Source organism: Pristiophorus japonicus, chromosome 12 (genome assembly GCF_044704955.1).
Source record: "Pristiophorus japonicus isolate sPriJap1 chromosome 12, sPriJap1.hap1, whole genome shotgun sequence".
NCBI classification, from domain to species: Eukaryota; Metazoa; Chordata; class Chondrichthyes; family Pristiophoridae; genus Pristiophorus; species Pristiophorus japonicus.
Window position 1 is genome coordinate 175805554 of NC_091988.1, and position 225527 is coordinate 176031080.

General features: G+C 45.0%; 1 protein-coding gene and 2 non-coding genes across 6 annotated transcripts; 1 reads left to right on the plus strand and 2 right to left on the minus strand.

Moving 5' to 3' along the window:
• Positions 1–108863: 108863 nt before the first annotated feature.
• Positions 108864–108970, minus strand: LOC139277848 (U6 spliceosomal RNA). Its single transcript, XR_011596160.1, has one exon. It is a non-coding gene; the product is annotated as a U6 spliceosomal RNA (small nuclear RNA).
• Positions 108971–108984: 14 nt separating this feature from the next.
• On the minus strand, positions 108985–109057 carry trnaf-gaa (transfer RNA phenylalanine (anticodon GAA)). The gene has a single exon. It is a non-coding gene; the product is annotated as a tRNA-Phe (tRNA).
• Positions 109058–118129: 9072 nt separating this feature from the next.
• On the plus strand, positions 118130–222276 carry hck (HCK proto-oncogene, Src family tyrosine kinase). 4 transcript variants are annotated; one of them, XM_070896192.1, is made up of 14 exons: positions 118130–118326; positions 157727–157972; positions 160134–160257; positions 165559–165601; positions 176097–176196; positions 177141–177239; positions 178418–178521; positions 178914–179063; positions 180332–180484; positions 188030–188212; positions 201384–201460; positions 215357–215510; positions 218861–218992; positions 220504–222276. In XM_070896192.1, exons 3-14 carry the CDS (start codon positions 160138–160140, stop codon positions 220704–220706), a joined length of 1518 nt encoding a protein of 505 aa, XP_070752293.1. In that variant the 5' UTR covers positions 118130–118326; positions 157727–157972; positions 160134–160137; the 3' UTR covers positions 220707–222276. The 4 variants fall into 4 exon arrangements, with proteins under 4 accessions (XP_070752293.1, XP_070752290.1, XP_070752294.1 ...); XM_070896189.1 differs by lacking the exon at positions 157727–157972; XM_070896193.1 differs by lacking the exon at positions 157727–157972 and having other exon boundaries at positions 160134–160197.
• Positions 222277–225527: the final 3251 nt, after the last annotated feature.

Consider the following 225527-nt stretch of genomic DNA (forward strand, 5'->3'; position numbering starts at 1 on the left):
ATACAGTCAGCGCCTCACAGCTAACCTGGCGTGCCTTGATGACCCCGAGATGCAGCGCTTGGTCTGCCCTCCAGGCCTCCATAACCAGTGCCTGCAAAGAGACGCTCAGTCACTCAACCAGGAAACACTAGAACTGGTTTGATGAGAATGATCAAGAGATCCAAGAGGCTAATAGATCGCAAGCGCAGGGCATTTTTGAGAAACAACAACCCAACTCAGGAGCAGCAAAGCAGCATTACAAGTGGCTCAAGGCTGAGGTCCAACAAAAAACCCAGGACCTAAAGAACAGGTGGTGGATGGAGAAAGCGCAGGAGATACAGCAGCTGGCCAACAGCCATGATGTGTGAGGATTCTTCATTGCAGTCAAGGCCACCTATGATCCAAACACCCAAGGCCCCACCCCACTGCTGGCCAAGAACAGGGAAACACTCATACACTCATCAAGGACACCGAGGCAGTCAGAGCCCACTGGAAGGAGCAATTCGAAGATCTTCTCAATCGAGACTCTGCATTTGACCCGAGTGTTCTCGACTCCATCCCGCAGCATGCTACCCACCACCTCCTCAGTGAGACCCCAACACTGCACAAGGTAGAAAAAGCCATAAGCCAGCTTAAAAACAACAAGGCTATGGGTACGGATGGAATCCCTGCTGAGGCGTTGAAGAATGGTGGAGGGGTACTGTTGGCACAAATACATGACCTCATCTCTCTCATCTGGAGGGAGGAGAGCATGCCAGGAGATCTGAGAGGTGCAAGGATCATGGCCATCTTTAAAAAAGGGGACAAGTCCGACTACGGCAACGACACAGGAATTTCCCTGCTATCAGCCAGTGGGAAAGTTGTCACTGGAGTCCTCTGTGGGAGCACAGTCCTGCATTTCTAAACTCTTTGCTTCAGCACGTGGTCTGAAGTTTGGATTAAGAAAACAAGAAGATTGAAGTTTGGATTAAAAAACAGGAAGATTGGAAATTTGGATCAAAAGAGACTGTTAGGCAATGTGGTGCCTTTTAGCCATTGAAATGAGTAATTGGTTGTAATGACTGTAAGCTTGTAATGTTTATAGCTCCACACTGTGGATGTGAACGTATTGTGTACTGCAAGTGCAGGGTTAATAATAAACAGAAGCAGGCAGATTTCTGGAGGCTTCCGACAGAGCTGCCTGCCATGTTAGGAGCTGTGTGTGCTTGTGCTCTGTGAATATATCACATTTGGCGATTGAGATGGGATTTTTCGGATGATTTAAAGCTTAAATTTTGTTGGTGAAGGATTCAGCCAGCCGATAGAGAGACTTTGGAAGTTTCTGTCTTTGGAAAAAAGCTACAAAATCCGAGGTAAAATACAGCACACGGCGTGAACAGCTAGAGATTAAAATGGCAGGTGTATTGGGACATTTGGGGGAATATAGACATGACCGGGAACGTTTTAAAGCGTATGTGGATCGGCTAGAAATGTGTTTCACTGCAAATAACATAATCGAAGTTTCAGACACTTCATTCCAGAACCGGGCTGTGTTGGAACGTAAGAGAGCGATCTTCTTATCGGAGTCAAGTCCGGCATTGTATGACACCTTTGTAAATCTGCTTGTGCCTGACGAGCCAAAGGACACAACGCTGAAAGAGATTTTAACGAAGCTGGAGCAGCACTATAACCCCAAACCATTAGAAATTGCTGAAAGCTATCGTTTCGGGATTCGGAATCAAAAGGCTGATAAAGTATCAGTGATTACATCGTAGCATTAAAAAAGCTATCGATGCACTGTAATTTAGGAAACTTTGAAAACCAAGCATTACGGGATCGTTTTGTTTGTGGGGTGAAAAATGATGCGATCAGAAGGAAGTTATTGACGACGGATGACTTGACTTTTGAGATTGCTTGTCAGACAGCGAGGTCGATGGGTATGGTCGAACAATATTCCCGAGAATTAAATAATAATTACGGTCGTCAGTCAACCGAGGTAAATCACCTGCAGGTTCAAAGTAAAAGATGGTGGGGGCCCAAGGTCTCAGAAACTGGAAATTGTAACAAAGCGTCAAAGTCGTGCTATAGGTGCCTGGGACAACACATTGCTCAAAGTTGTTCATACGTGAAGGCAGAGTGTTTCTTCTGCAGGAAGACTGGGCATCTTGCGAAGGCATGCCAACTGAAGGGTAAACCAGCTTTTAAAGCTATCAGTCCAGCATTCAAAGCTATGAGTAGAAATCCCAAGAGACTACATAGCATGGAAGATCAACAACAGGACGAGGAGATGTTACAGTTACATGTCATCAGGAGCACGAGGTTAATGGACAGCGATTCGGAAAGCATCAAAATCCACATAGATGTTGCGGGATTCAAGATACCAATGGAAAATGACATGGGTGTAGTACCGGAGTCGCTGTACCTCGACAAATTGCGTGATTTCCAACTGGAGAAATCCAAGATAGAGCTGCGAGGCTACTCGGGAGAGAAAATTCCTGTGGTAGATCGTATCACCATACCGGTGAAATATAAAGATCAATTCCAGAACTTGCCTCTAATAGTAGTGAAAGGAGACAAGTCTGCCTGACAAGGCAGAAATTGGTTGAGCTCACTGAAGCTGGATTGGAGTAAGATTTTCTGTGTGGAAGCGAGATTGTCATCAATGGATGAGGTTATCAAGAAGTATTCAAAGGTGTTCTGCGAAATGGGCAATCCGATCCAAGGCTTCAAGGCGAGTGTCAAGGTGCAGAAGGACGCTAGATCGGTTTACTACAAGCCACGTTCCGTACCATATGCACTCAAGGAGAAAGTTGAGCAAGAAATCAAAAGACTAGAGACTGAGAACATTATTTGTAAGATAGATCGATGTAATTGGGTTACACCCATTGTTGTTGTGCCTAAGTCTGATAGTAAGGTAAGATTGTGTGGTGATTATAAAGTAACCGTAAACCAGGTTCTAGAGGGTAATGTCCCCAATACATTGCCGAATATATAAGATTTGTTCACAACACTGACAGGTGGTCAGATCTTCTCAAAACTTGATCTTACGAATGCCTACTTGCAGCTTGCACTAGATGAAGAGTCCAAGTCATGTTTGACTATAAATACTCATCTAGGCCTGTATCAATTTAATAGGCTACCGTTTGGAGTGTCTTCTGCCCCTGCCATATTCCAAGGGGTGATGAACCAGATTTTGCAAGGTATTGAAAGGGTAGTATGTTATTTGGATGACATACTAATTTCAGCACCAAATAGACAAATTCATAATAACATATTGAATGAAGTCCTCAAATGGCTAGAGGAGCACAGAGTACGAGTGTCTGCTCGTAAGTGTGAGTTATTTAAAAACTCAGTGGAGTACTTAGGGTATAGAGTCGACAAAGATGGTTTACATCCAACCATGGAAAAATTGGATGCGATCAGAAATGCACCCACTCCCAGGAATGTCACTGAACTTCGTTCATTTTTGAACGATTATGGGAAGTTCCAACCAAATTTGGCTACAGTATTACATCCACTGAATGAACTTTTGAAAAAACAGGTCAATTGGAAGTGGTCAAAAGAATGCAATACAGCATTCAAGGAGTGTAAAAGCAAATTAGTAGAGAGCACTATGTTAGTTCACTATGACATATCTAAGGAGATTAAGCTAGCATGAGATGCCTCTCCATATGGAGTTGGGGCAGTAATCTCTCATGTATCAAGTAGTAGGGATGAGAGACTAATTGCTTTCCCGTACTCTTAGTGCCAGTGAGAGTAATTATGCGCAAATTGAAAGGGAAGCTTTGGCATTAATTTTTGGGGTCAAGAAGTTTCACAAATACTTGTATGGTCGTAAGTTTACCATCGTTACGGACCATAAGCCCCTGACAGCAATCCTCCATCCAAAGTCCCCAGTTCCAACATTAGCTGCAGCCCGAATGCAGAGATGGGCTTTGATTTTGTCAGCATATACATATAATATTGAATACAGATGATCAGCTGATCACAGTATTGCTGATGCAATGTGTCTAGATTGCCTTCCCATCACAAGTTATACCCGATAGGGAAGAAATGTTTTATTTTTCATATATTGATGAATTGCCAGTCACAGCTGAAGAGATTGGTAGAGCAATCAAATGTGACCCAGTGATGTCAAAGGTGTATGAGTATATTGCAAATGGATGGCCAAACCAGGTAACAGACAAAGATACACATCCATTCTTCATTCATAGGAATGAATTATCAGTCGATAAAGATTGCATTATGTGGGGTGCAAGAGTGGTTATACCAAATAAATTCAGGTCAAAATTATTAGGAGACCTCCATGACCAGCACCTGGGAATGTGCTTGACCAAGGATTTTGCATGCAGTTATTTATGGTGGCCAGGTCTTGATAAAGATATAGAGTACATCGTGAGTCAGTATACGACATGTCAATCGGTAAGCAAGCAACCACCACCAGTACCATTACAGCCATGGAAATGGCCTCCCAGGGTGTGGCAAAGGCTACATATTGATTTTGCTGAGTTAGAAGGAAACAATTATTCATTGCGATAGCCATTCGAAGTGGGTTGAGGTGTTTCCAATGTGGAAAATCACAACAAGTAAAACATTGGACATTTTAAGAAAATAATTTTCTTCATTTGGCCTCCTTGAAGAAATTGTTTCGGATAATGGACCACAATTTCGTTCAGAAGAATTTGCACAATTCACGAGCAAAAATGGTGTGAAACATACCAAGGTTCCACCATACCACCCTGCTTCAAATGGTGCAGCAGAGCGCACTGTACAAATTGTAAAACGTGCCCTCATAAAACAAATGTTAGATCCAAATCCAAGGAAACGACAAGGATCACAAATTGGCTAATTTTTTGATTACATATCGAAATACTCCTCATACAACTACTGGTAGAACACCAGCAGAATTGTTTCTCAAACGAACGTCACGAACCAGATTCTCATTGTTAAAACCAAATTTGCCACAGTCCATAGAAGAGACACAATTAAGACAGAAAGAGAATCATGATAAAGGTACAGTAAAAGAGAGAAGTGTGAAATTAAACCAGAAGGTGAGAGTGAAGAACCATCACCATAAGTGGTTAAAGTGGTTACCAGGAAGAGTGGTGAAGATATGTGGTCCTCACACATATTTGATAAAGGTGTTTGATAATGGACAGGTTAGGTTTGTTCATACAGACATGGAAGGAGTTGAAGGTGGGAATGAGTCAATTATTTCTGACTCATCAGATAGTTTTGATACACCAGTAGCAAATCCTAAATCCAATGTACTGGAAACAAATCCAGGAGAGAATCAGAATGAAGGTCTGAGTCCGAGTCAGGAAAATAAAGAGCCTGAAGTTAGAGTGAGTTCAAATGAAAATCAAGGAAATTCCGTGGAGGAAAACATTCGAATGAGTGTGAAATCGACACCATGTTTGGAAGGTTCTGTTCGAGAGTGAAGGTATCCTCTTCGAAACAGAAACAAGTGGTAAAGTTAAATTTGTAATTATGGAAAAAAATAAGTTTATATCCTGCGTTATGTATAAACATGAAAGTTTTGTATGATGTTTGTTATGATGGCTTCTTCATTAAGGAGGGAGAAGTGTCATGTCTGTAAGCTTGTAATGCTTGTAGCGCCACACTGTGGATGTGGACATATTGTGTACTGCAAATGCAGGGTTAATAATAAACAGAACCAGGCAGATTTCCGGAGGCTTCTGAGAGAGAGCTGCTTGCCATGTTGGAAGCTGTGTGTGCTGGTACTCTGTGAATATATCACACTGGTCATTGTCTGGATGTTAAATATTTGAGTACCTTGGAACTAAACGATGTTAAGTATTTGAGTACCTTGTTATGGTGGGAATAATAGTAATTCATGACTAAACGATATTAAGATTTGGTGACATCTGTATGTTAATTATTGGTATGTATCATTGATACTATCTATGCATACCGATTACCTGGTTTGTGTACAGTAATTCACATCGTCTGTATGTTAATTATTTGAATGTACCATTTGTTACTATATGAGGAAACAATCTGGTAATTAAGTTAGCAGTTCAGAATAGTAATTCAAAAAGCAGTTAGTTGTGATTTCAGGACAATTCTACATCGTCTGCATGTTAATTGTCTAAATGTACTATGCAAAGAAATAAGAGTTCAAAATGCTTTTTCAGTATAAAGATGAGAGTTTGACGTTAGACACTATGGCCCCAAGTGTCCACATGATTTGCTCCTGATTTTTAGGAGCAACTGGTGTATAACGGAGTATCTTAGAAATCGGAATTCTCGTCATTTAGTTTGCTCCAGGGGGAGGGATGGGGGAGAAGGTGGAGGGATGGAAGAAGGGGGAGGGGGGAGAAGGGGATAAAGAGGAAAAGGGGGAGAAAGGAGAAGGGGGAGAAAGGAGATGGGGGAAAGGAGATGCGGGGAAAGGAGATGGGGGGAAAGGAGATGGGGGAAAGGAGATGGGGGTGAAAGGAGATGGAAGGGGGGGAAGGAGATTGGGGGGGAAGGAGATTGGGGGGAGAAGGAGATTGGGGGGGGGGAAAGGAGAAGGGGGAGGGAGGCTGAACGGGCCGGGCCCGAGACTTCGGGCAGGGCCCGTCCCCAGCACCAGATTTACAGGTAGGTGGCATTGGGTCGGGTCGGGGGGAGCGCGGGTCGGGGGGATGGTGGGAGGGAGGTCGGTTCGGTTCGGGTCAGGGGGAGGGAGGGAGAAGGAGGTCAGGTCGGGGGGAGGGAGGTCAGGTCGGATCCAGTCCGGGGGCGGGGGGGCGGGGGGCGCGGGAGTCGGGTCGGGGTCGGTGTCGGGTCCGATCCGGAGGCGGGAAGCGGGAGTCGAGTCGGGTCGGGAGGAAGCAGAAGCTGGCCGTGGGAGGAGCCTTATTCACGCAGCCCCAGTGAGGCCATTGGGCCAGGGCTAGGGGCTGCGTGCTTCGGCCCCTCCCACACAGTTTCGGGCGCCTGGAGCTATTGCACTTGCGTGTCCACTGTAGCGCGCATGTGTAGAGGTCCCGGCACTGTTTTCAGCGCAGGGACCTGGCTCCGCCCCCTACAGCTCGTGCTGCGCTGCGCCGAGGGCCAGAGGACCTGCAGGGAGGTGGAGAATCTGAAGGGTTTTTTTAGGCGCACTTTGTGGCGCGAAAAACGGGCGTCCAGGTCAGGACTGCGCCGTTCTAGGCGCGGCTTGAAACTTGGGCCCTACATACTGTAATCTCAGAAGGTGTGTCACAAGCAGCCATGGAAATCGAAGCAAGCTGCCTTTGTGAAGTATCTCAGTAACTTTCATACTGGGTTTGTTTTGTATGAATGTTTAAATAAAAGACCCGATCCTGCCTTTACTACAACTGAATGTTGAAGACAAACATAGGTCCCTTGCAGTCGGATTTGAGTGAATTTATAATGGGGAACAAAGAAATGGCAGACCAATTGAACAAGTACTTTGGTTCTGTCTTCACAAAGGAAGACACAACTAACCTTCCGGATGTACTAGGGGACCAAAGGTCTAGTGAGAAGGAGGAACTGAAGGATATCCTTATTAGGTGGGAAATTGTGTTAGGGAAATTGACGGGATTGAAGGCCGATAAATCCCCAGGGCCTGATAGTCTACATCCCAGAGTACTTAAGGAAGTGGCCCTAGAAATAGTGAATGCTTTGGTAATAATTTTCCAACAGTCTATCGACTCTGGATCAGTTCCTATGGACTGGAGGGTTGCTAAGGCAACACCACTTTTTTAAAAAGGAGGGAGAGAGAAAACTGGTAATTAGCCTGACATCAGTAGTGGGGAAAATGTTGGAATCAATCATTAAGGATGAAATAGCAGCGCATTTGGAAAGCAGTGATAAGATTGGTCCAAGTCAGCATGGATTTATGAAGGGGAAATCATGCTTGACAAATCTGGAATTTTTTGAGGATGTAATTAGTAGAGTGGACAGGGGAGAACCCTGTGGATGTGGTGTAGTTGGACTTTCAAAAGGTTTTTGACAAGGTCCCACACAAGAGGTTGGTGTGCAAAATCAAAGCATTTGGTATTGGGGGTAATGTATTGACGTGGATAGAGAACTTGTTGGCAGTCAGGAAGCAGAGAGTCAGGATAAACGGGTCCTTTTCAGAATAGCAGGCAGTGACTAGTGGAGTGCCGCAGGGCTCAGTGCTGGGACCCCAGCTCTTTACAATATACACTAATGGTTTAAATGATGGAATTGACTGTAATATCTCCAAGTTTGCAGATGACTCTAAACTGGGTGGCGGTGTGAGCTGTGAGGAGGACGCTAAGAGACTGCAGAGTGATTTGGAAAGGTTAGACGAATGGGCAAATACATGGCAGATGCAGTATAATGTGAATAAATGTGAGGTTATCCACTTTGGGAGCAAAAATACGAGGGCAGAATATTATCTGAATGGCAGCAGATTAGGAAAGGGGGAGGTGCAACGAGACCTGGGTGTCATGGTTCATCAGTCATTGAAGGTTGGCATGCAGGTACAGCAGGCGGTGAAGAAGGCAAATGGTATGTTGAGGATTTGAGTAGAGAGCAGAGAAGTCTTACTGCAGTTTTACAGGGCCTTGGTGAGGCCCCACCTGGAATATTGTGTTCAGTTTTGGTCTACTAATCTGAGGAAGGACGTTCTTACTAATGAGGAAGTGAAGCAAAGGTTCACTAGACTGATTCCAGGGATAGCTGGACTGACATATGAGGAGAGACTGGATCAACTGGGCCTTTATACACTGGAGTTTAGAAGGATGAGAGCGGATCTCATAGAAACATATAAGATTCTGACGGGACTGGACAGGTTAGATGCGGGAAGAATGTTCCCGATGTTGGGGAAGTTCAGAACCAGGGGACTCAGCCTTAGGATAAGGTGTAAGCCATTTTGGACTGAGATGAGGAGATACTTCTTCACTCAGAGAGTTGTTAACCTGTGGAATTCCCTGCCGCAGAGAGTTGTTGATGCCAGTTCATTGGATATATTCAAGAGGGAGTTAGATATGGCCCTTGCGGCTCAAGGGATCAAGAGGTATGGAGAGAAAGCAGGAAAGGGGTACTGAGGGAATGATCAGCCATGATCTTATTGAATGGTGATGCAGGCTCGAAGGGCCGGATGGCCTACTCCTGCACCTATTTTCTATGTTTCTATGTGTGTGTATAATGCCGTTTACAACATCTTCCTCAACCGTCTTCTCCCTGTGTCCGAGGAGCTCCTCCTGGAGTCACAGTATGGATTTTGTTCCTTACGGAGCACAACTGACATGATTTCTGCAGCACAGCAGCTGCAGGAAAAGTGTGGGGAACAGCACAAGCTCTTATACATGCCCATCTTCGACCTTACAAAGGCCTTTGACACTGCCAACCACGAGGGTCTATGGAGCGTCCTCCTCTGTGTCAGATGCCCCCAAAAGTTCATCACCATCCTCCGTCTGCTCCACGACGACATGCAGGCCGTGTTCCATCACAGACCCATTCCATATCCGGACCGGGGTCAAGCGGGGCTGCGTAATTGCCCCAACTCTGTTCTCAATCTTCCTCGCTGCCATGCTCCACCTCACAGTCGACAAGCTCCCCGCTGGAGTGGAACTAAACCACAGACCCAGTGGGAACCTGTTCAATCTTCACCGTCTCCAGGCCAAGTCCAAGACCAGCCCAACCTCTGCCGTAGAGCGACAGTACGGGGACGACGCCTGCGTCTGCACACATACTTAGGCTGAACTCCAGGACATAGTCGACGTATTTACTGAGGCGTACGAAAGCATGGGCCTTATGCTAAACATCAGTAAGTCAAAGGTCCTCCTCCAGCCTGTCCTCGCCTCACAGCACTACCCCCCAGACTTCAAGATGCATGCCTTTGGCCGCCTGAGGAAAAGAGTGTTTGAAGACCAGGCCCTCAAAACTTCACCAAGCTCATGGTCTACAGGGCTGTAGTAATACCTGCCCACCTGCATGGCTCAAACATGGACCATGTACAGTAGACACCTCAAGTTGCTGGAGAAATACCATCAACGATGTCTCCGCAAGATCCTGCAAATCCCCTGGGAGGACAGACGCACCAACATTAGCGTCCTTGTCCAGCCAACATCCCCAGCATTGAAGCACTGACCACACTTGATCAGCTCTGCTTGGCAGGCCACATTGTCCGCATGCCAGACACGAGACTCCCAAAGCAAGCGCTCTACTTGGAACGCCTTTACGGCAAACGAGCCAAAGGCCGGCAGCGGAAACGTTACAAGGACACCCTCAAATAAAGTGCAACATCCCCCTGACACCTGGGAGTCCCTGGCCAAAGATCACCCAAAGTGGAGGAAGTGCATCCGGGAGAGCACTGAGCACCTCCAGTCTCGTCGTCGAGAGCATGCAGAAATCAACCGCAAGCAGCGGAAAGAGCATGCGGTAAACCAGTCCCACCCACCCCTTCCCTCAGCGACTATCTGTCCCACCTGTGACAGAGTCTGTGGTTCTCATATTGGACTGTACAGCTACCTAAGAACTCATGCTAAGAGTGGAAGCAAGTCATCCATGATTCCGAGGGACTGCCAATGATGATGATATCAGTCTCTGTGACAGTACCTAGCAATGATATCATGCAATGATCTCATGCCATGTCGTGCTGTTACCTTTTACAGAAGAAGCTATCGACGATGAAGTCCATGCAGAGGTGACTGGGTGAGGGACCACCTGTCACCAGCGACATCATTGACATGGAGGAGCGGGTGCTCACACTAGTGGGGAGGCACCCCCCGGACTGTCACGCAGGAAGCTAAAGACCCTGAAGTGATGCCACATGAGTAATGTATACACCATTGCGTGATGTAAGCTCAATTGATGCCACACCCACTCATATCCGAACAATCATATATGATAAATGATTTCTAAAATTGTCCTATAAATAATGCTGGCCTAATGAAAATCATTGCAATGCACAATGTATTGATGGTCATGAAATGTGATGTTTGTGATGATTTTGATAACGGTGGTTCTTTTGTCGTGCATATGCTGTGTGCAGTGCTGGACTCATCTTGTGACCCTAGCATCCCCTTCTCCTCCTCTAATAACCTCATTTGTATTTTGCAGCTCAGCCAGCAGCGCGTCCCAAGGCAAGACGACAGAGGCCTGAAAGTGGGGCCACAGTGCCGGACTCGGCTGACAATCCTACTTCTGCAGCTGAGAAGGTCCGATTCTCGCCCGTCAATCTGCTGGGTCTGTTCTTTACGGATGAGAGCACCAACTTCAAGGAACCTGCATTGCCAGGCTCCAGAAGGCATTCCACCCCAAGGCCATCTAGTGCTACTCCAGCCATTCCCGCCTCCACTCTGGAGGTACCAGACCCAAGACCTCACCACAGGGCACCCCATTTGTCCCCAGGATGGCGCCAACCCCGCGGAGATTTCGTGGACGCAGCAGGTCTGGTCCATAAGTGCCAGATGAGAGCGGAGAGATAGTTAAGTTGTCCAGGAGAACTGTAGACATTGGTGACCAGATCCTCGATGCAATGAGGGGCATATCCCGACAGCTGGCCACCATCTCCGGCACCATAACTGAGTATGTACCACGGATGGCAGAGGCCCTGGAGGCGATAACCAGGAATACTGCTGGCACAGGCCTCCCAGTGGTCCCGGAGCACGGAACACCACCCCTAAGTTCCGCACCACCACTGCCAACGACAGATGAGAGGCAGGACCAATATCCTGCTTCTGGATCCAAGAATGGTCCCACCTCGGCACCCCCCGCCCCTGTACCCGTGCAACCACTGCCTCTGCCTTCATTCCCCCCCAATGAGGCACCACCTGAGGAGCTCTTCCGTCAGGTGGCATGGAGCGAGGAGGGGAAGGGGTAGAGGTGGGGAGAAGAAGGGGTGGGGGGGAAGGAAAGTGAGGTGCATGTCCACAGGTGATGGCTGTGTTACATCTCCATCTCGGTGTATGCAATTTGTTGCAATGTATGGAGGGAGGGGGCCACCCTCCTGGTTTGCCTTTGTGTTCTGTGTTGCTGGACATGTTGGCCATTTGATTGATGTCAATGGTCAAAAAATGGGGTGGTGGTGGGGTGTTTTGCCCATGATACTTATGATTTCAGACCAATGGTCATATAAAATGTTTTTTATTCAACATAACCTTGTTGCGCATTGCCTCAGATAGCTGGACCGTTACACACTGGTGATTCCTTAACATGAAAGGGTTAAATAAAACTTAACTTGAATCAACTTAAAATTTAACTGGCACCAAGTGGATGCCCACCATTGATGTCTGAGCTGCACACACACATTAGTGTGTCAGCTTTGTCAATTAAAGCAACGTTCTCTCAGACAAATCGCTCATTTATGAGCTCCTGACATAAGAGTCTTGCAGCTATGTAGCCACCACGGGCCCTTTCCTGCAGTCTGGAGGGGGGCGTGGGCATAGTTGCATAGCCAGCCTGATTGTCTGGCTGTAGTATCAGCATCCAGCCCCTCGTCCTCCTCTTCCTCTCTCTCCTGAGGTGGACCATCAGTCCCTTCTGGCAATTCTTGTCTCCTCCTGATATCCAGGTTGTGCAGCATGGAGCACATGACCACGAATTTAGCTACTTGCTCAGGGTTGTATTGTTACTCCCCTCCTGAGTGCTCCAGGCATCTAAAGCGCTGCTTAAGCACAGTAATTGTTTTCTGGATCAAATTGCGTGTGTCTCTGTGGTTCTGGTTGTATCGCTTCTCGGCCTCGGTGTGGGTGTCATGCAAGGGGGTGATCAGCCAGGTGGCTAGGCCATATCGGTTGTCACCAAGCATCCAGCATTGTCCTTGTGGCTGACTGTTAAACATGTCAGAGACAGCGCTCTCACGCAGGATGTGAGCCTCATCGAAGCTACTCGGACATTTGGCATTCACTGCCATTATTATCTGGCTGTGGATGACAACTAGTTAGACCTTCAGGGAATGAAACTCTTTTCTGTTACGAAAAAGCTCTCGGTCCTGAGAAGATGCCCGCATGCCGATGTGAGTACACTGTATTGCTCCCTGCACCCTGGAGAACTTAGCAATGCGGTAGAATGCTCCCCAGCCCTGTCAGTCTGAGACTCCGTGGTCATGGGGAAGCTGATAAAATGCATCCTACGTGCATACAGGGTCTCCGTGACCTGTCTAATGCAGCGATGTGTGGCATGGGGAGAAAGAGAGGAAATCTCGACCGCGGAGGCCCGAAAGGAACCGGATGCATAGAATGACAATGCCCCGGTGACCTTGACCTCGACAGACAGTCTGCATATCAGGCCTGATGAGCTCGCATATTTCAGTGATCACCACTTGTGGAAGTGCAGCCTTCGAAGGCAAGTGTTCTCGGACACGTCGAGGTAAGACCTCTTCTCCCTGTAAGTGCGGAGTGTGTATGGTCTGGACCTCTTCCTCATTCTGGCATGTCTTAGATTGGGTGGACATTACACATTCCGGCGTTACATACATGCCGAAAAGCAAACATTGATGCGGAGATTCAACATTGCCTCCAGTGCTCCAGTGCAGCCTTCGGCCACCTGAGGAGAAGTGTTCAAAGAGCAGGTCCTCAAATCTACCACCAAGCTCATGGTCTACAGGGCTGTAGTAATATCCACCCTCCTGTATGGATCAGAGGCATGGACGATGTACAGAAGACATCTCAAGTCGCTGGAGATATATCACCAATGATGTCTCCGCAAGATCCTGCAAAACCCCTGGGAGGACAGGTGCACCAACATCAGTGTCCTCGTCTATTCTAACATCCCCAGCATTGAAGCACTGACCACACTCGATCAGCTTCGCTGGGCAGGCCACATAGTCCGTCTGCCAGACACGAGGCTCCCTAAGGAAATGCTCTATGTGGAGCTCCTTCACAGCAAAAGATGGGCAGCGGAAATGTTACAAGGACACCCTCAAAGCCTCCCTGATAAAGTGCGACATCATCACTGACGCCTGGGAGTCCCTGGCCGAAGACCGCCCCAGGTAGAGAAAGTGCATCCGGGAGGGCGTTGAGCTCTTCGAATCTCATCGCCGAGAGCGTGAAGAGATCATGCGCAGGCAGCGGAAGGAGTGTGCAGCAAACCAGTCCCTCCCACCCCTTCCCTCGACTAATGTCTGTCCCACCTGTGACAGGGTCTGTGGCTCTCGTATTGGACTGTTCAGCCGCCAAAGAACTCACTTCAGGAGTGGAAGCAAGTCTTCCTCGATTCTGAGAGACTGCCTATGATGATGAGATTGGGCACATAAAGATGTGCATTAGATGTTATGCCATTTGCACTCTGCAGCATCTGCGTATTAATCGATGCAGGCTGAGAAATGGCTGGCCCCATTCCAATGAAAGTATAATAGCGATTGATCAGAAGCAATAATTTCCTCACTAAAAGACACCTACAGTAAAACCCAATCGCCTACAGTCTGAAAAGATGTCTGTTGAGGTGGTCACTTCACCTGAGAAGAACTCCAGAGTCAATCCAAACTCCCCCAAAGTTGAAGCAGCCTTTTGAATGAAGTGACCTGCAATTTGAAAAATGGCGCCCACACCACTGTGATTAATTCAGAACAGTTCCACTTTTTCAGAGAGTTGTTTTGGGCGAGCGATATTGCGGGCGAGATGTGTGCGGGGTGGTGAAAGTGATGCTGAGCGATATACTGACCGTTAGTTTCGGCAAATTTGATCTTTACGACAAAAAAAAGTGGGCGGTCGGTATTATTGAATCTCGTCGTTAATTACATGCCGAAAGTAACGCTGGGTGATATTATCGGTGTTGGGTTCGCCCATTCTGATGATTCTGCGCAAAAAAAGTGGACGGGAGATTTTATTTTTTCCTGGCGATACATACATGCCGAAAATAACGCTCAGCAATAAGTCTCCGAAAAATGGGCATCAATAGTGCACCACTAATGGAAACTAACGCTCAGATACCGCCCAGATTATCGCCGAGCGCTACTTTCGGCATCTCACCCAGATACCGCCCAAATGATCGCTCGCCCAACAAGACGCTCAAGAAAAGCTGCACTCACCTGACCTTAACCCAGCGGTATGGACGCCATTTTCTAATTCGGAGGACTTTTCATAAAAGTCTGCTTCATGTTGATGGGAACATTGAAGTACTTCGTGAGTGATTTTAAGGTCGTTTTAAAATCTTGACAAACATCTAATCACATTGTGGTGAATTTTTAATTTCTATTGCATTTGTAGAAGACAATTTAATAATTTTGAAGACATAATAGGGCATTTATAGTAATGCGGCCTGCAATTTCTCAGCCAGTATTGATGACTACTCACATGCTACAGAATAGAAATGGTTGAAGAGCATTATGTGCCCAATCAAAGAGGTGGGAGACGCTGAGGAGGAGGAGACTTTACACCCAACGCATTTACAGGGATAAACAATCATATCTGGACTTGTCTGATAATACACACCTTAGGAGGCTGTGCTTTCGAAAGGAGGTCATCAGTGAGATATGCCAGCTAATTAAGGGAGACCTGCAGCCTATCAGCACCATCAGGACCACACTGCCCATTGAGGTTAAAGTTACTGCGGCACTTTCCTTCTACGCATCGGGCTCCTTTCAAGCCTCAGCTGGTGACATTTGCGGTATCTCTCAGCATGCCACACATTGCTGCATTCGACAGGCGACTAAAACCCTTTATGCTCGCAGGATAGATTTTATAAACTTCCCCATGACCAGGGAGGCACCGAGCGAGAGGGCTTTGGGTTTCTCGAGAAAAGCAAACTCACCCAAGGTGCAGGGAGCAATAGACTGTATGAATACAGAGGTGTTTTGGAACTGAAAGGGATTCCACTCCCTGAATATGCAACTCGTTGTCGACCACAAGCAAATAATCATGGCAGTCAATACAAATTTTCCAGGAAGCATCCATGATGCGCACATCTTGCATGAGAGCACTGTCTCTGACCTGTTTAAGAGTCAACCACAAGGTCACGGTTGGATGCTGGGGGATAAAGAATATGGCCGTGCCAGCTGGCTCATGACCCCCCTGCGTAAGACAGAAGCCGAGAAGCGCTACAACGAAAACCATATAACCACACGCAATATCGTCAGCGACAATTGGAGTTCTTAAGCAGCGCTTCAGATGCCTGGACCACTCAGCAGGCGACTTACAATACCACCCTGAGCAGGTCGCTGAGTTCATTGTAGTGTGCTGCTTGTTGCATAACTTAGCTATCAGGAGGGGACAAGAATTGCCAGATGGGACTGCCGGTCCACCTCAGGAGAGAGGGGGGGTGGAGGAGAACGAGGACCTCGGGAGGACAATCGGGCTGGCGTTGAAGCCATGCCCCCACCCCACCTCGACCACAGGAAAAGCCCCATGGTAGTTATGCAGCTGCAAGACTGTTGCGTCAGCAGCTGATAAATGAACGCTTTGCGTGAAGTTATGTTGGTGACAGTTATAGTTGCGTTACGTTACATTTCATCCTTGCCTGGCCTTGCCATTGTTTGCAACCCTTGTGCTGATGGTTAACCTTTCTGTTATTGGAAGACACTGCACAACAATGTTAAGTTAAATAAAAATATTTAATAATTACAAACTGTTTTAAATTTCTTTCAAACAAACTTAAGTGAAAAAAACATACATGAATATAAACACCCACCTACCCCCCACCCCATCAGTGATTTTTTTTTTAACAACAATATTTAACGACAACAATTTTTCAGCAACAACTATAATATAACATGACACAAACACCCCCCCCCCCACAACAGTCAACAAATTTATAATAACAACAACAACCTCAACAATGAACAATACAAAAACAAAAGCAAGAATATTGTCGTGTTCCCCCCCGCCCCCCCTCGCCTCCCCTATCACGCTTCCCTTTGCCTCTACCCCTCCCTGGTCTGAAGCCCCCCCCGTTCCCACTTACACCCCCCCCCCCCCTTCTACCCACATTAACACCGAGCCACCTTGTAGCAGGACACCTCGAACGCTGCTGCTGTGTGGGGGTTGACGATGGCAGAGTCACAATAGAAGCTGGAGAAGCTGGAGAAGACGTTTCCAAAGAAATGTCTTCCGAGTCAGAAGCTTCCTCCTGACTCGCATCTGTCGACAAGAGTGGTGTCACCTTGGGGTGCAGTGCCGTATCCTGAGACCACCGCCTGCCACATGACATCAACGGAATCGGCCATTCTCCACATTGCCGCAACCATCCACTGCATCTCCTCCGAGATACGCGCAGTCATTCGCCGATGTGAACGGTCAATCCACCCATTGCCTGGAGGAGCTCTCGACCAATGTCGCGCTCGTCCTTGACAGTTCAACCATGTCCAGGTTGACATTTACCTGCCTATGAGCAATCCTACCTCGCTGAACAAAGCTTCGTGGGCCGGCATAGGCATTGGACCACTCGGGGTGGCCTGCTGCAAGGGGCTTGGCCCCGCTGCTTCCTCAATGGAAGAAGACGTGGCCACAGGAACATTGGAACAGCCTGCTTAAGGCTCATCGTCCATCTTCTCGCTGGTGTCCTCTGTGGTCAACAAGACCTCAACAAGGAGTGGTAAATCTCTTGGGGCCTCTACGCTTCCTGATTGCTCCTGGGGAGCCTGGGGACCTAGAAAACATAAATGAGGTTAGTAGTCACCAACATCACTCACTCCCGACTCCATGTAATCCATCTGAATCTTATAATTTTTATAATCTGCTTTTTCAATCGACTGCTTTTGCTGCTCTCTCTCTCTCTCTCTCTCTCTCTCTCTCTCCCACTCTCTCTCTCTCCCACTCTCCCTCTCTCCCCCTCCCTCTCTCTCTCTTCCTCTCTTCCTCTCCCCCGCTCTCTCTCCCCCCTCCCTCTTTCTCTCTCTCTCTCTCTCTCCCTCCCTCTCTCTCTCTCCCTTCCTCTCTCTACCCACCCCCCCTGTCTCTCTCTCGCTCTCTCTCTCTCTCTCTCTCCCGCTCTGTCTCTTTCTCTCTCTCTCCCCCTCGCTCTCTCTCTCTCTCTCTCCCCTTCTCCCACTCTCGCGCTCTCTCTCTCACCCTCTCTCCCACTCTCGCGCTCTCTCTCTCTCTCTCTCCCACTCCCACTCTCTCTCTCCCACTCTCTCCCACTCTCTCTCTCTCTCTCTCTCTCTCTCCCACTCTCCCTCCCTCCCTCCCCCTCTCTCTCTCTCTCTCTCTCTCTATATCTTTCTCTCTCTCTCCCCCTTCCCCCCACAGAACACCCTCGGTCCCAAGGGTTCCGGATTTTGGGTGCTGCACCTGTAGTACATTTTGTCAAATTCAAAAGGGTTGGCTAAGGAACACTCTCAATAAATAATTTGTAGATTTCTTTAATGTCCCACACACTTCTCCCAATTAAAATGTTTTTGTCTGTACTTTCTATGCAGTCTGAAAAGCAATTTGTAATTTTTTCGCCAACACCCCAACTACAAAACAAGTTCCTTTCCTTATATTAAAACTAGTCAGCAAAGCAATTCAACAATTCACAATTTTAGAAAAGCTCTCACTGTGTCCCTTCGAACCAGCCTGACAATGTCCAGTTTTGGATTAGGTAAAATGTACAAACCTTAATCTCAATCCTCCTTCTACCAGTAATTCTAACCCCACTGCCAGTCTCCATCTCATTGCCAGTCACGATCTTACTCCCAACACCAATATTGATTCTACTGTCAGCTGTGGCTCAGTGGGTAGCACCCTTGCCTTAGTGTCAGAAGATTGTGGGTTCAAGTACCACTCCAGGGACCTGAGCACAAAAATCTAGATTGACATTATAATGCAGTAATGAGTAAGTACTGCACTATTGCCGGTGCTGTCTTTTGGATGAGATATTAGACCGAGGCCCCGTCTGCGCTCTCAGGTGGATGTAAAATATCCTAAGGCACTAGTTTGAAATAGAGCAGAGGAGTTATCCACAGTGTTCTCGTCAATATTTATTCCTCAATCAACATCACTAAAAAAACAGATGATCTGGTCATTATCACATTGCTGTTTGTGGGAGCTTGCTGTGTGCAAATTGGCTGCTGTGTTTCTTACTTTCCAACAGTGACTGCACTTCAAAAAGTACTTCATTGGCTGTAAAGAGCTTTGGGACGCCCAGTGGTCGTGAAAGGCGCTATACAAATGCAAGTCTTTCTTTCTTTCCTACCTGGTCATTTCTCCCATTGCACGTTGTGGGTCCTTGCTCTGTGTAAATTGACTGCCAGGTTTCCTTGCAGTGAAACACTGACTACAATCAAAAAGTACTTCAGTTTAGTGCTTTGTGATGTCCTGAGTTTGTGAAAGGCACTATATAACATTCAAGTTCTCTCTTTTAAAAAAAGAAACTATTGGAGCTGTCTTTTATCCAATCAAAATGTAATGTTTTGCAAATGGCTCCTACCCCCAAGATGGATGGTGAAAATTAGAAAGGAAGAAAAACACAAGATAAAAAAACACCCTGCACCCACCATCCATAAATGGGGGTTTAGTGTCACCGTGTCTACCTCAGGCCCAATAACCAAAATCAAATTGATTATTTTCAACTAGTAAGACATTGCAAAAGAAAAAACAAAATATTTAATTGGGAGCTGACGGCACCTAATAACATTTTGGGGGCAAAGATTCATACCAGAAATATACAATCGATATGCAAGTGGCATCATGCAGTTACCATCATAAAGGAACTCCAAGATCTTTAATATACAATCCACTCTACCAAGCCAAACTCACTGGAATGGATACAGCTTTGCCAGCGAGAGTCCAGGTTAACTGCCATTCATCATTGCCAAGCTATTTCATTATCCGCTCCCTTTAATATGATTACAATGAAATATTTTTTGTATTAAGATATAATTGCAACTCTCTTAATCACAATAATTACAAACTGCCACAGATTAGCAACTCCAGTTAACTTGAAATCTGAGTTATCTCGCACATTATTAGGCCCTTGAAGCAGAATGTCTGAGTAAGACAAGGAGCTATCCAGAGCCTGCGAGAAGAGATTAAGGAGAGAAACAGGCAGAAGCAGAATGAGAAAAAGAAATACTTGCATTTATATAGCGCCTTTCACAACCACCGGATGTCTCAAAGCGCTTTACAGCCAATGAAGTACTTTTGGAATGTAGTCACTGCTGTAATGTGGGAAACACAGTAGCCAATTTGCGCACAGCAAACTCCCACAAACAGCAATGCGATAATGGCCAGATAATATGTTTTTGTTATGTTGATTGAGGGATAAATATTGGCCAAGACACCAGGGATAACTCCCCTGCTCGTCTTCAAAATAGTGCCATGGGTTCTTTTTTTTTATGCCCATCTGAGAGAGCAGACAGGGCCTCGGTTTAACATCTTATCCAAAAGACAGCACCTCCCACAGTATAGCGCTCCCTCAGCACTACACTGGAGTGTCAGCCTAGATTTTGTGCTCTAGCCTTGAGTGGGAGCTGAACCCACAACTTTGTGACTCAGAGGCAAGAGTGCTACCCACTGAGCCACAGCTGACACTATACTGAAACCTGTAAGTTGAACAGAATGGTGAGTAGATGGCAGGCTTAATAGATAAATTAGCATTGAGATTAGAATATAACAAAGTCGGAAGCAGAGAATGGCCACGTAATGATTAGAGTCTGGGATCTAGGCACGATGTGTGCACCTGCATGGCAAAAATTGCACGAGCAAAGATGCAGCAGAATTGAGAAAGACCAGAGCTATCCATTTTGGAATTCAGGATTGTGGATTAATGAATCATGAAACCATGTACACGAGGAACTACCATCAGATCAGATATTCGACTTCCACCTGCCTGTTTGTTCCTCGTGTGAGGCCCCAACCAAATTAGGATTTGGGTATTATTTTAATGCTGCCAGGGCCCGGCTGTAGTAGGCCGATTGTGATAGAAGGCAGGAAATCGGTCTGCTCCTGTACTGTGCCAGCCGGCAGATTGGATCTTGTGGGTGAGGCAATCCTGGGGGGGGGGGGGGCATCGAGCGGACCGGCAGTGGACTGGAGTTTTATTGTGGGCCCAGGAGGAGCACATAAAATAAACTCAATTTCCTGGGCCGTTTTTTGAGTGGCCTCCAGTCGTCACTTTAAGGATGTTGGTTAGGCCACTCAGTGCCTGGTACAACTGGACGCCACACACACGCCACTCATTTGTAACTGAATTCTGCAATCTGAGTCCTACACCGGTTCTTGAGTCTGTTTTGGGTGGGCAGACTGCTCGTCCATTGACAGGCTTGCCTGAATATTGCATTAGGCAGGCCTTGGGGGTCAATGGGGCAGCTGAAGTGCCCCCTCCCTCCCTCCCCCCAAGATAGAACTGCCTGTTTTTCAGGCACAAAACCAGAAACTGTGAGTTGAATTTATCCCCCTGTATCTGCAGGATATCTTTCCACAGTCAGGTAGCCTCATTTCAGAGCAGATACAATATACTCAGTTATACAGAGGTTTGAGGTAGATTCCACATAACATTAATCAGGGCCCGAGTGGTCTCTGTATGTGTTTTGATTGTCGAAAGGGGTCGGAGAAGAATTTTTCAGATTTCTTTTCCCTAATTGGCCTGGTGTTTTTAATTTGTTTTTTCACCTCCCTCAGGAGATTACATGATTTCTGGGTGGGGTGGGGAGTGTATGTATTGTGATGCTCAATACATCACAATTGTTTCTTTTCTCGTCTGTCACTTTTCACATGCTCTTAATTGTGAATTTGTTAACACCAGCAATGAATGCCATCAGAGTATTGCTGTACAGTTCAAATTCTAATGTGTGCAATAATGGTACTCTACATATTGTGGAGTTGTGTTACTTTACCTTTCTGAATGTGATAGTGCACTTGTAAAGGTGTGTCTCCCTGAAAGCACTAGACCAGATGCAAGAGTTAACTGGATTTTGTTGCATGGGTGGGGCTAGAAGTGGTAGGCCAAGTATGAACCGCCCTTGTATTTACCTCGGGTTAGAAATAAACAGCCACTCAAGAGGAATTGAGGGGAATTTTTTTCACCCAGGGGGTCGTGCAACTCTGGAACTCACCGTCTAAAAGGGTAGTAGAGGCAGAAACCCTCACCACATTTAAAAAGTACTTGGATGTGCACATGAAGTGCAGTAACCTACAAGGATACGGACCAAGAGCTGGAAAGTGGGATTAGGCTGGATAGCTCTTTGTCGGTCGGCACGGACACAATGGGCTGAAATGGCCTCCTTCCAAGCTGAAAATTTCTATGATTCTATGATTCAAGGGGGAGAGTAGAAGATACTAAGCTAAGGTTAAACAGCAATACTGTACCTTATCATAAATTGTTTTCTTCTGTTGTTGACTGCTTGTGAAAACCACTGAAAAGATTTTAGTGTACTACATTATTTGTTCGATTAGAATTATTGTCCCATTTTCTTTAAATCTTCTGCCTAGCCTGCCAAATAAAGGCAGAGAGAACATTATGGGCCCTGTGGAAGTACTGGCTATAAGGTCACCGGTCTGGGCAGCCAAAGCGGAGCGAATTTCCCTCAACATAAAGACCGAGTGTGCACTGTCAATTTCAGCAGGAAAGACCCTGATCACCTCAGACTTACTGGCACCAACTCGACTAGTGAGGCATGAAAAGGAGGGTATAAAGATTGACAGGTTCGGACAGTCCATAGCGAGGAGCTAGGAGTAACACTCAGCAGAAATAGGCACCAGGGAAGAGACCCTTGATGGAACAGTGTTAGGACGGACTGATCATCCAGGGACCTATTGGATAGCTGTAAAGTATAAATGGTGAGTCTTGTACTTCTTCTGTATTAAATGAACATTAACGGTACTGCCATTGTCTAGTGTGTCATTTGGTATTTAACTCAAGAACCGTCACAGGCAACTACTAGTCACACGAATAGCAAAATTGCCGTTCGAGCAACAGCCCAAAATGATGGTGGAAGAAGGGTGCCGGAGCAGAGCCTTCGATCACTCTTGCAGTCGGTTTAAACCTTGTTCGAGTTTACAAGGTGGAGATTATTTGCATGGTCAAGGCAGAGCATTGGTGCCTGCAAGGATGTTTCCAGGTAAGGATGGTTCTGTCTTCACAAAGGAAGACACAAATAACCTTCCGGAAATACTAGGGGACAGAGGGTCAAGTGAGAAGGAGGAACTGAAGGATATCCTTATTAGTCAGGAAATTGTGTTAGGGAAATTGATGGGATTGAAGACCAATAAATCCCCAGGGCCTGATAGGCTGCATCCCAGAGTAATTAAGGAAGTGGCCCTAGAAATAGTGGATGCATTGGTGATCATTTTCCAACAGTCTATCGACTCTGGATCAGTTCCTATGGACTAGAGGGTAGCTAATGTAACACCACTTTTTAAGAAAGGAAGGAGAGAGAAAATGGGGAATTATAGACTGGTTAGCCTGACATTAGTGGTGAGGAAAATGTTGGAATCAATTATTAAAGATGAAATAGCAGCGCATTTGGAAAGCAGTGACAGGATCGGTCCAAGTCAGCATGGATTTATGAAAGGGAAATCATGCTTGACAAATCTTCTAGAATTTTTTGAGGATGTAACTAGTAGGGTGGACAGGGGAGAACCAATGGATGTGGTGTATTTGGACTTTCAAAAGGCTTTTGACAAGGTTCCACACAAGAGATTGGTGTGCAAAATGAAAGCACATGGTATTGGGGTAATGTATTGACGTGGATAAAGAACTCGTTGACAGACAGGAAGCAGAGAGTCGGGATAAATGGGTCCTTTTCAGAAGGGCAGGCAGTGACTAGTGGAATGCCCCAGGGCTCAGTGCTGGGACCCCTGCTATTTACAATATACATCGATGATTTAGATGAAGGAATTGAATGTAATATCTCCAAGTTTTCAGATGACACTAAGCTAGGTAGCGGTGTGAGCTGCAAGGAGGATGCTAAGAGGCTGCAGGGAGACTTGGATAGGTTAGGTGAATGGGCAAATGCATGGCAGATGCAGCATAATGTGGATAAATGTGAGGTTATCCACTTTGATGGCAAAAACACGAGGGCAGAATATTATCTGAATGGCGGCAGATTAGGAAAAGGGGAGGTGCAACGAGACCTGGGTGTCATGGTACATCAGTCATTGAAAGTTGCATGCAGGTACAGCAGGCAGTGAAGAAGGCAAATGGCATGTTGGCCTTCATAGCTAGGGGATTTGAGTATAGGAGCAGGGAGGTCTTACTGCAGTTGTACAGGGCCTTGGTGAGGCCTCACCTGGAATATTGTGTTGAGTTTTGGTCTCCTAATCTGAGGAAGGACGTTCTTCCTATTGAGGGAGTGCAGCAAAGGTTCACCAGACTGATTACCGGGATGGCAGGACTGACATATGAGGAGAGACTGGATCGACTGTGCCTGTATTCACTGGAGTTTAGAAGAATTAGAGGGCATCTCATAGAAACATATAAAATACTGACGGGATTGAACAGGTTAGATGCAGGAAGAATGTTCCCGATGTTGAGGAAGTCCAGAACCAGGGGACACAGTCTAAGGTTAAGGGGTAAGCCATTTAGGACCGAGATGAGGAGAAACTTCTTCACACAGAGAATTGTTAACCTGTGGAATTCTCTACCGCAGAGAGTTGTTGATGTCAGTTTGTTGGATATATTCAAGAGGGAGTTAGATATGACCCTTACAGCTAAAGGGATCAAGGGGTATGGAGAGAAAGCAGGAAAGGGGTACTGAGGTGATGATCAGCCATGATCTTATTGAATGGTGGTGCAGGCTCGAAGGGCCGAATAGCCTACACCTGAACCTATTTTCTATGTTTCTATGTTTCTATGTTTCTACCTTTGTAAGGTGGAGCGCCCACCCATTGCTGCTGCACCTGAGATGCCTTTGGCTTTTCCAGGTCAAAGATAAAAGTACATTTTAGAATCTTCAGCTCCAGAAATAGTTTTTGTTTGCTGGCAGGCATTAATTTAATTGATCCCCTCTGGGATTGACTACCTTACTCCTGGAACAAAATGCTGGAAAATGCTCAGCGGGTCAGGCAGCATCGCTGTACAAAGAACAGCGCTAACCTTTCAGGTCGGTGACCTTTTGATCTTTCATCAGTACCGTTCTGCCTGACCTGCTGAGTGTTTGCCAGCATTTCCTGTTTTTATTTCAAACTTCCAACATCCAATGTATTTTGCTGTTACCTTAGTTTTAGGGCCCCTCTGAAGGCCTTTCAGCTGGTGTGAATTCAGCCAAGGCCTTTTAAAGGTGTAAAGGATGGAATTCCCGTGTAGCCCAGGAACCCTCTCAACATGCCCCCTTCCCCCACTCCATTGGAAATCATCATCATCATAGGCAGTCCCTCGGAATCGAGGAAGACTTGCTTCCACTCTTAAAATGAGTCCTTAGGTGAACAGTCCAATACGAGAACCACAGTCCCTGTCACAGGTGGGACAGATAGTCATTGAGGGAAGGAGAGGGTGGGACAGATTTGCCGTACGCTCTTTCCGCTGCCTGCATTTGATTTCTGCATGCTCTCGCCGATGAGGCTCAAGGTGCTCAGCGCCCTCCCAGATGCACTTCCTCCACTTAGGGCTGTCTTTAGCCAGGGACTCCCAGGTGTCAGTGGGAATGTTGCACTTTATCAGGGGGGCTTTGAGGGTGTTCTTGAAACATATCCTCGGCCCACCTTTGGCTCGTTTGCCGTGAAGGAGCTCCGAGTAGAGTACTTACTTTGGGAGTCTCGTGTCTGGCCTGCGGACAATGTGGCCTGCCCAGTGGAGCTGGTCGAGTGTGATCAGTGCTTCAATGCTGCGGATGTTGGCCTGGTCGAACATAGGGAAGAATCCTGGTGGAACAAGTTCCATCCGAAACTTTGGCTGCAGGTGACTGATCATTGACACTCTGTCATTGATCCAGGCCGTAATTTGGGAGCTGATTAATTACAGCTAATCCAGAGGCTGTGGGGTCAATTGTCGTATAGGCTCACTTATCGGGAATAAGCATCAGAGAACGAGGCACAGAGACCATCACACCCCATTTACTGTGCTCCCAATATTCAGGTGAGCACCGACCACTGAACCCAATTTTCTAATATGCGTATCCATCAGGCGAGGCGATGCGCTTGGTGCGAATTCGTGCAACATGTTCCTCTGCTATCAGCAGCACAGCTATGCGTGGCCCTATTAGAGAGATTAGAATACACAGAAATGAGTCGGGAGACAATCGTTCAATTACCAATCCTAATTATATGCTTTATGAAGAGAGAAATCATTCAGGTTGCAAAGGACTGAATGGAATATTAACCCCATGCTGGATCTTAAATATTTAAACCATAAAATGAGGAATTGTTTCAATAGTACAGAATATTATTTTTATTCATTTAAAAGTGTATTAAGTGGATCTCATCACAGTCGAAATCACTTAAATTCAATTAAAGAACATTGGCAGTTTGTACTTTTTCATTAGTCGATATGTCCGTTGATTTGCCAGGGAAACAAGGAATTCAGACTGAATGATCAGACACAATTTGTTATTGTAAAAGCTCTGGGTTTATGAGTACAATTGAATCCGAATAAATGCATAACTATTTCATGCTTGAAGTCCTATTTCTACAAACTGCAAATACAATCGCTGCCCTCAAGCAACCCTCCTGCTGCACGGGGAACAAGATTTGTGGTAGTGTGCTGCACAACCTGGCCATTATGAGGGAACAGCCCTTGCAACCACCTATCAGATGAGAAGCTGAGGAGCATGAGGAAGAGGAGGAGGAGGAAGTGGAAGAGGAACAGGAAGGTAGGCTACAACATTGACAGTCCCTTTCTGTCCAACTCTACGTGATAAGATTATTTATCAGCGACACCAGTAACCTCAACTAAACTTTCCCATCCACCAATAGTCCCACACTCCTTACCTTTCCTCTATCACTGAACATCACATCATCCTCTTTCTGACAACACAAAAATAAAAAACACCAGCAAATCCAAATTCAAATCCAATTTTATAAATTCACTCATTCATGAATACGTACTAAATTAAACTAATCACCCTTGAGCAGTTCCTAGTGCTTGCCTTCCATGTGTCTTTACCTTTCCTAGTGCTCCTAATGTGCTTCCCCAGTGGCTGCAGTTTGGGAGGTGGAAGGCTGCTGACCTTCAATTGAGGAGTCTGCAGATAGCCTTGGAGGGCGACCTCGAGCTCTGGACCTAAAGAGCCCAGCTTCAGACTGCACCACCTTGGCATGGACTGCAACAGTCTGGGCTGGCTAGCTGACAGGTAACAGCAAGGGCACTGGCGGAGTGGCAGGAGTGGGAGCAGGAATGCTGTCATCCTGAGAGGACAGCAGGTTTCTGTTATATATGTTAACTGGGTTTTACCTGCCACCGGAGGGCACGACTGTCGGTGTCCTAATGGTCACTGGCAGACACGTGCAAGCCGTGTATATAATGTTGGCAGCCATGTTGAATCCACACTTTGAGAATAAATAAACTATAGTAAAGTCATGCCTAACCTAGCTCACCGTACTTAGCCTCATGGAGTTATTCTAAACTTAACAGTTGGCGACGAGTTAAAAATACGAACTTTCACGCAACCATGTCGGTTACAATTTTGGAGAAATTCATGGAAGGGGAAGACTGGGAGGATTTCACTGATCGCCTCGACCAGTACTTCGTAGCCAATGGATTGGAAGGAATCAATAACACAATTAAGCGCAGGGCGGTTCTCCTCACCGTTTGTGGGTCAAATATTTATGGCCTTATCAAGAATCTACTCTCACCGAATCGACCAACGGATAAGACTTACGATTAATTGTGTACGCTGGCTCAGAACCACTTTAAACCGAAGGAAAGCATCATCATGACGGGGTATCATTTCTATACGCACAATCGCTCGGAGGGCCAGGACGTGGCGGAATTTGGCGCCGACCTGAGACATCTCGCTGGGCTGTGCAACTTCAGAGCTGTGTTGGAGGAAATGCTGTGGGACTTTTTCGTGCTTGGCATTGGCCATGAGGTCATCCTTCGAAAGCTGCTGGCTGCTGAATCTCTAGACCTGAGCAGGGCCATCACAATCGCCTAGGCATGCATGTCCACTGACGAAAACTCAAAACAGATATCTTCCCAGCATTGAAACTCACTGGCAAGTACTGTGCATAAAATAATATCGTCGGCAGGCAGAGCTGCACATGACAGGGCCTACTCGTCCACGTTCATATGACCTGTAACTGCTCAAAGTCCGCCATCGTGGATGAATCAAATCTTGCCTTGTTGGCATTGCGGGGGCTATCATCGGGCCCATCAATGCCGATTCAAGCAATACATGTGCAAAGGCTGTGCAACAATGGGGGACCTTCAGCGAATGTGTCTGCAACCGAGCAAGCGTGCTGCGACACACCACGTGGCTGAGGATGATCGATCCAGCATGGATCAAGTGGCACAGGCAACTCAACCCGAGGTACAGGACAAAGAAATGTATGGGGTACATTCTTTTACCAAAAGTCCTCCAATAATGCTGGAAGTTAAATTAAATGGGGTGACACGGGTGCGAGTCAGTCAATAATGAGCCAGATGGCTTTCGAAAAGCTGTGGGACACTGAGGCAAAAAGACCCAAATTGAGTCCAATCAATGCAAAGCTGCATACCTACACCAAAGTGCTCATACCAGTCATTGGCAGCGGGGCAGTAAAGATATCGTACGATGGAGCTGAGGATGATTTATCATTGTGGATCATTCTAGGCAATGGTCCAACGCTGTTCGGCAGGATGGCTTGAGAAAATTAAATGGAACTGAAATGATATTAAGGCTTATCATCAGTGAATGACGCTTCGTGTGCTCAAGTGATGAGCAAGTTTCCTTTGTTGTTCGAACCAGGCATCGGCAACTTCACAGGAGCCAAGGTGCAGATCCACCTCGGCCCGGATGCAAGACCTGTCCATCACAAGGCTCGGGTGGTTCCGTACATGCTGAGGGAGAAGATCGAGATTGAACTGGACAGACTTCAATGGGAAGAAATCATATCACCAGTCGAGTTCAGCGAATGGGCCAGTCAAATTGTCCCGGTGTTAAAAAGTGATGGCACGGTCAGGATCTGTGGGGACGGCAAGATAACGATCAATCGAGTCTCGATACAGGATCAGTACCTGTTACCCAAGGCTGGCAACCTGTTTGTAATGCTAGCGGGGGGAAGTCGTTCACCAAATTGGACCTGACCTCCACTTACATGACACAGGAGCTGGTTGAATCTTCGGAAAAACTGATGTGCATCAACAAGCACAAATGGCTGTTTATATACCACAGATGCCTTTTCGGAATTCGCTCGAGAAACATGGAGAGTCTGCTGAAGTCCGTCCTGAGAACCGTCGTGTTCCAAGATGACATCCTGATCACCGGTCGCGATGCCACCGAACACCTGCACAACCTGGAAGAGGTTCTACGTCGTCTGAACAGAGTGGGACTCAGGCTAAAACGCTCCAAGTGCATTTTCATGGCACCAGAAGTCGAATTCCTGGGGAGAAAGATTGCAGCAGATGGCATCAGGCCTACGGACTCGAAGACAGAGGCCATCAAGAATGCACCCAGACCCCAGAGTGTGACAGGGCTGCGTTTATTCCTGGGTCTCCTCAACTATTTTGGTAACTTTCTACCTAGTTTGAGCACATTGCTAGAGTCTTGCACATGTTATCCCGAAAGGTTAATGACTGGGTTTGGGGCAAATCTCAAGACAGAGCCTTTGTGAAGGCTAGGAACCTGCTATGTTCCAATAAATTACTGGTACACTATGACCCATGTAATCGGTTAGTGCTGGCCTGAGACGCCTCATCATATGGGATCGGTTGTGTGTTCCAGCAAGCCAATGTATCAGGCAAACTCCAACCAGTTGCATACGGATCCAGAAGTCTGTCTAAGGCTGAAAGAGCCTATAGTATGGTAGAGAAAGAAGCTTTAGCATGCGTATATGAGGTTAGGAAAATGCACCAATACCTGTTTGGGCTTCGGTTTGAGCTTGAACAGACCACAAGCCGCTCATTTCATTGCTTTCTGAGAACAAAGATATAAACACCAATGCCTCGTCCCACATCCAAAGATGGGTGCTGACATTATCCGCTTATGATTATGTCATCGGCCACAGACCAGGCACTGAAAACTGTGCTGATGCGCTTAGCCGGCTACTATTGCCCACAACCAGGGTGGAAATGCCGCAGCCCGCAGACTTGCTGCTGGTCATGGATGTCTCCGAGAGCGAGGGGTCACCCGTCACAGCTCTCCAAATTAGGACCTGGACCAGCCAGGATCCTGTACTGTCAAGTATAAAAAGGTGTGTCCTAAATGGAAATTGGTCTGCCATTCCCAGGGAAATGCAGGATGAAATTAAGCCTTAGCTGCCGCAAAGGTGAATTGTCTATTCAGTCTGATTGTCTGTTATGGGGTAATCGTGCTGTTATGACAAAAAAAGGCAGGGAAACTTTTGTGCGAGATTTACACAATACCCACTCAGGCATTGTCATGATGGAGGCCATTGCCAGGTCTCACGTTTGGTGGTCCGCCATTGACTCGGACTTGGAGTTATGCGAGCATCAGTGCAACACTTGCATGCAACTGAGTAACGCACCTTTGGAGGCTCCGCTGAGTCTGTGGTCATGGCCATCCAAACCGTGGTCAAAGATCCACATAGGCTTTGCCGGCCATCTTTCTCGGCAAAATATTTTTAGTGGTAGAGGACGCTCAGCAAAATGTTTTTAGTGGTAATGGATTGAATGCACAATCATGTCATCCAACAAGTCTACAGCCACTATATTGAAAGTCTCCGGGTCATGTTCGCCACCCATGGCCTACCCGACGTCCTTGTCAGTGACAACGGACCGTGTTTCACCAGTTCGGAGTTCCACGAGTTTATGACCCGTAATGGCATCAAGCATGTCAAGTCTGCCCCTTTCAAACCCGCGTCTAACGGTCAAGCAGAGCGGGTTGTCCAAACCATTAAGCAGAGCCTAAAACGCGTGACTCACGGCTCCCTACAGACCCGCTTGTCCCGCATTCTGCTCAGTTACCGGACGAGACCCCACTCTCTCACCGGGGTGGGGTCCCTCCTGCCGAGCTGTTAATGAAGAGAGGCCTCAAAACCCTTGTACACCCGGATCTCAATGATCATGTCGAAACCAGAAGGCAACGGCAGCGATGGTACCACGATCGCGCGGCCGTATCATGTGACATTGCTTTTCACGACCCTGTGTTTGTCCTGAATTATGGTCATAGTCCAAAGTGGGTTGCTGGCACGGTTTTGGCCAAGGAGAGGAACAGGGTATTTGTAGTCAAACTGTTAAATGGCCAAACGTGCAAGAGGCACATCAACCAAACCAAACTGCGATTCACAGACAACCCAGAACAAATTGAAGATGACATCATCATCGACCAACCAACACACATCCAACCATCAGGTGACCCTTGTGTCATTCATGAAGATGAACCTACCATCCCCGACAGTCCTCTCAGACCGACTGCCCCACAATGCAGCAATGGTCCTACTAACTTACCCAAGCTTGGGTTCGAACTGAGAAGATCAACCAGGGAGCGGAAGTCCCCGGACCGTCTCAACTTGTAAATACAACCTGTACCAAGGACTTTGGGGGGAATGATGTTATGTATGTTAATTGGGTTTTACCTGCCACCGGAGGGCGTGACTGTCAGCGTCCTAATGGTCACTGGCAGATACGTGCAAGCCGTGTATATAATGTTGGCAGCCATGTTGAATCCTCACTTTGAGACTAAATAAACTGGAGTAAGGTCATGCCTGAACTAGCTCACCGTACTTAGCCTCGTGGAGCTATTCGATACTTAACAGTTTCTGTTCCATGGAGCCACTGCCAATCTCCAAGGCCTCTCAGCAAACATAGTGATCTGTTGGAATACAGATTGCTGGACTGCTGTGACAGCATGCAAGCCTCTTTGCACAGTGCTATCCAAGAGAGCTTGAAAGGCAGCAGTTTGATATTCCAATGCAGCAGTCTGAGCTGTGATGGAAACTGTTTGTGCTGCAATAGAAGCTGTGACATTGGCCATTAGATGCTGTGTCATGGTGGGTTCCACAGGCGTGCTGATGGGAGTGACCACACGTTCCATGTTTGAAAGGATGGGCTCCAAGCTCTGAGCAGATTTGGAGCTGGACTCCTTCATGTTCCATGACATTGTGTGCAGGCCTTTTGGCAGGTTTTCCAGTGCACCCAGCATTTGGTTGTGTACACATAAGAACATAAGAACATAAGAAATAGTAGTAGGAGAAGGCCATACAGCCTCTCGAGCCTGCTCCGCCATTTAATACTGTCATGTATATCACATTACTGTATATAACTGTCTCTTAGCATGCTATACATGACTGTAACTGGATATGACCTGTAACAATAAGCATACCTGACCACCAGGGGTGCACTTACAGGAGATTCCATACCCGTCCCACTGAGGTATATAAAGGGAGGTCTCAGGCACGGGAGAGCTGGAATTAAAGGTGCAGGTCCTGAGTGACCTTGACTTCAGCATGTGTCTCGTGTAAGTCAGTACATTAGAGTCAGGACATGACTTCCCCTTCATAAATCCATGCTGACTCTGCCTGACCAAATTTTGCTTCTCCAAATGTCCTGCTACTACTTCTTTAATAATGGACTCCAACATCTTTCCAACCACAGATGTTAGGCTAACTGGTCTATAGTTTCCTGCTTTTTGTCTGCCTCCTTTTTTAAATAGGAGCATTACATTTGCAGTTTTCCAATCTCCTGGGACCTCTCCAGAATCCAGGGAATTTTTGTAAATTGCATTATCATAGGCAGTCCCTTGGAATCGGGGAAGACTTGCTTCCAGTCCTAAAGTGAGTCCTTTGGTGGCTGAACAGTCCAATGCGAGAGCCACAGACCTTGTCACAGGTGGGACAGACATTCGTCGGGGGAAGGAGGGGGTGGCACCAATTTGCCGCACGCTCCTTCCACTGCCTGCACCTGACCTCTTCATGCTCGCGGCGTTGAGATTTGAAGAGCTCAACGCCCTCCCGGATGCACTTGCTCCATCTAGGCCAGGGACTCCCAGGCGTCAGTGGTGATGTCGCACTTTACCAGGGAGGCTTTGAGGGTGTCCTTGTAACGTTTCCGCTGAGCCCACCTTTGGCTCATTTGTCGTGAAGGAGCTCCGCATAGAGCAATTGCTTAGGGAGTCTCGTGTCTGGAATGCGAACTATGTGGCCTGCCCAGCGAAGCTGATCGAGTGTGGTCAGTACTTCAATGCTGGGGATGTAAGCCTGGGGGAGGTCACTGATGTTGGTGCGCCTGTCCTCCCAGGGGATTTGCAGGATCTTACGGAGACATCATTGGTGATATATCTCCAGCGACTTGAGGTGCCTTCTGTACATCGTCCATGCCTCTGATCCATACTGGAGGGTGGGCATTACTACAGCCCTGTAGACCATGAGCTTGGTGGTCGATGTGAGGGCCTGGTCTTCAAACATTCTTTTCCTCAGGCGGCCGAAGGCTGCACTGGCGCACTAGCGCACTGGAGGCGATGTTGAATCTCTGCATCAATGTCTGCCTTTGTTGATAAAAGGCTCCCGAGGTATGGGAAGTGTCCACATTGTCGAGGGTCGCGCCGTGAATCTTGATGACTGGGGGGGCAGTGCTGTGCGGCGAGGACAGGCTGGTGGAGGAATTTTGGCCTACGGATGTTTAGCGTAAGTCCCATGCTTTCATATGCCTCGGTGAATACATCGACTATATCCTGGAGTTCAGCCTCAGAATGTGCACAGACGCAGGCGTCGTTCGCATACTGCAGCTCAACGACAGAGGTTGGGGTGATCTTGGACCTGGCCTGGAGGCAGCGTAGGTTAAACAGCTTCCCACTGGTTCTGTAATTTAGTTCCACTCCAGCGGGGAGCTTGTTGACTGTGAGGTAGAGCATGGCAGCGAGGAAGATTGAGAAGAGGGTTGGAGCGATGACACAGCCCTGTTTGACCCCGGTGCAGACGTGGGTTGGGTCTGCAATGGATCCGTTGGTAAGGATCACGGCCTGCATGTCATCGTGGAGCAGGCGAAGGATGTTGACAAACTTTTGGGGGCATCGAAAACGGAGGAGGACACTCCATAAGCCCTCACGGTTTACAGTGTAAAGGCCTTTGTAAGATCGAAAAAGCCATGTATAAGTGCTCCCTGCATTTTTCCTGCAGCTGTCACCCTGCAAAGATCATGTCTGTTGTGCCCCGTAGGGGACGAAATCTGCACTGTGATTCCAGGAGGAGCTCCTTGGACACAGGGAGAAGATGGTTGAGGAGACCTCTAGCAACAACCTTCCCAGTGGCTGATAGCAGGGAGATTCCCCTGTAGTTGCCGCAGTCGGACTTATTCCCCTTTTTAAAGATGGTCACGATCACTGCATCTCTGAGATCTCCCGGCATGCTCTCCTCCTTCCAAATGAGAGAGATGAGGTCATGTATCCGCGTCAGCAGTACCTCGCCGTCATACTTTAGCGCCTCAGCAGGAATTCCATCTGCACCCGTAGTCTTGTTATTCTTGAGCTGTTTTATGGCTTTGCCTACCTCGTGTAACGTTGGGGTTTCACTGAGGTGGTGGCGGGTTGCATGCTGCGGGATGGAGTTAAGAACACTCGAGTCAAAGGCAGAGTCTCGATTGAGGAGATCTTCAAAGTGGGCCCTGATAGCCTCGCTGTCCTTGATGAGTGTTTCCTCATTCTTGGCCAGGAGTTACAACCAATGCATCCACTATCCCTGCCGCTACTTCTCTTAAGACCCTGGGATGCAAACCATCAGGTCCAGGGGATTTATCCGCCTTTAGTCCCATTATCTTACTGAGTACCACCTCCTTAGTGATTGTGATTGTGTTAAGTTCCTTCCCCGCTATAGCCCCTTGACTATCCACTGCTGGAATATTATTAGTGTCCTCTACCGTAAAGACTGATACAAAATATTTGTTCATAGTTTCTGCCATCTCTATGTTCCCCATCATTAATTCCCCGGTCTCGTCCTCCAAGGGCCCAACATTTACTCTAGCCACTCTTTTCCTTTTCATATACCTATAGAAACTCTTGCTATCTGTTTTTATATTTCGTGCTAGTTTACTTTCATAGTCTATCTTCCCTTTCTTAATAATTTTTTGGCTTTTAAACGCTTCCCAATCTTCTGTCCTCCCATTAGTTTTGGCCACTTTCTATGCCCTTGTTTTTAATTGGATACCGTCCTTTATTTCTTTAGTTAGTCACGGATGGCTATCTTTTCTCTTACACCCTTTCCTCCTCACTGGAATATATTTTTCTTGAGAGTTGTGAAATATCTCCTTAAATGTACACCACTGCTCATCAACCGTACTACACTTTAATCTATTTTCCCAGTCCACCTTAGCCAACTCAGCCCTCATACCTTCATAGTTTCCTTTATTTAAGCTTAGTACGCCCATCAGCCTTCTTCTGCAACCTGTCCCATCAAGTTCCTCCTCTAATTCTTCTACGGCAGAACTAGTGAGCGACTACAGCCTCCGTGAGCTGACACCAGCGCTATCCTTTCTCCCCGCTCTCGCTCCTGTGCACTTGTTCGCAGTGTCGCACTGCGGCAGACCGCTCCTTTATCCTAGCCTCTAAAATATGCTGTGTGTCAGTCTCTGAGCTGGTGGCCGCGAGTCTAAGATCGAGTGACGGAGTCTCTTCATCTTTATTATCTTCTTCCTCTTCTGACTGGGAAGGTTCCAATTCTTGGGTTTCTGAAATAAAAAAGGGACAAGCATTGGGGTTATGGTGAGCGGAGAGAAAATAAGGAAGTGCGTGCTTACACTATCTGCAGCTTGTGAGTCAGAAGATATCATGGATAAGGAAGAAGTGGGAAGAAAGAAGGAGGATTAGTTATGCAGGACCCTCATCATTGATGCCACCAGTGGCCACAGCCTCAGCATTGTCCCTTCCCTTGATGACCAGCACTGTTTCCTCCATGAGAGTTAAAATTGCCAGATGCACTGTACGTACCACCCTCTCCTGCTTGGGTGACGTGAATGTCATGGTTGAATAGCTGCCGGTGTGTGCAAGCTGTGAGTTATAGCTGTGAGGCTTGCAACAGTGCTAAGTAGATGAAGGTGAGGTAAACCGCATGAATTACAGGTGTTAGTACTGATTGATAGAGGTTGTTGGTAGGTTGGTGATAGGGGTGTAGTGAATTGAGCAATGGATGTAGCCTGCGGTGCAGTTGGTAGAATATGTCATTTAAAGATCGAACTCACTCACCCTGACAACACGTGTCAGATCATTAAATGTCTTCCTGCACTGCACCTATGTTCTTGTAGCTATACACTTGGCATTGACCTCCGCCGCTAATTTTTCCCACTACTTCCTGAGCATATGTCTGGAGGGCCTCCTGCCTTCCTCCCCTGGAAATGCAGGATATCTCTCCTGCTCTCCACGACTTGCTCCAAGTCCTCCAATGGATTATCTGAAAATCTTGGTGCACGTTCTCTCGCATGTTCAGCCATTCTTCAATATATTACAGCACAGATTCAGTTCACAAATGACTCCCACCACTTCTTGCAGCCTCACTGCACCTTCCTTTTAAGAAGTGCAGGCTGCCTTTAAGCAGCACAAGCCACCCATGATATCAGGGGCCTCTGCTGATGCATTCAGCCAATGAACAGCGCAGACAGCACTGGCTGCACACAGCAATCATGTAAAGCAGCAGGCACCACCAATTTAATGTGCTGCCTGCAGAGCAATGACCGGGCACGGGTTAATCATGAACTGCAATCCCCGCACCAAAATTCGGGGATTATCCAAATTAACTGACAGCATGTTTTATATTCAGTATACAAAGCAATATTCCGCCCAGACAAAGGGCTCAATTTTCCCCAGTGATTTGCACTGTTTTTTTAATGTATGCCGCTTTTTTTGGCATAAGTTTCAAAAATATAAGTTTCCCCAATCAATGTGCGCCAGCATAACTCAGTTACAATATTTTTAGATTAGTTTTTTTGTGTCATAGGGGGCGTAACCTGCCACCCGTGCTAATTCTGGCCATTTAAGCAAGTTTGGCCATCTCCGATTTACTCCAATTCTTCTTAAAATGGTGCATGTGGCCTCTGTGGAAAAACTTTGGTGAGTTAAGAAAATCGTGCAGGTAAGTAAATCAGCACAGCAGATGCAGATCCAGGGCCCGGACAGCAGCAGCAGAGAAGTGAGAGAGAATGGAAGAGAGGGGGCGGGAGCCTTTCGGGCATAGTTAGGAGCGGGGACTGGGAGGGAGGAGGCCATTCAGCCTGGGATAGGAGCGGGGGCCAGCATCAGGAGGCCATTCAGCCTGGGATAGAAGCGGGGACTGGGACCGGGATCGGGAGGGGGCGGGGAGAGGGAGATAGACTTTTGCCATTGCACTTTAATCATTTAATGGAGGTAAGTTGTTGCAATGTTTAATGTGCTTGTGCAGGTTGCTGTGAGCTGGTTGTATGTTTCACTTTCCAGCCTCAGCCCGCATTGTGTCCCTAGTTACTGTGGCAACCCGATCTTTTTGGCGCAGATCTTCGGCTCCACCCCCAAAACTAAATGACAGGCTAGGTGACGCCAAAATGAAGAATTCAAACGGGGAAACTTGGATGATTTTTTTTTGGCGTACTTGGGCCCCCAAAAAATGGGCGTAACTCTTCAACTACGCCAAAAAACAGCTTTGGGGAAAATTGAGCCCAAGCTTTACAAGCAAATGGCTGTATTTTCTTCAAGTATATCGCTTGCCTTTGTAAAAGGTCCTCTGCTTTGTAGATATTATGTAATGGAACTCTGTAAATTGGTACCAGCATTCAATTCAGAATCAAGAATTAGTTGCATGAATTTCATCCTCAAACTCTGGTTTCGTTGAGGTTGTGTCTTCAAAGAAACTAAGCAGCTGAAAGTAGACTCTTTCTTCCTTGTTAGATTCCTAAGTGTATTCCCAAAAAAACTTCATGCACTGATGCGATTCATATGAAACTCCCTGCCTGAGGGTAATGGCTCAAGATTGCATTCTGTTACCAAGGAGAATGTAAAAGTCAAACCGCTAACATCCAGCATGCGAGTTATCACGACTCTCTTACTTTCCAAGAGACTGGTTTCATCTGTAGGTTTTCATAAACGATGTGTTACAATCTTAGTTGCCTTGTACTTTAATAATAGAATAAATCACAGTTAAGCCTGATCTTGTCCTTGCCCAATATTCACACAGGCAGACTTTCCAGCAGGTGTCACGGGATAGCACTCGGGAGTAGCCCTGGTTGATTTGCTCCGCTCCATCCTAGGCACTGATGCCAATTGTAGCACTTCAGTTGCTGTTCTTGCTGAAATCAGTCCATCCTGCACAAACTCGGAATCAACCTCGGAACTTCTGCTCTGTGTGGCTTAGTACTGCACTGGGTGGTATCTTTATCCATTATCTGTTGGGAGAACTTCACCCTGTGACTTGAGGAATAAAAGGTGTGAATTTCCCAATCATCCACTCTAACTTCAGTGGAAGAGCTGCGTAAGCTCCGGGAAAAAAGGCGTAAGCATCATAAGACGCCATTTTTCCAGGATTTCTGTGGCACTTCTGCCAAAGTTACAGTAGATGAGCAGGAGAATTCCATGCAAATTCACCCACAAACTCACAAATAGCAATTTAATCTTATGTTGATACTCTTTAGGACACTAATTTATATTGAGCTGGTTCCCTTGGCATTGCATCCATTTAGATGCAGAATGTGTTTGGCAACACACTGACAATTCTCATTAAATCATATTTATCCTTTTATTATTCTGGTTAGGGAGAAAAATGGAATACTGGACTGTATAAATGGGTTACCAGCTCAATGTCCCTGTGGCCAGAATCAATATTGTGGAGCCAGTGCAAGTACCACCAGGGGCAATTAACCAATTGCTAACAGCACATTTCACTAGCGAGTCGCAAATAAACTATTTTCCAACAAGGGTTTTGGTGCCTTCACCACACTGATTGTAAAAACAGAAAAATACAAAGAATACTTTTATAAGGTAAATTGTTTTTTATTTATTTTAATTTAAAAAATGCTGGTCTTCAACTCCTTAAAAAAATAATGTGAGCATGTTTGGTGACCGTTAATGGACTACCCAAGTGTCTAGTGAAAAGCTCCAATGAAGTGAACTGCCATCAAGAGTATTATTGTTCTGAATAGAATAACGTACTTACATAAACAAGGAATCTCCATAGGAAAGATTTAAAGAGAAACAGACATACTGATAACACCGCTTCTTAAAGACCTCTTTGTAATCAGACAGTGTTTTGTATTTTCCGAATTAGGTACAGTACTTATAAAATCTATCTATATATAAGCATCTTGCATCTAGCACATATGTTACACTTCAGGTCACAATTCAGGTGACACCCTTCATATGACATTTAGAGTGTCACACTTCAGAAGACATCCTTCAGTTATTGTACTTACGGTGTCACAGTTCAGATGCCATACTTTGTCTTAACGACCAACACATCACAACTAAACAATCTGTTACAAAACAGTATTCAAGAAGAAAGCCAGTCACATTCTACGGTTTTGCTGACCTTGAGATAATCTGACCTCTCCCCAAGAAGAGCATCAGGTCATCTGCCAGTTCAGAGAAACTTTCCACAGTGTGCAGCCTCTAATTGACCTCAAGATGTGCCTGAGGAATGGTTTAAAGGTTCCAGGCCAGGTTCGCAGCTAAACATGCTCCAGATTGCCCATGAACAACACCACAGACAAGTAGCTAGTAACTGATAAAAACAATAAATCGCACACCAACAAAAACCTTCTTTCGGAATAGTTCCGAAATTGATTTGGGTTCTATTTAAAAGCTAGGATCTGATTATTAGATAATTAATACTGAGTGTTTCCAGAAAGATTTAAAAAGAGGTGAAAACAGTTTGATAAACTGGGCAAAGATAATTATTATTATAAGCCTTTAGGTCATTACTAAATGCTGGTTCTCTGTGGTACTGAGTAGTATTTTAAACTGTATCATACATTCTCTGAATAGATTCAGTGGGACTCTCAGAAGGTTTCATGAGTCCCATAAGTGGAACCAAATTCATTGCATTAGTCAGAAATTGTAGAAACCGTTTTAGCATGTTGGAGATGCACCTTATCAAAAGCAGCTCAATTCCTATTAAACTATAATTGTGACATAATTATAGTTAAAATACCAGCTATCTCTGTGAGACAAAAGTTATTAAATATACTTCCCACTGGTCTTCCTCATATGCAAATGAAGTTAAATCTGCACATAAAATAAGTACTTCACACAGGGTGGCATGCTCCCTCTTTTCCCTTCGCCTCCTGTGAAATGCTGATTAAAGGAACTGGTGCAAGGGCCACCAGCTTCACACTGACACTGAATTCCATCTGCCACTTTTTAGCCCATTCCCGTATCTTATCAATATCCCTTTGCTGCTTCCTCGATTGTTCTAAAGAATTAACACCACCTTCTATTTTAAGATCATCTGCAAATTTCAACACCATTCCCTCTAGGCCTACATCCAAATCATTGATATAAACAAATGAACAGAAGTGGTCCCTTTGGGACACCCACGCTCGATTTCAACCACTCTGAAAAACGTCCCTTAACTCCAATTCTGTTGTCTAACCAATGTTTAATCCAATTTACTATCCTCCCCTTGCAGACATGGGCATGAAATACATTGAGAGCCAATCCGTTAGCTCCGCTTGGCCCCGCTACTTCTGGGATTTCCTGCCGGAAGTGACAGGACATACAATATTTCTGGTGAAAGTTATGTATCTGAAACACAAATAACGTATATAATATATATAACCTTAGAAAGAGCTCAGTTTGAGTGCTGCGTGCAGTATAGGAAGAATACGAAGGCTTTAGAGAGGGTACAATGCATGTTTACTAAGATACTGCGTGGTATGATGAAATAAAAATACCAAAGAGCCTACAGAGTCAGTAGCAGCCCTCCCCTTTGACTGAAGGGGAGGGGCATTGTGGTGTGTCAGTGCTACTTTCCACGTAACACTGACGCCTCGGGAGCGCCCCTCCTATGAGGTGGAGTGCCTGAGACACTGCTCCGTCATGTTTGAGGGGCGCAAAGGACAATTCCACGTGGGGGGGGGGGGGGGCGGGACTTCCCGCTTGGGCGATAAATGACCCGAGCCCAAAAGGACCGGGACGGAGTGCGGGGCAATTTTGGTCTCACTGTTTCCAGTAGTTGAAGGATCAAGAATAAGAGGCTATAGATAAGAGATAAAATGATAGAGACTTAGAACAGAGGGCAGGAGAAACATCTTCATACAGACTGTTATGAGGCTGTGGAATTCACCTCGAGGATTAGTGGTTGAGGCAGAAACTTGGTCAATATTTAAGACTATGGATTGCTATGTAGGATTTCTAAATCTCTCTGGGCTTATATTTGACAATGAGACAATTCGTTCAAAACAATTGGAAGGGTTTATTAAAAACATACACACGTGCACATTAGCAGTAGTGATCAGTTATCTTAAAAAGCCACACACATGCACATTACCAACAGTTGTCAATTATGGTATAACAGAACTACAATGAGGTTATAATAATAAGTGATATACGTTACGTCCCTTTTGCTGGCTGGTTTGGATACACAGCTTGCTAATTTAGCTGATCTTCAGGGATGTCTCGTGCCGTGTGTCCAAGAGAGAGAAGAGAGGGGGGAAAAGTTCCTGGCTTGCGTTTTTTATATTCCTCAAGGCCATTGTCCTCAGAAAGCCTCATGATTGGATCTTGGCTCCAGGGCAGCTTCTTATTGGCTCTCCTCACACACGTGGCTGTCTGCAGGCCAATACACAAAAGCCATGCGGCATCTCTGTGGGCATCCATTTTGTTTCAACACTAACGGGCCTTTCCGTATAATCTACATTTTTAACATTTATACATACACATAATCAATTTTAATCATTAATAAACACTTTTATTCTTACAGCCGGATGAAGCAAAAGGGTTTGAAGGGATATGGGACTAGTGGGTAAATGAGATTAGGACCATTTGCCGAATAGCCTGTTGCCATGTTGTAATTTCTATGTATTAAATTACTCCAGCCAACCTGTGTAACCCAAGCTATCACGCCATAATGTATCATCTGCAAATCTAAGCCATCACGTCTTATCTGACTGCTGCAAAATGTCAGAACTCTGCAAAATGGCAGCGTTGCTAGTGCATGGGTGTATATAAGTGTTGAAAATACTGTTCATAACTATACAAAGCCTCTCCAGCTCCATGGAGCCTCACCCGTTGGGAACTCATATCACGAAATTGTAGGCATGTTCCTCCTGACTCTACAAAAATAATTGTTCACTCCGCTTTTTGGAGCACGGTCCTCTTCAGCGCCCAGAATAAACTGGCAGTGTGTGCACAGCACATTCTCCACCCAACTGTCCCTCAAATTTGCATTGGTGTTGTACGTGCATCATCGAACATTCATTTGCATACAGTAAGGTGGTTCCCATCTGAATCAGGTGGGCCCAGGAAATGAGGCGGCAGAGCGGAAGCGGGGTAGAAAATTCACCACAGCTATTTTAATTCCACTAGCATCCTGGCCAAGTTAAAATCAGGCCTTGTGATTCTATGATGCATATGACATTTCTCTTTCTGCTACTTCAATCCAAGCATTAACCATTAAAATACAGACAAAGGAAAATCATATGAACAAATTAAGCATTCTTCTACTAATATTAGTAACATTCAATTCTAGGCTATTAAATAAACACACTACCCTTTTTTATATTCTCCTTTGTCACATTTCCTGTATGTAGTAGAGAAATGGGTGGACACTGTTGAGTTAGCAATATACGTAATTATATAGTACTTATATCATGTGAATTCTAATTGGCTGAATACTCCACTTTCAGGGTTGATTGAGGATACGTCAGTCTGATAAAGTTACACGACAAATCTCTGGCGAAGCTTAAAGGAAGCTGCAGAATAAATATTCTTCTAAAATATCTCAAGATATGACTGAATAACAAGAATGAATATTTGCATGCAGTGTACGTAAGGATTGCAAAAAAATAGGCCATGCTCTTGGCCATTGAACTTTCCTGCCAATCTTGGTACAGAACAGACACACCCAATTTTGCTTATCATAAAAACAGGTGTAGGCCATTTGACCCATTGAGCCAGATAGGCTATATTGTTAATCATCATCATCATCGGCAGTCCCTCGGAATTGAGGAAGACTTGCTTCCACTCTAAAAATGAGTCCTTAGGTGGCTGAACAGCCCAATACGAGAACCACAATCCCTATCACAGGTGGGATAGATAGTCGTTGAGGGAAAGGGTGGGTCTGGGTTAGGTTTACCACGTGCTCTTTCTGCTGCCTGTGCTTGATTTCTGCACGCTCTCGGCGATAAGACTCGAGGTGTTCAGCGCTCTCCCGGATGCACTTCTTCCACTTAGGGCAGTTTTTGGTCAGGGACTCCCGGATGTCAATGGGGATGTCGCACTTTATCAGGGAGGCTTTGAGGGTGTCCTTGTAACATTTCTTCTGCCCATCTTTGGCTCGTTTGCCGTGAAGGAGTCCCGAGTAGAGCGCTTGCTTTGGAAGTCTCGTGTCTGGTATGCGAACAACGTGGCTCGCCCAGCGGAGCTGATCAAGTGTGGTCAGTGCTTCAATGCTGGGGATGTTGGCCTGATCGAGGACGCTAACATTGGTGCGTCTGTCCTCCCAGGGGATTTGTAGGATCTTGCGGAGACATCAGTGGTGGTATTTCTCCAGCGACTTGAGGTGTCTATTGTACATGGTCCATGTCTCTGAGCCGTACAGGGTATATTGTTAATCATGAAGTTAGTGGCTTAACTTTGCACATTTCTATTTACTCTGCGATAGGTGTTAATCACTGAGTCATAGCCAAATGTAAGAACCACAGCTGCAACTTTTAGATTTCACTTCCTTCATTAGGAAAGTTCCTCTTTTTAAACAGCATTTCCTTTTTAGAGGGTATATTCTTACAGCAAATACAGACCAACAAAACAAGAAGGAAACTCCAGCCTTTAAAACTAATTACATATTGTTTTTGAAATGTTAGTTTAAATAATAGACAGACAGATACTAGGCGATGTTCTAAAGAATGCAAAAAGGGGAAATCGGAGCTTTTCTACCTGCATTTATATTTACAAAAAATACTCAAATATCATGAGTTTGGGCATTCTTTTCAAATATTATGTTCCAAGAGATCTGGTAACTTCCTCCCACTCAATGGCCCAGGTGAGATGGAGAAGAGAAGCGGTGATCAGAGATAAACCACTTCCCCACAAAAAGAGAGGCGAACTTAAGTTAGGACACCTCATGAATTATTTGCAGAGTGACTGCTTACAGAGGAGTACGGTATACATATTTAAAATATGCTTCTGTGAGTGTTAATGAATCAGATCCCTTCAAGTGCTTCTCCATTGTCTTTTATTGGGCAATAGTGTTAATCCATATTGTTGACTGTGTGAGTGAAGTTTTATTTCATGGTAATTTTTCATATTTGCTGCAGAAAAAGGTACCACATTAATATCTCTTGTAAGATATTTTATTATATTTAGACATGGCATCATCATCATCATCATAGGCAGTCCCTCAGAATCGAGGAAGATTTGCTTCCACTCCTGAAGTGAGTTCCTTAATGGCTGAACAGTCCAATACGAGAGCCACAGACTTTGTCACAGGTGGGACAGATAGTCGTTGAGGGAAGGGTTGGGTGGGACTGATTTGCCGCATGCTCTTTCCGCTGCCTGCGCTTGATTTCTGCATGCTCTCGGTGTTAGACTTGAGGTGCTCAGCGCCCTCCCAGATGCACTTCCTCCACTTAGGGCGGTCTTTGCCAGGGACTCCCAGGTGTCAGTGGGGATGTCGCACTTTATCAGGGAGGCTTTGAGGGTGTCCTTGTAATGTTTTCACTGCCCACCTTTGCTCGTTTGCCATGACATGTGAGTAGGTGACAGAACCCTAGGAATTAGGATTGATGATATTAGAGAACAAATGTTTAACGTGTTCATTTGTCCACTATTTTAGCAAAGGCTTTAACCTATTTAAAATAAATAGGAGGTTAATGTTATGTATGCAACACCTTGTAACTAGCATTCTACCGCCACCACAGGGCGCATCTGTTGGAGTCCCAAGGGATCCCAGCATCCCTTGGGAGCATTGTATAAGCAGGCCTCCCATGCTGTGAGAGCACTCTGGAGTAAGACTAACGAGACTAAGGTCACACTTACTCAAGTCTTCAGTACTCAGTCATATAGCTTTATTTGAGACATAACAACTGGTGATGAGTAATAGATAACGAACCATCACGCGACAATGCAGAGAACTGTTGGTATCCTGGAGAAATTCTCAGAAGGTGACGATTGGGAAGCCTTCATGGAGTGACTCGACCAATACTTCATGGCCAACGAGCTGGAAGGGAATGAGAACGCTGCCAAACGAAGGGCGATCCTCTTCACCGTCTGCGGGGCAACAACCTACGGCCTCATGAAGAATCTTCTTGCTCCAGTGAAACCAACAGCCAAATTATATGAAGAACTGAGTAATAGAAACATAGAAAATAGGTGCAGGAGTAGGTCATTCGGCCCTTCGAGCCTGCACCGCCATTCAATGAGTTCATGGCTGAACATGCAACCTCAGTACCCCATTCTTGCTTTCTCGCCATACCCCTTGATCCCTCTAGTAGTAAGGACTACATCTAACTCCTTTTTTAATATATTTAGTGAATTGGCCTCAACAACTTTCTGTGGTAGAGAATTTCACAGGTTCACCACTCTCTGGGTGAAGAAGTTTCTCCTCATCTCAGTCCTAAATGGCTTACCCCTTATCCTTAGACTGTGACCCCTGGTTTTGGACTTCCCCAACATTGGGAACATTCTTCCTGCATCTAACCTGTCTAAACCCGTCAGAATTTTAAACGTTTCTATGAGATCCCCTCTCATTCTTCTGAACTCCAGTGACTACAAGCCCAGTTGATCCAGTGTTTCTTGATATGTCAGTCCCGCCATCCCGGGAATCAGTCTGGTGAACCTTCGCTGCACTCCCTCAATAGCAAGAATGTCCTTCCTCAAGTTAGGAGACCAAAACTGTATACAATGCTCCAGGTGTGGCCTCACCAAGGCCCTGTACAACTGTAGCAACACCTCCCTGCCCCTGTACTCAAATCCCCTCGCTATGAAGGCCAACATGCCATTTGCTTTCTTAACCGCCTGCTGTACCTGCATGCCAACCTTCAATGACTGATGTACCATGACACTCAGGTCTCATTGCACCTCCCCTTTTCCTAATCTGTCACCATTCAGATAATAGTCTATCTCTCTGTTTTTACCACCAAAGTGGATAACCTCACATTTATCCACATTATACTTCATCTGCCATGCATTTGCCCACTCACCTAACCTATCCAAGTCACTCTGCAGCCTCATAGCATCCTCCTCGCAGCTCACGCTGCCACCCAATTTAGTGTCATCCGCAAATTTGGAGATACTACATTTAATCCCCTCGTCCAAATCATTAATGTACAGTGTAAACAGCTGGGGCCCCAGCACAGAACCTTGCGGTACCCCACTAGTCACTGCCTGCCATTCTGAAAAGTACCCATTTACTCCTTCTTTTTGCTTCCTGTCTGACAACCAGTTCTCAATTCATATCAGCACACTACCCCCAATCCCATGTGCTTTAACTTTGCACACTAATCTCTTGTGTGGGACCTTGTCGAAAGCCTTCTGAAAGTCCAAATATACCACATCAACTGGTTCTCCCTTGTCCACTCTACTGGAAACATCTTCAAAAAATTCCAGAAGATTTGTCTAGCATGATTTCCCTTTCACAAATCCATGCTGACTTGGACCTATCATGTCACCTCTTTCCAAATGCGCTGCTATGACATCCTTAATAATTGATTCCATCATTTTACCCACTACTGATGTCAGGCTGACCGATCTATAATTCCCTGTTTTCTCTCTCCCTCCTTTTTTAAAAAGTGGGGTTACATTGGCTACCCTCCACTCCATAAGAACCGATCCAGAGTCTATGGAATGTTGGAAAATGACTGTCAATGCATCCGCTATTTCCAAGGCCACCTCCTTAAGTACTCTGGGATGCAGTCCATCAGGCCCTGGGGATTTATCGGCCTTCAATCCCATCAATTTTCCCAACACAATTTCCCGACTAATAAGGATTTCCCTCAGTTCCTCCTTCTTACTCGACCCTCTGACCCCTTTTATATCCGGAAGGTTGTTTGTGTCCTCCTTCGTGAATACCGAACCAAAGTACTTGTTCAATTGGTCTGCCATTTCTTTGTTCCCCATTATGACTTCCCCTGATTCTGACTGCAGGGGACCTACGTTTGTCTTTACTAACCTTTTTCTCTTTACATATCTATAGAAACTTTTGCAATCCGTCTTAATGTTACCTGCAAGCTTCCTCTCGTACTCCATTTTCCCTGCCCTAATCAAACCCTTTGTCCTCCTCTGCTGAGTTCTAAATTTCTCCCAGTCCCCAGGTTCACTGCTATTTCTGGCCAATTTGTATGCCACTTCCTTGGCTTTTATACTACCTCTGATTTCCCTTGATAGCCACGGTTGAGCCAACTTCCCTTTTTTATTTATACGCCAGACAGGGATGTACAATTGTTGTAGTTCATCCAAGAGGTCTCTAAATGTCTGCCATTGCCCATCCACTGTCAACCCCTTAAGTATCATTCGCCAATCTATCCTAGCCAATTCACGCCTCATACCTTCAAAGTTACCCTTCTTTAAGTTCTGGACCATGGTGTCTGAATTAACTGTTTCATTCTCCATCCTAATGTAGAATTCCACCATATTATGGTCACTCTTCCCCAAGGGGCCTCGCACAATGAGATTGCTAATTAATCCTCTCTCATTACACAACACCCAGTCTAAGATGGCCTCCCCCCTAGTTGGTTCCTCGACATATTGGTCTAGAAAACCATCCCTTATGCACTCCAGGAAATCCTCCTCCACCGTATTGCTTCCAGTTTGGTTAGCCCAATCTATATGCATATTAAAGTCACCCATGATAACTGCTGCACCTTTATTGCATGCACCCCTAATGTCCTGTTTGATGCCCTCCCCAACATCACTACTACTGTTTGGAGGTCTGTACACAACTCCCACGAACGTTTTTTGGCCTTTGGTGTTCTGCAGCTCTATCCATATAGATTCCACATCATCCAAGCTAATGTCCTTCCTAACTACTGCATTAATCTCCTCTTTAACCAGCAATGCTACCCCACCTCCTTTTCCTTTTATTCTATCCTTCCTGAATGTTGAATACCCCTGGATGTTGAGTTCCCAGCCCTGATCATCCTGGAGCCACGTCTCCGTAATCCCAATCACATCATATCCGTTAACATCTATTTGCACAGTTAATTCATCCACCTTATTACGGATACTCCTTGCATTAAGACACAAAGCCTTCAGGCTTGTTTGTTTAACACCCTTTGTCCTTTTAGAATTATGATGTAGTGTGGCCCTTTTTGTTTCTTGCCTTTGTTTACTCGGCCTTCCACTATTGCTTTTTACCTTTCTACCATCTGTTTCGGACTCCATATTACTTCGCCCTATCCCGCTGCATAGGTTCCCATCCCCCTGCCATATTCGTTTAAACACTCCCGAACTGTATTAGCAAATGTTACCCCTAGGACATCAGTTCCAGTCCTGCCCAAGTGCAGACCGTCCCTTTTGTACAGGTCCCACTTCCCCCAGAACTGGTTCCAATGTCCCAGGAATTTGAATCCCTCCCTCTTGCAACACTACTCAAGCCACGTATTTATTCTAACTATCCTGCTCCCTCTACTCTGATTAGCACGTGGCACTGGTAGCAATCCAGAGATTACTACCTTTGAGGTCCTACTTTTTAATTTAACTCCTAGCTCCCAAAATTCAGCTTGTTGGACCTCTTCCCACTTCTTACCTATAACATTGGTACCTACATGTACCACGACAACTCCTGTTCACCTTCCCTCTCCAGAATGCTCTGCAGCCGCTCCGACATCCTTGACCCTTGCACCAGGGAGGCAACATACCATCCTGGAGTCTCGGTTGCGGCTGTAGAAACTCCTATCTATTCCCCTTACAATAGAGTCCCTTATCACTATAGCTCTCCCACTCTTTTTCCCACCCTTCCCTGCAGCAGAGCCGGCCACGGTGCCATGAACTTGGCTGCTGCTGCCCTCCCCTGATGAGTCATCCTCCTCAACAGTACTCAAAGCGGTACGCTGGTCCAGGAGCACGTAAATCCGAAGGAGAGTATTCTGATGGTAAGGTATCGATTTTATACACATCAACGGTCTGAAGGCCAGGAAGTGGCGAGCTATGTCGCCGAACTTAGGGGCCTTACAGGCAATTGCGAATTCAGTGGATTCCTCGAACAAATGCTGAGAGACTTTTTTTGCTTGGCATTGGCCATGAGATTATCCTTCTCAAACTATTGCCTGTTGAAACTCCGAAACTGAGCAAAGCCATAACAATAGCCCAGGCATTTATGTCCACCAGCGATAACACCAAACAAATTTTGCAGCATAAAGATGCATTGGCTGTACACAAAGTAATGTCGTTTTCAGGCAGGAATGCTTATGGCAGAACGTACACGCCTGCAGCTGCACGACCTCAGATGACTCAGAGTCCGCCATCAAGTGTGAATGCGAGGCAATTAATACCTTGTTGGCGCTGCGGAGGTGATCATCGAGCCCATCAATGCCGCTTCAAAAACTATGCGTGCAAAGGCTGTGGAACAATGGGACACCTCCAGCGAATGTGCAGACGAGCTGCAAACCCTGCAAACCACCATGTTGCAGAGGAAGACCGATCCATGATGGATCAAACTGAACTAGAGCCTCGAACCGAGGAGGCAGAAGTGTATGAGGTACACACCTTCACCATGAAATGTCCACCGATCATGTTAAAAGTTGAACTTAACGGAATTCCAGTATCCGTGGAATTAGACACGGGTGCGAGTCAGTCTATCATGAGCAAAAAGGCACAAAGGCCCAAGCTGAGCCCTATTCATACCAAGTTGAGAACTTACATTAAAGAGCTAATCCCTGTAATTGGCAGTGCAGCAGTAAAAGTCTCCTATGATGGAGCGGTGCACAAACTCCCACTATGGATTGTACCAGGAGATGGCCCCACACTGTTCGGCAGAAGCTGGCTGGGGAAAATCCGCTGGAACTGGGACAACATCCAAGCGCTTTTGTCTGTCCATGACACCTCATATGCCCAGGTTTTGAACAAGTTCCCATCGTTGTTTGAGCCAGGCATCGGAAGTTTCTCTGGGGCGAAAGTGCAGATCCACTTGGTTCCTGGTACATGACCCATCCACCACAAGGCATGTGCGGTGCCATACATGATGCGAGAGAAAGTGGAGATCGAGCTGGACAGGCTGCAACGAGAGGGCATCATCGTGCCAGTTGAGTTCAACGAGTGGGCCAGTCCAATTGTTCCGGTTCTCAAGGGCGACGGCACGGTCAGAGTTTGTGGGGAATATAAAGTAACGATTAACCGTTTTTCGCTGCAGGACCAGTAACCGCTACCCAAGGCAGACGACCTATTTGCGACGCTGGCAGGAGGAAAGACGTTCACCAAGTTGGACCTGACCTCGGCCTACATGACGCAGGGGCTGGCAGAATCTTTGAAAGGCCTCACCTGCATCAACACGCACAAAGGTCTGTTCATCTACAATAGATGCCTGTTTGGGATTCGATCGGCCGCGGCTATTTTACAAAAGAACATGGAGAGTCTGCTAAAGTCAGTTCCGCGCACCGTGGTTTTCCAGGATGACAGGTCGGAACACTATCGAACACTTGCAGAACCTGGAAGAGGTTCTAAGTCGGCTAGATCGTGCGGGACTCAGGTTGAAATGCTCCGAAGTGTGTTTTACTGGCGCCAGAGGTCAAGTTCTTAGGGAGAAGAATCGCGGCAGACAGCATCAGACCCAACAACGCCAAGACGGAGGCCATCAAAAATGCGGCGAGACCACAGAACATGGCGGAGCTGCGGCCGTTCCTGGGACTCCTCAATTATTTTGGTAATTTCCTACCCGGGTTAAGCGCCTTGCTAGAACCTCTACATGTGTTACTATGCAAGGGAGATGACTGGGTATGGGGGAAATCACAAGAGACTGCTTTTGAGAAAGCCAGAAATCTGTTATGTTCCAACAAACTGCTTGTTGTGTATGACCCATGTAAACATTTAGTGCTAGCTTGCGATGCGTCTTCGTACGGGGGACGGGTGTGTATTACAACAAGCAAACGAATCAGGAACATTGCAATACCGGTCGCTTATGCATCCAGGAGTTTGTCCAAGGCCGAAAGGGCCTGGAGCATGATTGAAAAAGAAGCTCTGGCATGCGTTTACGGGGTGAAAAAAATGCTCCTGTATCTGTTTGGGCTTAAGTTCGAGTTAGAAACTGACCATAAACCGTTCATATTGCTATTGTCAGAGAGCAAAGGTATTAATACCAATGCCTCTGCTCGCATCCAAAGATGGGCACTCAGGCTGTCTGCATTTAACTATGCAATTCGCCACAGGCCAGGCACAGAACTGCGCTGATGTTCTCAGTCGGCTACCATTGCCCACCATCGGGTTGGATATGGCACAGCCTGCAGACTTGCTCTTGGTGACGGATGCATTTGAAAACGAAAAGTCAACCGTTATGGCCCACCAGATCAAAACCTGGACCAGCCAGGATCCTTTGCTATCCCTTGTAAAAAAACTGTGTCCTCCACGGGAGCTGGTCCAGCGTCCCAGCGGAGATGCATGAAGAGATCAAGCCGTTCCTGCAGTGCAAAGACAAAATGTACATACAGGCAGACTGTCTTTTGTGGGGTAATCGCATGGTTTTGCCTAAGAAAGGCAGGGAAACGTTTATATGCGAACTACACAGGCATAGTAATGATGAAAGCTATAGCCAGATCCCATGTGTGGTGGCCCGGCATCGACTCAGATTTGGGATCTTGCGTGCGCCAATGCAGCACTTGCTCTCAATAGAGCAATGCACCCAGGGAGGCACCGCTAAGTTTGTGGTCATGGCCTTTCAGACCGTGGTCTTGGATCCACGTTGACTTCGTTTCTAGGCAAAATGTTCTTGGTTGTTGTGGATGCTTATTCAAAATGGATTGAGTGTGTAATAATGTCTGTAAGAACGTCCACTGCCACCATCGAAACCCTACAAGCCATGTTTGCCACACGCAGCCTGCCTGATGTCCTTGTCAGCGACAATGGGCCGTGCTTCACCAGTGCTGAATTCAAGGAATTCATGACCTGCAATGGGATCAAGCACATTACATCTGCCCCGTTCAAGCCTGCATCTAACGGCCAGGCAGAACGGGCAGTCCAAACCATCAGCAAAGCTTGAAACTCGTGTCGGAAGGCTGTCGCGAGTCCTGCTCAGCTACCGCACAAGACCCCACTCACTCACCGGGGTTCCCCCTGCCGAACAGCTCGTGAAAAGGGCGCCTAAAACAAGGCTCTCTCTAGTCCACCCTGATCTCCATGATCATATCGAGGGCAGGTGGCATCAACAAAGCATATACCATGATCGCGCAAAATTTGTCATGCGATATTGAAGTCAATGACCCTGTATTTGTACTCAGCTATGGATATGGTCCCAAATGGCTTGCTGGCACTGTCGTAGCCAAAGAAGGGAGTAGGGTGTTTGAGGTCAAACTTGCAAATGGACAACTTGCAGAAAGCATTTGGATCAAACCAAACTGCGATTCACAGACAGCCACGAGCAACCTGAAGGGGACACCACCGTGACCACGAAGCTGAATTCATCATCCCCAGCAGCCCAGCAAGGCCAGCTGTGCAGCAGCCCAGTGAAGGCCCAACCAACTCACCTGTGTTTGTACCGAGACAATCGACTAGGGAGCGGAAAGCCCCAGATCGTCTCACCCTGTAAATAAGTGTAGTATTGACTTTGGGGGGTGGGGGGGGAGTGATGTTATGTATGTAACACCTTGTAACCAGCATTCTACGGCCACCAGAGGCCGCATCTGTTGGAGTCCCAAGGGATCCCAGCCTCCCTCGGGAGCATTGCATATAAGCAGGCCTCCCATGCTGTGAGAGCACTCTGGAGTAAAAATAAAAAGACTAAGGTCATACTTACTCAAGTCTACAGTACTCAGTTATATTGCTTCATTTGAGATATAACAGTTAACATCTGTATTGAATAGCTGTCCGAGGAATGGCATTCTTTTACAAATGTTGGATGTTGCTTTAGATATTCTCTTGTATGCTAGTTGCTTCCAAAGATGGTCTGAGCATCTTGTGTTTAGAGATGTGCCTATGCTGTCTAATATATAACTATACAATAATGTAACCCAGGAGTATACAAATAGTACACATTGGTGATCGGAACTGGATAATTGTGCCTTTTGTGAACGTTCCTACATGTGTCACTGCAATCTTTTCAAAGGTGTACCGAGCAAATACTTGGTGAAAATCGTTAAGCTGCTTTATTTTGCAGGAGGTGAGCATACATTACAACATGTATAATTGGCCAATTGCATCCAGTGGGCATGTATACCCAATATTGGAGCATAGGAGTGGAGTGGTGACACCTCAACACATCTAGTAAGTCCTTCTGATAGTGAGCTGAGAGTCAGGCTAACGATCTGGCCACAGAAAAAGAGACTTCATTAAAAAAATAAGCGAGCACAAAATCTGCTGGATGTAAAGGCAGTGGAAGAACTGGGTTGCCTTGTGTTACTAGGCATGGAACAGAGAGGTAGTAGTTTTGGGAACAATAGTAAAAGTGTGAGCACTGGTTTGTAAATGTTATCTCTGTAAACTTGCTCCAGCAGAATTTTCAAAATAGCTTGTCCCTCAAACTGCGTGGGCGGATACAATTCTGAATATGGCCACCCCTTCAAATACATGTTTATAAATATAGAACCTAATTTATACAAACAGAATGCACAAGTAAGCAACGTTTTGGAATAAAAGATTTTAAGGTACTACCTGAATCAAAAGTTGACATGGTAGCAAGTAGGAAAAGCTGAGATCTGAAAATGGATTCCCAAAGTTGCTGATATTATCATTGCAAGGTATTATGGATGAGGAAGGACATTAGGTCCATTTTAATTCAACCAATCAGAGACATCCTACTGTCCTCCCCCGCCCCACTAATTGAATCCAATGATTTTGCTTCCACCGTTCTATCAGGAAGTTTATTCCATGTGTTAAACACGCTTTGGCCCCAAGTTTCCACATGCGGCGAAAAAGGCGCACCTCAGAGCTGGGCGCCTGATTTACACGCCGAAAACGAAGCCGGAAAAATAACACGGTATTCTCGAGCTCCTTTGAGCGCGATGTCTGCTTGGCGTGGCGCACAGGAGGCGGAGCCTACCACTCGCGCCGATTTTGTAAGTAGGAGGGGGCGGGTACAATTTAAATTAGGCTTTTGGTGCTGGCAACCCTGAGCGTGCGCTTTGGAGCGTTCGCGTATGCACAGTCTGAAGTAAACATTGGCACTCGGCCATTTTTAAAAGTGCTGCAGAAAAAGTGAAGATTTGTTTCTTGGACCCCTGCAAAGGCTTGTATTTTAATTTTCTTGATATTTCTGTGTGTGAGGGAGTGCTTTTAGCAGCACTGCTGAATAAATCACCTGCTGAAATCAGTGAGTTCAGCTTTTCACTGCTAAACTTGCAGAACCGGTGCCTGCAAATTAAGGACTGTGTGTTTGGAGAAATAAAAGTGCCAATTCAACTTTGCAATGGATCAACGTCCACCAAGAACAAAGAATTTCCTGCATGAGGAAGTGGGGATATTAGTCAATGTAATTGAGCAGAGATAGCAGGAGCTAGATACCAGCAACAGAGGTCGCATAAAAGTGCCACCAAAAGAAATGAAGAAACGCTGGAACCAAGTTGCAGAAGATTACTGCGCAGTGGTGCATACCAGGAGATCTGGAAGTCAGTGTAAAAAGAAATGGCACGACCTTGGTCAAGTAGTTAGTGTAAGTAATATTTCCCATTTTTAATTTAATCGTAATTGTAACCTGGCTATCTGTATGTCCCACCTTGCAGACTGACACACTCTGTAAAAAGTTATATTTTACTCTTTGCAGAAGAAATTGGCCCACAACAAAAGGGAGGCAATTCGGACAGGAGGAGGCGTGCCTAATCTGCATCCACTGACACCCTTGGAACAAAGGGTAGCTGCTATGATGAGTCGCACATGGAGTAAAGCAATCGGTACAGCACAAGCTGGGCCCGCACGCGAGGAAGAGGGTAAGTCCTGAAAATGCATCATGGCCCTTTAAATCAACCTGCTGCCTGGCCTGCTATGTGTGAGAGTACTCATGCCACCCACCCGGCCTCCTCCCTTGCTGTTAAGCATTTGACTGTTCTGATGTATTTTGCAGAACATGATGATGATGATGATGATGACGATGCTGCTGCTGCCAACCCTGAGGATCCTGAGGGTACAGAACAAGAACCAGTACAACCAGCTGCGGACGATCCAGACTGGATGATGGCAGCGATGACTGAAATGTCTGCAGGGGAGAGCTTCCAATTTAATGTTTATGAGCCCCCATCAAGGGGCATCAGAGTTTCAACCCCAAGCATAGGTTCCACCTTCCATGGTTTCGCTTCCGATGTTGCGGGTCCCAGTGGTGCTGCTGATATAATGCAGCTTTCTACAGTCAGTGCACTACCGTCCCAGCCTGCGCCTCCCTCTCGCATAGGTTCTGGTTCCACCTACTATGGTTTTGATTCCGACACTTCGGGTCCCAGTCTTGCTGCTGATATCATGGAGCAGTTTACACCCATTCGTCCAACATCCCAGCCCACGGCTTGCACTCGAGTGCTGCCGTCTGCAACACCGAGCGTCCTACCGTTCCAGCCCGAGCCTCTCCCTCCAGTTCAGCCGTCTGGAACACAGAGCGTCCCACAGTCCCAGCCTGCGCCTCCCTGTGTAGTGGTGCCGCTTGCAACACCGAGCATCCCACCATCCGTGCCCGCGCCTCCCAGTGTAGTGGTGCCACGAGGCAGACCCAGGCAGAGGAGAAGGAGATTGGAGACACGCTCTCCTGAGATGCAGCGTGCAACAGATGAGGCTCAGGTTGTGGCATTGGGTATGGAGACCAATGAGCTTACGCGATCACTCATCGGTGGCGTCAATGCAGTAGGTGAAGAGTTGACGGTCCTGACGGGAGAAATAGCAGTAATGACACGGGAACTTAGGGAGGGAATGCCCGAGGGAGTGCAATCGACGGCACAGGCCATCAGGGAGGGCATGCAAGTGTCGGCACAGACCGTCAGGGAGGGCCTGGTTGAGGCAGCTGCTGCAATAAGGGCACACAGCCCAGCCAATCAAATGACACCCCCATGAAGAAGTGAACATTCACTGAGATGTGGATGAGACATGGTTGCAGCCTTTCTTTGCTGCTTTTGTTCTTGTTCTTGATGTAGCTGTAGTAGCGTTTTTCAAATTGAAATTGTTTTGTAAGTTTTGTAACTTTACAACTTATAAGGGATCTTATGGTTTTTAAGTGATCTTATAGTGTAAATGCTCTCACATTTTTTTGTATCTTATTTAATTTTGCACCTAAAAAGTGATCCTGAAGTTTAAGTGTTCTTCAGAGTGTAAGATTTTTCACAATGAAACTGTTTTGTAAGTTTTGTAACTTTACAACATATAAGTGATCTCAGGGTTTTCAAGTGATCTTATTGTGTAAATGCTCTCACATTCTGTAAATTATTTAATTTTGCATCTAAAAAGTGATCGTGAAGTGTAAGTGATCTTAGAGTGTAAAATTTTTCACATAGAAAGTGTTTTGTGACTTTTGTAACTTTACAAGTTTATAAGTGATCTTAAAGTTTTTAAGTGATCTTCAAGAGTCATATTAAAAAGTATAGTTTGATACAACAAATATTTTATTAGAGTGACGTTAACTTTTCAATAAAATATTTTTTCATTAAAACTGTTTCATGTTCCATTAACACAACACAACGTAGGAACAACTGCAAAGAATAAACATGTCCATGCGCAAAAGTGGTTGCAGAGCCCTCAGGCATCAGTAGTTGAAGCATTCACGGATGAGCTGCTGGCGCAAGTCTCGAGCAATCGTTAAAGGGGCACGATGGACGGCCCTCCTCCGACCTCGTGCTCCGGCATCAGGCACTTGCATGCTTTCCTGATTGTCGTTATCATCTACATCCTGGTCTTCCGTAATACTATCATCATGCACTGGACCCTCACGTCAGTCTTCGGGTTCCACTACCAGCTCCTGCTGCCTCATGATGGCTAAGTTATGAAGCATGCAGCACATAACAGTGAAGTGACCGACCATCTGAGGAGAGTATTGCAACTGTCCTCCGGAATGGTCCAGGCATCGGAATCGCTGTTTCAATATGCCAATGGTCCTCTCAATGATGCTGCGCGTCGCAATGTGCGCCATGTTGTATTGACGGTCAGCTTCTGTCCGTGTCACGCGTAGGGGCGTCATGAGCCAGGTGGTCAGGCCGCACCCTTTGTCTCCCAGTAGCCAGCTCTGCCCTTCTGGCTGCTGCTCAAACATGTCAGGTAGAAAGCTGTCGTGTAGGATGAACGCATCGTGGGTGCTGCCAGGGTATCTCGCATCGACTGACATGATGCGCTGCTTGTCGTCACACACAAGCTGCACATTGATAGAGTGGAAACCTTTCCTATTTCGGCACTGCTCAGAATTCTCCACAGGTGCTCACAAGGCTATATGGGTACAATCAATGCAGCCCTGTACCTTTGGGAAGCCGGCAATCCTGAAGAAGCCCACAGCCCTCTCATGGATCGCTTGTGCGGTCATTAGGAAATTGATGAAGTCATTCCTTCACGCATAAAGTGCAGCCGTGACCTGGTAAACGCAGCATGTATTGCACGTTGAGAGATGGTACACACATCTCCAGTTGTAGCCTGAAACGATCCCGAGGCATAGAAAGAAAGTGCAGCTGTTACCTTCACTTCAACAGGCAAGGCAGTTATCCTTCTGCTTCTGGGCTGCAAATCTGCTCTCACCATATCACAGATCTCAGTGACAACTTCTCTGCGAAAACGCAGCCTTTTCACACAATCAGCCTCGCTCATGTCCAGGTACGAGCGCCTGGTTCGATATTGTCGACGTGGGTAAGGTCTCCTGCCCATCAACCTACGGGCTACGACGTTCCTGGTGCAGTGAGCTCTAATCAATTCTCTCCTATACAGTGAATTGATGGCAAACCATTGCATAATATGTGGTGTTGACAATGCAGCACCCATTCTGCAAATTTAAATATAAAACTGTCTATGTGGCTGCCTCTCCCTGTCCAAATGGCCTCAGTCCCCCTCACAGCTCGAAGGCTGCTGCTGTATCTTTGGCTGCCGGCCAGCCAATGACGCCGCCCCTAAAGCGTGGCCGAATGGCCTCAAGAACCTTAATGAGCTGCGTGTGTCCTGTGTTCATTCTTCGGCTCCCGGCCAGCCACTGACGCCGCTGCAATCCCATGGCCGAATGGCCTCAAGTCCGTCCGGGTGCTGCATCTTCGCGGGGAATGAAGGCCTGCCTCAAGCACTGCAGCTCAGATTGAAGGCTGCTTGCTGCCTGCCCCTGCCGTCGAGACACTGACGCCACACCGCTGCCTGAAAGGCCTGCCTGAAGCACTTTCACACAGGTCGGAACATGGTTTATTTAATCTTTTCTTTGCTTGTAAATTTTTATTCAGGTTGGATTTATTTGTATAATATTTGTATAAGTATAACTAAGGATTGATTGTAGAATTTAATGACTTCCCTTCCCCCCCTCCCGCCCCCTCACCCACACTCCCCCCCACCTCGTTCCCGATGCCTAATTTGTAACCTGCGCCTGATTTTTTAAAGTGTAGACAAGGTTTTTTCAAGCGTACAAAAATCTTCACTTGCTCCATTCTAAGTTAGTTTGAAGTATGTTTTCACTGTGGAAACTTTCAAATCAGGCGTCAGTGGCCAGACACGCCCCCTTTTGAAAAAAAAATTCAGTTCAAAGTGAAACTGTTCTACCTGACTAGAACTGCAGAAAACTAAATGTGGAGAATTCCGATTTCTAAGATACTCCGTTCTACACCAGTTGCTCCTAAAAATCAGGAGCAAATCATGTGGAAACTTGGGGCCAAAGTGTGAAGAAATTTCCTGAAATTACCTAAAATTACCTCTTGCTAATTTGAATGTGTCTTTTTCGGCAGTTTAATTTTTGGGTTAACATTTTCTAACCCTCAACAAACTTGCATAACTCTGTAAGATCATCTCACAGATGCCTCATTTCCAGTCTTTCTTCATAAACCAGAGCCTTGACACTAGGGAGCAGCAGCAGTGGTAGCAGCAGCAACACAACATGCAAATTTAAGACAGAGATAGACAGTTTCTTAACTGATAAGGGAGTAAGGGATTGTGGGGAGCGGGCAGGGAAGTGGAGCTGTGTCCATGGTCGGATCAGCCAAGATCGTATTAAATGGCGGAGCAGGCTCGAGGGGCCATGTGGCCTACTGCTTCTATTTCTTATGTTCTTATACAGCACCTTTAACAAAGGAAAATGTCCCAAGGCACTTCACAGAAGCACAATCAGACAAAAATTAACACCAAGCCAGAAAATTAGACAGGGAGACTTGGAATGAAGTGCACCATGGTCACAGAGGATGTCATCTGTCACTTTGATTTCGTTTTAGTCCTGTGGCAAGGGCGGAATCCTGATTGGAGCGATGCACCCATGGAGTTGCAAGAAAGATGGGCATGGATTAGGGTGGTGACAACATGTTCAAGGACTTTGGACAGGAAATGGAGGTTGGAATAATAAGAACATAAGAAAAAGGAGCAGGAGTAAGCCATACGGCCCCTCGAGCCTGCTCCGCCATTTAATACGATCATGGCTGATCCGATTATGGACTCAGGTCCACCTCCCTGCCCGTTCTCCATAACCCCTTATTCCCTTATCGGTTAAGAAACTGTCTATTTATGTCTTAAGTTTATTCAATGTCTCAGCTTCCACAGCTCTCTGAGGCAACGAATTCCACAGATCCACAACCCTCTGAGAGAAGAAATTTCTCCTCATTTTAGTTTTAAATGGGCGGTCCCTTATTCTAAGATTATGCCCTCTAGTTCTAGTTTCCCCTGTCAGTGGAAACATTCTCTCTGCATCCACCTTGTCAAGCCTCCTCATAATCTTATACGTTTTGATAAAATCACCTCTCATTTTTCTGAATTCCAATGAGTACAGGCCCAACCTACTCAACCTTTCCTCATAAGTCAACCCCCTCATCTCTGGAATCAACCTTGTGAACCTTCTCTGAACTGCGTCCAAAGCAAGTATATCCTTTTGTAAATATGGAAAACTGCATGCAGTATTCCAGGTGTGGCCTCACCAATACTCTGTACAACTGCAGCAAGACTTCCCTGTTTTTATACGCCACCCCCTTTGCAATAAAGGCCAAGATTCCATTGGCCTTCCTGATCACTTGCTGTACCGGCATACTATCCTTTTGCGTTTCATGCACAAGTACCCCAAGATTCCGCTGTACTGCAGCACTTTGCAATCTTTCTCCATTTACATAATAACTTGCTCTTTGATTTTTTTCTGCCAAAGTGCATGACCTCATACTTTCCAACATTATACTCCATCTGCCAAATTTTTGCCCACTCACTTAGCCTGTCTATGTCCTTTTGCAGATTTTGTGTGTCCTCCTCACACATTGCTTTTCCTCCCATTTTGTATCGCCAGCAAACTTGGCTACGTTACACTCAGTCCCTTCTTCCAAGTCGTTAATATAGATTGTAAATAGTTGGGGTCCCAGCACTGATCCCTGCGGCACCCCACTGGTTACTGATTGCCAACCCTAGAATGAACCATTTATTCCAACTCTGTTTTCTGTTCATTAGCCAATCCTCTATCCATGCTAATATATTACCCCCAACCCCGTGAACTTTTATCTTGTGCAGTAACCTTTTATGTGGCCCCTTGTCAAATGCCTTCTGGAAGTCCAGGATATGCATGGACCAAGGGGTTAAGGGTGTTTTCTTGTGGGGGATGTGATGATGGCCGTTTTTAAAGGGAGAAGGACAGTATTGAGGAGCAGGAGCCACCTATAAGCTAGCATGGGGGCAGGAAGGGATGTTGGGTAGTCAATAGTTTACTAAGAATGGGGTCGAGAGAGCAGGAGGTGAACCTCATGAACAAGATGAGCTCTGAAAGAACATGAGGGGAGACTGGAGAGGAACTCGAGAAAAACATAGGTTCAGAGGGAAACCTTGCGGGAAGTTTGGCTTAGTGGGCAAGAGGAAAGGAGAATGCAGCAGGGGTAGCTGAACGGATGGTCGCAATCTTAGTGAGGAAAATGTCCATGCGTTCTTTTCACTTGTTGGAGGTGAATGTGGAAGGGGGTTTAAGGAGACGGATGGTAGTGGAGAAAAGAAGCCAAGTTATCATTACATTCCAGGATAATCCTGGAACAGTGAAAGGTTTTTGTAGAGGAGACCAGAGCCTGATAGTGCTGTGAAGTAATCATTCAGAATAATACTGGGACTATCTCCGAAACTGATTTATTCAAAACTTCAAGGTTTTTTAGAAAGAAGCGGATTCGATTTGTTACATTTAGAATAACTCCACAAGACTGTATATCTTAAACTCAAACTGTTGTGACCTCGGTCTCTTTATTGTAACTCCAGAGTGAGGAGACAGCATGGTAGACTGTCTTTTATACCTGCTTGCCCAGGGTGTGCTGGTGACCCTTGGGTCTCCCACAGGTGCGCCCCCTGGTGGCAAGTCTTACACATTGGTAATGTTTACATACATAACATCATTCTCCCCCCCCCGCAAAGTCTTATGTTCAAGTTATTTATAAGTTTAGGCTGGGTATGGAAGCAAGTCATCCTTGTTCAACGGACGCCTATGATGACGATGATGATGATGTTGAAGACAGTCATTGCCTGGTACTTGTGTAGCATGAATGATACTTACAACTTATCAGCCCAAGCTCTGCGTTCCCGGGTTTACTGCCTGAGTTGAAGTCCTGGCATGGGTGAGTCGGTTGGATCCTTGCTGCACTGCGGTGTGGCTGGTCTGATTGGACTGTCGGGCATGGTGGGTTCATTCTCGTGGTTGACCGCGAGGTCGATTGCTGGTTGGGTGTGTGTGGGTGGATCAATGATGGTAATGTCCTCTTCAAACTGTTCTTAGTTGTCAGCGAAAAGCAGTTTGGTCTGATCCAAGTGCTTTCTGCACGTTTGTCCGTTCAAAAGTTTGACAACAAACACTCTGTTCCCCTCCTTGGCTAACACAGTGCCAGCAACCCATTTGGGACCATGATTATATTTAAGAACAAACACAGAGTCATTAACCTCAGTGTCATGTGATACAGCCGCGCGATCGTGGTACGTGTTATGCCGGTGACGCCGGGTTTCTACATAATCATTGAGATCCGAGTGGGCTAAGGAGAGCCTGGTTTTGAGCGTTCTCTTCATTAGGCATTCTGCAGGGGGAACCCCGGTAAGCAAGTGGGGTCGCGTGCAGTAGCTGAGCAGAATCCGAGATAATCAGGTCTGCAGGGAACCGTCTGTCATTCATTTCAAGCTCTGCTTGATGGATTGGACTGCCCGTTCCACTTGACCATTGGATGCGGGCTTAAACGGCGCAGACCTAACATGATTGATGCCATTGCGGGTCATGAACTAATTGAATTCCGAGCTGGTGAAGCATGGTCCATTGTCACTAACAAGGACGTCGGGCAAACCATGGGTGGCGAACATGGCCCGGAAGCTTTCAATGGTGGTAGTGGACATACATGACGACATTATTATACATTCAATCCATTTAGAGTAAGCGTCCACTGCTACTAGGAACATCTTTCCTAGAAAGGGGCCAGCAAAATCTACATGGACCCTTGACCACAGTTTGGAGGGCCATGACCACAGACTCAGTGGGGCCTCCCTTGGTGCATTGCTCAACTGTGAGCAAGTGTTACATTGGTGTACGAAAAAGAAAAACGAAATGGCGGAAAGCGATCGGAGGAGCTGAGGCAACTTTCCAATCACTGGCATTATCAATGGATTGGTATTTGGTGTGGAATGAATTTGCTCAATTGGGGAAAATTGCATTTTTTGCTTCAATCGTCAGGATGGCTGACTTTTCACCGTCCACAGTTAAAAACAAGGTATATATCCTCCCACGTTTGCAGAGTATGCAGACGTGTAGTTTGCTCAGCGCTGAAAACTAAATTTTGAGTCTGCAAGCAATTTGCCAAATTTCCAAGCACTGCACAGCCTAGGGGGTAAGTGATTGGCTGGTGATTGGTGAGTAGTTTTTCTTTTTCTTTTTTATATTAGTCAGTAACTTTTAACATTGTTGTTGCCAATTTAAGTGTATCTAAGGGTTAAGTCATGGCAGGAGAGCTCGGTCGGGTGTTATGCTCCTCCTGTACCTTGTGGGAACTCAGGGACACTTCTGGTGTCCCTGACGACTACGTGTGCGGGAAGTGTATCCGCCTCCAGCTCCTGACGGTCCGCGTTGCGGAATTGGAGCTGAGGGTGGATTCACTCTGGAGCATCCACGATGCTGAGAATGACGTGAGTAGCACGTGTAGCGAGTTGGTCTTACTGCAGGAGAAGGGTCCACAGCCAGATAGGGAATGGAAGACCAGCAGGAAGAGTAGTGCAAGGAAGGTAGTGCAGGGGTCCCCTGTGGTCATCCCCCTGCAAAACAGATACACCGCTTTGAGTACTGTTGGGGGGGATGACTCATCAGGGGAGGGCAGCAGCAGCCAGGTTCATGGCACCGTGGCTGGCTCTGTTGCACAGGAGGGCAGGAAAAAGAGTGGGAGAGCGATAGTGATAGGGGATTCAATGGTGAGGGGAATAGATAGGCGTTTCTGCAGCCGCAATTGAGACTCCAGGATGGTATGTTGCCTTCCTGGTTCAAGGGTCAAGGATGTCTCTGAGCGGGTGCAGGACATTCTAAAAAGGGAGGGAGAACAGCCAGTTGTCGTGGTGCACATTGGTACCAACGACATAGGTAAAAAAAAGGGATGAGGTCCTACGAAACGAATTTAAGGAACTAGGAGCTAAATTAAAAAGTAGGACCTCAAAAGTAGTAATCTTGGGATTGCTACCAGTGCCACGTGCTAGTCAGAGTAGGAAGCGCAGGATAGCGCAGATGAATACGTGGCTTGAGCAGTGGTGCAGCAGGGAGGGATTCAAATTCCTGGGGCATTGGAACCGGTTCTGGGGGAGTTGAGAATAGTACAAACCGGACGGTCTGCATCTGGGCAGGACCGGAACCAATGTCCTAGGGGGAGTGTTTGCTAGTGCTGTTGGGAAGGAGTTAAACTAATATGGCAGGGGAATGGGAACCAATGCAGGGAGACAGAGGGAAACAAAAAGGAGGCAAAAGCAAAAGACAGAAAGGAGATGAGGAAAAGTGGAGGGCAGAGAAACCCAAGGCAAAGAACAAAAAGGGCCACTGTACAGCAAAATTCAAAAAATACAAAGGGTGTTAAAAAAACAAGCCTGAAGGCTTTGTGTCTTAATGCAGGGAGTATCCGCAATAAGGTGGATAAATTAACTGTGCAAATAGATGTTAACAAATATGATGTGATTGGGATTACGGAGACGTGGCTCCAGGATGATCAGGGCTGGGAACTCAACATCCAGGGGTATTCAACATTCAGGAAGGATAGAATAAAAGGAAAAGGAGGTGGGGTAGCATTGCTGGTAAAAGAGGAGATTAATGCAATAGTTAGGAAAGACATTAGCTTGAATGATGTGGAATCTATATGGGTAGAGCTGCAGAACACCAAAGGCCAAAAAACGTTAGTGGGAGTTGTGTACAGACCTCCAAACAGTAGTAGTGATGTTGGGGAGGGCATCAAACAGGAAATTAGGGGTACATGCAATAAAGGTGCAGCAGTTATAATGTGTGACTTTAATATGCACATAGATTGGGCTAGCCAAACTGGAAGCAATACGGTGGAGGAGGATTTCCTGGAGTGCATAAGGGATGGTTTTCTAGACCAATATGTCGAGGAACCAACTAGGGGGGAAGGCCATCTTAGACTGGGTGTTGTGTAATGAGAGAGGATTAATTAGCAATCTCATTGTGCGAGGCCCCTTGGGGAAGAGTGACCATAATATGGTGGAATTCTACATTAGGATGGAGAATAAAACAGTTAATTCAGAGACCATGGTCCAGAACTTAAAGAAGGGTAACTTTGAAGGTATGAGGCGTGAATTGGCTAGGATAGATTGGCGAATGATACTTAAGGGGTTGACTGTGGATGGGCAATGGCAGACATTTAGAGACCGCATGGATGAACTACAACAATTGTACATTCCTGTCTGGCGTAAAAATAAAAAAGGGAAGGTGGCTCAACCGTGGCTATCAAGGGAAATCAGGGATAGTATTAAAGCCAAGGAAGTGGCATACAAATTGGCCAGAAATAGCAGCGAACCCGGGGACTGGGAGAAATTTAGAACTCGGCAGAGGAGGACAAAGGGTTTGATTAGGGCAGGGAAAATGGAGTACGAGAAGAAGCTTGCAGGGAACATTAAGGCGGATTGCAAAAGTTTCTATAGATATGTAAAGAGAAAAAGGTTAGTAAAGACAAACGTAGGTCCTCTGGAGTCAGAATCAGGGGAAGTCATAATGGGGAACAAAGAAATGGCAGACCAATTGAACAAGTACTTTGGTTCGGTATTCACTGAGGAGGACACAAACAACCTTCTGGATATAAAAGGGGTCAGAGGGTCAAGTAAGGAGGAGGAACTGAGGTAAATCCTTATTAGTCGGGAAATTGTGTTGGGGAAATTGATGGGATTGAAGGCCGATTAATCCCCAGGGCCTGATGGACTGCATCCCAGAGTACTTAAGGAGGTGGCCTTGGAAATAGCGGATGCATTGACAGTCATTTTCCAACATTCCATTGACTCTGGATCAGTTCCTATCGAGTGGAGGGTAGCCAATGTAACCCCACTTTTAAAAAAAGGAGGGAGAGAGAAAACAGGGAATTATAGACCGGTCAGTCTGACCTCAGTAATGGGTAAAATGATGGAATCAATTATTAAGGATGTCATAGCAGCGCATTTGAAAAAAGGTGACATGATAGGTCCAAGTCAGCATGGATTTGTGAAAGGGAAATCATGCATGACTAATCTTCTGGAATTTTTTGAAGATGTTTCCAGTAAAGTGGACAAGGGAGAACCAGTTGATGTGGTATATTTGGACTTTCAGAAGGCTTTCGACAAGGTCCCACACAAGAGATTAATGTGCAAAGTTAAAGCACATGGGATTGGGGGTAGTGTGCTGACGTGGATTGAGAACTGGTTGTCAGACAGGAAGCAAAGAGTAGGAGTAAATGGGTACTTTTCAGAATGGCAGGCAGTGACTAGTGGGGTACCGCAAGGTTCTGTGCTGGGGCCCCAGCTGTTTACATTGTACATTAATGATTTAGACGAGGGGATTAAATGTAGTATCTCCAAATTTGCGGATGACACTAAGTTGGGTGGCAGTGTGAGCTGCGAGGAGGATGCTATGAGGCTGCAGAGTGACTTGGATAGGTTAGGTGAGTGGGCAAATGCATGGCAGATGAAGTATAATGTGGATAAATGTGAGGTTATCCACTTTGGTGGTAAAAACAGAGAGACAGACTATTATCTGAATGGTGACAGATTAGGAAAAGGGGGAGGTGCAACGAGACCTTGGTGTCATGGTACATCAGTCATTGAAGGTTGGCATGCAGGTACAGCAGGCGGTTAAGAAAGCAAATGGCATGTTGGCCTTCATAGCGAGGGGATTTGAGTACAGGGGCAGGGAAGTGTTGCTACAGTTGTACAGGGCCTTGGTGAGGCCACACCTGGAGTATTGTGTACAGTTTTGGTCTCCTAACTTGAGGTAGGACATTCTTGCTATTGAGGGAGTGCAGCAAAGATTCACCAGACTGCTTCCCCGGATGGTGGGACTGACCTATCAAGAAAGATTGGATCAACTGGGCTTGTATTCACTGGAGTTCAGAAGAATGAGAGGGGACCTCATAGAAACGTTTAAAATTCTGACGGGTTTAGACAGGTTAGATGCAGGAAGAATGTTCCCAATGTTGGGGAAGTCCAGAATCAGGGGTCACAGTCTAAGGATAAGGGGTAAGCCATTTAGGACCGAGATGAGGAGAAACTTCTTCACGCAGAGAGTGGTGAACCTGTGGAATTCTCTACCACAGAAAGTAGTTGAGGCCAATTCACTAAATATATTCAAAAGGGAGTTAGATGAACTCCTTACTACTAGGGGGATCAAGGGGTATGGCGAGAAAGCAGGAAGGGGGTACTGAAGTTGCATGTTCAGCCATGAACTCATTGAATGGCAGTGCAGGTTAGAAGGACTGAATGGCCTACTCCTGCACCTATTTTCTATGTTTCTATGTTTCTATGTACGCATGACTCCAACTCCAAGTCAATGCCGGGTCACCAAACGTGCAACCTGGCGATAGCCTTCATCATGACTATGCCTGGGTGAAGGTCGCATATAAACATTTCCCTGCCTTTTTTTGGCCAAATTACACGATTCCCCATAGGAGGCAGTCTGAATGTCCTTGCGTCGGTGGAATGGCTTCATTTCGTCTTGCACTTCCCCTGGGACCGCCGACCAGCTCCCATTGAGGACGCAGCCTTTTACTAGTGATAGCACCGGGTCCTGGCTAGTCCAGGTCCTGATCTGGCGAGCCGTGATGGGTGACCCCTCGCTCTCAAGGAGCAAGTCTGCGAGTTGTGCCATTTCCATCCTAGTGGTGGACAATGGTAGCCGACTGAGGGCATCCACACAGTTCTCAGTGCCTGGTCTGTGGCGGATTACATAATCATACGCAGATAACGTTAGTGCCCATCTTTGGATGCGGGACAAAGCATTCGTGTTAATACCTTTGCTTTCTGAGAACAACGAAATGAGTGGCTAGTGGTCGGTTTCGAGCTCGAACCGGAGCCCAAATAGATATTGATGCATTTTTTTAACCCTGTATACGCATGCTAATGTTTCATTCTCAACCATACTGTAGGCTCTTTCTGCCTTGGGTAAACTTCTGGACGCATATGCAACCATTTGCAGTTTGCCTGACTCATTGGCTTGCTGTAACACACAACCAACCCCGTACGAAGATGCATCACAAGCTAGTACTAAATGTTTAGATGGTTCATACAATACAAGTAACTTGTTAGAACATAGCAGGTTTCTGGCCTTGTTAAAGGCTGTCTCTTGAGATTTACCCCAAATCCAGTCATCACCCTTGCATAGCAATAAATGCAAAGTGCTCAACCCTGGTAGAAAGTTACCAATGTAGTTGAGGAATCCCAGGAACGAACGCAGCTCCGTCACATTCTGTGGTCTGGGTGCATTCTTCATGGCCTCCGTCTTGGAGTCCGTGGGTCTGATGTCGTCCGCCGCAATCTTACTCCCCAGAAATTCGACCTCTGGCGCCAGGAAAACACACTTGGAGCATTTCAGCCTGAGTTCCACTCTGTCCAGTCACTTGAGAACCTCTTCCAGGTTGTGCAAGTGTTTAGTGGTATTGCGGTCAAGATGTCATCTTGGAACACCACGGTGCGCAGAACTGATTTCAGCAGACTCTCCATGTTCCGCTGGAAGATGGCCACCGCCGAGCGAATCCCAAAGGGGCATCTGTGGTATATGAACAGTCCTTTGTGCGTGTAGATGCACGTCAATTTTTTCGAAGGTTCAGCTAGCTCCTGTGTCATGTAAGCAGAGGTTAGATCCAGCTTGGTGAATGACTTCCCCCCCTGCTGGTATTGCAAACAGGTCATCTGCTTTGGGTAGTGGTACTGGTCCTGTAACGAGACTCGGTTGATCGTTACCTTGTAGTCCCCGCAGATTCTGACTGACCCATCGCTCTTCAACACCGGCACAATTGGACTGGCCCACTCGTTGAACTCAACTGATGATATGATCCCCTCTCATTGAAGTCTGTCCAGCTCGATCTCGACTTTCTCTCGTATCATGTATGGAACCGCTTGGGCCTTGTAATGAACAGGTTGTGCATCAGGAAATTGATGGATCTGCACTTTGGTGCCTGTGAAGTTGCCGATGCCTGGCTCAAATAACGACAGGAATTTGTTTTGCACTTGGTCGCACGAGGCATCATCCTCCGAAGACAGTGCTTTGCTGTCGTCCCAGTTCCATCGGATCTTTCCTAGCCAGCTTCTGCCGAACAGCGTTGGGCCATCGCCTGGTACATCCATAGTGGTAAATCATGCACAGCTCCATCATACGATACCTTCACTGCCACACTGCCAATGACTGGTATGAGCTCCTTGGTGTAAGTGCGCAGCTTGGTGTGGATCGGGCTTAGTTTTGAGAAACCATGGGGCCTTGTTGCCCCATGGTTTCTCAAAAGCCTTCTGGCTCATAATTGACTGACTCGCCCCCTTGTCCAATTCCATGGAAACTGGAATGCTGTTTAATTTGACTTTTAACATTATCGGAGGGCTTTTGGTGGTGAAGGTATGTACCCTATACACTTCCTCTTCAGCCTCGAATTGAGTTGCCTCTCTTACTCGTTCAGCGTGATCTACGCCGGATCGGTCATCTTCTGCCGACTCTGCCACGTGGTGAGTTGCAGCACGTCTGCACATTCGCTGGAGGTGTCCCATTGTTTCACAGCCCTTGCATACGTAGTGCTTGAATCGACATTGATGGGCTCGATGATTATCTCCACAGCGCCAACACGGGGCTAATGGATTCGCATTCACGCCCTACAGCAGACTCTGAGTCATCCTAGATCTGGTCTCTGTGTGTGTGTAGGCCCTGCCATGTACAGTTCTGCCTGCTGAAGGTGTTATTTTATGCACAGTACTTGCTGGTGAGTTCTGATGCTGCAATGATATCTGTTTAGTGTTATCGTTCGTGGACATAAAAGCCTGGGCTATCATGATGGCCTTGCTCAGATCTAGGGATTCGGCAGACAGCAGTTTCCGAAGAATTACCTCGTGGCCGATTCCAAGCACGAAAAGGTCCCCCAACACTTCCCCCAAAAATCCAGCAAATACGCACAGTCCTGCAAGGCGTCTTAGGTCAGCGACATAGCTCGCCACGTCCTGGCCCTCGGAGCGGTGGGGTGTATAAAAGCGATACCTGGCCATCAAGGTGCTCTCCTTCGGCTTGAGGTGTTCCCGAACCAGCATGCACAACTCTTCGTATGTCTTCTCCGTTGGTTTCGTCGGTGCTAGCAGATTTTTGATGAGGCCATAGATCATGGACCCGCAAGCGGTGAGGAGAATCACCCTGCGCTTGACCACGGTTTCTTCCTTTTCCAGCTCGTTGGCCACGAAGTACTGGTCAAGATGCTCAATGAAGGCTTCCCAATCATCACCTTCAACAAATCTCTCAAGAATACCATTGGCAGCCATAACTGCGTGAAAGTTTGTGATTGTTACTCGTCGCCAATTGTTATGTTTAGAATAACTCCACAAGACTGTATATCTTAAGCTCAAACTGTTGTGACCTTGGTCTCTTTATTGTAACTCCAGAGTGAGGAGGCAGCATGGTAGACTGTCTTTTATACCTGCTTGCCCAGGGTGTGCAGGTGACCCTTGGGTCTCCCACAGGTGCGCCCCCTGGTGGCAAGTCTTACAGATTGGTAATGTTTAAATACATAACACTATTGCTGTGCGCCAGTGAAACATCATCTTCAACAACATTTGCTGCATATGTTAGTCAAGGAAATATATTCCAAGGTAAGCTCTGATATTGAGTAATATTTTTATCCATAAACGACTCGAGGGAAAATAATACTAGAGTTGTGTACTGCTGAGTAAGAGGAATCATTTATTCTGCATATATTTATCAGCGTCACGTCCTCAGAAAATTCTCCAATCACTTCCAAACACCTACACAATATGTCAGCTATTAGCTGACCCACCAAGAATATGATCAAATTTCTGCTGTTAATAACTTGCTGGTCAGGATATGATTGCCATCTTATCTTCTGTTGATGATGATGATGTTAAGTAACAATAAATCTTGGATAATAAAGTCCTTTGTAAGCTTACAATTCTCCATTTGATCAATACAAAAATAAACAGTTCTGCAGAGCAGCCCGATAAAATAAGAATCTTATTCACTTCCATGTCAAATAACAGTAAAAGGGAATATTATTTGAATGGGGAGAAATTACAACATGCTGCGGTGCAGAGGGACCTGGGGGTCCTTGTGCATGAATCCCAAAAAGTTAGTTTGCAGGTGCAGCAGGTAATCAGGAAGGCGAATGGAATGTTGGCCTTCATTGCGAGAGGGATGGAGTACAAAAGCAGGGAGGTCCTTCTGCAACTGTATAGGGTATTGGTGAGGCCGCACCTGGAGTACTGCGTGCAGTTTTGGTCACCTTACTTAAGGAAGGATATACTAGCTTTGGAGGGGGTACAGAGACGATTCACGAGGCTGATTCTGGAGATGAGGGGGTTACCTTATGATGATAGATTGAGTAGACTGGGTCTTTACTCATTGGAGTTCAGAAGGATGAGGGGTGATCTTATAGAAACATTTAAAATAATGAAAGGGATAGACAAGATAGAGGCAGAGGGGTTGTTTCCACTGGTCGGGGAGACTAGAACTAGGGGGCACAGCCTCAAAATACGGGGGAGCCAATTTAAAACCGAGTTGAGAAGGAATTTCTTCTCCCAGAGGGTTGTGAATCTATGGAATTCTCTGCCCAAGGAAGCAGTTGAGGCTAGCTCATTGAATGTATTCAAGTCACAGATAGATAGACTTTTAACCAATAAGGGAATTAAGGGTTATGGGGAGCGGGCAGGTAAGTGGAGCTGAGTCCACGGCCAGATCAGCCATGATCTTGTTAAATGGCGGAGCAGGCTCGAGGGGCTAGATGGCCTACTCCTGTTCCTAATTCTTATGTTCTTATGTTATAATCCTTCTCCCTTGCAATTTCAAGTGATTTTCTTTATGTCCTAATGTTAAAAGCTAAATGCTTATCATTCACAATAGTCTACTGTGCTCTTTCCAGCCCTGAGGAAAGATTGAAGTGGATATTAATGTGAGGGTCGGTTGTTGGATCATTAACTCGTGCCTCTCCTGAAATTCTATTCAACTTCCAATTCTTGTGCTTGTTTTGTTTCTCCAATTCATCATATATTTGTTTTAAATTATTCTGTCCAATGCTTCAGTAATTTTTTCTAGGTTCACCAAATTGCCATCCAGGCTTACTCTCTTCTATTAGTGTGTTTATTCTACCAATTCTATTTCCCTGCTCCAATCTACAGGTATTAGTGTATTTTTCCATCCATTTTATTGTCCAGTGACACAACTCAGTTTCTGAAACAATAAAAGTCATCAGTCAATCATTCAGACCTGCAATTCAGACATTCATATTAAAAAAAACACTCCCAATCATAGAATCATTCAGCACAGAAGACCATTCGGTCCATCGTGCCTATGCCGACTCTTTGAAGAAGCTGACCAATTTTTTCAAATTCATTGATTACTTCATTAATTAGAAGTGATGGATCAAATTATTGTTGTATTTGCAATTTATCTGCAATCTATGACCGTGCATGAATGAAAATCAGTAAGTATCCATTGTAATTATAATTGGGCTATCAGGTGTATAAAATTGATTTTGAAACAGCTCAGTTGCTGTAAAACCAATCCCCATTGTTTCAACATAGAAAACAGGTAAATTATTAAAATAATAAAACATTTTTATATAAATAAAAGGGTAACTTCACAAATCCTCCACTCCCATCGGGGAATTACCCTCCTAAGGGAATGTGAGTCAGAGAGGAACATTGTTGTAACCTTTCACCTGACCTTTGTTCCCTTCCAGCACAACTCCCTGTTGGGATTATGGGATTGTGAATTTATCCTGGAGAAAAACCTACGAATGTCTAAAGATCAGTTATACACAGTAACTTCGTCATTACCTGGAAAGAGAAAAGCCAGGTTCACATTTCAGGGGCAGACCATTTGTCAGAACTGAAAACTCGAAGATAAGCCAGGCCTTTTATAGGAACTGTCACTCATATTCAATGAGGTGATTGATTGTTTAATTACTGTAACAGCAGCAGGTCTTACTATATAACAAGATGAGACATTTTGCAGTTTTAAGACTACAGTTTCGGGGAAAAAAGGATAGACAATTGCTGAAAACCTTACAAGGCAAGCAAAAATATAGCATACACCTGGAACTTAAATTGATGTGTGTTATTGTCTTTCTTCTTTATTAGATTTACATTTAGAGTGTTCCCATTCCAAAAAGAAATGTGAATGTGTAATACGATATGTGCCACAGTGTCTAATACTAAGCCTTATTTTATTATTTCAATTGAAAGAGAGCACATCCAACAAGGTAGCACTTCTTCAGTACTGTAATGAAATATAGGCCTAGATTATGTGGTCTTGTCCTGAAGTGCAGCATGAACCCACAACCCTTTGACTCAGCATCTATAGTGTTACCAAATGTTCCAAAGTAACACTAAACATGTGGTCCCAGAATGCACGAGACACAATTCCAGTAGTTAAGCCAGGGGTGGCTATCGCTGACCCCACCATCATCTCCTTCCTTATAAAATGCACGCTCAAGACCGCTATCCTTGCAAAAAGCACCCCATTTTGAACTTCTCTTTTCTGTCCCATATCCTTGAACATGTTGTTGACTTCCATCTTTCTCACAACTCCATCCTTGAATCTCTCCAATCAGGTTTCTGCCCTTGCCACAACATCAAAATGGCCCGAACCAAAGTCACAAATGGCATTATCTGTGACTGTGGCCATGGTGCATTATTCTTCCTCATTCTCTTCAACCTCTCTGCAGCCTTTGACACAACGTTCTCCTCCAAAATCTTCACTCTGTTGTCTAGCTCAGTGAGACTGCTCTCACTTGATTCCACTTTTGCCTATCAAGAGCATCTGCAGAAATGGCTTCTCTTTCTACCTTTGCACCATTACCTCTGGAGTCTCCAAGGTTCTATACTCGGCTCCCTCCTCCTTTTCCACATACTGCCTCTTGGCGACATCAACAAGATGTATGTGATCAGCTTCCACATGTACGCTGACAACACCCAGCTCCACCTCTCTCAACCCATCTCCTGCCTCTGTGTTGTTAGCAGCTTTTAGGACATCCAATCTTGGATGTGCCACCAATTTCCTCCAGTTACACATCATCTTTAGCCCTCTTCACAAACTTGTCAGTAGTTCCATTCACCATTGTTACAGGCTGAATCAGATTGTTTGCAAGCTTAATATCCTATTAAATCTCAAGCTGAGCTTCTGACTCCATATCCTCTCCATCACAAAGATTGCCTATTTCCACCTCGGTAACATCATCTGTCTCCAATATTACCTCAGCCCATCTGCTACTGAAAGCCTCGTCCTTGCCTTTGTCATCTTCAGACTCGACTATTCCAATGCTCTGTTGGCAGCCCTCTCATCCTACATTCTCTCTAAACTTCAGCCCATATAATATCCCACTCATTTACCATCCTGGCTCCCGATCTCCCAACGTCTCAAATTTAAAATTGTTTTAAATCCCTTCCCTATCAATGTAACCTCCTCCAGCCCTACAACTCTCTGAGATATCTGCATTCCTCCAATTCTGGTCTCTTGCACATCCCTGATTTTAATCGCTGCATCATTGGAGGCCGTGCCTTCAGCTGCCAAGGCTCTAAGATCTGGAATTCCCTCTCTAAACCTCTCCACCTCTCGACCTTACTTTCCTCCTTTAAGACCCTCCATAAAACCTACCTCTTTGACCCAAGCGTTTGGTAATCAGCCCTAATATCTCCTTATGTGGCTCAGTGTTAAATTTTGTTTAATTACGCTTCTGTGAAGTGCCTTGGGACGTTTTGCTATGTTAAAGGCGCTATATAAATGCAAGTTGTTGTTCTTGATATCTCACCTCTCCCAAAATCTGTAACATTCTCCAGCCCTACAACGCCTCCGTGAATTCGCCATTCATCCCCCTCTGGTCTCCTGTGCATGCTGCTGCCCTGACACCCCACCATGCAGCCATGCCTTCAGCCACTGAGGCCCCACATTCTGGAAATCACTTCCGAAACCACTCTCCTCCTTTTAAAACCCTCCTGAAAAGCCACTTATTTGACTAAACTCACCCCTCCTAATACTGCTTTCTTTGGTTTGGCATCTATTTCCTGGTTACACCTCTGTGAAGTACCTATGTTAAAGGTACGGTATAAATGCAAATCCTCTTTGTTCAGTGGGAAGGCACATCATTTGCATAGGATAGATGAGTCATCATCATCAGAGGCAGTCCCTCGGGATCGAGGATGACTTGCTTCCACAGTAAAAATGAGTACTCAGGTGACTGCCCCATGTGCCTAGTACATACAAACAAACTCAAACCTACTCCTACTGTCCTCCTTCCTCCTTCCCATAGGACCTCTCTCTACATGGAATTCACAGTACGCAATGTGGGCCTTACGACCTCACAGCCTCGCTATTAGCACGTGTTGCACCTTCCTTTTTTACATTCCCACCTAGCTTTGTAACTGTGTCTTTAAGTCAAAGCACTTATTGGGACTGAAATTCCTCAATAATGGATTTTTCTGAAGTGACTGCATCACGATGGTATGTTTTGGCTGCTAGCTTGTTTCATGCTGCCGGAAATTCTGGTGTTTGGTCACCAATGGGGGGAGGATTTCTCAGGCCTCTCTACTACAGAGACCCCTGTATTTCTTTCCTTAACTCCATCTGTAAGGAGCCTGATCCATGAATTAAAAAAAAACCTTTCCTTTCTTCAGAGGCAAAAGTCGTTTTCCTGGCTTGGGATCCACTTCTGCCTTTCTGGAAGCCAGAATGCCATATTTCACTCTGATTACTGATATCCAGTTTTACACCAGATCTGTTAGGGGCAAAGCAAGTGGTGGCTCCTGGTGTAGGGAGTCCCTGTCCCCAGTCTATTGCCCACTCCCCCTATGCAAGGGGCAGGTGGAGGCTTACAAGGCCAAACAGGAATTCCCAACTGAGGCTAGGATCCAGCATTTTTGCGTCCTGGCTTTTTTCTGAGTCGTTTCACCAGAGTAATGGCAGGAGTCCGGGACTCCAGCATAATAGTCGAGGAAATTTGACCCCTGCACCTTCTAGTTAATGGGAAAGATTATAAAAAACAAACCAATATTCTAATGTACAGTTGATGAGTTAAACCTAATTAAATTGACCCTTTTTTACTCTTTGAGCATTAAATATGTGTTACAGCTTTTAAAATACACATTTTAAAATATTTGAATTAGGTTTAAATATTTCAGAGCAAAATGTAGACTATAAAATAGTCTTTAATTCTTAATTTGATGTAGAAGTATTGCTTAAATCTTTAAAGAGGTCAATAATATAACTTCCCATTGGAATCATAATACTCTGGGACACAGGCATAATATTCTCGTTGTTTCTCTGGAGAATTTTACAGTTTGCAAAGATAAGAGTTTTTTCAAAAGACAGGAAATGGTTTAACCAACGTTAAGTTATCAGTTCTTTCCTGTTAAGCTATGTTCTCCCTTGTGACTTGTTCTGTAGGTTGTTTTCAATATAATTGCTAAATTTGGCATTCATATTACATCTGTCTTATAATTTATAATGTGAGCTCTTTACCATTCTGTTTGAAGCTCTATATGGAAAGTACATGCAAAACAAAAGTTTGAAGATTAGAAACTCCTTTTTATCATTTCCTCCAATAAATGTATTATTTGTTTAAACATTGTTTGTGTGAGTGAGCAGACAGCATACATCACACACTGAATACAGATAAATCGAGCTTAACTCCAATGACTTCTGAATATTAGTATCATATAAATAGTCAGCAAACTCAAATGCATGTCACTGCCAATATGAAGTATTTCCAGTATATTGGGAAAAGTCAGACAGCTCAACTCTCAAAAGGATTACATTTGATTTGTACCTAACCATCAAAAATACAATAGGCTTTTAACTGTGTTCAGATATACTGTGAGCAATTCTGGGCACCACACCTTAGGAAGGATATATTGGCCTTTGAGGGAATGCAGCATAGGTTTATCAGAATGATACCCGGACTTCAAGGGTTAAGTTAGGAGAAGAGATACACAAATTAGGATTTTATTCCTGGAATTTAGAACGTTATGGGGTGATCTGATCGAAGTTTTCAAGATATTAAGGAGAATAGATAGTGTAGATGGAAAGAGACTATTTCCACTGGTTGGGGATTCTAGAGGCTCGAAATTGGTGCATTTGCGCCTCCTGTGGTGCAAATACCTTTACGACCGGGTCTGGCGCTGACATCGACTCCCGCTATATTGGGCAGGAGGTTAGCGGCGGTGCTACAGCCGTGCGCCCCGATTTTCTGCGCCTGGAGATCATGACGCCATCGCCAGCGCATTGTTCCTTTAGCATCCCGGCCCTGATATTCACTTTCGTCCCCTGCAGCAGCGCCGGGCGAAAACACCGGCAGCTGCAGGAGGCGCGGATCAGGCGATGATTAAAGGCGAGGTGGCTGAGATCAGTAAAAAAAAACTTACCTTTGTTGCTGCCATTTTCTTTGCAGGTTGCTGCCCGCGATCATTCAGCCTGCTTGAGTGCCGGGCTGATCGCATGGGTTCACCGCTCACTTGGTGGCCCAGGTAGGTACGTTTTATATGCAGAGCCTGCAGCGATAACCCTTTAAGAGAGGGAAGGGCCCTTTGTACGCGGAAGCCCTGCATGGCCCAGTGTGCAGTGCTGCTGAGTTTTCCGCCCCACCCACGTCCTTTACCGCTCTAAGAAGGAAGTGGAGTTCGAGGACAAGCGTTGAACTAGGTGAAGATGTGCTGCAGACAATGGCTAGGATAGCTGCCAGCATTGCCACCTTTACTCAGGAGCATACTGCCAGTATGGAGCGCAACATTGACTCTGTTGAGGCGATGAGGCAAGCGATGGCTTCTGGCCATGTCATGCAACCCCCCCGAGCCCACACCATCGAGGCCGACAGATCCAGAGGAGCCGGAGCCTTCAATCACACCCCCTACCTTCTCTCCAAGACGAACACGTCAGCAGTGCTCCGGCTGCCCTCCTGCACAACGTGATGGAGCAGAGGTGGTGAGGGGCAGGGGTGCAGCTCGCCGTGGTGAAGGCAGACTCATGAAGAGGACAATGGGTCTCACATCGAAGTGGGGGTAGAAGAGAGGTGGTGGTAGTGGGTAGAGGGGTGGGTATTGGTGGTGGATATGTTCTTTACTCCTCATTAAGTTGTGGCTGTTGTTTCACATGGGTCATTGTCAGTGTCACTTGACTGGTCTCGGAACAACTGTACATATGTTGGATTCAATTGTTTACATGTTCTGTCACTTTGGCATGCTGCACTATTCAATACAGTCACAGTATTCACCCACTCTTGATCACTCTCTCATTTTTACATTATCTGAGGTGTGTTCTGAGAAAATTACAAATCTCCTTCAAGTGTACTGCTGTATGAAGAATCTCTTGCCCTCCACATATGATGTAACTGTTTAATGGGTCCTGCATCAGGTGATTGCGATACGACAAGTAAGGGTCACCAATGCAGGAAGTCTGCCATTCAATGAGAGACAGTTGCACGACTTGCAGGGCACGCATTAAGGCTTGCACGTCCATCCACTTTTTCTTAGGTCCACCATCGGGGAGTCCCACCCCTGATATCACATGTTACTCAGTGACCTTGCAGTCCATTATATATCTTTTTCCGTCTTCTATACTTGAGGTGATGCTGTTCTCACTATCACATGTTGTGACCTGCCACAACATTACATGTTCTCATTTTCACCTATTTACTCTGACAGAAGCTCATACCATGCTCGCACTCACATTCTGCCAATAACTCTGTTCTGGCTGCAATGGTCTAAAAACTCTTGTAGGGCATCTCCATCGAGCCTTTACCATCTTTTGGAACTCATTGCCGCTTCCTCTACCACACCTTCCCTTCAACGGAGTACTTCTCATTTACTTGTCTGAACTCATTCTGTGCAGGTTAAGGTCGATCAGATAACGAATTCTGAGCCTGTGATAATGGTGCAGCATCTGGACGCTATCCGGGATGTGCAGCGCTGCAGCACCCTGAGCGATTCTCCCTGCCGCCCGATTCACAGCCAGCTCACACCAGCGTTTTGCCAGTGGTCCTTCTGGCGGGCGGGAGCACGATCTTAGAGGATCATGCATGAGGAAAATCCCTGTGTTTGAGCCTCCAGCATGGGCGGGCGGCAGGAAGTTGTGCCGGCGGTACTTCACCGAGGAATTTCCCACCGGATGGAACCTGGGCAGCAGATGGACAGCACCTGAGGAATCTGTGAAAAATAAAATTGGGGGCGGAACCTCGGCGGTTGTTGGCGGAACTCTGTCCAAGTTCGGGCCCAAAGGGTGGTGGAAGTTTGGAACTCTCTTCTGCAAATGGCAATTGATGGTAGATCAATTGTTAATTTTAAATCGGAGATTGATAGCTCCCTGTTAACCAAAGGTATTAAGGGATATGGGCCAAAGGAGTTAGATCGCAGATCAGCCATTATCTCATTGAATGGTGGAGCAGGCTTGAGGGGCTGAATGGCCTACTCCTGCTCCTATGTTCCTATAGTGCAACTCTATTTATATTAAGGAAAATTCAGTTAAGTTTCCCGTTTAACTGAACAAAATAATATTTTTGTTGTAGAGAAATTCCTATCTTGTTATGGAGTAGATTTTCTGAATTGACGTTAAATGGATGGAAAGTGGTGCAGAACACACTGGTCTCTGGACTATAAATTGCTAATTCACGCTCCTGTTGTGTGAAGCTCTGCATCAGAAGCAATTTATAAAAATCTACCTCACAGTGTAAATGTGAACATAGCATTCACAGCCTGGAAAGACTCTAGCCTAGAAATGACAGTTGCTGATGTTAGCAGGTTGGAGCATAATGTTTCTGTGTGACATTTTTTTTTATTTCAACAGAGGCTTTAACCCATTTATTTTAAGTAGGTTATTGCCACTGCTAAAATAGCAGAGAAAGGAATGTCATGCAAATGTGCTAAGCATTCGTCCACTGATATCCTTTTGGTTGGAATTTGGCCAGGTTTAGATATTCTAAGAATTATTTTCTGCTCCTGCATTGTGATATTTAAAGAAGCTGTTCTTTCTTGTTGGCCAATGAGGGGGGAAATAAAGCTTTTGCTACATAAAAGTAAAGAATATGGTGGAACATCTCTCTGTGAAGATACTGAATTGAGGTTCATCTTCAGGAAGTTCAGGAAAGAAGATTACATCGATTTGGATCTTCAGGCATCCTCCACAGGTGAAGTAACGGGTCTTACAATATATGGGTGGGCATATTGTAATGGTCCGCAAATGTTGGATACCTCATTCAATGTATTTTTTGTCATTCACACCATAGCAAATAAGAAAACAAGGGACATCTGTTGTCAAGCATTGCTACAACGCACTTCTGGCACATCTTCCACCCTCCATGAACTTAAGTTCTTCCAAAACTCTGCTGCCCGTATGCTAACTCGCACCTTTCCATTCACCCAACACCGGCGCAGACACGATGGGCCCGCTATAAAATTCTCGGATTCTATGAACACCCCTGTGCTCGCTGACCTACATTGGCTCCAGGTTAAGCAACGCCTCGATTTTAAAATTCTCATCTTTAATTTCAAATCCCTCCGTGGCCTCATTCTCTCCCTATCTCTGTAACTTCCTCTAGCCCTCCGAGTTATCTGCGCTCCTCCAATTCTGGTGCCTTGCCCCCCCCTGATTTTAATTGCTCCACCAGTGACGGCTGTGCTTTGACGACACCTTAAGTTTTGGAATTCCCCCTCTAAACCGTTCTGCCTCGCTACTGCTCTTTCCTCCTTTAGGAAGCTTCATAAAACTTACCTCTTTGATCAAGCTTTTGGTCATTTGCCCTAATGTCCTCTCATGGGGCTCAGTTTCAAATTTTGTTTGATAACGTTCCTGTGAAGCGGCTTGGGACGTTTTACTATGTTAAAGGCGCTAGATAAATACAAGTTGTTGTTGTTATGGTTTCGAGAGGCACCATTTAATTTTTGAGGTCTGCCACAGCCAGTCACAGAACTCTCTCCAGCCAGACACTCTGGCAGAGGACAAGGGACCCACCTGAAAAATCAGCCAGGGTCATGGGCACAAGCAGTGATAGCCAGATCTCCCACCACACTAAGGATGTACCCGAATTCTGTAGTAGCAGGAAATCCAGGTTACACTGCCACCAGAGTAAGAAAATGCTAGCCGTATATACTGATCGACTTTTTTGAAAATTTCAGTTGTCCGGTTTATTTCTGCAGTGTCGATATTGTTGTCTTCTGATGGTGTAAAATAAGGTATTAGCAGATCATGGTCATTGAGTTAAGGCAGCGAGAAGTGTTGAGGTGTTTTCTGTCACTGTATTGTGCTCATGCAGAAAAAATTGCTAATGCATTGGTCAGATGTGACATTTGTGGAGAATGTTAACTATCTGCTCAGCGGAAACAGAGTGGGGGAGAAGTTCAATTGGAGCAGCCTCATTTCCTGCTTCATTCCCCAAAATGTTGGAATTTAGCACCGCTGGTTTTGCCAATGGATAAGGCATGCGCAGAATTCAGGCGGGATCCTCATGAATAAATGCTAATTAGGGTCCTGTGATGACAATGGGACCGCAAAATCCTGAGTTCCACTGCGGAAATATGGTCATTTTCAAGACCCTCATCCGGCTCACCTTGATCTGTGCCTGTATGCCTATATAGTGTGCTTAGTAATGAGCTTGATGGCGGCATACGCTATGTTGTACCTTCACTTGGCTCCTGTTCATGGCTGGTCCAATGGTATAATTTGCCTTTATCTCTTAGGAACTAACCTTGCATTCTGCCTTCCCCTTCAAATAGCCCAGCCGCAAAAGAATGTATTAAAATGAAGACGTCATAACGACTGCCTGGGAAGCGAGCGTTGAACTGCGTGATCCTGTGTTGCTGGCCATTGACCACTTGCCCATCTGCACACTGCGGTTACTGAAGGCCATGATGTTGTGTGTGGGAATCCAGATGGCTACTTGGGCACTACTTTCAGGAATCCTGTAATGTGGTATCATTTCCAGAGGAAAATGATGACGGTTTTTCTGACTCAAGGTCATTAACCTGAAACGTGAACTCTGTTTCTCTCTCCACAGATGCTGCCGGACCTCCTGAGTATTTCCAGCTTTTTCTGTTTTTAATTTCAGATTTACAGCATCCGCAGTATTTTGCTTTTCTGATGACGGTTTTTCCCCTGGTGAACAATACATCAACGGCCTGCTTGGTGCTCTGTGGATTGGCTAATGTTACTAATATCTGCCATAGTTACTTGGAATGAGCCTGAGGAATAAAAATTCTGTGCTGCAGTGACCTTGATTGCCACTAGTAATGGCGTCCCTTTGGTCGAGTTTTGTCTGTAGATCAGCTTCCAAACGCAACGTTGTCATTGCCTCCCTGGTGAAGTGGAGCCTGGCAAGGCAGCTTTCCAAGGATATTTCCGGGTACATGTGGCTGGGTCGGCAAACATGGATAGTTCATCTCTGATATAATTGAACTTGCCTCATCTCCCTCCTTTCATTCTGTTCTTTCTCTTCCAAATAACACAAAAATAAGACCCAAAGCAATTCCTATATTCTGCATTTTAATTAGAGCAATTAAAAATGTTGCTGCTAAAAATCATGCCAAAAGACACATTGTCAAATTACAAATCATCAACTTCGGCTGGAGTTCCAATAAGGTGTCTAGCTGCCAAGGCCATGGAAAAGGGTTCAGGAGACATTTTTTTAAGGCAATACCAGGAATGGTGCTTTAGTTATGAGGAGAAACTGGGCCCTTTAAGCAGGTTTAGATCTGATAAAAGTGCTCAAACTTATGAAGGGTTTTATTTTATAAGTAAGGAAAAACTCTTTCCATTGGTCACTGAGTCAGCAACTAAACAACACAAATTTGGGATCAGCACCAAAAGAACAAAGAAAGACGTTGGGAGAATTTCTTCATGCCGAAGGTCGTTCATACGTAGAACTTCATATCTGAAACGGTGGTGGAAGCAAAATATATCATTGCTTTTAAAAAGGAAGTGGGTAAGTTTTGGAAAAAGATCATTTTAAAAGATACCAGAAGGGTAGGAACTAAGTGGATAACTCTTTCAGAAATCCATTATTATAGATCACTTTCAGAAGCGATCATGGGACAAATTCAGCTGTTTCCCATTAAGCACTGAGTCCTATTTGGCCTGAACCATCGCCCATTTCATTTGGTTGAACTGAATTTATAGCATATTCCCCATGAAAAAATCTTGACATTACACTAATATTATACTTGATTGTCTGCAGGTAATCTGTTTTTGCTTTGGTTGCCTTAAGTAATAGACTGTTATTACGCTTAAATAGTGGCCCATCCGTCTTCCATGTTTGCTTTTTGACTTTTCAACCTTGCTGCTCAATTAACCAGCTTGTTACGTACTAAAATGTTGTCATGACAACAAAAATCTGTTTGCCTTAATATAAAGGCCCTACTATGGTAGGCTATTAAAGTGAAACTTGAGTCTAAATCCTTTTAAAAGCTGAACCTTGGACTGGAAATTGTTACTAAATAATGCTGTAACAGTAAGGCATGCAGGCATTAGTTTTATTATAATAATTACAGATCTCAGGACAACCCATCATTAAGTTGAAAATTATAAAACTAGATTAGAAAGAACTAAACTTTCAAAGTATGTGTTGGCAGAAAGGAAATATTAAAAGGAATCATTGAAATATTTTATTCGCTGTAAGCAGGTACATGAGATGAATAGCCATACAAAGCTGATCTACAAGTCCCATTAAAAAGCAGAAAGTTATTTAAAATTGGTTGGTTAGTTATTCAAATACATGTGGCAACTTGGTTAAAAATTAATTCCTTTCATAGTCTGAATTGATGATATTCATGTAATTAAAGTGATAAGACCCGTTCATCCCTCTCCTCCCCAAACTCCATTGGCTGCCCATGTCCCAGAGAGTCAAATTTAAGATACTCATCCTTATTTTCACATTCCTCCATGGACTTCCCCCTTCCTACCTCCGAGATCTACTCCAGCCTTGTGTCCCTGCCCACATCCTGCAGTCTTCCAACACTAGCCTAAATCTTTTTCTCCACTGCCTCAGGTCTACAATTAATGGCTTTCATCCAGCTTGCCCTGCCCTCCAGAGCTTACACCTTCACTCTCCCTCTTCCCTTCTGCTTGAAGTCTTTCTTCAACCCAGCATTTGTTCTCTCCCAATACCTCTTCCTTTTTGATTTTGTTGCCATCCCTCATGCATGTTCACTTACTACCCAGCACTCTGTAAAATGTTCTAAGACATCTCTCTGTACATGATCAGCACTGTAGAAATGCAAGTTACTTTTGTAACTGTTTGTAGAGGTTATTAAAAATCATAATAATGAACCTTTCATTCTAAGAATATACTATCAGCATGACTTCATATTCTGCCTCAGCCTATGATTTGTTATTATGTAATTACCTATAAAGAACAATGCTGATGTTCTCAACTTGGAGAATAGAAATTACATTTTACCCAAAACAAATCTCGTAGATTATTCCCACAAATACAAGACAAGAATATAATGAAGATCTTAAAACCAACAGTCTTTCCATTGTGCACCTATTAGCATTAAGGTTTTTTAAGCTAAAAACTGTCTATGATTAACAGGTATGAAGTAGCTACAAACTTAAATAGGATGCCTTTAATATCTTTCCATCAGAAACAAAGTCTAATGTGGAGTTAAGTAATGCAGGAAAGTACATGTAAATAATCGATTAGAGCTCTGCAGTGTATTCTTAAAGGGAGAAGATTTCCACTGGCCACAGTTTCTGGGGGTAGACTTCAACTTCAGTGGGGGCACAAAATGTGCCCTAGGTGTTTGGCCGCTTGTTGGACACGTCAGACAATTTGCCTTTCCCCTTTCAATGGAAAGAAAAATCAGGCGGAGTGTGTACGAGAGGAAGCTTGCAGGGAACATAAAAACTGACTGCAAAAGCTTCTATAGATATGTGAAGAGAAAAAGATTAGTGAAGAAGAACGAAGGTCCCTTGCAGTCAGACTCAGGTGAAGTAATAATGGGGAACAAAGAAATGGCAGACCAATTGAACAAATACTTTGGTTCTGTCTTCACGAAGGAAGACACAAATGACCGTCCGGATGTACTAGGGGACCAAGGGTCTAGTGAGAAGGAGGAACTGACGGATATCCTTATTAGGCGGGAAATTGTGTTGGGGAAATTGATGGGATTGAAGGCCGATAAATCCCTGGGGCCTGATTGTCTGCATCCCAGAGTACTTAAGGAGGTGGCCCTAGAAATAGTGGATGCATTGGTGATCATTTTCCAACAGTCTATCGACTCTGGATCAGTTCCTATGGACTGGAGGGTAGCAAATGTAACACCCCTTTTTAAAAAAGGAGGGAGAGAGAAAACCGGTTAGTCTGACATCAGTAGTGGGGAAAATGTTGGAATCAATTATTAAGGATAAAATAACAGCGCATTTGGAGAACAGTGACAGGATCGGTCCAGTCAGCATGGATTTATGAAAGGGAAATCATGCTTGACAAATCTTCTGGAATTTTTTGAGGATGTAACTAGTAGAGTGGACAAGGGAGAACCAGCGGATGTGGTGTATTTGGACTTTCAAAAGGCATTTGACAAGGTCCCACATAAGGGATTGGTGTGCAAAATCAAAGCACATAGTATTGGGGATAAAGTACTGGCGTGGATAGAGAATTGGTTGGCAGACAGGAAGCAGTCGGGATAAATGGGTTTTTCAGAATGGGAGGCAGTGACTAATGGAGTGCCACAGGGCTCAGTGCTGGGACCCCAGCTCTTTATATTATACATTAATGATTTGGATGAAGGAATTGAGTGTAATATCTCCAAGTTTGCAGATGACACTAAACTGGGTGGTGGTGTGAGCTGTGAGGAGGATGCTAAGAGGCTGCAGGGTGATTTGGACTGGTTCGGTGAGTGGGCAAATGCATGGCAGATGCAGTATTGATAGAGAATATTGATAGAGAGTGCAGACAGGCTGCAAAGTTGAGAAAACACAGAACTCATGTCTACGTGTGACTGAGCACATTGCATTAAGTCATCAATCAACTTGACATTTCAGGACCTTTGGCAGCGAGCCAATTAGGGGTTAAGAATATATCAATTGAGCCAATAAGGTCAAAGGAGGCGAGTTCTGTAAATTGATCCAGGATAAGAACAGCCATTTTTGCCATGTGTTCTCAGAAGGACAAAGGACCTGGCATAAGGCCAGAGCTTGTTGCTGCTGCCAGAATAAAATTACATTAAATCTACAACCGGAGTTCGCATTTCATTGAAAATTAAGAGATCTAACAATTTTGGCGTCACAAACAGGATCGCTGAGGGAAGAAACTGAATTTTGGACATCGGACCTGCATACTGAGGTAAGGACTCCTCTTTATAAAAGTCCTCGGTCAATTGTCAAAATTTACCTCCCCTTCTACGCTATTCCGAAAGCCTCTGGTGATCGGCTCGAGATCCCATAGACGTCTAAACTTCGGCGGTGTGTTAGTTAATTCATCGCCGACCCACTGATTTGGCTGGAAAGCCTACGACTCGAGACCCCAGTAAAGAAATTAGTAATATGGCAGCAGAAGATAAGAGCAAAGAATTGCCTACAACTGTTAAAGGTGGGCGCGCAACACCTGAGGTTTCGATAGATGAAATCCTCGAACAGTTGAAAGAATACATAGAGCAACAATTCGACTTATCTAAAACCTGTATTAAGATCGAACGAAAATATGGTACCTGCAAAGGACAATGGTCCTTGGACGAGATCAAAAGGGTCTGGGGAAAAAAGACCGTATGAAAAATAAAGAACAAACCAGATGGTCCCTAGCTGTTATGGGACAGATCCGACAGCAGAATGAAATTATAATGCGGTCCCAATATGATAGGGACCTGACCAGTACGAAGAACCAATTGCAAGCAGTTTGCGAACAGCTGAGACAGAAAATGCTTGAACTTGAAAAGTCAGAAACGGAAGGTAAAGATCTTAAAGGTGAAATTAAAGAATGGAAAAAATCATTAGGTCAAGAGACAGTAATAAGAAAAGGAAAATGTATCGGTCAATTCCCAGTGTACCCATGTTTGGATAAGTTAAAAGCGCAAACCCAAAGACACGACCAAGGAATCGATACGGATTCTGAGTCCTCCGACGATACAGGGTCGGAGGATAAAGAATTAGGGGTGCGCTTTGCCCCGTTTAAAAAAAGACGAGTTGTAGTCAAATCAGAAGAGACTGCGGAACCAAAAAAACAAATAAAAGGGTGTACGAAGAATACTTATTTCATGATCCGGCAAACCCAGAGAAAATTGATAAATGGTCCAAGGAATTGCCGAATCCAAAGAAAGGGGGAGTAAAAACGTGGGACCAATTGGACCGCTTAAGAAATATATATCAACTTCATCCCTGGGACGGAGTGCAAATTTTGACCATAATGGTGCCAAAAACACAAGGAAGAAAATTGCACGACAAGGTAGAAGAAGCTTTGGGGCAGGATGAGCAAGATTTAGATGCAGAATGGGAGGCGATTAAACACTGGCTGCAAGCCTTCAGTCCAGCTAAGACAGACTGGGGAAAAATTGCAGCCTGCCAACAGAAAGGAACAGAGGAGGTCCTGGAGTATGACGAGCGGTTTAGATGCACGTGGCTAGAACATTCGGGTATGAATAATACGGATGAGGAAATGGATGAACAAGAGTTTGGACCCCTGAAAGCAGCTTTCGTGGCAGGTCTAAAGCTAGAACTGTCCAAAATGCTTAAGGTAGTGTTACCGGACTGGGAAGGTAGAGGAACTACCTTTGCAGCATTGGTGGATCGATGTAACCAATTAGACAGGGATATGGGAGCTAAAGTCCGAGCTGTGCAGGCTATGGGATGGAAATCCCAGGATTCCGATAAACAGTCATTCGGAAAATTACCCGGAAAATGTAATTATTGTGGGAAAGAAGGTCACTGGGCCAAGACGTGCAGGGCGAAACAGCAAGGTCGCGGCCGGGGAAGAGGACGCAGCCAGGGATACAATTCAGCCAACAAACCAGGCTTGCCACAAGATAACGACCTCATAAAAGCATTTAAGTGACTGATAATACAACAAGAGAAGGAGTTACTTGGGATAGCAAAAAACGATTAGAGCCCGCCCTGGCCCCCCTCCTCGCACTAATACAACAGAGGGGAGATGGGCTATATATAACTGTGAGGGTGGGCGATAAGGATGTGGACTGTCTTTTAGACACAGGGGCGGAATTAACATGCTTACCCCTACAATATGGAGACTTTTTGCCGTTGGATGGTAGGGCATGTACAGCCTATGGAGTTGGGGGCCATAAAATGGAAATTAAAAGGTCAACACTGGTACTTTTGGGCTGGGTCCACATGAACTAACCACACCGGTCTGGATAGGTCCAGTAGATCAACCCCTTTTGGGAATGGACGTTCTAATCCAAGTAGATTCATCGTTGCATTTCGAGGATGGTCGGGTGACATGGTCAATTAGAACTTTGAAGAAAGAAGAATTGAAGGAACACCCGATATGGGCTAAAGATAAGAACGATTGTGGCCTATTCCAGATGGAGCCTGCATCATTTACCAGGACCAAGCCTCCATGCACTAAACAGTATCCCATCAGTCCAATTGCCATCGCGGGAATCTTACTGGTTATTCAGCAATTGGAGAAACAAGGGGTGCTTATTAAAACGCATAGCTCCTCCAATAGCCCCGTGTGGCCGGTACAGAAATCTAATGAGACTTGGCGTTTGACTGTCGATTATAGGAAAGCTAACCAGTGTATTGATCAAAAAGCCCCTTTGCTCGCAGATCCCTCCACCATTTTTAATGCCCTCAAATCGGAACATAAATATTTCTCGGTTATAGATATGGCCAACGGATTTTGGTCGGTGCCTCTGGCACCGGAGGTTCGACAGTGGTTTGCTTTCACTGTCCAAGGACAACAGTATACTTGGACGCGGTTAACGTAGGGTTTCCACAACAGCCCTACGGTATTCCACATGGCTTTACAAAGCCATTTGCGAGAATTACCTCCCCTGTCATCCACAGTCATCCAATATGCAGACGATATCTTGCTAGCTTCAAACACGGAAGAACAACATGAACAAGATTTACGAGCTTTGCTGGACCACCTTTGGCTGAAAGGACATAAAGCCAGCATCGATAAAGCACAAATATCCCAAGAAGAGGTTGTATACCTGGGACAAAAGATTTCACAAGGAAAGAGAGAACTTACCCAAGATAGAACTGCAGCCATTCAGGCTGCTAAAAAAACCCACCACTATTCAGGAACTAAGATCCTTTTTGGGATTATGTAACTTTAACAGAAATTTGATTGACTCCTTCACACAGCTTGCTCAGCCATTGTATGATATCTTAAAGGGGAAACGTGCCTCTAAAGAAGCCATCACCCTCACTAAGGAACAGCAAGAGGCCTTCCTGAGCTTGAAAAAGGCTTTGTGTTCGGCACCGGCTCTGGGAATCCCCGACAGTGGTAAGCCATTTACCCTGTTTGTCCATGAGAAAGAAGGATACATGACAGCTATACTGACACAAAAACATGGGGATCGGCAAAGACCTATTGGCTACTATTCGGCAAAACTGAATGCGATAGCCCTCAGATGTGGAAGTTGCCTAAGGGCCATGGAAGCTACATGTCGAGCGGTAATGATCACTGCGGGTCTAGTCCTCGACCAAAAGCTGATTGTCAAGAGTCCCCACAACGTACATGCTTTGCTGTCTATGAATAGAATGTCTCAGGTGACGGCAGCTAGATGGACCCGCTGGACAGCAGTTTTGGAAGCTCCAAATCTCCATATCGTCCGGGCCAGCCCGGTTAATCCCGCAACTATGCTCCCGATGTCAGAATCAAGGGAGCAAGAGGGGGGAGAATGTGAAGAGCATACATAAGAACATAAGAATTAGGAACAGGTGTAGGCCATCTAGCCCCTCCGCCATTCAATAAGATCATGGCTGATCTGGCCGTGGACTCAGCTCCACTTACCCGCCCGTTCCCCATAACCCTTAATTCCCTTATTGGTTAAAAATCTATCTATCTGTGATTTGAATACATTCAATGAGCTAGCCTCAACTGCTTCCTTGGGCAGAGAATTCCACAGATTCACAACCCTCTGGGAGAAGAAATTCCTTCTCAACTCGGTTTTAAATTGGCTCCCCCGCATTTTGAGGCTGTGCCCTCTAGTTCTAGTCTCCCCGACCAGTGGAAACAACCTCTCTGCCTCTATCTTGTCGATCCCTTTCATTATTTTAAATGTTTCTATAAGATCACCCCTCATCTTTCTGAACTCCAACGAGTAAAGACCCAGTCTACTCAATCTACCATCATAAGGTAACCCCCTCATCTCCGGAATCAGCCTAGTGAATCGTCTCTGTAACCCCTCCAAAGCTAGTATATCCTTCTTTAAGTAAGGTGACCAAAACTGCACACAGTACTCCAGGTGCGGCCTCACCAATACCCTGTACAGTTGCAGCAGGACCTCCCTGCTTTTGTACTCCATCCCTCTCGCAATGAAGACCAACATTCCATTCGCCTTCCTGATTACCTGCTGCACCTGCAAACTAACTTTTTGGGATTCATGCACAAGGACCCCCAGGTCCCTCTGCACCGCAGCATGTTGTAATTTCTCCACATTCAAATAATATTCCCTTTCACTGTTTTTTTTTCCCAAGGTGGATGACCTCACATTTTCCGACATTGTATTCCATCTGCCAAACCTTAGCCCATTCGCTTAACCTATCTAAATCTCTTTGCAGCCTCTCTGTGTCCTCTACACAACCCGCTTTCCCACTAATCTTTGTGTCATCTGCAAATTTTATTACATTACACTCTGTCCCCTCTTCCAGGTCATCTATGTATATTGTAAACAGTTGTGGTCCCAGCACTGATCCCTGTGGCACACCACTAACCACCGATTTCCAACCCGAAAAGGACCCATTTATCCCGACTCTCTGCTTTCTGTTAGCCAGACAATTCTCTATCCATGCTAATACATTTCCTCTGACTCCGCGTACCTTTATTTTCTGCAGTAACCTTTTGTGTGGCACCTTATCGAATGCCTTTTGGAAATCTAAATAGACCACATCCATCGGTACACCTCTATCCACCATGCTCGTTATATCCTCAAAGAATTCCAGTAAATTAGTTAAACATGATTTCCCTTTCATGAATCCATGTTGCGTCTGCTTGATTGCACTATTCCTATCCAAATGTCCCGGTATTTCGTCCTTAATGATAGCTTTAAGCATTTTCCCCACTACAGATGTTAAACTAACCAGCCGATACTGACTTGCCTTTTGTCTGCCCCCTTTTTTAAACAGAGGCATTACATTAGCTGCTTTCCAATCCGCTGGTACCTCCCCAGAGTCCAGAGAATTTTGGTAGATTATAACGAATGTATCTGCTATAACTTCCGCCATCTTTTTTAATACCCTGGGATGCATTTCATCAGGACCAGGGGACTTGTCTACCTTGAGTCCCATTAGCCTGTCCAGCACTATCCCCCTAGTGATAGTGATTATCTCAAGGTCCTCCCTTCCCACATTCCCGTGACCAGCAATTTTTGGCATGGTTTCTATGTCTTCCACTGTGAAGACCGAAGCAAAATAATTGTTTAAGGTCTCAGCCATTTCCACATTTCCCATTATTAAATCCCCCTTCTCATCTTCTAAGGGACCAACATTTACTTTAGTCACTCTTTTCTGTTTTATATATCGGTAAAAGCTTTTACTATCTGTTTTTATGTTTTGCGCAAGTTTACTTTCGTAATCTATCTTTCCTTTCTTTATTGCTTTCTTAGTCATTCTTTGCTGTTGTTTAAAATTTTCCCAATCTTCTAGTTTCCCACTAACCTTGGCCACCTTATACGCATGGTTTTTAATTTGATACTCTCCTTTATTTCCTTGGTTATCCACGGCTGGTCATCCCTTCTCTTACCGCCCTTCTTTTTCACTGGCATGTATTTCTGTTGAGCACTATGAAAGAGCTCCTTAAAAGTCCTCCACTGTTCCTCAATTGTGCCAACGTTTAGTCCGTGTTCCCTGTCTACTTTAGCCAACTCTGCCCTCATCCCACTGTCGTCCCCTTTGCTTAAGCATAGTACACTCGTTTGAAACACTACTTCCTCACCCTCAATCTGTATTACAAGTTCAACCATACTGTGATCACTCATTCCGAGAGGATCTTTTACTCGGAGATCGTTTATTATTCCTGTCTCATTACACAGGACCAGATCTAAGATAGCTTGCTCCCGTGTCGGTTCTGTAACATACTGTTCTAAGAAACAATCCCATATGCATTCTATGAATTCCTCCTCAAGGCTACACCGTGCGATTTGATTTGACCAATCGATATGTAGGTTAAAATCCCCCATGATTACTGCCGTTCCTTTTTCACATGCCTCCATTATTCCCTTGATTATTGTCCGCCCCACCGTGAAGTTATTATTTGGGGGCCTATAAACTACGCCCACCAGTGACTTTTTCCCCTTACTATCTCTCATCTCCACCCACAATGATTCAACATTTTGTTCATTCGAGCCAATATCGTCTCTCACAACTGCCCTGATATCATCCTTTATTAACGGAGCTACCCCACCTCCTTTCCCTTCTTGTCTATCTTTCCGAATTGTCAGATACCACTGTACGGTTAATTCCCAGTCTTGGCCACCCTGCAACCACGTTTCTGTAATGGCCACCAAATCATACCCATTTGTAATGATTTGTGCCGTCAACTCATTTACTTTATTTCGAATGCTGCATGCATTTTAGGTAGAGTGTTTTAAAACTAGTTTTTAAACCATGATTTTTAGTTTTGACCCCTCCTGCAGCCCCTTTATATTCATACATATTGTCCCTTCCTATCACCTTGTGGTTTACACTTACCCTAGTGCTACTCTGCTCTGTTGCCTCCTGCCTTTTGCATTCTTTCTTGGGGTCCTGTTAATCTGAGCTCTCACCCACTCTAACTAGCTCAGAGCTCTCTCCTGGGTTCCGAATACTCCTCGCATTGAGGCACCGAGCTTTCAGGCTTGCCTTTTTATTACACTTTGACCCTTTAGAATTTTGCTGAACAGTGGCCCTTTTTGTTTTTTGCCTTGGGTTTCTCTGCCCTCCACTTTTACTCATCTCCTTTCTGTCTTTTGCTTCTGTCTCCATTTTGTTTCCCTCTGTCTCCTTGCATTGGTTCTCATCCCCCTGCCATATTAGTTTAACTCCTCCCCAACAGCACTAGCAAACACTCCCCCTAGGACATTGGTTCCAGTCTTGCCTCGGTGCAGACCATCCGGTTTGTACTGGTCCCACCTCCCCCAGAACCAGTTCCAATGCCCCAGGAATTTGAATCCCTCCCTACTGCACCACTGCTCAAGCCATGTATTCATCTGAGCTATCCTGCGATTCCGACTCTGACTAGCACGTGGCACTGGTAGCAATCCCGAGATGACTACTTTTGAGGTCCTACTTTTTAATTTAGCTCCTAGCTCCTTAAATTCGTCTCGTAGGACCTCATCCCTTTTTTTACCTATATCGTTGGTATCAATGTGCACCACGACCACTGGCTGTTCACCCTCCCTTTTCAGAATGTCCTGCACCCACTCCGAGACATCCTTGATCCTTGCACCAGGGAGGCAATATACCATCCTGGAGTCTCGGTTTCAGCCTCAGAAATGCCTATCTATTCCCCTTACATTTGAATCCCCTATCACTATCGCTCTCTCACTCTTTTTCCTGCCCTCCTGTGCAGCAGAGCCAGCTACGGTGCCATGAACTTGGCTGCTGCTCTCCTCCCCTGATGAGTCATCCCCCTCAACAGTACTCAAAGCGGTGTATCTGTTTTGCAGGGGGATGACCGCAGGGGACCCCTGCACTACCTTCCTTGCACTGCTCTTCCTGCTGGTCTTCCATTCCCTATCTGGCTGTGGACCTTTCACCTGCGGTAAGATCAATTCGCTACACGTGCTACTCACGTCATTCTCAGCATCGTGGATGCTCCAAAGTGAATCCACCCGCAGCTCCAATTCCGCAACGCGATCCGTCAGGAGCTGGAGGCGGATACACTTCCCGCACACGTAGTCGTCAGGGATACCGGAAGTGTCCCCGAGTTCCCACATAGTACAGGAGGAGCATATCACGTGACTGAGCTCTCCTGCCATGACTTAACCCTTAGATACACTTAATTTGGTGACAACACTGTTAACAGGTTACTTACTGATTTAAAAAAGAAAAAGAAAAGCTACTCACCAATCACCAGCCAATCACTTACCCCTTTGGCTGTGACGTCACCTTTTGATTTCTTTCTGCTTCTTTTTTGCTTTTTCTCCCGGCTAGAGCTGCACAAGCTGGGCCTTTATAGGCCTCACCAACGCCACGAACTCCCGCCTCTGACTGCCGCCGACTCTCGTTGCCGCTGGGCCTTTTGTAGGCCTCACCAACGCCACGAACTCCCGCCTCTGACTGTGTGGAGATTTTAAAAGAAGCAGAAGAAGCAGCCTTAGCAGCAGAGGAGCCTCTGCACAACCCAGACCTCATCCTGTTTACAGATGGTTCCTCCTTTGTGGACAATGGTACCAGAAAAGCAGGATGGGCAGTTACAACCTTATATGAGGTAGTGGCAAAAGCATGTTTACCCTCAGGAACGTCAGCACAACAGGCCGAGTTACGGGCCCTGTCAGAAGCATGTCGAATAGCAGAAGGACAGACAGCTAATGTCTACACAGATTCGCGTTATGCTTTTGGAGTCGCTCACGACTTTGGTCTGTTATAGCGGAAAAGAGGATTCCTCACTGAGGACACCTATCCAAAATGGAAAAGAAGTCCGAGACTTACTCGAGGCCATACAATTACCTCAGGAAGTGTCCATCCTGAAGTGTAAGACCCATACCAAGGAAAATACCACAGAAGCACAGGGAAATGCCCGAGTCGACCAGGCAGCTAAAGATGCCGCTTGACAGGGCGCTCCCCCAGAAGAACCAACACAGATGTGCAGATTGAAAGCACTCAGGACTCTGACACGAGACCTTCAAACAATGCAAGGCGAGTGCTCCCGAGAGGAAAAATGGACATGGATTGAGGCAGGAATTAAGCTATGCGAAGATGGTGTCTGGAGACAAAGAGTTACCGACAAGCCAGTCGTGCCACAAGCGCTTATGCCTTTTTTAGCCCAACAGATCCACTCGTGGGGACACTTGGCCTCACAACAGATGACGGCACGGTTCCAGAAAAGCTGGTGGGGTTGGGGATTTGAAAAACATGCCCAGCTGGTAGCAGACCGTTGTGTGGTCTGCCAGAAAAATAATTCTGGACCCATCACGGTAATGCCCCAACTGAGGCCCCCTGCCCCTGTCGGACCATTCCAACATCTGCAGGTTGATTATATATCTCTCCCTCCATGCCAAGGATACACTAACATTCTTGTCATGGTCGACAGATTCTCTAGATGGGTAGAAGCTGTCCCAACTAAAAGAACTACAGCCAATCACACTGCAAAGGTCTTGTGTAAGGATTACATTCCCGATGGGGAGTCCCGAGTAGCATTGACTCAGATCATGGAACACACTTCACAGGTGCTGTCTGCCAAGAAGTCTGTAGGTTACTGAACATTACGTGGGATTTACATCGTCCTTATCACCAACAATCATCAGGACAAGTAGAGCGAATGAATCGAACTCTGAAACAACGGCTTGCCAAATATCACCAAGAAGGAACACCATGGCCACAGCCACTACCAATAGTTCTATGTAGCATTAGGGCAACCCCGAACAGAACTACAGGTCCAAGCCCATTTGAAATTATAACAGGAAGACCCATGTCGCTGCCAGGAACTATCGATTTACGGAAAGCTGATGTTCACTTAATGAGTGACACTTTGTTATCATACTGTCAGAACCTAACCAATGCTATTAGTTCTGTTTCCCGACAGGTAACAGCAGCTTGGGGTAATCCACCCGAAGGAGGACACGACATAATCCCGGGAGTCTGGGTCTAAGTGAAAAAGTTGCACAAAGAACCTTTGGGTGCCAAGTGGGAGGAACCGTACCAAGTGTTATCGACCACCTAGGCAGCTGATAAAGTGCAAGGAAAGAAAGCCCGGATCCATGCCTCACACATTAAATGAGCGCCCATAACTGAAGCTGAAATCTGATAAGGACAATTACTTTTTGCCAAAATGTATAAATTTACTGTACTACTGGCTGTAGGCATTCTAGGCATTTGCCTACTTCTTACTAGCCGACCCTCTGCACCAAAGGGAAATAGTAGAGTACCCAGGGAATTATATGTAAATACCTTTTTATACATGTCATACATTTATGCCAAACAAAGTAACATTTCTAGTTGTTGGGTGTGTGCGCATATTCCTATTCACTCAAAGGGAGGGATTCCCTTGAGGCCAGTTCCCTTGAATATCTCGGAAATGGCTGAGTGGATAATTAATCAAAACAAAACAGGCAATGTGTTTCAGGATATGGAAAACTGGGCACATAAATGGAAGTCAGCAGGTTACAATCTGACTACCTTTGAAGGGGGGGGGTATCAACCGCGCTACAATAAGTGTGAGGTTATCCACTTTGGTGGCAGAAACACAAGGGCAGAGTATTATCTGAATGGTGGCAGATTAGGAAAAGGGAAGGTGCAACGAGACCTGGATGTCATGGTTCATCAGTCATTGAAAGTTGGCATGCAGGTGCAGCAGGCGGTGAAGAAGGCAAATGGCATGTTGACCTTCATAGCTAGGGGATTTGAGTATAGGAGCAGGGAGGTCTTACTGCAATTGTACAGGGCCTTAGTGAGGCCTCACCTGGAATATTGTGTTCAGTTTTGGTTTCCTAATCTGAGGAAGGATGTTCTTGATATTGAGGGAGTGCAGCGAAGGTTCACCAGGCTGATTCCAGGGATGGCTGGACTGTCATATGAGGAAAGACTGGATTAACTGGGCCTTTATACACTGGAGTTTAGAAGGATGAGAGGGGATCTCATAGAAACGTATAAGATTCTAACGGGACGGGACAGGTTAGATGCAGAAAGAATGTTCCCGATGTTGGGGAAGTCCAGAACCAGGGGACACAGTCTTAGAATAAGGGTTAGGCCATTTAGGACTGAGATGAGGAGGAACTTCTTCACTCAGAGAGTTGTTAACCTGTGGAATTCCCTGCCGCAGAGAGTCGTTGATGCCAGTTCATTGGATATAGTCAAGAGGGCATTAGATAGGGCCCTTATGGCTGAAGTGATCAAGGGGTATGGAGAGAAAGCGAGAAAGGGATACTGAGGTGAATGATCAGCCATGATCTTATTGAATGGTGGTGCAGGCTCGAAGGGCCGAATGGCCTACTCCTGCACCTATTTTCTATATTTCTATGTAATGGGCGGTCGGTCCTCTACCACCCATTTCCCTGCCCTCTGCCGAAGTTTTGAAATGCTTTTCTGACTTGGCTAGAAATAGTGACTGTGGAAAACATTGTCGCCATGTTAAAAGTGTCAGTAACGTATTGAAGCCAGAGGAAAATTTTCCCCCAGAATTGGTGAAAGAAAATTATAATAATTTGAAATCTGGGCGCAAAAATAATAAAATCCAGCAGAAGTATAAGGCAGAAAAAGATTTATTGCTGATGCTGATTGACAAAATATAACAGAAGAATAGGTCAATATTTCCTCTGACAAACAATCAACAATATAGCAGTCAAGCTGCACTTGACAGGTGGAGTTATAATGAAGTTCATTCAAAATCTGGTAATGGGACTGAGTTGTGAACTAGGTTAGCACACTGATGTAAATTTTGCAAGTCGAGGCTATACTCAAATAAGGATGCGTTCTTGTAAGGGTGGTTTTGCACGTCATGTCTGCAAAGAATGGTTTCCTAATACATTTTATAAGAGTAATACGGTTACAGTTGTGAAACAGGAAACCCATGGGAAGCTAGTGTTGGATTCCAGTAATGCAAGAGTTTGAACTTCCCTTCATCTACATGTTGCCATAACCTAGTGATGTCTGCTGGAAGTAGCATAGTAATGAATTTTGCAGATGGTAACTGAAGTCAGCAAAATATGTTCTATTTTCTAATACTGTTATACTTTGCCTGCGATAGGTTGAGTAGATTGGGCCTATACTCATTGAAGTTCAGTAGAATGAGAGGTGATCGTATTGAAACTTATAAGATAATGAGGGGACTCATCAAGGTGGATGAAGAGAGGATATTTCCACTCATAGGGAATACTAAAACTAGGGGGCATAGTCTCAGAATAAGGGGCCGCCCATTTGTAAATGTAAAATCCTTACTCTACTGCATGAAACCACACGAGAAACATTCTAGGGACAAGGTCACTCTGTGACCTCAACTCTTTATTTACAGCACTCCACAAGTGATGACCCTGCGTGGGACCTCCCTTTATATACCTGGGAGATCAGGTAAGGAGTGTCTCCCCCATGTTCACCCCTTGTGGTCAAGGTGTGCATCTAGATTGTGTGTATACAGTAATACAGTGGTGTTACATTGTGGTTACATACATGACAGTAAATCTGTGGAATTCTCTGCCCCAGAGAGCTGTGGAGACTGGGTTATTGAATATATTTAAGGCGGAGATAGACAGACTTTTGAGCGATAAGGGAATAAAGGGTTATGGGGAGCGGGCAGGGAAGTAGAGCTGAGTCCATGATCAGATCAGCTATGATCTTTTTAAATGGCGGAGCAGGCTCGAGGGGTCAAATGGCCTACTCCTGCTCCTATTTCTTATGTTCTTATGTTCTTATGAGATAGTACTTGCATGGCCCAGTGGTAGCATTCTGAGTCAGAAGGCCATATGGTCAAATCCCACTCTAAACACTTCAGCACATAATCTAGACGGAGACTTCAGTGCCATACCACAGAAATGTGACATTGTCAGAGGTGGTCCAAATGAGACGTTAAACTAAACACCCATCTGCCTGTTCAGGTAGATATAAAAGAACAGTGTAACTATTTGTCCCATTTTTTTTGAAAAACATGCGTCTGTCAAGTCCCGCCCCCTTGTCAAGCTCCGCCAAACCACCCCCCCCCCGCACCTCCGCCCCCTCCATCCGCAAATCACTGCCTCCATGTGGTCCCAAGAAGCAGGACCTGAGACCCCGTCTCCCTTCGCCCTAACTCTCCCCCCCACCAGGACTCTTCCCTCCCCAACTCTCCCCCCCGACTCACCCCGCCCGACTCTTCCCCCCTCAACTCTCCCCCCTCGACTCTCCCCCCTGAATCTCCCCCATCAACTCTTCCCCCCCGACTCTCCCCCCTCGACTCTCCCCACCGACTCTCCCCCCTCGACTCTCCCCCCTCGACTCTCCCACTCCCGACTCTCCCCCCTCTCGACTCTCCCCCCACCGACACTCCCCCCCGACTCTCCCCCACCGACTCTCTCCCCCCCCTTGACTCTTCCCTCCCCGACTCTCCCACTCCCGACTCTCTCCCACCGACTCTCCCCCCACCGACACCACCCCCCCCCCCCCCCGTCGACTCAACCCCCCCAGATTCTCCCACCCCTGACTCTCCCACTCCCGACTCTCCCCCACCGACTCTCCCCCCACCCGGACTCCCCACCCCTCCGACTGTCTCCCCCTCTCTCCCCCTCCCTGACTCCCTTCCCCCTCCCTGATTCTCTCTCATCCACCTCTCGACACCCCCAGCCCCCCTCCGACTCTCTCCCCCTCGACTCTCTTCCCCCCCCAACTCCGACTCTCTTCTCCCCCCCCCCCTCTTCCCCCCCCCCCCAACCCCTTGACTCTCTTCCCCCGCTCCGACCCCTACCCCTCTCAGGAGGCAGAGGGTTGTGGAAGAGAGAGGCTGTGGGAGAGAGAGAGAGGCTGGAGGAGAGAGAGAGAGGCTGGTGGAGAAAGAGAGAGAGAGGCTGGAGGAGAGAGAGAGGCTGGGAGAGAGAGAGAGGCTGGAGGAGAGAGAGAGAGAGAGAGAGGCTGGTGGAGAAAGAGAGAGAGAGGCTGGAGGAGAGAGAGAGGCTGGGAGAGAGAGAGAGGCTGGGAGAGAGAGAGAGGCTGGGGGGGAGAGAGACAGGCTGGGGGAGAGAGAGAGAGTGGCTTGGGGAGAAAGAGAGAGAGGCTTGGGGAGAGAGAGGCTGGGGGAGAGAGAGAGAGGCTGAGGGACAGAGAGAGAGATTGGAGAGAAAGAAAGATTGGACAGAGAGATTGGAGAGAAAGCTTGGAGGGAGGGAGAAAGAGAGAGGCAGGGGGAGCGAGAGAGAAACTGGGGGAGAGAGAGAGCGAGAGGCTAGGGGGGGAGAGTGAGAGAAACTGGGGGAGAGAGACTGGGGGAGAGAGAGAGAGCTTGGCGGGCGAGAGAGAGTTTGGGGGGAGGGAGAGCTTGGGGGAGAGAGAAAGTGAGAGGCTAGGGGAGAGAGAGAGACTGGGAGAGAGAGCGATTGGGAGAGAGAGTGGATGGGGGAGAGACTAGAGAGAGAGAGAGAGAGAGAGAGACTGGGGTGGGGGGGAAGGTGGGGGCAGGGTGTGACCAGGTGTGGGGATCAGAGGGGAGAGAGGGAATTCAGGGAAGATAGATCATGATTTTCCAATCCCCTACAAGGGGTGTGGAGTGGATGATATCCAGAAGTCACGACACTGTCACTATTCACTTCATACCCAATAAACCTGTTAACAATCCATACACAATCCCCCATTTATGGTCGGGGAGGGGGTTGGGGGAGGCGGGGAGGATGCACATCCACTGGGGTAAGGCACTTCGGCTGGGGGAGGGATATACCTGGACTGGGGTAAGGCACTTTGGCTGGGGGACGCTTGCACTTGGACTGGGGTAAGGCACTTTGTCTGGGGGAGGGATATACTTGGACTGGGGTAAGGCACTTTGACTGGCTCTTGCTGCCTTCTGGGGAGCTCTGTCCTCTGTCGCTTCAGGAAGTCAAAATGGATCGAGGTACAATTCGCAAAGTCAGTGAGACCTTGGGATGGGCAGTTCCAGTTACACATTCCTGTGAAACCTCAGGTTATGGCTTTTCTTCCAGGGGACCAATCATAGACAAAGGGTGGAGCATGGTGGCCATTTTTTCAGTTTAAATAAGTGCATCCATAAAAGAAACCATGGCACTATTTGAAGAAGAGAAGTGGATTTGTCCTGGCCAAAATTTATCCTTCAATCAACATCTCCATAAACAAATCAATTGGTCATGTATTTCAGTGCTATGACGATGATGATGATTTGGAGGATCTTGTTGTACACATGGCTGCCACATTTGCCTACAAATCAACAGTGATTACATTTCACAAAGTAATTCATTTTATGTGAAATGTTTTGTGGGAAATTTAAGATGCCTTTTCTATATACAGTTTAAACATATGTGAGTGTACTGTTAAATATTAAAGAAAGTGATCCCAGGTGGGTAGAGGAAATGTTACAAGGACACCCTCAAAGCCTCCCTGATAAAGTGCAACTTCCTGACTGACACCTGGGAGTCCCTGGCCAAAGATCGCCCTAAGTGGAGAAAGAGCATCCGGGAGGGCGCTGAGTACCTTGAGTCTCGTCGCCAAGAGCATGCAGAAATCAAGCGCAGGCAGCAGAAGGAGCACGCGGAAAACCAGTCCCACCCACCCCTTCCCTCAACGACTATCTGTCCCACTTGTGACAGGGACTATAATTCCCATATTGGACTGTACAGTCACCTGAGAACTCACTTTTAGAGTGGAAACAAGTTTTCATCGATTTCGACGGACTGCCTATGATGATGATGAAATATTAAGGAAGAACTGCAGTGTAAGTGTGTTCTTCTGATCTTTGTGTTCTGAAGATAATTGATATAATATTGTTTTTCTTAATTAAAGAGGTGCCGTATCAGTTGAAAGGCATTGCTCGTTGGGAAGTTATCAGCCCCAAGTCCTTGAGGTTATCATATTTCTGTGTTTTTGATTATTACATATTAAAAAAGCATGCACTTTCTGCAATGATAGCATTGTTTTCTTTTGGATAGCTGAAACACTCCATTTGAAGTTGTAAGAATGTTACTATTTGTAAATGTGTCCATGTTTGATTGGGTTCTCTTCTCTTTTCTCATCTCCCACCACCACCCCATCAACGCCCACCCCTTCCCCTTCCTCCCCAAAGGAAGAGTTGGAACACCTCTGTTGCAAATGGAAGTTCCGATTGCAAGTTAGAATCCAGTAAATGTACTTTAGCGAAAGCAATAACTGGATTTTATTTCTAAACAGAACTGGTAAACTTTACAATGACTGGAATTCGGGTGAGAATTAAACACCAAAATGACACTGAGAATTTCCATATAAAAGCAACAATCTATCTGAAATAAAAATTGAGTTAGGGCATAATTACCTTAATTGATGGGAATCTTGCAATATTTTTTGCCTGCTGAAAATAGCTGTCGAGAAATTGTAAGATAGTTACAGGGATTTGCTGAGAGTCTTGCTGAAAATGTGATCATATCAACTAATATTCTCTTAAAAGTTCCGTGTTCTTTTCCTTGTAAATTCTCTCCCAGCCTTGCCTGCTCAGAATCTTGTCCTATTGCCTGCTCAGAATTCTAAAATGTCACTGAATAATATCGTATAATGTCAGTAATGTCAATCATTTGTAGCCCACAACATATGATGCCTGTCCTCAATTATATCCAGCGCACCTCAAGTTTTGGAGGGCCAATTAAGGCAGTGTACAAAGACAACCTGACCTTTTTAGATGTGGTAAACTATCAAGGAATGGAGAGAGGGAAGCGAGACACACAGAAAAATGAATGGACAACTAAAAGAAAGGGTAAGAAAAATCTAAGAGTGACGGAGAAGCGAATAAAGAGCAAAAAACAAAATTTGGGGTGAAATTTCTCTTCATAAAAAAAGGGAGAATTCTGTTTTTCTCCATAATTAGCAAACTTCTAATAAACTTGGATCACCGAAACGACATGTCTGAAAGTTGTGTTAACAGCTGGTTAACTATGGAGAAAAATAGACATTTATCCCTTTTTCATTAAAGAGGAATTTCAGGCTTTCAAAATAATAAAAACATCAGTGTCAAGGGAATGGGAATGAACAAAGAGCTCTTTCAGAGCCCAGATGCAACGGGTCAAATGGCTTCCTTCTGTGCTGTAAAATTCAATGATTCAGTAAGGGGCTATATAAACGCAAGTGTTTTCTTACTACTGCATCAAATATTAAGACTTGCATTTAAAAAGCACCTTTCATGACTACCGGACGTCTCAAAGCGCTTTACAGCCAATGCAGTAATTTTAGAGTGTAGCCACTGTTGTCAACTCGGCAGCCTATTGGCGCACAGCAAGCTCCCACCATCAGCATTGTGATAATGACCAGATAACCTGGTCATTGAGGTTATGTTGATTGAGGGATAAATATTGGCCAGGACACCGGGGATAGCTCCCCTGCTCTTCTTCGAAATAATGCCATAGGATCTTTTACGCCCACCTGAGAGAGCAGACGGGGCTTCAGTTTAACATCTCATCCGAAAGACAGCACCTTCAACAGTGCAGCACTCCCTCAGCATGCACTGGAGTGTTAACTGAGTTTTATGTGCTCAAATCCCTGGAGTGGGACTTGAACCCACATCCTTCTGACATTTAATTGGTGGGGATAATGTATTTTGCATAATACTTTAATTTTCTAATTTACCTCTAGGTAACTTTTTAAATGCATACTACTTTTTAACCATGCAGATTGGTCTGGCATCATACACTACGACCCAGTTATTACCAGGCTAACAATACATCTGTAAAACATTAGTAGTTATAGCGAATCAACCGACATGTGCTAGTTATAGCTCCTTTGGCAGTAAATATTCACAAACCTAATTGAATTCTACAAGGTCTCTGGGATAAATGTATTGATTTTGTGTCTTATTCCTTTATTTCTGAGCCTTCTTCTCGTTATCACCTTTATTTTCTTATCCCTTGTCTTCTGTTGTCTTCAATTCTTTATGCCTTTCCAAACTTCTCTGATGTTTCTCTTCTTGGTTTAGGCTGTCTGGGTGCTAAGCTCTGGAAGTCCCTTAAACCTCCACCTCTCCTCCTTTAAGACTCTCTTTGAAACCTACCTATAGCTATTGAGCCTATACTCTTTGGAGTTTAGAAGAATGAGAGGTGATCTCATTGAAACATCTAAGATTCTGAGAGGAATTGACAGAGTTGATGCTGAGAGGTTGTGACCCCTGGCTGGAGAATCTAGAACTAGGAGGCATAGTCTCAGGATAAGGGGTCAGCCAGTTAAGACTGAGGAGGAATTTCTTCACTCAGAGGATTGTGAATCGTTGGAATTCTTTAATCAAAAAGGCTGTGGATGCTAAATCATTGAGTATATTCAAGGCTGAGATAGATAGATTTTTGGACTCTGGGGGGAATCAAGGGATTGAGTGAGAAAGTGGAGATGAGGTCGAAGATCAGCCATGAGCTTACTGAATGGCAGAGCAGGCTCAAGGGACCGTACTCGTGCTCCAAATTCTTACGTTCTTATATACCTCTTTGACCAAACATTGAAACATTCAGCCACCCCTCCTAATATCTTCTTCTTTGGCTCAGAGTCAATTTTTGTCTGATTACGCATATGTAAAGTGCTTTTGGATGTTTTCCTACATTAAAGGTGTTATATAAATGTAAGCTGTTGTTGGTTTACTTTTTCTCAATGGAATAGTTGTTGCATCCATTCAGTTACTGTGGTTATGTACATTAGTTCTTACTCTGCCATGGACACAGAAGCCAAAATCCGCATTAGTCATCAAAGAAATGTAACCACGCTATCTTTCATCACTGAATCATTGTGCTGCGTAATTCTCAGTATGTTTATGTGGCAAATGAAGCATTTTGTCTATGACGTATCATGGTATTGGATTTTTTTCTTGTTATCATGTATATATGGGATTAAAAACCAGAATTGGCCAAGTTTGTAGATACAATACCTGCAGAATATAGATGTTTTGTCTGATCAGGGATTCAAGGGCAGAGGCAAGCCATTCAATTCAAATCAAGTTCTTTGCACGTGTTATTCATACATGTTTGGCTGCTCTTTGTGAGTTTGAGAGATTGATATTTAATCAATAATTTTTTGGAGGATGTTGAACTATCAATATCTCTGAATACTCTGAATGTGGAGAAATCAAAAAAAATGAAGTACCTTTCAACCCAGACTGCATTTTGTAGTGCCTGTCTCTGTTCCTTAATTGCTTCAAAATGAATCAACAGGAAAATTAAAAGGGAGTGTCACTTTTCAGGATATGTTGACCAATGTTTCCTTGAATTGTTTTTTTGCATGTGTGGCACATTCAAAATACCACGCATGTGCGTTTTTCCTATTTAAAAACCGGTGAGTTTGCTGCGCAGGAGTTGCAGATTGCTGCACAGCCGCGTTTAAAGGCAATGTTGATGTCGGCCATTTTTCCAGACTATTTAGAAAAAGAGTTATCTTCAATGTTGTGTTTTAGAGTATAAGTACAAGTTAAAAAGGTGGGGGTGGGTGGGGGGAGGTTCTGAGACACAATCCCCAAGCTGATGGGGATGGGGTGAGTTAGGGTCGATGTCCATTTTACTACTACCTAATTTTACATCTCACTCCATTGACTTAAGTGGAGCTTAAAATCAGGTGAAGTGTAAAATGGGCATTTGACCCAAACCCATCCATTTCCACCAGGCTAGATTAAAATCAGGGTGAATAGTAATTACAATGCTAATGAGCTATCTTTGAGGTTGTTTCCACATATGCTGTTATTAATAAGCAATTCATTAGCTTGTCTCGATAATCGACAAATACCTTGCGTCCCATTGTACTGGAAAGTTTTGATCCTTTTTGTGGCTGTGAACAGCAAGAGTTATAAGATAGAGATGGGGGCAGGTAAGTTTTAAAAACACAAAGCTGCGAGGCCCAGAAAAATGCTGCAAGGATAAAATGCATAGAAAGATGAGGTGCTGTTCCTCGAGCTTACGTAGCTTCATTGGAACAGTGTAGGAGGCCAAGGACAGAGAGATCATATTGGGAGTGCTCCGGAGAATTAAAACAACAGGTGATCGGAAGCTCGGGCTGAACGGAGGTGTTGCACAAAGCAGTCACCCAATCTGCATTTGGTCTTCCCAATGTAGAGGAGGTTGCATTGTGACCAGTGTACTAAATTGCAAGATGTACAAGTATCTCGCTGTTTCACCTAGAAGGAGTAAATCGGGGCTTCTGATTTAAGACACACAGGCAGAAATTTAAGAAACAAAGAAACAATCTGGATGGTACTTATAGAGAAATGATTACCCAGATACATCTGCAAAGTGAAGGCATAACAGACTACAAAAGTCTTTGTCATTTAATGTTTGGGGACAAGTGTCTGGATATAGTTCTAGCTGATTTAACAATCTGGTTACTTGATAAAGAGTGTAAAACTCTTAGTAAATACACCAACATTTTATGCCCTCACCTAGTGTAGTTAAGCCGTTGCACAGATGGGAGACCTAATGCCTTAGGTCACTCCACGGACCACTGGGGACCTGGGTTGCAAAGTGTTGCATGGCACAATGGCCTCGAATCACTACCTTAGCCTCTTTATCATTATCCAGGCCAACACCTTGTTCTGCAGCCTAAGGTTGCAGCCTTTTTTCACAACCTGAAGGGGTCCAACTTGATTTTTGGCTCTGGGGATGAAACTTGTCCAGGACGGTAATGCCAAGGGCATAACAGTGACTTCAGTGAATGTTGCAAATTCCTATTTCCTGTGTTGTGTAACTGCCCAAGAGCAATGTGATAGAATGATACAGCACAGGAGGCCATTTGTCCCATCGGGCTTTTTCCGCCTCTTTAAAAGAGCTATCCAACTAGTCCCAGTCCCCTGCTCTTTCCTTATAGCCCTGCAAATTCCACATGGTGTTTCATCATCATAGGCAGTCCCTCGAAATCAAGGAAGACTTGCTTCAACTCCTAAAGTGAGTTTTTGGTGGCTGAACAATCCAATACGCGAGCCACAGACCCTGTCACAGGTGGGACAGATATTCGTCAGGGGAAGAGGGGGGTGGCACTGATTTACCACACGCTCCTTCCGTTGCCTGCGCCTGACCTCTTCACGCTCGCAGCATTGAGTTTCGAAGAGCTCAACGCCCTCCCGGATGCACTTTCTCCACCTCGGGCGGTCTTCGGCCAGGGTCTCCCAGGCGTCAGTGGTGATGTCACACTTCACCAGGGAGGCTTTGAGGGTGTCCTTGTAACGTTTCCGCTGCCCACCTTTGGGTCATTTACCATGAAGGAACTCCGCATAGAGCAGTTGCTTAGAGAGTCTCATGTCTGGCGTGCGAACTAAGTGGTCTGCCCAGCGAAGCTGCTCTAGTGTGGTCAGTCCTTCAATGCTGGGGATGTTAGCCTGCACCTGGGCGAGGACACTGATGTTGGTACTTCTATCCTCCCAGGGGATTTGCAGGATCTTGCGGAGACATTGTTGGTGATATATCTCCAGCGACTTGATGTGTCTTCTGTAAGTCGTCCATGCCTCTGATCCATATAGGAGGGCAGGAATTACTGCAGCCCTGTAGACCATGACCTGGGGGTCCTTGTACATGAAACTCTTTTGAGTTTACCTGCGAAAACATAAAACATTAAACGGTGCCACCCGACCTGGGTGACACTCCAGACATTTACAAGGCCCTTTTTTTTTTTTTTTCCCCCCTTTTTTTTTTGTGTTTTTCTTTTTTTGGTTTTTTTTTTTTGGGCACTAAATTCACAATTTTCCCCAGTGCCCCCTATAAAAGGGAAGGGGACACTAAAAGCACCGGCAATTAAAACAAATTAACTTTAAAACGTAAAATCAAATTAAAATTTGGTTGCCGGGCGTGATGATGCACTCCAGTCCCTCCGGTGCCCACCTCTCGCGGAAGGCCGCGAGCGTACCGGTGGACACCGCGTGCTCCATCTCCAAGGACACCCTGGACCGGATGTAAGAGCGGAAGAGAGGCAGGCAGTCAGGTTGAACGACCCCCTCGACCGCCCGCTGCCTGGACCGGCTGATGGCACCCTTGGCCGTGCCCAGGAGCAGTCCTACGAGGAGGCCTTCGGACCTACCCGCTCCCCTCCGCACAGGGTGCCCAAAGATCAGGAGAGTGGGACTGAAGTGCAGCCAGAATTTCAGGAGCAGCCCCTTCAAATAGTGGAACAGGGGCTGCAACCTCGTGCATTCAATAAAAACATGGAACACGGACTCCTCCAGACCGCAGAAATTGCAGGCGGCCTGGGAGTCCGTGAACCGGCTTAAAAATTTGTTGCACGGCACTGCTCCGTGCACCACCCTCCAGGCCAAGTCCCCGATGAATAGTGGGAGGACCCCTGCGTAGAGTGCCCTCCATCGGGGACCCCCGCCTCCTCCGGACGGCAAGATGGTACGCCATGGCGTGTCCGGACGGCCGGCGAGGATGGCAAAGTTGAGGGTGTGCAGGAGCAGCCCGTACAGGAAACCCCTCCGCGCGGAACTGAAAGGCACGGAGGGGATTTCCCGGAGGCGGCTCAAGTTGTGAGGCGCCGGCCCCCGAGGGAGGTTCCGGGGTTTGGCGCCGATGAGGAATTCCGTCCGGACGGGGGTCAGTTCGGACGGGATCTCCCCACGTGCTTGAGCCTCCTTGATGCACCTAACGGAGTCAGGGCCCAGAGCTGTTTTTAGCGACTCGATGGCATCGGCCGTGTGGCGGACGTTGGCAGAATTTAGGCGCCGCGCCAGCGTGTCTGGCGCCATCCAGCCCGCTCCTCCGCCATCGAGCAGGTCCCTGACCCTGGTCACCTCACCAGCCACAGCCCTCTCTTCCGACCGCCACATAAAGCCTCGGCCGTGGAGGTACGGATTCCCGAGCAGCGGTTCCTGCAGGACGGCCGCCACTCCAGCCGGCGGAGAGCTGCGCTTGGTGGAGACTTTGTTCCAGACCCTGATGAGTTCCCTGTAAAAGACAGGCAGCTCCCGGAGGGCGGTCCTGGCACCCCCCAAGTTCACAAACAGGAGCTGCGTGTCATAATTGAGGTCGAGCTGCTGGCGGAAGAAATACCTCGCCAGAGCACACCACCTAGGAGGGGGCTCGACGTAAAGGTATCTCTGCAGGGTCTGAAGACGGAAAGTCGCGAAAAATTATGGAACGCTTCACGAATTTGCGTGTCATCCTTGCGCAGGGGCCATGCTAATCTTCTCTGTATCGTTCCAATTTTAGTATATGTGCTGCCGAAGCGAGCACAAATCACCAGATATTGCCGAAACCCGTGATTGAACCAGGGACCTTTAGATCTTCAGTCTAACGCTCTCCCAACTGAGCTATTTCGTCCCGACTCCTTGTACATGAATCCCAAAAAATTAGTTTGCAGGTGCAGCAGGTAATCAGGAAGGCGAATGGAATGTTGGCCTTCATTGCGAGAGGGATGGAGTACAAAAGCAGAGAGGTCCTTCTGCAACTGTATAGGTATTGGTGAGGCCGCACCTAGAGTACTGCATGCAGTTTTGGTCACCTTACTTAAGGAAGGATATACTAGCTTTGGAGGGGGTACAGAGACGATTCACTAGGCTGATTCCGGAGATGAGGGGGTTACCTTATGATGATAGATTGAGTAGACTGGGTCTTTACTCGGAGTTCAGAAGGATGAAGGGTGATCTTATAGAAACATTTAAAATAATGAAAGGGATAGACAATTAGAGGCAGAGAGGTTGTTTCCACTGGTTGGGGAGACTAGAACTCGGGGGCACAGCCTCAAAATACGGGGGAGCCAATTTAAAACCGAGTTGAGAAGGAATTTCTTCTCCCAGAGGGTTGTGAATCTGTGGAATTCTCTGCCCAAGGAAGCAGTTTGTAGGGGAGGACGAAAATCCCCTCATTTTACCCAGAAGGAAAAGGGCTGTGGGATCAGTCTGTGCTTTGAATTGAAACCGATACAGTTTGACCTTGGCAGAGCAGTGATTGGACGGGGGAGGACACCGGAGGGCCAATGGTGAGACAGAGTCAGCCCGAAGCATGGGGCTTTCAAGCCAATGGGAGAGCACTTGCTCGAAAACTGTGGGACTGACTCACGGTCATTATCGGACTATTGTCTTCCCCATGTTTACACTATGGAAGGAAATTGTGCAGATCTTCAGAAAACTAGGGAACCCAAAACAAACCAAGGACCTACACAATGGCTACAGGAGGCCAACCCAATTAACACCTACTCAAACCTTGAATAGGTTAGAAAAACTGAATTGAAGGAAAATTATGCAGACCTTTAGAAACCAGGGAACCCAAAACAAACCAATGGGCCTACACAATGGCGACAGGAGGCCAATGCAATCAACACCCACTCAAACCTTGAGTAGGTTAACATCAGTGGAAAAAACCCGCAATAATCTAAAACTGCTGCATTTTTCAAAATCACAAAGCCCACCAATGGGAAGAATCGATTTCAGCAGGAGAGGCGGACTGGATAATCTGGCTATAAAAAGGGGTTTCTGACGTAGTGTGGGTGGTTCCCTGCCCTCGTCATCCAACAACCAGCAAGACTCTCGACACTGAAGGAAAACCAGTGTCCGAAGACACCGAAGATAGAAGAAACAAACCACTAGACTGCAGAAGACACAGAAGTGAGTATAACCTCTGGTCCCCGGAACTCCCAACTCAGTTAGGCCAGGAAAGGTAGGAGGTTGGGCATTGTACTGCTAAACTTGTGTAAAGATTTTCGTTGTGTCCATCTAGTGGGATTTAGGGGGATTGTTTTGTTGGTGTATTGCTGTTTGTTGAGATACACCTTGTCAAATAAATTGGAAGCCTAAGTTCCACTTGGAATCACCTTGTCTCAGTTCTATTGTATTACATCTCCTGATCGTGAGTCTTATGTCAGAACATTGTAAGGGAAGCTAGGAGCACCTCGAAAACGCTCAACTGTGTGTCACAGGCTAGGGAAGAAGGGGTTAGGAGTGTTTGACACTCACAGGTGCCTCACAGGCTAGGCATAAGCTGTGGGGACGCACGAGTCTCAAAACCCCCTTCATAAGCTGTGGACACAGTCTCTCCACGGGTGCTCTTGCAGCACTCAGAGGGTACAAGACTCACGGGCTGCGGAGTTTGGGATCCCAAGGCAGGGATTGCCTTGGCTCTTAAACTCCCATGCACCCTGAGCGCCCAGCAGGTGGAACTCTCGGCGGTGATGTATGTGGTCACACACCCCGAGGAATTCCCTACCCCATACACGATTTGCTCGGACAGCATGTTCACTTGCAATTCGTGTACAGAGTATCTGCCGATTTGGTCACGCCGGGGGTACACCTCTGCGGATGGGAAGCTCCTTGTGACCAAACCCTGCTAGAAAAGATTGTGACTGCAGTGGGAGAAACCGGGGATGTATATATCCATAAGGTAAAGGCCCACTCCAAAACTGAGCCACGGGGGGGAAGGTAACCAGCAGGCAGACATGCTGGCAAGGGAAGTGCTCGTACAGGTCGCCCATGGGACCCATACGAGGCAGGCAGGATAGCAGCAGCAAGAAGCAAGCCAGGGACACAAGGGAGCGTAGGGGCAGCTGCGGCCCCGGACCTTAAAGTAGTCCAGATGCAGGATCCGGTCCTGAAGGCTGCCTTGGCTGCTATCAAAAAGGGGGAAAAGGCAGAGGGCCCATACAGTGCTGCAGATATTGCTGTGCGGGAAGGCATGTTGTTTAAAGGGGACAAATGGGTAGTGCCGCCACAACACCTGAGGGAATTCCTTCAGCTGGCCCATGAGGGTCCAGGTGCGGGACACCCTGGGCTGGAATCTACCTGGCAACGGGTAGAAAAGGCAGGGTGGTGGCCAGGCCTCCGGGAAGACGTCCGCAACTTCTGTGCGGGCTGTCTGGTTTGCGCTGCAAACAACCCAGACCCTCAGAAAAGGAAGGTGTCTATGGGACACGTCAGGCGGGTAGAGGGACCATGGCAGTCGATCCAGATCGACTACATCGGACCCCTACCGGCCGCCCAGGGAGGTTATAAATACTGCCTCGTCCTGGTGGATGTGTTTTCCAAGTGGGTGGAAGCCTTCCCTTGCCGAACAGCTACCGCGGTGGGGCCTGCAAAAATCCTGGTGAGGGAGGTGTTCTCTCGGTGGGGTCTACCTCAAATCATGGAGTCCGACTGGGGAAGCCACTTCACCGGCCAGGTGATGCAGGCCACCCTAAAGGTGCTGGGGATAAGAGCTAAATGGCATGTCGCCTACAACCCTCAGTCCTCAGGCCCCGTAGAACGCCTGAACCTGACCCTAAAGGAAAGGCTGCGCAAGGAGACGGGAGACTCACCGAACAAGTGGGTGGAGGTCTTACCGTTGGTCCTCATGGGAATCCAGGCCAGTCAGTCAAAGAGCACAGGGTACTCACCCCATGAGCTGATGACGGGCCGGATCATGAGAACCCCAGTGCATGTGTTGGCGCCGGTTCTCACCGAAGGGCAGCTTCGAGAGGTGAACTGGGACTGCTTCGTCAGGAATCTGTTTGAACAGCTTCAACAGATTCACTGGCAGGCGGCCAACAACATGGGTAAACAGCACCATGCCAATCGGCTGCTGCTGGAACCCTGTAGTCACCATGATTGGGAGGTGGGCGACCAGGTGATGGTCGGGATATTTGAATCACTGTATATGGGACCATATAGCATAGTCGACAAGGCTAGCCCTATGGTCTACGCGGTTCAATTGCCTCGCCGGGTGAAGTGGTATCACATTAATCAGTGTAAATTGTTTGACCCCAAAAGAGGTAAAAAACAGAGGGGACGAGCAAGGGAAGGGAATCAGGCACTGGGGGAAGAACAGGCCCCGTTGGATTTGGAAGCTCCGGAGGAGGCAGCAGGCCCCGAAGCTCTACAGCCGGGGCTGTTTCACTGCTCCTGTAAGGCTACCCCACCACTGGGTAGAGGTTCCCAGCCCATTAACAGAAGTAGGGAGAAAGACTCTACCACTAGCAAGGTCCAAGGGGAAGCTGAACCTCCCATCGTGGATCAGCTGGGGCTAGCCCAAGAGGTGGAGGAGATAGCATTGCAGCCCATAACGTGGGACTCTGCACCGACAGTAAGGAGGAGTAACAGAGTGCCACAGCCTAGGGCGCCGTGGTCCCCTGTTTACTTAGCTCCCCGCCCCAGACCGAGAAGGCGAAAGACAACAGGGAGAGTGCTCTGTTGCGCTAGCAAGGGTCTCCCACCGATTATCCGGGGCTCAGGACAGCCTTGGAGGGCAGCACAAGATTCATTAAGGGGGACTATACAAGCCCCTCAGTGGAGGGCATCCTGGTCCCCAGGGTACGGTCAGCCGAGTGGTCGACGACGCCTGTACAGGGACAGGATGTAGCCTGGCCACCCGGGGACGGGTGGCGGTGTATATATTTTCCCTTCCTGTTTTGTTACTTTGTGTGCAGTGACAGTTGGGTACAGCATTTTATGTTCGGAACATGTTAAGGGGGCCGAGCCTGGAGAGGTCTCTCAAGGCAAGACCATGTGCTTCTTGCCTTTCAGATGTCAACACCTCCCTACTGGACGTTAGTGATGCTGGTATCGCTAAGGATCTGCACCGGGCACCGAAGGGACACCGAGGACTCCCTGGTTTTCGGATGCTCCGGGGGCAGAGCGCTGACAGTGACCACAGGAGAAGGGACTCCGGCGGCGGATGGCCGGGTCACCTACTCCCACGAGGGGAGATGGCCTGGGTGGTTGGGATCGAACTCTACCAAGTACTCCAACCATAAGGACTTTACCTACGGAGAGGCCTCCATCCCCTGCCCGGAGATCACTGTGGCCACTTCCAGAGTGAGAGTGACAGAAGGCAGGAAGATATGCCTAACTTGCCAAGGGGACATACCTCTGGGATGGTGGTGGTGGCTTAGAAAGCTCAAGAGGGACGTGGGAGACCGACACTCGGAATGGGAACGTCTGGATAATGATACCTACCGAACCATCATGGGGTCATCTGGTGGGGTAACGGTGTGCTGGGAGAAATGGTGGGCGTACGACCAAGGAATTTATTTGTGTATGTGGGGATCCACTCGCGTGTGTTCAGAGGGGGTCTCCATTGCTTTCTATAGGTGGTGGCAGGATGTCGGAGATGGGGTGGTATGGGATCGCAGCGGGGAAGCGTGTGTGACCCCCAATCCCCCGGTACCAGTAAACACCACCGAACTTGTAGTTCGGGAAAGAAAACCCCCACCCACGGCCAAGCCCACCGTCCCACACGAGTGCCCGACAACAACCAGGGGGCTGGGGAATGGTTTAGTGTTGGTCCCTACCGAGAAACTACTTTATCAGGAGGTACACTACGCGGTGGCATCAGTGGTGCTAAATCTGACAGAAGTCCGCCTACCTACGTGGTGTCCCCGGGAAACCGAGCTGTTATACCAGGCTCTGCTATGGGAGATGTTCCGGAAGTTCTATGAACTGGACTTCGGGGATGTCAAAGTGACAGACTTGTATAAACAGTGGGATAGGGCCGAACCGGGCAGGCAGAGGCATGGCACTTTAAATGACATTTATACGGGGTTTAACACCGGGACATCCGCCATAAACAGTTTGGATAACATGCAGCTGGCCCTCCAGATAAATGAGTTAAAGAATCAGCTGCGAAAAATCCTGGGGAACGAGAATACCATAGTGGGATCCGCGCTCCACGAAGAGGTGGCAATGAGAGTTCACTTAAAGGAGATTATCTCTCAATTGGAGGCACAGGCCAGGGCTGTAAACGCCGTGATTCGGGAGGATAGAAACGCCTCCGATCAAGCCGCCCAAAATGAGGTCTGCGTGCTCTATGGGGCCTGGTTGCTGGGAGAGGGACGGAGTAACCTCGAGGATCTGAGACACGGACAGGTCCCCTCCTGGATCAGCAACCAGCACTTAGCAGCACTGCACCCTTATGATAATGTTTTGAGTCCTTGCCAACTTCGTGTAGCGTCGGGAGCCTACCCGGTACCGGTGGACTGTGAAAAGTCAAATCATACCATCATGGGTGTGGTGGTCAGGATGCCCGTGATGGGGGCGTCCCCACGACTAGCACCCCTGTACTGAGTGGAGAATGTGGGAGTCATTCGTGGAGGGGTGCATGTTCGATTCCAAGAGGTCCCACCTTATGTCACAATGTGGGAGCACACTGTGACAGGTACAGACCTCTCAGGTTGTCGGAGCAGGGGAGCACAGGTAATCCTGTGCCCCCAGTACTTGAATGCTTTTGCAAGGCCACAATGCGGGTTCAGCACTGCTGGGGCAGAGCCTATCAATTGCACAATGGAGGTAATGGCCCCTAACCACATGCCGCCACAGGTAGCATATGTAGGCGGTGGGACATATTGTGTCACCACAAGTGCCCAATGGTATGAACACGGACCGGGAAGGTGATGTCCAATACCGTGCAGCAGCTTTTGCTTTAAACCCAGGGCAGAGGTTCAAGTGGCACACACCAGAATCACACCCATCCCTGAACCTTCCACGATTCACCTCACGGTACAAAACAACCTCAGCCATCTACAACAATATGCCGCCCAGTTTGGCTATCCCATTGCCCCACTACCTGAGAAACTTACAGCCCTCCTCCAGGCAGTAGATTTGTCTCAAAAACATTTTTACACCATGGAGCAGAAAACTGAAATTCTAGCAGGGGAGATTGCCCAGATTAAACCCCCAGCATGGTGGGATTTGGGAATATGGGCAGACATACCTGCATGGATCCGGGTGGGATCGCATGCCTTAGTAATCGGCCAACTCCTGCTAGTTACAAGCTGTAAGCTCAGGAGAAAAAGAAAAAGAAAGCAGTTCCTCAGGCTACTACACAGACAGGAGAGCCGTTGCTAAACACTCAAGGCGTGTAAACAAAGCTTGACCGCGACACTTTGGTGGTTTTGTTATTCCCAGGGATGACTGCGTTTTCATACATGGCCCCTGGGGAGTTTGCAGGGCAGGTTTCTTTGTTTTACGGTTAAGACTGAAATGAGACTCAATGTACAATTACTGCTGTAACCTTAAGTACATATATGTATATTGCTGTCGTATATTGTAACCTGTTGGATTCTGTGTTTTGTACCGCGTTAAAAGGAATTACGATATATATCGACGGGATCAGTTTAGAGTTAAACTGGGAAAAGTTGGGCAATTTGGGAGACCTAGGGTTTTCTCACCACCCTGAACTTTGACACACTCGAGTGGTGTCTGACTGTGTCAGATGGGGGATTATGTAGGGGAGGACGAAAACCTCCTCATTTTACCCAGAAGGAAAAGGGCTGTGGGATCAGTCTGTGCTGTGAATTGAAACCGATAGTTTGACCTTGGCAGAGCAGTGATTGGACGGGGGAGGACACCGGAGGGCCAATGGTGAGACAGAGTCAGCCCGAAGCATGGGGCTTTCAAGCCAATGGGAGAGCACTTGCTCGAAAACTGTGGGACTGACTCACAGCCATTATCGGACTATTGTCTTCCCCATGTTTACACTATGGAAGGAAATTATGCAGATCTTCAGAAAACTAGGGAACCCAAAACAAACCAAGGACCTACACAATGGCTACAGGAGGCCAACCCAATTAACACCTACTCAAACCCTGAGTAGGTTAACATCAGTGGAAAAAACCCGCAATAATCTAAAACTGCTGCATTTTTCAAAATCACAAAGCCCACCAATGGGAAGAATCGATTTCAGCAGGAGAGGCGGACTGGATAATCTGGCTATAAAAAGGGGTTTCTGACGTAGTGTGGGTGGTTCCCTGCCCTCGTCATCCAACAACCAGCAAGACTCTCAACACTGAAGGAAAACCAGTGTCCGAAGATAGAAGAAACAAACCACTAGACTGCATAAGGCACAGAAGTGAGTATAACCTCTGGTCCCCAGAACTCCCAACTTAGTTAGGCCAGGAAAGGTGGGAGGTTGGGCATTGTACTGCTAAACTTGTGTAAAGATTTTCGTTGTGTCTGTCTAGTGGGATTTAGGGGGATTGTTTTGTTGGTGTATTGCTGTTTGTTGAGATACACCTTGTCAAATAAATTGGAAGCCTAAGTTCCTCTTGGAATCACCTTGTCTCAGTTCTATTGTATTACATCTCCTGATCGTGAGTCTTATGTCAGAACATTGTAAGGGAAGCTAGGAGCGCCTTGAAAACACTCAACTGTGTGTCACAGGCTAGGGAAGAAGGGGTTAGGAGTGTTTGACACTCACAGGTGCCTCACAGGCTAGGCATAAGCTGTGGGGACGCACGAGTCTCAAAACCCCCTTCATAAGCTGTGGACACAGCCTCTCCAGGGGTGCTCTTGCAGCACTTAGGGTACCTCACAGGCCAGGCATAAGCTGTGTGGGCAGAAGCCCAGAGAGAGACACCCAAGGCACAACAACACTCCCAGAGAACCCCTTACAGTTGAGGCTAGCTCATTGAATGTATTCAAGTCACAGATAGATGGATTTTTAACCAATAAGGGAATTAAGGGTTATGGGCAGCGGGCGGGTAAGTGGAGCTGAGTCCATGGCCAGATCAGCCATGATCTTGTTGAATGGAGGAGCAGGCTCAAGGGGCTAGATGGCCTACTCCTGTTCCTAATTCTTATGTTCTTATGTTGGTAGTAGGTTTCAGGGCTTGGTCTTCGAACACTCTTTTCCTCAGGCGGCCGAAGGCTGCACTGGCGCACTGGAGGCGGTGTTGAATCTCCGCATCAATGTCTGCCTTTGTTGACAAAAGGCTCCCGAGGTATGAGAAGTGTCCTTTAGTTACTGACACACCCGCCAGAGGTTCTCATTTTCTCTTCGCAAAACCCCTGTGCAAGCAAAGCAGGCAGTTGGAACTCCTGGGGGCACCTCGCTAAATGCTGCCAAATACAAGTCTAGGCTAAAGTAGGATCCCTGGGGATGGTCTCTTCGCCGGCTTGACCTTGTTCAGAGCCCTGGGCTATGGCCAGATGGCCACTAAACATGACCTTTCGCAATTAGTGGGCACTGCCGGAAATTAATGGCGGTATACTGTCGACCATTCCAAGGTGTAAATACTGGGATTTCTTCCCCCAGTTCAAGAAGGTTGGTTTGAGACGTATTCGTTTCACTCTCCCGAGAGGAGCATTCTTGAAGATGGACCGGTGACCCACCTAAAAATAATGAGAAAATAAACAGTCAGCGAGAAACATCTCTCCAGAGCTCAAAACGATTGCTAAGAATTAAACCAAAGCGCAGCGACAGATAGAGCGACGAAAATAATCTGGGCTTTCGCTGCTTGCCTGGATGGGCCATATTTCCGTTTCTAATCATAGTTGGTTAGTTTTCTGGTAGCCCAGGCTGAAGCTGAGTTGAGTGTGTCCGAAACACCGCCCACTGAATGCTCGCTGCTTCCCCCGAGCACCAATTAACAGCTCGAGGGGAGGTAACTTCCCAGCCGAGCGCCTCACAAGCTCAGCCAGATACCAGGAAATAGGTCACACAATGTAATAAGTGACCAGGCAACTATTCGCAGTCTGCAGCCCTAATACCTGCGGTAACTATGGGACTTTACATTGCTGTCTGACCGGGGGCAAGAAAGCATCGAGTCGACTTCTTCTTTTGGAGATTTGTTTTTTTTTTACACTTAGAGCTTATACGGTGCCGTGATTTCCAGGAGAAAGAAAAAGGTACGTGTCAGGGTTTAATTCCGACTTTCGCAGACGCTGCATGAGACTGCAACTGAATTGGGATCTTTGACTTCCAGTGACACCAAGGCTAAGGATTGTGTGCCTGGCTCCGAGCTGTGCGGGTAAATGCTCACCGCTGGTGGGACGGCGATCTGTGGCTGCTGGGGATCAGTTCGTTTCGCTCTGTGGGCTACTTCCGCACTGAGGGCGAGATTCTCTGTTCGCCGGATCGTTTAAAAACATTTTTTTTAAATTAAATTCAACAAAAATACGCGTGTGTCGATTGTAGGCTTGTTGGAAAAGAAACCGGTGAGATTTGAGGAACTAGAATATCATCTCAAGTGATCTAAAGGGCGTTATCACACCGAACTCGGGCGTTGGTAGAATCACAGCATAGTTACAGCACAGAGGGAGGCCATTCGGCCCAACGAGTCTCTGCAGGCTCTGTGCAAGAGCACTTCAGCTAGTCCCACTCCCTGCCCTTTCCCGTAGCCCTGCATTTTTTTTCCCCTCGGGTAATTATCCAGCTCCCTTTTGAAAGCCATGATCAAATCTGCCTCCACCACCCTTTCAGGCAGTGCATTCCAGATGCTAACCACGCGCTGCATTTAAAAAAAAGTTTTTCCTCATGTCGCCTTTGGTTCTTCTACCAATCACTTTAAAGGAAGTATAATGTAGGGAAATGTGAGAGTATTCCCTTTGGTCGGAAGAATAAAAAAAACAGAATATTTTTTAAATGGTGCGATACTTTTAAATGTTGGTGTTCAGCGAGATTTGGGTATCCCTGTGCAAGAAAGCTAGCATGCAGGTACAGCAAGCAATAAGGAAGGCAAATGGCATGTTGTCCTTTATTGCAACAGGGTTGGAATATGATTAAGGAAGTCTTGCTACAATTGTATAGGGCCTTGGTGAGACCACACCTGGAGTACTGTGCACAGTTTTGGTCTCCTTATCTAAGGATGGATATACTTGCCCTGGAGGCGGTGCAACGAAGCTTCACTAGATTGATTCCTAGGATGAGAGGGTTGTCTTACAATGAGAGATTGTATAGAATGGGCCGAAACTCTTTAGAAGAATGAGAGGTACCCGAATTGAAACATACAAGATTCTGAGGGGGATAGACAGCGTAGATGCTGAGGGGTTGGTTCCCCTGGCTCGAGTGTCTAGAACTAGGGGGCATAATCTCAGGTTAAGGGGTGGGCCATTTCAGATAGAGATGAGGAATTTCTTCACACAGAGGGTTGTGAATCTTTGGCATTCTCTGCTCCAGAGAGCTGTGGATACTGAGTCTATATTCAAGGCTGAGATAGATATTTTGGGGGCCAAAATTGCCCTTTTGTACAAGGCTCGTTCGCACCTCTGGCCAGCGTGAACAGTATGTTAACTGGTTTGCACTCGGGGGCACGCAGCCGAAGCGACCGGCCAGAATTGCCCCCGGGATGCCGCTGGCGAAAGCGGCTCTGTGCCGCGCCCCGTAATTGGCGCCCCGGACGGCAGCGTGCATCATCTCCGTGCCGCTAACCCCTTATCGCGCTGTGCGAACCCCTTTGCGCCCCTTAGGGGGAAATTGCCCCATAGAAGTGCTGTCGCCGCCGGATGATGCCATCGACAGCTTCATGGGGCGCGAGCTGTCGGTGGATGGGGCGCTGTGGCCTCCTTTTAAAGAGGAGGGCCAAGCGCTGTGGCCACCATTTTAATTTAATTGTCGGCGAACCCTGGAGTCGGCCCGACAATTGCGGCCGCTGGTTCGACCGGGCCACCAACAGGCAGCTGCATCACCTCTTGGATGCCACTGGCCCGGCCGAAACCCACCTTGGTGGCCCAGTGGGCACCACGGAGCCGGCTGTAGGCTTCGCAGCGTCTCTCCCCTTTTGAGAGAGGGACGGCCATTGCGATGAGTCAGTATCGCCCCGAGAGCGCCCGCATCATTTTCAAAACTTCAAGTGCCCAATTCTGGGGCTCCTGCGTGCTGTTGCTGCCAAGTGATTGAAAAATCTGACCATTCAAATTATACATCCCAAACCCAGCACGGGGCAATTTTGCCCCCTTGGCGTCTCGGAGAGTCAAAGGATATGGGGATCAGGCGACAAAGTGGAGTTAAGATCGATGATCAGCCATCATCATCATTATCATCATCATGATCATCATCATCATAGGCAGTTCCTCAGAATCGAGGAAGACTTGCTTCCACTCTAAGCATGAGTTCTTAGGTGGGTGAACAGTCCAATACGAGAACCACAGTCCCTGTCACAGGTGGGGCAGATAGTTGTTGAGGGAAGGGGTGGTTGGGGACAGGTTTGCCGCACGCTCTTTTCGCTGCCTGTGCTTGATTTCTGCAAGCTCTCGGCGATGAGACTCGAAGTGCACTTCCTTCACTTAGGGCGGTCTTTAGCCAGGGTCTCCCAGGTGTCAGTGGGGATGTTGTATTTTATCAGGGGGGCTTTGAGGGTGTCCTTGTAACATTTCCTCTGCCCACCTTTGGCTCGTTTGCCGTGAAGGAGTTCCGAGTAGAGTGCTTGCTTTGGGAGTCTTGTGTCTGGCACGCGAACAGTGTGGCCTGCCCAGCGGAGCTGATCAAGTGTGGTCAGTGCTTCAATGCTGGGGATGTTGGCCTGGTCGAGGACGCTAACTTTGGTGTGTCTGTCTTCCCAGGGGATTTGCAGGATCTTGCAGAGACATTGTTGGTGGTATTTCTCCAGCGACTAGAGGTGTCTACTGTATATTGTCCATGTCTCTGAGCCATACAGGAGGTGGGTATTACTACAGCCCAGTAGACCATGGCAGATGATCAGCCATGATCTTATTGAATGGCGGAGCAGGCTTGAAGGGCCGTATGGCCAACTCCTGCTCCTATTTCTTATGTTCTTAAATCGGTGTCCTCTGGTTCTCAATCTTTCTGCCCACGGGAACAGTTTCTATCTACTCTGTCTACATTCCTCATGATTTTGAACACTTCCTAAAGAATCTCCTCTCAATCTTCTCAATCTAAGGAGAACTAACCCAGCTTCCTCAATCTATCCATGTAACTGAAGTCCCTCATCCCTGGAACCATTCTTGTAAACCTTTCTGCACCCTCTCTAAGGCCTTCACGTCCTTCCTAAAGTGTAGTGTCCAGAAATGTTCATTATCACAAGAATATTGTGTGGAGTAGATTCCCAATTTTGACTAACAACGTGAACTTAAATATGCAGCAGTGACTTTCAAGATTTATGGGGTGGATGGGTGGGGGTGGAGGGCTGCAAATATAATGGGACATTTCTGGAGATGTCCTGGACCCTCTAGGATTGAGGACCTGGGTTACGAGACCTGTGACCTATAACATTTGTCTGATGTGGAGCAGCATTACACTGCTTAAAGTTACCAATGATATCTTGTGTGACTGTGATCATAGTTAGTCGTTGCTCCTCGTTATCCTTGTCCTCTCTTGTTGTCAGCTGTAGCTCCGTTGGTATCACCCTCGCCCCTGAATCAGAAGGTTGTGGGCTCAAGTCACACTACAGAGACTTGAGCACCAAAATCTAGGCTGACACTCCAGTGCAGCGCTGAGGGAGTGCTGCACTATTGGAGGTGCCGTCTTTCGGATGAGACGTTAAACCGAGGTCCCGTCTGCTCTCTCAGGTGGATGTAAAAGATCCCATGGCACTATTTCGAAGAAGAGCAGGGGAGTTATCCCCAGTGTCCTGGCCAATATCTATCTCTCAATCAATATCACTCAAACAGTTTATCTGGTCATTATCATAAGTTGGCGGAGTACAGCTAGCCGCATATGCCTACTCAACCGAGACAAGACAAGGCTTCCATACTTGGCCAATCGATTCTCCAATTAAAGCTTAGCTTTAAATTGTCAGATACCAGGAAATAGGGCACACAGTAACTAAGCAGCTCTTTCAACTTTCCAATCTTAATACGTGTGATAACGTTGGAGCAATGTACTATTGTATGACCTGAGGTTGGTTGGGGGAAGCGGTGGGTAGTGGAGAAAGCTCCACACTTTGAACCAATTGTTCAAATAATTTTACTTGGAGCTTGCTGAGGTGAAGGGTGGAAGAAGGTAGGTGTCTGGGTTTAATTCCAACTTTCACAAAGCTGCATGAAATGGTCCAAGAAACTAATGTTTTTTTTAAAGTGAGAATTAAGGAACTAGAGTTGGATCTCCAAGCGATCTAAAAGGCTTTATCTCCTCAAACTGGGGTGTCTATTGTCGAATAGAGCAGTTCCTGGATTCTGACTTACTATCAGAACTTCCATTTACAAAGGGATTTTCCAACTCTTCCTGGGGAGGGAGTAGAAAGAACCCCTGCAAACTTTGGCACATTCCGAGGAACCTGCAGAAATGCTAAAATTCTTAACGTTCAAAAGAGAGTGTCGGCTATCTAAAGGAAAACCGTGCTATCGCAGAAAGTGTGCGTTTTTATTAATTGCCTGGAACTTTCTGGAGCGGAGCATCCCGTGGCGTGCCTAGTTAGACTTATTCCGCTCAATTTTTTTTTTTGCCTTGTAAGTTGCTAGAAGTGCAACAAGGGTGAATTGCGGGACTGAAAGTGTGTCTCCTTAACCAGTGAGATTAAAGGATTGAGAAATAAACAGAGGAAGGACTGAGAAGGAGGGTGAATAGTGAGTGAATTCATTGTCAAATAAGGAACCGAAAGAGAAATTGAGGGCGAAAGAGAAAGTAAGAAAATATTTTTTTAATTTTTAAAATCTCCAACAACAATTCTCAACCTGAAGGACTGACACTCCACACTTTTAATTGTTCACATTCTGGGCCAGAGAGCTTGACTGGAAGGTATTAATAATTATTACATCATTAAGAGGGTGTTAATTACTAGTCTTAACTTTCTGTGGTGAGTTTAATGGCCAATTAATGTGAAAATGTCGCAACATCATGAAACTCACTGGGAGGTAAAGGGTAAATCCTGTTTTCGTGAACTAATAGCGCTGCAGTACAAATCGTCCAGCAACTTGTGGCAGTTGGCAATTCACGGGGCATCATTTCCTCGGCACAAGTTGCTGATCACTTTTCGTGCGTGTATCATTAACAGCCATTATTTTTTCAGCAAATTCTAGCCCTATATGTAATATAGAAGTACTGTAACCTGTTCATAAGCACAAATACAGAAATCTGATAGCTGCAAGGCTTGAGGACTCCAGTTTTGAACACTGTGAACATTAAGGGTGTAATTCTAACCTAACTTGCCTGGTGGAAAACTGACAGGGTGGGATCAGACACCCATTCTACACCCCATCTGATTTTACTTTCCATTAGCTTCAATGATAATTGGGCAGTGTGTAAAATAGGCATCCAATCCAATCCTGTCAGTTTCTCACCGGGCGGCTTAGATTAAAATTCTCCCCCGCCAGTGCCTGATGTACAGCCCTGAGTCTGCACTTGTCAAAGTTACCAGTGACACCCTGTGTAACTGCAGCTGCAGCTCATTCTCCCTCCTTCTCATTTTCGACCTCTCTGCTGCCTTCAATACTTTCAATCATTTGAGTGTCCTTGAGCGCATCTCTTCCATGGTCCACCTTACTGCCACTGCTTTTTCCTGGTTCCAGTCCAACATTTCATATTGTAGACATTACATCACTTCCAAAGATGTCTCCTTGTTTGCCTGCACACTCATCCCTAATGTACCCCAGGAGTCCATCCTTTGCCCTGCTTTTCACCATTTGTGCACAACTGCTTTGCAACGGTATATGGAAACATGGCCAGTTTTCACATTAACATCAATGACGCTCTGCTCTACTTCTCTGTTGTCACCCCTGTCATTGCCAACCTCCACTGGCTTCCCATCTCCCAGAGAATCAACTTTCAAGATTGTTATCACCATCAAATCCATCCATGGCCTCAGCCTTTCCTACCTCCACTTTTTTAACACTGGCCTACTTAACCTCTCTTCCATCAGAAGCTACACTGCCCTTGTCCTCTGGAATTCCCTCCCTTTCTTCAAAGGCCTCCTTATGTCTCTTTTTTTAAATGTACCTTTGCCTGCTTCTGACCCTTTAATTTTTCACCCTCCTGCTTGGTAATACTCTTGCTATCCACTGCCCTGTAAAATACTCAGATGTATTTTTGTACGTAATGAGTGCTATAGAAATGTTAATTACCGATGATCATTTATGCCCTCTAGTTGAGAGCATGTTAATTCTCATTCTGGGAGTGTAGAAGTTGGGGGGATATCTGAATCGTGCAGTGGCAATTTATAGTTTCCCGTCTTTCTTGAGAAAATTATGGAAAATCATGTCGGAATTACAAGCCCACCCCTATTTTTGGCACTCCGAAAGTGTGCCAACTTCCTGCGTAAAACACAGTGCTTAAAGAAGGAGGATGCTATGGGGATCAGTACATTCTGACAGTAGTGTTTTCTGTAAATCTTTTTTTTATGCTAAATTGCAATTTAAAAGGATACCACATTTGTGTAGCCAGGAAGACAACCCTTTTGTGAATAAGGAACTGAAGCAGATGCACTCTGATGACCTCAGTAAAGGAGATGCTTGTGTAGCACGCACAATACCCAACAATGACAGCAGTTGATCAATTCCTATACTAACTATAGGCAGCTTTTTATTGCTATATAATAAAAAACATCAATCCTTGCCAAGTGTTTTTTTTAAAGAGAAATGAGGTCAGTTTGTATGAAAATAACTAGAGTTCGCAACATGATTGGCTAAACAGCATAGCACAGTCCTTGAATCATAGAAATTTACACCACGGAAGGAGGCCATTATTTATCTGGCCTGCTAATTTCAGAGATCTGTGGACATGTACTCTGTAAGGGGTGGTTTGCAGGGAGTCAGCTTTCCCTTCTGACCTTATATGAGCGGTTCCGAATCGCTCCCACACCCTTGGTTCTAGACACTGGAATTATGAAGGGACTGTGACAGACTTGGACAGACAATCGGTTTCAAGGTAGGAAGCCAGTATGGCTTTATTGTGTTTAAAAAGAAGTAAAAGGCACACCTTTTAATAACACACACAGACCAATACACACTGAGGGGTACAACACATTGAATAAAATGTCAAATTACAGCCTGTGGGGAAAAGAATACAGCTTTAACTCTAAATGGGGTAAAGAGGAGAATGCAGATACATTTACATAAGTTATCCCAGCCCCCCCCCCACCCTCCAAATTCCCCTGACTAACTAAGTTATAGCTCTGGGGGTTGAGGGGCTATGTTCACCAATCCCTTTAGACAGTTGCCGGTGAATCACGGTTTCGGGGTTCGCTGCACTTGGCCTTCTAGGCGAGCCGTACCCCGGACGGAGGAGAGGACTTTGGACTGCTTAATCTTCGGTTGGGGTGCATCCGTTGATGCGCTAAGTTGCGTTTTGGATGTATGGGGCAAGTACCCACTTTCTTTGGTTAGGAATAGTTTTAGTTAGTCCCTTTTGGTAATTTCTCCCCCGTTGGGTCGTTCAGAAGTAGATTGTAGAGTGGTTGTCAATTTGGTTGCTGACAACCTTCCATTTTGTGGGCCTCGTGCTCGGTCAGTTCTTGATGAGTTCTGGTAGTTTCCTTTACTATTCCATTTCTTCACTGTAGAGGAAGCAGGCTGCTTGTGTCTGTGTCTGTGTCTGTGTTCCCGTCTGAGTCCTTCTTCGAGTCTGTGCGAGTTCCAGTCTGTGTTCTGCTAGTTTTTCCTTGTAAAACTGGGGGATAGATATATCCCCCAAAAAAAGTTCCGTTATCTCCCATCAAATCTCTTGGGCTCTGTTTAAACTGTTCTGTCCATTGATTTTCAAATGTCTCCTTTGTCAGCAGTAACTCGATTAGGGTGTGAGAATGTGCTATCGCTGGTTTTGCATTGTTTTAGGGTTGTCCAGTTTCCTGACCATGATTTCCATTGTGCTTGTTTGGGTAATTCAATTATCTCTTCGGGGGTGAATTGCTTCAGAGGTTAGCCCCACCTCCTGTATTTGGTAACTCTTTTTCGCAGCCAAAATGTTGTAGAATCTTAAAATTGATATGCTCCTTCCCATAGATGTTTAGGGGATCTCAAGCTTCTGTAAGTTAGGTCCATTTTGAATTCCCTTTCCAATGTGTCCAAACACTGGGGGGGTGGTCTCCATGAATGCATTCCCTTTTATCCCCCGCAGGCTTCGTCTGCCCCTTTAAACTCATTTTAAAAGCCCAGAAAGGGATTCTTCTCTGCAGGGGAAAGGTACCTGGAATCTTTGCGAGATATTGGTAAATTCTACAACTCCAAGGTCCCTTTGTTCCTCTACACTTCTCGGTGTTCTACCATTTAATGTGTATTCACTTGTTAGCCCTCCCCAAATGCATCACCTCCCACTTCTTCGAATTGAATTCTATTTGCAACTCTTCTACCCACCTGACCAGTTCATTGATATCAACCGCACAGCCAATTTTTGTGTCATCTGCAAACATCTTAATCATACCCGGTACCTTCAAGTCTAAATCATTGCTATATACCACAAAAAGCAGGGGACCTAGTACTGAGCCCTGCAGAACCCCACTCTAAACAGTGGAAGGCTATCAACCATTACCCTTTGCTTCCTGCCTCTGAGCCAATTTTTGATCCAACTTGCCACATTATCTTGGATCCCATGGGCTTTTACTTTTGTGACCAGTCTGCCATGTGGGACCTTATCAAAAGCCTTCTAATATCCATATATACTACATCACATGCACTACTCTCATCAACCCTCTTTGTTACCTTCTCTCAAAATTCAATCAAATTAGTCAGACACGATCTCCCCTTAACAAATCCATGCTGACTGTCCTTGTTTAATCTGTGTCTTTCTGAATGAAGATTTATTCTGTCCTTCAGAATTTTTTCCAATAATTTTCCCACCACTGAGGTTAGGCAGACTGGCCTGTAATTACTTGGTCTATCCCTGTCTCCCTTTTTTAAACAATGGTACAAAGTTAGCAGTCCTCTGGCACCACACCTGTAGCCAGAGAAGATTGGAAAATGATGGTCAGAGCCTCTATTTCCTCTTTTGCTTCACTTAACAGCCTGGGATACATTTCATCTGGTCCTGGGGATTTATCCACTTTCAAAGCTGCTAAAGCCCTTAATACTTCCTCTCTCTCTCTCTTTATTTCATCTAATATTTCACACTCCTCCCTGATAGCAATGTCTGCATCGCCTCTCTCTTTTGTAAAAACAAAGTATTCATTAAGAACCATACCCACATCTTCCGCCTCCACAAATTACTTTTGTGGTCTCTAATAGGCCCTACTCTTACTTTAGTTATCCTCTTGCTCAATGTATTTATAAAACATCTTTGGGTTTTCCTTGATTTTATTTGCCCAAAATTTTTCATGCTCTCTCTTTGCTTTCCTAATTTTCTTTTTAATTGCACCCCTGGACTTTCTATACTCCTAGGGCTTCTGCAGTATTGAGCCCTTGGTATCTGTCATAAGCCTCCCTTTTTTTCTTTATCCTACCCTGTAGGTCCCTTGACATCCAGGGGGCTCTCAATTTGTTAGTCCCACCCTTTTTCTTCAAGAGGAAATACTTGCTCTGAACCCTCAAGATTTCTTCCTTGAATGCCTCCCACTGCTCTGACACTGATTTACCTTCAAGTAGCTGCTTCCAGTCCACTTTGGCTAAATCACATCTCGCCCCAATTGAGAACTTTTATTCCTGGTCTATCTTTGTCCTTTTCCATAACTACCTGAAATCTAATTGAATTATGATCACTAGCACCAAAATGCTCTTCTACTGATATCCCTTCCACTTGCCCAGCTTCATTCCCTAAATCTAAGTCGAGAACCATCCCTCCCTTGCTGGGCTTGCTACATTACATATTGACTAAAAAAGTTCTCCTGAATGCATTTTAGGAATTCTGCACCTTCTTATACCTTTGACACTAATTCTATCCCAGAGTATATTAGGGTAGTTGAAATCCCCTACTATTACTGCCCTATAGTATTTGCACTTCTCAGAAATTTGCCATATATTTGCTCTTCTATCTCCCTCTGACTGGGGGTCTAAAGTACACTCCCAGCTGTGTGATCATCCTTTTTTTGTTCTTCAATTCAAGCCAAATGGCCTCATTTGATGATCTTTCTAACACATCATCCCTCTTCACAGCTGTAATTGAACTGTGATGTTGACGAATGTGGCACAGTCCTTAAAATACATTAATTTCACATAAAGTATTTTGTGTGTTAAATTCCATTTGACAATTTCAGCAAAAGTTTCAAACTCAAATAGTTTTATATCTCCTTGGCTCAGTGGTAGCACTCTTTCTTCTGAATCAGAAGGTTGTGGGTTCAAGACCCACCCCAGAGACGCGCACGTGTCAGCACCTGACAATTCAGTGCAACACTGAGGGATTGCCGCACTTTCCAAGTATTGTCTTTCTAATGAGATATTAAAATGAGGGCCTGACTGCTCTCTCTCGGGTAGATGTAAAAAAAATCCCATAGCATTATTCAACGAAGAGAAGGGGAGTTCTCCTGGTGATCTGACCGATATTTATCCCTCAACCTCCCCATCACTGAAACAGATTATCTAGCCATTGCTGTTTATGGGACCTTCCTGTATGCAAATTATCTGCCATGATTCCCTACATTACAACAGTGATGACTCTCAAGTATTTCAGTGTTAATAAAGTGCTTTAGAATGTCCAGTGACCATGAAAGGCACTATATAAATGCAAGTTTGTTCTTGTGTTTAGTGTATAATGAACTATCAGTGTCCCTGCTGATTTTGTTCCATTTCAGTTTGGTACCCTGTTGTATTATGGAGATAGCAGCATTAATATATTACCCATCTGAGAACAGACCTTGACATGTGGAATACTTGATTCTGTGGGAAGTAAAATATTCTAGTTCTAACTGGTGTAGTTTGTAGAATGAGGGGAGGTGTTAGGTGAGGACATACTGCACATAGCACAGTTAAATTAGTCCTGAACTGGCACTGATAAGATCTTGAGAAAGAGGGAATACTGCTGTCATGATGCAGTTTTGGGACTGGAGCCATGCCACTATCAGCAAAAATCTGGTTCGAAGGCATAACATCCCTATTATCCATGCTGTCTCCTGTTTCTTGATGCGACCATCAACAGGACCACCAGGATACTGATTTTTGTGGTATATTTCAATCATGCCGTTTGGCGGCCCGTTATAGAGATGTAATGCTCTTAAAACCTTCTTGAAAGTTCAATCTTTTTTTAATGTGTAGGCTATCCTAGAAATCATTTTTTGCATAATTTGTATAACCCCATCATAAAGACCATCTACTTCCAGCTCCGAAACATCGCATGTCACTGCCCCTGTCTCAGCTCATGTGCTGCTGCAACCCTCATTCCTGCCTTTTGTTCCCTCCAGACTCGGCTTCTCCAATGCTCTCATGGCCAGCCTCCCATCTTTCACTCTCCATAAACTTGAGCTCATTTAAAACTCTGCTGCCTTTATCCTGGCACCACCAATCAGCAAGGGCAAATTCAGGTGTCGGATTGTGAGTTGCTGCTGGATTTACACCTGAACAATAGGCACAAATGCGGCTAGCTATTTGGCCTATATAACTGTTCCTTCCATAGAAATGTATGAGCGCATCCTGCCCCCCCCCCCCCAATCATAAATTAACTGCCTTTTCTGTTTTTGCCTCCACTGATCACTTTTTTTTTAAAGAAGTGTTTGAATTTGTCTTTTATTGTTTTGTTCCTATGTTTCCTTCTCCTGCACTGCTACACAGGATTAACCTTTTCTATTCTGCTTGTGTACCTCTAAGATCTCTGCTCATTTTCTTCCTTTCGAATATGAGGGGTGCAAGTTTTCTTTGCAGCTCCAGTTTTCTGACACCCCCTTTGGCATCTTTCTCCATTTTGGGCATCTGTTATTTGAAAAAAAAAACCCCCGTGCTAATGATTTTCATATACACTAATACATTTCATGAATCACAATAGTGTTATCTTTGGAACAAATTGCCTGCTCATGCAGTGGATGCAGATTCGCTGTAAATGTTCAAAAAGGAGCTGGACAAATTCCTGGAAGAGGCTAATATCATGTTCTAAATATACGCAGTCTAGTCCTTTTCATAATGTTAATACTTCAATCAAGTCTCTGCCTTTCTAGCGTAACCGCAGCAAAATTGCAGTTGGTTCCTATAATTAGTCTTCATTCTCTGTGCTAAACATCAGCCAGGATTCCTGCTTCTAATCCCTATGCAGTAATGTCTGATAGAAAGTAGATCTCTAATTGTACAGGGTTGGGCTTGGTTATAATGTTATCCACAGTCAAATAGGCTACAGACACTAGGGCCAAACTTACGGGGTCCCTGCTCTGCTCCCAGATGGTTATGGAGCAGGACATCCAGCTGCCTGCAGCAGAGAATGCGGATCTCATCTCAAATCTCAAGGATGGCATCGTTTAACTAACTAGGGTGGACAGGATGTGCATGTATAAGTGCAGCAGAGGCACCCTCTCCGTCTGCCTGATGGGAAATCAGAATGGCAGCCTACCATGGGTGGCAGAGGTCCTAATAGGCCAAAGAAACTTTAAAAATTGTTCACACTTTCCCCAAGGGAAAATGGGAGTCTCTGTTCGAAAATAATCAAGGTTCTGGGAATCAACTACCATTGCTGAAAAATCTTTTGGAAACCTTTCTGGGCTCTTACTAAGCCTCCTATGCCTGCTGTTATTTGGTGTGGCTTCTGACGAGCTTGTGGAGAGTGTAATGGGCAGAATTCCCACTGCCTAAGCTGCCGCACGAAGGATTGTGACATGGGCAAGGTACTGAAAATATATCAGCATTGATGGAACTATACCTTAGCATGGTTAGCATGTTGGAAGAAACTCTAACAACTGTCAGCAGAATGTGGTGAATGAATGTCTCCATTGACCTCAAACTGCTCCACGTGATGTTAAGCAACCACTGAGCGCACTGGATACAGCAAAGGCTAATGGGGCCCCAACAACATCCCGGCTGTTGTGTGCCAGAGCTACCTGTGCCTCTAGCCAAGCTGTTCCAGTACAGCTACAACACTGGCATCTATCCGACAATGTGGAAAATTGCCCAGGTATGTCCTGTCGACAAAAAGCAGGACAAATCCAATCCGCCCCATCAGTCTACTCTCAATCATCAGCAAAGTGATGGAAAGTATCGTCAACAGTGCTATCAAGCAGCACTTACTCATCAAAAACCTGCTCACCGATGCCCAGTTTGGGTTCCGCCAGGACCACTCCGTTCCTCACCTCATTACAACCTTGGTCCAAACATGGACAAAAGAGCTGAATTCCAGAGATGAGGAGAAGGTGACTGCCCTTGACATCAAGGAAGCATTTGACCGAGTGTGGCACTAAAGATAATGTGAATCGGGGGGGAAAGCTCTCCACTGACTGGAGTCATACCTAGCACAAAGGAAGATGATTGTGGTCATTGGAGGTCAATCACCACAGCTCCAGGACATCGCTGCAGGAGTTCCTCAAGGCAATGTCCTGGGCCCAACTATCTTCAGCTGCTTCATCAATGATCTTCCCTCCATCATAAGGTCAGAAGTGGGGATGTTTGCTGATGACTGCACAGTGTTCAGTGCCATTTGTAACTCCTCAGATAATGGAGCAGTCCATGCCAGCATGCAGCAAGACCTGGAGGACATTCAGGCTTGGGCAGAAGTGGCAAGTAACATTCGAGCCACACAAGTGCCAGGTAGTGACTATCTCCAATGAGCGAGAGTCTAACCACTACTCTATGACATTCAACAGCATTACCATCACTGAATCCACCATCAATATCCTGAGGGTCACCATTGACCAGAAACTTAACTGGAACAGCCACATAAATAATGTGGCAACAAGAGCAGGTCAGAGGTTCTGCGGATATTCTGCGGCGAGTATCTCACCTCCTGACTCCCCAAAAACTTTCCACCATCTATAAGACGCACGTCAGGATTGTGATGGAATACTCTCCACTTTCCCGGATGAGTGCAGCTCCAACAACACTCTAAGCTCGACACCATCCAGGACAAAGCAACACGCTTGATTAGCACCCCATCCACCACCTTAAACATTCACTTCCTCCATCATCGACGTACAATGGCTGCAATGTGTACCATCTACAAGATGCACTGCAGCAATTCACCAAGAGTTCTTCGCAGCATCTCCCAAACCGTGACCTCTACCATCTAGAAGGACAAGGGCAGCAGGCACATGGGATCACCGCCATCTCTACATTCCCCTCCAAGTCACACACCATCCTGATTTGGAAATATATCACCGTTCCTTCATCGTCGCTGGGTCAAAATCATGGAACTCCCTCCCGAACAGAACTGTGGGAGTACCTTCACCACACGGACTGCAGTGGTTCAAGAAGGTGGCTCACCATCATCATCTCCAGGGCAATTAGGGATGGGCAATAAATGCTGGCCTTGCCAGCGATGCCCACATCCCATGAACACATTTTTTAAAAACACCTGTGTTTTATATTAACCTTATAATGTCCTCCAAATGGGTATGACACACTGCACGCTGTTTCTATAAGACATCATGTACAATATGTTACAATTCTGCAATATAGATTCAGTTGCAAGGGGAGCGTAAAATGCTTTACTGCAGCAAAATTTCAACTAGACGGGGAGCAGGAAGGAAATTGTGCAACAAAGTAAGGACTCGTAGAGTTTGTATCCGTTTTAAGTATAAATGAGGCAATTGAGGAAGAGGGCTTAGTAAATGTATAGAAAAAGGACTAAAATGGGTGTGACCAGTGTAAGGCTCTGAGAGAGTGAGGCAAAGCCACAGGCTTTAAGTTGAATTTGAAGTAATTTGTTTGCATCTGTGACAAATGTTTCAGTTTATCTTTAAAGATATTGAGATGTACTTTATAAAACCGTTAGAATTTCTTGAGTCTCTTTTATTATTCTTCTGATGGGAGAAAATTAACCAATAAATAAAATTAAACACAGCAATGCAGCAAAATGGGGAATTAGTACTGGAAATATAGAATTATCCAATAAATTGAATTAAACAACTTTGTATTCAGAGGAGTAGATTGTACATGACCACAGGAGTAGAGGAAAATGGGCAAGGCCATGATGTGAACCTGTATGAGCGGGCACATTTATCTTTTAAGAGGATGCAGTTTTTATCACTATCTTTGGCTTTACCATTTCTGTCATCTATTTTTCTGATTAGGTACAGGCATCTGACAATAGGGGAAAGATGCGCTGTATTATTGCAGAAAACTTATTTTATCCCCCGGTTATTACAGGTATAAGATTAATATGATGTGTATGTGTGACCAGGGGTAAATTTCCATGTAGATTCTCTTGATTGTCTGCCGCAACTTCAGCGGAAGAGCTATGGAAACCGCGTAAAAAATTACATTTGCACCATTTACCTGCGATTTCCGTGGCGCTTCCACCAAAGTTATAGCGGAGGAGCAGAACACTCTCTCGGAAATTCATCTATGACCATGGGATACTGTGTTAATATTGCACAATATGAAGGAAACATTCTGCACGCTTTGGCTGGCTCACAGTGTGAAGTTTCTGCTCTCTTCCGCCCTCCCCATTAAGTGATTCTTGAGGAGACCAAATTTTTACTCGTAATACACTGTGTTTGTACCTGGCTTCTGCTGCATCTATGGGTTGCACAATGTGTTATGGGACACATTTTTAGGCTGTAGTATAAGCCCTATACTTGCTGCTGGTCATTGCAAGTAGACACAACTGACTGAAGATAGAGGAGTCGTGCCACATAAAAGGTTACTGGGTAATATATTAGCATGGATAGAGGATTGGCTAACTAACAGAAAACAAAGAGTCGGGATAAATGGGTCATTTTCCGGTTGACACCAATGACTAGTGGGGTGGCACAGGGATTAGTGCTGGGTCCTCAACTATTTACAATTTATATTAGTGACTTCGATGAAAGTAGCCAAGTTTGCTGATGATACAAAGATGGGTGGGAAAGCAAATTGTGAGGAGGACACAAAAAATCTGCAAGGTGTATAGACAGGCTAAGTGAGTGGGCAAAAATTTGGCAGATGGAGTGTAAAGTGGGAAAATGTGAGGTTATCCACTTTGGCAGAAAAAATAGAAAAGCAAATTATAATTTAAATGGAGCAAAATTGCAAAGTGCTGCAGTACAGAGGGACCTGGGAGTCCTTCAGCATGAAACACAAAAAGTTAGTATGCAGGTACAGTAAGTAATCAGGAAGGCAAATGGAATGCTGGCCTTTATTGCAAGGAGTATAAAAGCAGAGAAGTCCTGCTACAACTGTGCAGGGTATTGGTGAGGCCACACCTAGAATATTGCGTACAGTTTTAGTCTCCGTATTTAAGGAAGGACATACTTGCATTGGAGGCTGTTCAGAGAAGGTTCACTAGGTTGATTCTGGAGATGAGGTGGTTGACTTATGAGGATAGGTTGTACCTATACACATTGGAGTTCAGAAGAATGAGAGGTGACCTTATTGAAACTTATAAGATAATGAGGGGGCTCGACAAGGTGGATGCAGAGAAGATATTTCCACTCATGGAGGAAACTAAAACTAAGGGACATAGTCTCAGAATAAGTGGCCGCCCATTTAAAACAGATGAGAAATTTCTTCTCTCAGATGGTTGTAAATCTATGGCATTCTCTGCCCCAGAGAGCTGTGAAAGCTGGGTCATTGAATATATTTAAGATGGAGATAGACAGATTTTTGAGCGAAAAGGGAGTAAAGGATTATGGGGAGAGGGCAGGGAAGTGAAGCTGAGCCAATGATCAGATCAGCCATGATATTAAATAGCGGAGCAGGCTCGAGGGGCCAGGTTGCCTACTCCTCCTATTTCTTATGTTCTTGTGTGTGTTGATCATGGGTATTCACATATAACAGTTTTAGTACATCACAGGCTACTTGTAAATTGAAGGCTTTGCAGTCAGTGTGTGCCATTGGACTGACTGTGGGAACCAGAATCTTCATTTTAAGAAACAATAATGTCCAACACTCTGGGGAAGACAGCAATTGTGCAGATTTTTGGCTGCCTATATCTGTTGATTTGCTCTTCAATGGAAATGGATGAGCCTATGGTGATTCTGGTGACTTCTCAATAAAGGTAGATATAACTCTTTGGTCAAGGCCCTAGAATGATTATTACTAAGACTGTTTTATATCCACTGTTCCCTCCCCTTCTTCATGCTGAAATGTACTTGGTGTCAGTCACCCTCCAGTACATCAGCCAAAGAGCCATTCTTCGTGTGTGAACCTAGAAAATGAATGTTGGTAGGCTATTCATTGGACAGATCACAACTTAGCACGATCCTGTCCTTGGCTAATGTCAATGGCCTTGAGCTGCTTTTCTTGGTTGTAGCCTCCCTACGGCCCTTCGACACCAGCTGAAATCACTTAACGCAGCATAAATTGACACAAAAAGAGGAAAGAACTTGCTTTTTTCAATGTTGCCTTTCACAACCTCGGGACTTCCCAAATCACTTTATAGTCAATGGAGTACATTTGAAGTGTGATCACTGTTGTAATGTCAGGATATGTGGCATTCAATTTGCACAGTGTAAGGCCCCACAAACAACAATGAGATAAATATCCAGATAATCTGATTTGGGGTGTTGGTTGAGAGATAAATGTTGGCCCAGAACACCAGGAGAAATCCCCTGCTCTTGAGAGTGCCGTGGGATCCTTTCGATATACTTGAGATGGCAGACGGGACCTAAGTTTTACGTCTCACCTGAAAGACATCACCTCTGACAGAGCCGCACTCCCTCAGTACCGCACTGAAGTGTCAGCCTAGGTTATGTGCTCAATCTTTGGAGTGGACATTGAACCCTCGACTTTCTGACTAAACTGTCGATTGAATCTGGGACCCTCTTGATATATATGTGTCAACAGCATGCCTGGCAATGACTTGAGTTATTGGAAGTGTTACTGTGTATGGTCTTTTAAACTGTTCCAAGTTGTAGTTGCTCTATTTCCTGTCTACAGCGCTATCTGTTGTATGCAGGATCAGTGGTGTTTGCTTGTATGTACTGCCCACACTGGACATGTGTTCCTAAGCAGGTATAGGGCAAGGAAAAAATTTTCTGCTGCATCCTTTTGGCCACTTAGTGGCAAGCAGATTTAACTTTTCAGTAGATTCAACTCCCATTTGTAACTATGAACAGGGTCCAATACTAGAGTTATCCTAGGGGGAGGAGAGAGACGGAAAACACACAGATCAAATTTGCTGTCAAGTTCCCAAACAGTTATAACAGTAACAGCATATAGTTCACAGGTAATGGAGTCTCTTTTATAATAGAAATTTGGCTCCGTCGCGCCTGTTTTTTTTTTTGCTATAGGTGCTGTTTTATGTCGAAAATGGAGTTTGCGCCGCGAGCATGCACACTTCTAGTATGGGCGACACCAGATGCCATTTTGGTTATTGCAGTAGATCAGGTGATCGGACCGTGTGCCGGAGTATTACAGTAGTCAGATTGTGACGTCAATCAGTGTACAACACTGATTTAATGCCAGTGTAGCCATTTTTGTCCTCAGCGGTGGAGCTGACCTCTTAACTTCACACAGCTGAACATGTGTTCAGCAGCAGCAAGGACCCCTCCCTCCCCCCCCCCCCCCCCCCCCCCACCTTTTGTACTATTTAAAGAGATCATCAACCAAACTCAAGTTAGTTGCTGATTCATTTCTATTGGCTCCTTGTAAGTTTGTAGAAGTGTTTGTTGCTTTCCACAGTTTATTAATGTTGGTACGGTGACGCAGTGGGGCTGCAAGTAGCCACGGCCTTGGTCCTGGCTTCAAGAGTTCTGGTCAGACCACTTGCAGTAGTTGCCATTCCCCTTGGCCTGCCGCATGACCGGGAGAGGGAGCAGAGGCAGCAAAGAGGACAAGCCGCTCTGGGAGGGAGGAGGGCACAGCTCAGCACGTCTCCAGCTGGGCTGTCCGTCACCGCCTCATTCGACTACAGTTCCACTGAACACAACCACAAATCCCCATTGTACAACAATCAAGCACTGTTCCATCCCTTTGTTCTGGACCATCACAGCGTCCTCTTGGCCACAATGCTAAAATAAAAGCCACCACAAAAGAAACATTCCAAACCAACTTTATATATCAATCATCCAATATTGCATAACACATTCAACTAATCCCCCTTGTGCATTCCCTTAGTGCTTGTCTTCTGTGTGCCTTTGCCTGTGTTAGTGCTTCTATGAAGTAATACCCCAGTGGCTGCAGCATGGGAAGGCTGCTGAATTTCATTGGGGGAGACTGCAGATGGCCTTGCAGGATGACCTCAAGCAGCTCTGGGCCGAGAAGGCCTGGCTTTAGACTGCATCACCTTGGCATGGGCGGCAGCAGCTGGCCGGGTGATAGGCGAGAGCACTAGCGGAGTGGCAGTGATGGAAGAACGAATGCTGTCATCCTGAAAGAGGCAGCAGAGTCATCCTCCATGGATCCAGCAGGATGACAGCATTCGCTCTTCCGCCATGGATCCATTGCCACTCCCCAGAGGCAGCGCCTTTGCAATCCTCCTCATCATCGGCAATCCCTCGGAATCGAGGAAGGCTTGCTTCCACTCAGTGAGTTCTCATGTGGTTGTACAGTCCAATATGGGAATTACAGTCTCTGCCACAGGTGGGACAGACAGTGGTTGAAGGAAAGGGTGGGTGGGGAGCCTGGTTTGCTGCATGCTCCTTCAGCTGTCTGCGCTTGTTTTCTGTATGCTCTCGGCGACGAGACTCTAGGTGCTCAGCGCCCTGCCATATGCACTTCCTCCACTTAGCACGGTCTTTGGCCAGGGACTCCCAGGTGCCGGTGGGGAAGTTGCACTTTATCAAGGAGGCTTTGAGGGTGTCCTTGAAGTGTTCCTCTGCCCAGACCATCTGGGGCTCGCTTGCCATGTAGGAGTTCCCAGTAGTGCACTTGCTTAGGGAATCTCGTGTCGGGAATGCGGACGATGTGGCCCGCCCAACGGAGCTGGTCGAGTGTGGTCAGTGCTTCGATGCTAGAGCAGTTGGCCTGAGCGAGAACGCTAACGTTGGTGCATCTGTCCTCCCAGAAGATTTGCAGAATCTTGCAGGGGGGCAGTGCTGTGTGACGGGGTCAGGTCGGTGGAGGACCTTTGCCTTACAGATGTTTAGCGTAAGGCCCATGCTTTCGTACGCCTCGGTGAAGGTGTTGACGATGGTTTGGAGTGGAGTTCGGCCTCTGAGTGTGCGCAGACGCAAGCGTGGTCCATTTGCATGACTGCACTCAGACGTTGGGTGGCTTCTGCTTGAGCTGCAATGGAAGCTGAGACATCGGCCATCAGAGGCTCCATGATGGTTGGGTCCATAAGTGCGCTAATGAGTTGCTGGAAATCAGGAGCTCCAAACTCGGCACAAAGCCTTGTGCAAGGTTGGTGCCAGGCTCCTCTGTGCTCCTTGACATTGCACTCAGCCGCCTTCTATAGGCCGCCCCATCAAAATCCTCATCCGAATCCTCTGCAGCAGAGTATGCAACCTCGCTCTCCAGGGAACAGGCCTGCTGTGTTACCTTTTCTCCGTGTCCTGGCTGCAGGCCACTCCTGCCCAGTGTCTCTCCACGTGCAGGTCCCACATCTAATCTAGACACAGTGTCGTTATCTTGGAGGCTGCGAGTGTGAAATCGAGTGACGGTGCTGTGTGTTAACCATCAGTGTCTTGTTACTCATCAATTTCCTGCTCCTCAATCAGTGCCTGACCAGGTGGCAGTTCTTGGCTATCAGAAAGGAGAAAGGCATAAGGGTAAGGTTGTGGTGAAGGGAGGGGGGGAAAGTAAGAGGTGCATGCTTATACCATGTGCAGTTTGTAAATCAGAAGAGATTGTGGGTTGAGGGGGAAATGGGATGTGAGAAGGAGGATTACTTATGTGGATACCATCATCTTGCATTGTTTCAGCCCCGCTGCTGGCTACGGACTCGGCGATGGCCCTCGCAATAATTGCTAGCACCGTCTCCTCCATGGGGTAAGGCTATGTAAGCAGCCTGTTCCCCCGTTGGTTAAGTTCTGTTGTCTCCAGTTGTGAGCCACCTGGTCCTGCAAGAGAAAGGGATGTGTGTCAGTCAATGTGGTGCAATATGCTTGGGTGATGTGCCTGTCATGGTTGAATAGCTGGCAGTTGTGGGTATGAGGCTTTGCAGTAGTGGTAAGTGAGGGCGAGGTGAAGCTATGAATGTGAAGTGCGAGTTGTTTGGTAAAGATTGTTGGCAGATGAGTGATGGGGTTGCGGTGCATTGAGCAGTGTGTGAGGTTAATGGTGCAGATGGTGGGATATGGCATTTGAAGATGAATTTACTGACCTTGACCACTCGTGTGAGGTCATTAAACTTCTTCCACTGTATCCAGGTCCTCGGCTACACTGCTGGCATTGACTGCAACGGCTATCTGCTCCCACTGTCTTTTCCAAATTTGCCTGAAGGGCCTCCTGTGGAAACAGGATCCCTCTCCTCTTGTGCATCTCCTGTACCAAGGCCTCCAGTGCTGCATCCCAAGAACCTTGGAGCACGTGTTCTCCCCTGTTGTGTCATCATTAGTATTTCTTCCTGCTCAGACTCTGTTCCCCAGCCAGTTGAATCACTTGCTGCAGCCAGAATGCACCTCCCCTATAGGAGGTGCATACTGCCTTTAAGAAGTGCAGACCAGCCTTGCACAAACTTGGGCCCCCTGCTAAGCGTGCAGCCTCTCAGCAGTGCGTAGAGCACTGGGCTGCATGCCACAATCGTGACAATCAGCAAGCATCGTGATCCCAGTGCTCATTTTCGGGGTGCAATCGAATTTCTAGCCATAAGTGTTCAAAGTTCAGTGGTGCATATTGACCCTTTTTATTCTAACAATTTATATTTATTTTCTGTGCGTTATACCAATGATATATTGCTTGGGCACTTGTTTGAATTTTATTTGCAATTTTCACATTCATTTGAGATCTTTAAATTGTAAGCTTTCAAATTTTGGAGAAAAAAAATCTTAGTTCCCACTTTGGAGTTAAATTTTGTTTCTATTATTTTTTTTTATATTAATTGATTTGACTTAAAATGGTCTTTATAAAACCAAATTTTTGTGCTAAGTTTCTTTTAACATTATAAAATGGTGCTTTCTGTTGTCAAGTCACAAGCACTCCAGTCAGAGCTGTTGCTCTTTCTGTTACCAGTCTGTAGCTAACGTGTAGAGCTCACACAATTACAATGTCACCACAGCATTTCACAAAATGGCGATCAGAACTGAAGCATTGCCACAACCTGCAGTGTCGCAGGCATATAACAAATTGAATAAAAAAACCTGTGTCTGAAATATATAATTAATGTACAGAATAAAGATGTGACTATTTATGAAGTTGCTTGTTATATAAATTTATCCTGTTTTTTATTGTTCATTCTTGGGGATGTGAGTGTCACTGGAAATGCCAGCATTTATTACTCATAAATTGTAAATTGCCTATAAACCCATAATTGCCCTGTGATGGTGTTAGTTGGCCACCTTCTTGAACTGCTGGAGTCAGAGTGGGATTTTTTGGAGTGATTTGATAAAACTGGCTTGCTAGGCCATTTCGAAGCGCAGTTAAGAGTGAAACACGTTGGTGTAGGACTTGAGTCACACAAAGGCCAGACTGGGCAAGAATTACCAGTTTCTTTCCCAAAAGGGCAATAGTGAACCTACAACAATTTCACAGCTTCATGGTCAATAAAAGATACCAGATTTTTATTTCCAGATTATTCTTTTAAAGCAAATTTACATTCTCAAACTGCTATTGTGGAATTTAAATTCACATTACCTGGATTATTAGTGCAAGCCTGTGGATTACTAGTCCAGTAACATAATACCTACACTATGCTATTAACCAGATGTAGTAGCATTCACTAATATAGTATCAATGTTGGGATAACACACTTGTAAAGATCACAAACTCCTTTTTTTATTGGAAAGTCTTTTATTACTGACTAACTACAGCCATTTATATCTCTACTGGGCTGTAAAAATATTGACTAGCTGCCTCTTAGAATGAAAATGTTTTGCCTGTTAAGATTTTTGCACGTGATTTCTCACATACTGGGGAAAAACCTGATCTCAGCAGATGTCTTGGCATGAGCTCCAACATCAGAAAAAAGCCATCCGATCAAAGGTTCAAAGCATAGATACATTTATATGTGGATAATATTTTGAAGAGCATTCTGACTACAGGAGATAGGGAACAGGCTACAAGATGATATCTGAAAGCTGATCATGGAACCATATATGCTGGCTCGAAAAATCAAAGCTAGAGAGTAGGTTGGGAACATATGGTTCAAAATGGACCAATATTAAAAAGCAAGAGTCTGGTGATCTTATCGGTGTGGTCTGAAATATTGCTCTGAGAACTTGCAGAACCCTAAGGGATCTGAAAATGCAGAAAATAGGCTAAGCAGTTTGAGCAAATTGTCAAGGACTTATCCCAAACATGCAGAGTAGAGAATTTTTTTTAGTTGAACTTATAATTCTGTTCTGTTGTAACATCTTTGGCAACAGGTCAGAACTAACATGTTCAAATTGAAAGGAGTTAGACTTAATTCTCATGAAATGTAGAAATTGTTTCATTAACCAAAGCTACATCTTAAGTAGTGATAATGCATCTGAGGTTCATACCTACCCACCATTGAATACCTACAAAATTCAGGTGTTGGTTTTGCTCACTTTATAAGTGACCCTAAATGTCCATGGGTAAGCAGAGACACAAGCAAAAACTTTAAAGGATCTGCTAGCAAAATTAAAGACCGATATTCACAGAGAACCATCCCATAATGCCATTGGGGAATAGCTACAGTCCAGCATAATTGCTCATGAGAGGTTTGTTGAGAACAAGCTTAATGTTACCAGCATAGTCAACCCTCAGTGATCACATTTAGCCAACTTCAAAGGAAAAGAGTCTAATTTGTGAGAGATGTACCAAATGCGAATGAAGATGACTTAAGTCTGGATGACCAATTTTAAAGATCAAAGAGACAGTACAACAAAAAATGTCAATACTTTAATTGTGTGTTGTCAGAATACTTTGTGGTTCTGTAAGGAGTTGACATTAACTTAATCGTATCCTCAAAGCAATCAGAATCGAGCTCTTCAACCTAGCACTGTGGGGAAACATTGATAACCCAAGCAGATGGAAGCTCCCTAAAGTTGGGTCAGAGCCCACTTTCGAATCCTGAGGAATAACATGACCGAGATACTAGGGCAAGATCCAAGAGGCTATTTACACCTTGAAAGGCTGTACTCATCTGGGAGAGGAAACCTTTATTTGAATATTTCTTTGGTGAGTATAGGATTATCTAGTTACGTTGTAAGGTTTGGAGTCAGTTTTACGTAACATAAAAAAAGGCCAAGAAGGTGAATGTAAATAGGGGAAAGCCTATGAAGGCTAGTTACATGAATAATGCACCATGCTGGGGCATTACTTGAAAACTAAGAGCACGTAGAATAAAGTACAGTTACCCTGTGTCAGTCTATCAAAATAAATTCCAATACATCAACTTTGGTGAGTTCCATATAGTGTAATCTTCAAGGAAACTAATTTAGCTATTTGCATGTATTTGTTTAAATATATTTTTGTTTCTGCTACAAATGTGTTCTGCATTATGTTAAACAGAGGGAAGAGGATTATGTCAAACACACAAGATAAGTGTGAATTATGATCCTGCTAAAGATTTTCCACTACAACAACAACATGAAGGCCAAATCTATACACATAGGCTTTAGATCTGCGAACGCAGAAAGTGAAAAGAGCAGAATTGTGTGGGTCAGGAGGTCATCCTGGAGGGAGTAAAAAGGGTCGTCTTTAAAAAAAAAATGCAGCTGTATCTTTTCAGATACAGCAGAACAGATGGTCAATGGCAAAAAAGAAAGACTTGGATTTGTATAGCACCTTGCACAACTACCAGATGTCCAAAAGCACTTTACAGTCGATGATGTATTTTTTGGAATGTAGTCACTGTTGTAATGTGGGAAACACGGCAGCCAATTTGTTGCGCACCAGCAAGTTCCCACAAACAGCAATGTGCTAATGACCAGATAATATGTTTTTGTTACGTTGATTGAGGGAAAAATATTGGCCAGGACACTGGGGATAACTCCCGTGCTCTTCTTTGAAATAGTGCCATGGGATCTTTTACATCCACTTGAGAGAGCAGACGGCACCTCCGACAGTGCAGTGCTCCTTCAGCGCTGCACTGGAGTGTCAGCTTATATAGTTGTAGCTTCAACTGCATGTTCTGGCTCAAACCGTTAAGGGACCCATATGATTGTAATTAATCCCCTCAACCTCTTGTACTTTTTGAACATTTACATTTGAATTTAAATAAACATGTCAATTGCGGAAAAATGCATTGCTCGCATGACTTTAAGTGGAGGATCAAAATGAAGACATTTTGAAATCTTTGTTGCTGCTATTTAATCATTCAGAAATGTTACCTAAACAAAACTAAAAGTCATGTCTATAATATAACTGGGTGTGTGTGCATTTCCAAGAACATATTAATAGGAAAATGTATTTCCAGCAAATATTTATCAGGAAGATGACTCGTATGAAAATTTCTTTCAACTTATTTTTAGCGCAAAAGGGAGACAGGTATTTTGGAATGTAGAGAAAGACTCCCTATGAACAGAAATGACCTTAACTGAGAAGCTAGAATGTCTACTGCCTGTGACTTATAATTGCTATGTGTGTATATATAATATACTAGGACCTCCTTGCAAGCGGAATGCTGAGCCACGCAGATAGTTAAAAAATGTAAGTGTGTTGCCGCCACCCTTCTGACCATAGCCTACTATAGCATCTGCTTGCTGCTCTGCAACCCAAGTCTTGAGTTTCCTCATCAGCACAATGGGAGGCTCTACACAGGGAAACTTGCACCAAGCCGAGGGCTGGCCTCCGTCACTTCAAGGTTACTCATGAGCATCATCAGAGGAGACCTCGTATTCCCGAGTCTTTAAATCTGTAAAATGTTTCACTGCCTCTACACCACGTTGAACAGTGGGATTGATTATATAGGTGTGCTGAAGTGCGAAGAATTTAGTTTGGGATTCTGTATTTGCTGCACTGTGAAGTTCTTTAGTCTCTTTACCTTTATCAATACACTAAAGAAATCTTAATGCAATTATCCAGGGCCTTTCTGAGACCACACCTGGAGCACTCTGTACAGCTTTGGTCTCCTTACCTAATGAAAGATATACTTGCCTTAGAGGGAGTGCAATGAAATTTCACGGGACTGATTCCTAGGATTGTGGGGGGATTGTTCTATGAGGTGAGATTGAGTAGACTCAACCTATGTTGAAACATATATCAAAATCTTAAGGGTAGATGCTGAGAGGATGTTTTCCCTGGTTGGGGAGTCTAGAAATAGGAATCAGTCTTAGAATAAGGGGCAGCCACTGAGATGAGGAGAAATTTCTTCACTCAAAGGGTGGTGAATCTTTGGAATTCTCTACCCCAGATGGCTGTGGATGCTCAGTCATGGAGTACGTTCAAGACAGAGATCGGATGATTTTTGGATACTAAGGGGCTTGAGGGATATGGGATAGTGCAGGAAGGTGGAGTTGAGGTAGAAGATCAGTCATGATCTTATTGAATGGCAGAGCAGGCTCAAAGGGTTGAATTGCCTACTCCTATTTCTTATGTTCTCATCCATGCTGTTTTTTTCCTGCAAGCACAACCTTACTGGTGCTCTCGGACCTTCTGAGCTCCACCCTACGCAAATTCCAATTCGCCAATGCTCTGATGCTTGCATTCTGTCCAGTTATAAGTCTCTCACTGGAGATCTCTACTGGCTCCCCACAGCCAGCAAATTTACTTCAATATCCTTACCTTTAATTAGAAATCACTTGGTGGTCTCCCTCCAAACTACTTTTGCAACCTCCTTCAGCCCTACATTGCAGCTGTCATGCTTTCAAGCTGCAATGTAGGGCTGAAGGAGATCACAAAATTAGGTCGGAGGGAGACAATCTTCGGACTCTGCATTTCCCCTCTTGCTGTCCTCCATCATATTGGGCAGAGGTTTCTGCCATCATGATATTGCTCTAAGTAATTTTCTTATTAAGCACTTGCCGCTTGCTGCATCATTTCCCACCTTTTTAAAAACTTCTACTAACTTACCTCTTCAGCTTTGCTTTCAATCACCTATTCTAACTCTTCTCCTAATTCCTGTTCTGTGTCCAAATCTTTTCACCTTCCCTAACGCAGCCTGGTGAAATGCCTTGGGACATGTTGCATGTAAGGTGGCTGTGTTAGTTCTCGTATTCTTTCAACAACAACAATAACTTGTATTTATATAGCGCCTTTAACGTAGTAAAACATTTCAAGGCACTGTATAGGAGTATTATAAGAAAAAAAATTTGACACCGAGCCACATAAGGAGAAATTAGGGCAGGTGACCAAAAGTTTGGTCAAAGAAGTAAGTTTAAGAAGCATCGTAAAGGAGGAAAGGGAGGTAGAGAGGCGGAGAGGTGTCGGGAGGGAATTCCGGAGCTTGCGGCCTAGGCAACAGAAGGCACGGCCACCAATGGTTGAGCGATTTACAATCTGGGAGGCTTAAGAGGGCAGAATTGGTGAAATGTAGATATCTCTGGGTGGGGCTGGTTTCTTCTTTGTTTCTGGTCAGTGATAAAGAGGCAACCGCCTAGAAACAGATCAACTGGCTGTCCCTCAACTGAAAGATAGTACATGAGGGATGTAATAGAATGGGTACAAATTGTTTTTCCCCAATTTAAAGTGATCAGTACATTTGTACTAGAACAAGGAGTTGATACAATGGGAATGGAATAGTGTGGTATATTGAACATTATGATTGGATCAGGTTTATTGAAGGACCTTCAACAACATTTCAGTAGAAGACATGTGGAGTGCATTTAAAGATATAAAGCAACTTATGCAGAATCAGTGTATGCCTAGAATTGGCAAGCTCTGACTAAGTGAGCAATATGATTAAATGGATTAACCAATTAACAGTGTGGAGGACAATAGAGGAAAAATAGCCTATCTGAATCGGAAAGGTGAATTGGTTCAATGGAATAAATATATTGCAGAAAAGCATTAACAGAATTATCGAAGCAAAGCCTAGAAAAAATAGCCTCAGAGGCAAACAGTTACAGTAATAATTATTTTGGTCCTAAAATAGTAAGATGGCAGTGAGAAAAGTTGGAACCATAAAAGATGCAAAAAGAGTTTGAGATTGAAGATTGCAAAATAGTAAAAAAATTAGAATATCTCCTCCGACTATTCACAAGGAAAGGCATGAGCAAATGCCTACCTCACACAGGGATAACCTAGGTAAAATTGAAGACTTCAGAACAAATATGATGGAAGTTGCAGAGAGGCTGAAACCGCTCCAAACAAACAGATCCCCAGGTATGGATAGTTTTATTCTAGAGTGCTAAAGAAGACTAGGGAGGAGAAGCATTGACGGTTGTTGTGATTGAGACGCTGGACACCGGGGGGAGGGGGGGGGTACCTGTAAATTGGAAACAACGAATATGCCCATGTTCAAAAAGGGTAATTAAAAGAGACGGATAATTACAGACCCATTACTGTCTTCTGCTCCAGACAGTCCTGACGAGTGGAGAACGGAACTCTGGCTCTGAATTCTGGGTTGACATCCAGCAGAATGCTCTCATCTGGTGGGTGTGGTTGTGGGTGGCCCCCAACCCATCATATGGTCGTGAGAACCCATAAAATCCTCCTACCGTAAAGGACTAACCAGCTTATCAGCTCGTATAAAGATGGTTCTAGCCATGGAAAGAGCATTCGCATCACGGCTAATTTGACTGTTACTCAGCCTGCAAATCATCCCTCGACTTCGCACTATTCTCCAAAGAAAGAAATTATGATCTAGTAAACAGGAGTCAATGTGGATTCAAATCCTACATGACCAAGCCCATTAACTTCTTTGAGGCAGTGACAACCCAAGTAGACTGGAAAACAATATGGCATGTGAAAAAGTTTCATGTGAAAGGGTATCCGTTAAATACAAAGCTGTTGGGATCCAGAGTAAATCTTGGGAGTGGATAAGAAATTGGTTGAAGATACTTGTTCGAAGAGTTATGTCCAGGGGAGGAGTCGTCATTATAGGCAGTCCCTCGGAATCGAGGAAGACTTGCATCCGCTCCTAAAGTGAGTCCTTTGATGGCTGAACAGTCCAATACGAGAGCCACAGACCCTGTCACAGGTGGGACAGACATGCGTCGGGGGAAGGGGGAGGGTGTGGTGGGACAGGTTTGCTGCACGCTCTTTCCGCTACCTGCTCCTGACCTCTTCACGCTCGCGGCGTTGAGATTCGAAGAGCTCAATGCCCTCCCGGATGCACTTTCTCCACCTAGGGCAGTCTTCGGCCAGGGACGTCGCACTTTACCAGGGAGGCTTTGAGGGTGTCCTTGTAACTTTTCTGCTGCCCACCTTTGGCTCGTTTGCCGTGAAGGAGCTCTGCATAGAGCACTTGCTTTGGGAGTCTCGTGTCTGGCATGCGAACTATGTGGACTTCTCAGCAAAGCTGATCGAGTGTGGTCAGTGCTTCAATGCTGGGGATGTTAGCCTGGGTGAGGACGCTGATGTTGGTGCTCCTGTCCTTCCAGGGGATTTGCAGGATCTTGCGGAGACATCGTTGGTGATATATCTCCAGCGACTTGAGGTGTCTTCTGTACATCGTCCATGCCTCTGATCCATACAGGAGGGTGGGTATTACTACAGCCCTGTAGACCATGAGCTTGGTGGTAGATTTGAGGGCCTGGTCTTCAAATACTCTCTTCCTCAGGAGGCCAAAGGCTGCACTGGCGCACTGAAGGCGACGTTGAATCTCCGCATCAATGTCTGCCTTTGTTGATAAAAGGCTCCCGAGGTATGGGAAGTGGTCAAGTTGTCGAGGGCCATGCAGTGAATCTTGATGACTGGGGGGCAGTGCTGTGCGGCGAGGAAAGGTTGGTGGAGGACCTTTGTCTTACGGATGTTAAGCGTAAGGCCCATGCTTTCATATGCCTCGGTGAATACATCAACTATATCCTGGAGTTCAGCCTCAGAATGTGCGCAGACGCAGGCATAGTCCGCGTACTGCAGCTCAACGACAGAGGTTGGGGTGATCTTTGATCTGGCCTGGAGGCGGCATAGATTATACAGCTTCCCACTGCTTCTGTAGTTTAGTTCCACTCCAGTGGGGAGCTTGTTGACAGTGAGGTGGAGCACGGCAGCGAGGAAGATTGAGAAACATAGAAACATAGAAAATAGGTGCAGGAGTAGGCCATTCGGCCTTTCGAGCCTGCACCACCATTCAATATGATCATGGCTGATCATGCAACTTCAGTACCCCATTGCTGCTTTCTCTCCATACCCCTTGATCCCTTTAGCCGTAAGGGCCATATCTAACACCATTTTGAATATAACTAACGAACTGGCCTCAACAACTTTCTGTGGTAGAGAATTCCACAGGTTCACAATTCTCTGAGTGATGTTGTGAAGAAGTCATCCCTTTATGACGTGGAAGCAAGTCATCCTCGATACGATGGACTGCCTATGATGACCTTCCCATCAAATATATCTCCCTGACAATTTAAATATTGTATTTCATGCTGAGCCCTCCCAAGTACAATGTAAACATTGTGTGACTGAATTTCCCTTCAGCCCCAGTCCAACGTAAACGACTGTGAAATGTCCTTCACTCCCTCCTTTCTGTGTAAACACTGTACTGTGATGAACGAGGCCGTGGTTTTGTTTTGGTCCCAGCCCAGTGCCTGGTTGTTGAAGTTGTTCCTGTTCCAGCGTTTCAGTTTGATCCCGTAACCTCGGAGCTGCTGCACCACGGCCAGTCTCAGCACAGTCCTGTCGGCCTTCATGTCGGCGCTGAAGCTGCGATCAATCGTGGTTCCCCTCTGCCCTCTCCTCGACCGCCCCCCCCCCCAACCCCATTCGTCTACCTGGCCCCCCTAACCCCGCTGCCCTCCCTTCTCTCTCTCCCCCACTCTCCGCTCGCTTGGAGGGTTGGAGCGATGACGCAGCCCTCTTTGACCCCGGTCCGGACATGGATTGGGTCTGTAATGGAACCGTTGGTAAGGATCATGGTCTGCGTGTCGTCGTGGAGCAGGCAAAGGATGTTGACAAACTTTTGGGGGCATTCAAAAAGGAGGAGGACACTCCATAAGCCCTCATGGTTGACGGTGTCAAAGGCCTTTGTAAGATCGAAAAAGGCCATGTATAAGGGCTGGCGCTGCTCCCTGCATTTTTCCTGCAGCTGTCGCGCTGCAAAAATCATGTCTGTTGTGCCCCGTAGGGGACGAAATCCGCACTGTGATTCCGGGAGGAGTTCCTCGGCCACACGGAGAAGACGGTTGAGGAGAGCTCTAGCGACAACCTTCCCAGTGGCTGATAGCAGGGAGATTCCCCTGGAGTTGCCACAGTCGGACTTGTCCACTTTTTTTTTTAAAGATGGTCACGATCACTGCATCTGAGATCTCCCGGCATGCTCTCTTCCCTCCAAATGAGAGAGATGAGGTCATGTATCCACGCTAACAGCGCCTCTCCGCCATATTTTAGCGCCTCAGCAGGAATTCCATCTGCACCCGTAGCCTTGTTATTCTTGAGCTGTTTTATGGCTGTGCCTACTTCGTGCAGCGTTGGAGTTTCACTGAGGTGGTGGCAGGTGGCATGTTGCGGGATGGAGTTGAGAACACTCGAGTCAAAGGCAGAGTCTCGAATGAGGAGATCTTCAAGGTGCTCCTTCCAGCGGGCCCTGACAGCCTCGTTGTCCTTGATGAGTGTTTCCCCATTCTTGGCCAGGAGTGGGGTTAGGCCTTGGGAGGTTGGATCATTGGTGGCCTTGACTGCGATGAAGAATCCTTGTGTATCGTGGCTGTCGGCCAGTTGTTGTATCTCCTGCGCTTTCTCCATCCACCATCTGTTCTTTAAGTTCCGGGTTTTTTGTTGGACCTCAGCCTTGAGCCGTCTGTAACATTGCTTTGCAGTACCCAAGTTGGGTTGTTGCTTGAGGCTCAGAAATGCTCTGCGCTTACGATCTATTAGTTCTTGGATCTCCTGATCATTTTCATCAAACCAGTCCTGGTGTTTTCTGGTTGAGTAACCAAGTGTCTCTTCACAGGCACTGGTTATGGAGACCTGGAGAGCAGACCAAGGGCTGTGGGCATTGAGCATCTCGAGGTCGTCGAGGCACACCAGATTAGCTGTGAGGCGCTGGCTGTATAGGGCTCTCTTAGCTGGGTCTTTAAGTGCCCCGGCATTAACTTTTTGCGGCACTGCTTCTGCTGTCCCCTCTGCTTTGGGGCTATGTTTATATTGATGATGGATCGGATTAGGCGATGGTCCGTCCAGCAGTCGTCGGCTCCTGTCATGGCGCAGGTGATGCGCACATCCTTGCGATCCTTGGCTCGGACGATGACATAGTCGAGCAGGTGCCAGTGTTTGGAGCGAGGGTGTTGCCACGATGCCTTGTATTTGTCCCTCTGGTGGAACAGGGTGTTGATGATGAGTTTGTGTTCTAGACATTTTGTCAGGAGTCGGGTACTGCTGGAATTGGCTTTCCCTACCCCCTCTCTGCCAATCACGCCTCCCCAGAGGACTGTGTCTTTGCCGACCCTGGCTGGGGAGTATTGAATAAGGTGCCACAGGACTTGGTGTTGGGAGCACTACTGTTAATAATTTACATCAATGATTTGGATTCAGAAACTGATAGCACATTGTCATATTTGTCGATGCCAAACAAGGTGAGGCGCTGGTATCGGAAGAAATAGCTGATAAATTATGGAATGAGTTGGCCAAAGTATGTATGACCAAAACAATAGCAAATGAAACTTCATGGAGACAACCACATTGCTGTGGGTCTGGAGTCACATGTAGAAAGGAAAAATAAGTGATGCTGAATATGCTGAAATAGCCAAGGATAAAGGTGAACTGAGTAGGCTTATTGGGCCCAAGTTTCCACATTATTTTTAGGAGCAACTGGTGGAGAATGGACTATTTTAGAAATCGCAATTCTCCACACTTTTTTCTGCAGTTCTAGTCAGGTAGAAAAGTTCTAGTTTAGAACAGAATTTTTTCTTCAAAAGGGGGCATGTCCGGCCACTGACACCTGATTTGAAAGTTTCCACAGTGAAAATGTACTCCAAACTAAAGTAGAATGGAGCCAGTGAAGATTTTTGTAGAATTGAAAAAACCTGTTCTACACATTAAAAAATCAGGTGCAGGTTACAAATTAGGCGTCCAGAGCGAGGTGGGGGGGGAAGGGAACTCATTAAATTCGACAATAAATCCTTATTTATACTTCTACAAATATTATACAAATAAATCCAACCTGAATAAACATTTATAAGCCAAGAAAAGATTAAATAAACCATCTTCCTACCTGTGTGAAAGTGCTTCAGCCAGGGAGAATTCTGCAGCCGTTCGTGCTGCTGAGCGAGGGGAGGAGGGGAGGAGGGGAGGAAGCTGTTCGTGTCGCAGAGAGAGAGAGAGAGAGAGCGGGTGTCGGGTCGGATCTGGTCGGAGGGAGGGAGCAGGAGCTGGCCGTGGGAGGAGCCTTATTCACGCAGCCCCAGTGAGGCCATTCAGCCAGGGCTAGGGGTGCGTGCTTCGGGCCCCTCCCACACAGTTCGGCGCCTGGAGCTACTGCACTTGCGTGCCGACTGTAGCGCGCATGTGCAGAGGTCCCGGCACTGTTTTCAGCGCAGGGACCTGGCTCCGCCCCCCCCCACAGCTCGTGCTGGCTGCGCCGAGGGCCAGAGGACCTGTAAGTAGGTGGAGAATACCGAGGATTTTTTTAGGCGCGAAAAACAGGCGCCCAGCTCGGAAGGGCGCCCATTTTTTTTCTTGTGGAAACTTGGGCCCATTGTACCAGACACTCAACATGTCCAACCAATACAGACAGCAATTTGAAGCCAATAAAATGTTGAACTATGCAGCCAAAACACGAGATTTGGGGCTCAATTTTCCCCAAGACCGTTTTCTGGCATATTGTCAGTTATGCCAGGTTTTCTAGGCCAGAAATGAGGCATAAATATTTTTGCAAAGTTTCCCCGATCTATAAATCGAATTTGGAGCCACACAGCGTGTCCCGTCGCCTCAGGGGATGGAACCTGCTGTCTGCGCATGCGCGGGATAAAAAGTTAAGTTTTTGATGTCGTCCCATGCTCAGTACTGCTCGGATTTGGCAATTGGCCATTTTTAAAGAGCCAGTTGTGTAAATATATTTTACATTAAAACTGAATCATGTTCCATTAACAAAACAATTACGGAAGTGATCTCCCCCTCTTTCTCCCACCCCCCCCCCCCTCGCTCGCTCTCTCTCTCTCGCTCTCTCTCTCTCGCTCTCTCTCTCTCGCTCTCTCTCTCTCGCTCTCTCTCTCTCGCTCTCTCTCTCTCGCTCTCTCTCTCTCTCTCTCGCGCTCTCGCGCTCTCTCGCTCTCTCGCTCTCGCTCTCGCTCTCTCTCTCTCTCTCTCTCTTTGCCCCCTCCCCCCACCCCCCTGCTGCTGCTGTCCATTACCTGCGCCGATTTCTTTAACTCTCCGGAAGGTTTTCTGCAGAGGCCACATATGCTGGCCTAAGCAGAACTGGAGTAACTCTCAGCTGGCCAAACTTGCCTAAATGGCCAGAATTGGCGCGGGTGGCAGGTTACGCCCCCTTTGGCTGAAAAAAAAACTTGCCTAAAAAAATCGTAACTAACTGAGTTACGCTGGTGCAAATTGATTGGGGAAACTGTGGATTTTTAACTTGGACCAAAAAAAGCAGCCTATTCCAAAAAAACCGTGCAAATCACTGGGAAATGAGCCCATAAAGTCAGGAAATAGTGATCAAACTGTATAGAATTCTGGTCAGACCACACTTAAATACAGAGTTCAGTTCTGATCACCGAGACATGAAGGAAGTTATTCAAGTGTTGGAGGCAGTGCTATGGAGATCTGAGTAATGAGGAAACACTGGAAAAACTTGAATGAAGCTTAACAAAACTGGCAGTAGTGGATTGGCTGCCTGTTGTACGCCCCACCCAATTTCCCTTTCCACTGACTTCAGAGCACCACAAGAATGGCCGACTCTTTTGCCTCATGCCACAAGATCTTTTGCCACTAACCGCGTGGGCAGATGAGGCCTTGATCTATCCCTGCACCTGCAGCGAGCCTCTGACTGAGAGGAGTGTGCTATTAATGTCATTTCTTTATCATTAACCAAATAGTGCAAACGGGTCAAATGATGTCTATATTCCAGCCTGTTTTCTATGCATGTTCTTGTGTAGCACATTTTGCCTTACTTGTTTGGTTTGGGATCGATGGGCTCAATTTTCCCCAGTGATTTCCGCCGTTCTTTTGGTGTAAATTGAAAAATTAAAGTTTCCCCAAGGAATGTGCGCCAGCGTAACTCACTTAGTTAGTTACAATTTTTTTAGGTTTGTTTTTTTTTTGGCGTCATAGGGGGCGTAACCTGATGTCTGTGCCAGTTTTTGTCAATTATGGAAGTTTGCCTCCTAAAAAAAATTCTCCGAAGTTGGCATATGTGACCACTCCCGAAAAACCTTCTGGTGAGTTAAGAAAAAGCAGCGAGCATTGAAAAATTGTCACAGAAAGACACCATCGTTTTTCAGTGAAGTTTTGGAGTCAAGAAGAAGCATAATAAAGATTTTTTTTTTTTTACCTTATAACACAGTAAATGGAAGTTTGATGGAATTATGTAAGTTTTCATATTTGTTCAACTGACGCCACCACCGAACGTCTGCAAACAGGGCTGGACGGTTGGAGCGTCGGCTGGCAGAATCAGTCCCGCGCCTGGACGCGGGGCTCAGCTGCAAAAGTAGCCTCGGAGAGGGAGGGGTTGGGGGCTGTGGAAGGCAATCGGAAGCCTGCACTACACATCAAATCAAGCCCGGGTGGGTCGGGGGTTGTGGAAGACGATCGGAAGGCATCAGAAGACTGCACTACGCAGTCTGGGGTCTGGGCGTGTTCACTTATTGCAGCAGCTAACTCCAACATTCCCTCCCTTATGTTCACCGACAGTGTCTCAACTACCTGTGACGTGCCCTCCCTCATGTTCACCGACATGGTTTCAGCTGACTGAGATATTTCCTCCCTCATGTTCCTGGACAGCGTTCCCATTTTTCGTGAGTGTTGTTACTTCTCCCGACAGTCCCGATACCTCATCACCCACCCCACTCATGGTGTCCAGGAGTGATCGCGCAAGGTCAATACTCTCCGCACTCATTACCATCATCTGAACCACGTCGGTTAGATCCCGCACCTCGGGAGAGTGCGGTCGAGCTCTCCTTCTCCCTCCTCACCCCGGTGTGGCTCGCAGCATCCCACTGGGACCCACATCTTCAGAGGGTGGGAAACCATGGAATGTCCCACCAACACTAAAACACTACTCCAGGAAGGGGCTGGCATCTCAATGGGCGGCACCTGCACCTCCTCCAGAGTGAGTACAACACTGGGGGCTTCATCCAATCCCTCCCCCTCCCCCTCCCCATCACACCCATGCTCTTGGTCTGGAAGGTGGGATTGGAAGATGTTCTCCTCTTCAAGTTCATCCATGTCTGAATCTTCTGCATCGCCAGGGTTGGCCTCAAATTCTGAAAAATATAACAGAACAGACAAATGGTTAGCAGTAGAGGAGGGGTCAGGATGGGTGGCATGAGTAAGCTCACACAGCGCAGGGAGCAGGCTGATTTAAAGGACCATGATGAATGGTAGCACATTGCATCAACCGAAGCGTAGCTGATGAAGACATCCCCAGGAACCGAAGCATGGCTAGTCCGTGCAGTACTTAACATTTAGGAATGCCAAACTGTGGAATTTTCAGGACTTGCCCTCTCCCTCGAGTGTGGGCCCAGCTTGTGCAGAGGTGGTTGCTTTTCTCCAGGCAGGACCCATCAAAGCAGCGACCCTGTCTTCCAAGGGTGTCAGTGGGTGCAGATTTGCCGGGCCTCCTCCTGTTCGAGTTCGTTCTTGTTTGTTGTGTGCCACTTTCCTCTGCAAAGATGAAACTATAACTTTTTAGAGAGGGTGTCTTTCTGCTGGGTGGGACATATACAGATGGTCACATTTACAATTGCAATTCCATTGAAAAATGAAAATTTTACACTAACTACTTGACCAAGGTCCTGCCACTTCTTTTTACACTGGCCTCCAGACCGCGGGGTGGTCACCATTGCACAGTAATCTTCTGCAAGTTGGTTCCAGCGTTTCTTCATTTCTTTGGGTGGGACTTTTAAATGACCTCTGCAAGTGTCCAGCTTCTGCCATCTGCCCTCAATCACAGTAACTAGTGCCTCCACATCATCCTGTAAGAAATTCTTGGCCTTGTGCCACGTTGCATCTTGTATTGCAGCAGCTCCGATTTTTCCAATGAGAATTAAATGTTCTCACACACAACTGGCTCTTTAAAAATGGCCGATTGCAGACCGGGAGTTGTACTGCGCAAGCGTGTCCACAGGCATCACATCAAAAACGTCCTTTGTTTTGCGCATGCGCAGAAGGGGCGGCATCGTTTTCTCGGCGCAGACAGTTGCCTCCATCCCCCGAGGCGACAGGACAGGCTGCGTGCCGCCAATTTTGAGAAATTGAGCGGGGAAACATGGCACATTTATTTTTGGAGTATTTCTGGCCTAGAAAAAGGGGCGTAACTCTGGCAATATGCCAAAAAATGGCTTTGGGCAAAATTAAGCCCTATTTGTTGTCTACATTATTGGATAACTATAGTAAATCATATGATCTATTTGTGCCAATAATCTTTTTTCTACTGTAAATATGAATTGGGAAAAAAGATTTGAGTGTGATTATTGACCAAAGCATTTAATTTGAAACTTAAGGTTTTATTTAAGGATAATCAGTAACTCATGAGCATCTTAAGGTGATTCTGGTTATAAATCAGCAAATAAAAATAGAATATGTTGGCAATACACAGCAAGTCCATCAGCATCCATAAAGAAAAGAATAGGTTAACATTTAGAGTGTGGACATTTTGTCAGAGTATGGGTCACTTTAATCCTGCAAAACTCTTGAGGCCAGATTTAGAATACTAAATATACCCTATTTCCAAAAGGTTTTTGATGAATTAGACAGGATTCAGGATAAAGGAATGAGCATAATTCTAAGACTATATTATGAAGACAAACCCTTGCCCTGGATTGATTTGTGTTGTCATTGGAACTTTTTGGGTGAAATGTGGTTATTTAATGCTGTGTTTGTCAAACTAGAGGGTATTTGCAAAAACTTTGGCCATAAGTGATTTTTTTCCCCCCCACATTGTGACCAGCAGATGGATCAGGATCCCAGGAAAAGTAATTAGGACTGTGTTGACTAATGAGAACTGGTACCTGTTGAGAACAGAATAGATGGTTCTAAAGATTGGGTTGAATCAAATTGTCAAATACTGAGCACAATAGTTGTTCTGCTGAGGTGTGGAATTATCATCGAATAAATAACTGCCAATTTTTTTCCTAGACTGAAATTCACAAGATTTTCTTTTTGGGGAGAAATCTCTTCTTGGAAGCTTTATCTATGCTTTGATTTTCTCCCTCTGGATTTTAAATAAGTTGAGCAGAATTATTGAATGGGGCAAATTTTATACAACAGGCTGTCTATACTTTTGGAGCTGGATCCCTGTGACACAGCTAGTCAATGAGCCTGCGTATCCCCTCTGGTGTCCCTCAAGGGTCTATCTTCCAAACCCTCTACCCTCCTATCCACGTGCTGGTTCTCAGCAACATCTTCCAGAGGCAGCTTTTAGATATATGCTAATAACACCCAGCACAGCTTCTCCTTTACTTCTCTCTATCCCTTAAACAGTCTTTCTGTGGTGAGAATGCTTATGCAACATCAAGTCCTGGACAACTTTCAACTTCCTCTAGCTCAACATGAAGACCAAAGCCCCATCCCCAGAGTATTGCACCATGTTCACCACTCTGTCGGTGAAATCCTCATGCATGTCTTTATTGCCTCCAGACTCAACATGTCAATTGCTAGGCTTCTCATCTTCCACTTCATAAACTCCAACTTGTCTATATCTCTACCATGAAAATGCTGTCCCGCACTAAATTCCACTTGCCCATTAGCCCTATTCTCCCCCTGAATTGGCACCCTGTCCTCCGATCCATTAATTCATAAACCTCATGTATCAATCCCTCCATGGCTTTGCCCCACTTTATCTCTGCAATTGCTCTCAGCCCCCTCAAGTGCTCCATTTCTGTAACTACAGACTCTTGTGCATTCTACCTCCTGAATTTCTCTTCCTGGCTTGGCATCCATTTTCTTTGAGCCTTTTGAGAAGCACTTTGGGATGCTTCTTTCCATTAAAGGTAGTAAATGCCCTAATTAAATCGAAGACGACGGTGGTAATTATAACTGCTACATGCAGCGCCCCATCTATTTTGCATTTCTTGCTATCCTTGAGCACTTTTGCTCTTGCTCTCACTCTCTCTTTTGCGCTCTGTCTCAGCGCTCCGACTCACTCACTCTCCTGTGCTCTCATTTGTTTCTGCAGGTGTGGGCCTCAGTGCCCATTTTATCTGGGACATGGTAGGAAGTTGTGCCGCAGAGGGTATTTTCTTAGTTGGCATTCTGGGGGAAAGACAAGGGTGTCGACATCTTCCTGTTCCATCATTTGTGAGCCTGGGACAGTCAGTTGTTCAAAGGTTGAATGGTCGTTGTCGCTGTCGTCGTCGTCGTCGTCGTCGTCGTCGTCGTCATAGTCCCTCGGAATCAAGGAAGACTTGCTTCCACTCCCAAGGTGAGTTCTTTGATGGCTGAACAGTCCAATACGAGACCCACAGACCCTGTTACAGATGGGACAGACATTTGCCAAGGGAAGGGGTCGGTGGGGCTGGTTTGACGCACGCTCCTTCCGCTGCCTGCGCTTGGCCTCTTCATGCTCTTTGCGTTGAGACTCGAAGAGCTCAACGCCATACCGGATGTATTTTCTCCATCTCGGGCGATCTTCGGCCAGGGTCTCCCAGGTGTCAGTGGTGATGTCGCACTTTACCAGGAAGGCTTTGAGGGTGTCCTTATAACGTTTCCGCTGTCCTCCTTTTGCTCGTTTTCCAGGAAGGAGCTCCGCATAAAACATTTGCTTAGGGAGTCTCGTATCTGGCCTGCCCAGCGAAGCTGATCGAGTGTGGTCAGTGCTTCAATACTGGGGATGTTAGCCTGGTTGAGGACACTGATGTTGGTGCGCCTGTCCTCCCAGAGGATTTGCAGGATCCTGCGGAGACATCGTTGGTGATATATCTCCAGCGACTTGAGGTGCCTTCTATACATTGTCCATGCCTCAGATCCATACAGAAGGGCGGGTATTACTACAGCCCTGTAGACCATGAGCTTGGTGGTAGATTTGAGGGCCTGGTCTTCAAACACTCTTTTCCTCAGACTGGCGCACTGGAGGCAATGTTGAATCTCCGCATCAATGTCTGCCTTTGTTGATGAGAGTCTCCCGAGATATGGGAAATGGTCCACGGTGTCCAGGGCCGTGCCGTGGATCTTGATGACTGGGGGGCAGTGCTGAGTGGTGGTGACAGGCTGGTGGAGGACCTTTGTCTTACGGATGTTAAGCGTAAGGCCCATGCTTTCATATGCCTCAGTGAATACATTGACTATATCCTGGAGTTCAGCCTCAGAATGTGCACAGACGCAGGCGGCGTCCGCATACTGCAGCTCAACGACCGAGATTAGGGTGATCTTGGACCTGGCCTGGAGGCGGCGTAGGTTAAACAGCTTCCCACTGGTTCTGTAGTTTAGTTCCACTCCAGCGGGGAGCTTGTTGATCAAACATGGATAGCAGTCCTCCTTTCTGCTCCTAGAGCCACTGATAACAGGTGTGTCTTATTAATTATAATGCTCTAACATAATGATTACAAATTAATATTTTATGAAGCAGAAAGCCCTTTTTATATCTCCAAATTTTGTGTTTAAATAGGAACATTTTTCAGTGATTTTTACTCATGCAATTATGAATGTGATTAATGCCAGTTAAGGAATTGATTTTTTTTTTAACAGGCTTGTTTTTTTTCAAGAATAAAATGTTTCCATGCTATTTCCTTCTATAGTCTCCCGTCTATTCCTGAATTCATTGGGTTGCTTGGTGGGTCCTGGATAGTTTACGCCAAGATTTGTAAGTTATGTGTTGACTTCAATCATTTTTATTGCAGCATTGCATGTGATGAAAATGCTGCAAACTCCAGATATTGCTAATTTATGCAAATTCTCTTAGAACAGCAAAAGTTACACAAAGGTGCTGAAACTAGCACTCTCTCAAAGCCTTCTGTGACAATCTTGCAAAATGGGAGAGTTTGAAGTGCTGGAACGCTCGATTCGAACGACATTCAAACTATTTGAAGTCAACCTCCATTCCGTCGTCTCCTCCTCGTTGTCCTACATCTCTCCATCATCTCGTGACCGGATGGGAATCTGCAAGATCTTCGGCACAACAGTTTTTGTTTTCAAAAAATCATAGAAATTTACAGCACAGAAGGAGGCCATTTGACCCATCATGTCCTATCCAGCCTAATCCCACTTTCCAGCTCTTGGTCTGTAGCCCTGTAGGTAATGTTTAAATGTGGTGGTGAGGGTTTCTGCTTCTACCACCCTTTTTCTACCTAATTTCCTATTTCTTTGGTTTTAAATGGATTTATACCTCTGCTAAAATAACAGGGAGGGATTTCAGAATGGTTAGGTCATTCATACGCTGGTATCCCAGGGTGTAAATTCAGGGCCTACTTGTCTACACCAGTGTAAGTATTCCAGCTAATGTTCCTTGTGCATCTGGTAATATAGGTGCACAGTTGAGGTTTTGTGTTTGTTGTATTGTTAGCATATTAAATGTACGTTCGATCACTGATGAACCTAGGCCTCTCTGGAGCATATCATAAATGATTGTTTTCAACAATGTTTTTCAGAAACATGGGCTGTGCAAAATCAAAAGAGTCTTCTGACCAACAAGAAAAAAGCTTAAATGATCCCGTACGTAAATCTCAAACCGCTCTTTATGTGAAAGATCCCACTTCCAAATCGCATGTGACAGTAAGTAAGAATAAAAATAAAGTTTTAAGGTAATTCTTCAACTACTGGAAAAATTAATCTGTACACCATGCTTTCAGAGGATTTTGTTTTAATGGTTAACAAACACCAGTACTATAGGAATAGTCACTATTGATGATGTATATCTGTACTGAGTGAAACCTGTATCAACTGACTCTTCGCAATGTGGATCCAAAACCGATTGATAAAAGAAACACTAATTAAAGAGCATGTGCCACTTAATGCTACATTTTATACGTAACTTCCTCAGTGGGTAAATGCATTGTCAAGACCAACCATATAGACCAGAAGGTTCCAGTTTTGACTCCGTGTGTTTGCTGATCTCGGCCATGGTAGCAATTGATGGAGATGGAATTGGTCTCGGTACCTTTGGGCCAGAGAGGAGAAGATCTCAATTTCCCACTTCCGATTACTAACCAGTGACTCTCGATGGAAAATACATGTGTCGAGATCAAGTAAAATCGGGATGTGATGCCCTTCACAACAACAACTTATATTGCATATTTAATGTAGAAAAACATTCCAAGGCATTTCACAGGGCCATAAGGCTAAAAATGGACACACAACCAAAGGAGGAGGTGTTAAGTGGAGTGACCAATAGCTTGGTCAAAGAGATGGGTTTTAAGGAGAAGAGAGAGGTGGAGAGGGAGTGGAGTGTACTGAAGGAATTCCAGAGCATGGGGCCTGAGCGGTTGAAGGCATGGCTGCCATTGGTGGGGTGAGAGGGGGATGTACAAGCCAAACTCAGATGAACTGAGTTTTTTTGGGGGGGTGGGAAGGGGTGTATAGAGTTGGAGAAGGTTACAGAGATGGTAAGCGATGAGGCTATGAAGTGATTTAAACACACGATTCATTTGAGGTATTGGAGTATTGGGAGTCAATGTAGGTCAGTGAGGATGGGTGATGGACGAGCAGCATTGGTGTGAGATTGGATTCTTGTACTGGCTACAAAATTGACAATTTGTGCATTTCCACTGGCTATAGAACTGAGAAAGATGAATTCTGTTTTTATCTCTTTCCTTTCTTGTTGCTGCATTATGTATTTTCTGATTAACACAGCAACCTCACCACCACCTTTCCCTATCATTTTGAAATACACAATAGATGCAATAAACTGCTAATTCTATCCTGTATGCAGTTATGTTTCCACTATCCCTATTGTATCTCTTTCCTCATTTCGAATTAGTGCCACCAATTTCCCCTTTTTGTTGTTGATGCTCTGCAGATTGCTATACAAGCAATTTAATGGGGGTTAGATTGGGCTGTGTAGCATCTGTTTTTCAGGCATTTTGCAGCCTCCCAAGGTCCCAAAAGGCAGGCATACTTCTGACTGGAATTGTGCCACCCATCATATTGGGTAAGGACAAACGAGATGTGCTTTACCCACATGTGACGCAGTCATTAGCTCTTTTAGATATGCAAATGAAGGGCCGAATATCTGCTTCTGGTCCGTTTAATTTGCCCTGAGACAGTCAGCATGGCTGCCTCAGGGAAAACCAATCCAAAACAGCGCATTTTTTAAAAAGTAAGTACTCAACATAATTTTCGCCGCTCCCAGTCCTGAGATCCCCGATGTCTCACTCCCCAATCTCTGCCTTCCACCCCAGACAGCAATCTTTCAGTTGCCGATTCATTTACCTGAACCCTAATGCTGCCTCCTCCCACAGAGCAGTCTTCATTATGGTGAGGCCTGAGGCCCTGTATCCGGGCCTCCTTGGACACCACCATTTGTGAGTGGGGAATGACGCTGTATTGGGGGAGGGGGCACCAAACGTGGGTGTGCCTGAATGTAACTCCCATCATGTTCTTATTTTTCATCACTCTTGCTTTATTTTTAATTAGTATTTACTTATTACTTCCCATAATCTTTTCTGTTCATGAGTATTCTTTTTATCTTAACTGGTAAAGGGGACCTTAGCACCTGTCCCCTTTTTTTTCATATATTGCATATCTACCCGCACCCTCTGCCCACCTCTCCCTTTACCAGTTTAAAGTTCTTTCTATCATTTTCACTAGGTCTTTGACTGCAGCCTGGTTCAGGTGCCACGCGTTCCAGCGGTAAACTTCCTTTCGGTACCAGTATCCCATGAACTGGAACCGCTCCTTCACACACCACTTGTTCAGCCACATCTTCACTTCTTTGATCTGTTTATCCCTATGCCAATTAGCGCTTAGCTCCGGTTGTAATCTTGGAGATTACCACCCTCCAAGTCCTACTTTTTAATTTAGCTCCTTTTATCTCAGAAATGAATCTATGGTAGTTCTGATTCAATAAAAAGCTGCAAGCTAGGGATGCAAGTTCTTTTGCTTTGTTTATCATATCCATCCACTGGTTTAAAGTTGGCTTTTGGATGTTCCTCATTTATGTTGAGATTTTTTTTATTCACACTGGGGGCTACTGTAAAGTGGATACCAGGACAGTGACCAAGTATGCCAATCTCTTAAGTCAGATGGGAAACAATGGGCTCGATTTTCCCCGGTATTTGTGCCGTTTTTTTTGGAGCAGGCTACTTTTTCCTGGCCTAACTTTAAAAATCTCCAGTTTCCCCAATCGATTTGCACCAGCGTAACTCAGTTAGTTACAAATTTTTTAAGTCTGTTTTCTTTTCAGCCAAAGTGGGTGTAATCAGCCACCTATGCCACTTTTGGCCATTTAGGGAAGTTTGGCCAGCTGAGAGTTACTCCAGTTCTGATTAGGCCAGCGTGAGTTAAGGAAAGCAGTGCAGCAGATGCTCAGATACACTGAAAGAATTGAAAAACACATAGCAGCAACTTAGAGAGAAAGAGAGAGATTGGAGGTAAGTTAGTGCTATGTGTTTTTCAATTCTTTTAATGTGTTGGGAGCTGGCTGCATGCTTCACTTTGCAGCCTCAGCTCGCATTGTGTCCCTGGTCACCATGGCAGCCCAATCTTTTTGGCGCAGATCAAGGCTCCACCCACCTCGGGTTAAGCCACGCCAAAATGAAGAGATCCAACTTACAACACTTTTTTTTTGGGGGGCGTACTTGATTCCCCAAAAATCGGGCGTGACTCCAAGTACGCCAAAAAAATGCTTTGGGGAAAATTGAGCCCTCTGAAACTACAAGAATAGTGAGGGGAGTCTGGTGTGGTTTTGTCTGCCCTGTTTTGGCCTCTACTCACTGCTTCCCTACAATGACACATCTGAGCTCAGTAACTAGCCATCTGAAACTGCAGCTGCATACCCTCTGGCATAGCATGCTGGGAGGACCCCACGGTGTCACACTCCCAAGTTCACTACTTGTGTAATAAGTCCAGTGATTTATCTACCTAAAAAATCAACATCAAGCAAGTGCTGGAGAAATGGAACCATTCCTCTGGGTCCAAATAAATCTTCCAGCCAGCATTTGCTCTCTTAGTCAATACACACGCAATTAAGTATTTTTTTTAAACCCTAATTATTTGGGGAGTAAGTCCTCTTTAGTTATCCGTATTGGAAGAACTGTAAATTTGTGAATTACCTAAAATAATCAGTGATGACTGCAAATTCCATATTTACAGATGATTTGGAACCTCGAGCCTCAGATTTACATGGAGAGCTCAATTTGGCTGAAGCACCTTCCATCTTCTACAGAATGGGATTATTGCTCTTTGTTACAATCTGCCCACTAAGTGGAAATTTACAGATATTTCACAAGAACACCACTACTACTTTAATTTTAGTGCATCAGCTAATTTAGTTTAATCAGTTTTATTTGAGCGTTCTCAACATGCCAGTTTGTTTATCCATTGTGTTGATTGAGACAAACACACCATGGAAGTGAAATGTTGCTATTCTGAGATGTAATACTTGTGGTTCTGCTAAGCAGCAGCTTTGGGACATGCCAATTGAAACAACGGCTTAGACTTACTCATGGAATTGACCTTTTTCTATGGAAATTAATTGAAGATTTTACTAAAAAAACAATTCAAATATTCCTCTGTCCTTGCCTAAAGTTGCTCACCTTTGGAATATAGTTTGGGTGCTGACGGTCTTACCAGTACATCAGCCAACTGGACATTCTTGAAGCGTGAGTCTAGACTGTAAGGGTGAGAAATGAAACCCCGTTTCACCCATTTTTTGGCATAAAATGGAAGCAAAACCAACCATTTTTTTCAGAGCTATGTCCTGTGGCCGACTGAAACACATCCAACTCCAAATTGGCACTGGTGATATTCGGATATGCCTGACCGCTGCCTGAAACCAGCCCCTTCTATTTGCTAACGAGGAACCGAATGCCCTCTGAGCCCCTTTCAGATATTTGTCAGCACGGAGCAGAACATGTTCCCCTCTGTTTTTCGAGATTTTGCTGCAGCCTAGCCAGTGGTCCTTAAAAGGACACTGGAGGTCGATGACAAAAAGCTAAGTTCTTTAACTTCAACTCATCTTAATGTGGAGCCAGGAGGAGCAGGGGTGCTCCATTAATATTTGTGAAGTGAAAAGACCAGTGTTTTTGGGGAGTGCAGATGCCTTTGTCAAAACTGGAAATACATTAAAAAAATGCAGGCAGTTGAAATGATCCCTTTTTCACTGGGTTGAACTATCAGAATACTGGAAATGGACTTGAAAATGTATTTAAAATGGGCTTCCAATGGTAGTGCAAGTACTTGCAATGGGAACTTTGATGCTTGCCATTGGAAGTGAATCATTGCTGCCTGTGGGCCACAACTTCTAGTTGTCTGACCAGTTGGAACTAAGGCATTCTGATGTGAAGAGCAATGTATAATTTCTAAAAGTCTGTGTGACAAGAGGATTTAAGAAAGTTACCTGCTTAAAAACCAAGTTCTGTCAGGAGAAGGGACGTGAAGCAGAAAGTTTATGTAAAAGGCTAAATCTGAATGGTCCAACTGTGGTGAATGATGCTGTAGGTTTTATGCTAGAACAGAGAACTATTTAAAGCATTCCACTTGCCCTTGTCTTATGTTTAATCAACTCACGGTCTCCTATTTCAGTGTATCTACTGGATAATTCCTTACAGTGCCTATCTATTTTGTACAGTCAAAAGCCCATGGTTGAAGAATTTACCTTAAAAGAAGATGGGAGAGAGGCATTCTATTCTTGTAGTCAGATCCATGGGAGAGTTTGTTTCCCCTTTCTTTGTTAATTGTAGGAATGCTGTGGCAAATTTCAGTACTTTCACAGTTTAGTACTTTCAATTGAACTTGGAGGTATAGACACAATCTAAAAAGACTAAATATAATTTATCTAATATGACAGGCTTCATAATTTCATCTGTATTTGGATTTGATGGAATATTTATGTACTATTGACCTTTTTTTCCTTAGGACACAAATAGTTTTCCTTCTGTGCCACCAGTTACTTTCGGAGGTATGTATGAAAACCTGATCCTTGGTGTGAAGCATTTGATTCAGCTCTTGATATTTTTACTTTGTCACTGAAAGTTCTTTCAAGCTTTAATGATGTAATTAGTAATGGAGTAGTGTGCCTAGTGATCGCCACATGTGGTTCCTAAAGTGTGAATGTTTGTTCAATTGCATTCAAAGTATAAAAATACATCAATATGGGGAAGAAATTATTGGTAATACCATGTGAGCACAACACCATAATAGCAAACTGCTACCTGTGCTGTTTTACTGGAGGTGTGTCACTCTGATGCTCAAGCTACATGTGGTTAATGCAGTGTTGCAACTAATCGCAGGGTATTCATAGTGGATTTTTGCCCCTTCTCTCCCCTTCGCTCTTCCTGGAATAATTCGATTCACTACACATAATATCAGCCAATTCGATACACACCACGTGATGTCAATAAGTGGCCGAGCACACTGAATACAGTAAAGGCTATGGGCCCTGACAACAGCCCGGCTGTCATGTTCCAGAACTAGCCGTGCCTCTAGCCAAGCTGTTCCAATACAGCTACAACACTGGCATCTACCCGTCATTGTGTAAAACTACCCAGGTATGTCATGTCCACAAAAAGCAGGACAAATCCAATCTGGGTGATTACAGCCCCATAAGTCTACTCTCAATCATTAGCAAAGTGATGGAAGATGTTGTAGACAGTGCTGACACTTACTCACCAATAACCTGCTCACCGATGCCAGGACCACTCTGCCCTAGACCGCATTACAGCCTTGATCTAAACATGGACAAAAGCGCTGAAGAGGTGAGATAAGAGTGACTGCCCTTGACAGCAAGGCAGCATTTGACCGAGTGTGGCATCAAGGAGCCCGAGTAAAACTGAAGTCAGTGGGAATCGGGGGGGCGGGGGGTGGGGGGGGAATTCTCCACTGGCTGGAGTCCTATCTAGTACAAAGGAAGATGGTTGTGGTGGTTGGAGGTTAATCATCACAGCCCCAGGACATCGCTACAGAGTTCCTCAGGGCAGTGTCCTAGGCCCAACCATCTTCAGCTGCTTCATCAATGACCTCCACTCCATCATAAGGTCAGAAATGGGGATGTTCACTGATCGTTGCACAGTGTTCAGTGCCATTCACAACTCCTCAGATAATGAAGCTGTCCATGCCCGAATGCAGCAATGACTACCTCCAACAAGCGAGAGTCTAACCATAGCCCCATGATATTCAACGGCATTAGCATTGCTGAATCCCCACCAGCAAAATCCTGGGGATCACCATTGACCACAAACTTAACTGGGCCAGCTTCATAAATACTGTGCTGCAAGAGCAAGTCAGAGGCTGGGTATTCAGTGGTGAGTGTCTCACCTCCTGACTCCCGAAAGCCTTTCCATCATCTACAAGGCACAAGTCAGGAGTGTGATGAAATACTCTCCACTGGCCTGGATGAGTGCAGCTCCAACAACACTCCAGAAACTCGACATCATCCAGGACAAAGCAGCCCGCTTGATTGCCATCCTATCTATCACCTTCAGCATTCACTTCCTCTATGACTGGCACAACATGTCTGCATGTATACCATCTACAAGATGCACTGCAGCAACTCGTCAAGGCTTCTTCGGCAGCACCTCCCAAACCCGTGACCTCTACCACCTAGAAGGGCAAGAGCAACAGGCGCATGGGAACACCACCACCTCCAAGTTGCACACAATTCTGACTTGGAAATATAACACTGTTCCTTCATCGTTGCTGGATCAAAATCCTGGAGCTCCCTCCCTCCTTAACAGCACTGTGGGAGTACCTTCACCACAAGGACTGCAGCGGTTCAAGAAGGCGGCTCAACACCACCTTCTCAAGGACATTTAGGGATGGGCACTAAATGCTGGCCTTGCCACCGATGCCCACATTCCAGGAGAGAATTTTAAAAAAAAAATAGTTTCATGAGCACTGGAAATTCTGTATAATCCTCCCTTTCAAATCCATTCTTCATGCATGAGCCTAGATACTGAATATCTACAGACCATTTGACCATGTAAGGCACTAAAGCTTGGCTTGGTCGATCTTTACATGTACACTTCCCAGTAGGGGGGTCACTGGACTGGGAATGGGATCAGGAATGGGAACCCTGATCTGGGGATATTGACGCCAATTGCAGTACCCAAGCTGCTGACCTTACTAAGATAAGATAACAGCACAGACCAGGAATCAAACCTAGGACCACCTTCTCTCTATAACACAGTACGACATAAGGAGCTGGATTTTTGGTTCTGCTCATTTTGTGGCGGTAATGGCGGCGGGACGGTCCTGATAGCCCGGGAACAGTTTGCGAACAGCAAAATTCGGCAGCTGGGCCCTCGGTGTGTTGCGGAGCGCTAAGGGAGGCGCTACACACCTCGTTTAGGGCGCTAGGCCGGCTGAGCAAACAGCCGGCCTTGGAGCGCTCAGAGAGGCCTGGGGGGGGGGGAAAAGAGGAGAGAGAACGGAGGGGGGGGGTCAGAGAGAGGGGGGGGGGGGAAAGAGAGAAGCATGAAAAAACCCAACAAAAACACTTTAATTATCTCAGTGCGTCCGCAGCAGCTGGAATCGCCAGCTTTCACAGGCGGTCCCAGCAGGGGCTCTACAAATCGGGCGGTAGCCAAAAACCGAGCCAATGTCTCAACCACGGGCGTTGCACACCGACTCGCCTCTTCTGGGCAGTAATACTCTGCGCCCTGTCGAATCCAGCACCGAATGTCCCGGCGAGGCACTGGAAGCTGGCCGCATGCCCGGAAGTGCTTACCGCTGCCATTACCGCCCCTCTGGGCGCTCACTGGGATGGCCGATCCAGCCCAAGGTGTTGTATTTACCCACTAAGCCATTGGCATCTTTAATTGCTTTATCGAGGATCTAATAGTAACAATCAACTCAACACCACATCCTGATTAAGTTTTTGCTATCAATTGTGGAATATTAAAGCAGTGAAAGAACAGATGCTCCCTCCGTCTGTCCAGCTGCTCCTCATTATTGCCCAATTAAGCACGTGTATCTAAATACGTAAGAAAATGCCTCTATTTTTAAAGGTAGACACCATGGAAACGTAATTGGAGTATAGCAACATTAAGGCAGAGTATTTAGTGGAAGATCAAAGTAAAGAGTTGTTAAATTTATTGTAAATTTAGAAGCATAAAGCTGATTGGTGATTTGAACTTAGTTTTGGTTATAAAAGTGGTAAATATATTAGAATACAAGATGCACCACAAACATGAGGAAATCCTGCCAGCACAACTACTACAACAACAACTTATATTTATATAGCACCCTTAATGTAGTAAAACATCCCAAGGTGCTTCAGAGGAGTGTTATAAGACAAAAAGTTGACACCGAGCCACAAAGGAAGAAATTACGGCAGATGGCCAAAAGCTTGGTCAAAGAAGTAGGTTTTAAGGAGCGTCTTAAAGGAGGAAAGAGAGGCGGAGAGGTTTGGGGGGGGAGTTCCAGAGCTTGGCGCCCAGGCAGCTGATGGCACGGCCACCGATGGTTGAGTGATCATAATCGGGGATGCTCAAGAGGGCAGAATTTGAGTGCAGATATCTGAGTTGTGAGGCTGAAGGAGATTACAGAAATAGGCAGGGGCAAGGCCCATGGAGGGATTTGTAAACAAGGATAAGAATTTTGACATTGAGGACTTTGCTTAACCAGAAGCCAATGTAGATCAGCGAGCACAGGAGTGATGAGTGAACGGGACTTGGTGCGGGTTAGGACGCGGGCAGCCGAGTTTTGGATAACCTCCAGTTTACATAGGGTAGAATGTGGGTGGCCAGGCAGCAGTGTGTTGGAGTAGTCAAGTCTAGAGGTAACAAAGGCATGCCTGAGGGTTTCAGCTAATCAGAGGTGGAAACGGGCAATGTTGTGAAGGTGTAAATAGGTGGTTTTAGTTATGCCGCGGATATGTGGTTGGAAGCTCATTTCAGGGTCAAATATGACATTAAGGTTGCAAACAGTCTGGTTCAGCCTCAGACAGATGCTAGGGAGGGGGATGGAGTCGGTGATTAGGGAACAGAGTTTGTGACAGGGACCAAAGACAATGGCTTCAGTCTTCCTGATATTTAATTGGAAAAAATTTCTGCTCCTCCAGTACTGGATGTCAGATAAACAGTCTGACAATTTAGAGACTGTGGAGGGGTCGAGAGAAGTGTTGGTGAGGTAACGCTGGGTGTCGTCAGCGTACATGTGGAAACTGACGCGGTGTTTTGGGATGATGTTGCCAAGGGGCAACATATGGATGAGAAACAGGAAGGGGCCAAAGATAGATCCTTGGGGAACACCAGAGGTAATGGAGGGGGAAGGGAAGTCATTGTAGGTGATTTTCTGGCTACGATTAGATAGATAATAACGGAACCAGGCAAATGCAGCCCACCCAGCTGGACGGTGGAAAGGGGTTGAAGGAGGGTGAACGACAGTGGAAAGGGGTTGAAGGAGGGTGAAGTGGTCAACCATGTCAAAGGCTGCAGAGAGGTCGAGAAGGATGAGGAGAGATAGTTTATCTTTGTCACACTCACAAAGGATGTCATTTGTGACTTTGATGAGAACCGTTTCAGTACTGTGGCAGGGGCGGAAACCGGATTGAAGGGATTCAAACATGGAGTTCTGGGAAAGATGGGCGTGGATTTGGGAGACGACAACACGTTCAAGGACTTTGGAGAGGAAAGGGAGGTTGGAGATGGGGCGGTAGCTTGTAAGCACAGTGGGATCAAGGGTTGTTTTTTGAGGGGGTGATGACGGCAGATTTGAAGGAGAGGGAGACAGTACCTGAGGAGAGAGAACCGTGAACAATGTTGGCTAACATGGGAGTCAGAAAAGGCAGTTTGGTGTTCAGCAGTTTAGTGGGAATAGGATCAAGAGAGCAGGAACTGGGTCTCATGGACAAGATGAGTGCGGAGAGGTCAAAAGTGGAGATCAAAGAGAAACTAAAGAAAGATGCGATTTCAAGGCTAGGCGGGGGGAACCTTGGAGGAAGTTTGGCCCGTTGTCTAGGGGAAGAAAGGGACATGGCAGAGGCAGCTGATCGGATGGTCTCAATCTTGGAGACAAAGAAGTCCATGAGCTCCTCACACTTGTTGTTGAGTGCTGAGGAGACAGGGGAGAGGGTTTTAAGAAGACGGTTAGCAATAGAGAATAGTAGCCGGGGGTTATCGTTACATTTCAGAATGATCCTGGAATAGTGAGCAGTTTTGGCAGACAAGAGTAGGACCCGATAATATTTTGTGGTCCAGCCAGATCTTGCGGTGATTGGCTAAGTCAGTTGTCTGCCATATCTGTTCAAGTCTGTGTCCCTTGGATTTGAGGGAGCGAAGATGAGGGCCATATGAAGGGGAATGGCCAGGGTGAGAGACAGTAATGGTTTTAACAGGGACTAGTGCATGAAAGGTGGTGGTAAGGGTGTGATTGAGCAGATCGGTGGCTGCAGAAATGTCACGGTGAAAGGAGGACCAAAGGCTGGACAGTTCAGATTTCATAAGTGCAGTTGGAAGAGAGTTGGAGGGAGTTTTTGCCAGGGGCGGACACAGAAGGAAGTAGAGTTTGGTGAGAAGAGGGATGTGTGTGGAGAGCGATATAAGGAAGTGGTCACAGATAGCCTTATCTGCATGGACACAATGAAAATAGTGAGGCCACAAGAGATGGCATGGTCAAGGGGGTGGCCGTGAATATGGGTTGGGGAGTTCACATGGTGGGAGAGATTAAGGAAAGATAGGAGGGAAGTGAACTCCGAGGGGAGAGCGCATGATGAAAGTTTATCCTTGAATAAAGCTACTGAACAACACCAGTAACATACTGCTCAAAATAAAGACTAGGTTTAAAGTGCTTAATCACAAAAACATTGTATAATACAGTACTCATCATCGTCATCATCATCATCATCATCATCATCATAGGCAGTCCCTCAAAACGAGGATGACTTGCTTCCACGCCAAAAAAGGATGAGTTCACAGGTGTTTCAATGAAGGATCTAATATTCCAGCTCCTAAACTACATCCTGAAGTGTGGAAGATGCCTGTGCATGGATTTTCTTTTTAACATTTGGTAGCCTACACCAAGATAGTACTATCTAGCCACTGATAGCAGAAAGTTATACAGTTATCAGGATAAGGAAATTGGGTATTTCTGATGTAAAGCTGAGAATAACCAACTCAAAACCACAGTTTCCATGATGATGATGTTTGAGAGAGAATAGCTGCTTGCTTGTTCCTTTTTTATATTTAAGTGATGACTTCTGTTTTTCAGACATATAAAGTGCAGTAAATAGCTCCCATGCTGAGTTAGTATTATATGACAGGAACTAGTCTCTGCATTGGTAGAATACTTACTTCTGAGTCAGCAGATTGAGCCATATGCCAAAAATTGAGTACGTAATCTAGGCAGATGAATGTTAAAGATCCCACAGCACTATTTAAAGAAGAGCATGTAGTTTACCTAGTATCCTGGCTAACATTACCCTGCCAATTAATGTACCCAAAAAAGCAGATTACTTGGTCATTCATCTCATTACTGTTTGTAGAATGTTTACTAGTAGGGAATATTCGCTCCAACATACTCTTTGTACTTCAAAATAATTTAGGTGAAGCACTTTGATTCATTTCATTGTGATTATTGCAGGTATTCTTTAAATATGCCAATTGCTGGCTACAGCAGTTAATTAAAGTGAAGGAGCTGTTTGTTAAAGTAAATCTGTACTGATAGAAATTATTGTTACAGTCAACATAAAGTTACATGCAACATAAAAGAACCAACACCTCATCACTGACCCAACAGCAGAGGTCCCTGGCTTTGAACTCCCTCAAAGACAGTGGGCAGCACTCGGCCCAATCCGCACAGGGTATGGACGATGCGGCCACCTGCTCCACAGGTGGGAGATGAGGGACGACCCGAAGTGCAATGTGGCCATGAGTCCCCAGACCATGGAACACATCACGTCAACCTGCTCACTGAGATCTGTTGTGGGAGGCACCTCAATTCTCCACTCAGCATCACAGGAGGCTATCGAATGGATAGCCAAACTAGACATCCCATTATAAGCTTTTCCCATCATACGAAACAACGCTAAGGGGAAATGTATGTGGAACACTGCATTTTGTAAATATACTGGGCCTAAAATTGAGGTCGGAGGCTTCCTTCGTACGAACGCCTCCGACCCGTAAAAGAATCTACAAAAGTACCTGGTGGTCTCGGAGGAAGGTAAGATCCTGGTCAGAGGCCTAGATTTTGCTGCGCATTGCATGGGGAGATGCCTTTCAGGTACACAAGTCCAAGCTGGAGTCACGTGGGCCTGGGCAACTAATCACGATGCAGTATTCTCATTGATAAAAATGGGAACTCTACGAAAAAGATTAATGAAGACAAACGTAGGTCCCTTGCAGTCGGACTCGGGTGAATTTATAATGGGGAAAAAAGAAATGGTAGACCAATTGAACAAATACTTTGGTTCTGTGCCTTCAAGAAGGAAGACACAAGTAACCTTCCGGATGTACTAGGGGGCCGAGGGCCTAGTGAGAAGGAGGAACTGAAGGATATCCTTATTGGGCAGGAAATTGTGTTGGGGAAATTGATGGGATTGAAGGCTGATGAATCCCCAGGGCCTGATAGTCTGCATCCCAGAGTACTTAAGAAAGTGGCCATAGAAATAGTGGATGCATTGGTGATCATTTTCCAACAGTCTATCGATTCTGGATCAGTTCCTATGGACTGGAGGGTAGCTAATGTAACACCACTGTTTAAAACAGGAGGGAGAGAGAAAACGGGTAATTATAGATCGGTTAGCCTGACATCAGTAGTGGGGAAAATGTTAGAATCAATTATTAAAGATGAAATAACAGCGCATTTGGAGAGCAGTGACAGGATCGGTCCAAGTCAGCATGGATTTATGAAAGGGAAATCATGCTTGACAAATCTTCTGGAATTTTTTGAGGATGTAACTGGTAGAGTGGACAAGGGAGAATACACCTGTGGTGTATTTGGACTTTCAAAAGGCTTTTGACAAGGTCCCACACAAGATTGGTGTGCAAAATCAAAGCACATGGTATTGGGGGTAACGTACTGACGTGGATTGAGAACTGGTTGGCAGACAGGAAGCAGAGAGTCGGGATATAAACAGGTTCTTTTCAGAATGGCAGGCAGTGATTAGTGGAGTGCCGCAGGGCTCAGTGCTGGGACCCCAGCTCTTTACAATATATATTAATGATTTAAATGATAGAATTGAATGCATTATATCTCCAAGTTTGCAGATGACACGAAACTGGGTGGCGGTGTAAGCTGTGAGAAGGATGCAAAGAGGCTGCAGGGTGACTTGGACAGGTTAGGTGAGTGGGCAAATACATGGCAGATGCAGTATAATGTGGATAAATGTGAGGTTATCCACTTTGGGGGCAAAAACACGAAGACAGAATATTATCTGAATGGCGGCAGATTAGGAAAAAGGGAGGTGCAACGAGACCTGGGTGTCATGGTTCATCAGTCATTGAAAGTTGACATGCAGGTACAGAAGGCGGTGAAGAAGGCAAATGGTATGTTGGCCTTCATAGCAAGGGGATTTGAGTATAGGAGCAGGGAAGTCTTACTGCAGTTGTACAGGGCCTTGATGAGGCCTCACCTGGAATATTGTGTTCAGTTTTGGCCTCCTAATCTGAGGAAGGACGTTCTTGCTATTGAGGGAGTGCAGCGAAGGTTCACCAGGCTGATTCCAGGGATGGCTGGACTGACATATGAGGAAAGATTGGATCAACTGGGCCTTTATACACTGGAGTTTAAAAGGATGAAAGGGGCTCTCATAGAAACGTATAAGATTCTGACGGGACTGGACAGGTTAGATGCGGGAAGAATGTTCCCGATGTTGGGGAAGTCAAGAACCAGGGGACACAGTCTTCGGATAAGGGGCAGGCCATTTAGGACTGAGACGAGGAGAAATTTCTTCACTCAGTGTTGTTAACCTGTGGAATTCCCTGCCGCAGAGAGTTGTTGATGCCAGTTCATTGGATATATTCAAGAGGGAGTTAGATATGGCTGTTATGGCTAAGGGGATCAAGGGGGATGGAGAGAAAGCAGGAAAGGGGTACTGAGGGAAGGATCAGCCATGATCTTATTGAATGGCGGTGCAGGCTCGAAGGGCCGAATGGCCTACTCCTGCACCTATTTTCTATGTTTCAAGAGAAATCTTTGACGGATCGGAAAAGCTGTTTTTCAGTGCATGTGCATTGCGTCCCGAAAATCGGCTTTTGCGAGGCCTCGCCAGGTTCGTGCCAAAATTTTAGGCTCGTTATTTTCTGAATACATTTTGACACTGAACTGTTGTAGGTGTCACAAGATAATTATCTGAGATACTGTACTTGTTGAAGTTGACCTGAAATTAAGATCATTTTTTCCAAAAGAAAGAGATGCTGCAAATTTTAAGGTACTCTTTCCCACCCCCACCCCACCATCTCTCATTTCCTGTGAGGGTAATGTAAGTTTGTATCAAGCCTCTGATAGATCTGTTCCTGAGTTGTCTGCTAGGTGGTGTTGAAGTGGCTCAGAATGACTTGCCCATCAAACTTTGCTCAATCCCTGTTGGAAAATCACCAAACATCAGAAATTGACTGCGTGGGTCCGAAGCGATTGGAAATTGGTCAACTGAAGATAGACACACATCCAAACATCTTCAGAGAACTAACATGCTGCCCCACTGCCCAAGAGTAGGTCAGAGGCGTTTAGCGAGTGGGTCACCAGAATTTGGGGCGGAACCTGGTTATTTTGGGATTCTACCTCATTCATTTGTGGTTTTAATTGTCTGCTAGTTGGGGTGAGGGGAGGCAAGGAGAAGATTATTCTTCTGTCTGCTTTCCACCTCCCCACCCCCACATTAAAGGCACATATCTGGGTATACTTCTGGGCTAACTTGAGAATTTGGCCATTCCGCCCTTGTATGAGAGATGGTGCAAATACCATTAATGCCTTTTCTTTATTCATTCATGTGATGTGGGCTTCGCTGGCGAGGCCAGCATTTATTGACCATCCCTACTGGTCTTTCAGAAGATGGCGGTGAGCCACCTTCTTGAACCGCTAAGTCCTTATACTTTGGAAAGGACCGCAAACCTTACCCAGACTAAGGGAATCAATTGCGGATTGATTATCCCAGGGGTTGATTAGCTTTGGCTGGAGGTAAAAGTTAGAGCTAAAGACAGTTCTAAGTATTTTTTCCATCGACCCAGAAATGCCTCCGTGCACCCAGCTTTGAGGGCAGACCGAAGCACTCTTGAAAACACCAGGAACTTATCCCAACCATGCAAATAATCCTGTCCCTGCAATTTGAAATGGGGCCTGTGACATTGTGCTTGGGCAGACAGGAATTCTGTTGCATTGCGCTTGCGCCAGTCGAGCAGGTTACTCAAAATTTCAGGCTCAGTTGCTCTTAATACTGCCTAGAAAAGAGGCTAATGTGAAATTCATACTCTTGCACATATTGTAATTATTCCAAACGATTGAACTCTTTCTCTTGATAGGACAAGATGACACAGTGGTGGTTGCACTGTATGACTATGAAGGCATTCATGAAGGTGACTTGAGTTTTAAGAAAGGAGAAAAAGTGAAAGTGATCTCGGAGTAAGTAAGAGTTGACTGCTCCATTGTTGTCTTGACATCAGCATTGAACGGAGTGGAGGGAGGTGGGCGTGAATGATTACAGTAACAGTCTAAAACTTTAGTACTATAACAATCCACAAACTTTCTAGAATAATTAATGTTCTATTTAAAATGTTGAAGCAGAATTTAAAGAACTAGAAATTTCTATCTGAAGCATTACTGATCTTAGAAAGGTTGAATGTTGGATTATACAGCACTAGAGGACTATTTACTTTTGAGTTTGCATCCACAATTCTTGAGCTTGCCTTTATTTACACAACATTGTGCAACATTGGTCTGTTTCATGGTGCGAGTATCGCAGCAACCTTGATGTTTAGCGATATATTAACAAATTGTAGTTGTCTGGAAACCAGTGTGGATAATTCATTGCTGCATCAACATAGTTCAATAAAGATTCCACACACACTAACGGTGATATCATTGACAAGTTCAGATGCAATCAGGTTTACAGGACCTTCTCAAAGTATTAAAAGAAAATTCTCCAAAGATACTGCTTAACAAAAAAAAAAATCCAATTTTTAAAATAAGATCAAACCGCAATATTCCTGAAGTTGTGGGGAGAGGGGTTCTCTTTCAGGTTAAGGTAACTCCAAGACTACGTGCCAGGCGATGGATGGTTAAAACCAAGTCAAACCTCTGCCAATAATCTGATATTTAAGGCAGGTGTACAGCACTGCATGGCTCTTTAATTGGAACTAGAGAAGTAGAGCTATCATTGGATTCTTCCCATCCAGCTCCAAATAACGTACAAAGTACATGGGCAAACAGTGATGACCTTTTTAATCAATATTTTAAAGTAACCAACATTTTTATTAAATCCTTGCTTGACATAGCAGCAGTCTGATTGAGTCTGCAAATGCACAAATAAGCATAGCTAATAGAATTGTTCTTGTGTTTTGTTTCAGACAAGATGAATGGTGGTTGGGAAAATCTTTGACTACTGATCTAGAAGGTTATGTTCCAAGTAACTATTTTGCCAAAGATAATTCATTGGAAATGGAGGAGTAAGTACCTGTGAAATGTTTGCATTTGCAGTCTAAAGCAGATGGAAGCAGATTTTATGGCTGGCTGTTGGCACTAATAATGGCTTTTGCTGCCATTACACAAACAATATTTTGGCCAATACAGTAAGGTTGAAGGATAGAACATTATTGTTTGCATGTGACTTGTACTTCCACACTATATCTGATACAATTAAGTTAGTGTAGAGCTCTATTATTCTGTGTGTGTGGGGGAGGCGGGGGAGGGGGAAATAGTCTATTAATGGTATAAATTAAATGCATTTGCAATAAAAAGCTAATATCAGTAATGAAACTACTGGATTGTCGTAAAAACCCATCTGGTTCACGAGTGTCCTTTTTAGGGAAGGAAATCTGCTGTCCTTGTGGTTTGGCCTATATGTGACTCCAGACCCACAGCAATGTGGTTGACTCTTAACTGTCCTCTGAAATGGCAGCTCACTACCACGTTCTCATGGGCAATAAATGCTGGTCTTGCCAGTGACACCCACATCCCATGAATTAATTAAAAAAAATAATGTATCCACAGTGGCATTATCAACATCATTGGATCGTAGTTTCAATGATGCTGCCTAAAATGTTGCTGATTGTGCTGCATTAGAAGTGATTATCTGTCCCCATCTTTCCATAATGACTTTGTGGACATCCAGTAATGAGGATTTAAATATGGTGCTTTACTGAAGAATCTTCATGTTACTCAGAGGTAATGCAATAGCAGCATTATACCAATTAAGTGCACATCCTCTGAGTCAGAACCCCACTTCACGAATGAGCCCAACATAGGCTGACACTTCAGTGTCTTACTGAGGAAATGCTGTATTATTAGAAGTACCATTCTTCAGGTGAGAATTTGAGCCAAGGCCCCATCTATCTGTTTTGCCTGATGTAAAAATACCATGACACTATATGAAGATGAGCAGAAAGTTCTCTTAATACCCTGGCCAACATTCCTCAACTAACTCCAGCAAAAAAAAAACAACAGATATTGGTTAATCATCTACTTTTCCATTTGTGATACTGTGCTGTGCACACATTAGCTGACATGACCACGCACATAACAAAAAGTAATTAATTGAACGTGAAGTACTTTGGGATGTACTGAAAAGTGCAATATAAATGCAAGGTCTTTCTTTACTAACACAATTCTGTGTATTCCATTTAAGATGGTTCTTCAAAGGTGTCAGTAGAAAAGATGCAGAGAGGCACCTTCTGGCATCAGGAAATAAAACTGGCTCGTTTATGATACGGGACAGTGAAACAACCAAAGGTACAAGCTTTTGAAATTTAATTAAGAGTAATAAGTAAGCGCCTCGAGACATTTTACTACACTAAAGGTGCTATATAAATGCACGTTGTTATATCCTGACTATCCTGATGGGATGAGCTCTTATTCCTAATTTGAATTGCTACACGTGAATTTTGGATATCAATAATGTAAATTGGACAATGATTTGTACATTATATACTGTCCAGTCATTAACAACCCTTAATTTGGTAAGCATATGCTCATAGAACAGAAATATGACGGGCAATCAATTACAGAATTTTTTCCTAAATCTTTAAGGGATGAATTAAACACAGAAACTGAAAAATGTAGTGATTTGAACTGAGACTTTGACAATCTGATGTTGCTGAAATCTTCCTGTTTTGTGATTTTAGGTAGTTATTCTCTCTCTGTTCGAGATTTTGATTCTTCATTGGGTGACACGGTGAAACATTACAAAATCCGTACCCTGGACAACGGTGGCTTTTACATCTCCCCTCGAATAACATTCACCACTTTGAACAACCTGGTCAACCATTATAAAAGTGAGTATTATCATGTAGTGGAGTAGTCTTGATGTATCCTGTGGCCTTGAAACAGTTCCGTGGGATAACAGCGAACCAGCACAATGTCTTAGTCTGAAATTCCTTTATCGACCTCCTTTTTAGTGGAGGTGTTAACTAATTTAAACCATTTATTTTAATGTCTGCCCAAATGGTGGGCATTGGAATTTCAGATTATGGTGCTATGCATTGGTACGCTGTTGTCATAAGTGTAATTTCAAGGCATACGAATTACAAATTAATGAAGCTAAGTTAGGAAGACCAAACCAGATGTGTGCTGTGCTGGGCCGGGCCTACTGTGTTTTCTTTTACAACACTGTGAAGTTTTTTTTACAAAGTATGACTATTCTGCTTCTGCACAATTCATTTTACACTCAAGTTCCAGAATAAGATAAATTCAATGTTTTCACCATCTCTCCTAAAAAATCAGAAAGTAACCTTTATGCCGGACACCGGAATTGCTTTACAGTGGCCTTGGAGCTCGTACTCCACACAGACTAGAAATGGTGTTAAATCTTGGGTTTGCTCCCTTCAAAACTTAATGGAAAATGACTGCTAAAATGCCTGTTTGAGGCACTTGGCCACTTGATGCAGGTGACTACTAGCACCTAAGATTCTGTCCAGAATTATTGTCCAGATGTTGCACAATCTATTGCAAATTTCTCTGTCACATTGGATTCAAATTATCCGCTGCCTTTTTATTGACTTCCCACGCAACAAAATAAACACTGGTTCTGATCTGCAACTTTACCAGTAACTGACCTGAGCATTCATTTCAGGAATGCAGAGCAATTGTACCCTGTGGCCTCTCTCGTAGCAGCAGAATAACGTACTGTGCGTTATATGGTTCTATGTTTATGTTATTAAATGGCATGTCCTGCAACTTACTGTAATGCACACACTAGTTGTCATCGTTCATTGCATGTTACATCAAATCTAAAGCTGGGGTCCTATCCCAGCAGCGTGATAGATCATTATCCTGCTTTGGGTGGGGAAACAAACGGCTGCGAAGAAGCAACATATATTCCAATCGGAGAAGTTGATATGAAAGATCATCAATGAGTCAATGAAAAAACCCAAAAGGAATAAAACACGCAAGCACTATCTAGCGGTAATGTTTCTTTCACTTATCAGAATGAAGGTCAACTGGTCACTGCTGATGACGCCATTCTTGCCTCTCCTCAATGAGGGTTTCATGCCTATAATCTGTTACCTGGTGAGTTTAACATATAAATTTTTTCAATTATCAGAACAAGGGGACGGATTGTGTCAGAAGCTTACAAAGCCTTGTATTAGTGAAAAACCTCAAAAACCATGGGAGAAAGATGCCTGGGAAATTCCAAGAGAATCACTCAAGCTGGATAAAAAACTTGGAGCTGGGCAATTTGGAGAAGTGTGGTTGGGTAAGTTTCATAATTTTATTTTTTAAATGTCTTTCTTTTAAACTAGTGACTAAGTTAATCACGGGTCATAAAATTCAGCAAGCTGAAGGTGGAGACCATCATTGTCCCAGTAGTGAGGTTGGGATCATTGCAACATGTTGGATCACAAAATGGCTACAATTTCACCACACCATGCATTCTCAATCTCTTTAAAAACTTGGATGAATTGTTGAGTCAAGGCCAGGCATTCCCCTGGAATGGAATGGGTTATCCTGGAATTCAACATAAGATCTGAGGATTGGAGTTAGATTTGCCTAATATTATTCAATACTTCAAGGGTAATCTTGCGAGGGTCCACTGCTAGCACAGAGCTTCATTAGTGGCGGCTATAGCTTAGGGAACCAGGGCTATAGTGTGCTGGCCCTATTTTTGACACACACTGGTATCAAACACATGCACAAATATCATGTGCATAACTATTATTAAAATCTACCTGCAATTGGCTGTGGTAGTAGTCTCCTCTGAATGAGAAAGTTCTGGGTTCAAGTCTCTCTGCAGACACAATTTAGGCAAACACCTCAGTAATAGTAAGGAAGTGCTGCTTTTTTGGTGGTGCCATCCTTCAGAGTTTTAAACTGAATTCCCAGATTCAATGACACTATTTAAAGCAGAGTGGAGAGGTCTCCCATGTCCTGACCACCATTCCTACCTCAATTAGCACGACCAAAAGGTTGAACCTATAGGACTTTACTTTGCACAAATTGGCTGCCATATATAACGGAGTGACTACACTGCCAAAGGTAGTCTCTATTAGCTCTTTGGGGCATCTGAGGATATAAAACACTATAAATGCAAAATCATTCTTGAGTCCAGATAAAATAATCACAACTATATAATAAATATTAGTAAGTTAGCCATACTCAGCTCAGAAACATAGAAACATAGAAAATAGGTGCAGGAGTAGGCCATTCGGCCCTTCTAGCCTGCACCGCCATTCAATGAGTTCATGGCTGAACATTCAACTTCAGTACCCCATTCCTGCTTTCTCGCCATACCCCTTGATTCTCCTAGTAGTAAGGACCTCATCTAACTCCTTTTTGAATATATTTAGTGAATTGGCCTCAACAACTTTCTGTGGTAGAGAATTCCACAGGTTCACCACTCTCTGGGTGAAGAAGTTCCTCCGCATCTCGGTCCTAAATGGCTTACCCCTTATCCTTAGACTGTGACCTCTGGTTCTGGACTTCCCCAACATTGGGAACATTCTTCCTGCATCTAACCTGTCTAAACCCGTCAGAATTTTAAATGTTTCTATGAGGTCCCCTCTCATTCTTCTGAACTCCAGTGAATACAAGCCCAGTTGATCCAGTCTTTCTTGATAGGTCAGTCCCGCCATCCCGGGAATCAGTCTGGTGAACCTTCGCTGCACTCCCTCAATAGCAAGAATGTCCTTCCTCAGGTTAGGAGACCAAAACTGTACACAATACTCCAGGTGTGGCCTCACCAATGCCCTGTACAACTGTAGCAACACCTCCCTGCCCCTGTACTCAAATCCCCTAGCTATGAAGGCCAACATGCCATTTGCTTTCTTAACCGCCTGCTGCACCTGCATGCCAACCTTCAATGACTGATGTACCATGACACCCAGGTCTCTGCACCTCCCCTTTTCCTAATCTGTCACCATTCAGATAATAGTCTGTCTCTCTGTTTTTACCACCAAAGTGGATAACCTCACATTTATCCACATTATACTTCATCTGCCATGCATTTGCCCACTCACCTAACCTATCCAAGTCGCTCTGCAGCCTCACAGCATCCTCCTCGCAGCTCACACTGCCACCCAACTTAGTGTCATCCGCAAATTTGGAGATACTACATTTAATCCCCTCATCTAAATCATTAATGTACAGTGTAAACAGCTGGGGCCCCAGCACAGAACCTTGCGGTACCCCACTAGTCACTGCCTGCCATTCTGAAAAGTACCCATTTACTCCTACTCTTTGCTTCCTGTCTGACAACCAGTTCTCAATCCATGTCAGTACACTACCCCCAATCCCATGTGCTCTAACTTTGCACATCAATCTCTTGTGTGGGACCTTGTCGAACGCCTTCTGAAAGTCCAAATATACCACATCAACTGGTTCTCCCTTGTCCACTCTACTGGAAACATCCTCAAAAAATTCCAGAAGATTTGTCAAGCATGATTTCCCTTTCACAAATCCATGCTGACTTGGACCTATCATGTCACCTCTTTCCAAATGCACTGCTATGACATCCTTAATAATTGATTCCATCATTTTACCCACTACCGATGTCCGGCTGACCGGTCTATAATTCCCTGTTTTCTCTCTCCCTCCTTTTTTAAAAAGTGGGGTTACATTGGCTACCCTCCACTCTATAGGAACTGATCCAGAGTCAATGGAATGTTGGAAAATGACTGTCAACGCATCCACTATTTCCAAGGCCACCTCCTTAAGTACTCTGGGATGCAGTCCATCAGGCCCTGGGGATTTATCGGCCTTCAATCCCATCAATTTCCCCAACACAATTTCCCGGCTAATAAGGATTTCCCTCAGTTCCTCCTCCTTACTAGACCCCCCGACCCCTTTTATAACCGGAAGGTTGTTCGTGTCCTCCTTCGTGAATACCGAACCAAAGTACTTGTTCAATTGGTCCGCCATTTCTTTGTTCCCCATTATGACTTCCCCTGATTCTGACTGCAGGGGACCTACGTTTGTCTTTACTAACCTTTTTCTCTTTACATATCTATAGAAACTTTTGCAATCCGTCTTAATGTTCCCTGCAAGCTTCTTCTCATACTCCATTTTCCCTGCCCTAATCAAACCCTTTGTCCTCCTCTGCTGAGTTCTAAATTTCTCCCAGTCCCCAGGTTCGCTGCTATTTCTGGCCAATTTGTATGCCACTTCCTTGGCTTTAATACTCTCCCTGATTTCCCTTGATAGCCACGGTTGAGCCACCTTCCCTTTTTTATTTTTATGCCAGACAGGAATGTACAATTGTTGTAGTTCATCCATGCAGTCTCTAAATGTCTGCCATTGCCCATCCACAGTCAACCCCTTAAGTATCATTCGCCAATCCATCCCAGCTAATTCACGCCTCATACCTTCAAAGTTACCCTTCTTTAAGTTCTGGACCATGGTCTCTGAATTAACTGTTTCATTCTCCATCCCAATGCAGAATTCCACCATATTATGGTCACTCTTCCCCAAGGGGCCTCGCACAACGGGATTGCTAATTAATCCCCTCTCATTACATAACACCCAGTCTAACATGGCCTCCCCCCTAGTTGGTTCCTCGACATATTGGTCTTAAAAAACCATCCCTTATGCACTCCAGGAAATCCTCCTCCACCGTATTGCTTCCAGTTTGGTTAGCCCAATCTATGTGCATATTAAAGTCACCCATTATAACTGCTGCACCTTTATTGCACGCACCCCTAATTTCCTGTTTGATACCCTCCCCAACATCACTACTACTGTTTGGAGGTCTGTACACAACTCCCACTAACGTTTTTTGCCCTTTGGTGTTCTGCAGCTCTACCCATATAGATTCCACATCATCCAAGCTAATGTCCTTCCTAACTATTGCCTTAATCTCCTCCTTAACCAGCAATGCTACCCCACCTCCTTTTCATGAATATAATTTTTGTTAATATATAATTTATGTATAATATATAGTATATTTGTTATACATAATGTATATACACATTATAGATAACATATTTGTATATTTTTTATATTTATATATATATGTGTGTGGAGACACATGCATAACCAAAATCGTGACAACTGAAAGTTCATGCCCTCTGCAAAATTTTTAATGATATAATAGATGTGGTGTTAGGTCTCGGGCAAAGTCCAGGCAGGCTCTGCTCGGAACAGCGTGTTGCAAAAATTTACCTTCCTTTTCATGAACCAGTGAATCAATGCTATGTACATTTGGAAACATTTCAACGAGTAACATCTTGAATCATTCAGAAGGGAGTAGTTAGTTGGAGAAGACTAGATTCCTATGGAATGATGAGTTGAGGGCCACACAACCACCCTCATTTGTATGCTTTTTGTGGGAAGGCACAGAAATACCCTTTTTTCCTTTTACAGCATATTACAGGATTGCAATGTTATAAATATTAGTACCAAAAAGTTTTGGGTTTTTATGTAAAGAATCCCAAAGGATGGTTACAGTGGGAAATGTGGTGAGCAGAAAGGATAGGAAATCAAAGTTTATCAAAAAATATTTTTGACTTTATAATAACAATCCGTTATAGAAGTGCATTTGCTTTTTTTTGTGATATGTAGCAGAATACTTTGTTCGGAGAGCTACACTGGACTAGATCTGGGCCAGGAGCATTGGTTACCCAGCCTGATGAGCCCTAAACTCAGTTTCTATTTGTGCTTCTATTTTTTTTAATATTCTGCTGATATCTCCTATTTGCATTTCATGGGCTTGTGGGTTTGGAAAGGTCTGTTCTCAATCCTGCTCCCTATCTAATCAATGAACCCTAAATGTGAGCACAAAGATCAGTTCCAAAGTTTCCATTGGAAGAGAGTTTTACCGCTGAATCACTTCTAATGCACACCACTTCTTACCATAATAATTAATGAGATTAAAGATGCAACTTACTTGGGTACAGCATGAATTTAGTTAGGTCGCTTAGCTGATGTCAGAAAAGAGACTTAATGACACTTCTAGGATTGCATGTCAACTTGCGTTTTCAGAGTTTACATTGTGCCTTAGGCTAAAGACCATTCATATCCTTCTGCTGGTAGTGGTAACTCTCAATATAAACATTCTTACAGTAAGAACAGCCAAGCTCCATTGTCTGGAAATAACATCCAATGCTGCTACTGTCATACTTGCAGCCTGAATGAATCATCGACTGACCATTCTATACATTGCAGTGCAGGTCTCTTTTGAAATCATGCATCAAAGCCCTGCATTATTACAGATGTACTGCTCTTGTGTCCTGCGGTAGGAGACTGATGCTGCAACAATGTCATCTTTCTGTAAACAAAATGTTTACACTGTTTTGTATTTTCAGAAAGTGCCACAGGGCTACATGTCACTAACCCCATGAAATTGGGTGAAAGGTTCCACAAATTCTGACTTGAGTGTTGTCAGCAATTCCTGCTTTTGTTTCAGATTTCCAGCATCTGCAGTCTTTTGTGCTTTTTGCAATTTGGGACAGTGAAGTTAATACTTCATTGTTTAATATAACAGAGAATCAGTGTTAAGAAAGGTGAAAGATTGCTTCCCAAACATAATGGTGAATACCAAAATGCTTTGCATGTATGTAAATGACCTTCCTTAAATCTAAAGGAAGTACAAATAAAATTCATATTAAACATATATAAGCTGTTTTATGAATATACCATGTGGAGGGCAGTGAAGTGTAATCAATTCCACTCTTTGAGATTGATCCTATGTTCCCTCAAGCTTTGCTATTCAAGTTCTGCTTGTAGAAATGTTTTTTTAAATTTGAATGCTAGTCGCATGTACCTTTTCAAATCGTTGAACAATGTTTGCCGAGTAAGACAAACATTTACATTGTTAGTTTCCTTATTGCAATCGGAAAACATCACATTTTAAACACTTGAATAACGTTGGCTTTAATCCTGCATTTTAAAATAGCCCAATTTTCAAATTGTGACTGGAACTAACAATCGTGTTGCAATATAAAATACTAATGCATTTGTTTATCTTTCAATCAAAAGATGTCCGTATGATTTAGAGCTGAAGTTTGTGATGAGCAGTGAGCTCAGTCACTATGTGGTTATGACCAGGCAGAGTGCTACAGCTAGATGTGAACTTAATGAACTAATAGGGTGTGAGTGGAATTGAAGGGGTGAGAGTTGTTCAACTGTAATTAAAAACCTGGCTATGCCCAAATATATAAACTTGCAGAAATGCAAAAATAGTGCCACCCAAGCAATGCTTGTAGAGTTCTATTGCTTAAAATATTGCAATCCATCTCTCCATCACTAATTACCATCTCTTACCTTGTCTTGGTAACACCAACAGCCCATTTGCGAAATTCGAAATGAGTATGTCTCCATAACAAACAAATTATTCATGTATCTTAATAGCTGGAATTGGGTTGACATTTTCCAATGTTATTTACAATGAAATTAAAAATATTCCAAGTTTGGCAAATGGTATGTTGGCACATTTACACACTAGAGTAAGCTGATGATACAAAGATGGGAAGAAAAGCAATGTGTGAGGAGGACACACAAAATCTGCAAAAGGACATAGACAGGCTAAATGAGTGGGCAAAAATTTGGCAGATGGAGTATAATGTTGGAAAGTGTGAGGTCATGCACTTTGGCAGAAAAAAAATCAAAGACCAAAGCTATTATTTAAATGGAGAAAAATTGCGAAGTGCTGCAGTACAGTGGGACCTGGGAGTACTTGTTCATGAAACACAAAAGGTTAGTATGCAGGAACAGCAAATGATCAGGAAGGCCAATGGAATCTTGGCCTTTATTGAAAAAGGGATGGAGTATAAAAGCAGGGAAGTCTTGCTACAGTTGTACAGGGTATTGGTGAGGACACACCCGGAATACTACGTGAGTTTTGGTTTCCATATTTACGAAAGGATATACTTGCTTTGGAAGCAGTTCAGAGAAGGTTCACTAGGTTGATTCTGGGGATGAGCTGGTTGACTTGTGAGGAAAGGTTGAGTAGGTTGGGCCTCTACTCATTGGAATTCAGAAGAATGAAAGGTGATCTTATCAAAACGTATCAGATTATGAGGGGGCTCGACAAGGTGGATGCAGAGAGGATGTTTCCACTGATGGGGGAGGCTAGAACTAGAGGGCTTAATCTTAGAATAAGGGGCCGCCCATTTAATACTGAGATGAGGAGGAATTTCTTCTGAGGGTTGTAAATCTGTGGAATTCGCTGCCTTAGAGAGCTGTGGAAGCTGGGTCATTGAATAAATTTAAGACAGAAATAGACAGTTTCTTAAATGATAAGGGGTTATGGGGAGCAGGCAGGGAAGTGGACCTGAGTCCATGATCAGATCAGCCATGATCATATTAAATGGCGGGGCAGGCTCGAGGGACCATATGGCCTACTCCTGCTCCTATTTCTTATGTTCTTATGTAACATGGAATGTGTTCAGTCGTGCCACTCTATTGAGCTTCGTAGGTCAGCTGTAGGGATGTACCAACCAGAGGATAGGGGTGTCCCTTCAGGAAAACTCGAGCGGCACTAGTGGTAACTTGCCACTTTCCTGGCAAATGGCCAAGAAAGAGGGTTACTGTCGTTGCTTTTGCTAACTGCAGGAAGTGCGTGGGACTAGTAAGGTATGAAAACCAGGTGAAGTAGGAGAGCATACTCCGATACAAGGGTGCATACCATCAATCAGTAGAATGCAAATTCAAGCTTAAATCAGAAGTGCCAACACCTAGAAGAAAGACATTTTTGTGAACATAACAATGCATTGATTAATCATTGAGTAATCCTAACACTCTCTTTTTAAAATATGAAATTGAGAGTTTAATTATAGGACAACAATCAAACTCTTCTTTTTCTTTTCAGCTACATACAACAACCATACCAAAGTGGCAGTGAAAACTATGAAGCCAGGCACTATGTCTGTGGAAGCCTTCCTCATGGAAGCTAATCTTATGAAGGCTCTTCAACACGATAAGCTGGTGCGGCTCAATGCAGTGGTTACAAAGGAGGAACCCATATACATCATTACAGAGTTTATGGCCAAAGGTAAAGTGGGGATGGGGTAGTAAAGTTGCATGATCAGCCATGATCATATTGAATGGTGGTGCAGGCTCGAAGGGCCGAATGGCCTACTCCTGCACCTATTTTTTATGTTTGAGTGCTGATATTTGCGCAGCTCTTTTTTTTCTCTCTCGTTTTGAAACATCTTTACAATTCAATTGTTTTTCTATTAATAGTGAAGATATTGCCATCAACAAGGCAGGCATTTGGGCTGTGTATAAATGTATTTGCTCCAACCACTTCACATTATTGGCTGTCCTTGCTCTAAGTGCTGCTTGCTACTAAAGCCTTGACTCAATGGCCCTGAAATTCCATTTTGGCCTTCCTGCGGGCATTTTGGAGAAAAAATACGCACCTACCTTAAGCTGCTGTTGCCCACGTTCAACTTTCCGATGCTGAGGCCTCCTTCGACTGCGATTCCAGCGCGTGCACGTCGATGCATGTGCAGGCCTCGAACTGGAGTCACATGGCTCTGGGCAGCCAATCGGGTAAAGTATCCTTATAATAGGAGTTCCACAGGGTCCTAAACTCATTACTATAATTGTGATGGAGCCCAAAACACTAATAAAAAAAAATAGAAAATAATTACACTACATTCATTTAAAGTTATTAATGTCTTAAAAAAAATAATAATTTCCCAATTTTTAAGTTTTTTTTAAATAAACCTACCGTTGTGGGGAAGATTTTTAATAAAATATATTTTAATAACTTTATTTTTATATGTTTGTGTTTTTGAGGACATTTGTAAGTGTAAATATCAGAAATTTCCACTTACAAATGTCCTCACTCCCGAGATGGAGCCATCGGTCAAGCCAGAAACTTGACAGATCGAAAATGCAGGTTTCCAGCGCATGTGCATTGCGTGCCGGAAACCGGCATTTCCGATGCCTTCCCGGGTCCGTAGGAACTCCGTATGGACCCGGGGAGGCCGGAATTTCAGGGCCAATATGTTCACTCTAAAGGAGTTCAGAACACAGCTCACATTCACTTCTACCAGGCTTGTTCACTCGATTGAAATTTTTAAGTAACTGACTTTCAGTTTGTTGGGTAACTGGGATTTTTCAGTGAAGTGGGTAACTTTACAGAGTGGTTATATCAATGCACAAGCACCACATGGGGATAGTTATCCAGCGTGCACGCTATGCAGAACAAGTGTTGCCTCTCGCCAAATGGTCTCCCGCCCTGCTGATTTTTGTTTCGTAATGTAGCATCAAGTAATTCTCACCAGATTGTCGCTTTGGCATCTTGGGATCACGGCAGAAAAATGAGGCAATGAGGCCCACCATCTCCTCACCACGTCAACCTTCATTTTCCCTACCCTCACTAGAAACGCCGCTGGCCACCCCTTTCGCGCCCATTGGATGTAACTGACAGTGGGTGGGCGGGGCCTGGCCTCCTGTCCACGCCAGTTACTGTCACTTTCTGGGCCCACGTGTGGAAGGTGGCAGTCATTTCTGGATAGCAGCAAGGAGGCTCCAAAATTATTTTACATGACTCTCTCTCCCTCCGAGGAAAACCTTATCATCCTTCATTTCTGCCCCAAAATCTCACCTATTTAGGCCCTAGCCTTAGGAAGGCCTAAAGAGAATTTTGGCTTTCAGGGCGCTACTGTCTCTTTCAATGTGCGTGTAAAGTCACGCCCCGCAAAACACTCCAGCCTTAAATTTAGCTATAATAGTATATTATAGTAAGTATACTTGTCTCCTAAACTTAGATATGCTTTTAATAAAGAATATATTGTGTTTTTGCAATAGAATTATATGGAATGAATGGAAGGCATTTATAATGTCTATTGGTACAAAAATAAATAATGAGTATAATTCCGGAGTTGATGCACATTTTACATATGTTTGAGGACAAAGGTTTTCCTTACCAAATATAAATGGTGATACAGATCTTCCAATCATATTTTAATGCATCCAGCCTCAATAAATATGGATTCAGGGTGAAAGCTCACATCACGCCATTGTTCTGTATTGTGTACATTTGCCAAACCAGTAATACTGGCAATCTATTTTTAAACCTTTCAGCAGAGCAGGCAATTTATTTAGTTTATTTCCTTGTCAATGGAATAAACATCTGTCACAGCAGCGATCTGTGTGAAATGGTACAGCAACAGTGTGTGTCCTGGTAGGATAGCTCCCTATTTAGAGTCATCATTGTCAGAAGTGTCCTGCTGTTCTCAATTTCTGAAAATAATAACTGCATCTGCATGTGTTCTATGTAACAAATATGAGTGTTGACAAACCATTCAAGCTAACACACACACCGCTTGTATCATCTGAGTTTCTTGATGGATGGCTGTCTTGCAATAAATTCCAGGATATTTATTTTCCCAGATATATTGCAATTTGAGTCATGTGACTTGGATAGGTTAGGTGAGTGGGCAAATGTATGGCAGATGAAGGATAAATGTGAGGTTATCCACTTTGGTGGTAAAAACAGAGAGACAGACTATTATCTGAATGGTGACAGATTAGGAAAAGGGGAGGTGCAACGAGACCTGGGTGTCATGGTACATCAGTCATTAAAGGTTGGCATGCAGGTACAGCAGGCGGTTAAGAAAGCAAATGGCATGTTGGCCTTCATAGCGAAGGGATTTGAGTACAGGGGCAGGGAGGTGTTGCTACAGTTGTACAGGGCCTTGGTGAGGCCACACCCTGGAGTATTGTGTACAGTTTTGGTCTCCTAACTTGAGGAAGGACATTCTTGCTATTGAGGGAGTGCAGCGAAGGTTCACCAGACTGATTCCCGGGATGGCGGGACTGACCTATCAAGAAAGACTGGATCAACTGGGCTTGTATTCACTGGAGTTCAGAAGAATGAGAGGGGACCTCATAGAAACGTTTAAAATTCTGATGGGTTTAGACAGGTTAGATGCAGGAAGAATGTTCCCAATGTTGGGGAAGTCCAGAACCAGGGGTCACAGTCTAAGGATAAGGGGTAAGCCATTTAGGACCGAGATGAGGAGAAACTTATTCACCCAGAGAGTGGTAAACCTGTGGAATTCTCTACCACAGAAAGTTGTTGAGGCCAATTCACTAAATATATTCAAAAAGGAGTTAGATGTAGTCCTTACTACTAGGGGGATCAAGGGGTATGGCGAGAAAGCAGGAATGGGGTACTGAAGTTGCATGTTCAGCCATGAACTCATTGAATGGCGGTGCAGGCTTGAAGGGCCGAATGGCCTACTCCTGCACCTATTTTCTATGTTTCTATGGGGACTTTAACCCTACCTGCCTGGTGAGTCTTTTTCTTTCCTTTTTGTGAGGCCATGAAGAGCGAGAGTGCTCCTCTTGGCACCACAAGCAAAATGTAGTCCCTCCCCCCACCGCCACCCCACCTTTTCCTCACACTTACAGGAACAGGCAGGAAATGAACCGACAACACATTAAGGAGGCGTGGCAATTAAAATTGCAATGGCCTCCAACTGTTGCGAGCGAGTGGAGTGGGAAACTGAGTGAAACCAGCCAATGCCTGTAGGAAACCTGCTGGCAGTTAAATTCCTCCACATTCCCCAACCATGTGTCATGTCCAAGCTGTAATATGTCTAGCTGTGTGTTTATCCTATGTGTAACACATTCAGCAGCAACAGCCCGCATTCACATAGCAGCTTTAACATGGAAAGACACCCCTAGGAGCTTCATAATAGCATAATCGGATATAAATTGCCAATGAACCAAAGACTGTGATATTAGGAGGGTGGCTAGCAGCTTGGTCAAAGAGGGTAGGGTCTTAAGAGAAGAGGGAGTCGGAGGGATTTCTAGAGCTTTGAGCCAAAATAGCTGAAGGCATAGCCACCAGAGGGAAAGTAGGAAGCAACATGGGCACGGGAGTCAGCCATTCAGACCCTCGAGCCTGTTCTGCTATTCAGTTAGATCATGGCTAATCTGTATCTGAAGTCTATCTACCCGCCTTGGTTCTGTAACCCTTAATACCCTTGTCGAACAAAAATCCATCAATCTCCATTTTTTATTTTCAATTGACCTAGCCTCAACAGCTTTTTTTAGGAGGAAAGAGTTCCAGATTTCCACTGTCCTTTTGTGCGGAGAAGTGCTTTCTAAAATCGCCCCTGATTAGCCTAGCTCTAATTTTAAGGTTATATCCCCTTGTTCTGGGCTCTCCTATCAAATAGTTTCTCTCTATCTATCCTATTAAATCCTTTAGACTGGGACAATGGTGGGGCAGAGCGATTTGGGGGGGGTGGGCAGCCAGGTGAGCATTTGGAGGTAACAAAGGTTATGGACGGGGATTTCTGCAGCAGAAGGGCTTAGGCGGGATAATGTTACAAAGATGAAAGTAGGCAGTCTTTGCAATGGGAGAGGATATGGGATTAGAAGCTTAACTCTGGGTCAAATAGGAAGCAGAGGTTACAAAAGTCAATTTCAACCTGAGAAGGTGGCTGCAAAGGAGGATTGAATCGATGGCAAGGGTACAGAGTTTGTCGCGAGGGCCAAAGATGATGGCTTTGTTCTTCTCCATGTTTAACTGGAGGGAATTGTGGCTTATCCGGGACTGAATGTCAGATAAGCACTCTGACTACATGGGGGTAGTGGTTTGTCAAGAGAGGCAGAGCCGAGTATCATCCGTGTACATGTGGAACCTGACACTCGCTTATGCTATGCTTTAATTAACAGTTCTAACTGCACTGAATATCGTTGGAAGCATCTTCTCCCTCCCCCCATCTCCCATTTTGGCAATATTGCTAGAAACACTCATCACTCCAGTCTCCTAACTTCTATGAGGCTACTCTTGGTGCCTCAGCTGTCTTTTCTTCTCTTCCATGCCTAGTGGCCCATGAGGCAACTAATTTCTTCCACTGCTTCACATCCAGAACATTGCACTCTGCACTCTGAATCATTTCTGTGACGTTATCTTAAGTGGACACGTCATTAGCCTAACTCACAACTCCCTACCAGAAGAACCAGCTAGATGCAATTGTGGGGGCTCCTATGACTCTCAAGTATCCCGCTGGATATCTCCACTCACCGGGGCTGTCTGGAGTGTTCCTCAAATTCCTAACCTTGCAACTCCGAGGCAGGAATGCTACCACTTAGCCAAGGCTCACTCCATTGCCGTCTCTATAATGCCAAATTCATATTCCAGCCCATCTTGTTTTAACTGCTCCAAGCCTTTCATTTTTAAAATGCTACGCCAATGAAATAAATGTCTGGACAACAAAGGAGCTTCAGAGCTTAAAATGCAGCCTGTAGACGAGCGATATAATTAACTTTCTTTTCATAAATTTTCCTTGTAGAAAATAACAAGTCCAAATCCAAATGGTAGGTGCATGACAAGTTTGCTTTCAAAATTTCACTTCAATCCAAATCCATTTACGCTAATGAAAGATAAACAGCCAGTCAGAACTTGCCTGTCACAACATTGTTTTCAAGTTTCACAAATAATAACAACTTTTATTTATATAGTGCCTTTAACATAATAAAATGTCCCAAGGCGCTTCACAAAAGTGTCACAGACAAACAGATAAATTTGACACCGAGCCACAGAAGAAATTAAGGCAGATGATCAAAAGCTTGTTTAGAGGTGGGTTTTAATGAGCGTCTTAAAGGAGGAAAGAGAGGTAAGTATCTAAAATGGTGCATAACCAGTGAATATTTGTATATAAAACTTAATCAAAATGGATTGCTAAGGAGTCAGATGAGGGTTGCCAGTTAAAACCGATTACAAGGTGATGTACCATCCACAATCCACCTTTTTCACTCCCATCTCCCACTTCCCTGCTTTCCAGTTTAAACTTCACTATTTTGCCTTCCTTTTGTAAAAAGAAAAAGGAACAATCAGGTACGAGTAAGTAAGGAACATAAACTTCATACTTAACCCATCCTGAGAAAATCTTTATTAATTAGTTCTAATTGCTCTATTTAACAAGTCTTATGTGTGTAACTTTATAAAATGGAGTACCAGTAAAAATGGAGTACCAGTAAAAATGGAAGAAACCCTGGTTACTGATCTCTCTCAATCTTACTCGCCTGCTTTCTCCCATCTACTTTTTCATTAAACTTTGACCGCAGAGCCCAGTTCCTCTGCTGTTTACATCCGTGTACAGAATGATGCGTGTCTACTTTAACTTTCAAAATAACATTGTGCAAAGATCCTGAGAATGATAACGAGTGTTCCCGAAAATAAATTTGCATATAGTTCCCCTTTCTGTTGAACCTTTCGCACTGCCATTTGTGCAATTATTCATTTGAATATTATTTAGTGAATCATTTAAAGATGGCTTTCGCTTAAATTTATAAACCAGTTACTTTGCCAGACGTCCAGTGAATAACCTTGAATTAAAAGATGATTTAAAAAATATATATATATGGTTATGGAAAGAAATAATCAAGGTCGCTTTACACACATCCTTCAGTTCCCATATGCTTTCAGTCGCTAGCATTGGAATGAGGTAATTTGAACAGTTGATTTTGCACAAAAGGGGAGACCCTTCATTTCCATAAATGAAATGACCAATATAATCTAATTAAAAATAAACTTGTTGGCCTTCTGGCAATAGAAGATCTCCAGCCAACAAGTACAATAGAAACATACATAGAAACATAGAAAATAGGTGCAGGACTAGGCCATTCAGCCCTTTGAGCCTGCACCGCCATTCAATGAGTTCATGGCTGAACATGCAACTTCAGTACCCCATTCCTGCTTTCTTGTCATGCCCCTTGATTCCCCCTAGTAGTAAGGACTTCATCTAACTCCTTTTTGAATATATTTAGTGAATTGGCCTCAACAACTTTCTGTGGTAGAGAATTCCACAGGTTCACCACTCTCTGGGTGAAGAAGTTTCTCCTCATCTCAGTCCTAAATGGCTTACCCCTTATCCTTAGACTGTGACCCCTGGTTCTGGACTTCCCCAACATTGGGAACATTCTTCCTGCATCTAACCTGTCTAAACCCGTCAGAATTTTAAACGTTTCTACGAGATCCCCTCTCATTCTTCTGAACTCCAGTGAATACAAGCCCAGTTGATCCAGTCTTTCTTGATATGTCAGTCCCGGGAATCAGTCTGGTGAACCTTCGCTGCACTCCCTCAATAGCAAGAATGTCCTTCCTCAAGTTAGGAGACCAAAGCTGTACACAATACTCCAGGTGTGGCCTCACCAAGGCCCTAAACAACTGTAATAACACCTCCCTGCCCCTGTACTCAAATCCCCTCGCTTTGAAGGCAATGATACAAAATTAATGTTTTGGGCATTATTACCAAGTTCCTCTCAACAAGATGAATTTCAGATGAACATTTTACATATGTGTTTGCAATTTATCACCACCCGTAATTGAAAAGTACTTCTAGTTGTAATGTGTCCTTTCATTTACTATACTGTCCCTGGAAGTGCGGGGTCAGTGAATTTACCCTTAGTACCTCAGAGCAAACCTCAAATTTACAATGAAAAAATATAGATTGAGTTAATAGCCTGAATATTCCACAGAGCTGCTCCCGTTTTTTAGGTGTAAAACAGGCAATGAAGCATCCAGTATGGCGCACGCACATTCCTTGCTGGTAACGCCCCGCCTGCCATATTGGTGAAGGCATATGCAAATTGTGGGCTTAACATCTATTTTTGGGGCTCCTTCCTGAAATTGGGCTGCCCTGAACATAGCCAGCGCCGGCCCTGCTACGTTCAGGGTTACTTGGTCTACATGTGGCCTACCTACCAGTCCTTATTTTATGAGGCCCGTGGTCCAATTTCGATTGGATCTCGGAACTACCTGTTCTGGCGCAAGTGTTGTTCCTGTGCGTTTGCGCATGCTACCTGTTTTCAATTTCTTCCCCAATGGCTCCTAATCTGCTTCAAGATTATAGAAATTCTATTCCCAGGAAAGCAACCATGTTTGATGTAATGTTTAATAAGCATTCAAGAGATTTGCTTGACTTGTATTTGGAGATTAGACAAGAGGGTTATAAATCTGTAGGCACCCGGTTTCAGGTGTGAAGCCGGCGATGAGACCACAATGTGTACCCAAACTGGAAGGCCCAAGGCCAGCCCGAAATTGGTGCCGATCAGAATATTGTGGAATCAGGCAAGCATTCCTGCTTCTCCTGGATCCACAGCAGTGATTTTTTTTTTTTAAACTTGCCTTTTGGTGGCTGCTTAAAAATCCTGAGTGGAGCAGGTCTGACGTTTTACACCCTGCTCAATTTTACTCTCCATAACTCTGTAACTGCAATTGTTCTTGCATATTTTGTGATCTACCTCAGCCATTACCAACTGGATATTGTCACAATTTAGGCACTTCTATCCATTACACGAACGATATATTTCTGCAATTTATTGTTGCAAGGGTTTAGAATTTAGCAATCAAAAACATCAACTTTAAATTCAACAGATAGCCTGACTGGGAAACCTGAATAGCCATTCTGAGCATCCTTTCCTGCCCCACCCCACTAAACAAAATAAGTTCATTAATTTTGTCCCACATTTATTGGAGTTAGACTAGTTTAGTTGATTCTGCAAAAGAGCCGGGTTCGGTATATCTCTTCTGTTGACTTAGAGGGGCTGAAATTCACCGCTCCCGAAGGGACGGTTACCACGGAGTTTGGGCGGCCAATCGATCGATTGGCCGCCGCAGTCGGACGATTTTCCCTCCCCAAGCCATATTCAGCTTGGGGGGGGGGGGGGAGGCGGGATTTGAGCGGTGTTCACTTCTGCCAGAAATGGCAGGGTGTAGCCGCTGTAAAGGTCACTTTCTAGCGGAGAGCTCTGCAGCGGCGGGCCGCTGGACAGCAGCAAGGACAGGGATTTTCAGCTGCAAAAAGCTAAGACTTTTCCCAGTGGTGCCCCACGACGTATTCGATGCGGTGCTCGAACGTGACACTGCTGGAGCATTGCCGCGATCGGGGCCCTTTGGTAGGGAAATAGTTTTATTAATTTTTAGTGTTTTTATTTCAGATTCCAGCATCCGCTGTATTTATCTTTTCATATAGTTTTATTCATTGTTTTGGCTCCATTCAACCTGCTGAGTGCTGCTCAGAATTTTGTACAACTTTCAGGTCTGACTCTTTTTAGTGGAGGCCTGTGGGCTGCAGGGACCTGCTTGGCAGGGTTCACTGAGGATGGGAGGAGTGTTGGGAGGGCGACACCTGGTACACCGCACTCAGAAGCAGGGCGGCGCGCAGGAGAAGGCGTCGCCGTCAGCACCGTGCAGAGAGGCAGCGGGCAAGGGAGGCAGCAGCCATGATTCGTTTATTCTGCGCCAGACCAGTGTGCCCACCGTATTCACTAGCCCGAATCAGGATTGCGGTTGGCTGCTTGGTGGACAGTGGATATCCCCTGTCCCCCTTGGCTCCTCACTCCACTGCGGAACCCCTCAGGACAGCGCCATACCATGCATACAATGATGTTCATTGTGCCACCAGGTGCATCATTGAGCAGTGCATCCTTAAGTAGAGGTTCCAGTGCCTGGACTGCTCTGGTGGCACCTTGCAGTACTCTCCCCAATGGGTCTCCATAATTGTCGTGGTCTGCTGCATGCTGCACAACCTGGCCATCATAAGAGGACAGCTACTGGAGGTGGAGCCAGCAGTATCACCGGAGGAGGAGGAGGATGACCCCCGTTACCCCAGAGCTAGGAGGCGTCGATCCATCGCCACCTTGGAAGGGCTGGGTGCAGACTGGCCAGCACCCTCCTGGGAGGGTGCGTCCTCACATATATATGGAGGTGCCTGACTCCTCCACTGCAATCTCCCTCCATGCATCATGTACTGGCAGTCTGCCAGGTGTCTCCATGTCAGGAAAGCGTATTCTTCTTCTGTCCTCCACATCGTCCATCAGTGTCTCCAGCTCCATATCAGTGAACCTGTTGGCTCTCTTTGCACCTCTTACACCAGCTATCCTTCCAGATTCCTTCCAAACTCCTCCCTTCCCCCCCCCCCCCCCTCAGGGCCTTGCTGCAAACTCTAGCCTTTAAAAAGGCCAAGGAGCAGCTGGCTCATTAGAAACCCTTACCTGCATGCTGAATTTCTCGGTGGTGATAACGCTCAAATTAAGACTGCCACACCGCTGAAAAATCCACTTTGGAAGGATTCATTAGCGCTGGAACCCATTTGTTCACTTTTGGAGCTGAACATGGGGTGGCCCAGCCACGAAAAAATTTCAGCACTAATGGGCACAAAAAGGTGGGAGGGGCACGAGCTTTCCAGCGGTACTGAATTTCGGGCCCAAAATATTTAATCACTTGTAATACTCTGGAAAATATTCAAAAAATTCAATTCCTTTATGATGCATGAGAAATATGCACACATCTAAACACGTGCACAATCTATGTATATATCTGGGTAACCATACTGTACATACAAGCAGTTCATTACTTGCAACCTTGACTCTGGGGGAGGATGCAAGTTCCTGTGGTCAGTCAAGAGTGCAAGTTATGTGCGAGATTTCAGCTTCGATGTTTCCACAGTCGATTTAAACCACAACAGTTGCTGCTGGGCAAGCAGTTAGAGGAAATAGAAATGTAAAAAAAATATATAACACAATGCTTTCAGAACAATTGTCTTTATTCTATTTTATCATTGTTGCAAAAATTATAATGTATTTTACTTCAATGTGTTATCTTTTGAGAACTAGTCAAAGAAAGTGTCCAATTTTAAAACAAATGCAATATATTGGTCACTCGCATTAATGTTTAGGAATATTGAATGATGTTGCAGGAGTTTTTAGGAAACTTGAAAGACCTAATTGGAGAAGCAGTCAAGTAAACAATATATACAGATATACAAATTGTGCCATTTTCTCTAACTGTCCAAATTGAGGACATCATATAATTATTATACCCCAAATCATTTAGCTGGTCCATAATATGACCAATTACATGAGATCGTTGTGAACTTCTATCCATAATTTTAAATAGATGGTTCCAAATTATTATTGAGTTGCCAAATGTAAACAAAATGCATTAAAAAAAGTTACAGATTCATTTTATAATTATTTATGTACCAATATTTATTCAAGAGCACCCTGCATTAGCCAGTGGAATTATTTATGTGTACTTAGTCAGATTTTGAACAAAACTATTAGAACATGATTAAACCTGTAATACAATGATATTGAGGAAAAGGTGGAGTAGCCCAACAGGCCAGAACGAGCTGTAGATTAAGAATGTCTCTCATTTGAACCAGCTTGCCCCATGTAAGATGAATTATGGGTGTTGGGGAGAGTTTAACTCATAGAAATTTGCATGAATATGAATGTTTAACCAGTTTGGTTTAACTATGTTAAATGGGTTAACACCTCTATTTAAAATGCTGGACAAATAAATTTCTCAGAATCTTAAGTGTTGGTACTGTGAAGACCCAAGTATGCACCAAATAACTGAGCCTTCGATTTCTTCTGGACAAAACTCTAAACACAGTTACGTATATAGAACAGAATGTATTTAATAATAACCGGTAGCAATGATACAGATCAACAACTGCAACTTCTCTCTCTTTGTCCTTCCTTGCCTCGCCTCCCACTTCTCAGAACCTTCAAGCCCCGCCCCCGTGCTTGCTGATCTACATCAACTCCCAGTCCGACAACGCCCTGATTTTAAAATCCTCATTCTTATTTTCAATTCACTCCATGACCTCACCTCTCCCTATCTCTGTAACCTCCTCCCACCCTCCATGGCCTCACCCCTCCCTATCTCTGTAACCTCCTCCCACCATACACCCTACAAATTTCTTTTTGAGTTAAACTCTCCCCAACGCCCACAATTCATCATACATGGGGCAAGCAAGTTCAAATGAGGCCAGAACTGGAAGAGGGCAGAGATTTCAGACTGTAATACAATGATATTGAGGAAAAGGTGGAGTAGCCCAGCTTGTTCTGGCCTGCTGGGCTACGCCACCTTTCCCTCAATATCATTGTATTACAGTCTGAAATCTCTGCCCTCCTCCAGTTCTGGGCTTTTGCACATCACTGATTTTAAATCGCTCAGCCATTGGCAGCCGTGCTTTCAGCTGCCATGATTCTAAACGGTATAATTCCTTCCCTAAACTCCTCTGCCTCACTACCCCTCTCCTCCTTTAAAACGCTTAAAACGCTCCATAAAACCTACCTCTTTGGCCAAGCGTGATCATCTGTCCTAATATCTCCTTTGTGGTTCAGTGTCAAATTTTGTTTGCTAACGCACCTGTGAAGTGCCTTGGGATGTCTTCCTATGTTAATGGTGCTATATAAATGCAAGTAGTTATTTTGAGTTATCCTTTTATAGACCCACCATCTTTCTCTCATTCTCCATGGGTGGGAAGAGCCACGACTCCACATTTTCACAGCCTTGCCCCCCCCCCCCCTTTCCTGTATTATTATAGTATGTTGTTCTCATTGGTTTACTTTGGGAGATGCTTAAATGAATTCCTGTTGTGGCAGCTCCATTTGATGTAATGTTAAAATGTTGGACTCTGAAGCCTAGGCTGTTTGCTTCCCACTATCACCAGGTGATTTGATTTTTATTCAGTGAATCTGGTTCACATGTCTTTAAGGAGGCCTTGGGGCAAAAACTGAAAAGAGGCCTATTCAAGTACTTTCACAGCACTGCCATGCATCAAAAAAAATTGTGGATGTTTTAAAGAAAAGGTTTTTTTGATCAGGCAATATACTAGCTACCTCTTTCTCCTGCTTCAGCAAGCCCCCTGTCCCTAGACTTCCAAGCAGGGGTCATTCTTGGTCAACCAACCAGAAAGCAAAGCTCAATAGTATGAAAAAGGACTCCACCCCACAGCTTAACCCCTCTTCCTACAGATATTCTTAAAACTCTTTTTTTTTAAAGTGTGAAACCTGGATGAAAGTTCAAGGTCAAAATAGAGTTTCCTCTAGTCGAAAATACTTGCTAAGTGGCTTAATAGAGCACTTCATAATAGTGGCACATTTTGGAGGTGAGGTAGAAGAAAGTTGGAAAAAACCAGAAGGATTAAAGTAGTACCCATCTGTTGGTTGATCAGAGTAATATTGACAATGTCCACAGAAAAGTCCATGGCACAACCTGTCTCTCATGGTCCCAATCCAAGGAGGTAACGGTGGTGGGATCATGGGGATGTATTGATAAAACTGGGGTAACTACATAAACCCTGAAATTTCTGTGCTTTCATTTTCATTATGTGTCAGCTTAGTGAAAGGTTTAATGGCCCACATGTGATTAAAACCTTCTTTGTCTCTTACAGGTAGTTTATTAGATTTCTTGAAGAGTGATGAGGGAAACAGAGTGCCGTTACCCAAGCTGATTGATTTTTCAGCCCAAGTAAGTGATCACAGTTGTTTTACAAAACTTTGCAGAAAGAAAACCAAATGCAGCATAATTAAATATTTGAAAATATATATCTAACCTCTTTTTTAAGAAAGCTGGCACATGCCCCCCCCCCCCCATGTGTGTTGTGGGGCATTTTACCAGTTGAAAGAGCATCAATAATCCATACAATTCAGAGTCCAGTTACATTGTGCATATTTGCTCTAGGGTCTTTTTTGATGTACGGTTGGTAAAAGATTTAAAGTATTGTTTGAACTGAGGGACACTAAAACTTGCCTATGAGGTGCTGTTTATACTAGTCTTTCAATAACCAATTGTGTATGGCTCAAAAATGATTTTACCTGCAACTGTAGCTAGACCATGTTGTTACCTACTGTGAGCGTACAAGTTTGACACTCAAAGCGCAGCAAGGTCCCGATAACAGATACTTTTGACCATGATACCAAGGATGCCATGGGTGATATTTTTCTTTCATATGGATTAATGACCCAAAAATCAGAAGAGTTGTGAAGCTCCTGATAAGAGACTTTTATGTATGATTTGAATATTCTATCTACTGCTCAAATCAATAAGATTCTTACACACTGAGGTCAGCATTCATAGTTTATTAAGCATACAGTTCATGCAAATGTATTTAACATACACTTAACGGTACTAGATCATGGATAGGTTGGGACTCAAACATGTTACAGTTCTAAGCTCAGTATTTTAGTCCTTTTATGAATTCAAAACGTCTGTACAAACTGTGACTTACTTATTTCTCTCGCCCCCTCTACGTGACAATTCACTTGTTTCTGTATTACATGATTCATCATAGGCAGTCCCTCGAAACGAGGATGACTTGCTTACATGTCAAAAAAGGGTAAATTCACAGGTGTTCCAATGAAGGACCTAAAGTTCCAGGTCCTGAACTACATCCTGAAGGGTGGAAGATGCCTGTGCATGGATTTTTTTAACGTGTGGTGACTGTTGCACACCAGCCGTCTCACGGGCTTGACAGAGCTAGGTCTTGGTCCAGTGGCAAGGATTACCCAAGGCAACTGGAGACCTGCTCTGTTGCACGGACCCAGCACACACACACATAGCAGTGTGGGCTGGACCGTGCTGCACCTGAGCCCCTGGCCCCAAACTCACGCCTCTCCTGGGCCCCGATTACATGATTATACCACAGTTAAAATACAACACCATAGAAGGAGAATTTAATTGAACTTCCCCCCCCATCAATGACTTTAGTTAATAAATTAATGTTCTTACTTAATGAGCTCTTTTTACATTGGGCTAACGAGAGGTATAACTCCCTTACTGTTACCATATCAATGGTTTTGCTCTTGAATCTGTCTTTGTTTCAGTACCAGTCCATCTCTTGATTCTGGAGGGGTAGAAAATAAAGATAGGAATGAACAAAACTCGTCATGATGATAGAGTTAGGACGTGACTGAAAACATGGTTCAAAATATGACTTTAAGGAGGCTTTTAAAAATGGAAATGGAAGGGCAGGGAGGGAAATCAGAGAGTAAGGCTGAAGACTGATTGGGGAAGATGGAGTGGGGAACAATACACAAAAGGCGAGAGTCTGAAGACCCTAGAATGCAGGAGAGAATGTAAAGCAGGAAAAGCAGAGAGATAAGGTGAGAAGAGACCATTTGAAAGGAAGGACTCCGATTTCAATTCAATCAATTTGGACCAAGAGAGAGAATGCAGGTCAGTGAGGTCTAAGAATGATGAGAAATTGGGACTGAATGCAGGATGGTTTTGAACAAGTTGGAGTTTTATGAAGAGTGGAGGATTGATGACTGTGGAGAACATTAGAGAAATCAAGTCTAGAAGTGACAAAACGTGGATAAGGGTTTTATTGGCAGTGGGGTGAGAAATGGAGCTTAGCTGGAAGTCGGCTGTCTTTGTGATGGGTTGGATGTGGAGTTCGAAGCTCAACTCTGGGCTGAACAGGACACGGAGGTAGCCAAATACAGGCAGTGGCCAATGATATACGGTGTGCTTTGATAAAAGGTCACACCCATAAATCCCCACATTTGCTCCCAGTTGAACTGTTCAGGGAGATGGTTTCAGCCGTATGTTATATATTTTCTCGTTTCCAGCTTACAAAATTACACCTGGTTTAAACTGGATGTACTAGCAGAACAGATATCTGTATTTTTCAAATTCTGCCAGAGAACAAGATCAGTTTTTAAATACTAAACACAGCCAGATGTAAGAGATGCTTGGAGCTAAGTGATTTTTACAAGGAAATGAGTTTCTTGTGTGTGGTAAGAGTTAATAAATAAGTGCAGCAGCTGCTATTTAGCTTGACCAGAGAGATGCGAGGGATACGTAAGCTATTTTTAATCTACACATGTAATTTTCTGCATTCTTAGATGAAATGCCTAAATTGGAGATAACTGAAGCAGTCATGTCACCCATAGAAGAAATGAACAGAAAAGGAAACTTATCTTTGGTTTTCTGTTATCCTCTGAGGTTTCCTGATGAAAGTCTAACACTTAAATATTTCTCAGCCTATACCAATTCTCTGTGCTGAATTGCTTGGTCCATTACTGCAACTACCTACACCCCTCAGAAAACATTTGTTTGTACAGGTATATCGTGTTGAACTGTTCCTCTGTGCTATTCATGTTAGCTTGGTTAACCTGCTCAAGTTGATTGTTGGAGGACTGATTTATTGATACCAGTCAGGACACTTGTATTTCAGTTGAGCAAGTTCTTTGGTAGTATGTACAATACACAGTGAATATCCTGGCAACGCGCTGCAAAATAAATCCCATAACAACTTCACTTTGTCATGTGATGCTGTCTCACAATGTTTCTTTTCATCAGAAACCTTTTTAGATACAATTTCTTCTTTAACCAACAACAGCAACTTGTATTTATATAGCGCCTTTAACATAGTGAAACGTCCCAAGGCGCTGCACAGGAGTATTATGAGGTTTTAAAAAATTTGACACCGTGCCGCATAAGTAGAAATTAGGGCAGGTGACCAAAAGCTTAGTCAAAGAGGTATGTTTTAAGGAGCGTCTTGAAAGAGGAAAGAGCGGCGGAGAGGTTTAGGCAGGGAGTTCCAGAGCTTAGGGCCCTGGCAATAGAAGGCACGGCCACCAATGGTTGAGCGATTATAATCCAGGATGTTCAAGAGGACAGAATTAGAGGAGTGCAGACATCTCTGGGTGGGGGGGGAAGAGGCGGTTGGAGGGGATTAGTGATGGGGAGGGGCACTATCTCTGTGACCAGCATTAAATTAGTGAACAATAAATAATCAAAAAGACATTTTAGAAACTTTCTTTTTTAAACCAAGCTCTGCTGGCGGTGTGGAGTATTGCTGGGCGGAAGTGCTTTGCAGAATCCGTGTGCAGCCTGGTGTATCCAATTCACAGTGGGCCCTGGGCCCTATTTTGTGAAGAAGAATAAAATAGGCCTACTGGAGAATGAGGTTTAAGGTTATTTTAAATGATATAATTATGATAATAGGGTCTCGAGCTGAATTTTGCATTCTGGCAAGCATTGCCTCTGGCTCTGAGTTCACCCAAAAAATGGGCAGGTGTTTCCTCCACTGACCTGGATTGCTGAATAAAGCACAATTCTTAAACCTAAATTACTGCTGCCACAGTTAATTGTGAAATTCTCCTTTTTGTCCGCTTTGTAGTTACCATTCATAGCGTACTGATGCTTGCTGCTACAATTAAACTTGCAGCACTGTGCCGAGGATGGGAATTCCATTTGGGGATTCTAGTAGCACTACATGGTGTGAGGTTGAATCCATGTGGACACAACCATTGCAGAAGCAATGGCATGTCATTAGCCTCTTCACTTGTCATTAGCCTCCCTGTGCATGACCGAGGAGATCTGCCTTTGCCACCTCTACTTCACTAGAGACAATGCCAGAGTTACGCCATCTGCTCTAGTGTGACCGGCAGACCACCTCCAGTGCAGGGACAGTTCTTCCAGTATCGGTGAAATTTATAGCATATCTAATCCTTCCAAACCATTGCAAGCTGCCAGATCAACCAGTTTGCATTGCACATATGCATCAATTAAGTAACACATGACCGCTTACAAGGGAAAGCCCCTTCAGTTGCCCTTTTGATCAGTGTGTTTTATTTCCTGAGTTACTAATTGATGGTAACTGTTTAAGTAACTATACATGGGGAAATTCCTTCATTTGTATTGTAAGGTATTTTCTACTGAAGTTATTGCATGTGACTAAAACAGTATCACCATAGTCACATCTGTGGGGTGTCAACAATTGTTATTGGACAATACTGCTCGATACCACGCTGCTGCTGCTCTGTCTCATCTGTTGTTCTTCCCTTTTTCGCTGCCTCCCTCCCTCCCCTTCCCTTCCTCCCTCCTTCCCTCCCTCCCCCCCCTTCTTCTTCCCTCCCCCCCCTTCTTCTTCCCTCCCCCCCCTTCTTCTTCCCTCCCCCCCCTTCTTCTTCCCTCCCCCCCCTTCTTCTTCCCTCCCCCCCCTTCTTCTTCCCTCCCCCCCCTTCTTCTTCCCTCCCCCCCCTTCTTCTTCCCTCCCCCCCCTTCTTCTTCCCTCCCCCCCCTTCTTCTTCCCTCCCCCCCCTTCTTCTTCCCTCCCTCCCCTTCTTCTTCCCTCCCTCCCCTTCTTCTTCCCTCCCTCCCCTTCTTCTTCCCTCCCTCCCCTTCTTCTTCCCTCCCTCCCCTTCTTCTTCCCTTCCTTCCTCCCTCCCTCCCTCCCTTTCTTCCTTCCCTTCCTCCCTCCCTTTCTTCTTCCCTTCCTCCCTTTCTTCTTTCCCTTCCTCCCTCCCTCTCTCCCCTTCTTCCCTCCCTCCCTCCCTCCCTCCCCTTCTTCTTCCTCCCTCCCTCCCTCCCCTCCTTCTTCCTTCCTTCCTCCCTCCCTCCCCTTCTTTTTCCCTCCCTCCCTCCCCTTCTTCTTCCTCCCTCCCTCCCTCCCTCCCTCCCCTTCTTCTTCCCTTCTTTCCTCCCTCCCTCCCTCCCTCCCTCCCTCCCTCCCTCCCTCCCTCCCTCCCTCCCTCCCTCCCCTTCTTCTTCTCTTCTTCTCTTCCCTTCTTCTCTCCCTCCCCTTCTTCTTCCCTTCTTCCCTCCCTCCCCTTCTTCTTCCTTCTTCCCTCCCTCCCTCCCTCCCCTTCTTCTTCCCTTCTTCCCTCCCCTTCTTCTTCCCTTCTTCCCTCCCTCCCTCCCTCCCCTTCTTCTTCCCTTCCTCCCTCCCTCCCTCCCTCCCTCCCCTTCTTCTTCCCTTCCTCCCTCCCCCCTCTTCTTCTTCCCTTCCTCCCTCCCTCCCCTCCCCTTCTTCTTCCCTTCCTCCCTCTCTTCTTCCCTCCCTCCCCTTCTTCTTCCCTTCCTTCCTCCCTCCCTCCCTCCCCTTCTTCTTCCCTTCCTCCCTCCCTCCCTCCCTCCCTCCCTCCCCTTCTTCTTCCCTTCCTCCCTCCCTCCCTCCCTCCCTCCCCTTCTTCTTCCCTTCTTCCCTCCCTCCCCTTCTTCTTCCCTTCTTCCCTTCCTCCCTCCCTCCCCTTCTTCTTCCCTCCCTCCCCTTCTTCTTCCCTTCTTCCCTCCCTCCCCTTCTTCCCTCCCCTTCTTCTTCCTTTCTTCTTCCCTTCCTCCCTCCCTCCCTCCCTCCCCTTCTTCTTCCCTTCCTCCCTCCCCCCTCTTCTTCTTCCCTTCCTCCCTCTCTTCTTCCCTCCCTCCCCTTCTTCCCTCCCCTTCTTCTTCCTTTCTTCTTCCCTTCCTCCCTCCCTCCCTCCCTCCCCTTCTTCTTCCCTTCCTCCCTCCCCCCTCTTCTTCTTCCCTTCCTCCCTCTCTTCTTCCCTCCCTCCCTCCCTCCCTCCCCTTCTTCTTCCCTTCCTCCCCTTCTTCCCTTCCTCCCTCCCTCCCTCCCTCCCCTTCTTCTTCCTTTCTTCTTCCCTTCCTCCCTCCCTCCCTCCCCTTCTTCTTCCCTTCCTCCCTCCCCCCTCTTCTTCCTTCCCTTCCTCCCTCCCCTCCCCTTCTTCTTCCCTTCTTCCCTCCCTCCCCTCCCCTTCTTCTTCCCTTCCTCCCTCTCTTCTTCCCTCCCTCCCCTCCCCTTCTTCTTCCCTCCCCTCCCTCTTCCCTCCCTCTTCCCTCCCTCTTCCCTTCCTTCTTCCCTTCCTTCTTCCCTTCCTTCTTCCCTTCCTTCTTCCCTTCCTTCTTCCCTTCCTTCTTCCCTTCCTTCTTCCCTTCCTTCTTCCCTTCCTTCTTCCCTCCCTCCCTCCCCTCCCCTTCTTCTTCCCTTCTTCTTCCCTTCTTCTTCCCTTCTTCTTCCCTTCTTCTTCCCTTCTTCTTCCCTTCTTCTTCCCTTCTTCTTCCCTTCTTCTTCCCTTCTTCTTCCCTTCTTCTTCCCTTCTTCTTCCCTTCTTCTTCCCTTCTTCTTCCCTTCTTCTTCCCTTCTTCTTCCCTTCTTCTTCCCTTCTTCTTCCCTTCCTCCCTCCCTCCTTCTTCTTCCCTTCTTCTTCCCTTCTTCTTCCCTTCTTCTTCCCTTCTTCTTCCCTTCTTCTTCCCTTCCTCCCTCACTCCCCTCCCCTTTTTCTTCCCTCTCTCTCTCCCCTCCTTCTTCTTCCCTCTCTCTCTCCCCTCCTTCTTCTTCCCTCTCTCTCTCCCCTCCTTCTTCTTCCCTCTCTCTCTCCCCTCCTTCTTCTTCCCTCTCTCTCTCCCCTCCTTCTTCTTCCCTCTCTCTCTCCCCTCCTTCTTCTTCCCTCTCTCTCTCCCCTCCTTCTTCTTCCCTCTCTCTCTCCCCTCCTTCTTCTTCCCTCTCTCTCTCCCCTCCTTCTTCTTCCCTCTCTCTCTCCCCTCCTTCTTCTTCCCTCTCTCTCTCCCCTCCTTCTTCTTCCCTCTCTATCGCTCTGCCACGATCTCTACTCTCTCATGCTGCCCCCACTCCGCACCCTAGCCTAATTCCATGGATTATGGTGCATGTGAACAGTACATCGGTTGAAGAGTAGGAGAGAAGTTGGGAAGTAATGGTTACATGACTTCAAGTTTGGTGCTTTGAAATGTATTGAGTATCTTTCAGAAGCTGTAGTTTGTGATTATTTAAATATTGTTACACAAGCACCAGATTTTTACTTCAAAATAGCCTCATTAGATCCAGCAAAGTTACTGAACAGTACACGGCTATTTGGACTTTCAAAAGGCTTTTGACACGGTCCCACACAAAAGATTAGTGTGCAAAATTAAGGCACATGGGATTGGGGGTAATGTATTGACGTGGATAGAGAACTGGTTGGCAAAGAGTGGGAATAAACGGGTCCTTTTCAGAATGGCAGGCAGTGACTAGTGGGGTACCGCAAGGTTCAGTGCTGCGACCCCAGCTAGTTACAGTATATATTAATGATTTAGACTAAGGAATTGAATGTAATATCTCCAAATTTGCAAATGGCACTAAGCTGGGTGGCAGTGTGAGCTGTGAGGAGGATGCTAAGAGGCTGCAGAGTGACTTGGACAGGTTAGGTGAATGGGCAAATGCATGGCTGAATGTGGATGAGTATGAGGTTATCCACTTTGGTGGCATAAACAGGAAGGCAGATTATTATCTGAATGGTGACAGATTAGTAAAAGGGGATGTGCAACGAGACCTGGGTGTCATGGTACATCAGTCATTGAAAGTAGACATGTAGGTACAGCAGGCAGTTAAGAAAGCAAATGGCATGTTGGCCTTCATAGCGAGAGAATTTGAGTATAGGAGCAGGGAGGTCTTACTGCAGTTGTACAGGGCCTTAGTGAGGCCTCACCTGGAATATTGTGTGCAGTTTTGGTCTCCTAATCTGAGGAAGGACATTCTTGCTATTGAGGGAGTGCAGCGAAGGTTCACCAGACTGATTCCCGGGATGGCAGGACTGACATATGAAGAAAGACTGGATCGACTAGGCTTATATTCACTGGAATTTAGAAGAATGAGAGGGGATCTCATAGAAACATATAAAATTCTGACGGGATTCGACAGGTTAGATGCAGGACGAATGTTCCCGATGTTTGGGAAGTCCAGAACCAGGGGTCACAGTCTAAGGATAAGGGGTAAGCCATATAGGACCGAGATGAGGAGAAACTTTTTCACCCAGACAATTGTGAACCCAGAAAGTTGTTGAGTCCAGTTCGTTGGATATATTCAAAAGGGAGTTAGATGTGACCCTTACGGCTAAAGGGATCGGGGTATGGAGAGAAGGCAGGAGTGGGGTACTGAAGTTGTATGATCAGCCATGATCATATTGAATGATGGTGCAGGCTCGAAGGGCCGAATGGCCTACTCCTGCACCTATTTTCTATGTTTCTATTCTGTCAGAGAAGCATCACCATGCGGCGGTTCTTAAACTATATGCCACTCCATATACCAGATTTAATTTATTGCCAATCCTATCTCCTATCTGCAAAAGGACATAGAAAGGCTAAGTGAGTGGGCAAAAATTTGGCAGATGGAGTATAATGTTGGAAAGTGTGAGGTCATGCATGTTGGCAGAAAAAATCTAAGAGCAAGTTATTATTTAAATGGAGAAAGATTGCAAAGTGCCGCAGTATAGCGGGACCTGGAGGTACTTGTGCATTAAACACAAAAGGATCGTATGCAGGTACAGCAAGTGATCAGGAAGGCCAATGGTATCGTGGCCTTTATTGCAAAGGGAATGGAGTATAATAGCAGGGAAGTCTTGCTACAGCTATGTAAGTTATTGGTGAGGCCACACCTGAAATACTGCGTGCAGTTTTGTTTTCCATATTTATGAAAGGATATACTTGCTTTGGAGGCAGTTCAGAGAACGTTCACTAGGTTGATTCCGGGGATGAGCTGGTTGACGTATGAGGAAAGGTTGAGTAGGTTGGGCCGCTACTCATTGGAATTCAGAAGAATGAAAGGTGATCTTATAAGATTATGAGGGGGCTTGACAAGGTGGATGCAGAGAGGATGTTTCCACTGATGGGGGGAGACTAGAACTAGAGGGCATGATCTTAGAATAAGGAACCGCCCATTTAAAACAGAGATGAGAAATTTCTTTTCTGAGGGTTGTAAAGCTGTGGAATTCGCTGCCTCAGAGCTGTGGATGCTGGGACATTGAATAAATTTAAGACTGAAATAGACAAACAATAAAGGGATAAGGGGTTATGGGGAGCGGGTGGGGAAGTGGAGCTGAGTCCATGATCAGATCAGCCATGCTCTTATTGAATGGCCGTATGGCCTACTCCTTTTCCTATTTCTTACATTCTTATATGTTTCACTAAAATCTACTGAAGCTAAAATGAGGGTGCACTGTGACACTTATGGTAAGCCTGCTGATGCTGTACCAGTGCAGATAATACCCATTTATTCCACATTTTATTTCAAGAAACTAAGTGTTACAAAGATTACTGTGTAAACAGTTAATGACCAACAATCTAGATATAAACCATTTTTTTTTTATTTTCAAAAACTTCTCGGATAAATCACACACTGGTTTTCACTTTGATGTAGCAGGGTATTTATTCTCAACATGACATTTACAGGAGGGTGCACTGATGGTTTAATTGTGTATATTTAATATAGTTCAGGTCTAAAGCAGACATGGCTTGTGGGCAGCGCAGCCAGACGGGTTAACCCCATCACTTTGGGGTGTATTTGGGTTGGGTCAATTTTTCTACACAGCTGGACAAGTAGTTTTGTGCGTTACTCATTTTAAATTCAAAATAAAGTTCAGTCGCAAACTCGTGAGCAAAGTTTTCTGGCAAGTCCTCTGGATCATCTCCTATTATAGACAGGAACCATTTCACCCACCGTGCCTTAGTTCACTCTCATCATTCCCATTTCTGGCTATTCTTCCCTGGTACTTTCTCTCGCGATCACAGTAGATGCAACCCCTATCTCTTCATCTCTTGACCACTTCTGATTACTATTTTGGGGAGTACGGATGGCCCAGTAGTTGAATAGCCTCTTGACATGGCCTCTCAAGCCTCATGTGAGATTGAAGATATCTGTGAAATCTTTATCCTAGCAACTAAGTACAATGGCAAAGCAGAGAGAGAGAGGTGAACCAAATATCTAGGCCAGGCTACCCATCTGTGACTGCTCAAAAGCAACATTGGGAACTAAGAGACAAAAACAGAGCATAGTTCTTTCAAAGAGAATAGTAAGTATTAAAGAAAGAAATAAACTGTGTACCTAAGATTCCTTTACACTTTTAGGGTAAAATCGCTCTCGTTGATACTGTGAATGCTTTCAAAAAGAACGTATTTGCGATTTTACAGATATATTCTCCTGTGCCCCCAGTGACTTTCGCACAATCAGCCAGATAATGGAGGGGTTGATTTTGTTTATTGTTTTAAAAGATTTTTCATGCTTTATATACCATTTGAGCTGGCAGTTTTAGAATCTAATAGTTGCCATCTTTCTCCTCGTCATTCAGCTGGGCCGGAACATAAGCACATTCCAGTAAAGTTTAGTTTGAGTCAACAGAAAACCATTTTCTACTGTTATTTTTAAAGTTGTGCTATTTTTTTAAATTGTCAAAAAGGGAAGTACAAACATGCTTCGTTATATCTGTAGAAGGATGTTGAATTGCAGAAAGACAAATTCAGAGTGCAGTGTAAGCAGTGTGATTTATTTTAGAAACTTAAAAATGTCTGCATCTCGGTTTTCTTTTTTCTTGCTGCTTAGGGCTGGGGGACACCCACCAAAACTTGGCTTTAATTCACACCATCGATTTTTATATATATATCTATATACAGGCCAAGGTTCAATCCTCTTTGTGCCAAGTTAGCTAATCTTAGCAGGGTAGCTTAATCATTAGCCTGGCTGGAGGAAGGAAAGTGGGGAAATCAGGCAGGAGTCCCTACTCCTAATCACTGTCCAGCAATCACTGGTGGAAAGCGGATGTGTTTGGATCTTGGGAGAGTTCAGGGTCAGGCTTGGCTACAATTAATCTTCCTCCCATGGTGCCCATGAATCACCACCTTGAAGAGGACAAAAAGGAGAAGGGAAAGAAAAAGACCCTTCTCTCCTGGATATGAATATGTCTCTGTGGCCAAGAATTTCAGTACTTGTTAAAATGTCATGCAAGGAAGCTGGAACTTTTCATTTCATTACTTACTCCTCCACTGCCTCTCAGAATTTATCATCAGAGTTAGCCACAGTAAATGGCTGCCACTCTACCAGTGGAAATATGCACCAGCACTAGAAGAGGAAACTGGCCAAAAGCAGCCCTGGGCACATTTTGTGTTGGTAATCCATTGTCACACGTCCACCTCAAACCTTTGCCACATAGTCAAAAATTTTTATCCACTGTGAATATTTCAAAAGCTAATATTTGAGTTGCTTATTCTCTCCACATAAAACAGCTTTTGAAGATAGTGTCTTGTGGAACAAGGAAATGCCCTGTGGCTTATTTCACTTAACAGGCTATTCAGTTACTGTGCGAACTGTAAAAATAAAGTGTTCATTTTTAGACTCTTCTCAAATATTCTTGATGACCTTGTAAGGTTATAGATAAGTTTGCAGATGTTTGAAGCGTGTGACTTGTTTTGTTAAAAGAAAGTAAGATTGTATGGAGCGCCACCAGCTGGGGGCAAGTTGAATAGGCAAGCAGTCCTTTGTCTAAGGCAGAAAACTGACTACCCAGGTGTGTTTGACAGATACTTCCTAGTTTATGAAATCATTCTTCAGATTATCGGGTAGGCTTTTTACAAATTGTCACACTCAGTATGAAGCCTCCCGTGCTGAGAGCACGTGTCGGGAGTTTGGGAACAGAGTTCAGTGACCCCGCAGGATTTTCCACCCACTCATTTTTCATGTGGACCTGTGAAATTCAGTTGGTGTTGGACCAGCAATAGTTCCTGGCCGTTCCTGGTGAAACTTGTGTTGCGTCCCTGAGGTTACTCAACTTGCAAATAGTTGCATTTAAGGAATATTGATCGAATAGGGAAGTTAAGCAGGGGAGATTCCATGACAGGCAAAATGGTACATGGTTTGTGGAATGAAAATTCTTTTCTCATTCCATTGTTCTAAATTGCACTGAACTGGGCCCAAAGCTGGCTTCACTTCATCACTCCATCACACTGTCTTATGACTATTACTGCTGCAACGTCTATATCAATGGTTTCCCTGGCATGCATGCACACACGGATGGAGAAAAGTCAGAGGGAAGGGAAGCAGAGAGAAACTGGAATATAGAAGCAGTAGTGATGGAGAGAAAGGACAAGAAGTAAAGATCATGGAGGGAGGCGAGGGAAACTGAAATTAAGATGGATGGAGGGAAGGAGAGAGAGAGAGAGAGAGATAACAGCACTGCTGTAGCTATGGAAAGAGGGAGAGGAGAAAAATGGGGAAGGGGGAGAAGCAGACAGGCAAACCAAGGGGAGGGTGAACAGCAAAAGACCAAAGCAAAGAGAAGTGTAACAACAACAACTTGCATTTATATAACTCCTTGAACATAGTAAAATGTCCCAAGGAGCTTCACAGATATTGGGTCAGATAACCAAAAGCTTGGTCAAAGAGCTAGGTTTTAAGGAGGGTCTTAAAGGAGGAAAGAGAGGTTCAGGGAGGGAATTCCAGAGATTAGGGCCTTGGCACCTGAAAGCATAGCTGCCAATGGTGGAGCGATTAAAATCATGGATGCGCTAGAATCCAGAATTGGAGGAGCACAGATAACTTAGAGGACTGTAGGGTGGGAAATGGTTATAGAGATGGGGTGGGGCGAGGCCATGGTAGGATTTGAAAATGAGGATGAAGATTTGTAAATCATCGTGTTGCTGGACCGGGAGCCAATGTAGGTCAGCAAGCACAGGGGTGATGGGTGAACGGAACATGATACGAGTATGGGCAGCAGAGTTTTGGATGAGCTCAACTTTATGTAGGGTGCAAGATGGGAAGTGAGCCAGGAGAGCATTGGAACAGTCCAGTCTAGAGGTAACAAAGGCATGGACAGAAATAAGGAGAGACTAATACAGATAGGAATCTGAAGGAATCGAAGACCGAGAAGCTTCGCATAAACGCAAGGAAGAGAGAGAAGCACAGATGCACAGGGGAGAAGAAACATGGAACAACAAGAGAACTACAGGGAAGAGAAACCAAGATGGATCAAGAGAGAACTGTAGAAATAAGTTATTTCTGTCTAGTGTCTCTGTCTCTCTTTCATATGTGTTATTGAGGATGGACATGTTTTCTAAGCAATGCCAAAGGAGACTTCAACATTATTTAAAACCCATTATATTGCAACACTAGCTATGCCTAATGTGATTAGCAGAGGGAACTCTGGGAATTGTTCTCCTTCCTAATTCAGAGATGCAGAGGCAGTTGTAGTCACCCTCCCACTACCCGAATTCAAATCTCCCAAGTCAGTACAGAGCTTGGGATTGACCTTTGAACCTTCCTGGTGCGCATGCCTTAGCTAGTCAGTGTAAACATTGAGGAAAACAGGTTTTTTTTTTGTTTTACTGTGGATGATGGAGTTGTTGCAACAGAGGTGAAAAGGTGAGGTTAAGACACAAGCTGTAGATAACCATTTTTTAACTTGCCGTAAATAATGAATAGCCTGCTGACACTTGCTCTCTAGACTCTCGTATGATGAGTGGCCACTTCGGCAATCCTCCAGTACCCTGTCTGATTGTGGAACTGCTGCCCAGCAAGAACTGTGCCTTCAAAAGAATAAAATGTCTAGGCTACAAATTACTCTTAGTGGTGTTAGCAGCTAAATAATTAATGTGTTCATATGACATTGCTCCCAATGTTTTTCTTTTTAAATGGTAAACTTTGAAGTAATGTTCATACAAAAAATTTGTGTTGCAGTCGAGGGTAACTTCTGGCCTTTTTCACAGTAAATTCTTGTTTCTGAAAGAAAATATAAATGTTGTTGTCCATAGGATTTTTGTTCAACTGAATCAAATATAAGTTTGGTAACAATCTCCTAATGACTTTATTATTTGATTAAGATTGCTGAAGGAATGGCTTACATTGAATCAAAGAACTATATACACAGAGATTTGAGGGCTGCTAATATTTTGGTGTCTCAAGCGTTGGTTTGCAAGATTGCTGACTTTGGCTTAGCCAGAATAATTGAAGACAATGAATATACAGCCAGAGAAGGTATGTTAAACTATGTAAATAGGCTGTGCTCCTGCTATGTAATCAGACATGGGCTTGGAAACTGCAACAAAATCCCTGAAGCTATTGATTTCTGGCCTTGCAGTGCATTCTCTGTGCAGTGCGCATGTTTCAAATCCTGTACTTGCATTTGTTGATTTCTCTAACACTTTATTTTACTGTATTGACTGATTAAACATTTTCTACAATGGGAGCAAGTGTTCCTTTTTTGGGCAGCTGACACTATCGTTCATAAATTGGAACAAGGGTCCCTGGCGGTGTCAGTATTTAGGGGAAGGAGGATCCCTTGTTACTAGTTGTAGTGGGGCTCCCACGTTGAGTGCACCAGGAATAGAATTATGTGGTTGTTGGTCTTTTTAAACTCTGAGTTAACACTAAAACCAAAAAAAATACCACTAACTGTTTCTAAGTTGTAAAATATTTTAGGAAATGGCACATAGCTTACAAGGCCTGATTTGTGATCGAACTAACTCTGAATTATTTATTCTTAAAGCATCTGGTACTGGAAATTACTGTTGGAAATATTAGTGGACAAAGTTTAACATGGTTACATGAAATCTCTCTGGCCATTATTTTAACGGGGATATTAATCCATTTAAAATAAACTGGTTAACATAGTGGACAGAGGACTTTCATTTGAGCATAGGAACAGGAGTCATCGATTCATTGCCTCGAGCCTGCTCTCGCATGTTGTTAGATCATCGCTGATCTCTGCTTCAACCTCACTTACCCACCTTTGGTCCATTTCCCTTGATACCCTTAACTAATAAAAAAAAGTCTGTCTATCTCGGTCTTGAAAATGTGAATTGACCCAGCATCCACAGCCTTTTTGAGATTTCTACTAATCTGTGTGTGAAAAAAAGTGCTTTATGATTTCACTCCTGAATGACCTAGCTCCAATTTTAAAATTGTGCTCCCATTGTTCTGGATTCCCCACCAGAGGAACTTACTTTTCTGTATATACTCTGTTGTATCCCTTTATCATTTATCCAGATCTTGGAGATTTGTCTATTTTTAGTCTCATTATTTTCTCCATGACCCTTCTTTTTTTTAAAAAAAAAACCTGTATTGAATCCAGTAAGTTCCTCCTCTTAACATTTATACCACTGGTATTTTATCCTCTTCCTCTACTGTAAAAACAAATACAAAGTACAAAAGCATAATACTGCGGATGCTCGAAATCCAAAATAAAACAGAAAATACTGGAAATACTTAGCAAGTCAGGCAGCATCTATGGAGAGAGAAACAAAGTTGATGTTTCAGGTCAATGACCTTTCATCAGAACAGATACAAAGTATACATTTCAAAAGCGTGCCATTTCCTTATTGTCCATTATAGTCTCTCCAGAATCTGTCTCTAATGGGCCCACATTTCCCATGTTCGCTTTGTTATCCCTTGCATGTTTTTCCATATTTTCTTTTTGCAACTCTTTGTAGCCCTTTGTTGCTTTTTATAGCTCTCCCAGTCTATTGGACTTCCAATTTTCCTTGCATTTGTGTAAGCCTTTGCTTTTAGCTTGATACTGTCTCTTACCTCATTTGTTGACTATAAATTGGGTTGCTTCACTGTACAAGTGGAACCTTTTATTTTTCGGGTTATGTTCTGGTTTTTATTGTACCAAAACCTTCTTTGAATACTTCCCACTGTTTTTCTGTTAACAGTTCAGCCCAGTTTACTGCGGTCAATTTATTCCTCATCCCTTTGAAGTTTGCCTTAACTTTGGAACCTTGCTTGGTGACTCTCTCTTCTCCCTCTCAAACTGAATATCAAATCCAATCATATTATGGTCATTATTCAAAGATGTTCCCTTACTGTCAGATTGTTAACTAATTCTGGTTTGTTACTTATCACTAAATCTAGTATGACCTTATCCCTTCTAAAATATATAGTTCCAGAAAACTCTCTTCAATGCATTCTAGAAATTTGTTGCCTTTACTATTTGAGCTATTCTGCTTCTTCCAGTCTCTGAAAATCCCCCAGCAAAACCAGATTATTTCTGCTACATACTTCCCTGATCTTCCACAAGAGTTTTGTATCCTTTACTAACCTTCGGCTCTACCCATTGTGTTTCCAGGACGTGTTCACCTTTATTGAAAATCCTTTCTTTTCACTGTTTCGTGTTTGTCCATTAATAATGTAAACAATCATTTCCAGCTGCCACTTCCTAAATAATTTCAGTGGACCCTTAGTTTATGTTTTCCAGGATCTGCATCACCAACTAGTGCTTGCCTATGTTGGCATATATGACACATGGTTTCAATTAGCACATGATATCAGCAGTGGGATTTCATGCTATAGGGATAAGTGTCTCTGCACAAGTTATCAGTCTTTAAATCCTTTTGCAAACTGACTGGGATTAACTGGAAGCTCCTAGTGTAGAATAGTTTTCTGGTTATTGTGAAGTTAACTTTTATCTGTGTAATAATTATCTTGTATTCTTTTTGCTAAAGCTCTCTTTGTGCTGCATTACCCTTGTATTCATTTAATTTGTTTGCAGAATGATGCACACTAGGCGCCATCTAAATTTAAATTTGTCTAGTTTCAATTTATTTACAAATGCCTGTCTGAATATCTGGGAAAATTCTACCCCTTTAGAGGAGAATTAGACTATTGCTGTCCAATTTGACAGTGATGCAGCTCTCTCTGTTCAATGCCTGCGTAATGCCATTAGTTATAAGTAAGTAATTTTAAATGGCATGACCCTGAACTTGCTCTGTTGGATACTCGCATTCAAACACACTACACATTTCTGAAATTCTCCCCTCTGCTATTTTAACATTAAACGTTTGCAAACTATTATGCCACAGCATATTTGCATGGCTCTTTATTTTTCTTTTCATCTCGATGTCATCCATTCATTACAGAAATTCAAGAAAACTAAAAATACTGGCAGCAATTTTTGAAACAAAATATTAAAAATGTATCACCACTGGATAGCAGACTTTCTTTAATACCTTTGTTTCAAAGGCAAAATTTCATGACACATTAGTGCTTACCAATGATAACTATGTACAATGAAATATTGATAACTGGATATTTTTTTTGAAAATACTAACTACTTCCCACTGAAATTATAAGAGTTTGCTGTTCCACGTGCATTATTAAAAGATGCTGTTTTTAGCTGGCTCCCAAAACCCACCGTGTATATATGTATATATAGTATTTTTTTAAACTATATCCATTGCATAGTGGCAAGACTCCAGTCCCAATGGGGGTCTCGCCCAAGCTAGTACAGATTGGAGAATCAGCTGGAGAGCTCAGCATCGCAAATTTGTAGCAATCAGGATTTTCAGCCTGTTGATTTATAATCTGCATTTACTCTATCTTTCTAGGTGCCAAATTCCCTATTAAGTGGACAGCACCGGAAGCCATAAACTTTGGGTCATTTACAATCAAGTCTGATGTGTGGTCCTTTGGAATTCTTCTCATGGAAACCATCACATATGGTCGGACCCCTTACCCAGGTCTGTAAAGAACAGTCAAGTTTTTCAAGCAGGACTATAATGTTGTTGCATGAATCTTGCTCCTCTCGAGTCCAATGCAGCCAAGTTTGTTGATGGTACAAAGCAAATTGTGAGGAGGACACAAAAAAATCTGCAAAGGGATACAGGCTAAGTGAGTGAGTAAAAATTTGGCAGATGGAGTATAATATGGGAAAATGTGAGGAAAAAAAATAGAAAAGCAAATTATAATTTAAATGGAGAAAAACTGCAAAGTGCTGCAATACAGAGGGACCTGGGGGTCCTTGTGCATGAAACACAAAAAGTTAGTATGCAGATACAGAAAGTAACCAGGAAGGCAAATGGAATGTTGGCCTTTATTGCAAGGGGGATAGAGTATAAAAGCAGAGAAGTCCTGCTACAACTGTACAGGGTATTGGTGAGGCCATACCTAGAGTACTGTGTACAGTTTTGGTCTCTCTATTTAAGGAAGCATATACTTGCATTGGAGGCTGTTCAGAGAAGGTTCACTAGGTTGATTCCGGAGATGAGGGGGTTGACTTATGAGGGTAGGTTGAATAGGTTGGGCCTATACACATTGGAGTACAGAAGAATGAGAGGTGATCTTATCGAAACAGATAAGATAATGAGGGGGCTCGACAAGGTGGATGCAGAGGATATTTCCACTCATAGGGGAAACTAAAACTAAGGGACATAGTCTTAGAATAAGGGGCTGCCCATTTAAAACTGAGATGCGGAGAAATTTCTTCTGAGGGTTGTAAATCTGTGGCATTCTCTGTCCCAGAGAGCTGTGGAGGCTGGGTCATTGAATATATTTAAGGTGGAGATAGACAGATTTTTGAGTGATAAGGGAATAAAGGATTATGGGGAGCAGGCAGGGAAGTGGAGCTGAGTCCATGATCAGATCAGCTATGATCTTATTGAATGGCGAAGCAGGCTCGAGGGGCCAGGTGGCCTACTCCTGCTCCTATTTCTTATATTCTCTTCACACTTGCTTTACTTATCGGAGGGTGCACTCAGCACGTGTAGGATTGGTGTGAAGTAGATTCACTTCATGCTGATGCTGCAGTTCTGGTACAAATACAGTCTGAATCCTAAGCCGAGACCTTGCCTGAGAGGGGAGCGAAGCAAAGGGAGTCTCCTTGGAGAAGGGAATCTCACTCCACTTCATTCTGGAGTCAGTTCGGGAATTGAAACACAATTTACATTCCTAAGTTTAGCATCAGAGTAATGCCAAAACTGCATCACACTGACTCTAAACGTGTAGGGTTGAATGCACTGTTGACTTGTACTACAGCTACCAGTCAGAGGTCATGAAATATATGCCATTCACTCAATATTACTATTAATAACAAAACATTTAATAAATTATTTAATAGAAGTTCTCTGATCTTTATAACATTTATAAATTTAAAGAGCGATCTGTTGGGAGACAATGAAATGAGTGGAATGTGTAGGTGTATTTTGTGAAGAAAAGAATTAAACCGCTTGGTTGCACTTTTTTTTATTTTAAGGAATGTCGAACCCAGATGTGATACGTTCGCTGGAACACGGATATCGGATGCCACGTCCAGAAGTATGTCCCACAGAGCTGTATGACATCATGATGAAGTGCTGGAAGAACAGAGCAGAAGAGCGTCCCACTTTCGAATATTTACAGAGTGTTCTAGAAGACTTTTATACAGCAACAGAGAGCCAGTACCAGCAGCAGCCATAACAAAGTGCCAAATATGTACAGATGATAGGAAAGTGAAAAAAAGTAACTTAAACCACCATTTTAGATTTAACTCTTTAAAGTCTGCACTTGCATTTTTTGCACCATGTCCAAAGTAAGAATAATTTTCAACATTCTTGATTGTAAACAAACGTGTTTTCCATGTATTATATTTTCAATTATTTTTTAAGAATGTGATAGCAATTTTTCTGCAGAAATTTAAAAATGTTCATCAGTCCTTAGCTGGCTGAATAAAAAGGAGCTTTTTTTTGAAATGTTTAAAATAATACTGGTATTGTATTTTCATCTCACAGTTTATCTTTAATTCTGCACTATTTTTATACTGAAGGTAGCACTTACATAACGGAGACTTGGATATTACAGCCCCTTTTACAGCAATGTCATTTTTAGGTGTTTTATAACTAGAAAAAGGTCAGCGGAATTGTTTCAGCCCATGTCTGATTCTTTTAGCTGTTGAGTCCATACAGCAGGAGTAGTTATACAAAAGAACTTACTCTATTGTGTACAGTGTCTCAAAGAAAACTTGATACTCTTGGTGAGAGAGAGATCTTAAAAATATTAGTCTTTGAAAATATTATTGTACATTAATAAAGGCTGTGAGTACCCTATTTCATATTGGCTAATGGAATCCCTGCTAACCTTTCTTGTTATGAAGTTCACAATATCGGTAGGTTAGCCTCCGTGGTGACACTGGAGGAATTGTACCCTATGATCCCTAATACTGCTTTCGAGGGCACTATTGTGGTTGAGATTGGGTTCAAATAGACTCAGGACAAACAATGGCAAAAATACTGCATGGGATTAGGTTCATTGGTCCAGGTAAACCAGAATATTAAGCTTTGATGTGTTTCATGGCTGAATGCTGGCAATGTGAAACTCTCGGGCCATAAGTAGGGTCCAGTTTGTGCACAAGGCCAAAACTCCTAGTTGAACTGCCTGGTGGTATATTAGTTTGAATATTTGCTTTGCTCTGTTGTGATAAAACCAAGCAAAGGTTACAATTCAACCAATCCATGAGAAACGTGTTGCTACTGGCTTGAGTTACTGGAAAAGCGTACTTTTTTTTCAGAGTGGGAACTGTACCTGCGAACAATTGAGCCACAGAGATGTCTGTAGCCCATCAGACTGTTATTGCAGTGGAAGAAAAGCTCCCGGAAGCAAGCAGCTTGATAAGGAGAGACACAGCTACTAAGACAAAATCTGAGAAGTAATTCTAATCTAAACTAAATCCAATAATTTAGTTGGTCTCTTTTTTTGGTTGTTTAAAGTTTTTATCAGGTGTGTGATTTATTAAATGTTGGAAATAATTTATAACAATGTGTGTGCAAGATCCAATAAATTTTGTTTGTAGCAAAGTGTAGGCTAAAGTGCATCAGAACTTTGTTTAATATGGACTGAAGTATGCACATGCTTGAAGATTTATAAACTATGCATCTTTATTTTTCCACGTGGCTTGAAATGATTTAATGATTTCACAATTTAAAAAGTACAATAATTGCAAAAATGTAGCCAATCATACTGTTTTTTATTAATGCTTGATGTGTGAAATAAAGTGCCTTAATCTTATTGGTAGTTCTTAAATTTGTCAAATCAAATCTTTGGATTGGTAGTGATGCAACATGCTAAAGCTTACAAATGTTACATCTATGCATTTGATCTTTATAAACTCATTTTCTGAGTAAATCTCATCAGCAATTTTTTCCAACATTTGTTATTGACAGGCAAAGTAACCAGTGTATACTCTAAGTTACCCCCACTTCTTTACACACAAGCAATGATTTCACAATCCAGCACTCCCAGCAGATATAGAGAGCATCTCCAGACCTGTATGTCTGCAATTTCCTGGGAGTGCCATATCGCAGAATCACCCTTCTGGTGCACCAAGGAAACCTTCCCTTCCAAGCCCCACTCGCTGAGCATTACTTTGCTCTTATTTGAAGATTTTTTTAAGCATTTTAAAAACATCTGTAAAAATGTGTGGCTTATGTCTTCATTTTTCTAAAATCCATTTAATACTATTTAGATGGTATTATGTAGCTTTGTTGTAAGTCTCGCAATAGCTGAGAAATAATTCCCACCTTCTTTAAAAAAAAAAAAATACGCCAAAACTTTAGTGAGAACTACTCTGCCTTTGGATTGAACGTGCAAGTCACTCTCGTTGCATCCATGATCCTCATCAAAGTTACTTGACTCTGGTACAGAATCTGAGTTGTTCCGATCTATAGGGTCAACAGAATACCAGAAGAATTTCAGATCTGTAGGGTTTTCAAAAAAATTCAAACAACTTGAAGCATCTGAAAATCATTTTATTGTTTTTGAAATAAAAATGATTGCTACATTCTGAAATTATTTATTTATGATTAACAATCGGATTTTGAAATACCTGTTCAGAGAAATCCATAGCTCTCGCCACTCTTGTGTTTCAAGCTGCAGAAGAAATTGGAAATTCACCAACAATAATAGGACATGTACTTCAGGGCTGCAGCCTTGTATTCTCCTAGGCAAATGTTACTTCATAATCCATGATTTGATTTGATTTTGCTCGGCCATGCCTAAAATTAATTTAACACAGAGCAATATGCCATTTTTGATTAACTAAGTGCTGCAGTAAAGCTTTTCATCTATAATAAATGTGACCCTCCTTACCTCCCACCTCAATCTGTGGCTAAAAGCAATGTGTAACACAGCCATGTGGAGCAGAAGGCCCAAGCTTCAATTTGGATCTGTGCTTAGTTACCTGATCTCAGTCAGGGTGATGATCAGAGCACTACAATTGGCCTTAGCAGGCCCTTGGCCTGACGTGGAGATAATCAGCCAGGGTTTCTGTCCCTGATTGCTATCCAGTGTTGCCCCATCCCCTGCTGGAAAGTGTGTGTGTTTGTGGCCATCAATTAAGATGGAATAGGACAAAGGTTTGGTAACCCTGTGATTGAATAATCTACCATTGCCCTCTGTTTCGGCGCTCACATAAGGAACGGTACCAGAGGATGATCAATGCCCATAGCTCCTTCTCCAGCAGAAATCAAAAGCTTCAGGAGAGGAAAGTGGGAAAAAGTTGGCAAAAGTTGCATCTTTTTTGAAAAAAGAACACCATCTCTAATTCTGCTATTTCAACCAATACCCTGTATATAAGAACCTATTTTCATTCCCCTTTCCCCCCCCCCCCCCCATGAATTACATGATAAGTATTTGAAGCTTTTGGAAGGATAGCCAACTTAAATAGCACATGCTAAAAAGGCTTCACGTGCACGTACATGTACACACAAAAAGCCTCTTTTCAGATATTAAGCCTGCACAAATTCTCAAAGAAATAACACGATACTTTTAAACAGGAAATTAAATTAAATTCAAGGCAATAATTCTAAATAAAAGTTATTGTCCTTTAAATGTATGTGTGGTGTGAATATGTCGTCCTTTCTGGTCATTTCTCCATGAGCTTTGACTTTTAAAACTGTTGTGTGTAGTCATTATTTGATTTTGTTCTCTTTTTCTCAGTAGTAAGAATGGGCAGTGGCCTCAGGATCGAACCAGCCAGCATTGCAGCCAGCCAATGTTCCCTCTTTTTTTTTGGGGTGGGGGGTACGCAGTCCCTTTTGCTAGGTGTGCGGCCCTTTCAAATTTTCGCACGTGCAGTTTCTTGCATTAAGGAGCCGGTGAGCGGTCTGCGCGGGACCTCCAGACCACTGTGCGGCTGTGCAGCTTAACAGGAATGTCGGTTGCAGGTAGGTAGTCGGGCATGCTTAGCGATATGACCATGGTGCAAGGCAGCATTGGACCATTTGCTCCTTTTGCTTCTCCTTGCCTCATGCCATTTTCCCATCGCCCTTCCCATCTCCCCTACTTCTTTCCCCATCTCCTTTTTGCCCCTCCCCTTTCAATTTTCCTCATCCTTTAAACTTCCTCTTCCCCCTACAGGTACCCTCACTTACAACACCTTTCGTCTCATTCCGCCCTCATCCAGGTTTGCTGCCTGCTGTTCAGTTACTTCCATGCACGGAAGCAGATTGGTTGAAGCTGGAGCCCCGTTCTGGTAAGGATGAATAGGGGCTGTGGGAAGTGGCGAGACAGAGACCTGAGCTGCATAGCGACTGAGGGAGGAAAAAAAATAATATTGAGGAAAAAATAAATCTAAAAAGGGGAAAACTAAACTGAAGCAGCAGCACCACCTAGTGTCAGGATGAATGAAAAGTAAATATATTGGTAAGTATACATCTCATAAGCAGTCCCCTGGAATCGAGGATGACTTGCTTCCACACTAAACTGAGTTCTAAGGTGACTGATGAGACCAATGTGGAATCTATTGTCTCTCACGAGTGGGACAGACAGTGGTTGGAGGGACGGGTGGGTGTGGTGCTTGATTTGTCGTACGCTCCTTCCACTGTTTGTACTTGACTTGCGTGTGCTACCGGCGAAGCGACTCCGTGTTTGACGCCTTCTCGGATGCTTCTCCTCCACTTTGAGTGGTCTTGGGTCAGTGATTCCAAGAGTCAGTGGGGATGTTGCATTTTTTCAAGGAGGCTTTGAGGGTGTGCTTGAAGCATTTTCTCTGCCCTCAAGGGGCTCGCCTGCCGTGACGTAGCTTGGATTAGAGTGCTTGTTTTGGGAATCTAGTATTGGGCATGTGGACAATGTGGCCCGCCCGTTGGAGCTGATTCTGTGTGGTCAATGCCTCAATGCTGGGGATGTTGACCTGAGAGAGAACAATGATGTTGGTGCACCTCTCCTGCCAATGAAGTTGCAGGATTTTGCAGAGGCAGCGTTGGTGGTACTTCTCCAGTGCTTTGAGGTGCCTATTGTACATAG

Bases quoted from the DNA above. Each gene is read 5' to 3' on its own strand.
- hck (XM_070896192.1), top strand. From the start codon at position 160,138: ATGGGCTGTGCAAAATCAAAAGAGTCTTCTGACCAACAAGAAAAAAGC. The intron at 165,602-176,096 runs GTATGTATGAAA...TTCTCTTGATAG, and splicing joins GCCACCAGTTACTTTCGGAG to GACAAGATGACACAGTGGTG. The intron at 179,064-180,331 runs GTGAGTATTATC...TTCAATTATCAG, and splicing joins CCTGGTCAACCATTATAAAA to AACAAGGGGACGGATTGTGT.